At 36.8% G+C, this 247,028-nt stretch overlaps 2 protein-coding genes across 6 annotated transcripts; one reads left to right on the top strand and one right to left on the bottom strand.

Moving 5' to 3' along the window:
* Positions 1–4,877: 4,877 nt before the first annotated feature.
* On the bottom strand, positions 4,878–200,905 carry NBAS (NBAS subunit of NRZ tethering complex). 4 transcript variants are annotated; one of them, XM_075049115.1, is made up of 52 exons: positions 200,691–200,849; positions 196,163–196,217; positions 195,515–195,551; positions 193,681–193,758; positions 192,581–192,628; positions 191,417–191,460; positions 190,846–190,979; positions 190,019–190,152; positions 189,803–189,901; positions 181,886–182,024; positions 181,000–181,065; positions 177,313–177,441; positions 172,479–172,542; positions 170,845–171,038; positions 169,479–169,736; positions 168,578–168,703; positions 167,283–167,434; positions 166,305–166,439; positions 165,957–166,035; positions 165,107–165,211; positions 164,657–164,793; positions 151,599–151,682; positions 150,798–150,951; positions 148,598–148,783; positions 147,403–147,576; positions 146,266–146,399; positions 145,474–145,536; positions 144,789–144,911; positions 143,193–143,295; positions 140,652–140,875; positions 135,263–135,375; positions 131,663–131,776; positions 123,869–123,982; positions 122,816–122,973; positions 120,578–120,676; positions 113,298–113,465; positions 112,592–112,705; positions 112,222–112,345; positions 107,713–107,789; positions 107,036–107,173; positions 83,816–84,045; positions 77,363–77,473; positions 73,747–73,997; positions 71,621–71,955; positions 62,630–62,848; positions 62,176–62,378; positions 53,180–53,269; positions 50,712–50,907; positions 31,819–31,958; positions 23,339–23,483; positions 16,629–16,757; positions 4,878–5,659 (listed from the first exon to the last, which is right to left on the bottom strand). In XM_075049115.1, the coding sequence occupies exons 1-52, from the start codon at positions 200,832–200,834 to the stop codon at positions 5,384–5,386; spliced, it is 7,146 nt and encodes a 2,381-aa protein (XP_074905216.1). In that variant the 5' UTR covers positions 200,835–200,849; the 3' UTR covers positions 4,878–5,383. The 4 variants fall into 4 exon arrangements, 3 of the variants coding, with proteins under 3 accessions (XP_074905216.1, XP_074905215.1, XP_074905217.1); XM_075049114.1 differs by lacking the exon at positions 113,298–113,465 and having other exon boundaries at positions 200,691–200,883; XM_075049116.1 differs by lacking the exons at positions 107,036–107,173; positions 107,713–107,789; positions 112,222–112,345; positions 112,592–112,705; positions 113,298–113,465 and having other exon boundaries at positions 200,691–200,883.
* A 2,465-nt stretch (positions 200,906–203,370) lies between these two features.
* On the top strand, positions 203,371–223,771 carry DDX1 (DEAD-box helicase 1). Of its 2 annotated transcripts, XM_075049112.1 has the most exons (26): positions 203,372–203,514; positions 205,488–205,539; positions 206,521–206,584; positions 207,291–207,320; positions 207,599–207,695; positions 209,261–209,308; positions 209,457–209,540; positions 210,439–210,522; positions 210,957–211,033; positions 212,268–212,340; positions 212,456–212,532; positions 213,408–213,522; positions 214,042–214,180; positions 215,205–215,265; positions 216,441–216,539; positions 217,237–217,326; positions 217,902–218,090; positions 219,159–219,210; positions 219,649–219,795; positions 220,505–220,596; positions 221,170–221,242; positions 221,689–221,761; positions 221,880–221,922; positions 222,146–222,241; positions 223,013–223,133; positions 223,447–223,771. In XM_075049112.1, the coding sequence occupies exons 1-26, from the start codon at positions 203,499–203,501 to the stop codon at positions 223,575–223,577; spliced, it is 2,223 nt and encodes a 740-aa protein (XP_074905213.1). In that variant the 5' UTR covers positions 203,372–203,498; the 3' UTR covers positions 223,578–223,771. The 2 variants fall into 2 exon arrangements, with proteins under 2 accessions (XP_074905214.1, XP_074905213.1); XM_075049113.1 differs by lacking the exon at positions 209,261–209,308 and having other exon boundaries at positions 203,371–203,514.
* Positions 223,772–247,028: the final 23,257 nt, after the last annotated feature.

Raw genomic sequence — 247,028 nt, 5'->3', positions numbered from 1 at the left:
ACTTTGTTCAAACAGCATAGTTATTAGCATGTGCACTAAGCCATCCCCTTTGTTAGCCAACCCCAAAGCAAGTAAAGAAAAATGACAGATGAAATTTATCACTATAAGAAGAAATCAAAGTAAGAAAGATTTTTGTGTTTCTGAATGTCATGGTAGTCAGAAAGGTTTAGAGAGGTGTTTTTTGTTTTGTTTTGTTTTTTTCTATAAAGTATTAGCTGTTATAATTACCTACTGAAAATACTGGTTGTAGTTAAAAACCAACTCTCCTAAGCACTAAGGAAAGATGAGACTCTGACCCGGTCTTGCTTAAGTCTTCCTGCTGTATGATGGGATGCTCATTCATTCTGGAAACTCAGTACTCCATCTCCACCTAGTGCAACAGAGCATCACTGAGGACAAACATATGAGGGTTTAAGGTACTGAGCTCTTGTGGAGAGCAGAACCATGTCAGCAGATGATTTAACTAAGCTAAAAGAGCGAGCCTGTTCCTGACCATCTGTAGGACTTTTATCTACTCTTCTTTTATATACATGCCTCAACTTCAGCAAAATGAGCTAGCTGTTTTCAAGTGCAGGCACTTGCTCAAGAGACTCAAGTTTACTATTTTCTGTGTCTACAAAAGGGGACCACTAGTAAAGGTGTCAAAGAGTGCTGATGAAGACCAGGTTTTGAGTACAAACAAGGGCTGGATGAAAAACTGTTGAAAGTCTTCATGAAATATACTGTCTGGGTGATCAACTGGTAAATGGACTTCAATCTGTAACTACAATGATGTACATGAGACAAATGATCTTAAAATAAACTGTAAAAAACATATAAAGTAATGTAATCTCAGATGACTGCTACCAATGTGGAAAGAGAGCTCAGGGTCAAAACAAATAATCCTACACAAACACTACCTCAAGTGCTCCATAACAGTTAAATAATCAAATTGAAAAACATTTTTATGCCACTAGATGAACTTCTGGTGTGTCCGCAACATTTGATACAAGGCATAGCTCTGCTCCTCCCTTCCATGTCTCAAAAAATATACTGAGAAAGATACAGAGATAAATAAAGATGACGACCAAAGGTTACAGAGAAATAACTAAGCGCACTAGGACTCAACAGGCTGGGAAAGACACAACTAAGACTGCGTTTATTAGAAGTCCATAAAAACAGAGAGGGTGGACAGTGATTTAGTTTTTAATTTTTTTCTGATATAAGAAGTATGGACATAATTTGAAACAAATGAAAGATGAAAACACATAAATAATGGAGGTGGCTCTACTGATACACAAGTTTATGACAAGTTGGGCATACAGATCAAATCATACAACCTCAAAAGTGAGACAAGTCTCAGGGCTTTACTGAAAACGTGTACTCTCTTTTAAAAATACTAGAATTTAGGAACCTGGAAATTTTTAAGTAAGAAATGTAGCAGACATGGTGGCCAATGCTACAATAATAAATCCATTTTAAAGGTGGAACACTTCTAGTTTTGTGTTCATTCCCTTCCTTCAGAATCTCTCAGTCTATCATCAATCAGTACGATAAACCAGCAAGGTGTTAGATGCTACTTGCTGTGTGTTGTGCAGTGAAATATAACCCTAGCAAAATTCTTGCCTTGGCCCCCTTTTTCACTTTCTTCAATTGCTGTGGCTGTTTCAATGTTGCCCTGCCCTTGATTTGCTCTCCAGCTAGAGCATTCTTGTTCGGTACTCACCTGCTGACAGATGAACGCAGGTAAAATCTTCAGTTCCTGTGTGGTCTGCTGTCATTCTGTACTTCTGCATAAGCAACACACTCTTTGGGAGAAGAGCTGGCTGGGTGATAACCCACCATCGTTCTCGGGAGCAAAGGGCCCAAGGTTTCACTTAGCATCCCGTTTTGTGGGTAACAGAGGTACAATTACTGTCTGCGTACTGTTTTGTGAAATCTGACCTTGCACAGAGTACCTACCCAGTTTGCTGGCCTTTGAAGGGAAAGTAGAGATAAATAAAACAAATTTGAAAAATTATTGTGTTCTTGCAAGTGTAGGAATTGTTACCCCTATGATGAAGGTATCTATTTCTATGGCCATCCTCTCAAAGCATCTTTTCACACTGCAGAATGTCACAAACAACAAATCACAGAATCATTATACAAGGAAAATATCCAAATCATATGTAGCCACTCCACTCATTGAATTGCACTGGTTTGTTTATAAATACAAAAGTGTCTATTTTGCATCTGTTACAATGATGTACTGTCTCCACTTGCGATTTCCAGCAGAGAAAGAAATCGTGAGTTATGATCTTTCTTCCCTAATCTCTGGTTCTCCTTATCCAAAAGAAAGGTGATATATTTTGCTGCTTTGCTGCATTTACTAGGCAGCAAAAAGCTTGTCAAAGATGCAAACACTATCAGTGTTTTTTCAGGCAAAGGAGGATTAACAGCCCTAGGAAGCATTGCTCCTGGAGACACAAATGAACTCTTTATTCACCTGCTTTTGGGAGCACAAGCATCTCGAGAGCATGAACTTGTCTTGGGTAAAAAAAAAACCAAACAAAACAACCAGTCAGCTCATGCTGTATTCTGAACAGATCCTAACTGCAAATTAAACAAACTGACAAAACTGAACTGATCTTATTAAGTACTATTAATAATACCAAGGTGAGTTTCTTAACCTTTAAAAACAAATCCAAAACCAACACAATAGCATTTGCTAGTATATCTTGGTCACTCCCAGAGCCTCAAATATTATTCTACCATATAGAAGATACTGAAAGGCTGGCACTGGGATACACGTATCCTTGTTATCTTCTTTCACTTCCCCCCCCGCCCCCTGCCCCTTAAATTTTATTTTACTTGGAACATACACTAATGTAGGCCGATCATTTTGCATGTATATACTAAAACTGTTTCTTATAGATGAAAGTTTTGAATACAGAATAAATCAGTAGTCCTGGCTGCAAGGAAAACATTTATCATGGATTTGTAATGCCAGCAAAACAGAAACCGGACAAAAGATCAACACCACTCATTAGAGCTTTATCTACAGCTCAGCTCCAAAGTGACACTAAACACAAACTTTTCATGATCCTGAATGAGAATGGTCAGAAAATCTACCACTGAACTTACTAACCTGAGAACAAAACATGCAGGCAGACCAAAATGCTCCATTGTAAAGTACAGAAATATCTTCTACAGAATAATCCAAGGGTTTCTTGCTGGTGGTACGCCTTGTGGTTTGCCTGTGATTTCCAGTTACATAACCTTTTTAAAAATTTTCCTTTCTTTTCTCTGCAATTCCAATATACTTTGTTTTACTAGTCTGGGGCTCTTGGGACTACTAACATAAGAGACCAGACTTAAAGCAATATAGCTGAATGATATAAAGTTGAATTTGATATGTATGTCAGATACATGGATGAGATAGCCTTCTGTAAAACACTGAAGGACAGCTGGGACCAGCAAGTACAAAAAATAAGTTAACAATCTGAATTAAAGCATTGTTAAAAATCTTATTAAGAAACTTATGTAAGCAGGGAGGTAAGGCTGACATCTGAACAATTTGCACAGTCAGTAAAAGCTGATAAAACAAAGCAGATCCCAAGTCAAAGACGGTTCTAGTAAGACTCAGTTTTGGTTCCACAGATGTCACCACCCATTTCTAAATCCTGAAGCCTAGAAAAGAATTCGGTAATACAAATTCGTAATGAAATAGCTACTCCAAGCTTTTAACCCACTCTTCTTCCTTCCTTATGACTTAGGCTGACATTTAGGAAAAAGGAGAATTTTAGAAATTACTGTCTCAGTAATACTCAGTTTGTTACTATATTGCATAATGAAGGGGCTGGCCATCCTGAATAGCAGAAAGCTCAGATAAGTGTTATTACTGAGGCACAGAGCAACGGTACCTGAATTGGATCCCTCTGTTGCCAAATTTTGACTGAATATTACTGGTGTTAATGGAATCCACCACCAGTGTCTGTACTGTAGGCATGGTACAACCAGTTAAATCACCTATGAACTGCAATTGCTGCACTAGAATAGTTTTTGTGTTCTTCTTCTGGGTTTTGTTTGTTTTGAGGAGGGAAGGCTATGGGGGACCCAATGCCTACAAGAAGGTTGTCAAGATGATGGAGCCAGGCTCTTCACCATGTGCACAGTGGGAGGATGAGAGACAACTGGCAGAAGCTGAAATGAGACAAGGTCAAACAAGAGGACAAACATAAAAAGTTTTTCAACATGGGGAGAGTGAAGCAGTGGAACATCATCCTTTGAGGTTCTGAAGACCCGAATACAGTCCTGAGCAACCAGCTCCAACAATAAAGGAACCCTGCCTTGAGCAGGAGGTTAGATTACGTTACCTCTAGAGATTGCTTCCACCCTGTATTATCCTATGCATCTTATCATGTGTAAAGTTTCTGTACATTATTACATCAAAATTAGATCTGAAGACAAGATTAGGCAAAAGATTTACAGATTAATTTTAACAAAAAATTCCTATAAACACATGGAAACATCAAACACTTCTGGTACTGCAGTGTAATAAAGAGACACTCCCCTTGTTAAAAAACCTCTGAAAACAATCAGAAATACTTTGCCTTATTAAGAAAGAAAGATGTTTAGAAATAAATACAGCTATGTAATTTTTCAGAACTCAGGAAAAATATAAGTAAAATACTTTGAAAGTGCCTTCACAAAAACTATCAACAAATCTTTAGGGTTTGAGATGGGGCTTCCTAAATTGTGGGGGAAAATACCTCAAAGACTGGAACTGTCTGCAAGCACACTAAAGTTCAGCTTGTTCTTATGAATAAACACCACTAAGGAGAAACACGAATTTCAGAAAAAGGGGCTGAAGAAAAAATATTTATCTGTCTAAAAGGAGGAGAGAAGAGAGACTATGATAAATGCAAAATATTTTATTTCTTGCAAACAAAAGCTGTGGTAACAACATTGCACAATATCAAATTTTAAGGTTTTGAAATTCTCAGAAATTATTCTTCATTGTGATTTTTTTTTTTGCTCCGTATGCCTTTATAATTGTATTTTTACATTAGTTTTACATTATGACAAGAGTAAATTACTTACAGAAATTAAGACAAATTGTATATAACCTGCCAGCTTACTAATGTTTCATTTATATGTCACAGAGTGTAATCATTTAACACTTTGATCTGAAAAGGATTATGAGATTCAATGCTTTCCAAGTCATATAACAGAATTATACGGTCCACACCAATATTTATTTAAAATTATTAGAAGTATATGGGAATTCACTGTAAGTGTGCTGTTTGTATTTTCTACAAAACATAGGTAATAACTAACTTTGTTACTTCACTAGAACAACAATTTCTCCCTTTTGTGTAAGATCTCCAGAAAAAAGGCAGACAAATCCACAAATTCAACATTTTTAGATCCAATGCTGAATAGCCTGGAGGGCAGCAGTAAAAGTCCTGAGTGCAGGATGAGTCCCTCGATGAGACATCAAGAGGGACCCAGCCTCCACGTTGAACCCCGCTTCTTTAAGTTGTTTTGCTATTTCCTCCACATCCCAGCCTCCTTCTCCCTGGTTAGCCAGTAAGTGGTCAATAAGGCGAGGATAGAAGGCAGTAGATACACACTTCACCACTAACTTGGCATTGAGGAGCAAGGAAAGTATTTCAGCATCACAACTGGAATCATCAACCTATGAAGAAAGAAAAATCCAAAGTAATTAAAAATTAATTACCAGATACATCCATCAACCAGAACATGTCGTGACTGTTCTAACTGCACAGTGTGACCTTGAAAGTGAGATGAGTATTCTGTATGGATTAACAACAGGGATACACACTTTGCATATGTCAGAATATGTAAAGGTATGTCTTTAACAGTCTCTTTCACATTAATATAAATATTTGACCTGCACAAAGTTAAGGAATAAGGATGCTTAACAACCTGGCTAGGATTACATGAACAGCTTTATAGACTTTTCACAGGTTCTTAGCCTCAGTGCAGAACGGACCACACCATTTACCTCCATATCAAGAATGACACCCTGAGGAAGGTCAGAGCAGAGTATATTAAATTTTGGTCACTTTATATCAATATAATATATTACATTCCACATATTAATGATAGACAACATTTGCAGACTCAACCAGATTTTCCAGAGTTTCAGCACTCACAGCAAGGGTGAGATTTTCAGAAGAACACAACTTTTTAAAAGATTGGGAGCACAGAGCTGCTACCTCTGTGAGGCACCCTGTGTACTTCAGAAAAATGTGATTACTTGATACATGAGAGCAGACACTCTCCTGAAAATCTTGTCTATAGCTTTACAAATAACACTATAGAATACTTTACATTCTATTTCATTTACTGTTGAGATGTCTTTCCTGGGTTCCTTGAAATGCAGTGTTGTTTTAATCAGCTTAGGTGAATTACCATTTCAAAAGTCCAATAAAACAAATACATATAACAAAAAAAAAAGGGCCAAAGGAGAGGTAGACAATAGTCAGTTTTCAATGACGGCATCCTAAAAGTTACAAATAAACTAATCAAATTATGCTACATTTACAAAACAACCTCTCAGTTAAAAACAAAACAAAACAAACAAAACTGTCTGGTTAGCCTCGGTTTCATTTTCTGTACCAGCAAGTAATAAAGACCCTGTGATCCAGTGATTTGGTACCCTTGAAGACCAGTTCAGCTGCTATGCAGAACATGACTACTGTATACTGAGAGATTTGGCACTGACACTTGAAAATTGAAATTAAGCAATTTTTAATCTAATTAGCATCACAAAATTTTAACCCTGATTCTTTTCAGGACAGCATTTAAAATTTCTTTGTCTCCCAGTTTTAGTTCAAGCTAAAACAGTGCAGAGCTTTGCTTTCTCATGTTCATGTGCAATGGGCTGCATCCACTCCTTGCCCCACCGTTGTCACCATGAACACACTGCAACAGGCACTTCTTGCTTATAACCCAATTCTCTGTCCCACAAAGTTTCCACACTCATTTCTTAGTAACATGTAACTGTGAATTTAGAGTTGTGGTGTGTTTATTTTTTAATCTGGGTTGGTTTTTTTTTTCCAGAAAGAATGAACCGAAGTATGATCTATTAGTCCAGAAAACCAAATGTACTGGTAAAAATTCTTACCTACTCAGACACATACACTGTGAGAGATCATCCACACCATTTAACATGGACCATCTACTGTGGGAGACTACTCTCTCCAGTTTCCCTATACAGGTAGTCAAACCAGAAACAGGATCCTCAAAGCATAAGTTAGAACAAGTACATAATTTCTCTTGAATGCATGGAATTCCAAGACTCCCAATGTTTGGCATCTTATTTGGAGGAATCAATATTACATTTGCACGTAGAGGTGACGTGCGGAAACAGACTCCACAATCAGTGAGATTGTAAAGTAGGTATGTTCATTCAGTGCTGGGCAGCACAGGGGGGTAGTCCCACCAAAGTCGTGTGCGCCTGACTCAGCAGTTTGCTTCAAATTTATACAATCAAGTGTTACATATACATAGAGTTTCACAATATGCCTATACGTATGCATGACCTATCCCTGCTTCATATTAAAATTAGCTTCAAGAAGTCATTTCTATAGTCTCCTCTCAACTGCGCTTGCGCAGTGCCTCCTTATGGTGGTCGTCTGGTGGTTGCAGAGATGAAGACAGACGACTCCTCTTCATCACCGCCAGTAACCTCTTTTCTTGTGCAGTGCCTCCTTATGGTGGTTGTCTGGTGGTCGCAGAGATGAAGATAGACGACTTCTCTTCATCACCGCTAGTAACCTCTTTTCTTGCGCAGGCTCAGTGGTTTCTCGGTATTCAGCCAAGCCGCAAGGCCAGTCTTGGCTGGTTCTTGGGGCCAGGTCTTGCTTCTTATCAGGAACTGTCTCTGCCTCATCGGCTGGTTCTTGGGGCCAGTTCTTATTAAGAACTGTCTCTGCCTCAGCTAATTTCAACAATGTAAGTACTAAACATCATGTTTCATCCCCCTTTATTATATCTACTGAGATTCTTTTGACTCCCCTTGTCTCAGAGGAACATGGAGAGTTCATGAGGAACTACCAGGTAGCTCCTTGCATGGAAGTGGATGAGAAATGTGCAACTAGCTTCATGAGAAAGAACTTCCTCTGAAGTAACAACAAATTCTTTAGAAGAAAGATCTTTATTGTATCTAAATAGTTTTAGAGTAATGAATATAAGTTCCGCTTCTGTGTAAAAGCTGAAAAGCTGGCATGATGACTGAAAGCATGTATGTGATAAGCAATAGCAATGGAATAACTTGTTGCTCTACTTTGGAGAAGATGCACTCCACACAACATAAAATATAATTAAAAAGGAAAAAGACAAAACATGAAATATTGTAGCATGAAAAGCTATTATACCTCTTTCTATTACCTTCAATTTACCACTAATAACACAGGATCATTACTTTTAATTTACAATTTTCACTTCCTTTGGAACTTCAGAAGCTTTCCAGAAAAGCAGAATGTCTTTATCATGTTAACCAGGAAGAGAGTTTGCTGTTTCACCCTCATGCTACTTCTTCCATTACTTCATTAGGTATTTGTGGTTTTCTTTCCACTGAAATCTTAAAAATAAACTTGATTTCCTCCAAGTCTTCAACATTTTCACACTTATGCATTATTACAAAGCTAATGCAACAGTGCATAGCAGTTTTAGAACTGTTTTGTAAGCTGGACCTAAGAACTGTAGGGATGTCCAGTCTTTAGGCTGTCCAATCTTTAAGTCTTTAATTAGTTAATAATTCCTTTAAATTGTCATATGTTAATGACTATCATGTTTTCCTGTTGAAGACAGGTTGATGATTAAATAAAATTCCTAGTGTTGGCAACTGGTAGCATACCACACAGCATAATAAGCCATTATCCAAACAGCTCTCATCTTTTCTGAAATGGAAGGCCAGAGGGATATTCTGTCCCACCTCTGAGCTCTGTGTGCTCTATTCTTGACCTGTACGTAGGATGCAACTTTACACAGGGCTTCAGTGTTTGATTTTATGAACATAAAACACAAACACAGGGCTTCAGTGTTTGATTTTATGAACATAAACCACAAACAGTAATTACAGTAATGAGATTAACAGAAGATAGGAGGTTTGGTTTAAATTAGTTTTTTAGGCTATTATTCAGTTAACGAAATGTCCTATAGATTAGTGTGATTTCATATGCCAAAAACCTATGAATTTGAGAAGGCCAAGTCTGAAAGTGAAAGATCTTTTCTAGCATAAAACTATTGAGCTATACACCTGAGCTATACTATGGGGATGAAGATGCCCGCATACAACACAGAAACAGAGCAACCTATCTGTACTCAGGCATAAATGAGATCATTGCGTCTTTACACATAACAAAAGAGTGCACAAAAGACTCTTGGTTGTGTCTGTCAGCTCATCCTTAAGCTCAAATAGCCCAGTAGGTTTAAACTGATTAACATTTCCCATTTTCTGACTTCAAAGCTGTCTGAAGATCTGGTCAGAAAGAGGGAACCTTCGTAATGTAGTTGTCTCCAGGCAACTAGATGGAGGCACAAGATGGCAACCAGACCCTGTGAAGGCATTTCACGCAGCTCAGGCCACTGTCTGTTCTGCAACACTTTGGTCAATCGAAGTGGAGTCTGACAGGTGTGGGAAGAACAGAGATGCCAAGGTTTAATGAAAAATCTGTATAAAAATAGGCAGCTGTGAAAACTAGATTTACTATTTAGCAGTTTTGCAACTACAGATCATGTCAACGTTTTGGGTATCAGTTGCATATGAAGAGACAGTCACAGTCATTAGTTTAATGCACACACCAAAATACACACACATAAAAACAAATGCACACACTGAAATTCTTTACCAACAACTATTCAGATTGTCAATGAATTAATGTATATTTAAAACCCTTAATTAAGATAGCTGATACACTGAGCAGTGATGCTTAGATAAAACTGTAAGATTTTAAAAAATTAAATCAATTTAAATGTACCGTAAGACTATATATATTTAAAATTAATTTTAAATTAGAACATGCATTAAAGCAAAGAATTACTATAACGACATAAAAGGTAAACACACACAGCATATATTTAAAAGTAAAAATACACCACAGAAAGTATAATATGGTGTCTGTGCAAGGAATGACTCAGCAAACTAGGACTCCCCAATCTAGGATAGAGGCAGCTTAAAGGGTATAAAGCAGATAGCAACATCATTAGAGTACAAAGCAATTGATTAAACAAATTGTGTCATTAAAAAAAGAATTATGAAACATCAAATGAACCTAGTAGGATCAAGTTCAGAGTAAATAAAAAAATATAGTTGTTTTTTTTACACTGTTGAACTCTTTGGCAAATGATACTGCAGAATGTAAAAGCTCATCCAAATTTAAGGAGAAACTGGACAAAACTGAGAAAGAAAACCACTGGCAGTTACTTAGTCAGCAAATACATAGAGCTGAAAAATAACTGGAAGTTGGGAGAGTAGTATGACAAAAAGAGCCTATACATTTGCCCTATTCTTACTCTTCACTACACTTGTAATTCTCCCATCCGTTGGAGCCAGGATACTGTTTCAGATGGACTTTTGATCCTCAAAATTTTACCTTTTGAAAAATATTAATTCAAAACAATCTTCAGGGTTATTTTTGTTTACCAATGATTTCAATCATATTTAAAATGTTTAAATTAGCAGACTGCCTGCAAGTACATACTTCTGGCATACATACCAAATATTAGGCTACAGTAGACACAGACTCTCGGAATGCACTATGTTTTCTTTCTCAAAATCACTCTTTTGACAAGTTTAACCAAGAGATTAAAACCCAATTAAGACAACTACTAAAAAGCAATCTTACCATCCCAGTGTTAAAAAGCTGCTTCTTCTCAGAAGACAGCAGAGGTAAGATCTTATTGATGATTCATTTCTGATCTGCCTGCACATGTAGAGCCCTTGCTATCCCAAGATCCTAACTAAGCCTTAGAACACTGGTTCCAGCAAAGTTTATCGCTGATCCCAGAAACACTGTTCCAGTGATACGGGATGCAGCTGACTGCAGTTTAAGCAAGTCTCAGATGTGCAGGCATCTTCTGCAAGTTAACACACAACCACTTTCCATATTGTATAAACATGTGTATAAACTATAAACCACAATAATGACACACTCAGAGTATATATGGTGGAGAAAAATCATTATGCCTATCTAGACTTCCATGCTAAGGGTGCTGAATTTTTCATTAGTGTAGTATCTGTTACTTCTGGAAGGCTTAAATAGGAGCAGCTTTACTTTTTCATATCCATCTCTCCTTCAGTAGGATTTGACAGTACAGATTTAGTGTGGTGCTCACACACAATGCGCACGTGTACAAGTAAAAGAACTAATGGGGATAATTACACTAAGGAGAGGAACTCCTGACTTTTTTTTCCTTGACTTACATACCTATTTAGGCATTGGCTGAAATCTGCTTTCAAGATGTAGGCATTCAAGTGGTATCTCTGATGACTAGCTCACTCCTTTAGACTGTGATGATCAATATCCTTCCCTGCTAGAGACATACATACTCATCTAGAAAGTGAGACAGCATAGAAACAGAACTGCAACAGATGCACTCATTTCCAATGAAGCAGTGCTACAGCACTCTGCTTTGAACAGGGCTTGTGCATTTTATCATATGTCTCTTAAATGCAGAATTTATAAATGGATCTGCATCTACAGATGGAAAACCACGTCTCAGCAAGATTTCTGCCAACAGAAGTGAGGACCCACTTGCACTCTGTCTCCACAGGTCCTAAACTCTTTCTGCACATCTTCAGCAAGATGAGGAGGAGCCTTATCCCAGACTACTAAGTGCTGCTCTTAGGGTGTGTGTGTGGGGGGGGTTCAATCAGTTTCCCTGTACAACCTGTATTCACCCCTACGCTAACTGCTGTATTTCTGAATCAGAATGACAGTTTGTGTCTTTCGCTGAACTGGGTGCTGTCAGTGCATAACTATTAAGCATGCCTGCCTGGGGCTTTGCCATCAGCACACGGATGTTAGAAACTGCAAATGGGCTCAGGCTTGAGGCACCCAGCTCTACCAAGGCAGCAGGTGCCCTGGGCATGCAGAGCCAGGGAGCCTGCAAAATTTTTAAGAAAGCTTGTGTGTGAAATAGGTGGGTGAAGATCAGCTTTGCCACAGGTGGCAGCTCTTCTCAGCAGGAGCTCCTCCTCAGAGAAGGAATTTGAGACATCTAGAAGGCTTTACTGATAAACCACCGAGGCCTCCACAAATTCATGCGACCATGAATGCAAGAATTTTGTGGATCTGCTCCCCAAGACCAAGGGCACATATCAGCATCCAGTATTTCTTCTGGTTGCTAATACAGCCTACATGGACATTGTACCTATACTTGCTATGATGCAGTGTACCGGGGGTAGGGGGGAATAAAAAAAAAAGATCTCTCCTGTACTGAGAATTTCAGAAAAGCAAGAGCAGGTCAGGCATTACCTTTTGCCTAAGGGGCAAGTCAGGGTCTGCACAGTTCCTCATCAGCATTGTTTATGCAGGTGTCTAGAGGTTCTGGTATTAGCAATAGGCAATATTTCATCCATAACTTATGCATTATAACATCCATGCATTATGAAACATGGATACTAATGGAAAGTTAAGAGCTGCTGCTGATGTAATAGCAGAAAAGAACTGAACCTGTTATTTCCCAGAGTATTAGCTCTTCACTACTACTGGAGGTGAAAATGCTTTTCATTTTACTCCTCATTGGAGTCTATAGCTATAGGACAAATAAATAAGGGGAAAAGAGATAGATATATATATATTAAAAAAAAAAACAACCTAGAAAAATAAACTAGAGAAAGATATTTTACCATAATCACCATTAGCTTATATACTCATAATTTACCAAGATTTCTTTTAAAGGTAAGCCACATCAAGTGACTAGCCGTAAATGGCATATGACACTGGAGAACACTGGAAATTCCAACATTTCACACATTCTTTGATTTTTCATATTACATTTTTCAATAAATCATGTTGTAAAGGTAGTCTCAGTACTTCATCGAAAGTGTAGTATGCAAACGGAGCTAAGGTTTTATTTTAGATTAACTAAAACCATTTTCTAGTTCTAGTTTCTATTAAAGCCTTGATTGGAGAAGTATTTGCACTGATTGTATTAACTCCCATTTATTAGCTGTTTTAACAGTATAACTACCAACAAGTAGCAGAATATTTAATTGTTCTGTCAGAAGTATAAAACCCAGTCTTAATCTTTGAAAGATATCCAAGTGAACATACAACACTGAAACCCTTCTCAAAAACAATCTGACTCTTAAGGGCAAAATCTGAGCCCTATTGTCAGTAATAGCCTTATTTAGGTAAACTGCTTTTAAAAATTATTCACACACTACACAACACAGAGGAAGAATAGTTATTTCTGTTATCCAAAAGACAAGTGGCAGTTTATAAAAAGATACACAATAAAAAGAGAGGTCTGCAATTTCAAAAAAGCTTACACAAAATCTTGGTTGTTTTATTACAGGCAAAAGCTATACAATTCCTCGTATCAGCACTTCAGCATCATCCTTAACTGTAAACATCCATAAAGCTGTCAGCAACATACAACAAATGGCTAACTAATATATCGTATCAGCAAGCAAGTGCTGTATTTTTCTCACAGCCATGTTTGTGAGCTGTGTTAGCACTATGTCAGGGAATCAATAGCTATGATTTCCCTTTGCCAGATGTTATTTGTCCTTTTCCTGTTTAACGTAAGCAGAAATGGGCTTCCTATGAAAAATTCATTAAGAATTCTACAAAAAGCATTAACAGTCCAAATACTGTTTTTAAAAAGCAAAAGGTATGCATACAAAATTATACTGAATAAACAACATTGACATAGCTAAGCAATATGTGCACTTTTAGTACAGCACCAACTAATGTAGTCATGAGATGCATACAAAACAAAGAGTAAGAGATACTTTCCTGAACAATATAAGAACAGCTTTTAAATTCAGCATTGCACTCTTCTGTACTACCTGCTTTTCTAAACTGGCAGCAGAATGTCATATTCAAGGTACTGGCTAAGCTCTATGCCTGATGTAATGAAGTCAATATTAAATTTTCATTGACTTAAGATGAAACTTAGACGAAAGCTAAATGCTTTGAAAATTCTAGGTTATCCAGCACTCTTACAGAACTACATGCTCAAATTAATACTGAATTTCAAAGGAAAAACTAGAAACAACTTATCAAGCTGTGTCCTGCATAAGAAGGCCAAAAAGAGTTGTTATTTTAGGCATGCACAAGTGTACAAAGTGCTTTATATTAGTAAGAAGATAACATGGTTCCTGGTCCTAAAACTCCAATATAACGTAATCAACCTAGAGTGTAGAAAATTGAAAGCCATAGCACGCTAGAAAGAAAAGGCCAGTTAAGAAAGTAATACAATTAGTAACCATTCAGGAAGTGCTACTGCACAGCATTATGCTTTAAAAATAGTTAAATAAAATGTACTCGGACACAAATTCCTGCTGGCAAGCTTCAGAGCTAGTCACACAGCAGCTTTCATCTGTTAACAAAAAAGCCAATTTTAAAAGGTTAACAAGAACATATAGATGAGAAAGTGCATGCATATATCAGATGCCCACTTGCTTTTCAATGAGATCATCTTGTTTAAAACCAGTTACAAAAAAGCTTTGCTTTGCAGACACAAAATTTAAAATTGCAGGTGGTAAAAGAAAACTATCAATATACTAAAGATAATCTACTATCGTTTTGGTGGTTAATATTTATAAAATTATGTTTTGCGGAAAATTCAGAAAATTTGTGGTTGATTTGTATAAAGAAAGGGGACTAGGAACACCCTCATAAAAACCTGTGGTTCTTTCTTAGAATGCCAAACTGAACTAGGAAATACTCCAAATTCATACTGGATGCTAACTATGATATTGGAATTTTGATACAAGCAGATGCATATTACATGTAATGGACCCTGCCACCTTCCATGCTACCATTTAAAATGTTCGTAGAGAACAGGTTAAAAGAGCTGGTGCTTCCTCCATTTTGGTAACTACGTCCTTTTGAAGGAAAATTAGCAACATCTGAGATGGAGCCTATGCTTCCAGATCTATTGCTTCTCTGACTGGTCTTTACTGCTGTGTTCCAGAAAGGAGATAAATCATTTCTCCAGCTATCCAATGGATGCAAAAAGAGAAAGCCTCTGGAATACAATGTGCAGAATAAGAAGGAAAGACACAGCACAAGAGCAGGAATAAGCGAGGAGGGGAGACTTAAGGCAGAATCTTGGGAAGGGCAGGATGCAGAATACCCTTCACAGGGAACAGAGGATGGTGTGAAAGTAGGGGATAGGATTGCACCATTTGTTGCAACCAAGGAATCTCAAAAATTTGTGGCAATTAATGTAACTAGAGAAGAGGCCCTGCCCTAGAAAGCTCCTGCAGAAACAGGGGAATGTTTGCCTACTTTGAGTGTCTCAGAAAAGAGTTACAATTTCAATCTGAATTCCTACAAATCACATTTTTAAATGATTTTGTATTTTGGGGATGCTTATTTTTAAAAGATACACACAGTTCCATTTCTGTTTCCATATGGGCAGTTTCAATTTGAAGTATTATATGGGAAATTTACCATCAATTATTATTTTATATTGTAATACACAACCAAGAGCTCCTCCCTAAGATACGGTGCAGAATTTGAAAATATTAGAGATGAGGTTTTCCTACCTAAATACTGTAATTCTGGAAATGTTCAATGCAGTTAATTCAGGCAGACAGGAAAGCCATTCCCTTTCATATAAAGGTCTGAGACAATGCCTCCCTTCTCTTTTGTGGTAAGGTGCTAGATCATAGATGATAGCTAGCATAAAATCCAAGAAAGCCAGGTTGTACATGCACAAGTTCAATTAAGAGCTCTAAGAAGTTTTAAACCCAGCACAGTTTTCAGAAAAAAATGGTAAAAGATAATATAATGCTTTTGTCTAGGAGACCAGCTTTCATCTTTTTAGGAGTTCCTTCTTAACTGAAAAGCACATACATAGGAAAGAGAGAGTAATGTAACTTTATATAACAATTGAAAAATATACAGTAATGTCTTTCAGTTCTTGTCCAAAGAAAAAAAGACAGTATTTAGGGTTTTTTTTTCCAGAAACTTCGCTGCAGTATTGAATAAAACCTGTTCAGAATTGCATGAAAGTCCCCAATCACCATCTTGCATTTTAGCCTTTCTACAACAAAACCAGTGATGTAACAGCTCTCCATGTGTATATAAACAGACTGCCAAGTTTGTCAGAAACAAGCTAACTCATCTGATGTATTGTTATCACTTAAAAAAAAAACCAAAGTGCTAGAGTATGAGCAGAGAAATAACAATCTACTTGATATAACTGAATAGTTTCTTTTCCACCACACTGTCTTAAAATAGCATACTAGATAATTTAAAGAAAGTGCTGAGTTTTAATCACCTCAAGTATATATAAAAGATCTTACTAGCTGTGTGTTACTGCTCACTGTGGACGCAATAGCTGTGGAAAATGTTAATAATAAGGGTGTCAGTAGTCTCTGCTTACTATATGAAGATAAAAGAGCTAATTTATTACCTCAAACTCTGAAAGGTGGTTAATTCAACTGCTCATACCTTAGCAACAGCTGTTATCTGCTCCAGTGCCACAGCGTGAAGATCTTGATCTTTGCTTTCTACCAGCAGTTTCAGGGACGGCAGCAGGAGGGACTGGTTAAGCAGCAGGAAACATAATTCTTTTATACACTGAAAATAAAAGTAAACTCATTCGGTGAGATCTCTGGAGATACTAACGTCATCATTCACACTAAAATTTATGAAAATTCTATGTCAAATGCAAAATGAAAACCCAACTTCCACAACAAATGAACTCCCTGTTGGAAATAACTCTTCAGAAACTTGAAAGGACACATTTTAAAAAAAATGCAAAATACAGGGTTGTAAGTGCAACGTTTGTTACATTAAGACAAGACAGGTACTGAATCACCATTGCAACCTGGAGTTTTACTGAAAGAACAACAGAGCAATCACAGCTCTCTGTGGGACTAATATATTTGTGCTTACTGAAATACTGCGAAGCATAGGAAGAAACTTAACAGGCATCTGTGACACTTCCGTAACTCAATTATGCAATCATAAAAGTAGAACAAAATCAACAGTACCAGAGTTGAACATCATAAAGTTCTGTTGCAAAATCTTTCCAAATTTTATACAATTTTTTATACATGATTAAAGTTTAGCAAATTAACTTTCTCCCATTCATCTAATTTCTCATATTTTATAATATAGCACAAATTCAGCATCATAAATCTCTGCAAGAAAAAACTGTCCAGAGAAGTATCTTTAAATAAAGCCAAACAAAAAACCAAAAAACTCCCCAACAAACCTACTGTGCATTTCCAAATCTTTACCTTGGCCTTTAGTTAAAACAAACAAACAAAACAACCTACATGTAACTTGTGTTTTTTTTTTTTCCCCCTCAACGTTGCAGTGATTTATTCATTTATACATCAAAAAGTATTTCAACTAACAAATGATGTTATAAACCAAATTATAACTTCCTTTTCCCTTTTTGTAACTTCCAAGAATTTGGGTCATTTGTCACAACCAATTCCCAATAAGGGTCATCAGGGATATTCCAGGACAGCTCACACTAAGTGCTCTGGATATTGTATGATAGCCACCTTGAAAATGGTATCCAACTCTTAGAGGTGCTCTCTGTTTCACTCCAACATTTAGAGAGCAATTGTTGAAGGAGCTCATCAGCTAAATATTAAACTGAGAGAACACAAGTCATATTTTTTACATCTTTTGCAGTTTAATGACAGGTGTAACAATTTGATGACCAAGATACAACCACACTTTTAGCAGCATGGTTTTAGTAGCTGTGAACCTAAAAGCCTAAAAATTATTTGAAGATGCAGAGACGTTAAATACTCCAACTGTAATGTTCTGCAGATACCTGGCCTTGCTTGGCACAGGGAGGTCTCTGGCTGCACGGTGCTCAGTCTTTTCTGAAATTATACGTTCAAGAAACACTGCCTAGAAAGTTATATTCCATCACACTGAGCTCTGAGGCACTGAGGCAAGGCTTGTTCTCTTACCCAGACTTGTTCCTTTAAACTTGTATCCTGTACTGCTACTGATTGTTGATGTTTTCAGTGAAGGATATGATATAGGATCAAGGAATAAGAATATTAAATAAATATATTAATCTTTGTCTGATCAGTGATATGCTTATTCAACTTTTGATAATTTCATATTCCATTTTACTTCTTTTGAGCAGTATACCTAACCATTCCAGCAAACTTACTAAATGTGAAGCTAGAGATCCACTCTACATGTCTCCTTTTCTTGAAAACATGTATCCACAGCAATAAATACAACTTACGTTCAGAACAATAAATTCTGAGAGTCAGAAGATGCATAACCTGAACAAACCAGCAATTTTACCATGCTTGGTAACTTTTTCTGTCTGAAAGCTTCTCAAAACCAACCGGAGAAGCAGTGCCATAAGAAATAACCTGTAACTATAAAAAGGTTCTCTAAAAGAACAGCAAATGACATTTTAGGGTTGTGGGAGGAAGAAAAGGAAACTAAGCAAATTGTAAAAGGTAACTACATACTGTACATTCTTAAAGCAACAAGGCAGGGAGGGAAAAGCTGCAGATGTTACATCAGAGTTTGCTGTCTCAATGAGCTGCTTTAAAGAAAAATTAAATCTCTCGGCAAGTAAACGCAATAATACAGATATTAACATTGCTGTTCAAAGCAATAACATTTAACTCAGATGATATGCCAGCATTATGTTTTCTTCTTAGATGCTTCACAATTATACTCTAGTACTGGTTACACATTCTAATGGGACACGTTCTAACACAGTCTGCCTTGTTCATCACAGAGGCATAAAGGCCTGCACATAAGGAAACACATGCTTAGCTATCCAATTAACTTCTTTAACGGCTTAGCCATCCAATTAACTTTATCTTACAGTAACAGATTCTGAAGCCAAAGGTCATTAGATTTCAGGTAGGTACCAGTCAGATGACTTGAGTAATTTTGTGCCGGATGATAACATGTCTAGCAGACATATCCAGTCTTACCAACAAAAATGTTTTGAGTATAGAGAACCTGTCACCTCTCTTGAAGGAGAAATATACATTCCAATAATTAATTTTACTTACTGTCAAAATATCATTCCTTATGCTAAAATTTGAAATGGTATAAATTAAACTTAATTGGTTCTTGTTCTGCCTTTCTTTGTAAATCAAGAGAGACTTTTATTAGCTTTTGTTCCATCTAAAAATATCTGCAGAATACAATCAATCACCTCTCGATCTCTGATAAGATAATATACTCCTTCAGTCTTCCACTTCAAAGTTTTATCATCTGTGCACTAATTTTTGCGGGTTCTCTCTTTTGCCCCTCATTTTTCAGTGTCCTCTTAAAATGCAGCTATACTAACAGGGTGTTTTATTTTAATGCCAGTCTCACTAGTGGTTTATGCAGAAGGGTACTTCCTATCCACTCTTCTTCATATCTCTTATAAGGTATGACTGCACTGCCTCTGTTTTCCTTATGACTCTACATTGTGATTAATGACATACCGATAGGAAAAACAGTAACAAAAAAAACCAAGAAAAACAAGTATTAAATACCTATTTTGCTTTAATTCTTATTAGAAGATCTCAGGCAAATGAACAGCTAACAGTTGACAACAACAATGGGTGAGAGCTCAGCATTGAAAATTCACACTAGAATAAAAAAAGAAATATCTGGGGCTGAAGAATTCACCCCCAAACACCTAAAGAAATAATAAATCAGGTTAAGAGACATTGCCCTTGAGAGCATGACAGGTTACAAAAGACTGGAAAAGAGAAATACAGTCTGTCTTTCAGGCATGGAAGAAAGCAGGCACGCAAGGGGAAAATTGTAGACCTATCAGACTTTCCCAGTTCATGAAAACCATCAAAACATAAAATGAAAACACATTCCCACAGGGCCCTGCAACAGGTTCTGTAGTTAGGAATAAGGCCATCACTATGGCATATTTTGACTTCAGCGAGACTTTGAAGATGTCACATGAAACAGTCAGTGTCCTCTGCACCAGGGAAGTAAGGTGTAGGAGAGTGTGGTCCGACTTGCAAACACTTGCAGTGGCCTCCACCCCTTTTTCCACAGGAAGGGACCTGACAACTTGCCGAGCACTGAAGACTGTCCAAAGAGTACAAATACCTCCTCGTATCTCTGCCCAAAGTGACTGCACTGCTGCTCTGGACAGGAATTGGAAATTCAACCCTAAGCAGCAAGCCACCACCCACAGTGCTTCTCAGAGCAACACAAGTGGCTTGCTTTTCTGCAGTAAGCACTCGAAAGCATTTGAGTGTCTGCCTGCCTGCAGTGAGAGGCTGTGCATAGAGAATGTATGATGTTACCTGCGAGAGGGACAAGGGAAGTCCTAATTCAAAATCTGATTACCACGAGGTAGTTGAAACTTTTGTAAGATCGCTTTTGTCTTCTATCTAGTTATGCAGCTACTGATGGTTCGCTGTGACATCAGTGAGGCATATAAACCAGATTTCACAGGAGTCTGTTTTGGGTTCAGTATTATTCAGTATTTTCATGGATGGCTTGAAGGGCTGGATAATGAGTACAAAGAGTATTGTGCCTGTGGCTGAAAGCAGACCGAAGGGCAGCATTTAAATTCAAAATTATCTGAACAAAATGATCAGAGACAACTGTGAATGAAGAACATCATGCAATGTAAACTCATATATAAAAACCAGGGACAGCTAGCTACAAAAAAATAGAAAAAAGGAGACCAACTGGCTGCTGTATTATTCTAGGAGATAAGCATCTTATGGCCACTAGGACCGCAGGATGATAACAGATAAGAGACTAGATGCATTATCCCATTTAGGTGTTTATGTTAACTGACACATGACCCATAGGTTGATAGAAAAACATGAGATATTCAGAGGAGTCACACTAACAATTACTGCGGGGAGAAGGATTTGCCCCTTTCTAAAGAGATTAATCAGGCAGTGCAGATGTCAGGCAATCCAAACACATGTGCCTTCCAAGCAAATAAAACAATGCTTATTTCAACTAAGAGGAATGGAAAAATCTATCCACTAAATAATGTAAAAAATAAAAAAAAAACAATAAACACACATACACAGAAACAAAGATTAAAGCTATGCAACTCTCCACATGACATTAAAAAAGAACTTGGCTGTAAAAAACCAGAAAGACCAGTAGGAGATAGAATAAAGGAAGAGAGAAACCTTTCTCATTACATCTGAAAACACAGTTTTTCTAACTTCCAGACCATCATGACTTGAAGTTAAATGTTTTTTTCCATTACAATCTTTGGTCTTCAGAATGGCAAATGTTATTCATGGAGACAAATTGATCTCTCAGTTTTTAGAAGTCCATCATTCTAGGTTTGTCTTCTTAATCAGTGTATTTATTGAAATGTAAAGTCATGTAAACAGGTTAATTGTCAGTAATCAGATTTTCATCTTATTCAGCCAGGTGATCTCAACTCTCTAATTTGTGCACTTAAGTACTGTAACTGTGCATACAAATAAGTTAAATTTATCCGCGTCATTCCCCCTCTTCGCAAGTAGAGACTTAAAGCAATACAGCCTGTGTTTGTAGGTAACTGTACAACTACACATTTTACTGCAACTCCTGTTGCTGTACAGCCTTCTAGTCATAAGAAAAAAAAAAAAAGGCATTTTACATCAATAAAGCTATTTTATGCTTGAGGATCAGAATATCTTCATACTGTACCTGTAAATTCATACCTACATGGAGGGCTCCTCCAACATCCTGTACCATTAAAAAAGGAAGGCACCTCCAACCAAAACTGCCAACCGATACCAAAACTGTTTGCAAATAGGGACTTGTTATGGAGTCTAAGAAAAAGTTTAGTCAATTAAAAGAAGTGAGCAAATCATGATCCATTCTTGAACAGAGCTCTTGGTGAACCAACTGCTGTATGACAGTGACCCTCAGTGGGATTTGTCTTTCTGGATCACCAAGGTGAGATAGAAAATTCTACTTTGACAAAGTTTGACTACTCCTATGCACGAATAAGAACATGAGTTTACAAGCTATGATGGGCCCTTCAACACCTTATAGAGAAAAGCTACATATAATTATGCCAGTCCCAGGGATACAGAGACCTACCTTCCACCAAAAATTTTTGGTGGGATGAATAAATTAATAAATGTATTTATTATTTCAGCTTACTGACACCTTCTGGAATCATATTTTACACAGATTTTGAACTTGACTCAAATCAGTCTGTTGGACTATTTAAAAAACCCACACACCCACCTGTCTGTATCTTAAACAGAATGTGTTGTTTCTATTCTGCTTCCAGTCTTAAGATCAGCTGTTTTCCATAACAGACTGTGATTGCATGAAGATGATTGTAAGGGATTAATCAGCTTACTAAAAATATGCACATGATTACTCTGAAGTTGTGTGAAGTTTATTAAGCATTTCTCCAATCTGTCTTCATTAATATACAATGTTTATGTACAAAACGCTTCAAAAATTTTACACTTAAGAGATGCTTGTATTGAAGTATGCATACATAGTTAAGGAAGACAGAACACCATGATTATTACAAAGCGATTACTTGTATATTAGGTTTTTCAATCACCTACATGTTTTCAAGGATTCCTCACTAAATCTTTATGCATTTATTAGTGAGAAAATTACTGATTATTTAATGAACAGCTTTTGCCACACTGACTTCAATGACAATACACTATTAAAGCCCTTCTACAAATACATCAAAGAACAATTTATACCAGAACAGACCTCTAAAGGTCAGCTAATCCAACTAGCCTCCACTTGAAACAAGTCCAACAAGATCAAATTACCCATGACGTGACCCAGTCAAGTTCTGAATACCTCCAAGGACAGAGACTCCATGTCTCTTCTAGGCATCCACCTGTTATAATGTTTCACCACTTTAATGGTTTTCCTTGTATGTAATGAGATATTTTGATGATGTAACTTGTCTCTATTGCCTCTTGTCCTATCACTGAGCATCTCTTAGAAGAGGCTGTCTCCATCTCCCCTACATCATTCCTCATCTGCATATTTAAAGACAGCAATAAGATCAGCCACCTTTTCTTAAGACAGAATGCACACAGTTCTCTCAGCCTCTCTGCATTTATTGTGCTCCAGCCTCCTAATCACCTTGTTAGCTCTCCACTGGACTTGATCCAGTATGGCAACATCTTTCTTGTAGTTGGGACCCAAAAACAGGACTCATATCCATGATACCAAAAGATAAAGCTTACCTCAACAGGGAGCATGTGCTTTGTCTCATACAAAGAACGGCAGAGTTTCAAAATTTCATTTCCTGTGTTCTCCTTTTCCTCAGGTGGGCATCTCTGTAGCATAATGGTCCCCAGTCTCACCCAGGGATTATCATCTGTGCATGATCTGCCCAGAAAAAACAGAGATGTATATAGAATATAAACATACATACACACCCCCACCATTTTCTGTAGGTGTTCTTTTTTCTTTTTTTTTCTCATGTGTGAATTAAAGTACAATCTCATAAGAGAGAGGAAAAAGTTTTGAGATAAGTTACTATCCTGATGCCATCATTCTTCCAATGCAACAAAGAGGCTTAAAGTATTTTGAATTATGACGTGCTGTTACAATCCCTGAGGAATCACACACCAGATAAAGATTGATAAATTGGAAGAGCATAGGAACAGCTTCTTCTGGCTTTATACCAGCTGATTTCCCAAGCAGAATAGTATTGAGGGAGGAGTGACAGGAATCCAGCATTCCTAATTTTGTTTGCTTTGATCACACTCTAACAGAACCTGTCTCTCAAGTACCTGTCCCTTGCTTCTGAGTGGAGAATATATTTCCAAGATTCATATTTTAATTTTCAGGTCCAAGAAGTACAAAGAAAAATAAACATTTTGTATAGCCCATCCAAACAGGGTAGGAGAGTGAAAGTACACACATCTGTACTTGTCTGTTAGTAGATATGGATGCAGATATATTTGCTTTACATATCTAAAATGTTCTTTTCATTCCACACAGAACTTCATGCCATGTCACCATTACACAGTCAGACTTAAGCAGTCACCAGACAGTAGATACAAGTAAATTTTATCACTCATGATGATAAAGGCAATGTTTACTATAAAGTTTTGTTGCTGAAACATTTCTTGGCCTACAGCTGCTATTTGCTAGATCATGGAGATGCCTGCCTACTGTTGTTAGGGACAGGTGTACTTGCTAGGACTGGAGGTACTGACAAAAATGGGTAGCAGACCAGAGCTTTTAAATAACAGCATGAAGTATGACACGAACACATCCACACTGCCATTTTCCTAATGTGAATTAAGTTAATGCATTTCAATTCCCATCTACAATTGGCTGAAATCATGCACAATCACATCTTAGATCATGATTATATTAAGCCACAGTAACACAACCACTATGTTCATCTGTCCATAAACTTAGGAAGGAACAAAAGGTGGTTTAAAAATTACCCCATCAATACCTTTGGCCATTAATTGGCATCACAAAGATATGGGAAACTTTTCATTTTAGCTTGAAAGAAAACAAAATAAAAAAGAATCACAGCAAGACCAAATCTGGCAGGTTAGTCTTACAATTTAGTGTAAATTAAGATACTCATCCAGCACATAAGGGAAGGAGCAGTAAAGTGCTGTCAAAGTGCTGCTTTTCAAATATACTATTTAGAAGCAACTGTTGAAATCAACACATTAATATCACTATAAATGGAGTCCGTTAAGAGAGTCTGTTGGATTGACATATACCAAGGAATAGGTCTGACAACTCTGGAGAGGACAACCACCAGTATCTACTATTTCATATATAAAAGCTTTCTCCTGCTCATCTTCCACTTTCAAAAGTACAACTGTAAACAAATATGTAAACATGAAGCTGACATTATATCCTAACATTAAAACCAGACAGAGAGGCTAGGAGTGGGTAACTTTGAATGCTAACTAAATAGAAGTCATTATCTTTATTCCTTTTGACAACTTAATTGAGCCTTTCCATCAGTCACAGTCACTGAGCACGGAGCTGCCAGAAGTCTGGCTGGGAACAGCACAGCTCCTCTGCTCCGCTCCTCTCCTCTCCTTCCAACCTGATGGGTCGAACCAAAAGATGCCAGATTATTCAACAAGCAGAACATGATGAACTTCATCTGTGAACCCCCAGTAAGGTTAGGAGAAGAAAAAAAACCCTGCAACTCCATCTTTGCCACTGGTTAAATTGATAGCTCCTGCTACGTGATCAATCTCTGACTTAGAGGCATGGAGAGTAATAATGAATTTCCATTTTTATAGCTGCTGCCTCCAGAGTACATTACAAAAACCTGTAAGAATTCCCCACTAGAAAGAAAACAGAAATCACACTACAAAACACAGAAGTTAGAAATAACCAGAAAAATGCAAGGCCACAAGGCTTGCCATGTGCAAGTTGGTTTATTTAAGTAAAGTATCAGATATATACTTTACATATGAAAGCTTTTCTCAACACAATTCCCTATAATTATTTCAAATACTTGTGTGATCTATTAAGAAATAACTGTTATCTGCTAACTCTAAATAAAAACAGGATTCAGTTACCAAAAACCTGATACCTACAGGTAGAATTCAGTAGTCTTCTCTCCTGAATTTTACTTTAGTTCAACTATGGTTAAAAAAAAAAAAAAAAAAAGTTGTTATTTCTCAACATGAAAAAAGTAATTATTTCAAAAACTCAGCATGAACGCATTATTTTTTTGCCCAGAACCAAAAAAAATTTTGGATGAAGTTAAAAAAAGAAAGGTGAACTAAGCTACTGAGTCCCTAAAAGCTGGTTTTTTTTGAGTTCCAAAACACCTTATCAATATTTAAAATAAATATAAAAAATGCCTTTTGAATGTAGGCAGCAAGGTCCAAAGGACTGCAGAGCTTCAGGTACTGTCAATAAATTTTTTTAGAAACATCTTTATGAAACATTTCAAATGACTTCTGAATATGAGATGGAAAAGCACGCATGCATAACAAGGGTGTAAAAATAAAATTTTAAAAAGCATATGGTTTTGAGTGCTGACTGAAACAACCAAGCTACCTCTCTGTTTCCTCACAGTTAACATGGCATATAATGATACAAAGAGAATCATATTTGCAGGTGAATAATGAGCATTACACTAGCTGGAGTGTTTTAAAATACAAGAACTCAAAAAAAACCATTAAAAAGCACAGACTAATCATTAACAGAGAGGTCACAAAAATTCTTAAAAAAAAAAAAAAAAAGGCTATTAACTGCCCCCACCCCCAAACTGCAGTTCTTTTACTTCTCCTTCCTTCTGAGGCTTTTTAGAATGTAAATTGTATTTTCTAGCTTTATATACTTACTGTTACATTGAAAAAAACAAAATTCTAAGTATTCAGATGACTCAGGCTAAAATTCCCTAGTTCCTGCACATACCGTTACACTGGCAGTAAACAATCAGTTCGCAATGACCCTTTTCTGAAGCAAAGGAGGAAAAAATAAGTAAAGATTAAACAAAAATCTTAATACATATGGCTAAACAATTGGCTTAACTGCTCAGTTTTCCTCTTTGCTCAAGAATTTCTTTATACAACTTGCTTTAAAATGAGATGTTTGAAAACCTCACAACAGTTCCTGCTCCTTACTCTAACCCAGCCATCAAGGCAGGTTTTTCAGAAACACAATTTCAAGAACATATATATAAAAAAACCCCTAGGCAGATAAGCATAACCGAATACTGTTAACATGGAGGTATGCAACAAAGGCAGAAGAGGAAAGAACGTGCAATGCAAGAACAGGAGAAGACCCCTGAGCAGACCACCTTCCAAAGATACAGAGATGGGTGTATGATAGTGACTGTCAATGACAAGGGGGAGACAGAGGAGAGAAGGTAATTAGGATAATTAAGCTGGAAGGTACCAAAGATTTTTTTGATTGATGTTGGGCCTCATACTTAAAGCACAATCTCTGCTTCCTAGCTGGCATGGACAATTCCAGGATTTACAAAGCAAAATAATTCAAATTAATAACATTCAAAATAATCAGAAAGAAATTTAAACTATTCCCAGCATGTTATAACAAGAGGCAGCTGAAAAAAAATCTAAATACCTACTGGACAAAAGTTTATGAAATTAAACCTGTCTTATACCAGGGAATACTAAAGAGAGCTGTACCTGACTTTTAAAACCAATCATCCTTGAGGTGGTGGGATTGAGGGTGGAATGAGGACAGAACTTATTATGCTTATTATGAGCACTATTAGCTGTTAAGACAGATGTTTTGAGTTCTCTCAAATTCATTTTAATGACAGCACACTAATAATAAAAGCCAAAACTCAGTTTGAGAAACAATTCTGCACCCCAAATATATTCTTTCTCTAGAAAAAATAAGAAATACACATTTTTTAGTTTTATATAAAATGTGTAATTATGTGACCTAGATTTAAATTTAGGTTAAGTCCTTATAACAAGTACTTAAGTGTTTGTCTTTTACACTTGTTAAAAAGCAAAACAACAAAAAAAAGAACCCACCTCCACCCCCCCCCCCCCAAAACAGAACTCCAAATATATTTGACTGAACCAATACAACTAAGTAGAGGAAAAGATAATTTACAAAAAGGACTCATAACTATGATCATGCTGTCTACTATTAAAATATCACGTATGCTTTTTGAAAGCACTAGAAATGAGCTACAAAGGACTTTCAAGCCACAATGAGTATTGTTAGTAACAGAAACAAAAGCAATAATAAAAGGAAAGCAATGAGAATATAAACACAGAAAGATCCCAGGGACTGAAAAATGTGCCCCTTTAATATATTTTTCGGTCAGGACAACTCTTAGTAGGAAATGGAAAACTGAACCGTCATTGACTTACTCATTAAATAAATAAATAAACGAATAAATAATTAAATAAAAGCAGAAATGCAACATTCCTAAGGGGGGCAGGGGGAGGGGAGGAGGAGGGAAGGGGCAGAAGGAGAACTAAATCTCTGTCATTTCTTTCAAGATGCAGCCTCAGTTCTATTCTCCCCAAGCAAAACAATGCTCAGGCAGGGAAGACAACACACTAGATGATTTTTACCACCCTTTAAGCTAGCAGAGAGAACTGAAGAATGAAACAATGGTGGTAACTATGTCCTGTGCCCATCACCCTTTAAGGAAAAAAAAAAAAAAACAAAAAAACACAAAACCAAATATCACTTCCTATGCTACGAACACAATTGCTTCCTCCACTAATTACATTTATTTTCATTTTTTGTCTGTCTAGAGTTTCAGCCAAACTCGAGAAAAGCTGGCAAATCTGAATTACTTTTTATTTCCCTGGAGATAATGACTATGAATTTAGCACTGAACTTTGGAAAACTAGTTGGGAGTCTGCACTGTAGATCACATTTGGGGATCATAAGAGTCAGAGGTTCTCCATGACACCAGTATAGGTGGCTGTTACTAGTGAAAGAGAAGGGGGCAATTTTCTCCTGAAGGCTTTTGAAAGCCTCCTGCCAAAGTCAAAGCAGTGAAGAGAGACACTGGATTTCAGTAATAACAGAAATTACTAAACAAACAAACAAATAAATAAATAAATAATCTAATCATACAATTAACGTTGTGGTTTGTTCTTAGCACAAAGTCTCAAGACACAGGCTGGTCAGCCTCACCTCAGTTCCTGGGAACATAAAGCAAATCCTCTTGGAAGCATTTCTAAGCAAATGAAGGACAAGAAATAGACTGAGAATAGTCAGCATGAACTTAAGAGGGGAAATCACGACCTACCAACCTGATACCCTTCTACGATGAAATGACTGGCTTGGGTAGATGATGTCTGATATTATGTACCTTGAATTCATTCAGCAAGGTTTTTGACACTATCTCCCACAACATCCTCACTAGCAAACTGATGAAGCTAGATAAGTGGACAGTGAGGCCAACCAAAAACTGGTTGAACTGCCAAGCTCAAATGGTTGTGATCAGTGTCACAAAGTCCAGTTGGAGACCAGTGACCACCGGTGGACCTCGGGGGTCTATACTGAGGCCAATACTCTAACCAGGATGTCCTCAGACACAGTGCGCTCTCAGGAAGTTTGCAGATGATACAAAACTGGAAGAGAGTGGCAGATGCACCAGATGGTTGTCCTGCCATTCAGTGGCACCTTAAGAGGCCAGAGGAATGGACAGAGAACCACCACATGGAACTCAGCAAAGGGAAGTCCCAAGTGCCTCCCCTGCCTGGGAAGAAATAACTATCAGTACAGGCTGAGAGCCAACCAGCTAGAAAGGAGCCTGGACGACAAGGTGTCCATGAGTAAGCCATGTACCCTCACAGCAAAGAAGGGCAACAGCATCCCGGGCTGCATCAGCAAGAGTGTTGCCAGCAGGTTGAGGGAGATGATCCTTCCTCTCTACTCAGCACTGGTGAGACATCTGGAGTGCTGAGTCCAGTTCTGGGCTCCCCAGTACAAGAAGAGACAGGGACATACTGCAGCAAGTCCAGAGGAAAGTGCCACAAAGATGATGAAGGGATTGGAGTATCTGTCCCGTGAGCAGAGACTGAGAATGATGAGAGTGTTGGGACTGTTCAGACTGGAAAAAGAAGGCTATGGGGAATTTTATCAATTGTATAAATATTGGATGGGGAAAGTAAAGAAGAGGGAGTGTAACTCTTCTCAGTGATGGCCAATGACAGCACAAGAGGCAATGGGCACAAAGAGAAACACAGAACATTTTACTAAAACGTAAGAGAAACCTTTTTGTTGTAGCTGTGGAGTCTCCAATCTTGGACTTATTGAAAACTCAACAATGCAATGGCCTTGAGCAGCCCGCTCTAGCTGACCTTGCTTTGAGCAGGGGGTTTGCAGTAGACATCTCCAGAGATCCCTTCTGTACTCAAGTATTGGTAAATACATGAAAATCACAGAATCACATATAAGGTTGTGAATTAATTTACCCTGTTCTCCTGCCCCTTATCTTACCCAATTTGCTTTCTTTATGTCAAAATTGTGACTATGTAAATGCCTAGTAGCTATACTAACTACTTTAGACCGTAGATGAGTTATGATACAGGTGATCTGAGTATCTTGAGCAAATTTTCAGACTTGACAGAACTTGGAACTAAGAGGTATCCCACCTCTGAAGTTTAATCCAGTGTTAGTTGTGACTACAAATCACATTTAATCATTATTTTGTTTTCTCTTCTTCACTTTAGGAAGTCAGCCTGAAGGAACAGAACACCAAGTGGGAGATAAAATTAAATAATTTTTAGTTTCCTCTGTTACAGAGCAGTAGACAAGAACTGTCTATATACAAGCAGCGTTCTCCTTTCACAAAAGCTTTAGTCTTTCTGTTCAACACAAGGAAAAAAAATGTTGCTAATTGAAGCACTATTTCACTTGACCCTTTGTTCCATAAGTTTAACGCTTTTTTTTTTTCCTAATCTAAACACTACCTTAAACAAAGTTTGACAGTTCCCACGCACTGTGAGGCATCCAATTTTCAATTATGATTAAAACAAGACTACAAAGGAAAGTTGGAATATGAATTTGTGAAAGATCACACAGCAGTCCTTGTACTTCTTAATGCACTGAAGAGAATTTTTGGCTCATGTAACTGTCATAAAGACTTTAGGTTAATGCTCATCTAGAAACTGCAAACAAACTGCAGGCTTGAAGGTGCATAAGCCTTACAAATTACCTTCTAATGGACCAGTTGTCTACAATTACACAAAAAATAATTACTTTTTATAAAAAGATAAGCCTTAACTTTTCTGACAAATCAATGCACATAAATACTTCAGGGAGTGTAGTCCCTAAGTTCAAACAGGTTGGAATCAATACCCCACAGTAATCCAATGGAAGCATCATTTAATGTCTCTAACCTAACTACTGTCAGATAAAACATGGCACACTGTACTCACTAGCCAAAAATTTATTAATAATATTGCTGTCCTTGAAAGATACGTGACTTTTGGCTCATAAGATTATATGACTCCTTAAGTCTTAGAAGTGATCATCAGTTATAGAACAGCCAAAATTTTTACCTTTAAATGTGTTCAGAAAGCCATAGACAAAAAGAAAGAATTAGTAAAAAATAAGGTAGTCAAGATGTTCCAAATTAACACTTTCAGTAAATAACCATTCTGATGGGTGCAATGCTAAAGTTTTAAATAATTATTTTCATTTTAAATTATTGGGCTAGGATATGTCTGCCCTAGTGTGTCTAGTACTTCACTTTTGGGTATTTTATTCAGAGACAGAAATAATAGGTAGTGGATCTAGAAAAGAGAAGCACCATTGCTTGTACCATTACCCTCACAGAGCTCCTGCAGACTGGCTGCCACAGCCACCTGAACACTAACTTTCAAAGGTTTTTCCTGCAAAGTATAACTTTGAATGGATAAACCAGAACTTTCTATTCCTTTTTATGGATTTTGTACATACAGCCTAAAATAAGACCAAAATACATAAGTTAAATTTAAGTACACAGAAAACCCTCCTGTGCAACGGTTCAGGCAATAAAATGGTTTTCTGACTCCTCCATGATACATACTATATATGTATATGCAGTTTTTAGAATAAACTGATTGATTCAATTCTGCTTTAAATAAACCATTTCTTTTTGCCAGTATGACCCTTTCCAAAGCTCATGCTCCTCTTAGCCATGTTTAAATTCACTGACTGAAAACTACAAGATATTATCAAGCAAGACTTAGAACTCCTTTGTTACATGATCATTTGAAGAAATGCTTACCTGTTGCTCATGTCCATCGGTGGCCAAGCTTGAAGGAGTAAAACCAAGTGCTGAAACTCAGATGGACTGCGACTAGACTCCAGAAGTCCCAGGAAGAGATCATACCTTTTTTCTTCATTTTCAATATCTGTTATCTCTACCTAAAAAAAAAAAAACACCAGAATTTTTTTAAGAAATCAATGATTTGAAAGCAATCAACAAACTATCTGTGAAGGACATCACTGCTGTAAAACAATGCAGGAACACAGTGAAAATAATTTTCCCAGAAACCCATTTTCTTACCTCTCATTTTCAATTACATGCAAATAAAACAGGAGAGCACACAGCAATGGGGAATGACTTAGGTGTTGGTTCCTAAAACAATGTAACCCCACACAAGTACATTCATTGATTAGTTCAGAGGATCTTATCTCTGTTCTTCAAACAAGCAAAAATTCCTTAAATTTCCTTTTCTTGATATATAGACGCGCGCACACACACACACGTATTTTTAAAGAATGTGTATATCTAGTGCTTCCCTAATATATATTACACCCACTCACCTATGAAAATTCAATAGTGTTACCTGAACTTACAGCATCTAAGCTTTTCTCCCAGAGGAAAGAGCCCTGAAAGATGATTCTAAATTAATTTACCCAGTGAAGAACATTTGCTGACAAGTACTGCAATATTTCTCTGTATAGGTGTTTGAACCTAACAAAAACAAAACCCCATACCCCATCAGCCAGCCATCAGACAACTCTATCTCAAGAAAAGTGTCCATCTAAGTTTAAAACCTTCAGCTCCTGCCAGGACTTGAATTCACTTCAGTTGATGACAGGTTCTTTTAAAGATACTTACTGCTTGCAGTTTGCATGGGAAAAAAGTACAAGGTAAAAAGTCTTGCCTGTTGAAGGAAGGTTGCTATAAATAAGACCCAACTTGCTACTAAAGGAGAAGCAGCTTCATTTAAAACTTTGGCTATCACACTAGGAGGGCTTTCACAAATGGAATAGCTATTTGCTGTCTGTCTGACAGACAAAGTTCTTGGAGTTTAAAAACAATTTGTTACAATAACAAGGTAGCTTCCTCTGTGTGATTAACACACTCTAACACTGAATTTCTCCTCCAAACTTCGAAAAGTTGCAGGATATCAAACACTTCAGTTTCATCTTATAATTCCACTGAAGATACACAGCATTAGCTGTTAACTTTTCCGATTCAGCCCAAGTAGTTCTAAGACATCAAACATGGACAAAGTTTTCCTTAGTTCTACAGCTACTCTAAAAGATTAAAGATCGCATTGCACCTTTTCAAAGCGACTCTGATACATGAAGGGCAAATTTTTCAAAAGAGGTTGGAAAACAAAGATTACTGATGCATTTATTGAGTTGCCTACATAATTTGTGACTTTAAAATATTTAGTGCTGAAAAACTGTTCATTTCTGTCTCCAGGGTACCTCTGAAAGCACCGTATACCAAAACATTTTAGATAGTGAATAAATGTTTCTGAGATGTGTGCATTTAAAATACTTCTCTGTACTGCAAATGTCACATAGCAGGCATCAGTTACCCACTTGTAATATCCTTAAATTCCATCTATACCTGTTAATATAAAATATTATAATCTTCAATATTTAAATCACAAGGCTGAAAAGAAAAGGGAGAAGAACAGGAAAGGGTAAAATGGACGTAAGACATGCTAACCTCTAAGGATCAAAAATATTTAGCAAATTATATACTATCCAGACAACAGAAGCTCTCACATTGCTTCATCTGTCCCCAAACTCCTTTTCCAGACAACTAGCTCTTTAAACCAAGTAGCATTCTGGATGGTCCACTGAGTACATTTTAGTATATTTGCACAAACGGCATGTTACTTCAAAACACAGACTAAATGTTCAGATCTCTCTGGTAACTGAAAAAATGGCAAGAAATGGCACAGACATAGATGAGGAAAAACTGTCACAAAAATTGGGCCATTAGTAGCAGAGAGTAGAGGAGAGTAGATCAGACTTCCTATTCAACGTGAACTGAATACCAATAATTCTGCCTAATAATGCACATTTACAGACTTGGATTTACATTTTTTTTATGAGGTTGATCTAACATTATAATGTTGTGTTTTGGACAGCTGGATCCTTGCAACATGATTGCTCATGACAAAACACATTAATACGATCAAAGTAAATAAATCAGAAGAATTAACTTTCTATTCTGAAACATGGTGTGCATTTCTGCAGTATTTCTTTCTACAGTGACCTTTTTTCAAATCGCCTACATTTCCCACTAAGAGTAATAAAGTGAACTTTCTACAGTGTTAGTTATTTATAGTTTTTAAGAAAACTATTGAAAATTCACTTTTTATATGGCATTTTAAATGCACGTCACTTCCATTTACTGTGAAAACAGTGAGACTAGAAAGTAGCCACATAGTGTATAAGTACACATACCTTTAAGAGTGCATGTGGGGATCTAAAATTGCAGCGCTAAGGATAGAGGAAATGGAAGCTTAATGAAAGAGCAGCAAATGGAAAATATTTAAGTATTGAAGGGTAGATGACAAGTATGATTACTTTCAAAAAAAAAAAAAAAAAGACTAATCTTATCCTATCTTAAACTCCCCCATCCCTCCATCTTTTAAGCCCTAGCTTGTTTCCCTTCTTCAGTGTACCTTATGCTTCTGATGCATCTATCAGTCATCCCTCTGCTTCACATACATCTGCATTTCAAGTATGTTTTAAACATTATTTCACTCCTGCAACATCGTTGTTAAAATAACTTTTTTTAAAAAAGAAAAAGAAAAGCTGAGATTCAGCTGTAAACTCATGCTTTAACACCAAGAATGCCTGACTGTGTATGACAATGGTCACACAGCTGACTGTATCAGCAATACTTTTCAAAAGTATTCCCGAGTTGAAAACCTCATCAAATATAGGCTGAATCTGCAAAGATTATGTCCACACTTCATATTACACATTGAAACCAGTGGGCCTACTTATCAGCAAGAACAAATCAACGTGACTGAAATCTATGCACAATTTGCCCATTAGCATCACTTGAAAAATCCTAACGGGCAGAAGATCAACACTATGTATCAGAAGCATAGACAACAATAAAACTTTTAAAAACTTCACTTTAAGGTATTGTTATTCCTATAAAACAGAAGTGTCCATTTTAAGTTAAATATCAGTAAAGATATTATCTGGTATGAAGTAAATGAAGACACTTGCCTTTAATAGTTTCTGCACTGCTTTATAGTTTGAATGACAAGATACCTTGCCCCGTCTCTAATTCTTTCCTTGTAATTCTCCAGAAACAGGAGTTAAATGACAAAAGGGTGATAGTTCCTTGCTACAAGAAAGCAATACTTAAAGCAGCACACTGAAATGAGTTTAATTTGTATTTACTATATGTATATATATGTATATACACACACACACAGAGAACATGTTTTCCTCTGTATTGTCTTCTCTTTCCAAGGCTGAGGGAGAGCACAGTGAGGAAGCAGCCACCTCTCAGAGCAGAAACAGAGCACTCTCTGGGTTAAAAGGTAAAAATTTCATCTTAACAGAGATGAAAGCTAGCTGAGATGAAGTTGCCAAGGTTAGTCAAGCCTGTTGTTTTGTTGTAATAACACAGCAAAAAGATTAAAAATTCCACTTTTATTTGAACACTCTCTTTGTAGCAACTCTGGATGATCTATTCAGATGACTCTCAATGTTGTAATGCAACAAAGGCACTGCATTTCTACCAGTACAACCATCTTTAAAACCATGGTAATGGGATAATATAACTCAGCTTCCCCTCCCTTTTGTTTTTTTGTTTTGTTGTGGTTTTTTTTTAAACAAAACCCAAAAATATTCCTCTAAACCATACAAAGGCTATGTAAATATAACCTGCCATGAACTGTTCAGAGCCATGATAGCACAACTGCCTGTGAAGAAGAATCTGTCACTGAACAGAAAAATGAGGCCCATAGCCAGGCAGTAAGGGGTATGGTTGAACTCCAGAAGATCCCAAAGGAATATGAAAAATGAACAAAAAAAAAAAAAAAACCACCAAAAGAAAAACAAGGAAGAGGAAAGCAAGGACTTTCATTTTTAAGAACAGATTTGCTGAATTCTGTCTTGATTTTCCCTAGTTTCATGCCTTCACTTTGGCAGTAGAACACAGCTGGCTTCATCTTTTTCATTAAAATAAAAGGCTGCACAAATATTTACCACAACGGGAAAGTCAATTAGAGGAGTTAATTCTAGAAATGATACTCATGATAGATTATAAACTGAAATACAAATTAAGTAAAACCAAACCTTATGTTAAACTGTTAAAATACACAATTTCATTATCAAGGGACTACGTATGTTTAAAATCAAGAATATGCAAACACCTGCATATGCTAATGTTCCTTAAAAAATATATATAGGAAATTCACAAAGCAAAATACAGACTACACAAACAGCACTTAGTGTTGCTTAAAACTGCACTAGATACTACTACCTGTCTGAACCAGTGCAAACTCCTCTTAATCGTATGTTCTCCTCCTGAGCACTTTGCTTTTACGTCTTTTCCCAGTTTCTCCTGTTACTAGGTAGCAGTAGTTAGGATGGCCCATAAAGGAGTTCTGATTCGTCCCATAATGCCTCCGCTTAATAAAGGTAAATATCAGTCCACCTTTCTCAAATACTGACCAAGACAGAAAATCAACCACGCTTCTGAATGGGAGCGCAGACTGCAGCTACAGCCTGTAGCAGCTATGGCATGCCAGAAGACAAAAGTCAGATTTTCTTTTTATATGAGAGATATTATTTTGTATGTCTTTGAGCACAGCCACACAATACACTTCACTGAATTACATTATTTTAGCCATCCAAACAGCTATTTTTCCTCAAGTAGTTACGGTTTGCTTACCACTAGCGGAGACTTGACATAGCATATGTTCAGTCACCCATTCTCTTATGGGGCCAGCCTTGAACTGCTGTAACTTGCAAATCTTAGGAAAACTAAAACACTTGATGAAAAATTTATTGCTGGAGTCCAGTTATTTATGAAACCATTGGCCAAAATATCTCAGTTCTGACATCATTTTGCTAGTAGGAAGTTGCATCAGACAAGATTCCCAAAAGCTTTTTAAAACATTTGGGTTTATATACAAAACACATGAAGTATATGGCATGGGTGCTTTTACTGCTAAAGTATAAATAAAAAGAGGAATTTGGCAATTGGTTGAGATACTTGTAATCTCTTCAACAGTACGTTAATCTGAGCACAAACATACCCTTTATCTGACTTCAGCCATTCTGAGTAAACTTGGAAGGCATGTTCTTTATATCCAGTGCTGAAATAAAAACTTAATGCACTTACAATCCCTCCTCAAATAAAAACCCCAAACTGTTCTGCCTGATAAAATCTTTCACAGATTTATACAGTTCTCCTTCCTCACAGACTAGATCCTATTAGATGCCCAAAACATTGAAACTGCTCAACATGGTTTATGCACTGTCAATGCACAAAATTTTGACTCATCATCTTATTCCATAGATTTGTTACTGCTTTATAGGTACTCATCACATGACACACATGGAATACAAATGCAAAAAGTTCCCTCAAAAGTTTGTTCTGTAGCTTTTAGAAACCTAGTATTTTATAAAAACTATAAGATGATACACTTGAAGAATGATAAGGTTAAATAAAACTGCAGACATCATATATGATAAAGAAAACCTTTGGCATGGCAGTCCACAGGATCAGTTGTTTAGTTCAGTACGTTATCTCACTCTTGAAATTGAAGTTAGTTTAAAATCAGTATTTACAGCAACAGTGGAATATTGCTGTATCTAAATTGTGTCCCTGAGGCATAGATATCCACTATATAATGTTCTCCTGATCCTAAAGGACAGAGACTTCTGATAGAGTTGTAAATGCTTTATTGCTAAAGCTATATAACTTGAGAATCTGGTGCTGACCAACTTGGCTGATAACCTAGAGAAAGTTTTGCTTAAAAAATGGAAATGCCAATAAGAAGATCCAGCCAATCCAATCCTTCCCCCGAGATAAAATACAAAGCGCTGCCTATTTACATACAAGAATGGTAAGCAGCAAAACTAATGCAGAGAGACCTCCACCTCCCACTGCCCAATGAAATCTGTTCTGTAAATTACATATTTACTCCCTGTAAGTATGGCAGAGCCATGGTTTTCATAAACAGATTTTGTTCACTACTAATGTTCTAAGGAAATAATTGACAAGGGTATTTGTAACCAAAGAATCAAGATGTAGAAATCAGAAAAATATTTTCCTTCATTGTAATTGCTTGTTTATTGACAAAAGCTACATCCGTGCTTAAAACCTGCTCCCTATATTAAAGGCAGAGACATCTGTGGTTTCCAAGAGCTACAACCAAAAACCTACTGATTCACATGATTATAAAATTCATTTTATTACATCCACCAGATTGTAAATGTAAATATTTCAAAATATGTTCATGTTCATCACTGCAGCATAAATTTGAATTAATATGGCATTGAAAATAAAAACACTAAGCAGGCATTTGAGTAGTCCCTTATTGCTATGATAAGTTTTCAATTTGTCAGGACTCCTTGCAAAATGCACTACGTTTTTATTTATCCCCCCCCCGCCCAAGCTCTAGTGGTACAGAATTCATCTATGCTGCATTTTAAAATAATAGGCAGATCTGACATGAAAGATTTTTTTCAGATTTGAGATAGCGAATACTGATGCTAAAGCTTGCTTCCACTCATTAGACAGGGCTTATAAACAATGACTGAAAGGACTGATAACAATTTGATAAAATTTCTGTAATTGCCATCTTGGTGTGCTGTGAACGGCACAGAAATACAACAATCCTGCCTTAAGGAGTTTACAATCTAATTAGGTAAATCAGCAAAGAAAATACTGCCCTTCCTACACAAACAGGCCAGTCAGGGTTGGTCACTGAAGAAATTAATCCTTCCATTTTGTGGGTCAACCTGTAGTCCCTCATTCCCTATTCTGCTCGTGTCTGTGCAGCTACTGAAAAGTCTGCACAAACGTGAAGTTACTGAAATCTACTTCCAGTACAAGGCTGCAAAGTAAACAGCTTGTTAAAAAGGACATAAAAAATTACAAACTAAGTTAAATAGATATTTCTAAGTTCATTACTCACAATATGAACACAACTGTGAAAAATCACCAGCAAAAACAAACTGCAAAAGTGTACAACTGTTCCTGAAATTGTACAGCTACTGACCCTGCAAAGGTAAGATAAGGAGTTTTTAAAGACTATTATTTATTTCATTCTCTTCAAACCATTTCAAGATGCTAGACATCCTATCAACCTTGATGTTAGACACATTAAACACTTGTGAAACAAAGCAAAACCACAAGCACATATTGCAACACCTTCGCATCCCAGAGCAACAGTAAACCCTTTTTTAAGGCAAAACCACAAATGCTGTACTCCCCAACACACTACCAGCACCATGACTGAGAGGGAAATCCTCCAAGACACAACAGGGTCAGGCTGGGGAAAGTAGTAACAGGCTTGGAGGAACGAACCACCGTGTCATTCAGCCACCCGTCTACCAGCGTACAGGCAAGAGCACACACGAAGAAGGAAGTCAAGAGTAATCATGGGAGCAAAGCTGCAAGCTTGGGCATGGACAGTGTGAGTTACCCGGTTAAAGGCAGGTTAGGAGGAGACCTCACACGTAGCCAGACAGAAGAGGTTAAAAACCAGTGAGCTATCCTGTTTTGTGAGACACGCTGGAAGTCAGGGATCCCAAGAAGGAGGAAAAGTGGGGAACTAGCACTCTTTCTCCTTACTGTTTTTCCCTCACTGTATTTATAGTCTCATTCTCCAACGTTTAAGAGATTTTAGTGCTGGAGGAAGCCATTATTGCAATCTATTCTGATAATCTACGTATCTCTGTGCATAATTTTATCCAATAATTTTTGCACTAAAATCGTAACTTCTGTTTGAGCTAGAATGCTTCCTAATAGACTTAGTCTTTTGACTTAAGTAAACAAGTTTAAGTTGTAAACAAGTTTAATATCTTCCTGGTAAATTATTCCAACCTATCGATTAAAAGGTAAGTCTTCCTTATTGGATTTTATCAAGATTCCACTTACTTAATCTTGCCACAGTAACATCTGAACTTACAGCTTGTCTACATAGAGTTGTTTCCAGTTCTTATTCCTAACTAACCCACTCTGACTACCCACAGACGAGGGCAATATTGGAGTAAGTTTGATATATACTTTTCCTTTTCATACTCTTCCTTCCATGTCTGTTTTTTTGGCCGCTGCTGGAGACAGAACACCAGGCTGAATTGGACCTTGATGTGAACCAGCATTGATGTTTTTACGTACTCACATGCTAATTAAAAGTTATATTACAAAAACACACTGGGCTCACAATATTTTGTTATATGCAGTTTCCAAGTGGAATTGAGGGAACACAGGGACTCAAGCAAGCTTTCCATTTTCCTTATGTGAAACGTGTACTCTCAGAAGGTAGCTGAAGAGGAGTCAATAAGGTCAAGCAAAAGTTGCTTCTCAAAGATATATTTTACAGACTTTACCTCAAACTTAGTATATCCTTAAAGTTCCTTCCCCAACATTTATCAAAATTTTGACGTTTAAACAATAATATGACATAGTACCTTTTACTCTATGTCCTAGCAACATATTGCCATGTACAGAGTTAAAGGCAATTCAATGGAGAAGTATAGTTTAAAGAACACATTTATACAGGACCAGGTTTTATATACTTTAAGTAGTCACAATGTTTTAGAATTAAATTAAAAAGTTTTCCTAGAAAAAGGAATGCTGCCAAATGACTACTACGAGGCACTGACATAATCTGCTTCCTTACTGAGCATTCAGTCTTACTACTGCACTTACTTCCTATTTTTGGAAAGCTGATAAAAACTTTTACTTTTGAGAAAACCCATGGGAAGTTGTGGTTTAGATTATAGAAGTGTTAGTTTACTCACACCACTGTTGGATAAGAAAAGTTCAATTTAAAGAACACATACAACTAAATTGTAAACCTGGCAAGTTCAAAGATTTCCTGTGCACTAAGTTCCATAAAAAAATTTTTGTATGCCAGTATGAGTGATTTGAGAAGTCCATCTTTCTTTTAGCACAGATGAGTTTTACCTTCTCAGAAACATATTTCAAATATATTCCCCTCATGGCAGAGGAACCTGTCAGCTTTAAATGAGACTTTTTCATCTTACTTTCTCCATCTGCCCAAGTTCACATGTGGATAATCCTACTTTCAATCCATTTTGGATCTTGGTAAATGGAAACGTATTACATGGTAGTAAGTCACAGCTGAGAAATGGTAACTTTTTAAAAGCTGTTCTACTGGGCTCACAAATGCCCCTGTATAATGATGGAATTTAGTTCTGTTTTATGAAGAAACACTGTAGGAAAAATATGATCTGGTTTGTAGCCTGGACCAGTACACCAGATAAAATTCTCTTGCTTGCAAAAAAGCATTTTGAAGCTATGCATATGGATTTATCCCGGTTAATAAAAAGCAACAGCTTTATTAAGGGATATCCACTTAAAAAACCAACAACAAACCAAACCCAAAAAATTTAAAACCCCACAACATCCAAAGTACCGTTGATTTCCATTACTAGGGGGGATATAACCTGAGACAGTGATGCAAAGGCCTACCTCACATCTCCCCTCCATTTGAGTTTAAGACCAACAAGGACACAGGAGCTCCTGGTGGAGCATATTCCAAGTCCTGAACCCCCAAGGAGAACATGGGCTGCTATGACCTAGACTTTGGAAAAACAGCCACTGCCTGACAGACCACAAGGAAGTGCCTGCTATCAAAACAACAATCTTAGAGCAGTCAATACAAAATTAAAACTGAAGTCAAGAGTTTTGCATGACAACTCAGTGTTCACAACCCGTACCTTCTACCCCAAAGGAGGCTTTCTTGCACTTTCCCCAAAGTTGGAGTGCTGACCACATATGAAAGTCTGCTGCACACAGATACTAAAGGGATGCATATAATGTCACAGGTCAAATCCTGCTCAAACTTAAGTCAGTGAACAGGGTAAGCAAGTTAAGGGATTCAAGTTTAAAAACAAATCAGTCAGAAGCCTACTGGTGATGAACTAAACAAAGGCTCAGCCACATGTTGAGTTGCCTGTCTTGTAGACATACCCAAGAACTTTTTTATTCTGAACCGATTTATATATTGTTGAATTCCTTATCTGCTTGATAGGCAGCTCACTAACACTAAAAAACGCATACAGATTCAGTAAACACAAATGCATTGCCTAATGCATAAAAATGTATAACTCGTGCAGAAAATAAAATCCATTCATTTGTATTCTGCAGGAGACTATGTACTAATCTGCAAATTTCAGCACAGAGAAAAGCTCTGAAGACTGTACATAGATATTGATAGAGAGATAAGGGCAAATAAAGAAAAAAATTATGCATTTGAAAGATTTATATATCTAGCTAGCTAAAACTGAAAGAGAGAGGATTAACATACATGTAATTTAAAATGTATATTGACTAGGTGTCTGTCAATAGGTAAAAATTTGAATCTATGTAAATCATGGCTAAAATTAACCTCTGTGAAACACAAAATACTTAAAAACATTTAAGTCATTTTACTTGTATGTGCCAGTTACTAATCACTGTTTCATATTTCATAATCTATATATAAAGAAAAGAAATGGGTGTTGGAACATGCAGCCTGGAAATGACAAGATCCTAATCCTTAAATATTACTTTTAACTTTAAACAGTTAAGTTAGCACCAGCCATTTCCCCCCATATGTTGTGCAAGTGGCTTTTCAATTTACCTTTTCTGATCATCTACTCTCGAGAAGGACCACATGCACAAGCTCCCAGTATTCAACTGTATGTACAACCGGTGTCTCGATAACCAAAGTCTGCAATTCTTGCCAATAGAGGAAAAATGATTTTAAAAGCTGTTTTCATGTAAATGAAAACTTGTCAAAATTAATCCTTCCAAAATGTCATCCTGCAGATAGGCTAATCTGACAAAGTAAAAGCTGTTTTTTTAAAAAGAACAACCCACAATGAACTAAGATACCTTCTTTCAGGAACAACAGGTTGTTATGCTGACTACAATTTTAAGTAATATTTGTCCTGGTTTCAGCTGGGTTAATTTTTGTCCTAGTAGCTGGTATAGTGTTATGTTTTGGATTCAGTATGAGAAGAATGTTGATAACACACTGATGTTTTCAGTTGTTGCTAAGTAGTGTTTAGTCTAAAGTCAAGGATTTTTCAGCTTCTCATGCCCAGCCAGTGAGAAGGCTGGAGGGGCACAAGAAGTTGGGAGGGGACACAGCCAGGGCAGCTGACCCAAACTGGCCAAAGGCATATTCCGTACCATGCGATGTCATGTCCAGTATATAAACTGGGGGGACCTGGACTGGGGGGATTGCTGCTCGGGAACTAACTGGGCATTGGTTGGCAAGTGGTGAGCAATTGCATTGTGCATCACTTGTTTTGTATATTCCAATCCTTTTATTAGTGTTGTCATTTTATTATTGTTATTATTATCATTATAATTTTCTTCCTTTCTGTCCTATTAAACTGTTCTTATCTCAACCCAGGAGTTTTACCTTTTTCCTTCCAATTCTCTCCCCCATCCCACTGGGTAGGGGGGGAAGTCAGTGAGCAGCTGTGTAGTGTTTAGTTGCTGGCTGGGGTTAAACCATGATGTATTTCAGTACTACTATTTTCAGTAAAAAAACTATAAAAGAAAGACTTACATTTTTAATGCAAAATTCCTCTATTGCTTTTCCATATTTATGACCTAGATCAGCAGCATTTAAGGTACCAAGCGAATGGATATAACAAAATTCTTTAAGCTGTTAAAAATTGAAATAAATGAGTATCTCTGTTATAGCCATGAAAATAATCAGAAGGAAGGGCAGCATCATGCAACCGTCATATTGAATGGCATTACATAAGCACTGCAGCTGGTGGTTTTCTTTTTGATTTGATGTAGTGAAAGTCCTAGCAGTCACAGTCATCATAGCTGAGTCCCTATGTAATAAAAGCAACCATATGGAAAAAACCCCTCACTCTCTCAACCAACATGAACTATCAGAAATTACTATGAAGTAAGAACCTATTTTAAGAATACCTGAGAGGGGCTCCTCAAATAATAGAGTTTACAGACCTCTAAATAGTAAGTGTCAGCTAGCAAGATGGTTGATGGAATAAGGCAAGACTGTTTGAAAAAATGCATGGCATCAACTGAACATCAGTTGTTAATGCAAAACACTCATTTAAGATAATAACAAAATAATGCCTAAAGAAAAACAGTTTTACAATTTAGTTATATTTTCAAAAGGCTTTTAACAACATCCCTGACTAGAAACCACTGAAGAACTTGATCTGCTAACAAGAACAAAAACAAAAAACACAAACAAAAAACCAGCTTATGATCAAATGGTAAAGGTAAAAAGTAGAATTTCTCATGATTTTATGACTGCTTCTTTGCTTACAGACATTAAATGATGCTTTTGGAGGACTGCAAGCATTGATCAGATAATATTGCCCACAAATGAGCTAGCTTGTGTTTGTCAAGGACGCTGTAGAAAGAAACCTTCAATTGACTTAAAAAAATCTAGGGTAAGTAAATGACCATATGATGGTAAATAAAACAACCATGGTAAAGCCATCACATTTTAAAACATGCTAAATTGGCCTCATTCAGGCTCACTGAATGAAATTCAGAGACCTCTGGTTAATGTACAGCTGAAGTCAGAGAGCAATCAAGACATTGGGATGCATAAGCATGAGCTGTTAGTTTCCACAAGGACATCACATTCACTTCTCCAATGACCTCCTTTCAGGAGGTATACTGCGTATCACAGTGGGCCTTGAGATAGAGGGGAGAATAGTTACAGACATAGAGGACACTGTGCATGAGGTAACATGACTGGAATTGTTTACATAGATTGAGTAAGCAACAGAATAAGGAAAAAAGTGATGAAGTACAAAAAACAGAGCAGGAACTTGACTTTCTGGATTTTGCTATCCTATAAAAATAGAACCACCACACATACCAAGTCACATAAAAAGGTAAAAAAAAAAAAAAAATCCTTCAACAAAGTGTCAGCATGTTTTGCACTCAATGACTCAATGCTGTGTGGTGTACCAATACCAAGAATTTAGCAAGAGACACCCAAGGTTGAACCACAGTTCATCCACCAATTTCTTTGCAACATAATAATAGAACTCTGAATACATAACTAATGAGCTCTTAATATTTCTGAAATTGAGATAAAAGCAGAATATACAGTGTTTAAACTATTCTCCACTTATACCTTCTTTACAAAATACCTATTACAGAGAATGAATTATCCCCATGAATCCACTCCACAGGACTCTTATCTTCCTCTGAAGCAACTGCTGCTGGCCACAGAATACCGTAGTACCCAGGGCTCACATTCAAAACCGTCATGTTCACTCAAGCTATACTGCTTTTCTCTCCACTTTGTCTTATCTGTTTTACTTGTGTAGTTAATGGAAAACATTTAATTTGCATCTTGAAGTTTTTAATTAATCATACACGCTACAATTTATGTTCCCAGAAAAAAATACATTTCACATGTTCTCATATGGATAAATTGCATCTTCAAAGAACGGAAATTAGTGTTTTAAAATATTAATTAAAACTTAAATTAAATTTTTTAAACTTTATTTTTATGCATTACCAGCAGAGAAACAATGTCTCTAGAATTATAAACACCATCATAACAAATTTACTCAAAGTTGATAGGACCATAAATCTTTCTTCTAATTAAGCAATCTTCACAAATAAAAGATGGCTGAGGATTAAACAGATACAGCTCCTTCACTTGTATTTTGCCAAATCAAGCTAAATACAGGTCATTGTTACCTGATAAATGACTTCAGTACAATGGCTGGGGAATTCTTAAATCTCACCATGCTTTCCAAATCCTTATGTTTAAATCTCTGACACAAGTAGAGGCAATGGGAAAAAGTTGAAAATCACTGGACATTGACTTACTCCCTTTGAGACCTTTCTTTATGAAGTCATATGAAGAAACATCATGTAAACAGATACACATTTTTCATATACTGGAGAAAGAAGAAAAAAAAAGAGCAACGGAGGCTTCACAGTCATACCCAAGTTCTCAGAAAATCATTATTTTAATGTAGACATTACTAAGGTCTCTGAGACACACAAAACTTGCATATGGCAAGCATAAATTGCCTATACGAAGGAAGGGCAAACGTGTGTGGGATGTACACAATACAAATACAAATTAATCTGGCAGTTTTTCAAAGCTAAATTTTAGGGAAAAAAGAAAACCAGATAAAATAAGAAAGGTACCTAAAATAAAATCTTAAATTCATATTAGATATGCCTTCCAATTTTCAAAAATGCTTAGCCCTTCACAGCTCTGTATATCCCAAGATCATGAAAAAACCATAATATAACAATATGAGGGGAAAGGCAAAATGAGATTACCTTCTCTAAATGACAAAGCTATCTGCATTTAAGTGGCATGCAAGTAGTAATTACATTTTGCATTTGTGCAATAATTAAAATCCTTTTAAGACAAGGTGTGTCTTATAGAGGCTTCACAATTATTAACTTCTTATCTTAAACTAACCCTTCGTTTACCTACAGAAGCTTTGTTAGTGCTGCTGTAGCTTCCTGGGGCAAAACCCTAGCTCTCATTATTGTAACTTATGCCTTGTAACTGGTCACTGAACTGAACAACTATGTACATACACATAACCTGTTAGCTGATACCTCACATATGTAAGACAGTGCAGTGTTAAAATAGTCTAAGTAGTGGATCACATTACAGACTGTATTTTTATATACTATGTGAAAACAAATGGATTTCCTATCTTAGATGGACAAAGTTAAATTTGATATGAACATTCTAAACCATGTTTTTCTCTCCCCCGCCCCCCTCATTTTTTTAATATATAAAAAAGTCAGTATTTTGACCCATATTTTTCATGCACCAGTTAACTAGAAAATTACAGAACCTGAAGAGCTCAGATAAAATTCATCAAGGGGATTAAAACAACGCATGCCTCCTCCCTCCAGTAGCGTGGGATGCTACTGGAATGTGAATTAAAGACTCTCAAAGCCTTTGAAAAATGAGGACCCCTGAATTTTTAATTTTGTTAACTAATCATTAGAGAACTGGAAATTGCTGTGTTTCTGACTGTTTGATAGGTAGCTGCTTCCATAAAGTACATTTTTAATTTTGTAAGAGCTGGCCTGTTTCCCAGCAGCACATTGATTTGTGGGACCACTACTTACAGCACCTAGAGCATAATTAAATATTAAGTCCTTCCTTGATGTATGCAAAGTCTGACTAAGAGGATTAGTAGACACACTGAGGGTGGCTTTCACACATTTTCTGGTAATTGAACACTGCAATATCATTAAACTTATCTTTACTCAATAGAAATCCATGTTCATCCTTCACAAAATCTGCTGTCCCTTTTTGTACCAAGGAACGGTAAAGGGAAAGAGGGATCCCCTAAAAGTGTGTAAGAAATGTCAAGCAAGTAAACAATCTGGAAGTAAGATAATGAATACATTTTTTAAATATTTGCAATTTAAAGTTCATTTAAAAAAAACCACAAAACAAACCAACAACCTTTACATCACCTCTACAATCTAAAAATAGCATTCAATCCACCCTCCCCCCCTTTTTTTAAATGTGATTTTCTGTTTTTACTACTTTTCTGGATGAGAAAGGATGACCAAATTAATAAAGGTGTAGTGATGCTGGAGAAATTGACACCTACAGACAAGGCAGACAGACTGACATAGCAGTCTGGGTACATGTTTGAAAGATATAATTCCTCATGTCTACTTTTTGACCCTGCTTCACCCAGGACTACAGAGTAACCTGATCAAACTTTTAAACTGTGCTTCAACATCCTCTTCTGTAAAACGGGGTTGCTTTTGAAGGTCTTTGCAGCCAAAGCACTAACTTGCACGAGAAACTTGCTTAATTAATGCTTTGCCAAAAGCTCATATACAAATATCTCTCTTCGCTTTTCAGCAGTCATGTAACTACTGAATGCTGCAGTGTTCTTGTTTCACTAAAATACCATGAAGGATTGTGAAATGTACACAGTTTTCAATATGCTGTTTTAGTATGCTATTTTCTCTGTTCATTAATTCACAAAATAAGCAAACAATAATCAAATAAGGTCATCACTTGATTTTTCTAATATCAACTTGTAGACTAGCATTTGACATCAGCTGACTAGAAGAGGAAAAAAAGAAAAAAAATAGTCTAAGTAGTGGATCACGCATTTGTTTTCTTGGACACTTGTGAAGAACTCTGAATTTCAATGACTGGGACCCAATGGACAAACCAATACGACTCTTCTGTCTAAATCACACAATAGTTACCTAGCACAAAATATTCAATGAAAACAAAGGGTTCTCATCTATCACATTTAGCTTGAACTGACATGAAAATCAGAATAATTTTTAAGTATGTTCCAACAGGACTCTTATAATTGCACTCTGTAGCAGGAATTGGGGTGAAAAAACAATGATTTTTATGTACATATAAGCACAGCTTTCACTATTGCTAAGCATGAAAACTACTTCTGAACTTAGCTAAATAATAAATACTATATACAGAGAATTTTATATTACAGTATTGTACGTACATTTTTATACAATTATCTTGTATTTGAGCTTATGTAGCACAGTACTTAAGCTTTTTACTACATGGCTTCTTGCACTGCTTGCTTACCCATCAGCAAAAGAGTAGAGCACTGAAGTGATCAGCGACTTTGTGTTACGAGCAAATGGACTGCTGCTTATAATCAGTACAAACTTCTTCCCTCACAAAAAACAGGTACGTTTTCCTGCTTGAAACTAGGAGTATTCTAAAAATCCACCACTTCAGGAAACAGAATTTATTAACTGATTATATGGAGAGACCTAAACAGGCTGGAAGATTAGGCCAAAAAGAGTCACACGAGGCTTCATGGCCATCCTGCACCTGGGAGAGCACAGCTGGGGCCAGCCAGGCTGGGGAGGGCCCTGGGGCCTTGGTGGGCAGCGAGCTGTACGTGAGCCAGCAGCATATGCAATGCATTCAATTAATTCCTAAAACATCACGAGACAAAAGTAAATGGATACGAGTTTCAGGTTGTAAAGCTATATACGTTTTGACTTACCAGATTATGGGAGAAAATAAAAGTGATCTTATCTTACATATTTCTCAAACAAGTGTAATGAGTCTCACAAGGTTTCTGTCAATACCGGTTCTTCTGTCCTCTACAGACATGGCTGAAAACCATTATCTACCTGTGACTTTTTCCTTAAAACATACTCCAGTTGAATCTTTTAGACTTGAAATGCTTTTGGATTGGAAAGCTGTTCACAGGCAACACAAATATTGACAAAGGATTGAACTGAAGATGAAGAATCCAATTATAGACAGAGACCTGAAGAGTAGTTGAGGAGTTAAGTGCTGGTATTACTGTGAATGCAAGAGAAAAAGTAATTTCTAAAGAAAGCCAAGAGATAAGCATTTTCTTCTTCTTTTAAGATTTTTATTAGGATTATACCCTCGGATGATCTTAGCACAGTGAGTCAAAACTGAGATATTGCTTTTGTTTTATATGAATATAAAACGGTTTTGTGCACAGATTTTTTGAGGAACTATTGGAATTATTTTATTTTAGTTCCATAGGTCTTAGCATGGGGGGAGGCATTTACAGAATGGACAAAAAGTAGCTCTGCTTCTGAACAAGTCTACATGCAGCAAGTGATACTCATACGATTTCAAAATGGCACAAGCTTCAAAGACAAGACTACTTCTTCCTGTTAAGCCTTTAGTATATTTTCGTTGTACTTGGAAATGCAGAAACTCTAAAAATACATATGTTGATGTTAAACACTTCACCAAAATGAGTCATGAAATAAAGCAGTTAAAATATTAATGAATAACCAACAAGAGCCTTTTTGTATATCTGGAGTTAATATTCTACTTGATACACTGAAGTGTTTTCACTCCTGAGAACACTCACTAGGTGATCCTTAGTAGTCTTAGATCAACTTCTTACATACACTTAAAAAATTAAAGCTAGGCATTTTGTCACCGTTTAATTCAGAAGGAAAGTTAATCTGTTTTAGACTTGAAAACTTGAACTACAAGCACTCTGGGTCTCTTAGTTGGAAACAAATAAATAGCTAAGAGTAACTTCTTTCACCAGTGATTCTACCTTATTTTTTTCCCTGACTTTACACGGAAAAAGACTTAAAACTATCCCTTGTGCAGTTAAAGGCATGAACTGTTTTTAAGCAACTACTTTCAGTTGTTATGTGCTACCTCTTAAGAGAGAGGAGCAGACTAACTATGACTGAATGCATTCCCTTATCAATCAAGTCTTTCCATTTGAGAATGTCCTTGATGCTCCTACTACACATTCATGGTATATTACTTAAAGACCCCAGAAAAGAAGAGACAGTGGCAAGGAATTCTCATTCTAATTCTGACTATAATTTCACACCAAGTAGAAGATAAAGAGGGAAGGTAAAATTGACAGAAAAAATGGTCAGAAAAGAAAGAATATAGAGAAACTTCAAAGTCAGTTCTTGACATGCAGGAAAATCACTAGTGTTTAATCAAGTTCGGTATTATATACTCCTGATTGCAAATAAAAGCTGAGTCTGTTAACTTTACCTAAACCTGTTTTTCAAAGAATCATAATGTATTAGAAACCTGATTTAAAAGGAAGGTAGGATTAGTTCCCATACCAACAGCATGCATAGCAACCATGTACTGCAAACCAGCATTTCATCATATAATCCTTGCATAAAAACAGTCTTATGCTACCATTTATAGCAATCAATATTAATACCTTTGTTTCAGGCCAGCAAGCTCTAAGAACAGCTTGCGTCCTGAAGTACACAAGTAGCTTGCTGTCTTCATCACTGAGATGGAAGGCTTGCTCCAGAATTTGCAATACTCTGATGCGAGGCTTCACTGCTAAAGAGTCATCACCACAGAAAGGTCTCAACCACTCCAGAAGGTCATCTGAAGAAACTACTTCCTCCCTGTAATTAAACAATACTGTGTTAAACAGTCTTTGGTAATTCTAATGAAAGTACTACATGTATTTTCAAAGCTGTTAACAAGTACATTCAACACATAACAAATACCTAAGACTGGAAATGGAAGAGCTCACTTCTGTGAGACTGCAGGGAAACTAGATCACATAAATCAAGTGCCTAAAGCTAAGGGTGTAAGAACTTTTTTTGAGCTTCAGATAACCATGTAACATCATAGAAACCCATCTATACAGTTACATATTCTCCTACATACTCCTTTGACTGCCAATTGTATCATAATGGTGCTGGATTTCAGCACCAGAAAATCCAAGCCTTTTTTTGGTGCCTGGTCCTGACTGATGCCTGTACTTCCACACCATCTGACTTCATGGAAAACCAGCTTGACTGCTTGCATTTTAAGTATGACATTTTTGTATCTGATGCTTATTCATGTTGCTCTATATTCTCTTTCTTTCCTTGCAAGTCCCTTCTTTACACTCCACATACACAAACTAGTTTCTCCTGATTGTAGCTCTAGCCATTTCTTATTTTTTTCTGTACCATCTCTAGCCAGCTTGATTAGTCTATGTTCTAGTATGATAATGATTGCAGAATGCCCACAATCCCTAGAAAGAAAAAAAGAGATGTTAAAAAAAACTAATTTTGGGGGTTTTCCTGATTTGGGTAATTAGAAAAACTCTTAATTAAATAATGTGATTCAAAAAGTGTATTATATTGAATACATTCTAACTGTGTGAAAGCATGTACAATACACAGATTACCATGAACTCACCAACCATCTAGCAGCTGCAGACAGAATAATCTATTATGTCCCCTAGAGGTTATAAACTAGCACGTAACAAATCAGTAAATGCTATTCTGCTATGCTTTAGTGCTATTTTAAACTAAAGCTAATTTTTTTCTTTAAGAAAAAAAAAATAATCAGAAAGTGGTTCCAGGTGGAGTGTGATTTATAACTAATGTTCCCTTATTTGTCTTAATAAGACAGACGGGAAAGTAATATCAGACAGAAAACACCAATTTAACCTGTCTTGCAGCTCTGAAATAATAAACATTGGCAGCTTAGGTTTCCATATTACAAGGATTTCAATTTTACTTAGACTTTATATTGTCTGAATGATGCTGTTAACTCAGAACTTCAACTAAATTAGACATGCCTCTGCTGAACAGGTGGCATTCAAACTGTAAATTAAAAGTTTGGGAATTAAGAGGACCTGCTGGAATATTTCAAGAGTTTTGTAGAGCTCGCACTTGATGTTTATAAATGTTTTCCTGAGGGAAAGATTTATATTTTGTAAATTGAATAGCTGAGGTTTAAGGCGATAAATAAGAACAAGTATTTAAATGAATGTAAACAATCTCTTGTAATCACAATGACTTCCACTCCAGCTTATTGTTTCAGCAGTTAAATGTTGATGAAGTATACAAATAAAAGACTCCAGCAAGTGCATCTCAGAATAAAATAGTACCAACTCTCCCATTCTAACTTAGAATATTGCAAGTAAGATTTACTATAGATTTTGACATCAATTCAGTTTACTTCAGTATCCAATATTTAACTAATTTAATGTCAGTGGAGAAGCCTCCAGACAATAGTGTAATTGTTTTTGTGTGGCTACCACAGAGTATGGGGTTTTATTATTATTATCATACATAAGTTCTTAGTTTGTATGTCTGCAAACAAAACTGATTTTTTTCTTCTTCCTTGTCTTTACTGGAATTGCAATGGAAAATGTCAGTGAGACATACAGACCATTATGTGACCTGAAATAAGGGCATCCCCAAAAGAGGAGAAAAAATGTGGTAAAGCATCATACAGCATTTGTGAAACTGTTTCTGCACTATACCCTAATATATTGACAAATTTAGATATCTAAATTCAGATATCTGAAAGCGAGTCGTCGTTATTTGCAATTTATCTACTAAACAAAAGCAGTGAAGTACTCCCAGTAGATATACAATCTGCAGTAGTCACAACAGAAAAACCATTTTCTCAAATCACCATAATACACAGTTACGTAAATTTTAGGTTCAGTGACTTGCGTTCTTCCAAATGACTAAGTAAAGGCTTCTGTCAGGGCTCAGATTTTGAACCTGATAAATGATAGCCTGTTCGAGAATAAAGTCTTAGAAAATTAAGTGCAAGCCCATTATATATATCCACGAAGAAAAATCATCCATATTCAGTGTTGTACCTTCAAGCTTTCATGAGAAGTATCTTTCAAAGTCTTAAAGAATCCATACAGGAAGTTCTTACCCTTTCTCAACACTTGCATGCACTGCAGAAATGATGCCTTCTAGGATTCCAAGTGGATCTTTCACTGATGTAGATGAGCCACCACTTCCACTGTTAGGGGAAGACATAAAACTAACATTAAAATGGTCCTTAATATCGTATCTAATTCTATCCACCTGTAGGATTTACATTAATTGTTCAATAATTACAGCAATTTTCCACTTTCCCTGCTTAACTAGTACCTTTATTTTTATGTCAAAGTAATGCAAGGAGCAACAAGAAAAGAGTGGGAAAGAGAAATACTGAAATACCTATGTGAAACTTGAAAGAAAAAGAATAGTTAAAATTTAGCACTTCTAACACAGATTAGGTCAGCAAAATATACACATGTAATCTCATTACTTTAAAGATCTTACCAATATGAACTAAACAGATTAAAGGTTACACATAAATGTCACCATCTTTTCTTTTCAAATATCGTCTTGCAGTATCACTATTGGTTTAAACCAATTTCACTGTAACCTGAGTCAATAGAATCCTATCTGCTGATTCCACAGATTTCTTCCCCCCACCCTGCCGTGGTTAATTTTCAGTTGGATTGACCAGGTTCATGATTACCAGAACCAACAGAATTAAAAATAGGGAATATGTGGTCAAGAACGGCATGTGAGAAAGAGAAGTGTCAAGCTACTATGCATGTGTAGGAATAGAAAAATGTGAATCACACTGCTCATCAGACGTTCCAGTTACAATACAGTGTTCTTCCGCAGGTCAAAAGTTAGGAAATACTGGGAAAAAAAATCACTCTGGTAGGAAAAAAAGCTTCACTCATAATGCAATGCAAGTGACATTTTCTGCTAACATTTTCAGCAAAACAAACCTAAGATGTGAATTATTGCTGCAAGAGGGAGGGATTTTGCACTGGTACTCCAATAAAGCACACAGTTTCTCCTCATAGAAACCACTGCAGTGGCAATGATGCCTGGATGAACTAGAAGAAACAACAGTTTTGCCTATCTTAGAGTTTGTCAATGCTGCATTAAAGAAAGAGAAAGGCAGGCAAGTACTTCCAAGGTTAGCTTACTAAAGATGACTCAAAAACCCAGAGATAAAGTGTATTTTCTCTACAGTTCATCAGCATATCAAAGCTCTTCTGCTATGAAAAATATCAGCCTCTTCCTATATGGTCTCTTAATAAGAATGAATACATGTCCAGACTACCCTGTTCTGTCTAAAGCCAAAATACACTGTATGGCTGACAGTAATGTGTAAAAATAACTGAAATATTTCACAATTTTTTTGTCAAGAGTTCTAAATTTTAATAAATTTAATTTAATAAATTTAATAAATATAAATTTTGTCATTTATTACTTCAGTAAGATAAATATATTGCTTAAAAATGATTATACTATATGGCATAGAGACCTGAATTTTTATAACCTTTACTGTCTTCCTGCATTCAGAATCTTCAATTTTTCTATTTTTATTTTTATCTTAACAGGTGACCAGCACTTCAGTGAACAACACTAGTTTTAAAACCAACATGTAACTCCATTCAGAACAGATGCAAGATAATTAGTTGCATGATGAAACCTTAGGATATTTATTTTATATTACTATGCTGCACTCATAAGTTTAAAGTAGGAGTAGAAAGCTCATAACACCAGCCTTTTTCTCAAAAAATACTATTACACATGACTACGATAGAAATGCCATTCTTAATACCAACACTATCATATAGCAGCTAAATAAACTTTAAAAGAGTGAAGTTTAAATCTAGATATTTTCCTAAACATCTTCAGAATATTTGGAAACAATCAAATTATAATTTATAGTACAGAAATATCCAGGATTTTAGACTCCTGAAGAGACATGTGTGTCCAAAAGATAAAAATCTATTTTCACAAAAAAACACATTAAAAAAATTCAGTCTCAAAAAAAAAAATAAAAATTTAGATCACACCAGTACTGTAGAAATGTGGAAGTGGTAAAAAGAACAGCAGTATTAAAGTAATCATTTTAAGCAAGCAGCTACATGCATTAGGAGATGGTTTCAAATTTGTTTTAAAATAAAAAAGCTAAGAAAATTTAAGATATGTTCCCAGAGTGAAGACAGACAAAAACCACTTCATTAATGTTCTGTTTACAGGCCAGATTTAAATTTTCCTGTATTAATATGCTTTTCATGTTTTTTTCAATTAAGTTTGTAATAAAAAGACATCAACAAAGGGCATTAACATGGCACATCTAAAGCAAACAAGAATACTTGTAAAGCTTGCAAACTAAGAAGAGAATCATGATTGAAACAGAAAAGAATAGGGCATTTGCAGCCTTTCAATACTTAAAGGGGGCCTGTAAGAAAGATGGGGACAAACTTTTTAGCACGCCTGTTGCAACAGGACAAGGGGTAATGTAGATTTAGACTATATGTAAGGAAGACTTTTTTTACCATGAGGGTGGTAATACACTGGTACAGGTTGCCCAGAGAGGCTATGGATGCCCCATCCCTGGAAACATTCAAGGTCAGGTTGGACTGGGCTCTGAGCAACCTGGTCTCGTTGAAGATGTCCCTGCTCATTGCAGGGGGGTTGGACTAGATGGCCTTTAAAGGTCCCTTCCAACCCAAACTGTTCTATGATTCTATGGACTACAGAAATGGAGATCTTACAGCTCTACTTACCCTAAATTATCTTCCATATCAAAGGAGGCTGATCAGCAAACCTTATATTTTGGGTACCCTCAATTTTGGAGATTGGTTCTGAACAGTCCTAGCATTTGCTCTTTAAAAACCCTTCATCTCTCTAGTTAGAAGTGAAAGCCATTAGCTCCTATCGCAACCAGGCTCTGAGCACCTCAAAAAAACCTTGGGTCAAAAAAAACATATACGCAGAAGTTAGCGGACATTTCTGAAAACAGAAGACCACGGTTTCAGACAATACATCGGTGAAGCCAGTTCTCAAGTACAATAGACGTATGAACATTTACAGAAAGCTTCAGGTTTGTCATACGCTGACAGGTACTATCCTACTAAGCAGGAGAAAAGGAGAAAAAAAGTGAAGCTAAGCAATAAGTTAGAGTTATCAAGAATAAGAAAGCATTTTAAAAAGAAATCTTGAAAGATTGAAAGCTAGCATTTTTTTAAGCTTAATATTGCCTTTACTGCCTAATGTTAGAGAAACTAAAAAGAGACAATGAGACAAATAATCGTGTCAAGTTTCCACAGACTGTTGCCTTGTTCTTTTCTTAATGATTAATGATTAAAAATAAGCAGCTACTAACAGAAACAAATATAATTAATGATGGATTAGTCTTCCACACAGATTATATACTATTTTATGCATGTTTTAAATAACAGAACAGGATTCAATGTTCACCTCAAAACTCCTAGATATAAGCCTAGTATAATTACACTGATAAAGGCTTATTTTTATTTCAGTTCAGCTTCAGAAAAAGCGATGCATTTTTAATCAAGTTCCTCAAAGACAATAAAGTACAAAGAATACTTGAAAGGAGAATAAATTAGCTTCATCTAAATCTTTTAACCTAATTACAACATTCATTGAAAATACTTGATATTGTCTTATTTCTCCAGCCTTATTTTCCTCTTTCTGTTTGTGCTTCCTCTAAATATCAGGAAAATAAGAAAATAATATATTGTTGGTGTGATAATTCAAAGCTGGGGAAAAAAGTCATAATGCCAAACTATTGTTTCCATCAGAAATACCATGAAATTATGATATCCAACTTACAAAAGTACAAAATCAGAAAATTACTCTGTAGGACCCCTGCTCAAGTGAAACAAGTTAGTAAAAAATCTTGGGTTTTTTTCCTTCTAAGTTAGCTACTCAGTCTAATAAAGCTGGTTTTACCTTCTTTATGAAACATTGGCCATTAAACAAGAACTCAAAGTTTCACCAAACCTTTCCTGCTTATTGCCTGGTGAATACTTCCGAAATTTCATAAAATGCTACATCCATCTTGACACCTAAGATAAGAAATTTAGGAGCTGCAAATGAAGCAGGCCATAAAGTCTTTAATAGGCAAATTGTCTTCCCTGACTAACCAGCCATGAACATGCCTCCAGCCATGCATCATGGAAAGTCTCCAGTGTATCATGTGAGTGATCTTAGGTAATGGATTAAACTGAATCCTGGATAAGTCTAATCAGACTACCATCATTACCAAAATCTTCTGGGTTTTTTTCAGAAGTTCATGATTTCTACTGACTAGGCAACTGACTTATTTATAGCAGCTGTTTCCACAAGCAAACAAGGAAGTGCCCAACACATAAATCATATAAAGTATGCAGATATGCTCTGCTGGAGAGATTTTATACATACCAATGCAAGAGTTTCTACTTTGAATTTTGTGTGCCAGAACTAGAGAGTCAAGGGAGATAAAAGTAGTTAACAGAACTGGACAATACTGCTCTTGAAATTACAATGTAGGTACCTAATATCAGGTAAATAACTATATGTTATATTTAAGAAGACTGTTTCTGAGAAGCTGTCAGAGTTTTTAAGCCTGTGATACTGTATACTATTGAAAAATGAAGCCAAAAAGTAACTTAATTAACCTTTCATAAAGGCAATAGAAGGTTCTTCTGCGATAGTCAGTCAAATACTAATAACAATAGATATTTTACTGTGTTTGAAGGGGGGGGTGTAGTTACGAAACTGAAAGAAGGATGCATATTTTCAGTCACAGAAGTGGTGGATTGATGCTTAACTTTCAGGCAAATCACCGACACCATCCTAATTTTTCACATCCATACAGGCCTGTTTCACTTATGGTTACAATACTTCAATTACATCCCCTGTCACCGTAGCTACAGAAAATCCAAGTTCAGTGTTATAACCTTACAACTGCTACTTTGAAGGTTAATTGTCAAAGATGGAATTTTCCAACATGATCTCTTTCAAAATTATTGTATAAAATAACTACATTGTATAACATATCAAAGCTCCAATAAATAAACCTGAAGAGCTTTCCCTTGAAATGTTGCATTTATTGAATAGTAGTTTGTCATTCCAGGTACAGAGGCAAGACTACTTCTTTAATTGTAGTTGTTGCCCATTAACCCTGAAATGCAAGTATTGCACAAAATGTGGTTAATATATTTTAACTTGTGTTATGATCTAGCTTGAAAGCTAACATCTGAGCGTAGGATACAGAGGCATCCAATTTTATTCACAGCAACAACATTAATACCAGCAGGCTTAAGAGATGCCAAGCAACAACCTTTCTTTCAATTGCTCCCTATATTTAGAGTGATGCTACTTTATAATATGACCCTCATACAGAATTTCATAATAGAGAGAATATTATTTCAAGTATTCTCTATTTTATTTTATGCTAGATTTTTACTTCATGCTCTTTATCATTGTAGTAGTCAAACTTTCCATAGGTCACTATCTGTTCACTCATCATGAATGATATGAAATTATCTTCCCCCTCCCCGCAAAGGGGCGGGGTGGGGGGTGGGAAGATTTCTACTGATCACAGTAGGTCACATCACACACCAAATGAGTTTATCATCTGAACCCTCCAACTAACTCTGCCATCTTTGCCACTACAGTTTCCTCTACCGGAAAAAGGCATTCCCTTCTTTACTGGAAAGGGCTGCTTAGGAGTTACTGGTCATGGTCTTCGCCCTGGAACTTTCAATCAACTTGCAGACATTCCAGCCTTGCAATGCATATAAAGAACAAATAATTCAGTTCAAAGAAAAATGCTGATAAGAAGGCACAGTAGAAAGGAGAATTTTGATAGGTTTCTCATACTCTGCATGTTAATGAGACTCATTATAGTTGAAATAACTGGACTTTGTGAGCTTTATATCCCAGCATCACACTGCTATATTCTAGTCAGAAACAGCAGGACAGTGATTATCTAAAGCCAAATTATTCTTCATCAAATGGACAAACCCAGACAAGAAATACAATATCTTGTGTTGCTGCGCAAAAGCTCTACCATCATTGAGGATGCTATGAACACTCTTAAACTGAGTGACAGGAGAAATCAATTTGCTGCCAAAGACGACCGCAGACACTTTGACAGGCTGCCTTCTTCTCATCTGCGGCACTTCAATCTGCTGTAATATACACCACATACATGCTGAAGAAAAGGTAGAGCCATAGATTATTTTCCATGCTAGTCTTGTTTCTCTATTTCTGTTATGTGCATTCAGATCATCCTGCCCACATAATTTTTCTGCATGCAGAAGAATAAGATAAATTCTCACAGTTTTTTCTATCTAAACCGGTCTTAGAAATGCTAAACAGTGTCTAGCAGCCATCTAATAATGGAATACTTACTCTTTTGTACTTGTTGCATGTATCTCTTCGGAACAGAAATACTTTGGAAGAGTTTTGTATGAATAGGTAAATAAGAAGTATCTGGTCCGTCCGTCGTCCCCCCCCCCCCCAAAAAAAAAAAGAGGGAAGTATTTCTACTGAAACCACTAGGTTACAGATACAGTGGTCTTTCATTTGGTATATTCAGTATATCAAAGACCCAGACAGGAAGAGGCAACAAATAGCACTCAGCAACATTAAATCCGAGAGAGCTTCCTCAAATGAAACAAAAATCCCTGATGAATTAATTTCACCTGACTGCAGAAAAGAAGTGAATACTTTTCTGCTGCTTTGAAGGAGAAAGAGCATCAACAGACAGAAGGATTCTTAGAGCTCATTGATATTCTGTCAACAGTGATGGCAAAAGAAAAAAAATAAATCTCAGGCTTTCTTCATCCTGGGAACACAAATACTGACAGAGATGTAGATGTAAAATCCCAGAACTTCATGCTTTGCTTGCTGTCTTGAGAATTTCACATCTCAGCTCTAGTCCAACAGCAATGGGGACTGAGTGTGCTCTTTGGTTAAGTTGTTCTGACAGAAAACATCAAGACAGTGCAGATTCCATCACACTAAGGCAGGGTCAGAACACTGCTAATTCCTTGGTAGGAAAGAGGACAGGTTGCTCTTATCTGGCTACAAAAATTTGTGGACTTCCACATATCCTAAACCTTGTTAAAGAACAATGGCATCTTCACAGACTCATTCAGCCCTAACAAATCATTTTCAATGTACACTTGCCTCACAGATTATCACTGGAGCCCCCAAACCACATCCCCTATCAATTCACCACCCTAGCAAATATCTTCAGTTTCGTTGCGGCAGGAGAAAGGTTGAACCTTAAAGGACATGCTGAAGTCTCACGTTACATGCCAAAGGAATTTTATAATCACTGCAGCTACAGAAGCGGTCAAATCTCTTACCGAATCTTAACAGAAGGTGTTATGCACAGCGAGCTGAGCTAGAACTGAGCATCAAACAAAATCAAGGAAAAGCACCTTACTTCGCTGAAAGGCTTTTCAGTGTGCTTAGCTTTCCCTCACCTGTGTCCACATCCTCACCATGTCTGTAAACATGTCCATAAGCAGGTATTTTTAAGAGTTCTATATTCCCAGAGATGACTATGTTATCCCAAATGCCAGACAAACGAAAATAGTTTCAGTCTCGAACTTGTGAAGAAAAGCCATGTCCCTTTCTGGGCTATAAGACATGAAGTACAGAGGCTGCAGCTGACCAAACAGGCAAGACTTCAATGCAGGACTCTACTCCCTTGCTCAAGACATGACTAGTACTGAAGAAATGCACCATGACTACAGTAGTTTTAGACTGTTTCTCACAAGTGTTAGAACTGTAATTTGGAAGCAAGACGATACAGAATATATTAAACCAAAAGATCATTGTATTGAAGTTAATGCAAACTTTAAACTCGCTGTTAACAAGATTAAGATGATCAGCATCAACTGTATTTCATGTTCCTTTGTATCACACAGGTCTTGCCCAGATCTCAACAGAATTATTCAAGGAAGTCTAAGTATAAACTGTGTGGAAGCTAGTTATTTTGCATTTTCTATTCTCTTAGCCTATTTCTCCATAATTTTAAAATAAAAGATGACCCAGTTTGATGGGGTTGCATGAAAAGGTTGGTTATTTGGGTTGTGTCACGCCATGGAAAAGACAGTTGGTGAAGTTTGGGGCTGTAAATCCCAGAAAAAGATGGAGATGAAGCCTTGCTATGGTACAGTGTGTGGGATAGCTCATAGTATGATGGCACTCTTAACAGCAAGAAAGTAACAAAGACAACACTGAAAAAGTTGAGCAAAACAATCCCCTTCCTCACATTAGAAACCTGTTTCTCTCCAAGAAGTTATCAGGTCAGGGTTTTCTTATGGTATCATTGTTGCTTTTAAGTGCTGTAGGAAGCATAGATCACTTACACTTGCTGTTTAATTTGGAAGTGGGGTATAACACAATGGAAAAAAACAGCAAAAACTCTAAGAAGCGTTCTTTATGAGAACAAAGAAGAAAAACATATAGCCTATATTTTAATTTTTCAAAACCTTGAAAATGAAAAACAAACCAACCAACCAACCCACCCAAAAAACAGCTCCCAGAAATACCCCAGCAAGTTATTCTAAAGATGGAAATTGTACTTCTTCCTGTAGGACTAGCTGTTGTGGCAACAGCCATTGCCAGGCCTCTACTGCCCAAACACCTGCATGAGGTACCCGCCATTTCCAACAGACATGCCTTTTGACTCTGTTTAAGAGGGAAGAATTATGTGCAATTGTAAATTTACCAAAATTCACAAGTGCACACACACATAACAGAAGAAATATTGTAAAGCCAATGTTTTTAACTGAAAAGCACTCTCCAGTCAATAGGATTTCTGTGGCTTGCTCTGTTCAGATTGCCCAGGATTCCCAAACTCAGAAAAATATAGCTATCTTATGTGAATATGAAATTATAGGTATACGGGAGCATAAATGATCCAAGAACTCATTTCCTGTTATTGCCCAATTTTCTGCAAAATCCAGATATTCAAAGTAAACAAGAACACACTACAAAAACAAGCAAATCCAACCAGCCGAAAAAAAAACCCAACCCCCAAACCAAAAAACCGAGAAGATATATTTTTGGGCTTAATTGTCGCAGTGTACTTACCTTAACACACATACAATTTTTTTAATAGCACATTGGACAATATCATTGGGAGAAAGACCTAGATCTCCAACAGCCACTTGTAACAATTGTTGTATCATGTCCAGGGGTTGACCATCTATACACATAGCTACTGCTTGGTCATGGATTTTTTCTTTCTCTGACCTTGACAAATCATATAAATAACCATACTTCCGCAGTGTATCCTGTGAACAGATAATTTTTAAACATGGATCAGCGTACTCTTTATTTACAGGGCTGTATCATTCATAGTCTTCCTTTCTACCAAGATTTAATATATACTATGAAAAAGAAAAGATTGATTGACGTGAATTTTCAAAAACCAGGTCAACAAAAACAAAGGTACAAAACATTAATAAAATATGACATAAGATTGAAGTCCATCACTGCTAGTCATGGTAACACTCAAAACAAGCACCTGATCAGTAATCATTACCTGTTCACTGTTTTTCAGGTAAGTGATAAAACTATGAGTGAGTGTTTCCAGATGAGCAAGAGATTGCTGCAAGTGATTCAGAGTTTCTTCATAAGTAACAGATGGACTTTCAGCATCATCCATGCCATTCTCAGAAGGTTTTTTTCTTGATTTCTCAGAAATATGTTTGACTGCCTTAATAGCCTTCTCAGTCACTTCTATCCTGGCTTCAACTGGCAGCTGAAAAAGATTACTCAATATTTAATTATTCATCATCTGTATACTACTATATGTATTACAGCAGTGCCTAGAGGTCAGGTGGCTCCAATGCTCTACAGCACAGCATAAAACAAAATGAAGTATTTTATGAGAAACAACTTTATTTCTAATTAGTCATTTATTTAAAAACAGATCACTATTGCATTACTTTCTTCTGTTGTCCTTCCTTTTATTGATGTTGAATCTGGCCCGTTTAAACCATATGAAACTTCTTTTCCCTAATAATATTTATGATCTTTGTAGACTGCCACCTTATAATCTCTGTTTTTCAATTCTACATTGAGAGATGTCTGGAGATCATTTTACAAGATCAGCTGAAAATTCCAAATGCTGAAAATTAACTTAAGGTTAGTTTTGTCAGGTTTAGATCACTGTTTAAAATATATCCCTAAGGCCATAATTGTAAGCAGAAACACACTAGGAGGTCTACAACTATTCTATCAACCTATTTAAAGCACAAGTTATACAAAACAGCACATTACTATTTTGAAAGACCCGTACAACTAGATGTATCTAGCCATTAAACTGAAACTAGGAAGTCTGCGGGTTTTTTTCCCCCATTTTACTTCTCAGAGTCTGAATTTTTAGGTGGAATCATACATACACTGAATGAAGTTTTCCCCTACCCCTCCATCTAGCATGAAAGGGTCATTCCAGTCTATCAGAATGGAATTTAGGACTTCAGAATGGAGCCTAAACCAAGAGTATGTTGGAAAAGGATAAAGATGGAAATACTCTTTTATGTAGACAGTACTTGCAGCAAACTGTTATGGTTTTAAGTCAGGAAAGACACAGCTACATCTCTAAGTCCAAAACAAAGTCTGAAATATTATTTTAAGAACTCACGTATCATTTGTTATTTTATAACTTCAAGTACAGTTTTAAGGATGCTTGCAATATACTTTCTAATGGGTGGGGATCTCTTCTGTCTAAACCCACAGCACTATATACTTTCAACATCAGGTATTTTAGTTACTGGAACACTGGACAAAGACATACAAACAATCTTAATTTTCAAGTTGAAATGCACGAGAAATAGAAAACAAAGCTTGAATCTGTATGACACATTGAATGGAAAAGAGGCTGAATCACCACAGATAGAGGAAAAGTAAACTGCTATAGCATTTTTCATAAGAAAGTCAAATTAATGTTTACATCATGCATTAAAATGTCTAGTTGTAAAGCCATAGAAAGCTTGATAAGAATTAGTTAGCAGAAAGTTTTACAGCTTATATACTTCCCCCCTCCCTGCTCCCTAAAAACACACAGTGAAAGATGTAGGGTTTACTCCTGTTTTTTCATGCCATTGCTGCAAACCACAGTAATGGTCTACTGGACATTTTTAATGATAAAAGCAAAATGGGTGGACATTATTGTAAGAGCTAAGAAAATTTGCCAGTGTTAGCAAGGTAGATACAAAGGGTGTTTTACCATTCAGTTCCAAACGCAACTCAGTTCCATTCCCACCAAACGTAATTAAGTATGATTTTGTTACCTTGAACAAGGTCTCGATTATCAGGTTTTACTATAAGCAAGGAAAAGGTGATACTTTTCACATCACATTAAAATTTAATGACCACAGATGGATTTATATATCCATTTTGTAAGCATGATAAAAATGGAAACAGCTACATATTTAATTTTTTCCCTTCTACTGTACATTCTGATGTTCAAAATGCAAGACAGACGCAAAAGGCAAACAATTTAAGTATTCCATCTAACTGTTATATCCTAGAGAACAGTGTGAATATACTGCCAGTTTAGAAGTCATGATGCCATAAGCACATACAGAATAAAGCATTAAAAAAACAAACAAAAAACCAAAAACCAAAACAGGTTCTTCCCAAGATTATTTTCATTTTGCATTCATATTTGCATAGTGCCAAAATGCAGCACTACCAGCATATCATTTCTCTGGTTATTTTATTCCAAAACGCAAATGGCTATCCTCTGTACTTCTAGTCAGCTTCAGTAGTGAGATTTGGTATCGTACCCAGTGATAAAAAGTAGCAGCTTAGGGGCTAGTTCAATCTTTGTTTGCATGTGAAGTTTTCTTTTTAAAAAGCTTTTATAGTTTAAAAAGATTTTTAATTCTATAGGCTATAATGTGCAATGAAAAATCCTAAAAATATGTTTTCTTTCATTTTCAAATCAAGGAACATCGCATACTATTTCAGCTCAACAGATTTCACTCCTCAGGGTAAAAACCTCATCTCAGAAGCCTATTTCCTTCAGAATATGTAAGTATTTCTTAATAAAATATTGTACAAGTAACATTCACTTGCACATGAAGTTGTTGACCCTGCCTCTCTTATAACCAGTGATTAGCATGCAACTTTGATATTATGGAAACAGCTCCCCTCCTTTTAATGCCACAGGAACCTGGGATCCCAGCAACCTTGAAACACAGAATGGTCGCAGTTGGAAGGGACCTCTGGAGGGCATCTGGTCCAGAGCCCTGCTCAAACAGGGCTACCTAGAGCCAGTTGCCTAGGACCATGTGCAGGTGGCTGTTGAATACCTCCAGTGTGGGAGACTCCACAACCTTTCTGCGCAACTTGTGCCAGTGATCGGTCACCCTCACAATGAAAAATGTTTCCTGATGTTCAGATGGAACGGTTTGGTCCAGTTCTTGTCTCTGCCACTAAAACCCAGGTTTACATATTCCACCAACTAAATGTCAGGTAGCCACAATACAACCAGATATACTGGATGGAAATCAAATTACATTGGTGAATTCAGAAGTAGGTTGAACAGTTATGGAATAACAAAAGCTGGTTCCCCCTTCCTACAGGGGAAAAGAAAAAGAAGAGCAAAAGCAAGAAAACTTGTGGATCAAGATGAAGACAGTTTGATACATGAAGAAGAGAGGAAAAAAAAAATGAACAAACAAAAACTAAGTGATGCAAAGGCAATCACTCGACACCTCCCACAAGCAGATCAATGCTCAGCCAAATCTCCCAGCAACAACCATCTTGGAAGACACCCTCCAACCCTGTTTGTTACTGCTGAGCATGTCATTATATGGCATAGAACACACTTTTGGCCCAGGTCAGCTATCCTGGCTGTGTCCCCTCCCCAGTTTTTGCCTACCTGCAGCCTACTCAGGGCTGGGTTGTTGAGAAAAAGAGAAAGCCTTGACACTGTGCAAGGAGTGCTCAGCAACAGCCAAAACACTGGTGTGTTATCAATACTGATTTGCTCACAAATCCAAAGCACAGCCCCACAGAGGCTGCTATGAAGAAAGTTAATTCCATCTCTGCCAGACCTAGTACAGTTCATCTGGAGATCAGTGTAAAAGTTCTAATGCACGTAAGGAACCAGTGAAAGAAAATACATTATTCGTGAAGTTTCCTATTATGCAGTCTTAAAGCAGAGTTAATTAAAAAAACTATATTAATGGCAAGGCACAAGAACGTATCTAAAAGTGTACTGATATTAGAAAAAGAGGTATTGTCAATACCCATGAAGAAAACAAGTTCAGACAAGACAAACTGACTGAACGGAAGCACAGTGATAAAAAGAAGCCAAGTAATTCAAAAGGTAACATCTGAATGCAGTCATGGTATGTAAGAACACAATTAATGCATTTCTTGTACATCTTCAGGTAATGTCATGCCCTGTCTTTTTCCTTAGCACTTTATACAGCATTAAGAAGTCAATCAGCCAGACAAAAGATACTGAATGTTACTCTGAGCACTTATTTTTTTAAAAAAACTGAGCTTTTTATTCAATTATTTAAAATGGGATTTAAAATCATTAAAACTGAAAGAGAAAATGATGCAGGTTAATATTCAGTTGTAACAGGTTCTCATTCCACACCCATTTGGTGTGTGGTCAAAATGTGGACATCGTATTCCTACTTAAGCAAGAAGAAAATGGTCAAAAAAGCATTACTGACAGAGAAAGTAAGAGTCAACCTTTCAATTAAAAACATTAACTTGCAAACAAAGTTCTTCCTTTGCATCAAAAGTTGGAAAAGAAGTTATAAAGGATGGAATAATAAACAAAAAAGGTCATCAGCCATAGTTTGAATGAATGTGGCCGACCCTACGAAAGGCTGTGAGGAAGAGCCTGTGTAAGGAAAATTTCAACTTCTCTTTCTCTATAGAAGACCTAAGCTGTAGTCTTTTCTTCCTAATCAACATATTGTACCCATCCCCATTTGTAGTTTGTGTTCAATAATGAAAACACAGCAACTTAAAAAGTAATTGTTTTCAGTTGTGGTTTTGTTTTTTGGTTTTGTTGTGCTGGGCTTTTTTTTTTCAGAGTACTGTTAATCAACAAACATCAGGGCAATGACCTATGAGCTCTGAAACAGATGGTTCTTTGAAGACATAACTGACTATCTAGCACAACGAACAAAATGCTGGCAACAAAGGAATAAAAAAATCCCCAAATTACCTAAAATGCTTCACACAGATCACACAAAGGGAATAAATAGGAACTCATCAAGATAAAAACGTTGATATGATCATTACTATAATTAAGAATCTATGAAGTCAGCATTACTGAAAAGCAAACAGAGCTGCTAGAAGAAAAGATGACAGACTCAAAATGCATGCAAAAATATAACCAGTAGTTCTACTGAATATTTGGAATATCTCCCTTTTAGGGAGCAACCTGTTCCATACATCCAAATAGCCTATGCTTACCCACTACAGAGGTGGACTGAATTATTATTTAGTCAGAAAAACTTGAATAGTTATTCTGAATTAAAAGCATTACTGAGTAGTCATGCCATAAGCGGGAACCCTCTTACTGCTTGCAGCAGTGAGTGACTGTGGTCAAGAGATCAATGCTTCAGTCCCTCAGTGTATGAGGAAGGTACTGATGAGGAGTAAAGGACTTCACCTGTTTCATTTACCACAAACACAACAGGAATAGTGCATCAATCTCTACCTTCTTCAACTGAAGATGAATACTGATATACTGGATCCAAAGAAGAGTTGTGATAATAATGGAAGAGCTGGAAACACACACACACACACTCACTCACTCTAAAAAGAGCAGAAAACTTCCCAAGGTCAGTCCATTCAGTTTATCAAAGTCAAGTTTAAGTGGCCTTTACTGAATGTCTGACTGTGGAAGCAAACTTTGATGACTAGCTCTTCAGTATAGCAGACAAAAGGTCTATAGGTGGAATTTCAAAAGCAAGTAAATTCACTTTAGCAAAAAGGCATTTTTAAAAAATAAACAGTGAACAACTAGCCACTAGAGCAATCAAGGATTACTCTAGATTCACAAGTCACCCTTAATCCCTCAAAAATTGCAAAACATCTCCTATAGGATATGCTGCAGATCAAAAGATATTAAATTTCAGGAAACAGTCTGATCTGTCTCATACAGAATATCCAGTACATTAAGTGTGTTACTTTGGGTCTATGATTTATTGAAGTCCCACTATGCTGCATCTCTGCTCACACAGTTCCCACCACCCAATGTCACCACTTCTCTAAACCCTTAAGGTAGGGGAACTGAATCTCATCTTCCAGGTGGTAACTTATTTCTACTGATTGCAAGAAACATGGGAGAAAAGAATCTCTGAGCTCTTAGCACTAACAGAACCTAAAACCTCGTCACACCCTAAACTACAAGTGAATGTAACAATGTTAGTTGCCCCTTCACAAGTGCAAACTCCCCATCCATTTCTGCAATTTAGACATTCTCTCAACTCCTTTGCCCAGTCAAGCACTGCTCATTCATCCACCTTTTCATTCAGTCACCACTGGCCCAACTCATCAGAAAATTAAAAAGAGCTAGTGGAAGGGGACAGGTGAAGAAGAGGGCCCCTGTCAAAGCCCAGTGTGCTCCTGTCTTTCTCAGTAAGAACAAGAAGTTGCAGAAGTCAGCACTCAATCCCCATGCTTTCATTCTCCTTTGCACAGTTACACATTCTGCTCCCAGGTTCTCTGACATACCAAGAGACATGCAAGTAGAAGCAGCTTCCTATTGCTTTGCTGGTCGGTCACCTGCCTTTCCTTACTACTGTTGATACATTAAAACAGTGCGGGATATTCCAATGTCTGCTTCCTAAATTCCCATGTGGTGACAACAGCAATGGTACCCTTGAAGTTCAACTCACAGAGCCTACACTGCTACGTAGCCTACCTCCCATTACCCCTCATCACTCGAGGCTCTTCTTGTTTCTGACCAAGAGGGGCTTTTCGATGGAGGTGCTGTTCCACAGGGTTACAATGGAGTGCATTTCATCACCTCCCTGGACTACTGTCTCTACTTTCCCCCCACTCCCCTTTTGAAATTGTTGCCTTTTTTTTTTTTTTTTGCAAATGGGGAAGGAGTCAATTCACCTCTCAGCATTGCTCAAAAACCTACTTACACTATCTCAGTTCAAGCTTCCTCTCAAGGTCCACTTAGAAGAACTCCACAAATTTTCCGTATGTGAGAAAACTCAGCTGTCTCAGTGACAGCACAGATTATTTCATGATAATGACCGTGGGGTTTTGGCAGTCCTTTATGTATATTAAGTATCAGCACTTCCATGAAATGCAGAAATGTGCATCTGTTATGGGAATGGGAAAGTACTTGGCCACAGAACTGGGCTGAGAAGAAACTGCTTAATTAGAGATTAAAAGAGTGCTCACATGACCAGTGCAGCCTCAAAACAGGATAAAATTTTAAGTAAAAGGTGCAAGCCAAAAGGCAGCTTTTATGTATGAAGGATTTTTCAGATCAAAGTTAGAGGAAAGAGATCTCTGAGAAATAAGTTTTCAGGTTCTACAATGATAATTTTTTATTGTACACTTCCACTTGAAAATTGGATGGGAACCTGAGGCAAAACTAGTTGCAAGCTGGTTAAACAGCTGTTTCATTCCCAAACCCAGTGCAGGGGACACACTAAATCAGCTGATTTGACCAACTGTTTCAAACACTTCTTGAGTATCTGTCGTGGTTTAACTCCAGCCAGCAACTAAGCACCACACAGCCACTCACTCACTTTCCACCCCCCCCGCCCCCAGTGGGATGGGGGAGAAAATCAGGAAAAGAAATAAAACTCGTGGGTTGTGATAAGAACGGTTTAATAGAACAGAAAAGAAGAAACTAATAATGATAATGATAACACTAATAAAATGACAACAGTAGCAATAGAAGGATTGGAATGTACAAATGATGCGCAGGGCAATTGCTCACCACCTGCCGATCGACGCCCGGTTAGTCCCCGAGCGGCGATTCCCCCCGCCCCCACTCCCCCCAGTTTATATACTGGGCATGACATCCCATCATATGGAATACCCCTTGGGTCAGCTGTCCTGGCTGTGTCCTGTGCCAACTTCTTGTGCCTCTCCAGCCTTCTTGCTGGCTGGGCAGGAGAAGCTGAAAAATCATTGACTTTAGACTAACATTTAGACTAGCAACAACTGAAAACATCAGTGTTATCAACATTCTTCTCATACCTAACTCAAAACATAGCACTGTACCAGCTACTAGGAAGACAATTAACTCTATCCCAGCTGAAACCAGGACAGTATCTTTCATGGCCAAAAAACTAACAGATTTCTGCTACAAAGTTCTGCTTGACTACCAACCACAATAATCCTGCTATGAATATTTCCTTCCTGCTACTCGTACTCATCTTAAGAAAGCAGAGAAACTGTATTAGAATACTGAACAGAAATAAACAAAGGAAAATAAATGAAGTGTTCAAAACAGATACACAGTGGAGGCTATCCATCCTCTCCCTGCACCATTCATCTGGAATAAATGAGAAATAATCTTGAAACGCCCAAGATACATTAACAGCGAAAGTCTCAAGTAGTCACTAGCAGCAATCATACATGAGGACTTCATTTCCTTCTCATTAGACAACAGTCATCCCCTGGCTACCTCAGTCCAAGGTCAGGACTGGCAACTGAGATCTCAGGATGAGTGTCAGTCTTTCTAAAACAATATCCAAAGAGAGAACAAACTGCAATTCACCTCAGTGAGTGCAGTGAATAGGCAACTCTGGAAAATGAGCACAATCCAGAATAGAGAAGATAGACTCAAAAAACTCCACAAAATACCTCCTCTTTATCAGCTTTTCATTTCAGATGAAGTTAGTGAAGACATCTCAAGATCTTTTAATAAGGAAATATCTAAGAAATCTCATCTCTTTTTTTGTGCTTGGCAGTAAAGATACGTAAGAAAGCATGGATAAAACTTTATGTTAGAAATGTCCTTATAAGTAGGTTTCACTGAGCAAAAAGAAACTGCAGACCTCGTAATATATGTTACAGACATGAAAGCACGTTCTTTCAATAACAGGCTTTCAGCCAGATGGAGATTATGACAGAGTTTATCATTTATATTATTACAGTGCCTAGAAACCATATGCACTGGCCCAGAACGCTTCTCTGTGGAGCATCCTGTTCAGAATGCAAAAGCCTGGTACTAAACACAAGCCTGCGGCACAATGAATTTTAGGATGAGCACAAGTAAAATAAATAAATACACAGGAAGAATATCTTATTCTCTGCTGAAACAGAATACAGGGACTTTGGGGTTCCATCAAAAACTCTCTTATCCACAGAACTAACTCCTCTAACTGAATAAAAATCTTTTTTTATACTGGCAGTCATAAAAAGAAGAGGTAGGCAGAGGAAGGTAGCTTTATGAATTTATCTTTAAGAACTGTAAAATGAAAAATGTAAAATTTGCTGAGACTTTCTCCTTAATACTACATTCAACTGTGCCTCACCTGAGGCCTGAAATTCTTCAAGTATATCTGCTTACCTTTGTGACAGCTTTTGAAGAAAAGGTAATTTCATCAATAAAAGTGACAATATCATCTGGATCAAGTCTATCGAAATACTTCGAACACATATCATATGCATGTAGCCACTCATCCATAGTTTCTGGGATTTTTTTAATGAGATGGTGATCACCATTCCAAAAAAGTTTTTGTAACCAGACAGCATAAATAGAGCTTGGTGACAGCATGCTGCCATCTTTTTTAGGAATCTTGGGACCCAGTTTGGAAATAGATAAGATATTTTGACTTGTAAGGACAGGCTCCAGTGTTTCCAGAGGGTTTTCATTTTCATCTGTTAGCTTTTTGTAATTAAGACCTATTGACAGAAGGAGAAAGAGGCAAACAAAATAAAAGTGATTCATAATTAAATCTACTCAAACTATACATCTATGTGTAAAACAATCAGTACTAAGCCAGTATCTGCAGAACTAGAAAGACTCTACTCCATCTCCTTTTACAGTCATACATACTGACAGACTGGGGAGGAAGACAGGTTTGTATACATGTAACACTGGGATTTTATGATGTCCTGATTCATGTTAAATCTCTCAATCCCTGGAACACACTTTAACATTACATATCAACACAAACTAAAAAAGCAGATTCTCAAAGAAGCAAGAATATATATATATAGTATATACAATTATGCTACTATTTTTTAATAGAAAGCCTAGAAAACCTCATGCACCTCAAGACATAAATCTTCATTAATTAAAAAAGATGTATTCTGATCACGTAATAATTGGTACTTACTATCTATCTCAGCAAAAATGCAAGGCACTAACCACAAGTAAACTAAGTAAGGTCCGCTTCAGACAGGACATATAGCTATTCATGTAAATGGATCTACATAATACAAGAGTACCGTTACTACTCTGGTTCCTACAGGAAGAAAACTCTTCCAAATTATTCTAGCGACAACAAAATATTTCTAGCAACAATACCATTTTATTCTGTATGCATATAATTCTTAAGACAACCAGCTTCTATCGCTATGGTTTTCTTCATGTACTTAGGGCCTGTAACCTCTACAAACGCTCTGTGCTTGTTCCTTGACTACCATCTATAAACTATGACGAACACTGAGAATTTTAATTAAGGGTTTAATACAATAGATTAATTTTTTTACCACACAAAGTGACTAATTTATGTCTGATGTATGGTCCCTAGGACCTTTTTTTTGAGCAACATTTAAAAATAGCTTTGAAGGCAAACAACAACTTCTTGACAGATATGCCTTTGACAAAACTGAGTGTTTAAACACATCAATAAGAACTGAAGGTAATCCCTCCTCCCCCCCCGAATTATTGCCTTTTCTTCCTGCAATATATGAATTCATATGCACAGTCTCTCCAAATTCTGCAGGAAGTTAGTGTGTCTGATACATGAGGTTCCAGTATTGAACAATTAATTCATCCCCACAGCAGGTAATCCCACACAGTGAGTATTTTTCATTCTGAAACTGGATTTGGAGTTACTCAACTGAAATTCGAGATACTGCTAATACTTGACAAACAAGCAAATTGAAACTAGTATTCAAAATTTCATAGTGCTTTCCAGCAGCTCACTTTTATAGGCATTGTCTGATAACATAGGAGGACAAATCATGTTGTAGTTCAGCAAAAGCAAAAGGTAACACCAAGGATAAAATGCAAACCAAAATTACGCTCTTTAAAACAAATAAAATGCTTAAAGTTCCTAATATATTATGTAATTCAGACTTTTGAAAGGTAAATTGTCTTAAGTTCTTTGAGAATATTTATGCTAAACTTGCAGTGTTAAAAATAATGTTCTAGGAAGTCTGTATTTTTTCTTTAAAAATTCACTATGAACCACTGCCAGTAATTTTAACTTGCATGACCAACAGAAATCTGTTTTAAAATATTTTTGCTTGCTGTAATAAAATAAATTTCCAGTAATACAAAGAGAATGAACTTACTCCTCTAAAATATGATTAACCTACTAAATTACTTGCATTTGTCTGATATGCTCATTGAAAAAAAAAAATTACCTGGAGAGTATAAACTAGATAAGCACAATCATGTTAACACTCACACAACAGAATAATAAATACAGCTATGAAGAAAACAAACAGGAACTCTCCTACCTGGTGCAACTGCTTTGAATTTTTTCAGGAGTCGGATGTGAGTTTCAGGTTTAACAGCATGCTTCACCACTTCTGAGCAACCACAGTTTTCAAGGAGTGTAAAATAATAAAGCAACCGCTGGTGATCTCTGCCTTCAATACTTGGGTAAACATATTTAACCATGTGTTCATGCAGTGTTTCAGGACTGGTTTTCAAAGTCTCAAATAGACCAAGACTTTGTGCTCTTTCTTCTATTTCCAGTGTCGATAACCTGCATTTAGAAATAATTTTGGCTTTAAAGGCCTGGACATGGCATGAAAGACTCTTCAGCTGCACACTTGGGAAACAGGACAATACTTTCCTTTGTTTAAGGTTCAACTTCATAAGACATTTTGAAAGAGTAAATACAAATTCATAAATATTTAAATAGTTGTTATTGTCCATAAACAAAAGCTAAGGGGCTCTTGTATTTCCTGATCTTGCTACCTGTTGACTTGGACATGCAGATTAAGGGTCATGAATCCTGAAGTGGGATTCAAAGCAGCACTTCGCATCTCTAAGTATAGCTATACATAAAAGTAGACATATGTCCAGAGTATGTGTACAGGAAGCCTTTTTAAAAACAAACAAACAAACCAACCCAAAAAACAACACCAAACTTGTGGCTGAATGATGCTAGAAAATACTTTTGCCCAATTAGAAGTTCTCACAATCAATTACATTCTATTTTCTGTAGTCAATGAGCACTTGTGCATGCTTTGAAAGAGACTATCACTGAAAATTGGCTCTTGCCCACTAGTTAATCTATTTGACACCATTATTCAAGCTTAGCATATTTCATTTGACAGTTTTATCAAGTTACTTCTCAAATTGTCATCCATGAAAGCTTATGAAAATACCAGCAAGTCTTGGATTGACCTCAGCCAGTCTCACTGCTTCAGGAAATTTTTTTCCTGACCCTTTTGAAAAGAATACATTAGCTCTTTCACAGCATGAATTCAGACACCTCCAGCTGACTACATAAAAGACAGCTGAATGCAATCACTCCTTTTTTCCTCAGCTGGGAGAAAAATGGGTGCATATCAAGGAAGTCTCATCTTAAGTTTATACCTTTCTCAACTGAAAGTTTTACCTAAAATCTGAGCAAAGAAGTAACCTACAGCTTACTACCACCTTGACTCTTCCCAGAGTCCAATCACATGCCACATTAGGTAGTACATTTCATGTGGAAATCTGATGTCTTCTAATACCATTTGATTTTCTTCTACCTTTAAAATTAGAATTTCAACATCAATTTTTCCTGAGTATAAATGCCACATGTAAGTTAGTGTTTCTCTTTGATATCCAGGTAAAATATGTCTCAGTTTCATTCCTAAAGATGATTTTCTTACAGCAAATACCACAAACACAACCTTCTCTCACTTTAAAAATTATTCTCTGATTTCTGAGGTAGACGTTATTTTTCATTTATTTTTATATCTAGAACCTAACCCAGTTAGGTTGCTAACCTTGTAAGCATTATTTTAATTCTCTAAATACTTGTCATCCATTAAGTGTTCTATCATATTAATGGAAATAAAGCATCATTAACTCTTGATATCAGAAAAACCAGAGACTTGGACTTGATGTATTTCAAAAGTGTGATCTGAATACATTTTTCTGTTCATACCCAAAGTTCAAACTAAAGGCTAGATGGACATTAAATTGTATCGACAGGATCTACAGAGGTTTGCCATATGTTTTCGGGGCACGGCTTGTGGTGGATAGGAAGGGATCATTATGCTGTTCAGAAAGATTTCGGAATAACAGATTCTGTGACAGGCAAACATAGAATTTCGTCTTGCTGAAATCATAAATTGCGTTTTATAGATTATTGTTAATCAAATGTGATCAGATTCCTCAGAAGAAAATTAAATTTCCATTGAATTTAAAAAAAATGTAATTCTGAACAATTATCATCAGACTCATTCACAGCATAACAGAAAAATGTGATGATTATTTGTCATCAAGTAATCAAAGAAATAGTTAATACAAACTATGTAAATGCTTCTTTTGAGCTTCTCTCTACATAAAGTGGCTTATAGAAATACTGCATATTTGGTTAAAGAGATTAAGTCTCAGAATAAACTTCTTTTCAGTTTAGAATGAATGCATAATGAAGCATGCATTATTAATGCCATAATCCCAAGACTAAAATATACTGTAATGGCCATATGCTGTCAATCAACTTTAAAATGAGATTATGATACAACAAAAACATGCTCAGCAGCATATTATGCTATTATACTTCAATTTTCAAGACTTTTCTGAATTTCATTAGGGAAAAGGTTGTTACTTTGTACTTCAATGATTTCAGAATTCTATGAATACTAACTCATGGCGGACAAGAATAAAGAATATGATAGAAAACTGTTGCAAAATACCTTAGGTAATATTCTAGTCCCAGAGAAGTCAGCTGGCTCTTTCACATTCAGCCCAGTGTTGCCATGTTTATATCCTGACTGTCTATTTTGTTTAAAGCACTAAATAATTTAGTAGCATCAAAATTTAGAGGGTATGACTTCTCTGTTTTCTGGAGGAAACAAAGAAAGTCTCAGAATGTTATTTCATCTTCTCAGATCTTGCACCAACATCTATCAGGCTTTGCTTTTTATGCCTCATGTTTTATAAAATGTTTTAATGCTTTTTAATTAATAGTTAATGTTAAGAGAGATACAAATATTGCTGCAAGGTAAAGCTGCTTTCACAATTTAAAATTAGAAACAAACAAGACTAAATTGATCATGTCTGTCAGAACAGTAGATGATCTGCTGTATTACACAGGGGGGTCTACATCACTGTCATCTGAATGCAGTACTCAGGCAAGTAGCTTAGTCTTTCAGCGAATGGGTTTATTCATCTTTCAGTGGGTAAAAAGTACTTGTGTGACTGACAAGATGTCTATGTTTAAAAAAAACCAAAACAAAACCAAACCCAACCAAAAAAAACAACCAAAAAAGGCCCTGGAACCAATTCTGGAATAGAAACGAAAACTGAAAAGTATCCCTACCCTCATGCCCCCCACTAATGCCAGGTCTGGTCTGCCATAATCTTGTAGGGTAGAACAGTTCCAAAGAAGTATTGTAAAAAAAGTGCTTCTATAAAAAACTGCAACTGAAATGAATAGATGAATTATGTAAATGAGAAACTCCAATATATTTACTTCCTTTGCTACTATGTAGAAGAGAGATCAATAAATAGCAAAACTTTTTAAAAAATAAATAATTATATAAAAAACTATCAAGGTTCAGGACATATTCCAAGGAACTGTAAAAATAACTACAAGGTAGTTTCCTGTGGGAAGAGAGCACTAAGCATTCAAAGCCTTGGAAACCTAAACACTGAAACAAAAGTCCCTGAATACTTAGAAGAACAATAAGACACATATGGGATTTTATCCTTGCTTGTAACACCTGTTTTCATGGCTGGTTACAGAAGCATCACATGGAAAAGACAAAAATTCCCAAACTATCATAGCACAAGAAATATTAAAACAGAAACCAAACTCTACCCACAATATACTTCAACTTTCTCATAGGTTAGCACATATTTTTTTGTAACAGAATTGTATGTGCATTTGCAGGGGAGACAACTTACCCACTGTCAGTGAATAAAAATTCCAGATGGGTCATATAAACTTCCCAAAGTGGAACATTGTATCGCTGAGCCAAAGAAACAGCAATCTTGTAGACATTTTCTTCAAGTGTTCTTATAGAGAAAAAACATAAAAGAAAACACAGAGAAGTTACACTAAGCCACTAGAGACACGACATGAAAATAAATATTTACACTAAAAAAGTAATGATTTCTTTTTAAATTTATTTTTCATAAACCAAGAAACTAGAATCACTGTTAAATAGACACAAAGTACATCCTCTTGCATTTGCTTATACTCAGTGCTCCATTTAGGGGGAAAAAAAAAAAAAGGAAAAAAAATAGCCCCCACCTCCCCCCCCCACCCTAACAAACAAAAAAATCAGACTACAGAGCTATTCCAAAGACAGGCACCTACACCACATAAGCTTTGGTTCTCAATGACAGTTTCTGCTTGAACTTTGTGCTAAAGCAAAAACCTCAGTTTTCATTTCATTTCAATTACAAAGTGATAAAGGACGTAACGTGTCACAGTGAGCATTTATTTGATTTAGTTGCAACACCTATAGTGTTTTAGCACAACTGGTATGTGGGTCCTCAAAGCTCTTCCTTAGAAGTTCACAGACAGAAACACTCTTAGTATTTGCAGACTAAAAGAAGGTGCAAAGATGTCGAGCTTCACTCTGTAGATGTCCTAGAAATACTAAAAACTGTTTAACAAAACAAAAGATAGAGAATCTGTTAAGTGATCAAAGACTGAAGTTAACTTCATATTAATTTTTATTAATCCACTGAAGTTAGTATGGCTCAAGTAGACACGTGGTTCTTGGTTTTAGGCTGGTATAGGAGCAATACTACTAAGGCTGATGCTTGGGGTTTGTTTTTTTTTCTCCAGGATAATTCCAAGAAAAATACTATTTGTTTGTAATTACATCCTAATAAACCTGTCATGAACAACTTTTTAAAAAAATGCATTTAATGTGAATACTGCTGACCATATTGTTTTAGATTCTTTAATTAAAAAGTCATGTGGGACTAAGGAAAAAAGTCTTACACAACATGAATTATTACAAAATATAATTGCAGCTGTCAGTAAATTAGTTTACAAATTGTATTAATATAAGACTCATGTTAACTCCATAAACTTGAGTGACCTTATCATATTATGTTTAACACCTTCCTTAGATTATTTACATTGTTTTCTACAATCCTGGGGGGGCAGGGGGCACTTTGTGGAGCAACAAGAACTTTTAGTACATTTTCTATACCATCATCATGACCCATGTATGATATTAAAAGGAAAGCAGAAAAAAACCTACAGATTAAAGAGCATATCCTCCCAGTTCTTTTTTTGTCATTTACAAATGGAGATCTATACCATATCTTGATCTACGCTAAACAAGGCCTACAGCTGGAGTCTGACTTTCTTGCCACCCCAGGTGAACAGCTGACATATCCATGTACCTTAATTGTGATTTTTACACGCTCAATCCAACATATCATTACATTCTGCTGTGATAGTTGCTACAGATATTGGAGAATTAAAATAAGATACACAACGCAGAGTAGAAAAGCAAAATGTCAAGAAAGAATATAATGCTGAAAAATTTTCGCAATCAGCTATCAGAATAGCCTTTGCATTAAACTATTGCTCCAATAGTTAAAAAACAAAAACAAAAACAAACCAAAAACCACACACACAAACAAAAGACTCCCAAAAAGCAAAAAATCCACAAACCTCTTGTAATAATTCTTAGTTATGACAACCCGTGAAAAGTATTAGGCACTTTACATGGAATAACGTGTATGCAAAGTATAGGAGGCAGAACACAAGCATTAAAATTAAAAGAAAGAAATATATTTTAAGATAAATAAAAGTATTTATTGAAATATATTTAAGAAGAAAAGAGGAAAAAGAAAAAAAAAATCCCCCACACTATCCTGTCTCTTCTGTTCCAATGGCCATGGCACCTTCCCTCTGATTTTCCAGCACAGCAAGGCTTCCTATACGCAACCTCTTGCAACTAGACTCAATACTTCAATGCAAACAGAAAAATTTTTAACCCAGCAAGCAATGATGTATGTATAAGAGGACAATAATCTAAACTTTTCCAAAAATACGCAGTAAAAGTCATCTAATCTTTTAGAGGCAGATGCTCTATTCTATTTTTTGACATTAAGAAGTGCCATGACAACACTACATTGTAAATTCCAGATTAGTAGCCATAGTTTGTGCAGGTTGTCATTCAGTACATAAAAGCAGATCTTTTTTTAACCAGGGACACACAACACCTGTTACCAAATCACAACACATGTAAACTTAATATTCCTTCACATTTTTCAGAAATCATTTGATATACTGACCACAATGGGATTACTAGTTAAAGTGAAGGTGAAGATTGATGCAAGAACTGCACAGCAAGTATGCCACTGACTAAGGGGAAGATAACAAGGTATTTGGGAAAAGGTACACTGGAGGTGATGAGGTTAATGGCAGCATTCTGCAGGCTAGTCCTCAACCCTGATCTCCATACTTTCAATAATTAAAAAAAAAAAAGTACGATATATTACTTTCTTTGTGTCATCAATTCAGATACAGAATGTCTTGATAGAAGGAAAAGATGATCTTTAGGCATGACCTAAAAACCCTCTGCTTAAAAAGTAAATACTACAACAGCTTCTGAAATGAACTGAGCAGTTCTAAAATGAACAATGGAGCTACTGGAAAGAGTCCAGTGAAGGGCCACGAAGATGATGAAGGGACTGGAGCAGCTCTTCTACGAGGAAAGGCTCAGAGAGCTGGGACTGTTCAGCCTGGAGAAGAGAAGGCTCAAGGGGATCTCATCAGTATATGTAAATACCTGAAGGGAGGGTGCAGGGAGGATGAGGCCAGGCTCTTTTCAGTGGTGCCCAGTGACAGGACCAGAGGCAGTGCGCACAAACTGAAACACAGGAGGATCTGCCTGAACATCAGGAAACACTTTTGCACTGTGAGGGTGATGAAACACTGGAACAGGTTGCCCGGGGAGGCTATGGAGTCTCCATCCTTGGAGTTATTCAGAAGCTGCCTGCACATGGTCCCTGGCAACTGGCTCTAGGTGGCCCTGCTTGAGCAGGGGGGCTGGACCAGATGCCCTCCCGAGGTCCCTTCCAACGTCAACCATTCTGTGACTCCGTGATTCAGTGAAAGAAGATGATATGGATGCTTTAGTTGCACAGTAACTCAATCATACAAATCAGGAGTGGCTCTTGGAGCTAGTGGATCCATTCCCCCTAGCACTTTATAAACCTTACCAAAATCCTGTCTTTTTTGTCGTAAGAGTGGCATGCAGTGGCAGCATAAGGCAATGGAGGTTTAAGGAAATGATACGGTATAAATGAACAACAGTAACAAGCTATTCGTTGTCAGGATAACAGTGACAGGACAAGAACAAGTAGTTGTTACACAATGAAAAGCTGAAGAATGGTCATCACCTTGTAAAGGACCTTTTAACTTTCCTTTACATGCCCCTTTTCATGCGCAGCCCTGTCCCTGTGAGCCCAAGGACTGCAAGAGAAAGGCCCACTGAAGGCTCCAGTGCAGACACAGTTTGGATGTACTTCGTTGTGTGCTATTGCACCAAGACTGGTGCAAAAACAAAGTCAAGCAGTTCTTGTGGATGGTTCTTGGCCACCCTGCCTGTGTGCTAGCACATATTTCCAAAGTATCGAAAAACATGCCTGTGCAGTAGCATTCAGCTGGGATTTTGCTGAGTATCTTCAAGCTCACAGAAATAAACATTTGGCAGCTCAGAACAATTCTAGGGTTTTTTTCCATCTTGTTCTCTCAAACCTCTGTCGTACCATACATGTGCATGTGTTTGCTTGCAATTGCTGTCTTTAACATTTTCGGTTGACATCAATCAGCTACAAAGCATTAGAACCACCACTGGATTTAATCATAATAAAGGGAAATGAGATCCACTTTTCCAGTTGCCCATCCTCAAAAAATGTTTTTTTAAAAAATCCAACTTAGGGAAGTGAAATGAAGATTAGCCTTTAGTTTCCTCTCATGTTTGAAGCAGGAAAATGAGATGGAAGGCTACGGCTGTTTAAGTGCTGCAGCAGCAATGTATCAGGGAGAAAGGGTTGTGTCTACACTGGCAATAGAGCAGAGCAGCATAGCAAAAGCATACACAATGGTTCAGGACCTAATGTCACTAGTAAGAACTGAAGTACATTTGAAGTGGTTTTATACAGGACTTTTTGGTTTAGTCTTCTGCAAAGGGACCTAGTTCATATGCACCAAAACCATTCTGAGAACCCAATAAGCACAAGCTAAGTTATGAAATTCAGATTGCTTGGTAATTGCACAATTTTTCTGAAAATCCAAAATAAGTATTTCAGATTGGTGACATCAAACAAGGAAGAAATTGGTACTACATCATTAAAATCAACTGCAGATTTCAACTTCTTAAGAGAAGTAGTGAAGGCCTGAAGGCCTCAGAGTAGGTGAATGAAAAAAAAAAACAACACACAAACAAAAAAACCAAAAAACCCCACCAGCCACCCAAAAACTGGTCTTAAGTAAAAGAATGATTTAGAAACCTTATACACCATAGTTGGCCTGAAGCTATATGGGACTACACTCAGGAATTCGCATTCAGTCTTACTCTGGTTTCCCTGATTCCCTTCCAGATACATTCTGGCTCTATTTTGCCCAAATAAATAGTTAACTGCTTGAGAACTATCCTTGATTAAGTCTGTGAGGCACCCAGATCTTGAAATATTTGATAAATAATGCATAACAAGCTCTAATCACAATACACTAAATATGGAAGACAAAATTGACAATTTGTTAATTAGTTTTACAAATTCCTCATTCTCGTACCAAGCTGTTTTGTAAATAAGATACTATCTCTTGCAGGTGTTGCTCCTGCAAGCAGCACTTCATAAAAGATTGAAAACATGAGGCACTTAGTGATAATTCAAAAAATAAGAAAAAATATGCTACAAAATTATATCAAATTTGCACATTGTTTTCATTAGAAAATGCAGATTAGGAGTCAGCTGAGAAGATTAAAGCAAGGAAGCTGCAAGCTGGACAAGTAACTAGTTGGATCTTTGCAACTGCCTAATATGGGACTACCACTCTCATCCGCATGATATGAAGCCTCATTTTTACTAACCCTTTCATACTGTGTTTCAATCCTACTTATTGTAAGGAACTTTCTCTTCAGTTTTACTTTATTTTTATGAAAGACAATATCTAAAGGACTCTTGGATGAGAATGTAAGCAAGCATGCTGCATCTAAAATAAGTATCTGTAATAACAGAAGGATTTTTGTATTGAAGTTACTGTAGATAACCAAGATGTAACATTCACCTAGGGACACACTACTGATACGATATGTGCTCAATGAGCAATATATACAAAACATATAACTCCAATGGAAACATTAAAAAATGCTTAAAAGCTATTTTCATGAATGCAGTGCCAAAATCAATGCAGGTATGGATTTACAGATGCAAAGCAGCAGCTTAGTGCTCAAAACCTGAGGTTATACTACTATTCTTATTCTGCATTCCATGTCAATGTTTTTGTACTAATAAATTTCTATTGGAATTGTAGCTATGAGTAGCTACATACATGGAAGACTGTAAACATCTAAATATGCTCTTCAAAAGCTTTATTAACAGAGTAGTTGAAATTTAGGTTACAAATGATATTAAAAGCTTCTTATTGCACAGAACTTTGACAATCTAGAAGCTATTGAACTGTGATTGTCTTCAAAACATATAGAGTTCAAGCATATTCATGACTTGTTCACAGCTTAAAGTAGCTGCATGCAGATGTTGATTAAAGGTGCATTTAAAATGAAATGACAGTACTACCCTGTATCTTCCTTTTTTTCTATTTTGGGTAACTGAAATGTGAGACAAAAGCATTCTAAGTATCAGAACATGTGCAGTGAAAGCTCCAGTACTTCCAAATGACTACAGGGGAAAAATATTGTAATATACATCAGCTTTAACTAAATTATTAAAAATCAAGTACAGTTTATTAACCTTTCTTGTTTTTTTTTGTTTTAAACTATAGTTCATTACAAACTTTGATGCTTGGGCATACCCTAATAGATTGCTAGAGCAGGTTTACAGGACAGAAAAGGAAAAGATCAGACCTCTACCTATGCTCTGATTTCATTCATCCCTGATTAACTTTAATACTAGCAGTTAATAAACAAAGAGTTACATCTTCCCTTAAAATTTATCAATTCATTTATTTGAGCAACATTTCATTTAAGTGAAGTAGTTGAACAGAAAAGGCTCTAATTGTAGCAGCATCACAGTGTAAATGTCTAAAGCATCTGGTAACTTATTCCTCCTAAAGGTCAGCACTCAATTTACTTTCCCGATTAAAGCTTAAAGTAATTCCGTTTTAAAACAAAGCAAATAAACATAATAAACATTACTTACTCTGCCAATCCTAGTATTGTTTCTCTCTTGTACTGTCCATCTGCTGTAAACCTCTGCACATCCACTCCCTTGCCAAGTCCTTGCAGAATCTGAGCTTGAGTGAAATCCAGTAGTCGCTCATTGTAGTAATGCAGCTGATTTATCAAAGTTGTGATTTCTTCAGGCCAGTCTGTATAGCCATACTGACTAACATGCTTTGTGACCATCTGAATCAACTCTTTTGGATCAGCCTGTGAAAAAAATTGACAACAAACTAAAAAAAGCCCTGTAAATTTCTGCAAAAAAAAAAATTACCATTTTATAATTGATCCCTGTGCTCAGAACTGAAATATTTGTTTCCATTTCCGAGAATTTATAAGTACAACAGAATTCGAAATCTTCTGTAAGGGCTATTTGCTATGAAGTTAAAATTTATCCTGTTGGAATGTTTTAGACTAGTCCATATGCTACAAAAATTCAAACAAACTTACCTAGCCAAATTAAGAGTAACAAGTACTTCATTATGACTGAATTTATTTGTAATTAATACTTTCATTTTTATTATCATTAAACTAGGCAACTGGCTGGTAAAACACTTCAACAAATCAAAGAAAACTTACCAAATCTCACCTCAATTACAAACACTACAAGTAAGTCTACTCTAAAACAGAGACTCTATCTCAAAAAATAAGAATGGAAGCAATATTACAAACTGGGTTTTTTTTGTTACTGAATTGCTGATAGACTTCTATTATACAGAACGGATAAAAGGAATAGCTTAGCATTTTAAGTGTTGAGCACTGATACTTTCAAAGAAGAAGAAGAAGTGTTGCAGGATCTGCAAATTACACATGAGGCATTACCTACACTCTGAAATCTTCAAATAATTAAACATTGATCATCCAAGGATTGGGACAACCTTTGTTTTCAAAATACCTTCCTCACAAATAAAACTTACTTTTCTGTGTTAAAATTATGCATCAAGCGCATATTTAATCAACTATTAACTTCTGTAGTCAAAAACCCACACAGCAAAGCAACAAATCTGGAACATGAAACGAATCCAGTCTGAATGTCTGAATATCTGAAATTAAGAAGGAACACATGTACTGTAGAGAGTTCCCAATTGCCTCAAGACCTGGACAGTGCTATGTTTAGGCACCTCCACTTGAATACAGCTGTGTGCAATATGTAATCACTCAGCACACTCAATACCTTGTTTTCTCTCTTCCATGAAAAACGAGGCCACCAGCAGCACAATGCCGTAAAGAAGCACCATGACTTCTGTGCAGCACCCACTGAGGAAGGAGTGCCACCAAAAGAGCCACCAAAAAATACCTGGGGATGCCAACTGTAGTTGAAATATTATCTAAAAGAAACAGTTGATTTAATTGCTGTGGTTTCAAAAATATTGAGTGTACTGGACAAATATACTTTTATTACAGAATGATTCTGCTAAATTAGAAACTAAACTTATGAACATTAACTAGAGCACACAGCAGGGTAAAACATGCACCAAATATTTGAACTTTGAGGCATGCTTGATTTTTTTCTATGACTTGCTGGTTGTTCTAAATTGATTTTTTTTTTATTATTATTATTTTTTTCTTTTCAAGTCTTAGCTTACAGCCTGCTCACCAAGTCATATTAAATGCTACAGGGCATCCTTTTTCCTCTCCACATGATATTTTTCTGAAGCCCTCTAAACACTGCAAACTCATTGATTTTATAAACAACATCACTAGTTCTTTCAAGGTTGCTTAGGAGATTGGTAACAGAATAATAAAACCTCAGAAGAGAGATAGGCAAGCAGAGCTGTGCCTCTACAATAAATTGTATCAGCTGGAAACCAATACACTGCTTATTATGTACCCTGGTATCTCAGTTTGGGTGATAACACTAGAAAACAGAGCATGGAGACAGGGAAAGTCAGAGCAAGATGAGGAAACCTGTTTAACATAATTGCCTAAATCCTCTGTACAGTCCACTGAGAAAGGCAGGTCCCTCTGACAACCTACGAGGGTAAATTTGCTCTCTTTTGCTAGATTTCCCCTCTCTCCATTAAGGAAAGTAGAATCCAGTGTCAACACTCTTATTCCAGTGCACAGCCCACCAGATCGTTCATAAAGTACACAAAGACAATCTTGAAAGTATTTTCAAACAAATACGCCAGAACTTTTCCTCGAGAAATAGCTTCTGAAGGTGAAAAGATAACATTTTTAATAAGTTTCCTGAATAGCACGTAATTTTTCACCATAAGGCAGAACTAAACTTGCGTATTTACAACAATAAGTTAAAATAATACTAATTACTAAGACAGGTAGATTAAAGGTAGATTAAAACCACTTAAGTTTTGGTCCACTGTTGTCTTCAATACATTGGGCAATAACTATATTTAAATGTGAAATTCCTTCTAAAAAATAATAATCTGCCACTTCCAATCATAATATTCTGACCAAGTTGTCACCCTCTCAAATGACATCTATCACTAGTGCCAACCTTTATTCCCCATTTGTTACATTTCCCTAAAAGCATCTGTGTACATTCTTCCATGCAGCCTGTTTATGCTTCAAAAGAACACCTTAACAGTATCTAATCAGCTTAATCATTTTCCAGCTAATACTTTTGCCAAATAATACCTACAAAGATGCTATAAATATGCAGTTGCACCAGGACAGCTCTTTATCAAATTGGTCAGGACTGTTTCATTGTTTTTCTTATCTGAACCTCTTCTACTCTTGTTTTGCTACCAGGTTATAATAAAAATAAAATTTAAAAACCTGGATCAGGGACCACTATGTGATACAGTAGTACCACAACAAATAATAACGATGACAAACTGTTACAAGGAGGGAAAGAGAAGGAAGTGGAAGATAATCTGATGTGCATGTTGTTTAAAGGATCAATGTGATCCTTGGACATACACAGGAGGAACAAGAAACAAAAAAAGTTACATAAATGTTTGTATCCACGATAACTAATTCCCACTACTAGGTTCCTTTCTGGGTTTTGAAGTTCTGAAATATGTTATAAAAGGGATGGCTCTGAAAAGTATCACAAAAATTAGTTAGAGGATTTAAGAAACGTATCTTATACTAATATACAAATAATGTCTTTAGAAATAATATCTTAGTATCTATTGAGCTTATTAACTACAGAGTTAGAACAATAGAATCATACACTGTATATATACCCATGTATGTATATCCATACATATGTAAGGCAGAAAAGTGCATCAAACTCGTCAATATACGAGATTAAAGTATAAGATCTGATAGCTGGTAAATCAACATATACACATTCAGATTAAAGAAAACACAAGTTGCTTTTTGGTTTCTTTTATCGCAAGCAGTTGCCAAGGATTGTGTTGAACGCTTCACCACCAAAAATCTTTCAATCAAGCGTTGTCCTCTTTTACCCCTTACAAAACCTTGCTCCAAACTATCAGAGCATGTGAAACAAAAATTAGTTTAGAGAAATCTCACAACCTGCTTCATACAAGAACCTATATCAGTATCTGATGTGAGACTTTCTAGCGTGTTTTTTAATCTATAAAAAACAATCTTTCCCAAATTACAGTTGCTTGCAAAACTCATTTACCGGAATGACACACAGTTTTGCTCCTCTCAGATTTGTCATCCTTCTATAGATTTAAAATGTTTTCTTAAATAACAGTGCTGCTTGCACAGTATTTATTAGGCATTGAACACAAGCTCAATGAAAAAAAACCATAAAAGCTAAAGTGTTTGGTATCAAGCTATGTAGAACTTGTATTTCATAATTTTAAGTATTCATTCTTCAACATTTTCACATTTTTAATAATACAAGTTTTTTAAGAAAATAAGCGCAAATATTTCTACACCCATTAGATACCTAGTTCAATTAGACGTGATGCTTGTTCTAACAAACGCTAATACAGAAAGACCATTATAGCTGTATTGCCAGTATTCAAAAAAAGTCTTAATAGTTTTTAATTGAAAAGAACATAATAACTAGCTAGTAATAGTAGCTGGCCATAAAGAAAATTAGCAACATCAGTAAAGGCTAACTCTTACTGCAGCATTCGTAGGGTTTACAAATTCTTTTACTTTCTTAAAATTGTAACAGGCACTTAAAAAAAAAATCTCTACTGCAGTTCATGTAAATAGAAACAAACTCGACAGACAGGTAACTGATAAGAAATCGTATTCAACTTGTGCTCTTTTTTATGATATCTGTCAAAAAAACCCACCAAAAAACCCCAAACTGCTACTACACTATTATCTCTGTTGGCTTTTCAGAGTCTTTCAGAAACTCCCCACTTTGCCAGATAAATCTCCTCCAGTACTTCGAGACAGACATTATTTTACATACAAACACAGCAGCAAACTTAGGGTAAGTTTCCAGATTAGTCACAAGAGCTGAACCAAGTGTATTACACCCTTAACTCATGAGCCTCCCTAGCAGTGCCAAGGTAAATCCCTCATGAACTACCTGCCAATGTATTTTACTCATCTATTGGGCTAGTACTATGTGTTGTGCTATAACAATGTTGTCTTGGCAACAGTGAAACAATCTGGCATAGGCTTTGCTTGGGAATTGGGAGGAAAAAAAAAGAGAGAGAAAAGAAAAAAGCACCCATCACTTCAGCATAAAGTTAATTTTATTTCATGCTATTAGATGTGATTTACTCAGCACAGATCAGGACAAGTTACTGTCAATATTGCACCACCGGTCATTACCAGTAAACCTCAGCTGGGGATCAGGGTCCACCTGACTAGATGTTTTAAAGCAGTATTTCTCTTTGCCCATCCTCTGGGAGACACACCTGTGAAGCCCTTCAGAATCTATATGCCACTGCGATATTATAAAAGCAACACTGGTTTTAAAAAGAGATAAGAGATTTTGATCTTGGAATTTGTTCACCCCGAACTGTAGAATAATCTTTAATTTTATTTTTTTTCTTCCCCTCGCAAGCTGGTATTTCTTTTTTCTTTCAAATCTCTTTAAAAGATTTAATTCAGCCATACACATCAGGAAAAAAAAAAAAGAATCTGAGTCAGTTTTTCTCCTGTTCCTCTCCTGCTCAGGAAGTGGCAACAATTTTACAGCTATGGGAAGATAAATAAATAATAAAAAGCTCTACTGTAAACACATCATTGAGATAATATTAGATCATTGTAAAACTATTTAGCTTGTTTACTTCTTTTAAGACAAAGAATATTTCCAATTGTTCTAAAAAGGAGTATTATTCTTTTAGTTTTGTTTTTAATGTGAATGATCTTCAGACTGTAACACAGAAATTACTAGGAACACTGATGGGAAAAGCTGCTTAGATCATCGAGGCTAATCCACTCATAATCGCCCTGAATACATACAAGATGTTGTGGACTTTTGGGGACTGCAGTTGCAAAACACTTCCATCACCTTTTGAACTGTAATCTTCTGGTAATGGTCAAAAGCTGTGACTGCAGTGAGCCACAGGAATTCGAACAGGAAGGCAGAGGACATGGTAAGATGTGCCCAGATTCTTCTAACACTGGATTTGCTCTAAACCATTTTAAATGATCCTATGAAAGAGATCATTCTACAGAGGAAGATACATACAGCAAACAAAACCCTAAAGGTTAGCAAAACTAGCAGATGACAGCACATGAGCAAGGCAAGAGACACCAAGGATCAGGGTATAAATTCCTGCTGCAGACACAGCTGCCCTTGGATCACTATCCCACCTCTAGTTGTTGCCCAGCTCCAGCACTTCTAAGGAACCAAACTACACCTCTGGGAAGCACTTACATTTCAAGGAGGAGAGGAGAGCTCTCCCTAACCCTTGTAGCAACTGCCACAATCCTTGTAGCAAGAGATTCAATGTGCTATAAATTTGATGGATGGGGAGGCGAAAAGAAAAGAAAAGAAAAGAAAAGAAAAGAAAAGAAAAGAAAAGAAAAGAAAAGAAAAGAAAAGAAAAGAAAAGAAAAGAAAAGAAAAGAAAAGAAAAGAAAAGAAAAGAAAAGAAAAGAAAAGAGAAAAGAAAAAAAAAGAAAAGAAAAGAGAAGAGAAAAGAAAAAAGAAAAAAGAAAAGAAAAATAAAGAAGAGAATCATGAATAGGTGAAACTTTTCCTCACATACCGAAGCAGAAAAAAAGATTTACAGGAAAGAAACAGTTCACTCAAGAAGTAAAATCCTGAACTTGTCTGTTGACTCAAGCAGTAAAATCCATCCCTCCACAGGACAGCCTTTCATTAATTAAAACAATGACACTTGTCCTCAAGTGAGTGTGTTGTCACGCTGTGAGTCAAGAGTACATTAACTTACGACACAGCACCATATGAATTTGGGGTGGTCTACCTTTCAGATCACAGCTGTCTCACGTCTGATCTGCTCAAAGCAAAAGATAAAGTGTATGGCTGAGAGGGAAGACTAGAACGTCTCAGAAATAAAACCTGTACTGTCACATCACTCAAGTGCAAGGATACCTCAACTTCCTTTGTCCTCCCACTGCTGCAGCTACGTATATTGTTGGGTGACAACACTGATTTGCTCAGGTTCAGCTTTCACAACCATTTTTTAAATGAATACAGGAAGCAGCAAATCCCATCACCCACCAGTGAAACCACACCAAGTCAACTAGAATACCTTTTATAAGCTACAAGACGCATCAGAATAAAGTTGCACAAACTAACAGAAAAAAAAAAATAAGCAAAGATGAGCTGAGCAATACATCCTCAATTATCAAACCTATTATAGGTAGGTCTTACACGTTCAGACAATAGTAAAACAAATTCCAGATGAGTGGCTGTATACAACAAATGCTCCTGGATCATGGTTTAAAACCCAATACCATTAGCTCTCACTTAAAGTGGCCAAGTTTAAAACACTCCCAAACTTATAGGTTATACAGACACAACTTGTAACACGTTATACAAAATGCATATTACATAGGTGACTGAGGGCTTCACAGTCCTAGTCTGTGTATGAGTAAAGCTAGTACTAACTTTAAAGGTTTATTTGAATTTCCAGGGAAGTTAGTGAGAAGCAAATATGTACATTTGCAGTGAAATTAGAAAAAACTAATTCATAACAAAAAAGCCAGCCAAATCAAGTCAGTGAATTACAAGAGGAACATGAAAACACAGGTAAATGGTTTGTAAATAAGGACTCACAATTTCAATGAAATTGGAACTAATTAATTTTATTTCCAAAGTCCTGCTTTCTTGCACTATCAGGCAATAAGGACCTACGATAACAATTTAAACTGCACACATATGATCATAAATGACATTTCATGCAAATGTGCTTTGTTGCTTTATGAACAGAAATACGTTGAGAATACAAAATCTATAGAAGTCTGGAAAATTACAACATTTCAAAACTGGAGTCTAAAAAGAACAAACCATCTCTTTGTGTTGGGTTTTTTTTGTTGGGTTTGTTGGGTTTTTTTAACTGAAGGAATGTTATATGTTTTGAATAAGCAAAGCTGAAACTTAATGGTTGAAAACTGAAACACCTGGAATAGGAAGGCAGCATACACCACTGCCACGTCAAGATCATTAGGTTGGAAACTAACTGAATCTTGTAAGGACAAAAGGTTGCCCAAGATGCTGGCATGATTAAAGACATGACATAAGTACAATCCCAGGAATATTTTCTGCCAACAAAGCCCCCAGAAGAGATTGAGTAAGAAAGGATTGAGAGTTAAGCTGTTACATTTGAATTATGAATCAGGTGTTGCTAGCACACAACCTTAAGATAATATTAACTGCTATTTTTATTTCTGCTTCAGAAATTACACTAAAGATGGTATTAGAATTGGGCTAAGCAGTATACAACACCTATTATACAAAACCATGTTCTGCAGGATTTTTTTAACACTATTTGCAGAGGTACCACAATCACTGGCTATAATTATCAGAATACTCAGAACCGGGAAGAAAATGCAGTTAACAACTTTGATTTCACCTATACAATTTGTTTTAAGGTCAAACAGCCACACATCACAAGATTAAATCACATAGTTAGCCAGGATACCTGTAGTATTTATAGACTATTGAAGGTTAATATCTGCATGTTAGTCTAGAAATTCTCTTGAATTATTACTGAAGATATTTTAAGGTAAATTCCTAACAGATGAAACTTGGTTACAAAGGTAACATATGATCTTTTAATAGCCAGCAGCAGAAGAAACAATGACAACGAAGTGACTTTACGCTCAAACAATAAGTTAAATCAACATGGTTTCCAATATAGAAGACAGTACTGCTGCAGGACAAGAAAAAAAAAAAAAACAAAACCAAAACCAAACAAACAAAACCCCCCAAAAACGCAAGAGACTGCTGTTAAGTAATAAAACATAAAAATAATTTGAAAAGTTGTCCAGGCAGTTGTTTCTACAGTTATGTTAAATGACTTGTGTCTAAAGAGTTGAACAAATTGTCCTAGTACTCTGTTTTAAATGCTTTTTTGCTTTGTTTTCAATCAGCTATTCCAGCAAGAGTGAGGAATAATTTGTCCCAAGAGAAAATGTTTTCATAGTTTCTTTTCCATCTTGTGTTCTCTTACAGACTCTCTCTTATTGAGAAAGATATTGACAAGTCAGGTTTAGGTAGAAAAACTTCATCTCATCATTTCACCTGACAGCTGTTTTAGTGGAACTAACACATCATATATAAAAGGTTAAAATGTCAACTGAAAGAACACCTCTGAAAATAGAAAATTACTACATAGTTTGAGAGAAATGCCTACTAAATTTATAGTACATAATTCATTTCCCATTTGCAGTCCACATTACTCTCAGTAAATAATGTCACAGTTTAGGTAATTATCCTAACCTTCTATCTCCCTTTTCTCTAAAAAAATCATTGTGCTTTCTTTTTGACTAAATTATGTTACTATATATTCTTTTAGAATATGTCTTTAATATTGATCTATATGGCAGCAGCTGTAGTCATATACAGACCTTGGGACAAGCATACACTCCTACTGTAAAACTTCATTCCAATATGATACAGTTTTAGTTTAAGTACAATATTGTATCCTTTCAATTTGTACAGTTACTTGGCTGGATACATGCAAATATTTCTATATCTTTCTAATTTAAAGCTTGAAAACTAAATATTCCATGAGCTACAAAACACATAATTTCCTCTTCCCTGGCATTTATTAAAATACCAGAAGTCAAATATTTTTTCACGCTAATCCAGGAGCACTGCTAGCACTTCTGATTAGAAGCATGACTTTCTTGGTGACTACCTTCTCTTACTGTGATGTACATTTTCATGAATAGCTTCTTAGGATAAATTTATAGAGGCCAATCTAGCATTTATCCTCAAGTCTCCGAGATGAAAAAAAAAAACAAAACAAACAAACCCAAAACAACCAAAAACCCCCACCACCAAACAGCCAAACCACAAAAAAACAAAGAGATGGAGGAGCCAACTATCTCACTTGATTGGAATTCACCGTTGTCTGAAAAGTTACCTATATTGCTGTTACAAATATTCTCATAAGTTAAAATTTTATATATAAGCTGGGTTTGATCAAAAGGTAAAGACTGTAGAATATAGGGGTTTGAAGCTCGCAATGTAGTCATCGAAACTTAGGAACATACAAAATGTGCTGTATACAGTCATAAAAAATAAGTATTGTCTAAAATTAGTTAACCATAGAAACTTCGACCGATTTGTTAGTTTGTAGTGTTTTGTCCTAAGAAACTAAGAGAGATCGTTATGGACCTTAGTTCTGTTGCTTAGAAACCCCACTTTGATCAAGATTCCAGTTAGTGGAATTAAGTAAGATTAACCAATGAATGTTATAAGATACGAATATTGATGAGGTGATGTGATTGAGGGCCAATCACTAGAAACATTAAGTGTAAGAATTAACATTGAATGTACTTTATGTAAATCTAATGCATGATGGCAAGATCGTACTGCGCAGAATCACATAAGAGAGGTCAACTATCGGACAAGGTGAGGAAGACTATGGAAGACCACCAGAGGGCTTCTGAAGACCACCAGAGACTTCACCACGCCTGCGTAAAAGGACATTTACATATGCTAATGATTTATCGGACAATTGATGATTATGTATGGCATTTCCCAGAAATCTAGTGAATATGTATAACAGGTGTGTATTTAACCTGCATGATTGAATCAGACAGGTGCACACACTAGGTGGAGTGATCCCCTGTGTGCCCAGCGCTGCAATAAAGAAGTGCCTGCTTCTTAACTTCTCATTGCTGTTAAGGAGTTTTATTCCGGTTTTCGGCAACAGTTTTGGCGACCCAGATGGGACCTTGCGAGTGAGACTGGACGAGATCGAGTGTTGATCGAGCTCCGGCCGGCACCGAGGGATTCTCGGGGAGAACCATCGCTCTCGACTCATAAAGCTCCTCGCAACGTTCCCTGGAAAAAGGGTAAGGCACTTCTTCTTTGAAACTTGTTTGGATAGCCTGCCCGTAAGGCGCGGCGAAAGCTTCGCAGGGTTGGGGCTGAGAGGGTACCCGTTTGTGTAGTAGCCTAGGCGTCTGCCCGTAAGTCATAAGCGAAAGCTATTGCAGGGTTGGACAATTTTGGGGAACAAGGGAACCTATATGCTATAGAGTTCTCAAAGGTAGTACCTCCGACTGCGGTTGGAAGTTTTAAGTCTGAGTATATTTTGCTGATTAATAATCTTGCCAGGGGATATTGGTTATGACTCTTGCCTAGGGAATTCGGTTCTGTCCGTGCCCTAGACAAACAGGTGGACTCCATTACCTGGCAACAATTGTGGTGCTTCCGACTGCGGTTGGAAGTTTTAAGTCTGAGTATATTTTGCTGATTAATAATCTTGCCAGGGGATATTGGTTATGACTCTTGCCTAGGGAATTCGGTTCTGTCCGTGCCCTAGACAAGCAGGTGGACTCCATTACCTGGCAACAATTGTTATTTACATTTGTTTGATATCTGGTATTTGATACATGCATTTGGTATTTGAAACTTTGTACTTGATACTTGGTTTGGTATTTGACATTTGATATTTAATTATTGACATTTGATACTTGATATTTGATATGTATATTTAATAGATATTTGGTATCTGATATATAAACATAATGACATTAGCCAAATTATTTAAGAGTAAGAGTATGGGAAATTTATCTACTGATGGAAAGATACCAAAAACATCTCTGTTGGGATGTTTGTTGGCACATTGGAGTGAATTACATAATGACTTATATAAAAATCAAATGATTGAATATTATAATCATTGGTGGCCCTTGTATGTTTTGGAAGATCAGGAAAAGTGACCAACAAATGGAACTTTAAGCTATAATACTATATTACAGTTAATGTTATTTTGTAGAAGAGAGTAAATGAAATAAAGGGCCATATGTAGATTTTTTTTAAGTGAAAGTATCTGAAGAGGACCAGAGGGGAGTCTCCCAGTAAAACCTCTGGTTACAATTAAACTGGTAGAACAGAAAATTGAATTTGAATTGACACTAGAGTCACCTTTTCAGCTTTAAATACCTTAGAGGGAGAATTAAGTTCTGAAGAAATTGGTGGTGTTGGTGCAACAAGTGAATGAGAAACTAGACCCTTTTAAATCTTTAACAATGAAATTAAAAAAGCAATGGGTCACTCAACAGTTTTTGTATGTGACAATTTCTCTTAAACTCCTGCTAAGGAGAGATTTATTTGAGAATTTAGAGGCAGAAATTAAATGTTAAAATGGAGAAATTAAAATTTTAATTCCAGAAACTAAACATATCGAAGCAGTGGCTTTGTTGTTGCAGGACGGTCACCGAAAGCAGAGGATCATACCAGTCACAGTAAATAATGCTGTAATTCTAGTCGTCTGGGCTGAGGAAGTTCCTGGTAAATCCAAAAGAACAGAGCCTGTGAGAATTGATTTAAAGCCAGGATCGAGTCCGGTAAGAATTAAACAATACTCCCTAAAACTGGAAAGTCGGAAAGAGTTAGTACCAATAATACAAAAATTTCTAAAGTACAAATTGTTAATAGAATGTGAATCCAAATATAATACCCCAATTTTGCCTGTTAAAAAGGCTAATGGAAAAGATTACAGGCTGGTTCAAGACCTTAGAACAATAAATCAAATAGTACAAGATATGCATCCGGTAGTAGCAAATCCTAATACTTTGTTAACAACCCTAACAGAGAAACAAGAATGGTTCACAGTGTTAAACTTAAAAGATGTCTTTTTCTGTATTCCCTTGGATTCCAATAGTCAAGAGCTTTTGCTTTTGAATGAAAAAAAAATCCTGAGACTGGGAAAAATGCAATATACATGGACAGTCTTGCCTCAAGACTTTAAGAACAGCTCTATCATTTTTGGAAATCAATTGGCACAAGAATTAGAAATTTAGAAGAAAGAAAATAATCAAAGAATCCTGTTGCAATATGTAGATGATTTATTAATTACAGCTGAGACGGAAAAACAATGCACAAAGTTAACTATTAACTTTTTGAACTTTTTGAATATCAGTAGATATCGAGTGTCAAAAGAAAACGCCCAAATAACCCAGAGAAAAGTAACTTATTTGGGTTTTTAAATCCTGAAAAAAAAACAGAGACAATTAGAAACTGAGAGAAAAGAGACAATTTGTCATCTCCCTGAACCTAAGACTCTAAAAGAATTGTGAACATTTCTGGGAATGGTTGGGTGGTGTCACCTGTGAATTGCAAATTATGGCTTGCTGGTCCGACCTTTATATGAGCAGCTCAAAACCTCAAACAATGGATTTATAGATTGGACTGATGCCGGGAAAGTTGCTTTTAAACAACTAAAACAGGCTTTAATAGAGGCGCCAGCCCTAGGCCTGCCAGATCTCACAAAGACATTTGAACTCTTTACTCATGAAAGAAGAAGTATAACTCTGAGTGTCCTAGTCCAATATCTGGGACCAAGTCGGCGAGCTGTGACCTACTTCTTGAAACAATTAGACAGTGTGAGTCTGGAATAGCCTGGTTGTCTGAGAGCCGTTGCTGCAACTGTGCTACTGATCCAGAAAGCTTATAAGTTCACCTGAAGACAAAGGATTACTGCGTATGTTCCCCATATGATAACTATTGTGTTAAAACAGAAAGGGGGCATTAGTTATCCCCAATAGAATGCTGAAATGCCAAGTGGTGTTACTAGAACAACGTGATGTTTACTTAAAACTACTACCATCGTTAACCCTGCTGTGTTTTCAACAACTAATCAAGTTAAAGGAGAACTAGAACATGACTGCTTGCAGATAATCGAAGGAGTTTACTCCAGCCGACCGGATCTCTGAGATGCACCACTGAAAGAAACAGATTGGGAACTGTATACTGATGGAAACAGTTTCATCCATGAAAGAAAGCGTTTATCAAGATATGCAATAACTACTACTGAGGAGGTAATTGAATCATAAGCTTTGCCTTCAAATATCTGCCCAAAAGACTGAATTGATGGCTCTTACTTAAACACTGGAACTAAGTCAAGAAAAACGAGTCAACATTTGAACAAATGCAAAGTGCTTTTGGAATAATACATACACATGAAACAATATGGAGAGGAAGAGGACTGTTATCTACACAAGGAGCCACCATTCAACATGCAGAACAAATACTGAAATTGTTAAAAGCCATCCGAAAACCAATAACAGTCACTATAATATACTGTAAAACACATCAGTTAAGTAAGACTGTTCCTGAAAGAGGTAACCGATTGGCTAATAAAGCTGCTAAAGAGGCTACAGAAAAAGACATCCTAGCACTAGTTTCAGAGAAAAGTGTAAAATTGTCTAAAGAAGTTCCAAATAATAATGAAAAAAGATGAAGAATTAATTATTAAATTACAGACTAACAAAATAAAATAGGATAGGCTATAACACTGATAAGTCAAATAATAGTCCCACCCACGATAATAAGAAAAATTGCCCTAGCTGAACATAACAAAGTATATTAATGAACAGAAAGTGAAATATGACAAAGATTGTTTAAACAATTATAAGCGGATATAAAATTTATATATAAAATTATCCCCAAATGAGTAATAAGATTATCTTTGGAATTATTAAATAAGGAATTATTTTTAAGAGAATATTAGCAAATTGATTTTATAAAATTGTCTTAAAAAGAAAGATATATCCTAGTTTTAGTTGATATTTTATTAAGTGGCCTGAGGCTTTCCCTTGTTGCACCAACAAAACGAGAAAAATAGTTAAAGTCTTACTCAAAGAGACAATACCAAAATTTAGAGTGCCTGTAAGAATGTCATCCGACAATGGCCCTCATTTTATAACAAAGATTATGAAACAAGTTGAGCAAAGTATTACCTATAGATTGAGACTATCACACCCCATATAGACCACAAGCAAAGAAAAAAAAAAAAAAAAAAAAAAAAAAAAAAGAGAAAAAATATACCCTTAAACAACAGTTGAGCAAAATTTGTTAAGAAACCTCACTCACATTACCCATAAGAGTCTTATGTTTTAAGTATTTTGAGTACCTTTGGAAATATGTTTTTTTTTTTTTTTTTTTTTTTTTAAAAAGAGTGTTAGGATTTCTTTAAGAAATTCTTTTTAAGAACTGTGTCAGTATGTCTCCACAGCTGGATCCTTAGAATTAAATAAAACAGCCCATTCCTTCTGACCAAGAGATTAATTTAAACAAACAAAAGAAAAGGTACAATTTGTGTGATTTGTCTAATTTTTTTTTTTAAGAAGAAAATCAATCATAAAACTATAATCATCCAAGCTGTTACAAGACAATAAGATAGACAAACAATCCCAGAATTTGTAATTAATAAAATTATAGTGAAAGTATTGAAATGATTTTCAAAACTTTCAAAGGGGGGAAATGTTACAAATATTCTCATAAGTTAAAATTTTATATATAAGCTGGGTTTGATCAAAAGGTAAAGACTGTAGAATATAGGGGTTTGAAGCTCGCAATGTAGTCATCGAAACTTAGGAACATACAAAATGTGCTGTATACAGTCATAAAAAATAAGTATTGTCTAAAATTAGTTAACCATAGAAACTTCGACCGATTTGTTAGTTTGTAGTGTTTTGTCCTAAGAAACTAAGAGAGATCGTTATGGACCTTAGTTCTGTTGCTTAGAAACCCCACTTTGATCAAGATTCCAGTTAGTGGAATTAAGTAAGATTAACCAATGAATGTTATAAGATACGAATATTGATGAGGTGATGTGATTGAGGGCCAATCACTAGAAACATTAAGTGTAAGAATTAACATTGAATGTACTTTATGTAAATCTAATGCATGATGGCAAGATCGTACTGCGCAGAATCACATAAGAGAGGTCAACTATCGGACAAGGTGAGGAAGACTATGGAAGACCACCAGAGGGCTTCTGAAGACCACCAGAGACTTCACCACGCCTGCGTAAAAGGACATTTACATATGCTAATGATTTATCGGACAATTGATGATTATGTATGGCATTTCCCAGAAATCTAGTGAATATGTATAACAGGTGTGTATTTAACCTGCATGATTGAATCAGACAGGTGCACACACTAGGTGGAGTGATCCCCTGTGTGCCCAGCGCTGCAATAAAGAAGTGCCTGCTTCTTAACTTCTCATTGCTGTTAAGGAGTTTTATTCCGGTTTTCGGCAACATTGCTAACCCAGATGAATAAAATTTTGCTAAAATATTTTGTGTTCTAAGATGAATAGGAAGTTTCAATCAGGCTGCTTGCAAAATTGATGATACTCAGTGACTGGAGAAAATAGTTTACAGAAGCACAAAAAAGGAAAGTAAAAGAAAAGATAAAGCCAACTGACTAGGGAAAGACTGCTTCAAAAAGCTGTTGGTCACCTTTATACTCTTTCCCAGAGAGGAACAAAACCCTTTGCAAGAAGGAAAGCATTAGTACTTATCCCGACTACCTCCCTTGCATGAAAAGCCACAAATATGTCTCCAGAGAAACACAGGCAAGCTAGACCTCAAACCTCTGCTGAAATGAAAGGCTGGTTTGAAGAGCCTCTTTTCTAAAAGAGTATTTCTGCACAGCTGGCTCAAGAACAACACTTGCTCTGCTTTCAGAAGTAGGATTTAACAGAATAGCTTATATAACCCTTGAGAAACAAAAATAAGCAATACTGTAACCACCTTTTTCTCTTAAGCACAATTTATCTTGAAGCAATAAAACCAGGGGAAAAAACAAACAAACAAACAAACAACTATTTAACAGTAGCTCTTTTCTGAGTCATCTAAATATCATCTGGTCCCTACTAAGAATGGTGATGCTTTGCAGTGTTGCTAACAAAGAAATATGAGGATCTGTGAAACACTGGCTTATCTATATCAAAACACACCTCAACCAAAGGAACATAGTTGTCACAATCTGACTGCAATGTCACTAATTGCTGGATTACTCTTTCAGTGATCATACTGGAAGATGTTCAAAAACGTCCACAATGACTGCTAGTTCAGGAAAGCTTACTTGAGCTTTAAGCCTTTGAACACAATGTTTAGCGAGCTCTCAAGTTTTGTTAGCTTAGATATTAATTTAAAAAATGTGGTTTTATTTGTTAAGACATCACTGAGGAATAAGCACATCAACAAGGAAAACGCACAAAATGATAGGCCAAAGAGGAAATTAAAAGGGATAAAAAAGTACCTGGAAAGTGCCTGATAAAGAACAGTAAAGTTGATAGCAAGAAGTTCTGAAAAGTCACTCAAAATCAGGAAGCCAGCTAGAAAAGTGGTAGGATCACTTGGTAAAAAGGTGTGAAAGGGGCACTCATGGATAAGTCTATAGCAGAGGAAGTCAATGGGATCTTTGTGTCAGCCCTCACTGCTGGAGATGTGAGAGAGAGAACTCAGAAGAGCTAGATGAGTTAGAAGAAAACATCTAGGAAGAGTCAGGCGAATTAGGTAAGTTATGTGCTTGCACAGCACCATGTCCAGATGGTATTCATCCCTCAGTCCTCAAGGAACACAAACGTGAAATTATATTAAATGGCAGGCTAAGGTGCATCAACAAACGTTATAAAAAATCCACTGTGCCAGAGTGCAAGTCCCATCTAAAAAAATGGATCTGGAGGGGACCCTCATAGGGATGACAGACCAGTGAGTCATATTTCCATCCCCGGTAAGATAACAGACTATAAGAGTAAGACCACTAAGCATTTGCATTAACAGAGCTTGGTGGGAAGGAGTCAGCGTGGCCTCTGTAAAGGGAAATCCACTTTGTTAGCTTGCTGGAGGGCTAAGAGGGTGTCAAGGAGCACAGGAACAAAGGGAATCCTGTGGCAAAATATATACAGATCCTCCAAAATTCTTTGACAAGTTTCCCCACTGAAGTCCAGTCAGAAAACTTAAGTTGCCAAGGGATTGGAAGAAAGGTCCTTCTATGAACTGAAACCTGGTGAAAGGAGAGGTGAAAGCTTGGCGATCACTCTTCGGATAGGGGAGAGCCAGCAGCAAGTCCTCTAGGAACTTGGGGCACGTTTTGGGACCACTTTCATTCAGAATCTCTTATCAATGACCTGGAGAAGGGATGAGCAATAAATATTTAAGTCTTCTGATGATATTAAGCTCTTTGAATTATTCATATGTCATGCTATATATGAAGACTACAGTGTTTGGCCTACTTTAGTATTTAAAAAAAAGAAAAGAAAAAAAAAAGAAAACTTCTCCCAAGATCAGTTCTTAGTCTGCCAGTCAATGTCTCATTCATGGTGCCTTCCCCCACTGCGCCCCCCCCCACCCCCCCCCAGTTCTCTTCTCCATCACAGGCTCCACACACATGCAGGAAGGTCAATGGGAGAGAGAACAGTACAGCAAAGATTCAAGGAGTTATACTCTCATCTCTCCCAGTTTTGCTTTTGGAACCATCAGATATGCACTGGACTTAGAAACATAATGAGATAGATTCCCCCCCTCCCTCAAGTATTAATGAGTAATAGTATCTGTATATGTACAAGCAAGCAGCCCAGTACATAAAAAGATAAGAAGTGCTAGGCATAAACAGCAGCATGAAAAGGAAATGGAGCAACCTAAAGACCAGCAAAGAAACTTTAACTTGATGCAGAACATACAACAGAAAATTCAAACATTGAAGCAAAGGGGAGAAATTACACTGCCAAAGGAAATTTGCTGGTTTTCAGCATCACTAACCAAACAGAAAGAGGGACCAAAGAGGAGACAAGGGCTAGAATCAGGACTTAAAATAGTAGCAGAAGCAAAGAAGATCATGTTTTAAGCCCATCATAAGCCAACAATAAAGAGCACTACCATTTTACCGTCTACAACAGACAGTGCTAGCTATTGCATTTATGGACAAAAAGTTGAACAGAAGACTACAGAGGAAGATAGAATAGAAGACGACTGTCTGAGACAGTTTGTCAGTTTTGCATGTCAGTGTTAATAGACTCCAGTAAAATTCATGTACACAAATCCAATTTGAGATTAAAATGTATATATTATTTCTAGTGAGTTAAGTTCATAACGTAGGAAATGTGACAGGATATTAAACACAAACCAACATGCGACCATTTAATGAGCATTTGATTTCCAGTGAGAGATTACCTCATGTGTATAGACTTAATTTCTAGCTGTACTACAGTGCCATGTAATAAGGTTAAAGCCATTAGACCTCATACAACATGGGTAATACATCTGGTAGCCCACAGAATCTGCCTCTCTCCCTCTTCCTGTATACAGCCTTCTTACAGAATATTTATTTCCATTTCAAATTAAGTCTTTATTTTCAACACCCTACATTCAGAATATTACCTAAAGCTGTAGCATAAGGACCATGGCTGGGAGTTCTGCTTCTCTGGCTTAATATAACTGTATTCATAATTAAGGTCAACCTTATACAAATAAGCAACAGAACTGCCTTGTGAGGCAGGTCAAGCCTGCAGAATGAAATCCTGTAGGATCAACACAAATTTCTCCATATTCAGTCCCAAGTTCAAAGCACTCTTCTTTTGACCTTGCTTTCATTAATGCAAGAAGAGATAAACACATATCAGCATGTAACAATTTAAAAACTGTTCCACACGCTGGTCTTCCCCTATGGAAAAGGAGATGAGAGAGAATAAGACACACATGACATATTTGTCACAGTCACTTAATGCACTTAAAGCCTACAAATGCCATTGCAGTGAGGGCAGTATAGAAAGCCTAAATACGGTCCTGCAAAGGAAGATGTGAATAGACAAAAACAATGGTCTAACAATGACAAGAAGAGAAATAACAAAGAGAACAATCACAAAGAGAAACAGCATAGGAACTAAAATACTGAACAGTTGTGATACAAACAGAGAAAGAAAAGAAAAACAAAACGAGAACAAAACCCCTACTTTGTAGACAGTGAATTTGAGGTGAAAACAGACCTAATTCTGCCTTTTACAGAGATACTGATAAAGGCTTCCCTAAGCAGCAAGCAACAGAAAAAGGAAGGAGGTTAAGTGCACAGAGCACAAGTTCACTATACCCTTTCACATAGTGACTCAAAAGCCAGTTATAACAGGCTACTTAACTGTGTGGAACTGAACTCCCAGTGTCCTCACCAACTCTAGGCTGCATCAAAAGCATCACTAAGGAGAATCTCTGAGGTTACTGTTTCAACATATTGCCAGTTGCAATGCACACAAGGACAGGAATCAAATTCATTTTCTTGAATGAAAATAACAGGTAAGGGAATAAAATAAAAACCTAAGAATTTTCTGTTAGCAGCAACTTTCCTCATCTGCTATTAATTGCAAAATTCCCATTCCCCTCTGCAACTTAGCAGTATTTGTTAGAACTGTTGCTTGATGCGCCAAGAAAAAGCTCACCCCTCAGCTAAGGTCAGTAAAATACTCCTCTCCAAAACCACAGAAACACCTCAACATTACATTATTACCATGAGGACAGGAATATAACATATTAATTAACCTCAGGGTAATTAAACTTTTTTACTCCTTGCTAAAGTAAACAAACCCCCAGATATATTTATTCTGGTCACTTATCAGATCACCAGGATAGGACAAATGAGGAGATAAGCTGTTAACAGCAAAAATTATCCAGCAAATTTCTTGCTCAGCTGTACGGCTTTTCTTCTCATTCATCAAGACCGGGAAGTAGTGGGCAATGAATCAGAGTGGCAGTGGGGAGACAGCCTTGATGCAGAGCAAGCAAGGTTCAGCAGCAACCAAAACAGTGTTATCAACACTTCTAGTCACAAACACAAAGCACAGCACCACAGGGGATGCTATGAAGAAAATTAACCCCATCCCTGCTAGGCCCAGTACAGACCTAAATCAAAAAGAAATATAGCTTCTCAAAGGGTAATGAGTCTCCTCACACCAATACCTTCCACAGCCAGTCCATTTCTGGAAATTTTGTGCTCTTCTGTCTAGCATTATTCTTCTAGACCTCTATCTGTGGTTTTATTTGGTTATAGAGCTCCTCTAACATCTTCCTCAGGATAAGAAAATAATATAGCTCAGATACAATAATATAAACATAATAGTTATAGTTTAGGGTAACAACTAAAATTCAAAATTGTCTTGGGTATAAAAATAAAGCAGTACTTTACACCCAAATCCCTTTGTTTCTCCTTAAAGCAAAGTAATAACTTCATCAGAAATAGAAATTATCAAGCTGATTTCCTTTTGGACATCAACAAAACAAAAAAAGTGAATGAGAACTTCTGGCAATTTGATTCTGTTTTGATGTGCAGCTATTAGCTGTCAGTATTTCACATCACAGTAAAAAAAATTAAAAAATAAAAAATCAAGCCTTTATGCAACAGACCCAATCATTCCTTCAAAATGTCCTTCTTGACTAACTAGCAACTCCTAAAAGTCTGTCTTAGCCAGTGGAAGAGGAACTCTTCCTCCTTACTCCTCATTATCCTTATAACAGATCTGTCATTTACATTCTGAGAACATTTCTCCCATTTTGCCAGAAGTACTTATGTACTGTTTTGAAAGATTTATACAAGGTTATTTTAAAGTAAGCATAGGAAGTATAGACTCCTCCATGCTTCTATACAGCTTCTTAAAAATTCAGCTAGAGTTTTCAGACAGGATACTTGATTCAATGGACTAGAGAAACCACACCTACTGTGGCTCAGATGCTGTTGAACAGAAATATATGTTTTATGATTTCGAGGGTCCACCTTCTAAGCATGTGGCTGAAGTGCCAGACTTAGACCTTGACTGAATATGTAAGGTTTAGAATGGGGAAGAAAAGGATTTGTTATACACCTTCACCCACAAAAACACACTCAGTTATCTTCTAAGAATAATGCATAGCTTTGAATTATACAGTTACAGGACCCAGGAATGTATTTCTCTTTTAAGAAACAGTCAGAAGATAAAGGTGATGAAAGACACCAGTGGCATGACCTGAAAGACAATCTACTACAAAATGACATCTACAAGTGAGTTTATCATCTTCATAGAAGTTTGTACCATAACAGTTTAAGATCAGGGTTTTTTCTCCCTTCCATAGAGCTCTTAGGAAACACAAAAACCATGGCTAGATGTATTCCCAGCAATAGCAGCTGGTGTGGCACTGAGGAAAGCAACTTGCAAGTAGAGCCATTCTTTATTAGCAGCATCTAAGATAGACATTTAAACAAATGGCTGTTTTGCAGTGGAAGCTGAGCATTTAAGTCTGGTTGGTTTTTTGGGGGTTTTGGTGTTTGTGTTTTTTTTGGGGGGTGGGGCAGAGTACTTATTTTGCTCAAAAGCATCTGTTTCTATTTCTCCTTTTCTATTGCAGTGACATTCCCCCACTGGATACCCTTGGAATTAGTAACAGTGAATGTATTCTCCTGTGTTGTTTTCTTTCTGGGCATTCAGGCCTCTTTTTTTTACCTTTTCTTTTTCTTGGTGTGCTCTTCACTCAGGATCGTCTCATACGGTTGTTTCCAAAAGCTACTGTTTAAAAGTATTGCTTAAACATAGCACGTATTTTTAGCGAACGACTTGGAATCCACCACTTATCACAGTCACGTACAGTATTTTACCAAGATGGAACAAAATATTTAGCCAAAGATCGTATCAGTAACTACATGGTGCTGTTAGTAAGACTTTGCTTATTAAATGGCAATTGGAGTAGAAATAGTTCAATCTTTAACATCTCTGTCCTCATTCTTATGACTTACTCTTTCAAAAGGCTTCATAGTTCTTTCTGTAAAATAAGACTGTTTAAAAAAGCTAAAGTAAAAAAAAATATCTTTTTTTTCATCAAAGGTGTCTTGCAGCAGGTGGACCTAGGCTCAGAGAAATCTGTTCAACAAACATGAAGGAATTCCTCATGACCAACATATTTTGCAAGCCCCACAAATTTCAGTTGTGGGTTAAGTTTTCCTTTAGCTTCTAAACAGAAGATAGTAGAATGCAAATCTCAGCAGGAACATGAAAAACTGCCTAACTGCAGAACTGGGTGAATACCAAAACAGGCTTTCTTCTGTAAATCAGAAGTCATTCTGAACACGGACAAAAACCTCCTTTCATGCCACATGGTGACTAGTGGTCTCTCTTTTCAGAAAACTTGTGACCAGAAGTGTTCTTTTATCTGTAAGGCAGAGCTAGGCTGAAAACCAAAGAGTTCAGAGAGCTTCTGTACAGGAAGAAAAAACTGGTGTAAATTCAGAACGGCTCTCTTGGAGTGGCAAAGAAGAGTTTTTACTCAGGTATCTTAGTAGGAATGGCAATTGGTGCCTTACTAGACTTTTCTAGTCACCTTTTTGATTTAGTTCTGAGTTTACCATGTAACTGCTTTAATCACAGGTGATGAATAAGAAGCAAAGCTCTGGCATTTCAAAGGGACACCTACCAAAGGAAAGCGACAAATTCATCAATGAGTGAAGATAAATTTTCAAAACACCATATGTAAACTGAAATACAAAACAACACACCTCAAGGAAGCCTACAGATACTTTTTTAATAGCACCGTTCTTGTCGAAATGGACACTTGACACTTCCTAGGAAATACTATATTGTATCAGTACTGCAAGATAACAGCATAGGCTATACTCATTGTTGCTCAGTGTTTACAAGCTACTTTGAAAACTGATAGTGCTATTACCTATAAGTGACACTTGATATTGTGCTTCAAAAACTCTTCCACAAATTGTGAAGTATTTGTCTGTTTGCAGCACTGTAGAAGAATAATTATGCATAACTTAACAGGCTGCTCACAGTATAAGTCAGATCAGCTCCTTAACAGGCTTAACTCATGTACTGGCTTTTTAGAATAGCTTTAATGCTGTACATTAATGAATAAGTTTTTAAAAAGAAGAGAGTACTAACCCTGTAGAGTGGGTGGCATTTGTCCTTGAAACATGGTGCCAAACGAGCATAGATCTGCAGGCTATAGTAATAACTTGCCAGCTGGAGAGATAACGCAGAACGTAATTGCTTTTCAAAGCATTTATTGGCATCTACCACCTAGGAGAACAAGAGCATTAATTTAGATGAAAGAATTAGCAAGCATACAACATTAAGTGCACAAACTTTCTAAAAAGCTACTTACTGTGATTTAGAAATAGCTCTGACTATGTTTTTCTGGCACAGAAGTAAATCACACACATACACAGAAATTCTACATTATGATGTTCCACACACCCCCCCCTTGCACAAACACCTAACCAAAATGATTTTCCAACTACAGTTTTGCTGCTTATCTACCACAAAGTTGTTATTCATATTTCTGACCTGCATTAGAACTTTCAGTCAGGTGGCCCAACTGCTATTTTCAGTAAGAAAATGCGTCTTTTTGCCAGTGCCATGCTCATAAGCCAGTCCACTGGCATTGTTCAGAGTTTCCTTTAAATGCACCAGACCAATCTATAAAAATGTGTATTTAAATGAATTCAAAGATGTAGCTTTTAAAACCCTAAGGAAATTACATTTTCTTATGGAATTTTGAAATGCTATAAATAGCCTTTCCTGGCAAAAACATACAAACAAAATCACTATCAACATACCTGCGGCAGTGCAAGTAGGTAGGCAAGAGACAAGGCCATATCATTTGGTAATGCATCACTTGCCAGTTGTAGCAGAACTGCAACATATAGGGAGCAGAAATAAAGCTTTGATTACTGACTCACCTAGCCTTGACAGTTAGCAAATGAAATGTTTTCAGTGTAACCGTATTTTATTAGACACTAGCTTGAAGCACTCTATACACACTTAATTAAACACTTATCAGTGCAATCCAGAAACAGATAATATGTAATTAAACTGCAGCACAGCTTTACCTTGACTTCCAGGCAAAGCATTTGATGCATTAACCTAACAAGAATGAGACTATGCAGTAACAGATGCTAAACAGACCCACTAAAATATCACCTGTACTGATTTACAAGAAGTAAATCTTTTGCTTCTAAAATCAAGGCAGTAATGTAATGTTGTAAGTGTTCAAAGATACCAACCAGAGGAACTGCACAAAATCTCTTCTCTTCAAGCCTGAGCTCTAATTCACTTCTCACTGAACATAACACATATTAAAAACTTCTGTCTTAGTTAAAAAATTAACAAAAAAAAAAAAAAAAAAGCTGCAAGTGTTATATGATTTTTGAATAAGATCAGTGAAACAACAAAACCAGGTCCTGCCACATATAGCAAACAGAAATATCAGCACGACGACAATCAAAATTAATGCATGGAAAAATAATTATTCTGATTATAAAAAGATATACTTCTGGTAAAACTGACACAAAGATTACCTGCTTTTTCTACATTATAGATACCAAAATTGTTTTTTTGTTTAAAAAACCCACTATATTTTACATTACGCAAATAGGAGAACCAATACACAGACACAATGCAAGCACCCAGTATTTGTTAATTAGTAACAGGATCTCTCCGTCATGCAGTTATCTCCTTCTGTACTGAAGTCAAGCATCACTGCGGTTGCTACGAAAGTTCCAACACACAATTACAGAATAATTATTCCCATGATACACTTAATATTCAGTTTTGGGGGTAGAGAAAATAAGTTATTAGTTCCAGGGATAACTTCAAAAATCTTATGAAACCTGGACCAGATATTGCATAAGGAACTGTAAGTATACCAGGACAATAACATTATGGTTTCCTTTTTTATTAGTTGTTGTTGTTATTGTTGTTATTATTATTATTATTATTATTATTCCAATCAGTAGAAGCCATCTTCCAGCACCTTAGCTCTTTATTTTAAGGAAGTCTCAAGTACCTATACTCCCACATTACACAAACTACTCTTGAGGGCATGCTGGCAAAAAACCTTATTACTTTACACGCACAGGACCCCAGTGAATTCTCTGTTCCAAAGAATGATTTCTAAAAGGCTTAAATGACCAATTACAATTTTCAGATTATCATTAATCTGCTGTCAGCCTGAAGTGGATTTACATGCTGGCCCTCAGCCAGATACAAAAATAAAATTTCTATGTGACAAGTCACCACAGAGGCTGTCTACACGGCAATATAGTTACTGCAAATACAAGCCTGTCCAACAGCACCTATGCACCTACTTTACATATACAAACACATGTATACACAAAGACTAATTTCCATACAGTTTTCTGTCTCCCAGAGAAGCCCTATGGGAATTCTCTGACATCTAACACGGCTGAGTTCTAATTGCAAGGTACATACGCTAGCAGGATGCTGTTCTGTCCTCTCATACATCTTCACAAAATTTACAGGAACTTATTATCATTTCAGACCACTGCCAAATTTGAAATTTGCCAAAGGAATTAAACGTTACAGGGTTGGCAAACCAGGGAAGACAGGCAGTGATAAGCGAAGAGCCAATGCTGCTGTCCCACAAGCAATATTTCCTTAGGAAAAAAAACCAAACAAAAAATTTGATTTTATGAATAATAATTTTTATTTCCTGTGCAGGTCTTTACTTTATACCACAAGCCTGTTTGGAAAGCAAAGCAGGAAAGAAAATGGTTTATTTGTGAAAACTGGAATTTATCAATACCTAAGAAGTTTCATCTCTTTTCTATGTTTTTTCTCTGAAAAAAATGCAAAACCTGCTTCAAGTCTTCACTTGTTCATTTAGCATGTGATAAAATCAAACTAAACTTAGAAGTATAAATTGCAGTTAACCAGCCATATCTGCAAGCAATTACAAAATAATGGAAAACATTAAGCTAGTCTTTGTTCTAAAACTCCTGAGCATTAACAGGTGTGACTGACTTTCTGGGTTTTACTTTGAGTTTAGTATCTAATCTGGTTACAATGAAATGCAGCCATCAATTGTAGTAAATTCCCATTCAGATCTCATCTGCAACCTCCCCATCAAATCCCTAAGGGCTACGGAGAAAGACGACTACAATTAAAAAGAGATGCACAACACTGCCTTAGTCACGCTAAGTCTGGATGAACTATAATGGCACAACTGAGGAAAAAGTGTTTTACTGGACCCGAAGTGATGCGTGTTACCGCTCCACTCGAAAAAATGCTCAGTCTACCACCTACATCCAGACAGAAAGGACAAGAAAAGTCAAAGTCCAAGGCTTGTGAACCTAACAAATCCACAAAAGAAGCAGCAAACATCATCTTGAGTTTTACCATGCACGCTCCCTCTGGGGGAAGTGTTTAGCCATTCCCTCACACCTGGAGCATGACACTGCTATAGTAATAAGAACAGAGTTTGATGCATACTTCAACTTCTCCTCAGACAATGTGCTAAGTACAACTAGGGTTTCTTCGCTAAAATGCATCTCCTTTCAGGTTCGTCAATTCTTCTAATGGAGCTGAAACCTGCTGCTGTAGCTGTCCTAGAAGACAGCTAGAAGAAAACAAAGGGGATTCAAACTTGTCAGCAAAATCAAGTGAAATCTGCTGTGTTTGGTAGTTACTAGTACAGTAGCTAATAACTCGTATTAAACATCCAAGTTTCACAGGGCAAAATCCTCCCAAAACCTCAGAGTATGCCTGAAAATATGGGAAAAACACGGAATAATAAGTGGGGTTCATATCTGCATGATTTTTTTATTTTAAATCTTGGCAGCATGCTATTAATATGTGCACATTTTCAAGCTCCACAATCCTGAAAGTGTTAACTCATCATAAGGACTTCCATGGGAATTGATAAAGCAAAGCATTGAGAAGGGGGAAGAAGTGGGATCCAATACTGTAAATCCAGGGCTAAATGCATTACAAGTAGTAAATTACCAATCCATTCATTTACAGAAAGCTACATTACACTTTGTTGTGGTTTATCCCCAGCCAGCAACTAAACACCATGCAGCCGCTCACTCACTCCTCCCCCGCAGTGGGATGGGGGAGAAAATCAGGAAAAGAAGCAAAAAAACCCCATGCCATCAAAATGACTGGATACACTTATGCGTAAGAATGCTGCCTATTGACTACCAAAGGTGTCATACAGCAGGACTGCTGAGTACAGAATAAATATAACTGTTTTCCAGAGGAAAACACAGAACTCTGTTCCATAGCACACCTGGAAGGATTCGTAAGTGAAGTTCAGACTGACTACATAATAAGAGTGGTGGAAGAGAACAGAAATATTAAAATGGTAAAAACAGCTGCCTGCACAGTTAAGAGGAGGAAGATAGAGACTCAAAGACTAAAACATATCTCAAAACTACTGAATTGTATACTTGTAGGACAAATATGCTGGTTTTCACTACGCAGTTGAGATAAAACTATGTGGCTTAGGAAGAAAGTCTCACTTGAATCTTCTCATATTACAAGTGATTTAATACACTCATTTTTCATGGCAGAACTTACTGTAGAGTAAAATACAATACAGATATCTTCCTCCAGAAGACACTAACAGCATGTAAATATTTAAACAGTTCATTTCTTAAAGCAGCAGGAGACAGCCAAAAGGAAAGACAATCATAGGTGATTTTGTGTGGTTTGTTGGTGTTTGGTTTTTTTTAAAGTGAAGCTTTCCATTAACAAATTATTAAGTATAAACTATAAAATGTAGAAATTTCAGAAAATGACAAAAAGTTCTAATGATTCCAGAAGCTGCAGTTAAACATTAATTAGTAAATAAAATATTGCAATGACCCTGCAACACTGAAAGCTGTCTACACAAAGGCACAGAATCTCAACAAGTGAATACACAGGCATACATACAAGTAGCATTAACACTGGGTGCAAATTTCCATTTAAGTATCTGTAAATAGCAGTATTCAGGAAACCTTCAACAATTTTTCACCCCACAATGTTCATATCTTTGTCAGCTCCTAAATATCAGTTTCTGCTTATTTAACGCCAGCTTTTAGATTTCCAGTCTTTACTGAGCAACTCTTTTTAAGAATACCATGTCTCCTGAAAACTCTCCAGCTACTTCTGTCAAGACTACTCACCAACGTAAGATGTTGAACTGGATCACAATTCATACAAAATACCCAGACAATACTTCACATCATTGTGTGCAATTTTCCATATTTAAACCCATCCACAGATTCTCATATATTTACTATATAAAGTAAATACAGGAGCGAATACACATGTATCCATACCTTCTGTAGTTGGAAGTAGGTCTTTTCCTTCGCTTTTTGTTTCTGTCAGTTTCTCTGTTCTCAGCAATACTTCTGCAAAGCTTTCCAAAGAATTGTTCTGGTATGTGCCGTAACTGTTTTCAGACTAGAAGTGAAATAAGGTAACTGACACATGCGCACTACACCCTGCAGTTATATTTAGCTCACTGGCATCAGATGCAATTATCTACCTCGGTTCCTGCATTTGCTTTCCCTTCTGTTTAATTCTGGACTTTTTCCTACTATTGCACAAAATTTCAGGTCACACAAATAATCCAAAATCTGTATTTTTACTTAATTATAAGATCTCAACAAAAAACTAACACTTCAGAATTCTGTAACAGAAACTTACTTCTGCAACATATGAATCAGCTATTAGAGACTCATAAAATGGATGACAGCCTTGTTTTTCCACAGTGGCATTTTCTCCAGGCCCACTTTTTAATACATCTCCAAATGCTTGGCCCTGCAAAAAATAAGTATAGTTGAACCTAGCTGTAAAAAATCCCATTAAAAAGTCTGTAACTGGTGCTCAGAAGGGAAACAACTGTAAATGAAAATATAATTGAATTCAGTGGGGAGCAAGATAGGAGTCATCAGACAGAAACCAATGCTGAATGAGGTCCAATATTCTTAAAAAAAGGAGAGAGAATCATGCTCAACAGTAGTCTCAGAAAAACTAGTATCATAAACATTATGGCAAATCCATTGAAATGGAGAAGGTAGAAAAGAGAAACTGAAAAGGAACAGCTTTGCATATAAAATAACAGTATTTAAAGAGTGGGCTTCACTGTGCTTTCTTCCTCAAAGTTCTGAAGTTCTGCCAAATTTCAACTACGCTAAGAAAGCATGAGAAAATAGATTAGAAAACAAGACAAGGAAACAGCTTTAGACCCCTTCTTTCATTGGGATTTGCTTGCAAACAATCCCGTGATGTCTCTAGTTCATTTATTGATGTGAGTTCTTCAGTTATCAGATACCTAACAAAGGAGCCTAGCTTTTATACTAATATATCAGTGAATGTGTAAACATCTGGAGACACATCAGCAATCCCTTACATGTAACGGTCGAAGGTAAGTTAATGATCTCTTCCACCACTGTCCATCACTGACAGCATGCAGCATGGCTTTTGTAGTCATAGTTGTGTTAGACAACACCTTCATGGTTTTTGATGTCGTCCAGTACAACAAATCAGCAGACTGGCTAGAGGAGATGTTGGTTTCATCCTGTGAGCATATCCAACACACAATGGCAAGTGTTAGACTCACGCTTTAATTAGGCTAATGACCTAAAGCCAAATGCATTAGAGTTCAGGCACACTATGTTAATAAAATATTTTAATTATCATTAATTTAAGCAGAAGCTGTCATAAAAACAAACAAAAGACAAGTTAAGAGGGATTTAGGAGTTTCAATCTGAAGTGAGTAGCATGATCAGCAGAACGTTTTGCCCCTTATTCAGTTATAATCTCTTGTTTCCACAAATACCAGCTGATTTTAATTCCAAAGTTTATAACGGTAACATTTTACATAATTATTGAATGCTTCAGTTAAAAATAATGATCTCTCTACAAATGAGGAGATTGAGCATGCTAGAATTAATCTTCAAGCATTCAAGAAAACCAATAGTAGAGACAATCTTGTAGTTATACAGAGGTAGCATTAATTAAGTTGAATTCAGTAAGGGAAATGGTTAAAAGATGTTTGGTTAAAAACATTTGTTTCTAGACCAAGTGAAAAACTACCATCAAGATCTGAAATTCTGCAGTCGGCACTTACGAGGTACCGAATATAGCAAACCTAAAAGACTGCAAAAAAGAATCAAGACCTCAGCCTATCCTCGATCCCAAACTGCTTCTGCAATACATGTATGTATACATCTACACGTTATCCTGCAAAACATCTTCACTCGGTAAACTCACATGTAAGACATGTTCCACAAATGGAGCTTTCTGTACCAGCTCTTCCTCATGTAAAGCATTTAAATAATACCCAGAACATCCATGTTGGTTGATCTATGCTATTCCAGTCCCGAAAGGTTTGTGTTAATTGCATGCTTTACAAAGCTTACACATTAGACATAAATACATAATTAGCAAGCTAATGTAAACACACTGTCTTCAGCAATAGAAAATGTATTTTCCTCCATACGGCAAACTTCAACAGCTTTATAACCAGTGTTTCTCCCTAACAACTCTATTACTCATTTCCCCATACATGGAAGGATATTGAAATAGAAAAATTCTACCTGTATAACTGAATGTGAGGTATGAGTTTACCACTTACTAACTCATGACAAAATTTCAGACATCAGAGCAAACGGATGCCAAATTATGCTCAAATGAATTACATCCCACTGTAACTTCAGTGACAAAACATGTTAGCTTCAATAAGGTAGAATTTCACTGTAGACAAACTTATTTTTAGTACCTGTTACTGCAGTATGCAGTAAATCACTGCCTCAAGCTGACCACTGAAGTAGCAGAGAAGTCCCTTCCACTAAGGCTTCAGCATTTCTTTCAATCTTCTCTGAAATTATATTCTGCATTTCACAGATGCACCACTAATGAACTGATTGGCTAAACTAGAAATTTCAGCTCTTACTTAATGAAATGAGGAAAGAGCATGCCAAGTACGACATGCCAGAATTTTTACTCCTCTGAAAAGTTAAAAGCAACAGAAAGTCCTAGGTCTGGTGGCTTGAGAGAGAATTTCTTGTCTGTGTGTTTTTTAAATAAACCGTTCTCGGTAGTTAATATGAAAGCTTTTTGTAATTTTTTTTTAAATGTTATATACGGAATACTAATTTCTCTCTCTGTCCCCATTTTCAACTAGATGCTGCAGGACACCTAACTGATTCTTCACGGGGAAAAACCAAACCAAACCAAAACAGAACCAAGAAAAAAAAATCCCCCCCCTCCCAAGTTCTCAACTGCATTTGAGTAAAACACTTTTTTTTTTTTTTTAAATAAATCTCCTTCAGTAGTGTGAAAACTGATGGGCTGACTTGTATGCTGGTGTGTATCTTTCTATAGCTCTACTACTATCAGATAAACTCTATTGATTTTTCCTAAAAAGAATTTCAACTCTTATGAGTAATTACAGTCTTTTTTGCACAAATAAGAAATCTGTTTTCTGAAAAGCCATTCCTCCGTGTACCTGGAACACTTTCAGGCTATAACTTTTTGCTATCCTGAATGAATCTCTCATAAAATAAGTGATTTCTTAAATATTGTTGGAGATGCCATCTTAAGAAGACAACTTCAATTGTATTCTTTAATTGTATCTTCAGGAAGAAGTTATAGTTTGGGTGTTTTGAGGGGTGTTGGGGGAAATTATCTTCTTATATTATTTCCTCCTGATATCCTTCCTAAAAGTATGCACTTCTGATTAAAAACAAAATAATAATAGCAATAACAACTACAACTTATTAATCCTAAATTAGCAGGCTAAAAATGTGTATGAATCTAAATTGGTGTAAAAAAAAGTCAGCCAACAAATTCTGAATTATCCAGATACTCTAAAATAACAGCTAAAATATTTATATCTATACACACCTATGCTCATACATATATACACACACATATATGTATATATAATTCCAAACAGTCTAATGCAAAGACAAATAACAAAGCCAATTATTTTTTAAATAAGCCACAGAATAGAGAGTAAGAAATTAGAACACTTGCAGCTTGGATTTTTTTTTTTTTTGTCTTAAATGACATTTAGCCAAAATGCAAGGGTTAAAACATGCAAAAACCATACACTGTATACACCTTATGCATTAAGATTCTAAAGGAAACGACGTGAGGTGGAACAGATTCTGTTCATAAGACAGAACATTAAGTATTAGCTTTCCTTTTTCTTTTTCCTGTTTCGGTACTTCCATTGGAAAACAGGAATTTAAAATAGTCTCTTTTAAGTAAGTATTCATGTTCATTCTACATTTATACTTTGTGCCTTGGAGAGTTTTGTTTTGTTGTTTGTTTTTTTTTTTGTAACATATGTTACAGCTAACGAACCAGTCTAACTAAAAACTCCAGTCCTGCAAAGATAAACCAGACCCTAGATGAGAGACTACAGAAAAGATCCAGCTCAAGATGACAACATTAAAATTCAGGTGTCACTGGATGGCTAAGCTCTTACTAGGTTTATAACGTCAGTGAACTGAAAAAGTAACCCAGCCTTAAGCATACACAATGCATTTGATTCAGCTGCTTAAACATAGGTTTTGATGATTGTCTGCGAAATATGGCAGTAATTAAGATATCTGCTTAACACTTGTAGATCTGACAGAGGAGCTAGGCTTTTTCGGTCAGTAGCTAGAGGACAGGAGGATAACTTAGGCCATCTCAAATTGTTGATATCTGTGATTAAGTAAGCTGAATCAAGAACCTAGTGGCTGATTAACTGCATTATTCTTTATGTACCATTGACTGCATTTTCAGTGACTATAACAGGAGTTTAAATAGTGCACTTATTGAGTTCCACGTTGAGATTTTTCTCCTTCTCTGCACAAGAGTTCAGCAACACCATAAATGAACACGATTCCCTCAGAAATTACAGCTACGTCTTCCTATGAGAAGAATTCTGATTTAGTTATTACACAGTTAAAACCAGTACATTTACTAAACCACAAAACACAGCTCCAGTTAATCTCAAAATAAAAACATAAAATTTAAAAAACAAAAAACCAACACCACAACTATTTGAAACAGCAGCTGGAGCTTTAGTTTTGCTCTGACGTTCCAAAGACTCCAAGTGGAAGAGTTCCCAGTGCACACCACATGAATACAACATTCCCTAATCATTTCTAACCGGCAGCGGTAAAAATGCGTAACATACCAATTTAATGTACACAAATGTTTTAAAAGATCCTGTCTTTTCCCAGATCTAGTGCTTGGGAAAAAAGCAAAAGCAAAGAAGATGCTAATGCTTTGTTAATGGGAAATTTTCTTTTCTTTAAGCAACGTTTAAGAAAGTAATTCCTATAATTTGAAAATACTCTCCTCTAGAAATTTTGCCTGCTCTCCTATCAAAGAGTTAATTTTCAAGGAAACCTGAAAGTGTAAATTTCTCTTGTGTTGATGTGCCACTTTATAGCAATTAAGTTTTCACATTCAGATATATAAAAGACAATGATTTTATTTATAACAGATGTAATGTATATTTTAAGTATTATGCAGATTTAATAAAGTCAGAGCTCATTTACAAAGCAATTGATGGTTATTGCTTCAACTGTTTATACACAACACAGCATCTCATGACTAAGTATTATATTTTAATCTAATAATGTTATCAATAATATTCTGAAATGCTTTTCATTAATCAAGACCTTACTTTTTTCACAGATATTTGTTTGAGAAGCACAAGACTAGTTGTTGAGGCATTTGTAGCATACAGCAAAGAGAAAAAAGGGTGAGGATTAGGGAAACTTAACATTTGCTTAAAAATAATCTGCTATGTTGGAATCATTGCAGCTTCCAAAGGATAATTTCTCCAGCGGATCCCATGAGTTCAATCAACAGTGACAAGCTGGCACCAAGGTAATGAAGTACGTTCTTGTGCAAATGCATTTGCTCCTACAGAATAATTATGTGCATCTTTATCATAGCAATCAGGAATTTCCTTCGGAGTAGGACCACTGAAGATTTGGAGAAAAGTTATACTGAAGTCAATATGACAGCAATGTTAAATGACACATTTCTATGCAATCTGTGGAGATACATAGCCAGCTGTTATCAAGATTTCTGCAAGTTTCATGGAGAAAAAAGTTTCAGAGGAAAAAACCCAACAAAACCAAAATTAGTTTAGACGTTTCTAGAGAGGAGTTCATCAAGAGAAGAATGATTGACAAGTATGATGAGCTGGTGATGTAGGTCGGTATAATGAAAAAAAATGGTATCAGCAACTAATGATTCAGTACTAGATGAAGGTAAGAAGAGGTAGAAAAAGGTCACTAAAGCTCTGAAAGGGAAAACTGATATACTTACAGATAGGTATTTTTAATGCAACAGAGAAAGGGATGCCCAAATACACATATGCTAGAAGAAGCTTAGTCAAGATAATTACATTTAGAGCACCAATTTGAAAAGGTATCAATAAGTGAGAAAGAAGAACATTTGTCAACTCCTTGAGAAAAGGATGTTAGAAGTTAATCAGGACATAAGTGAAAAAGAAAGGAGTGAAAAGAAAGGGCAAAAGAAATCATCTTACAGTTGCTTTTTTCTTTGAGGAAACTGAAATTCTGTGCAAGACAATGAAGGTGAAGCATGAGGAATTAGCCTAAGTGGAACTACAGGGATTGCAGTTATGGGATTCAGTTAAGTCAGAGAAACTGAGTTATTGAATATATTGCTTTTCTAACATTTCAGATGTCTGTAACAAAGGAAGGGTTATACAGTGACTAAATTCTTGGCTATGTTTCCTCCTGTGTCATTGCAAGAAATGAAAGAAGCTATAAATCCCTATTAAGTCAACTGGGAGAGAACAAAAAGACAGAATTAGCAAATATACAGAACTCATTTCGTAGTGTAACAGTCTGAAATACGACATGCCAAGAAGCTGTATTAAAACAGAAAGAAAAAAAAACCTCAATGCAGCAACATACAAACTTGCCAGGTCAACTGCCTACTTCCAATTCTAAACCACCAACCACAACAAAGGTGGGGGGGGGGGGGAGAGAGAAAGATATACTGGAGAAAATAAGAGTGGATAATTTTCTGAATGCAAATTCCCCACCATAATGAAAATTGCTTCAGATATCCAAACTGAATTGATAATTAAGTTAATTAGTGAGTTTACTCAACTCTGATAAACCCTTGAATAAGTTTCTGAATCATTTATATGCATGTATAATTGCTCTGTCACAACATACAGTCAATAGTACTACAGCATATGAAAGGTGATGCATGACAAATTTGTTATATACATTAAAATATTGTAAACATATGCATCCACACCCACATCAGAAGGTTCCACAACTTCATTAACATCTACTTAATAATATTCCTCTCAGAGAGATTCATTTACCAATTTCCAGAAAGTATAAAGGATTCTTGCCAGTGAAACAGACCTGCTCTTCATATCAATGACTCTAGCAGATACATAAAGCGTTTAGCATTCATCCTCTGAATACTGTTTCAGTGTTATTTTATTTTCCTGTCCATTTATTTTATACATATGCAAATACATATATGTATGTTTACCTATGCATATATGTATACAACACATGCCTGTACACCTATACATATATAAAAACCCATACACACACAAAATACAGACACATACGTAGAAGTTATCTGTTCCCATTCCAGTAACAAAGGAGAGGTGTGGTTTTTTTATGCCACATAGTGTTACAAATATGTCAAAGGCAAGGACTAGCGTGTTCCATCTACAGCTGTCATTGGTAAAATTTCACCAAGGGTATAGTGACATTAAGTAGGCTGCAACTCTGATACTCTTCTCAAAGCCACACTATGCAACATGAACCACCTTTATTTTTTTTTCCCCTCTGTATCTTTTCCTGTATTTCTTTAAGGTTGTGCATCCCCCTGCTCCCCTGAGATCTGTTTATCATCTACAGAAAAACTTAAACAGAAAACAGAGAAAATAAATTAAACTTAGAATTTTCCACTTTGAAGAGGATGAAAAAGACATTCCTTTCTTTCATAAACAAATAATTACATCTTCTTTATAGAGAGAAATGTACTTGCAATTGTACATGTATAAACTTAAATTTGTTAAAATAATAAACACGAGAAGTAGAAGGAATAGTAGATTTTTTTCTTGCTGCCTTACCTCTATTTGCCACAAAACACTCAATGTTCCTTCTGATCTTAGACATAAAAATAATTTCACATGCCATACATGAAAGTTATAAAATGGCAAAGAAGCAATAAACTTCATGATGTACAGAACAAAGGAGAAAAATAAGTTTAATTAAAGACATTTTTTAATTAAATATGTAGGTCAGGTTTATTTTTAAATGTTTTGCTTTGCAACTGGGACAGATCCCAAAATGAAACCAGCATTAATATATAGTATTTATTGTGCTAAATTTTGTTCACTTTCTTCTTTTCCTGCCTTTGGGTTCATTTCTTTTTCTGTGGTACTAAGACCATGGAGCAAGAAGCAATGAAAAATCAGGACAGACTAAGTATAAATACGTAAGCAAGACCTTGAACTTAAAACAATCCAAGAACAGTAATTCGAGATGTCTTTAGTGCTATAAATTTTTTCTGGTAAACAGGTAAATATTGCCAAAACCTCAAATTCAGCTCTTCAGCATAATGCAGAACAAAGTCATTATTACTTTAAAAGCTCTCTTTCAAGCTTACCTCTGTATCCTTACTGATCAGCGAAGAAGGTCCTGAGATATTTATATTCTCACCTCCTTCTGAAGGAAGCAACTGGTAATTCACAGCCTGATAAAGAATCTATAACACAAAATAAATACAATCTTTTACCAGTAAAATAATAAAATGTAAGAATTACGACTGATGTCATAAGAAACCCAAGAAATTCTGATGTAAAAGCTTCCACGATAGAAAAACAAGGCTGCAGGGGAAGACAGTGAGAAGACCACACATATCTTTGACATTCTCTCACTGTTGTAGTCCCTAGACAAAATGACCTTTCCTTCTCTGTGATTTTTGTGCAATATTTTTCACACAATATAAGACTATTTTTATTTTTTTTCTAATTATATACACCCTGCTGCACTATGTAAGCTAAAGAACTTCCATGAAAAACATCTATTATCTGGACTGTGCCTTTTAGGTGTTGGGCAACTCTACAGAGGCAAGTGTTACACAACAGTTTTGTGAGCAGAATTTCTGCAGGCCATAGAACTGATGAAGGTCTGCAAAAGACACTTATAGCTGTTTAATAACATCTGGTCAGCATGACCTTCTCAAAGATTTTCTGCGTATATCTATTTATCTACATATAAATACCCAGCACTTGGACAGAATATGCAGGGCCATTAATGAGCAAAGCTGAAAAGCTTATGCTTAGTTTATGGAGAAAGTAATTGCAGAAGAAACTGATTAAATGTGCTTTGATGGAAATCATGACTTGCGTTCGGCTTCCTGGGGCAAATACCAAATTAATCATCACTGCTACAAATGATATTGCACTAAACAAAGAAACCTGAGCAACAAATTAACCTCAAGTTTTGTGAATGGAGAAGACAGAGAATCTCTTCCCTTAGAGGAGTGTGATGCAAGAGAGTAATAAACCAGTGGCTGAGCAGCTGCACTGCATTACAAATAACAGGACATGAATCCTTCAGAAAGAATGAGACAGCAATATAGAAGCAGTGAGTGAATTGACAAAAAAGTCTAACAAATTTTGGTTTGTACAGTGCCAAAAGTTTGTGTGACTTCAAATTATAATTCTAGGTATAGGCACATAAAGGGGGAAACAACTTTTTGTTTCTGTATTGTACAGGTATCAATTCTGCAAAGATTCCACTCATGTTGAAGCTCATAATTGTACCTAACTCTCTCAAATTTGAGTGCTTTCATGATGAAAAAAATAGTAAATAGCTTGCAGGAGCTACACTTGTATTAAGTCCTTTGTAGCATCTTATTCTGAAGTTATCCTGTTACTGAAGCAGCACAGACTGCCTTTATATGCTGCCTGTATTTTTCATACACATTGCTATACAAGCAATTTTGTAAAAAAAATGGCTACGCACTTGCAGCTGCCTTAATTAGGCTGCATACATACTGTAGCTATTGCTCCCTTCTTCCGCATTCTTCAGACACAGAATGAAGATGTTTTTATTACACAAAGATAAATCTATGAACATTGTGAACTCTTAGACAACTAAGACAATTGTGAACTCTTAAGTAATAGTACGTAGGCCAAGCCACAATTACACTGAACAGAAATTTAACATTTTGACAACCTAAATTACTGCACTACAGTTTCAAATAAAACTTTTCAAAAGGTTTGCTGTGTTGTCCTGCCATAACTTGTATTTAAATGCCACAATTATGTGTTCTCACATATATAGTATGATCACCTGAACACCCAAGACATGATTCTATTAAGAAGTCAGTCATTGCAGAGTTAATAAACATGGCTCAGACACAAAGCCTACTATAGTTGTTCAAACTGTTACATGGTTGGAATCAGTGAGAAAAGAATTTCATTGTATACTGGGTAGAGAACATAAAAATGTAAGAATAAATATTTAACAGACATTTATGTGGGCATTTAATGAAGTTGCATTACAAGATGTAAATACCTGGAAAACACTGAAAAAATTATTTAACTGCATTTGCAAGTAAAATGTTTAAATCAGGCAGTAAATAAAGAAATTAGAAGTACTAGTGATAAGAGAATATAATTGCATTTCTACCTGAGAAGCCAACTCATAATATAAAAATGCTTATAAAGAGATCTCCTTTGTTGAAATATAACAGTGAACGCAGAAAAACAGAGCAGAAGAAATATAAACTCATTGGGGGGATGGAACTTAAGGGAACAAACTTAAAAATGAGGACAAGTCTCCTTTACTTTGGTAAGCATTGAACTTGCATGAAAGAAGTTTCAGAAACACCTACCTGGGTTTGCAACGAACTGCTCACTCCCAGCAATGCCTCTATGGCACTTGGGGGACAGTGTGTCAGAGCAAAAGCCATGAGTTCCTGACGCATACTCAAATCATGGTAGCCTTCTGATTGACCAAGCTGACTGCATACTTCCCAGCTTTTAGAATAACCTACAAGGGAACACAAAATGTATTTCTGAGGTTGGTAAGCTTCACAAGTGACAGGGGAATGCTGCATAATTCTTACTGGATGAGAAAAAGGAGGGCATGTGGCGTTCTTGCCAACACTTAACATCTCCCAAGAAAGGAACCATAAAGGCTCCATAAAAGAGAGATATAACTCAACTTTAGACTGATCAAATACATAAAACATTCATTATTTATCATATTGTAGATATCAGTACAATAGACATCTGTAAGCCTACACACTATATTTTTACATATTGCAATAAGAAAATCATAATTTACTTCAGAGCATGATATTGAACACCTTACTGGAGTGGCTGTAAAAAAAAAAAAGTAAAATATATCACTTGATATATTAGAACCTCAATTCATCTCAGATTTTCCCCCCTCAATCTTAAGGCAGAAAAAAAAAAGCAAAAGAAACAAATCCTATTGTCCTTGTATCTTGACACATGTCATTTACCTCCACTCAAACCCTCACATATACAAATTACATAAATAGCACAAATATTTTAAGAGTTTTGATAGAAAGGTAGACATCTAGAAGACCTGCACATTCCTACTAGCTGCAGTCACATATTTTCACCTGTTTGAGAGGGGTACAGTATAGGAAGAATGAAAAATTGTGATTCCCAGAGACGTACAGAAAAGCTCTGTAAGGTTATATGTCCAATAGTTCTGTAATAATCTTATTACATACAGTACTTGCTGTATACATCTCGATTCCATGGAGATGTCTGTTGACTTCCACAAACAAAATGTAACTTATTTTTGAATGAAATGGACCAATCTGAAGTACCATACTTCATAGTAAGCTGAGAGTCAGAACTCAAGATTTCCATCACCACCACGCCACGCAATCCCCATTTAATCACTTCACCTGTGGCCATGAGCTCCTGGCAATGCATACTAGCTGCTTTGTAGTCCTGGAAACTGAGAGCTTGTTCCACTAAAAGGATTAAAACTTGACCTTTTCTCTCCATCTGATCATCTCCTGTAAGAAAAATTCAACTTTTTAATTAGTTAATTCGAATTAATAGTCAACTTAAGCTTGCTACTTTATTTCTTAAGAAGACTATATGCCACAACACAAAAAGCCCATCTTGAAATTGAAGCAGAAATGAAATTACCTGTTTTTTCCTGAAGGAAACACTAAAAACAGTTATGTATTTTAAAAAACACTGGCAACATACCTGGCTAAAAATAACTACACAGCATGTTATGTCTAAGTTAAAAACAAAACAAAACAAAACACTTTGAAGACTGTATTTATGCGATGGCCAAGACAGACTGATATTTAAGGTAAGTGACATATAAATCAAAATCCTGACATTGAAAAAAAAAACTTCTGTGAACTGTAACAGAATAAGAATTTTGAACTTTTTGTTTTCTTACAGTATGCAAAGCCCCAGTTTAAACTCCCACTTCACAGAGCCAAATAATTCATGAGATGTGGAAGATATAGGTATTTTAAAAAGCCCTACCTTCATAAATTGAGTGAGTAGAACTGAAACTATTTTTTCACACCATACAGGCATCTTGGTCACTAGACCTTCTGGACAATGCCTCTTCCCCCAGTTATGACTCAAAAGTAACACTTCAGATACTATTGATCTTTTCTGACTGAAGTTTCATCAAGAATTTTCGTAGAAAAATGTCCTGACCTTAATTTTAATACATCAGCATTCACAGATGAAAATCTAATCAGACAACTTATTTCCCTTTCAAAGACAGTTATAGTCACTACACATAGTACTTCTACCTGTCACCTTTTACAAGTCTCCTATTTCTATTTTTTTTTAACTTTTTCCAATTTAGAGTGAACACAAGAGAATGAAAATTATTTACTTCACTGACACCAATTGGTCCAGTCTTGTGCTCAAAATTGCGTGTATGTCCACGCACTAAGGTGACTAAACATGCACAGGAAAAATAATCTCACACTATTCATTTTAATATAGAAAAGAATGGTGGCAAGAAGCTAATAAAAATGAGTAGGTTTTTTCAATGAAAGCTTCTTGCCCATGGTTCTCCCCTATTATTAAAAGTGATTTTACGCAGTCACTGCTGTTAAAGTCATTTGAAAAGGGCACTGGTTTATGAAACTGTATTACTACAACTTGTGAAATGCAAATATTTCAGAAGGTTAAACAGATCCAGTTCCAAAAACCATACAAAGAGTACATGTTTTTAAATTGTACAGCTGTTATTTTTAACTCTAATTTGCAGGTCCATCACCACAGGCAAAGCAAATTTCTTTTTAAAGCTTTCTCAAAAGAAAAGATGTAGCAGTTGTGCTAGAATGACATTCAGGGAAGTGAAGTTACCCTAATTACTGAACTCAATCAAGATTCCCCTAATCCCGGCACGTCATGACTAACTCAGCTGGGAGAACAGGTTGGCTTCCCATCATTTTATCTTTTGGCCTCTTGCTCTATATACTGGCAACACACGGTGTTGCAAATTAATCACATCCAAGGCTCTTCTGCTGCAAAATTTTGCCCTCTGGAAGTCGGGAACTTCTCATCCGGGCAAAAGCAATTACAGATGACAAAAAGGTGCTTCTATCTACACAAGCTAAATGTGAACTGTCATTTCTATAAGCAAGAGATCCGTACTTGCCACTCACCTTCTGATGCCCACTTTACACTGACAGCTTTACTACTTACAGAGAGATTTGACTAAGTAGCAGACACAAATAAAAGGCAAGAGAAATAATCAAACTATTGTCCCTCAGATTTCATCTAGACAAAATAATCACTACTATTTATTACTACTTAAAAATCAGTGGGATTGGAAGGAAGAGGGGAACAACACTTGGAGCAAAGAATGGTTTTCTTAACTGTGCTTGAGCAGTCATACGCTGACAAGTCCCCCATCCCCAATGTTTTAGCTAATTAGTTTTGATGCAGTGGGATACACCTTCACATGTTTTACAAAAGCACAAGCATAAAATATAAGGATTGTTCTCCTTCCAGTCCATGGCTATACTTGCTCATCTTATCTCCATTGTTCACTCATTTAAACTTCCATTATCTTGACACACGCTGTTATGTCACAGAACAACTGCAGCTCCGACGCAACTAATGAATCCCCTGCAACGCACAGCTCAAGCCCTTCTTCATGCAGCTTTCGTTGCCTCAACAGTGCAGTCACTTAAAATACTACCTCTGCTGCAGTTTAGAGGCATGGTCTTGTTCTTCTATTCAAACATGAAAAAACTCACTGCTTCAGCTTTGACACACCTCATTTGAAGGTATTTTTTTTTACTACACAGTAATCTCCATCAAGCCTTTATGTTAACGTCTGACATCCAGACTCAAACAAATCAAGCTCAGCAACTGGAAAGGTTATCTTAGGTTTTGTTTCCCTTTTATGATATGTAAAAGTTTGTGTGTGTTACACTCCTTCACACTATTGCCTCCCTACATCATAAGGAAAATGCATTTATATCCTAAGGGTTAGTCCACCCAGTAAGACTTAAGTCTCCAAAGTTCTTTCCATATCTTTTTGTTATGATGTTTAGCATTCAGATAGAAGTCGATACAAGCATATATGGCATCATAACTGAAAGGGGGTTGTAGTGAGGTGGGTGTTGGTCTCTTCTCCCAACTAACAAGGGACAGAACAAGAGGAAATGGCCTCAAGTTGACCCAGGGGAGGTTTAGATTGGATATCAGGAAAAATTTCTTCACTGCAAGGGCTGTCATGCATTGGAACAGGCTGCCCAGGGAAGTGCTGAGTCACCATCCCTGGAGGTATTTGGAAGATGTGTAGAGGTGGCACTTAGGGACATGGTTTAGTGGTGGGCTTGGTAGCGTTAGGTTAATGGTTGGACTCGATGACCTTAAAGGTCTTTTCCAACCTAAATGATTCTATGATTCTATTACAAATGACGAGAGGAAAAATACAAAGCTCAGAAATAGAAAAACATTTTTTCTTGAGAAATAAAGGTTGCTCAAATATTTTTTAAAAGTTTGGATCCAATTTGGGACATATAAAGAAAAAAAAGCTTATTGAAACACTCTGAGTAAGATGCATGCTATTTGAGAGTGGATGAAAAACATTATCTTGAGTGAAACCATGTCATAAAAACTTAAAAGTCAAATGGTATCAAAATTGTATGTATACTCCAGAAATTCCATGGCATCTACATTTAGGAGATCAGAAACCATCAGTATGGTTACTTTCACATGCGTTAAGCAATAAGTTGAGGAAGCAGTGTTGAGGAAGGTGGATTTCAAAAAATAAGCTTTGACTTCAGAATGTGAGCAAAGCTTAAAGTTATTAGAATTAGCTCATGGATATTAAAATTAATTAAATTACCATAGAAAGTTGTGACAAAAGAGAATAATGAACAGAAAATATTTCTAGAGAGCCTGACTCAAGAAAAAGAGCAATGCTCGTTAGATTTTTTTTTTTTTTTTACAGTAGAGAAGATGGTCTTAATTTCTGATACTTAAGCATTTTTTTTTTACTCTTTTTTGCTCTTCTATTTTGTAAGCAAGTAATTCCATAAAGTGAATTCTTTCACACCCTTTCTTAACCAAGAGTGTGGATTAAGTGAGGATCATGAGACAAAACAGCTCCAGCTCCCTGAGCAGGTGCAGATTTCCTGGCTGTCATGCTGAGCACATTCTCCCTCCCTCACTTTGCCCATCTGTGAAATTAAGATAACACTTGTATGCTTACTTTACAGAGGTAGCGACATGAGGCTTAAGTAGAGTTTACTGTCATTAATCAAATACTTTAAAGCAATTAAGCTGCTAGCTGATATACCATTACCTAAGCAATATTTCAGCTTTGACAAGTATGAATATAAATTCTAGTCTTCACTTTTAGTGCTGCTCTCTAAACAAACTGTATTCAGAGAACACTGCTCCCAAAGCTCCTTGAGGATGACCATATGCACTATACCCTTGTATGCACAGCAAATACATTCTTTTAGAATTGAAATTAAAATACATATGCTCAGAGTATTTTATAGGTTATATATTTATATATAGTATAACAGCATATTCTATATACTCTATATGTACACGCATGTTTAAAATTTATATAGGTATGGATGGATAGATGTAGCGAGCAGACTTTCACAATTAGTAATGTTATGAGGTGGGGTAGCAAGGGGAGCAAAGAGGGGGAAATGCTGAAACAAATTCCTCCAGTAAGCAGATAAAGCACAAGAAAGCACTCTACTGGTAGATACACACAGTGGCTTGGGAATGGAAGGGACTGCAAATTTGAGCATGCGTAACCAATACTGGTAAGCGTGTTCCACAAGACAAAATTAGAACTTCTTTCACAGCAAAGATGGCTCATAAATCAGGATAATTGTATAAGTGGTGAAAACCAATTAGGGACAAAAACCAATTCTTTCTTCCAGCAGCGTTTTATCAAATTCTTCATTAGGCAAGTCCATAAAGTTCAATCCCTAGATTCTTTTTCAATATCCAGACTCATCCCAATATATCTCCATAAAACCATTCCCTTCATCATAAGCTGCTAGAAATCAAGTTACCCTTTCCCAGTAGTTTTAAACCTGCTAACAAAGACTATCTGTGCTAAAACTGCAAGGAAGGTTTTCCTTTTCTAATATTCAGTTTAAAATAAAATATACTCATTCACGAATATTAAAATCTGTATGCGTGAGCTGCCCTTTTGGCTAAAAACCAATTTGTGGAATAATATGAGCATTTGTTATGATTCTTATGGTTACCAAGTCGTAAAATAACTCTTCATCATATTAATAATTAATTGTAACTCAGTAACTTAAATTACGAGTCAACAGATACAGATACACCATTTCTATATGAATTACTTCAATAGGTGTGTGTGGTTTTTTGTTTTGTTTTTTTTTTTTTTTTTACACCTACTATTAAATTTTACAAGACTCTTCATTTACAGACTATGATTAAGGCTATGCCAGCATTCCACTTAAAATCTGTTTTTAAGGTATTATTAACCTAACTATTAAAATCATATGCAACTTTAAATTCATTGTAAGGTTACCTTTTCCACACTCACTGGAAGTACATACAGCAGTAATTGAGGACTGAAGAGTAAAGCTGTACAGACTTTCTTTAATCTGCGGAAAAAATATTGCATTTGCATGCATGACTTAAAATAGTGACGACAATCATGTTTCCTTTGTGTGCTTTTGGATACTATTCTGGATACTCATCAGTGGAATGGAACGTCAGGAACAAAAAATCTGCAGTAATAGTGGTATGCTGTTTATAGCTTTCAAGTCCAGAAAAACTAAAAAAAGATTAAAGAAACACTGAGTTTCTTAATATGGAAGAAACCTGTTTTCCATAGCCAATCTCCCACAACAAATAAGTTTAGATAAAATTCACAACGATGGCATTCTCATACTGAATCCATTATCTTGCTTATAAATGAACATCCTGTACAGAAAATAGTATTTCTATATAAGTAATACGACTAGTTATACCTCAGTGACAGTGAAATGGTTTTTAATCACAAAAGCTTAAAACTACTTATTTAAAAACAAACAAACAAATCAACCAACCAACCAACACAAAAAAATCCCACCACATCCCACCACCACAGAAAGTCCCTACTGGAAATATCTTCTTGCTATTTTTTCCTTTCAAATAAATGTTACTCTATAACCAAAAGATAACTTTGAAAGCGACAGACTTATTTATTTAACATAAGAGACAAGAACAGCAAGTGTCAAACTAGTATATTCCTTAGCAAGATTTACTCCCGAAATATATACTTTTACTACTAAAGTTCCACATTTACCACAGGAACAACCATTAGCATTATTCCTGAGGTTAACCATTAAAATCAGAGAGCACAACGCTCTTAAAATAAATATGTAATTTGTAGCATAAGCAGTAGTTTTTAAATCATTCACCTGCTTAAAAATTAACCACCTCGCATATTCATCTTCAGTTTTTCGCCACCCTGGTAACCGCAAGCCAGAGAAAATCAGGAGGCCATTTCGTCATCTGGCTTTAAATACCTCTTCTAAATCTCTCTTTTCAGTGGTGTCTCAGTAAGTGCCACTGTGATTATAACACTAGCACACAGACATTACCATATCAATGAACTCTATAGGAATTCCCTGAAGTTCTCTACCTAACATACATTGCCTCTCATCTTTCGATTTCTAGAGATGGGAGCCATGAGTTTGTTTCCTGTTTAAAGGTACATACCAGGGCACTGTAGACACTGATCTACAACTAACGTTACTGGACAAAATACTTCATGTTTTTAAGCTTCATAGAATCACTCTGGATTTTGCTTTTCCTTCTCTCATACAAAGAAATCATTTAGATTCAAAGAGAAGGTAAAACAAAAATCAGAAGCATTAGCCTAAAGGACCCAGAATATTAAGAAGAAAAATTGACAGATTTTAACTTTATGTGGGAGGAAGCAGAGGAGAGAGGGAAAGAGCTGTACAGCAATCTTGTCTTATGAACCAATATGGAGATTTTTTTTTTTTTTCCCAAAAGTCTTGCAAGCAAAGAAAAAAAAAGAGAAGTTATGACTGTCATTCTAGTTTTTCTACAGAACAGGAAATTACATGTGAAATTAACAAATACATAGATTAGATCCAGCTACCTAACATAGTACCATCCCCTCCCCTCTGCCATTTTTCATGTAGCAGCGCTACGTAACAGGAGCACTGAGCTTACCAGAGTCATGACAACATTTCCAGTGATTCCTTTCCTTAGGACCTAGGCAACTCAGGAGGTCAACAACCTAACTTCTGTACCTCTGTTCATAACCTCACCCAATCCCCTTGAATATCTCCCTCCCTATATAATACTATGCAAAAATTGCCAATACTAAGCTTCCTGAATACATAAGAAAAAATTCTTAAATGATTTAACAAATATAGAGAGAAAGGAATTAGCCAGGCATGCACCACTGACAAAGCCAGAATGCATCAATTTTATATACCATGCTGCATAAAATATGAATTTATATTTTATATTTCTATATTCTATTTCTACATCATAAAAATATAGCACTATTGTATTTGCAGTTGCACTGACGAAGTATTTTTCAAAATCAAAAGGTCTGCCAGATATTTTAAGTGGGCTATCTTAAAAAAAAAAAAAAAAAAAAAAAAATCTAGTATCGTTAGGATTCAACCCTTGAAAATGCTCAGCTCCTCAAATGAATACTCAACCTAACGCTAACGCATTATTTTTAGTGCAAAAGAAGAAATACAAAGCATACGCAAAAGTCCAAGAGCCAAAGTTTATGCATTACAGATGACTTTTTTTCACCTCTAGCTTAAATGGGACTTCTATTAAATCAGACTACCTTATTTGACAGGGACAATATGATTTGCTGGAGTTTTAGTACTACCAATTAACTGTAAAACAAAATATTCTCAGCCGCAACTCGTCCAATCTGAAATGAGCTTTTACTCCAAATCCAGATTAGACAAGGCTGTTTTTATTTTAGGCATTACTGGAACGTCAGAGCAGCTGACAATATCAGCTGTTTTATTACAAATAAAATATTTCATTCATGTAAAATATTTTATTCCTCCCCAATGACTAATTTTTGAGATGTCTTTTTGGTGATATCCTTGAACACACATTCTAATATCAACTCAAACGTCCTAAAGCATAACACAAATGCATGCTGCATTGTGATTCAGTGTCTTATTAACACAGCTTACCTGCAACCCTTAGCAAATTTGCAAGTCCCAGGAGCTTAGCAGACTGCCTATAGTTCGTTGACAACTGAGCAAGACAGTCCTTGATGAGACTAAGTCGATCCGAACATAAACGCACTGTTGAAAGAAGAACTGGTGTTAGAGACTGTACAAATGAACCCTACTGCTGTGTTTCTCGTTAACAACGTAGACGCAGAAAGAGTGCTAGGGAGTATAAGAAAACAAACAATCTGAAAACCAGCCCAAAGTTACTTGCATTCGGATCTTCAATTATACCAATAAAGAGAAAGTTATAATAACACTATCCAGCCCCAATCTCTAGCAAGTCAGGCTGGGAAGGGAAGAAGAAGAAGAGGGAGACTGACCAGAAAGAAAACTTATTTTTGTTTCAGGTTTTCAGACTCAATGTTTTTAAATTTATATGACTAACCATATGCCTTTATACAAATTTATTTTTAAATAGAATTTTTGCAACATTCTCAGGAGGACTGTTAAAACAGACATTAACTTTCATTGAGAATACTGTAAGTAACAAATATTTCACACTACATTGTATCTTAGGGTGGACAGGATACATCACTGCAAAACTGAAAGAACTGTCATAGACAAAATCTTGAGGGTGTTTTAATTTCCATAAATATTTTCTGAGCAAGTAGAGAGATAGCCTGCAAATCACAAGGTTGTGTCAACCATATCATGAAAAGCTTGTAATTAGTACTATGTTTCAAAAAAGATTTTATCAATAATTAAACAATTACCTTAATTGTATAATTTAATATCATGAATCAATTTCAGTGCTCTTTTTAACTAGTTAGTAGGGGGCTAACTTCAGGTTGCTGCTTTAAAAAACTAACTTTTTCATACCATGCAAGTTCTCAGAACACAGAGGAACAGCATGCAGATCTTAACCCTTTAACACTCAGTAAGACATTAATGTCTGCATGAGGGATAAGCCCAATATGCTAATACAGACTTTAAAACATATGACATTAGGCCTTTCAATAAGAGTAAAGAAGCCCTTGCATAATGAAAACTCTATTAATAAAGCTCTGGAAATCAAATTAGACTAAAACAAGTTAAGAATGCAGGAGCAGGAAAAGGCTACACTTTTAGTTTCATTTTTAATATTCTATCACACACATGTATTAGTATACAGCAGTTAAATGGTTTCATTCACTGACTGTACAAGCAAGATATTTTGAAATATCTAACATAACTGAAAGTAATCTGAAATAATACCATGGGTCAAACACTTTCATTAAAGATGGACTTCTCTTCACTTTTTATGTCAATAAGGAGTCTCCAAACCAGATTTTATTTAAATAGATCATAAAGTAGTTCACAACCTTAACTGCTGAGTTTGCTAAAAATACAAGTGGGGGAGAAGCTCTACAGAAAACTAAACACAGAAATACAAATAAAAGTCTACTGCTAATTTTTTCTGTGGGAATAACTGATCCTTTAATGTTATTTTAATGACATCCTATCAAAGTAACTGACCATTTAAAGGCTTTCATTAAAACTTTAAAACATGATTTTAATCCTATTAGTTTAATTTGATTTACATGAAAAATACTGAAGACAGGATAAGACAGGATCATTAATGAAATTACAGGCATGATTTCACTTATTCTTATTAATCTAGATCAGTTGTATTACACATAGTATTAAATGCAATATTATGTTGCAACTTTTTTTAAATGATACCTTCACGTCCACACCAAAAAAAGATGAAGAAAATATACGTGTACTTTTTTACAGGCTGAACAAACTGATTAAAAAAATAATACTGCTCTAGAAGTCAACAGTGGAATACTGCAAGATCTAGAAAACAGACTTATTCTCAGTCCAGAAATGGTAAGATTTCTGAACATAACATATGGAGCATCAGCTCAGTTTGAAGGAATACTTGGGAGAAAAAAGACAACAAAAAGAGAACACCAAAGTAAAGTAACAACAGCCACTAAGAACATCCACTTCACTTTCCACAGACCCACAAGAGCTTCCCATAAATCCCAGTATTTCTCTGCACAATGCCAGAAATAAAGCACTACCATCAGCATGTTTCACTGGTACTCAGTGCTCATGAAAACACTCTACAAGAATTGGCTTAGAATACCAGTGTTCATGCAGTTTCACATAGTTGCCCACATAAGACACATTCAAGCTTCACTGGAAGCCAGGCAGATGAGCTCTCTTGTATTTCTCTCACTTAGAAAAGTGGGGGTTTTGTTAATAAAGCCTATTGGGTTTGCATGGCCAGGTTTTGGTAGCAGGGAGGCTACAGGGGTGGCTTCTGTGAGAAGCTGCTGGAAGCTTCCCCCATGTCCAATAGAGCCAATGCCAGCCGGCTCCAAGACCGACCCGCCGCTGGCCAAGACTGTGACCCCATGGGAAGCCCGCACTGGAGCAGGCTCCTGGCAGGACCCGCGGCTCTGTGGAGAGAGGAGCCCACGCTGGAGCAGGTTTGCTGGCAAGACTGGTGACCCCCCAATATGGAGCAGTCTGTGCCTGAAGGACTGCAGCCCATGGAAGGGACCCACGCTGGAGCACTTCAGAACTGCAGCCCATGGGAAGGACCTGCGTTGGAGAAGTTCGTGAAGGACTGTCTCCCATGGGAGGGATACCACACTGGAGCAGGGGAGGAGTGAGGAGTCCTCCCCCTGAGGAGGAAGGAGCAGCAGAGACAACGTGTGAGGAACCGACCCCAACCCCCACTCCTTGTCCCCCTGCGCCGCTGGGGGGAGGAGGGAGAGAAAACCAGGAATAAAGTTAAGCCTGGGAAGAAGGGAGGAGTGGGGGGGAAGGTGTTTTAAGATTTAGTTTTTATTTTCTCATTATCCTACTCTGATTTGATTGGTAATAAATTAAACTAATTTCCCAAAGTCGAGTCTGTTTTGCCCATGACAGTAATTACTGAGTGATCTCTCCCTGTCCTTACCTCGACCCATGAGCCTTATGTTATATTTTCTCTCCCCTGTCCAGCTGAGGAGGGGGAGTGATACAGAAGCTTTGGTGGGCACCTAGCATCCAGCCAGGGTCAACCCGCCACATAAAGCAATGAACTTTGTTAGTTTGGCACAATCTATAAGCAATAAGACGTACTGCAATATATTCAATTTTTCCCTTTATCTCACTGTCCATAATCGTCCTTTCTTTCCAACTTCTGCCCAACAACTTTCCATACCATTGGACTCAGAGCTCCAAAACAGATTTAAAATTTTAAACAAGTCATCAGAAGAAATAACTTGTAAAAGTTCACTTCCATTGCCATTGGGTTTTATATACTTCAAAATGAAACAGCCCAGTGGAGACAATGAAAACTGCCTACCCATGAAGTACCTCTCTCCCACCCATTATTTGAAAGCTTATCAGCACATGAGCAAGTGAAGATTATTAAAAAGTTCTGCTAAAAATAAGTCCCCAAACACAGATTCCATATGCAGATATCTTTCTTATCTCACATCAACTGAAAAATGTCTTTTCAACTGAAATCATTTTTCAGTATGTGCCTGTAAGCTGTTTGGAGGCAGGGATGCATTTGTCATGCATATTTATGCCTGTGATTCAAGTAATCATATAAAGAATAAAAATATGCAGTACCTTGTAATGGTAATATTTTCACGCCAAATTCTTCAAGGTAGCCCAGAGCACGAATGAGATCTAGCTCCTCCTGAATAGCACTTGGACAGTCTACAATAAGTTGTAGACAGCACCTAAATAGGAAGGAAACAAATTTTTCTAAAAAGTGTTGAATAAATTCAAAGTTAAATTTGTGGAAGAAGTTCACCTGTGGAAAAAAAAAAAAAAAAAAAAGAAAAGTAATTTGCTGTGCTTATGAAACCTCAAAATACTCACTAGTCCTGTAACACATATTGTGTTTGGCACTATATCTCTGTTATGGCTGGCTAAACATTTTTAAAAAATTCTATTCTTGGATTGCCACAATCTTGTTCACCTAGTTGTGACAGGAACTTCACCTAGACTCTCTTGTATTTAGACCTGCAATGAATTTAACAAAAGATGTTGAAGACATACGTACTTAATATTACTTAAATATGTAATTATTAAAGGAAATATTTCTCATATCACTACTGCCTTTTGGTGTTGCCATATACTACAAGATAAAAGCAAAATTCTGTAAAAATTTTACTGTAAGTGAAACATTAGAGCCATTGTCACAAATTCAGTTTCCTCAACTAGGTTCAGCAATTGAAAACAAAGCTGATTAAAAGGAAAAAAAAAAACAAAAAAAACCACAAAATGGCTCTGAAGATGAATTATTGCATACAAATATTAGTAACAAGTTTATTTAAAATAAACATTTTCAAAAATTCTTTGTTTTATGAATATAATATTGACATAATCAGCTTTTAGATAATTTTTTTTATTAAAACTTGAATTCTGATAGTGTTCATATGTAGTTTTATTAACACATGTTTAACAAAAAATCCACATGCAAAATAGTCTAAATGATTTAAAATGGCTTAATTCACCATGCACATTAAATCAGGAAAGTCTATTATTTGTGCAATTTGTCATATAGCTTTTATCTCTACATGTTAATTAAGAAATAGACAAGTTTACATCAAAAATAAAATTGTATGTTAGCTACATTCCCATCTGAACCCATCACATTTTTCAGGAGCAGTGACAAACATTTCAGGGTGAAATGGAGATTAGAACAGGAGTGGAAGGAGAGAGAACTAGATAAACAGATTCCATCTAAACCAACTCAAACAGGAAGGTTACTAGAAGACATACACTCTGGGATAATCACTCATGGAAATAGTTGTTTCATGGTAACTTAACTGGAGAAAAGTCAGAGAAGGACCAAAACATCTTACTAAACAGAATAAACACATGGTCACACATTCATGGCAAGTATTCAAGCTATAAACTTAATATTTTGAAATACCACTGTAAAACCATAAGATAAAAGTTGGTCATGGACCCTTAGGAGATATAAAGAACAATGATACTTTGTATTTCCAGAGGCTCCTAATGGAAAAGACACTCAATAGCAGATTGGGGGGAAAAAAATTGGTAAATAAACCCTAATTTTATGACGACATTAAATCAGTTTTTCATAGTGATTAACAGAATCATAGCACAGTTTGAGTTGGAAGGGACCTTTTAAAGGCCATCTAGTCCAACCCCCCTGCAATGAGCAGGGACATCTTCAATGAGACCAGGTTGCTCAGAGCCCTGTCCAACCTGACCTTGAATGTTTCCAGGGACGGGGCATCGACCACCTCTCCGGGCAACCTGTGCCAGTGTTTTGTCACCCTCATCGTAAAAAATTTCTTCCTTACATCTAGTCTGAATCTACCCTCCTTTAGTTTAAAACCATTACCCCTTGTCCTATTGCAACAGTGTCTACTAAAAAGTTTGTCCCAGTCTTTCTCACAAGCCCTCTTTAAGTACTGGAAGGCTGCTATAAGGTCTCCGTGGAGCCTTCTCTTCTCCAGGCTGAACTACCCCAACTCTCTCATGCTTTCCTCATAGGAGAGATGTTCCATCCCTCTGATCATTTTTGTGGCCCTACTCTGGACTCACTCCAACAGGTCCATGTCCTTCTTGTGTCTGGGACCCAGAGCTGAATGCAGGACTGCAGGTGAGGTCTCACCAGAGCGGAGCAGAGGGGCAGAATCCCCTCCCTCGACCTGCTGGCCACGCTGCTTCTGATGCAGCTCAGGATACGGTTGGCTTTCTGGGCTGCGAGTGCACATTGCCAGCTCATGTCCAGCTTTTCATCCACCAGTACCCCCAAGTCCTTCTCCGCAGGGCTGCTCTCAATCCCTTCATCCCCCAGCCTGTATTGATACCGGGGGTTGCCCTGACCCATGTGCAGGACCTTGCACTTGGCTTTGTTGAACCTCATGAGGTTCACATGGGCCCAGTTCTGGAGCTTGTCCACGTCCCTCTGGATGACATCCCATCCCTCAGGTGTGTCAACCGCACCACTCAGCTTGGTGTCATCTGCAAACTTGCGGAGGGTGTGCTCGATCCCACTGTCCATGTCATTGATGAAGATATTAAACAGTACTGGCTCCAATACAGACCCCTACGGGACACTGCTTGTCACCGATCTCCATCGGGACATTGAGCCATTGACCACCACCCTCTGGATGCAAGTATCCAACCAATTCCTCATCCACCGAACAGTCCATCCATCAAATCCATCTCTGTCCAATTTAGAGAGAAGGATGTTGTGGGGAACTCTGTCAAAGGCCTTACAGAAGTCCAGATAGATGACATCTCTGGCTCTTCCCTTGTCCACTGATGTAGTCACTCCATCATAGAAGGCCATTAGGTTGGTCAGGCAGGACTTGGCCCCAGTGATGCCATGCTGGCTGTCTCAAATAACCTCCCTGTCCCCCACGTGCCTCAGCATAGCTTCTAGGAGGATCTGTTCCCTGGCCTTCCCAGACACAGAGGTGAGGCTACATTATATTACAGTGCCACATGCAACAGCAAAGGACTAGACTGCTGACCCAAAAGGTCTGTTCCAAACAACTGTGCATTTTGTTCCTGCTGCTCCAAAATTAAGCTACTCACCTGCAAAAAACAACCAACCTCTCTGACTCCTACCTTAGCCCAGAGGAGGGCTTCTTTCCTATGCATAGAGGAAATCCCACCACTACAGTACCCTCTCCCCAACAAGTAAGTAGCTAACAGATAGATTTTAACTATGACAATTATATGCATACAGATAAAATTCAGTTCTAATTTGGATATTACAACAGTGTATGCACCTGCTTCATTGTGATCACAACTTTTGTACAGTGTATCTAGTAGCCCTGGTGTCAAGAATGTAAAAAGGCTTAGTTGATTTAATACTAATAAATTATATTCATATAAATATTCATATATTTTAAAAAAAGATAAATTTTAAAAAGCCAGTGACTCTTGGGCCTTTTAGGCTTCCAAAGCAAGTATTTACCTTGAGTGCTTATAAACAGTAATGACAGTTAATAAACTGTGTTTTCAATAAAAAGCTAGAAATAGAGCTAGCGTTATATAATTAACACTGTAAAAGTGACTGTCTTCCAACTTTGTCCTAAGGCAATAATGCCTTTACTAAAATAGCCAACAACAAAACCCCATGAAAATGAAGAGAAAAAACCCCTCATCCTCATCATATATATTTATGTGTGCGTGCATTTGGGATGGGAGAGAGGAAGAAGCCATGAGTGATTAAGGAGAAAAAAGAAAGCAATGCTTTTTCAGTCAGTTTCTAGTTAAGTTATGGAGAATGTAACAATCACTCAAGGCAAACTGCAAAAATATTCTTCCTTTAATCCCTAAGGGAAAATATATCATTTGTCAATCCATAAAACGTTATAGTAAAAATATCTTATCGAGGAAAATTTCTGGATTTGAAAAAGGATAATTAATTACAAACAGTTTGACTGTATTACTATAGTCAGTACTCAAAAAAAACCCTGGTAACATGTATGCACATACCATTATGGGTTAAGATGAATTTGTATCTTCAGGGGAAGAAAAATAATTTCATCTTTTTCTTGTAATTAGTAGGTAAGTGTACTCATGTCTAAGTGAAAGTAGTATGTTATAAAGACAAGTCTTCCTTTGTAGTTGAGACATAAGTATTTTTGTTCTGTTATGGGATTTTGTTTTGGTTTTTTTGTTTGGTTTGTGGACACAGAAGGCAAAGGCAGGGACTGGGAGAATGAAGAACCACCCAGTGTAGGAGATCAGGTTTGAGACCATCTAAGGAACCTGAAGGGGCACAAGTCCATGGGACCTGATGAGATGCATCCACAGGTCCTGAGGGAACTGGCAGGTGAAGTAGCTAAGCCACTCATCCATCATATTTAAGAAGTCATGGCAGTTTTGCAAAGTCCCACTAACTGGAAAAAAGGGGAAACATAACCCCCATTTTTAAAAAGGGAAAAAAGGAAGACCCAGGGAACCACAGGCCAGCAAGTCTCACCATCTGCTCAGGATGGAGCAGATCCTCCTTGAAACTATGCTAAGGTACATGGAAGATAAGGAGGTGATGGGGCTTTCACCTGGTCTAGTGGAAGAAGTCCCTGCCCATGGCAGGGGGGTTGGAACTAGATGATCTTTAAGGTCCCTTCCAACCCAAATCATTCTATGATTCTATAACAACAATACTAATGAAACAGCCAATTCTTAGAATAAAAGGGAAAGGCTGGAAATATTAAGACATGCCTCTATTTTCAATATTTCGGGTAAGCCAAGGCATCAATATTCTACGTACATAATACCCAATTATTTTACCTATCTGCATCTAAACTGTAAAAGAAAATACTTCCATATCTAAATCTATACAAGATGAACACCCACATTGCAACATCCAAGGCTGCTCTATGACTGAATTCCTTTCTGAAGAATTATTTGGCTTATTTCTTCACGTAACAAAGGGAGACAGAGAGCCTCAAATGAACTCTTAGAATCGGGAAAGACCAAAGTAAGAAAAGAAATAAAACAATCAGCAAAATGCTATTTTCTATTGTGATAGTAACTGGGGGCCACAATTGTGGTTCAATGCCATAATGTGGAAAAGGTTCAAGTGACACACACAAAAAGCTTCTTATCCACAGAGAAAGTCTTACATGTTTCTTCTTCCTCTTCAACCTGAATTCTGTAATAGATCATTCCAACAACCAGGGACAACAATGGTGTACACACACACAAAGCAAGGCAGGGAAAATAAAGAGAAAAAAAAGACACAAAAAAGAAACAAACAAACAAACAAACAACAAAAAAAAACCACCCCCCACCCCACCCCCCCAGAAAACCACAAATAACCGTCCCCCTTGAAAAAACCTCCTCCAACAACAAAAACAAAAACTTACAGAAGCCAAAGATATTGTTTCCATTTACCACATAATTTTACATGAAGAGATTATATGTAAGATTCACCCCCTCTTACACAGAAAATTCGAGTTTCAATTAAAAGAGCAACATGTATTTACATATATGATAATTGTAAATATACCTGGCCAAATCCATACAGCTATCGGTCAAACTCGTTGAGGAATTGAAATATTCTCTGCCAGCAGCCAAAACTAGTTCAATACTTTTTGCATAGCTGACTCGGTACTGTGGCTTCCCTTTTGATGAACTTGGTAGATCCACTGACCAAATGCTGCAATGCATCATTTGCCCAGCTAAGTGGATATTGTCTATACTGCTTGAGCATAAAAGACTTTCTGTGAATATCTAAAAGAAAGAAAAATAATTTAATTATCTGCAGCAGCAGCTTCAGGTAAGCTTACCTGCATTGTATGGAACCAACCCCTTTGAATAAAAGGATCTTTGAAGTCATAAGAATATATTCAGTCCAAGCAGAACATGTAACTTCTACCAAGGAGAGTATTTCCACAATTTATTTAAGGAAAGCTAAAATTAACTAGTAGTTAGTTATTTCTACTTCCTGCAGAAAAAAGCTTAACTGCCTTTTTACAGTATGACTTAGAGATAAGAAATTATTTATACCTACATTCTCAGGTGTTAATAGGAAATAAAAATCTGAAAGGGTAGTTCAGTATTAAGACCTTAAAACATATGAGAAGAAATTTTGTATCACTGAAAAAACTAGAACTATTTAGAACTGAGCATATAAGATGTTTTTTAAGTTTCAATCACAACTATCTTCAAAGAATGCATAGTAATACAATGCTGCATCTGCCACAAAACACCTAACTTAAAGTGGGTAAAACTTTGACCTGAAAATAAGACACTCTAAATAATCTCAATTCCTTACAAAAATAAATATTTTTTTTAAATATGGTCAGTATTATCCTAATGAAGAGCAACATATACGTTTAATCATTTCAGAAAATATCACAGCTGCAACAATATGGCCTTTGTCAAAGGTTTTAAATTTCCTAGCAAATTAAATAGAATCAATGAATCATAGAAGAACCCAGGTTGGAAGGGACCTCAAAAGATCAACTGGTCCAACCTTCTGTGGGAAAGGGGGCATAGATGAGACTAGCTAGCACCCTGTCCAATCACATCTTGAAATTAAAGTAGTTCTTCACTAGGAAGAACCTCTCCCAACCATCTCATGCTCTGGAAAGGAACACAGTTCAGAGCTTCTTAAAAAAAAAGATCATACAATCAGATCATCTTCCATTTCACAATATATTAATCCTCAAGCAACAGTGAGAGATGCAAAGTCTGATAGCTAACCCTTCTTTCTTAAAGGTCACATACAATTTACCTCTCTCAAAATTTATGGACATGAAGTCCTTCTTCAAGAGGACAGGATTCACTTTGTATGCAAGCAGAATAGAGTAAGCATCATGCTAAAAAAGATCCCAATACAAACCTCACATGTGATTACAAATCCTTACTCTCTCATCAATTTCTCAATTTTGAAGTTATCAAAATATAATTGCATACGACAGCACTACATTTCAAAGCACTGTCAGCATTCCTAGATCATTTTTCCAAAACCCTTTGTTGTGTTTTTTTAATCATACGGTACAGAGGTTAAAAAAAAATTAATATTAATAAAAAAACCTATATTAAGATCAGAGCAAAGCAAATGCTATTATTTTCAGAGTTCTCTAGTAAAATAATTTTTTTAAAATGCACTTAAAAAAATTCCAAGTACACTATGCCTTTGTCTATCACAAAACCATGAACATTAAATACATTGCAGATCTCTTTGAGCAACGTCAGATTGTAAAACTACAGAGAAAAAGTGACTTTTTATGTATGGGTTGAATAGCATTGCTTTTTCCCTTCAATTTTTTTTTCTAATTTGCTTTCAAAACTTCTCCTAAAAGCTTATCTGATTGGTAGCCATAAGCAATTAAATCTGCAAACTGTAATAAAACACTCAAACTTTTAAATGATGTGACTATTTAAACACCAATTATAGTGGACACGGCACTGTTTCTGTAGTAAACTACAGTATATTGAAGTGAAAATGTAGATAAACAATACATGTCACAGCAAAATCTACCTCAGTCTAATAGCTGTCCTTTGCAAATATTATTGACACAGGTTTGGGGTTTAAGCACATGCCCGGGGTGGTGGACAGGGTGGGGGGGTGTCCTTCAATGAAATTAGATTTCTTATCTCACGTTATTTTACTTCAACTACAAGCGGTAGAAAGTCCATAATCCTATAATGATCTTGGATAATGTTAATCAAACCAGAACTTCATGTTTAAGAAATGCTTGGCTGAAGATAACATTTAGCTAAAAGATTGTTTATTTTCATTAGTTTTAAGCATTTATTACTAAATACATTTGTACCTAGAATTACGAAGTCTCAAGAAGTTGACTTAATTTAAGAAAAGTTGAATTCTAGTAAAAGATATACAGGATATTTATTACAGGTGCTTTTGATGAAATGAATTAACATAGGACATTTCTGATCTGAATGAAAATACCGTAAGAGAACCAGTAGACAACTAATAAACATAACACATGAAAAGGTATTTACATTTGTGAGCAACAATATGAAATGAGAATTTGTAGCTTACTTGGGACATAAATCAATATGAAAACATAAAACTCACCTCATAGCAAGTGTCTGAATGTAAGCATGTATATACTTTCTGCTGCATGTCTAACATATCCTGGAGCAATTCCTTCCAGTGTGTCTCACTGACTGATGGTTGCCTACAAACATTATTAAAATTAAATACTCTCTTCCTCAACAAATTTAAAGAAAAGCAGTAGATAACACTGCAGTTCTATCACCAAAAACACAATTTCTCAAACACTATTTCAATCTTTAATTGGACTTTTAACCAAAAGCGATTTAAAGACAGAATGCTTTTAGTATTAACATTAAAACAGCATCTGTGGGATAAAAATTGTTTGATGACAACAATGCAGTACCCAAAGTGTTTTTACTGTTTGTTTTCTGTGGGATAAGACAAGAATTCAAGCAATCTTTATCAAGATCCCCTAAGTAGGTTTTGATAACTTCCAATACTATATCAGAAAGTTGGAAGTGCTATCTTCCTGCTGAACCAACAACAGCTGGGTAAAAACAAGTTTGTAACAGCAACTGAGGATCATTAAAGTGCAATCTCAAAGGACTAGTCAATTGCATGTAGTCACAGGTGAATAGACCTGCAAGTTTATTTTGTTCCTTAAACTGGAATGGTATTCAGATTCTTCACCCTCTGGATCCATGTATCTGTTTACCCACAAAGCTTATATACAACTTCACGTGCTCAATCAAAACTTTTACTCATAAAAACATTATGAAGGTTTTTTGACATTATCTTGAGCCTTTCAGATTAGAAAACACTTTAAGCTACACAAGCTAGTCCAGCTAAAAGTTATTTTCTCAAGTGGCATTAGCTTGCATTCTGGCAAAGTAAAGGGTCTCTAAAAAAAAGTGAAAAATCAACATTTTTCCTACAGAGGCATTGACTTGATCTTTTTAAAGAAAGGTTTTTAGAAGTCTTAAAAAGCTTTCTGCATGTCCAAGCTAAATACTACTCTACCATCACCGATAGACTGCTGTACATGTTTACTTTAAAGAAGAAAAAAAACAACAAAAACAACCCTGCAGTGATGGCTGCTTTTCCAAGGGTTCAATCTTTTTATCCGCTTATGCCAAGAGCCGTGTAATAATTCATCTACAGTTGGAAGACGAGTTAAATGATGTAGTTCTTAAACAGAAAAATTGAAAAGTTATACTGGAAATATAAGAGGTAGAATCAATATGTAAAAAATAAATTACCCTATTAGAAGAGCTCTTAAGAAAACACACCAAAAAGCCAGAAAGCATTATTTTACAAACCTTACACTCTCAAAAAAATTAACTAGGTCTTAAAGAACCTCATTTACAACATGTTAACTTTCACTGTTCATCATTTTGCAGTATTTTGCAGCCAGTACGCCTTTTAGGCTTGTTTACTTGAACACAAACTGAAATAGGTTTGAAGTAAGACTGAGTTTTCTGAATGTGGAGAATGCAGTCAAAACACTAATCATATTAATCATCAGTTTAACAAATGTGTTTTATGTAGACTGTGTTCAGTTTGAACACTATGGTTCCCTACTGCAACAAAAGAGGCAGGTACACTCTTTGACGGTAAGTACTGTTACTTTACTGCCCTTTCCCCCTTATCTCCCATTCCCCTTTGAATACTAACTTGCGACCTGTGTGCCTCGTCAGCCTAATCATCAGCTTCCGGGCCTCCTCCGCATTGTTCTTTGTGTCTTTTACAAAGGAAACAGGTTTCTGAAGTCCATGTTTCTCTAACAGCTCTGACACGCTGTAAACAAATGGTCAACATTTTTTAATCCTGCACAGTTGTACAACTACTCTGCTGCAGAAGTCTTAAAGCTGTCTCAGACAGTGTACTGCAAATGCAAACAGTCTCCATAAATGTAAGAGTACGGATTAGCCAGAGTAACATTATTTACTAAAAAAAAAAAAAAAAAAAAAAAATTAATACTGTAGGGTAAATGCCTATCACTAATAACCTGATGACATATCTTCATAGCTTTTAGGTTTTCATCATGCAAAGCATTACAGAGTATCAAGATCAAAACAAACTCCCTGAGTAACCTCCTCCTCCCTCAAAAAAAAAAAAAAAAAAAAAAAAGAGATCCTACTATTCCAAGGAAAATATCTATTTATTTTTATAATAGTCAAATAGCTAAAGCCATTCAAAATTTCTAAGTTCTGAATACAAAAACATTTACAGATTATCTTCGTGACAGCACTAAAACCAAGATAAATATTCTTGCTGCTTTCTTGTCATGAAAGAAGTTCTTGGCTATGCCTAGTGATTTCTGTAAGGATACATTATTTATTTTAGCAAAATTAAATACCTAAGAATTTGTTCCAGTTCATCTACTTCATCATGAAGAGTGTTCGTTTTATCTGTTTCAGGCCTGTAAAGATATTTAATATTAATTGCATAATATCTCTCTCTCTCTCTCCATACTTCTTGTAATTTCTTCATGTAATTCATATTACATAGACATAAAGATAAGCAGTTTGAAACATTCCTTGATGAAAACCAAATATATGTTTGCTTGAAAAGATTAAAACTGTTGGCTTTTTGCTGGAAGGATAGTTAAAATTGAGAGGTCCCTCAGTCTCCCAAGAACAGATCTTCTTCTGCTTTAGACTCTTCTCAGCCTCTCTCCTTCCTACATGTAAAAGATAGGGAGAATAGTTTACATCTCCTCCTCATGCTTTCACTTTCTTGAGAATTACTTGTCCTTCATATAGGTCTTCCGTATAGACACCTCTCTCACAGGGCCATATTGCTGCTTGTAAGCTAAGTGCAAGACGCTACTAACTGTAACGAGACTAACAAGACCAGTAAGATAGCACTAACTCTTGGTCTCAATTCACCATATATATAAAAGTCTAAGAAACTAATACAGAAGCCTTGGTCTAGGCTGCTACTGTAAATCATGTTTTGTTGCATTATTTGGTAGAGGACATATACAGCACAAGCATATATACATACAGGACCACAGCAGCTCAGACAGGAACAGAATATTCCAGTAACATCATCCACCCTTTAGTGACTTAACTATTTAGAAGCTTTAATTCACAACTTTATTTAACATATCTAAAATATTTACAAATAACTAGCTGAAAGTGTTTACCCGTATCCTCTTTGTGGAAGGCATTCCAAAATATCATAACAGAGAGCGAGCTGGTCATCTCGTTCACAACTATAAATACATTCCAATGCCGTAATCATAAGCTGGTCTTGATCAGGAATAATTTTTTGCTGACACTAACAAGAAAAGAAAGCACGTTATCTTTAGTTTTATGTTTCTAATTCAACAGTTAAGTTTCTTCTGAACATAAAAAGATATGTACTCCAAGCAAATATATTGTCTTCAGTTGCAAGTACAATGTCTCTTGCTAACAACTTAATGAAATACCTGTTGAAGTTACAGACTGAAACACAACTCTGCTAGTTTCCTACACTGCAGACACTTGAAATAACAGTGGTATGCCACTATACCCTTTCTGAACTGGAAAGATGGAGAGGGTACAGGGCAGAGGAAGGCAACTGCTGCAAACATTTGTCAGATTTATTTATTATGTACAACAGTATCAATATACATAAAATAGGTGTGGTATCCCCTTCACTGGTTGATTTCTGTCTGTACACTTAGAACATTCAATAGTATGCAAAAATGTGCTTATGTGCCCTGGAATAATTATTTAAACTGTAGAAGCAATGGGAAATATTCACATGGAAGGTAACTTCAACCCTTACTCATTAAACTCTTGACTCCATCCTAATGGCCCCCATCTTATTCTTTACATTCGTTGTGGAAAGATGGAGGGGAAGGGGGCAGGAGGAGGCTGTGTGTGTGGAATACTTGACATCTACTGCCAGTAAAATTCCTCAGGAAAAAAATATTAGTGAGATTCTAAAACTCTTATATCCATTTTTTAAAAAGCAAATATGCTAGAAATTTACTCTAGACATGTCATCAGATAATTACTTCAAAGAATAACCTTTACAATAATTTTTGTTCTACTAGGTCAGGATCATAATTACATTAGTTTGACAACCTCATCAAGGACAGTTTAGTTGCATCATAACTTATGCTATAATACTTTCTAATTAACATTTTCTAAAGCATAACAAATCCTGGGTCCAAGAAAAAGGGAAAGATCATGGAGATGACCTGATTTAGAAGATGAACTCTATTTATAAATTCACGTCTTCAGGACAAAGATTTCCAAAGAAACCAGTAGAATTATCAGGGCTCTATACTTACAGCAGGTTTTGAATTCTGAAATATCTTCAGAGGTACAGTCAGGTCTTCCTTTGCTAATGTTACTAAATATTCTTTAAAAAGTGAATTTGCCAGACCAGGGGACTGATTTTCACAGCGGTGGAGAAAAGGGATCATCCACTGATAAACATTCTTCACATATTTTTCATCAGAGGACTGGAAAGTGCAATGAGTTACAGAGAGGAAAAAAAGAACAAGTTCAGCTTCATTGTCCAAAACAAACAAGAAAACCAAAAAAAACAACAGAACATATCTTTAATAATATAACTGAAACAGTATCTTCACATATCACAAACAACAGCTGAAGCCTGACATTCACCACTGCTGCACAGATCACTACATCATGAAGCACTGAAACAATCCATCATCTTTCTGCTACCCAATGGCTTAGGGAAACCAAGCAGTACAGGAGTAAAGCCCGTTACATGAGAAAAGCCTAGCTGCCTTCCTCCTGCAATTTCAGAATGAGTGAAAGATCGGCTTACATTCATGTCAGTAACATTACTTTCAGTATGCAAGAATGCAAGACAGAAAAATAAATGACGAGTGGTTACATAAATCCTAGCAAAATTTTGAGGAGCTTCAAGTGCATGAGTATCCTCCTCTGGTGCTTATGTATTCTTCCACTGAATTTCAGAGCCCTGTTCAATCTCAAGGTATTTTTCAACCTGCCCAAGAGGTCTTTTTCTATTCTGAAATGCCATGCACAGGCTAAATAGAGAAGATGAAAAACACACATATGCTGCAGAGGCAAGTATTAAGACTTTTTGACAATATTTAAAGACAGCAAAAAGCATCCAAGGAAAAGATTCAATGTTTTATCTGCAGCATCATCAACAGCCACACTAAAGATCCTTTAGAAAGGACCAATGAAAAATTAATTCACAGCTTTCAAAAGACTGGATTTATTAATGTTTAGTCCTGTGCCTAGGATATAAAGAAACAGGTCTTGGAGAAAACCGAGCCATTTTTAGATTTTGTTAAAAACAAATAAACAATGAAAAAAACCCACCACAACAAAAAGTAACAGTAAAAGTATTGAAATCTTGCTGAATTAAAGATGGAGGTTCATCAGAAAAATGTCAGCCACTAACAGTATCTTTATATACATAGGATCTATGGTAACCTGAATTACTAGAAATCAAGTTATACTTACTGATTTATTCATAATACTTACATTCTTCATCAACAGTCTCAGCTTTTCAATGTCTTTCATCTCTACAAGTTCCTTCAAAGTTAAGGTTCGATCACCATCAGTCTCATAAACTATTGTCTCAAGAGTTATCAGATTGTCACAAAGCACCTGCAGACCAGGAATATTCCTCTCCATGCCAAGACGAACAAGGGACAGAGCACAGTCCACCTGAAAAATAATAAAAACCCCTGCTGTACAAGCATTTGCCAAAAAATGACTTCAAATCCAATCTATGGCCTGTTTGTGCATCTGTTTTCTTTTCCTGTTCCTTCTGCTTAATAGGCAATTCTAAGTTCCTTGACGTTTTTGTGGCCTGTATATTCCTAAATGGATTGCTCTTCTCAGCTTTATAAAAAGCAAATAAAATGCTTAATCTTAGTGGATGATGTCGTTACAGGTCTTTTGACCCAGATGCATCCTATTGATGCATGTAAATTAGGAGAATACTATCTTTTATTCCTTCTGGAGATCACACACAGAGATACATCACCTCATCTCACTGCACGGAATATAAAGGATTGCTTTTAACTAAGATAATCAGTTAACTGACTGAAGTTATGCATGCCTCTGCATGTAACATGACTTTTCCAGCTGACCATGAGTTAATAATTTTAATTGTTGCATTTTATTTCACTGAAGATAATGACAGCCTTTTTCCCTGGTGACTGAAAATACCTTTATATGAAAGATTCAATTTCGATTTCAAAGAACGCAATATTGGCTGTACATATTCAGTGAGGCAGATATAAGTCTGAAAGAGTAGAATGCAAATTCATTTATGTGTTAGTAACTTAACTGATCCTTGGAAGTTCCCTTTATTTCCATACCTACTGATAGGCTGTTAAGATAACAGGCAACTACAATTAAAGAGCCTTCGATGACTGCAAACTTGAAGAATAAAAGAACTCGACCATCAGAACTAACTCATAGTGATACTTCCAGTGTCATGGTTTAACCCCAGCCAGCAACTAAGCACCACGCAGCTGCTCACTCACTTCCCCCCACCCAGTGGGATGGGGGAGAAAATCAGAAGGAAAAAGGTAAAACTTGTGGGTTGAGATAAGAACAGTTTAATAGAACAGAAAGAAAGAAAATAATAATGATAACAATAATAAAATGACAATAGTAATAATAAAAGGATTGGAATATGCAAGGTGATGCACAATGCAATTGCTCACCACCCACCGACCAACACCCAGTTAGTCGCCAAGTGGCGATCCTCCCCTGCCCCCACTCCCCCCAGTTTATATACTGGGAATGACATCACATGGTATGGAATACCCCTCTGGCCAGTTGGGGTCAGGTGCCCTGGCTGTGTCCCCTCCCAACTTCTTGTGCCCCTCCAGCCTTCATGCTGGCTGGGCATGAGAAGCTGAAAAATCCTTGACTTAGTCTAAACACTACTTAGCAACAACTGAAAACATCAGTGTGTTATCAACATTCTTCTCATACCTAACTCAAAACATAGCACTGTACTAGCTACTAGGAAGACAAGTAACTCTATCCCAGATGAAACCAGGACATGCAATCAGCCTCCTTCTCATGCAGCTAAATTGGCTTGAGTAGCAATAAAATACCAAAGCATGTCAGTGATGAGCTCTACTCTTACTTGCAATGCTTATCTCTACCACACAGAGCTTCAAAGATTTTTGAAATATGAAGAGAAAAAAGCAAAAATAAGCTACATAGTAGTCCTACAGACACACAATAAACCTGCCAGGAAGAAATCATGGCAGTACTACATATTGGCATGAGTGACACATGTGACTGCCACATAACAATATATATGGAACAGTATCATGTGACAGATAATAAAACATGTTTCTTGATAACCCTGTGCACAACATTCCCCTCCCTTAGTTACAAACATAAAACGTAATGGTAAGCTTTTTTCATGGACTATTAAAGTGCTATTGTCTGCTATGGTAAACCAAGAGAAAGGGAATCTGCTAGCTTCCTATTCATTCCTATGGATCAATTAGTTGGCTGAGGAAACTTTAGAGCAAGCATAAGTACACTGCAAAAGAAAAACCAAATACTTCAAAAGCCATAATGAAAATAGAGACACAGTGTCTATTACTGAGGGAAAAGCATCCCATCAATATGCATTAAGATAGGGTTCTCTTGAAGAAGACTGATCAGCCTGAATCAGTCATCATCATTTCCTCACTGCTATTCTCACCTGCATTGCGTATTTTTCAATTTCCTGGGCTCTGCTCAAATACCAGTCAGTAACAAGATCTACTGAAAGGTTAGTAGTCCTGTACTTCAGTAACTCAGGTTGCATTTCATACAGAAATTCACCTTCATCTTGTAAAGTTGGTTCAACAATCATCCTTCAAAAAAAAAGAAAGGAAGGAAGTATATGTTTAAGTATACATTTGCTTGCATTTTTTTCACATCAGTCTTTTTCCTAAAACTTCTGGTTGTTCTGAAAGAAGATGATACAATTAACCTCCCGTTACACCAATAATTTGATGAGATGCAAATGCCAATCACATAACTGTTAATTTTTGTCAGCGAAGTAACTAGTAAGAGATTCCAAACATGAGATAGATCATGAAAGAAAGAATCCTCTCTACAAAGACACAGGTATGCCTAACCTCTGCTTGCCATGTGTTCCTCATACAGTGAAAGGCAGTTTTATGATCCATCAATGCTGTTATGATAATGTTATGGTTGACAAGTAACAGGGTGGAAGGAAAAAAGAATAAATAAATAAATCAGGATTTCCAACAGTAACCTTACCCCTGCTCACCTCCATTTGTGAAAGTTACTCATCACAATCACACTGAACATAATGCTGTAACATGAAAGAGTGTTTGCTCAGTCTCACTAAGAAAGCTGAAAACACAAGTTAGTGTGCACAAAAATAAGTGAGTCTTACTGAGCATTTCCCACATCTTAAGAATTAATAAGTAAATTCTTCATCTGAAAAGGTCATAAATATAGAAAAAACTTTTCACTTTTTCTATATACTTACCTGCATTCTGCTTTTTCACACCAGTCTTCTTCACGATGTTTCTGCTCATTCCAAGGAAGAATTCTCAGTGCCCCCTGCTTGTAACTGGTATAACAGGAAAGGGAAACTTTACACAATTATTACTAAAATTGTGATGGCATTCAATTAATGGAATACAAAACATATCCAAGTATTTCAGTGAATTCATATAAAACATGTCATTCAATTACAGTATCAATGTTTTAAGATTTATCACTTCTTAATGCAGCTATGCAAGTGTGATTTTGCCTGTATGACAGTATCTGTACACACACATATTCTACCTATACCATGAAAGATCCACTTAAAAAAAAAAATTCTTACTGACCATACCTTAAAAAAAAGTAAGCATTCTGACTCTATATGCTGTCACAGAAGACTGAAATGAGCAAAAACCAATGATCTTCCTAACTTTAAAAAAAAAAAACCCACCTCTTCAAATTTTAGCACAAATCGTTGTATTGAACTGAAACAAGATATGCCCTGCTCTACTGATCTTTCTCACTACAAACTTCCACAGTGAAACATTCTCTAAATATTGAGGTTGAAAGAAAAAAAAAAAGTTTAAAATGCATATTAAGACCACGGATTATTACCAGAATCATTAGTTATGGCTCGCCGTTGAAGGCTAGTTGTTTTAAGCAGCATAAAACCCAAGAAAATCATGTCAAACTATGCAGAACACAAACTAATGGGGAAGAGAAGAGCCATACAGGTTCTGCCATTTGTAGAAATAAGAAACAAACCATGTACAAAAGTAAAGACATGAAAGTTTCAGTATGCTGGAGCAATAAGCTATTTTGAATCTCATTTATTTTCTCCTAAACCTGATAATAAACAGCAATAGCAATACTACATGGACAATCTGTTTCTATAAATTAACAACTGACACAATCTTCTCATCCCTTGAAGAACAGCCCTGTAACTCAGTAGCTTAAAAAGAAGCACAAATCCAACAAACAAATCAATTTCACAATATAGTAAGAGTCACAACAACAAGCTAAAAATCAGTAACTCCATCTCATTTAACAACACCCATTAAGTACAGTCAACAAAGCAAGGCATGTCCATACTAACTGCCCTGCACACATACACATTTCTCCCATAAGGTCAGCCACCTCTCCTTTCCCTCCTCTATGCACTAACAGTAACACCTCATGTTTTACCCACAGTAATTCCAACCCTTCAAATGGAACATGCAGTAGAAATCCAGCAATAAATTGGGAGAGACAGATTTGCAGGCTATAAAAAGTCAAAAGAAAGGAGGGGAGGAGATGGAAAACTTCTAATTCCTATGTCTCAGCTATAGCAACATTCAATTCCAGTTCAGTTGGACAAAGAGCTCCACAATTATCTTTATAATTAGGCACCATGTAGTAATATCACTGAAAAATTATTAATTAAGAAAACTTCAAATTAACATTTATGGTATAAGCACCAGAAATAAAGTCACTGTCTGATTTTGGAAAGATTCATCAGCAGCCCACGTATTTTGGGGACTGGGGGGGGGGCTGTTGTTTAAGTCTTAGATAACATAATTTGTCAATTAATTTTAAAAATTAATATTTAAAATTGGGTTCATAAACTAAATTAATAAGGTCATATTTCAAATATCACAGATGAGAATGATATTAGGGAAGGCCAGTTTGTAATAAAGAAGTTCTTATTATTAGTTTAAATGTCAAATAACAGAAAAGCCAAAGTGTGATTAATGCTTCCTTCCAAAATATAAAATCAAGACAGTATAAGCAGGTCTTTATATTATAATCAAAAGTGTTCTCCTTTTCTATGTTCCACTAGCCATAAAACAAAATTAGACATAAATCTATTGCCCAAGACAATTTGTTTTCATAGTAAAGTTTTTCTGTCCACTTCCCAGTAGGCTTAAGACGACATTTCAGGGGGGATTGTTTTGTTAGTTTGTTTGGGTTTGGTTTCGTTTGCTTGAGGGGGGTCTTTTTTGGTTTTGGTCACTTGCAGACTGTTCATGGCTCTCCCAAGTAAGAGCATCCTATCTGAATAAATCTTCCTACATAATCTCACAGCCCCAGGAGAAACTTTTGGGAAAGTTGCTTTGGTTTGGCTGTTCTTTCACTGGTTGTTTTTGTTGTTATTGAGAGAAAGAAGTCATGCAAAATACTAAGGAAAGAGGTGCATACATTTAATAGATATTTAAGCTTCAAAATTTTCCTCTTTTATGTAACAAATTATTAAAAGAGAAAAATCACTCAAAATAAGCAAAGGCAGCAGAAGTTTAGGACACAAATTTAAAGCCACCCATGCATGAATATGGATCTGAATGACAAAGAACCAAGACATTCCAAAACTCACACACGCTCCCCTAATGCTACTATCCCTCAGCATGAGACCTGAAGAAAACAAAAACCCCAAACAAACAAAAGCAAAACAAAACCAACCCCAAACAAAACAAAAAAAAAACCTCTACTGATCTAAGCCTGTACTGCCAAATACTACATTGAACACATTCTTCTTAATTAAGCTGCCACGTGGCAAAGTTACATTCTGAAATTACAGCGCCGGTTAAGAAATAGTTTCTTAACAGATTCAGTAGCACAAAAGGTTTACAATTAAAGTTGGAAAAACTTGCAGGTTTTCTTAACTGACCTGAATATCAGGATGAATTATATGTTTCTTCCCTCCAATTATTCTTAACATAGTTGAGTCATTTTCCTGACCCTGATAAACAATATGAGAAACTAAACAGTTTAATTTTTTTATGTAAGCAAGAGTTACCCACCCAGCCTAAAATCAAAAGTTACTAGAAAACAATTCTTTTCCCAGACTGAGGCAATCGCCTGTCCAGCCCTTTTCCCCCAACTCATTTCAGAAAATAATCTGTATTTCCCTCTCCCCATCTAAAAGTAGGTGTTTTCCTCCCTATTCCTGTAACACAACACACACATTGGTTTGCCTTTAAATTCCAACTGCTCCACATATTTTTTTAAAAATACATTTTAAAATAGAATCCTTTCCAATTAACAGAAGTCATGGATTAAGTACAAACTCCATTCAAAATAACTTCTCCAACACTCAACTTGACTTACAGTTTCAACTAAAGTTGAAAGTTTATTGCTTAAAAAAATGCTTGCTGAGAAAGATCTTGCTCAATTCAAGTTCCCAGGCTCTGCTCTCTTTGACAGTTGCTTTGCTTCCTCCTTTCACCTTACCTCCAAAATCCATCAAGTGAGGAAGCAATGTGGAACTCTGCCTCCCTCTGCCTACCTTACTCAACAGATTACAATAGAAAAAGGTTAAAAAGTACAGAAACAAGCAACGTAAATGACCAATGTTAAGAAGCATGTGACCGTCCCTCCGGCAAAAGCCAGAGCAGACTGAAGAATCCTAGAAGAAAGGAAACAACTAATATGCCAAGATTGATATCAAGTTGTTCATTTTTTCATTTCACTTTAATAGGAAAGGACATTTCACTGTTTTTACTTCCTACAACACTGTAAGCACTGATGAGATTAGCAGGGCCTCATTTAAAATAAACAACAGCAGATATTGTTTTACACCATATGCAGCTAAGCTGTTAACTACTCACTGCATGACACAGAAGATAAACCACTGTGTATTTGGGTTCAAAAACAGAAAGAATTCTTGGAATAAAGTGTCATGAAAGTCTACTATGTCTAGAAAATATCTAGTTTGGGAATATTTGAGACACATAGTACAGACACTTGAGAAACTTCAGGTAAATGTTGCAATGTGCTTGCCTGTACCTATTTTTTTCTCTTGGCAACTGCCATTGGCCATTTGCCTTCTGGCCAAATCTACCAAGACCAAGCTCATGTTTCAGCACAAGATTTTGCAGAAATGAAACCTACAGTTGTCCAGACATATCAATTCAAGAAGTACTATAAGCATACTTCAAAAGTTTTTCATAAAAGCTCATTAACAGATCTCATCACGAAATACTAGAGAAGAGAAGACTTCAGTTCACGGGAAAGAATCATCATGCAGTGCAATCTTGACTGGAAAATGTCTACTCCATCTTTTTTCCCTTCTCACACCAGAAAAAGTTATAGTTAAATACTTGAAGCCAGGTGGACGGATAAGTCACAGAAAATACTTTTTAAAGTATTTTCTGCTCTGGCTCAACTTGCCATTTTAAAAGTATTCAGGTTCACCATAGGAATAAGTCGAGAGGAATTTTAGATTTTTAAAGCTCTCACCAAGAGTCAAGCAGCACTCAGTAACTCTCTCTAAATGCTTAAAGAAAACACCACCAAAAAAATTGCAAAACATCTCATCCTAGCAGAAATCATCAATTATGGAAAGTCAGTCTTAACAGATACGTTTCTTGCTGAGCTAAGTTCACAAAAAAAAACCAGCAAAAACCACACCACTCAGAGCTGACTGCTAACTTCATTCACGTTCTCAACAATGCTAAAAAAAACCCCGTAACCCGCTCCTGCCCCCTATATGACTGCATCCAACTGTCCTTACTTTCTCTCCTCATTCTGAAGAGTTTAGAAGGACTCTCTGTATTTGAATTCAAATAAAGGGACTGGAACAAACCAGTATCAACACTAGCAAAAGATGGGTGATCCCTGTACCAGAGTCCTTTATAAAGGGAATGAAATTATTAAAACATTGTATTTATCTCAACATTTATCACAAGGTTTTTTCTGAAGTGATTGTTATGTTTTAGCGCCTACTTCCCCCCCCCCCCCTCAGATTTCCACTATCAATAACTCCAATGACTCATGCAGAAACACAGAGCAACAAAACTTCGGAAAAGTAGCTGTTAAAACGGAAGCAAGTGAGTTGAGAAAGATTTCAGGCATCAAAACATCACTGCAGTCTGCAACCTCAAAAACATAAATGCAGATGAGACGGACAAGAAAAAGAGATACAGACACAAACACATATATGCAAAGAGGTAGGGCTTCCCTTTTTCTACCATGCTTTTGTTTACAACACATGTGCAGCAATACAGCTGAACTGGGGCTCATCAGAACCACTGCATATGCCCTGCACACAATATGTATGTCTAACTGGGCCAGAACTGGTGAATTTAGCATGCACATGTAGCTTGCCATATGTGCAACATACACTCTATGCTACTGCATCCAAAATTCATTAGTCTCATCAGACTAAGTTCATTAGTCTTATGCTACGCAACTTTGCAGTTTTGCTCTAGAAACTGAAATCCCACAGAGATCAGAGACATGCAGGTTAAGTCTGCATTAGTGTGCAGTGGGCACTCACCTGAAATTCCAGATATGGGGACAGATCACTGTAGTCACTAAGGCAGGTGGCCTTCTTTTTCAATTAAAAGAAACCATCAGCTGTGCCATACCATAACTCTACACAAATATTAGCATGGGGCTTTTATTTTTTCCCTGAGCCACTGCTTCTCCCCCACCCTTTATCCTTCTCTCTTTTCAACAGTAGAATAAATATGATTGGAGCCCAGTAAATTGACAGATTACAGAGGTATTGAACTCTATTTCTTTAAAAAGAGCTGACTTTTCCTGTATTGCTCTTTTCACTCTATTGTTTATGTTGGCTTGGCAATTCTTCCCATTCTTTTCTTTGACAAAAGAGGTCCATGCTATTGTAGTTTCTGTATCCTACCAACTGCATTTATTCAAACCTGCAGATTATTTTTCTCTCCAAGGACAAGCTTTCAAAAGATGAAGGTCTAATTTAGTTTTAAGGTCAGAGTCCAATTCTTTCTATTACCAATGGCAACTGTGTGGGCTTTTTTTTCCTTCAAGCATTTCATTCAGCAGGCCTGTCTCCAAGACTCATCTAGTTGAGGATTAGAAACAAGATTTTTTAAAATCTTTTCCCTTGTAAACTTGTGCACATTGAAACTAGACTCCAAGGCAAAAGGCACTTCATCCCAACATATTTATGAAACAGCATCTTTTTGCTGAAAGACATACATAGTTTTAAAAGTAGGTTTGAGTTTTTTTCTAAAAATATTTTGGGAGTAGATGAATCTTTGCTTTTTCTTTTATTTTTTTATTTTTAAATCATGTCTCACTGTGTGAAAAAAATAATGTTATAAACACTAATTCTGCATTTGAAAGCTTGTGTGTTACATACTAGAATACTGCTGAACATAACACATTTAAGTAAGAAACCAATTATTGATCTGTCAGAGGTGAGAAAGCTATATATCAAAGATACTGAACTATAAAAATAAGGTAGTGTTTCTATCAGATGGTTTTGTTAAACACTCAAAAGGTTTTTGAAGAATGTTCTTGATTCTAATTTTATTACATGTATTTTTAAAATTGTCTTAAATTTTTGTTTTGTGATAAAAGGAATGTAAAATCCTGAACCTTCAAATATTCTTTCCCCCCTGCTGACACTTGTACACTTAACAGAATTTATGATGTCCATATTTTACTGTAAGTACACTGTAAATTATTTTAGACTTCACATTCAAATTAGCACTTCCACAATCCCACTACATACAGATATATATAGCCTATTTTTAATTCCTCCATAATATAGATATAGTTGTATATATGCAGGATCTGCAAGGGAAGTTTTATAAAATGTTCTTTTTTAATTTAATCCAGAAACTCATTTGTCCAAAGTCTGTATCTTCTCAGACAACAAGGGGAAATCAGTGCCAGTTTCTGTTGTTCTGCAATTCTTATGGCTCTGAAACAGTTTTATTATGTCACAATTATTCTATAACTAAGGATAAAATATAATAAGAAGTACATCCCAAATATGTAGTCTTAAACAGCTATGAGATGTACTGCATTTTTCATATTGCATGAAAACATTCTTTTCTACCATTACAGTAGTTCAGTAGTGCATTAGTAAATTCAACTATGAAACTGTTTACACATATTTTTAGGTTTCCAATTACTCGATATCCTATGTGATACAGAAGTGCTGGGCAGAGAGAAAAGCTCTTCATTTTCCAGGAATATCCGTAGGACGTGTGACAAAGTCATCAAGACTGAAGTACAACTGCTGCCTAAAGCAGAGTGCCAAAAACACCTCACATTTTGGGAAAACTGATCTGCATAATCTAGTGGAAAAGGTATCACAGCTGCTTTTGGCTGCCACAGTTAACTACCCTTCAGAATTCCTGCTGTGCATACTGCAATGACAGGTCTTTTGAAGCAACTCTGCCACCAGAGGAGAAAAGTTAAATCTAATTTTGCATAAACAAATCAAGCTATGTTTTAATGATGTGGTTAACCTTTAACAGAATTTGGAGAGAGGGGAACATTTTTTTTTCCCTCCTAAAACAACCTAGACTGAATAATCTAAATATCAGAAAACTCTACCAACACCACAGTTTAGAAGCTCTCTATGTTTTTTTTCTTCATGTATACAATTAAAATTGTGAGGTAATAGCTTTCACAAAATCAAAATGGGCTATTCTAAAGACTCAGATGAACTCAGAGCAAGATCAAAGCTGTCTGCCACCATATAGTGAAAATCCCTCTTCAGAACTGTACATTTATAAAGCATAATGAATGTTCATGGAAGAAATTTTGTTCTGAACCCTGTAAAAAGGTGACAAATAAGACAATAGCAGCAATACACTTTCACGAGAAAACTGGGGAAGGCAAGCCAAGGTACAGTTCAGGACTATGCAGGCAAAAGACACACATGGTAGATGAAGACAGGACAGGTCAAGAATGAACAAGCCAGAAATATGAAAAAGATCCTGTTAATGATCTGTGGATAAACAGCACAGGCATAGTTCAGCTCACATGCTATAGGAAGGTATGCAAAGGCTGCTACTGGCCTACCTGAAACCTTCTCCGTGCTGAACACATGCAGCCCTCTCAGCCTTTAAGTGCTCATGGACCACAAGAACCTTCCCCACTCCTACCAGAAGTCAATCCAGACAGGAACACAAGTGCCATCATGACAAGGTAATCTTACCCTCAAAAGTTTTTTTTTTCTACTTCATAGTGGAAGGTAAGAGCTGAGATTTTTTTTCTCCAAACACATCCTTGAAATAATATTAACTACATTGATCCCTCTACCTCTAAACTGTTTTTCTTCTTTCACTTTGTGCAAAGGAGAAGCACATATAAAAAATTACGCCCTTATTTATTTCACTGTAGCACTACTCAAATGAATTCAAACAAACAAAAAGAACTGACCATGGGATTAATTCTTTCAACATGAACACTTCTGAACTACACTGAAAAGAAAAAAAACAAAAACAAACAAAAAAATTTCAGCTTCAAAAGAGAAGAAAAACTAATACAAAAAAATGAGAACTATATATTAGACAGTTCTGCAGACATTCAGTCATCAAACCTATTTATATATGCATACTAAGAAGAGAAGAGATGAAGCCGTAAGAGCTTTATTGAAACTGCAGTGCCACAGGCAATAACTAAAAACCTAGTTCAGACGAAGATATCATTATGGAAAGGCAAAGTTAACTGCTTATGAACCTCTTAGTTTAATTGTGTAGTATTTATCTATTCATAGATGAGAGTCAACCACATGGAAATTTTCAGGTTTTAAAAGCTTCACTACATTTTTAGAAAAGGTATTTCCACTCCTACCTCAGTTCATCAGGCAAATGGAGTTCATCCACAACTCTCCAGCAAAAATTCACTTTAAGCCATGATTGAAAACCAGTATTTGAGAAAGTTAAGGAGAAAAAGAAGAAACATATAAAAAGTTGCTACCTTAGAGGGAAGATTTTTACTAGTAATGTAATGTGCAATATAGCAGACTTATGGCTGTTGAGGGAACAATACATTTGGATTTCCCAACTTCTGCGAGTTTAAAATGTGAGCAGTAATGTTGCAGTATGTAGTAAAAAGGATAAGAAAATTAAAAGAAAAGGAAAAATACATAACCAGAGTCTTTATAATGGTGGTAAAGCATTATTTTCCTCTGAGATCACCTTTAAAAACCTGAGGGCAACAGTCTTAACTATAGACTAAGAATGCTAGCTGTAGCTATTAAAAACAGAGATTAGAAAGAGCTATCTCCTTTGAATAGCTAAACTTTTACCACCTTCACTGTAGTTGTCTTAACAGATGAAGTCTGTGCATCTGATGGGTCTTTGAGAAGGAGCATGAATCCCAATGACTAAGAGACAGCAGAGAAAAGAAGCTGAGAAATAATATGAAAAGAAGTAGGAAAACATTACAATCACAATTCTGCAAAAAACACAGTACTGAGTAATGTCAGTCTATCACAATACCAGTTTGAAGCCGATAGGCATGTAGAGCCACCGATGCATCTTAGTATTTCACATTCCTTCTCAACTCCGGGAGCTGTTGAGCTTATATAACTTGCAGCCTTCGAGAGTCTCACGAATACATAAATCCTCTGCTCAGACATTACAAACCTCATCCTGAACAGTTCTGAGAGCGACCCCTAAAGATGCTAAGCTACTAAACATGTGCCAAAACAAGAAACAAAAGTATATCTACCACTTGAGACCTTTTACAAGCAGATACAGAAAAAAAAAAGTGTTATTTCCTAGCAACCTTGCCCAGAAGACAGGAAAAAAAAAATTCTTCTACCTTTTTTTCCCAATTTGTTATGCCAACTCTTCCTTGACTGATAAGACCTTAAAATTTTTGTGACACTGGCCTCTAAATGCCATCCTAATGTAAATGACATGTGCCAGTAACAAGAAAAACAACTGCTTTATGCCTACAGAACACACTGGCAAAACAAGTCTTTCTTTCACTAGGTACTTAGAATTTACTATCTGCAGCTGAACTGGAAGCTCCAGACAAAAGGAAATGCCAGTTATAATGCAACCTTTACAAAAACATTTCTCATAGGCAATGAAATTCTTCAGATATAGCACTTCTGTGTGCATTCATGTTGGTGGTGGTGTACAGCAAGCAATTGGGTTTCAATGCTTTTGCCTTGGCAATAGCTAGAGGTGCCTGTTTGTCCCACCTCACCTGTTCCTTGCACAAACAAGGCAGCACCTGCTATACAATCTCAAGTTTTTCCTTAGCCACTCCCCTGTCAATGGGGGAACTAAGAGAACACAGAGCAATGTGGTGAATTTCCGTGAAGATAGGTGTCACCTCAGGGAGCTCCAGCTGCAAATCCAGCCTCCGATCATTTGAAGTGCTCCATATACACAGACACAGTATGGTCAATTCCCAGCAGTACTTCTTCCTACACACACAGAGGTCCATGTATGAAGAAGACCTGGAAGTTTCTTCCTCCACCAAAATTTTTTCTGCCTCCAGAGCTGCACACTGCTCAGCAAGAGGTCTGAGCTGCAGGAGACCAAGCAGTGAAGGAATCAACAAGGCATTCCTTAAGCAAGGCCATCGGGGCAGGGTGCACTCTTAACACTGGCACCATCATGCAGTTGGTCCATGTTAGTGGTCTCATCACATGCACCACAGCAACCAATTACCCTACTGAAATCTCTTGGTACAGAGAATTATGGCCTTGAATTTTCAGGAAAACAATGAGCTAAAAGAAATCACAAGAGAAATCTGTCTTTTTTGCAGCTGGAAGTAGAAAATCCTTCCAATATCCAGCATACACCCTATTTCATAACTGCAACAGTGTGAAATTTAAAAAGGAAAACCAGACTAAGTCGTTTCCTGACTCAGAATCCTTTACAAGATTGTCTAGAGTCAAAGTTCAAGAGGACAGATTGAATCATTCTCACCCCTTATTCCAAGACCACTGTAACTACAAGCTGCATAAACTGAAGAGACACTAAGTTGTAATGCTGCAGACATTTTTTCTACCAGTTAGAACATTGGGGTTTATATTTTTTTTACAATGTTTTCCCTCTGTTCAGAAGTTCATTAATTAGTCAGTACTTGAAACTTTTTAATATTACGTGGGAACAAAATAGTTTAATAAGTTGCATCATAACCTTGTTCAATCAGTTAATTTAAGGCAAATTATGTCTACATACTGTGTTCTATAGAGAAGTAAACTAGATAGCACACATTTAAACTGTATTTCATAACAACAACTACATATCTACAGAATTCCAGTAACTCTATTCATACTAATAACCCATTTAAAAAATAAATGCTAGAACTAAAAGGCCCAATAAACTCACTTAAATGACCAAGAACTTCAGTTCTCTCTGATTCACATGAAACAACAACTGCCAGAAGCTGAAACGATTTGGACTGGGGGCAGACTCATCCCATTTCTAAAAACAACTTTTTAAATTAGTAAGAACATGTTACTTAGACTTAAGTTGTACAATTTCATAAGTATACTATTCTCATTAGTAGACTTTTTCATCAACACACATTTAATTCTATTACATTAATAAAATAGAGTTTTAGGGACTGTACTTAGCAATGTGACAGCTTACTATGTGACTAATCAGTTTTGTAACAGGGAAACAGCTTCAGAAAAAGTTAGATCAAATATACGGTGTATTTTTATAAGTATATGGGATTTGTGTATATAGGATTTGCTCTTATGCCCATTTTGTAGTTGTCCAAAGACAAACATTTTAAAGACATACAGTATTATCTGTTCTGCAACCTGAGGCAGGGGGCGGGGGGAGTTGAACCTGCACATACCTGATCCTAGCACTGGAAAGTTCTGTCTGCCATGGGAATAAAGATTCAAACCACATAATTCCATTTTTCAACAGCAGACAAAACTAAGTTCTTAACCCATAACTTCACATCTTTACTACTAGATCACTGGTGAAATGTTTTATTCTAACTGTCATTTTGCCTCTTGGCACATAAGTCAGTTTCTTGAACAAACCAGCCAACCACAATAACAAAATAAAAAGCCAAAACCAAGAACAAACAACCCTTCAGAAAGAAGAGGAACATGTTTATGAACACCAAAGAAGTATCATAACCACATTTAAGACAACCCTCCTTCCCTCCCTCCCACATTATAAATCTTACCGAAACGAAAGAGAAAATTGGAATATATTTTACCAATTTTATAAACACTGCAATCATTTCTCTTCATGGTCCTAACTGTTACCTTAAAAAAAAGCATAAGACAAGTGTTTTCACACCATAGCTAACTAACTGTGTTCCTAATACTACCAACACAAGAAAAAGGGCACAGGTAAGTATTAGATATCATGAAATCATAACTTCTGCTCAGAAAGGACTGAAGTGATAAGTATTATAAGCTAGGAAAAGTGTCAGCGGAACAACTTGATGAATTAAAAAACCCTCTTCTACATGGAGACTTATCCAAATGGGACTATTAAAACTCTGAAGTAAAAAACTTAACTACAATGCTGGAAGACTACCAAAAAAAAAAAAAAAAAAATCTATTAGCTACTCCAAAAAATACCCCTCTGAAGTAAGTCTTCAAAGTCTATTGTAAAATATGAAATAATGAATCTGCCCAATTCTTTATGGGCACCGAACAATACACTTCAAAACTAATTTCATAATTTGAAATGTTTGAAAGAAACACTGTAGAAGCAAAAAATTCTTTTAATTAATACACAGAACATTATTATGATGTTCAAGGAAGACTCTCTTATGAAAATTTATATGAAATTGACAGTAAACTAACATTTTATGCTGAAATGAAAGAACAGCAAAGTCTGGATTTAAAGCTTTTCATAATTCTACCTTAGCAAGCTGCATAAGAATCAGTATCAAGAAGATTGATGATTTTGAAGTTACTGACTGCTTAAGTGTTAAATTATGTTTCAAAACAAATACAGAAAAATGTAATTGCTTCCAGGGAGCTAAACACTTGTATTATTAATTTCCCAACACTGGCTGTTACTACAAACCAGTTAGACTTGTACTTACACCTGTGAAAATCTGGGCAGTTTCAGGTCAGAAAAGGCCATGCTTCCTCTTATGTGTAATGGGGACAAGAACATTTAAAGTCCCTACTTTCCTGATAATAACCAAAAGAGACCAAAAGGTTTCCATGAATGGCACATAGTAGAGCAGAATATGAATACTGGTCAAGTACATAAAAAACAAAGCTGCTCTATTGATTACAAGTAATAATCAACAGCAGATTGCCATATATGGAAACTAATTTAAGTATTAACCTAAAAATCTTCTTTTTTTTTTTTTTAAAGTTAATATCCATTGACGCATCCTTACCAAGCTTCAGGCAACAAGAAAGCATATTCATGTGGTGAAGTAGTCTCTGGAAAATTGGAGAGAATTGCTTGTCTGTGTGGAAGTAAAGCTGATCCATGGAAAGTGAACAAAATTTCCAGGGCTCTGACATTGCTTTCCTAAAGAGCAAAACATTATGTTGCAGAACTAGCTTAAGACTGATTTAGACTGAAAATGAGCAAGAAATGTAAGCTTAGGTCATACAACAAACATTTCATTTGAAAATTTTCTTTAGCAATAAAGAAAATTAGCTCAGGGTCACTGCATTTATTTATTCACAATCAAATAAATACACCCCCCACCTCTTAAATTCCCACTGAGGTTCAGCCAAGTTTGAAGGGGGGGGGGGGGGGGGGGGGGGGGGGCAATGCACTTAAGTGCAAACAGCAATACCAAAACAAAATTATATTCTAGCAAAATAAATATTAATACCCGAGCATAAGTTCTTGCTGAAAGTACAATATTCTGATTTCTGAACTTCTTGAAGAATTCACCATCGTAGTTCTGTTCAGCTGCATGAGGCCCTCCAAGGATTTCCTAAAACAAACAAACAAAAAAACCCACCAAACCTTATAAGGGATATTTTTAGGCAAGATTTAGAAAAGCATCAAAAAGTCTATACATTTCTTTATCTTAGGATGAATAATTATGAGATACATGTGGAAAAGCATGCTGGCTTTTATTTGTTTCACTATGAGAAAAACAGATGCATTTTTCATTGATAAACTAAGACAATTCTCTGCCTTAATTAGTGTTTAGACATCATTAGTTAAAGAGATGTGGTAAAAGTTATTATGTAACTTGCGCCAACTGCAAAATTAAAATTAAAAAACTAAGCAAAATACAGTTTGACATTCCAAAAACTTTCACTTTGGCAAGCTCATGGAAGAAAAAGATGTGTTATAGAATCTGAATAGAACTTGCTAATTAGACTGACAGAGGGAAATTGTAGTAATCCTGCACCATACTCCTCATCCCATGTTGTTGCATAACTTAATTCCCTGCAGACACAGCATGTTCAAAGCAGGCTTCTGCCCAACTATACCTCTCAACACTAGAAGCCAGCCATTTGCAACAACAGTAAAACAGGAGAAACAGGATAGCTTGAACAGAAAACAGCTTACTTTTTCTCAAGTGAAAGACTGTAGGATTTCAAGAAGACTATAAACATTAATACTACCATATATAACAAAAAAGATATGACAATGTGACGAAAGAGTCACAGGAACACCTATGGAATGAGAATTCAAAAGAACTGTAGCCAGTTAACAAGTTTGCTCACCTCATAGGTTTCAAGGCGATCAAGGTAAGTTAACAGCTTCAGCCTGCTACGGCAGAGTTCTTTTTGTTCCAGTGTCAGCCTGTGTTCAAAACAGGAATTTTCATGCTTGCAGTTGATCTTGTACATCATGTGCATATGAAGACAATGGTTACACATTTTAGTGACTGTGCACTGGAATATATCAAGAAATTAAGTAAAACAAGAACTTTAACACAATATAATGCCAATTAAAATTTAAACCACTTTCCTATTAGGAATAAAATATATGAGAGTAATTACATTCTTGCAACTGTGTAGTTATAATAAACCTATAACTCTGAATAAAACATGGCCTAACATGTCATTTACTTTGAGAAGTTTACTGATAAGAGCAGTTCTTGATGCTTCTTGGCCTCTTTTTCTCTTCTAGTATCCATTTCTTCCTCTGGTGATAAAAGGTCTTCATAGGGAATTTCAATGTCCACCTCCCCTGGTAAGATAAATCTGGAAGACAAAACCAATAATGTTGATTAAAAGAAAAAGATATAACAAACTAGGTTTTGAATAAACATACTAACAGAGCTTTCCATTTATGTCTTGACTAAAAATCTAAGCTTTTAAAAAATAAAAGATAATACTGAGTTTTGCTGTCGTAAAGCAGCAGACACTCATCACAAGCCAACAAGAGGCATCATCTCATTTCCACTCCCTCCCTAAAACAAACCAAAAAAAACAAAGCACAAACCACACAGCTACGATGGTTGATAAAAGTTTCTAAATACCACAAGTAGCACTGGGATTGGCAACAGCTCCGCAGCGTACAATGGTAATATATGACTGCACAAAGAAAGAACGGCTTCTTCTATTTCTACCACCAGGAACTGAATAGTGAGAACTGTCTCTGCATGTATTTCCTGACTGACCCACTGTGTTTTTCGTTGTTCCCCTCCCCACTTGAACAACAGAGGATTATTACAACAATTAAGACATACAACAAAATGCATTTATAGGGGTAGCTGCAGATTCCAGAAGTGGAACAGAAACAGATTCTCATAGGAAAAAAGTGACATCAGAAATTATGCTGAAGAAAATAAAGGGCATCCAGAGAAGAAGGAAAATGCAGTACAAAATAAACAGTGATTTTACCTTTTACAAAGGCAAAGTGAGAATAGGTACCTTGTGGACATCTTTAGAATACTTCGATTCAAAGAATTACCTTTCTTTATGTCCTGCAAAAGCATCTTAACATTGTCATTAGTGGTTGATAAAATTTTACCAAATTATTAGAAAAGACTTCATACACCATTCTTTGAAAAGAAAACAAACAAAAAAATACTCTTCTCACACCTGCCACCATCTTCTCCTTTTCCTATGGCCACAAGAGCCTCCAAGTCTGTGCCTTTCAAGCCATACTGAAGTAGCTTCTTAGCAGCATCCACATTCTCTGGAACTCTTTCCAAGCATTCATGAAGAACCCATGCACGCTTCTTAATTTTACTCTGTCCAAGAACAAGAGCATACACAACGTTATATACTTCAATCCAAAGCAATAAAACCAGAGATGTTAAAATCTTCCAGTGTGTCTCTTCCACTTTAGAAAACGTCAAGTTAATCTGATGATTGACAATGTGAACCAACAAAAGAGGTGAGAATGCAAAAAAACCATAAATCCCTCAGAGTATATGTGGCAGAAAACGACACAGAAATGCCAAATAATTTAGCAGAACTTTCACAATAACTGGAACAGAAGTTATTATTTGTATCCCCTAACTAATAACAATCCTCCTTACACTACATAAAATGTGTTGGTTTGGGGCTAAAATGCAGTTTTTATAAACCAAGTGTATTCCACAATAGCACTAGAGTCATTTTCAGTATCAATCTCTTCACATACCAATAGGATTCTGTGACAGAAGAGACACACAAGGGTCACAAAATATTATTGGCATTATCTGCTGATCTTCAGTTGAGATTACATAGCACATGAAGAATGGCTACTTGTAAAAATCTTATTTTGACATTCAATTAATATCTGACTTGGAAAAAAAACCCCAAATTAGATTATATTTCTCTTGACCTCTTGGACGACTTTACCCTATAGCACCATTAGGTTGTGCAGCTTTGACAATGCTTGTCTGCTGAGTTTGAAGTCTTCCAAGCCAAAAAAACCACGTTGGATTCTACTGAAAAGCTCCACTTACAGGTAGCAGAGTTCACTGTAACTTTTGTTATTCAAACTTTGCTATATAGCTACCAATACCAACCTCACCTTCCCATTTAATTTTCTAAAATACTTGGACACTAGTTAAATACTTTGTATTTCCAATTATTATTAATTTGCCAGGCAACAATGTACTGCTGCATGTGGAGAGATATTACATCAGAGAAAGCAAGCTGCTATTAACAGAAATTACAAGATACTTGAAATATTTACATTAACTTCCAAGGTCTCTAGATCAGGCCTTCAGTTAAATTAACAAGATCACTCTCTTCCACATGACATGAAATGGAATTTGCAGGACAGCTCTCCAAATTGCCACCAATTTATGTTGCATAAATTAGAACACAATTAAGAACTCAATTTCTGCAAAGCTAACGCAGCCATTCTGATAAGCCTAAAAGTCACAAAAAAACAAACCCACCAAGTAGTCTTGAATTGAAGCAACATTAACAGCCGACTTCCTCCACTGTCTTTGATATACAAGATCAGAATCAAGGCCATATGCTTGAGCCAAAGACAAAGCTTCCCCATATTCTTCATTATCAATCTAAAAAGCAAACACATGAAAATGAAAGTCATCTGATTTCCATATGAAATGATCATTTATTAATTATTAATTTTGTGTGTTGAAACAGGTAGAGGCATAATTACTGTGGGTATGTTTAAGCAGGTAGGAAAGAGAATGGCTCAAGATACAGATGAGTAAGACTCAGATCTTATGGTCACCTCTAGAAAATGAGAGATTTTTCCTCAAGAAAACGAAAGAAGTTATTTAGGTAACCGGTATGACATAAGCACTCCGTGGAAACTCTAACAGCTATAGGCTGGTTTACCATCAGAACAACTGAAATGGCTAGACAAAGTACTGCATAAAGTAGTCTTAAAAATGAAGAAATATGTGTTCAGTAAGAGTGAGTCACAGGCCTAATTTGTATTTATGCCTGAAAAAACATTCAAGTAAACTACATTCACATCACACCATTCCCTGGCCAATAACAAGCCAAACTAATTTCATTCAACATATTTGCCAGGTCCTTCATTATTTGTAAACACTCACGAGTACACTTCCAAGTCTGGCCAAGCTAATGATGTGCAGTGTCTCCTCAGCAACCTTCAGACACCATCTCATTTGAGTTTATAATAATGCTAGTTTTAAACAGTGATCCCTTTGATTAGGTAACACAGTACACTCTCAGCTAAGAGACCCTTAGAAATACGTGTCTAAATCCTTCTGTTAACATAGCAAGAATTAACAGAAAAATAAAAAGTTCTTTCTAAATAAAGCTGATTAAGAGAGATATGACCTTTCCTTCTATACTTACTTTTCTCTGGTACAGTTCCTCTGGAGTCGTGGATCTCAAACTGACAAGGCGGAAATTCTTTGTAATAGTACGTGGACGTTTCCGTGGAGGAGCAAATCGTTCCATTTCTGTCACAAAGTACAGGCCTTGCTTTAGGTAGCTAAAGTATCTGTCCTTAGCAGAATTTTCATCATCCGAGTCAGAGTCATCTTCTCCCTCATCTTCATCACCAGGCCTGCTCTCCAAGCGTGATCTTTTTGGAACAAGTTTTATCTCACACTGCACAGAAAATACAAATATGAAGTGTCCACCTAGTACACCTCAACTAGTTTGATAAGAATTGAGTACATCTCCACTTCCAGTACTTCAAATTTCAGAATCAACATCCTTCTTCCCCTTCTCCTTTAAACCTTTTATTTCTCAGCTTGCTTAACGTGCCCCACAAACCCTGACTACATCTGTCTCCTAAATCTGAGGCTTCATCCCTTAAATACTGAAGCAAGAGTGAAGGCTTCTTAATAGTAACCTGCTATTACACTAGACGTGCTACACCACCCCAGGCAGGACAGAACTATGGAGACATCTTTGTACACTGCTATACAGCTTACTGCAGCATACAGCAATGTTTTCAACTCTTACAGTTTGCAAAGCAAGGTTTTCTGTTCAATGCAAATGGAATCTCAGACTACATCCTTAGGCTGTTAATATGCCAGTCACTGGCTGTATCTTATTTCCAGAATAATAAAACTTGCCAAAAACATACATGCAAGTTTTGGTACGTATTGAGATATTCTGATAAATATTATTTTAAGCTGTTGTTTAAGATGTTTAAAACCTATTTCAGTATAAGCCTTAGGAAAGAGTAATTTTCTCAGTTTCAGAGAAAATTCCTGGTAAACTTCATTATGTTATGCTCCCTCCTGGAATCCTACTAATGATGAACAAAAAATAGATCGCTTACATGGCTTTGTCTTAATTTAAATGTGTTCCTCGTTTCTTTTAAATACACTCCCTCTGTAAGAGGCACTGTTTCAAAATGGGAGAGGGATGCTTGCAGTATTCTTCAAATGCACTAACATACAAAGCAGTGAAAACTGTCAACATGAACTATTTCCTGCAGCAAGATTTCCTCTCAGACTGAGCCTTCTCGGAGTTCTGCTACTACTCTCCACAAGTTTTGACAAGTTTTTATTAAGACAGTTAAGTTGCAGCAAGTTCAGATTTTCCCTGCAATACCTACCTAGAGATAAGGAAACAGAATCACTTTTTCTATTAGTAATGATAATAATATATTTATTTTTTAACCACACCACACACACCACCCTTAGGATTACACACACAAAAGCAAAGCTTTCCAGAAAGGTATCTGCTTGTGCACCTTCCTCACCTCCAGACTTAGAAATCCTCCATCATGAGCCGAAGTGACCTGAGGAGAACTCTCAAACCATTCACATGACTTTCCCAGCAAGTTTCTTAACGTCTTGACTGATGACACAGTCAATGCACCAGAGCAACGAGCCAAGATGACAGAATTATCTGCCCACCAATTTACATCTATCAATGGGTAATAGGATTCTTTATCTAAAATAAATAAGAATGCACCAGACAATGAAAAACAAACACCAGGTAAGAACAGAAGTAGCTTCAATTACTAAAAGATTTCATCTGATGGCCTAATTTAACAAACTTTTATTATTGTATATACATCCTTGGTTCACTAAGTTTGTAGTTTAGATCAATTACATTTTACTAAATCAGTTCTGCATTAAATAAAGCTGTTGAGGAGGAAAAAAAAAATCACTTAATTGTGATTGTAATTATTTTTTAATATTATTTGGAAAAAGAATTCACAGTAAACTGATTTACTTGCACAAAATATGACAAATTTTAGATATTTGATAAAGATCTGCTTCAATACTTCCCAGGCCATCCTTGACCAAGTCTCCCTGGCAACAAACAAAATACTGATGAAAATCAAGGTTACACTGCTTTTGAGGACAAGTGACAACTATGAACAAGGCTCCTGAAACAGCCTACAAGATGAGGTTGTTAAGAAGATTAACCAACAACACAAACAAACAAAAGTCACCATAACTGAGGATGGAAGCTGCGACATTTCTAAGACTGCTTTGATTATGGTAACTGGATGTTGGGACAAAATGTTCAGCAGAGACTTAGCTCACTTGTTCACTACAGTGTCATTTCCCACCTCTCCGATGAAAATGATCTTTCCCCAAACAGCACTGAGAAACAGATCAGCTTACCACTTTTCTACCACTTGGGTGCTTAGTCAGCAGCCTACCCATGAAGGTCAAATGAGTTAACCCAAAGACAGGATCACCAAGAAAAACAGTACAAGAACAAGGATCTTTTAGTAATATAGATGTATACAAGCAGTAGTGAATGGATCATGGAATAGCTATTGATCTCTGCACTCTTGGAAGAGCCATGCAATAACCAGGTGATAAATGGCTGCACATGATAGCCTGGATTTTGGGAAAACAATAATGAGACTGACATGAGGCAAATCCAGTTGGAGGAAACAAAGCCCTTTTGGTTTAGAATTTTAAACTAATATCTTTAAATTACATTAGCTTTCAAGACTAATTAATTAGACATTCATAGAAACAAAAGGTAGAGGTAAGTTTAGGTTTTAAACTGTCAACTAATAATGTGTCACCTACAATATTATGATGTAGTGGCTTCTGATACAAGCTGAGACGTCTGCTGGATGTTCAGCATTCTACAGTCATAATCATATGATTAATAATAAATTAAGTCCTGCACTGAAATAACATTTTATTTATGGTTATGGCTACAAAAGTATTCCTAAGAGAATTTTAAAGAAAAACTATTATGACACTTATTTAGCCATGCCATGCCGCAAATTCAAATCATACGTATAATTTTGGCAACTGTTCTAATTGAGATTTAATTAAGCCATTTCAGATCTTTGTATATTCACATAAATATTTTTAACTGCACAATAGTATAAAATAATGATTTAACTGTACCACACACCTTTTATTTTCTTTCTTTTTTCACTAGATAGTCTCCAGTCTGGGTTGATCTCATCATAACCAGGCTAAAAACAAAAAAAGTGTGAGACAAAAAGAGTAAGTATATGTAAGTAAATCTTTGTAACACAGATGATCTGGGTTTTTTATTCTATTGCTGATCCACACACTTTTCAATGAAAATGCTCTCCATAAATTCAAATTTTTCCTGAACGTAAAACATACAGCTGCCATAGTGACATTGTACTTTCCTCCAGACAGTTAAATTATTAAAAAAAAAAAACCAAACCCCAAACATAGCAAAATAGACTTCTGGATTCCTAAAACACCCTATTAGAAGAGTACCATCAGACCTGGCCTAGTCAGCATTAAACAGTAATCATACCCTAAAGATTTCTGAAATAAAGGCTCTCCAGCAATCAGAAGCCCACCAAGTGTTTGCTTTTTATGTCTATACAGAGGACCGCAAGCATATAAAAGAAAAATCTCCAAAATAGTCCTCCTGTTTGCTCTGTGTAGTGTTCCTGAGTACTAGCCTAGTACAGTTCTGTTAAGTATTTACTCTGGTTATTTTCATAATTATAAAGTCCCTTCCAAGACTAGTGCAGCAAGAGAAACAGCAGTATTTAATGATGCAATACAATGTTTAGAATTAGTAAGCTGTTGCTGCATTGGGGTTTTTTAAACTTTATTTAAGTAATATCAGAATACATAGGAACTAGACAAATATAGATGACAATAATCCTGCCCCTAACCGCAATGCAGCAGAAGTACAGGTAGATTATACAGCTTAGACAAACGAAGCAGGTTTGGGTCAAGCAGAAAGTGATTTTCAGACTTAATTTTTTAGTAGAAAGAGAACGGTGTACTAATTGAAAGTAAACATGAGGCCACTTAATTTAACAAATATGTTTGGGTAACAATTAAGTAGGAATCACACACATTATGAAAATATCCATTATATTTGGACACTAGATTCAGCTGTAAAAATCATTCTGAAAACAGCCAAAAACCAAATACTCCTTGTCATGGTTCAACCCCAGCCAGCAACTAAGCACCACACAGCTGCTCACTCACTTTCCCCCCATCCAGTGAGATGGGGAAGAGAATCAGGAAAGAAAGAAAGAAAAAAAATAAAAAGAAAAAAAAGTAAAACTCATGGGTTCAGATAACAGTTTAATAGAATAGAAAGTAAGAAACTAATAGTGATAATAATAACAATTAAAAATTACAATAATAATAATAAAAGGATTGGACTATACAAAGCATGCAATGCACAATGCCATCGCTCACCACTCGCCCACCAATGCCCAGTGTTCCCAAGCAGCAACCCCTCCCAGCCCCACTCCCCCCGTTTATATACTGGGAATGACATCACACTGTATGGAATACCCCTTTGGCCAGTTTGGGTCAGGTGCCCTGGCTGTGTCCCCTCCCAACTTCTTGTGCCCCTCCAGCCTTCTTGCTGGCTGGGCATGAGAAGCTGAAAAATCCTTGACTTTACACTAAACACTACTTAGCAACAATTGAAAACATCAGTGTGTTATCAACATTCTTCTCATACTAAACCTGAGACATAACACTATACCAGCTCGTAGAAAGAAAATTAACTCTACCCCAGCCAAAACCAGGACACTCCTTTACATCACCCTCACCAAATGATAAAGTCCTGAAAACTGCTTCGGAATACATATTCATTATAGTTAAAAACAAAGGAAAAAATACAACAATTCACTGTAAGGATCCTTGAGTAAAATCTGTATTCTCACAAAAATCTGAGGTGTACCTTAAAAATAGATATAGATAGATAGATAGATATGCATACATACACACACACTATGCTTTTGCCAACACTGGAGCAGAAATTTTGTTTGTTTGTTTTTTAAAAGTACTTCCCTAAGTAAGCTTGGAACTACATTTCTTGGGTGGGGTAGGTTAACGCCAGCCAGCAGCTAAGCACCATGCAGCCACCTGCTCACTCCCCTCTCCAGTGGGACAGTGGAGGGAGAGTAAAAGCAAGAACAGTCACGGGTCAAGACAAAGACAGTTTAATAAGCTAAGGCAAGCCAGAAAAAAAAAATAAATAAATAAAAACAAGTGATGCAAAGGCAGTCATTCATCATCTCCCACAAGTACACTGATGCCCTCCCAGTCTCTGAGCCATGGCTAACTACTGAAAACCTCCCCCTGCTCTGTTTTTATTGCTGATCATGACCTTATATGATCTGGAATATCCCTTCTGTCAGTCCAGGCTGTGTCCCCTCCTAGGTTGTTGAACACCCCCAAACGACTCATTGGGGGACAACAGTGAGAAACAGAGAAAGCCTTGAAGCTGCGTAAGCACTACTGAACAACAGCTAAACCACTGGTGCATTAACAACACTCTTTTGGTCACAGATCCAAAACCTAGCACCATACAGGCTGCTGTGAAGAAAACAAACTCCATCCCAGCCAGAGCCAGAATAGTTTCACAGTCAATACTGCCTAACCAGATCTGACTGCTTACCTATAAGAACCAAAACTTAAGCTACACAACACCACAGCCATGTTTCCAAGTCAGTAGTCTTATTGTTGCAGTCAGAGCAAAAAGGTAACAGCACACCAGTGGTGTTCAGATGGCAACATACCATTATGTCTACAAGTATTCACTGACATAAGTCTTCCCTATAGTCAAAGGTTTTGGCCTATCTTTTTTTTGTCATTTTTCTTGAAAATGTTCATTTAACCTTATAGTCATCATGATATCCAAAGGCAGACATCTTCATTTTGTCCTCTTCCTTGTTATAGAAGCCTGTGCCTATATGTAATGTCAAGCAAGTGTTTTGTTGTGGACCTTACAGTACCTACTGTGCAATGCATAGACTGCAGAGAAATTCAATATAGTGTGGGGAAAAGCTGTCTGTGTTTCATACGAATGCATAAAACTTGAAGAATTTAAAACAGTCTACAAAAAATGGAGGAAATATTTTTGTACTGGAATCTCTAAAGGAGTCGATACACTGTGCAAAGATTTACCCTGCAAAAGGAAATTAGAGAAGAATGAGAAACTGCAAATATTTAATGATAAGATAACATGGATTTATTAATCAGCATATGCACTAAAATACAACTGTTTACTACTAAGTAGCAAATGTTCCATTCTACAGTAATTTTCTAGAAACACACTTATGTACAATAAAACCATCCAAGATGAATACTGTGTAGGAAATATTGGTGGTAATTTGTGCCATGTATGTCTAGTGATCAAAGACCCTGTTTGACTGGTTACCCTGTTTGGACTTGATGTCGCTTCATGTCATGTAGGTTTAGAACATAAGAGACAGTACTTCAAGTGATAAGCATTTACACATCCATTAGTCAAGAAATTAATGCAAGTGAAACCAGAATCCCTCACATACTACTGCGTATCATTTCAGATTTGTCACTTCTTAAAATGCAGATACATTTTCCTCATTAAAATAAAGTGTTATCTTTACCCAGAAAGTGGATTAGTTTTCTTAGAAAACTAAGTAGTTTTCAACTCCCAGTGTTTAAATTCACACTGGTCACATAAAAGTTTGCCAGTGTCTGGGCGATTCCTAACTTAAGTTCCCCTATTTAGTTTTGCAAACAATTCCTGTAGAAAGCACGTGACTTATTAATACCAATCTGATGAACAAACTATTCTGGAGCATTACCTAGCAGAAAGTAAGTTAAGTTTTGAGGGAGAAATAGATGAACACATTAGATATCCAGCAGAATTTGGTTTCAACCATGCAAAGTTACCCGTGTTGAACTCCACATTAAGTTCAACAGGGCCAAGTGCAAGGTCCTGCACCTGGGTCGGGGCAATCCCAAGCACAAATACAGGCTGGGCAATGAGTGGATTGAGAGCAGCCCTGAGGAGAAGGACTTGGGGTGTTGGTTGATGAGAAGCTCAACATGACTCAACAACGTGCGCTCACAGCCCAGAAAGCCAACCATATCCTGGGCTGCATCAAAAGAAGCCTGACCAGCAGGTCAAGGGAGGTCATTCTGCCCCTCTGCTCCGCTCTGGTGAGACCCCACCTGCAGTCCTGCGTTCAGCTCTGGGGTCCTCAGCAGAGGAAAGACAGGGACCTGTTGGAGTGGGTCCAGAGGAAGGCAATGAAAATGGTGAAAGGGATGGAACACCTCTCCTGTGAGAAAAGCATGAGAGAGTTGGGGTTGTTCAGCCTGGAGAAGAGAAGGCTCCAGGGAAACCTTATAGCAGTCTTCTAGTATATAAAGGGGGTGTACAGGACAGATGGGGAGGGACTCTTTAACAGATTGTAGTGATAGGATGAAGGACAATGGTTTTAAACTGAAAGAGCATAGATTTAGATTAGATGCAAGGAAGATGTCCTTCACTGTGAAGGTGGTGAGGCACTGCAACAGGTTGCCCAGGGAGGTTGTGGCTGCCCCATCCCTGGAAGTGTTTAAGGCCAGGTTGGATGAAGCTTTGAGCAACCTGGTCTAGTGGAAGGTGTCCCTGCCCATGGCAGGGGGGTTGGAACTAAACGATCTTTAAGGTCCCTTCCAACCCAAACCATGCTATGATTCCGTATTTGAAAACAGCCTTTCAGTCTACCTGTACCAGTGTTACCCAATTGGCACAAAAATGCCTCATGAAAAATTCACTGCAACAAAACTGTTTTGTTTTTTTCCTTAAATATTATTGTAAAAGTAAACATACGGCTCTTGAAAAAGATGGAGTTGACTGAAAAGATAGCATGTAGCTAAAGCACAGTTATCTGAACTACTCTCATCTCTTAGGAAAACACATCTCCAGAGGATTAAGATATATACTGTAAGTTTCTAAACTTCTACATCCTTCTTACCTGATCAGTTTGGTCCCATTCTCCTTGTTGTCTGAGAGATGGAATAGACCAGATCGTCAGTTTTCCTGAGAAATGAACAGCTGCCAGAAGAGCTCCATCAGGAGAAAGATTCATCTTGAAAACTCCATCCTGCCAAACATTGTCAGCAAAGTAAAAAAAAAAACCACAACAAACAAGCAAACAGCAACAACAACAAAAACACATACACATCAAGGAATACCCCAAAAAATCTCACCCCAAACTATTTTTTCTATTTTAGGAAAAAAAAAAAATTGTACAATCTTCCATCCTGAAAATCTAACATGCTTTAAATTAAAAAAAAAAAAAAAAAAATCAATTATGTCATGGAAGAGTAAAAACAACCTGTATAAAGGAAGAACACTACCATAACACTAAAAAAATCTTTAGGAATGTGAACTTCTCTATCACATTGCTATACAGCAAATAAAATCTGACAGTGTGGCATTCTTAGGGGAGTGCTGCAGACAGCAATGCAGAGCTACTTGGAGGAAAAACTGCAGGTTGCTCTCTGTTCAGAGAAAACATTCAGCAGCCTCAGTTTTCTACTGTCCTGCCTCTCAGGTCCACCCAGGGAAGACTGTTACCAAAACACAGCCCAGTACAGCTCTTTTTCCCTGGGAGCAAACTTTTGGGTGGGTGTTACTACAATTAAAAAAAAAAAAAAAAGGGGGGGGGGGAGTGGGGGGTGGGATACAAGAGATACACAGATGAACAGATGTTGGAGGAGCACATTGTTCATTTCAGGACACTGAATCAGAATTTAAGAATCTCTTGGGTAACAACAGACTAAGCAGCAATATACCTAACATCAGATTAAATCCATACAGGTAAAATAATTTAAAATCTGTAAGGAAACTTCATCAAGGCTACAAAAATTCTCCTCGATTAAGTTTTCCTTCAGATCTGGTTATCTTAAGAGGCAAAACATACTTCTAACAAAATATTTCCTTAAGGTTTCATGAAGTCCCACACAATTACAACTGGATCTATACGCTATTTCCCCAAGACAAGAGCCTATAAATATACACTCAATTTTTAAAGTCAAACTTCATGCCACTGGCAATGCATAACAATTTCTGAAAATACAATTTATATTTATTCCCCCCACCCCCAACACAACTTCTATGTTTTCAGAAAGATCATTAGGTTCTCAGAGAGTCTAGTCTTCACTGAAAGACAGCAGGATGTAGATTCCCCAAAATTATATTGTTTATAAAATCCCACTGTGTTATTCCACTTTGTTTTTAAAAACTTCCTAATAAATTAGAACTGTCCAAGTCTGCAGCTAATCAATTTTTAAGCCAGTGCCTCCCCTCTTGGAAAATACCCCAACATAAATAAAGTGCAGAAATGTTACTAGACGTCCATACAATTGAGAAGTTTTAATGGTATTTCTACAGCACATTAGTGCTAGGTATCATTTGAAGATAACAATATTCTTTTAGGGTGTGTTTGTTTAGGCTTGGGGGGGGTTTATTATTTTTATTTTATTTCTTAGGCTGTTTAAAGTTCTAGCTATGCCACAGAAGCAATGACGATCAAGTCATCTGCTCACTGCTGTACAGTGGTTTGCAGCTATTGAGACCACTGCTTAAATCCAAGCCTGAAATGTGTTTTTTAATTGAAGACAGCATTATTAAGTTTTTTTAAAACCAATTAAGAATTATTTATATTAGAAAAATTTCATAAGTATTCTCTGATTATTTTCTTAAGCAGATAGAGTACTGCAATTGCTACTGTAGTTTGCCAAGGAATTGTACATGCCTACTAATAGCAATTCTCTCTTTACGAATCAATTTGCATGCACAGAGGACAAAGAACAAAAGACTGTTAAAGGACTTAGAATGCATAGCTAAAAATATATAACCCACTCAGATAAGTGATCAGTGGTATACATCACAGATCTTAAAAAGAGTTAAACATTTACTCAGTAGTCAGTAATAATTCTCTTGCTGTTAAATTGGGATGTTGGGTGGCCATTAACACATTCAAATTTACCACCTGAGCATTGTTATCTATAGAGATTAATCAGTGCTTTGGCAAAGCAGACAATGCTGCCTCAGTAAACACCTTGTCAACTTCAGGGAACTGCAGAACAAGATACTGAAAACCTCAGCAGGTCAGCACTTCACATTTTGTGTCATTTAAGTTAGCAACACTAAGAATGAAATCCCTATACAGCTAGTTCTAGTATACAAGTCCTCTAGCTGCTGGGCCTGTCATACCTTAACACTGTTGCCTATTTCCCACTAAGAATATAAGCTATACCTCACATATTTAAACCATAATCTCTGAAATCAGATTTAAACATTCAAGGATGAATAACAATCTTTGCTTTTCTTTGTAAATTTGGTACTGCCAAGTGCAATGAAGTTGAAGTTTAATACAGCTACACTCAGTACTAGCCTTCCAGTAAAGAAAGTTTACTTCAGCCTTCTCTTTTATATTTTCAGTGAAGGAAATAAAATCTCTCCCCATTCCACCCTTGAGAGAGATTCAGGAAGATTTGTTTTCCCCTTCCAATCAAGCATGCAATTTCTTCTTTTAACCAGTCACCTAAACTTCCCAAAAATCTATTAAGGTCATTTCCAAAGTCCATATAACTTCAGACCAGCCATTTTTCCTCTCAGGAGGACACAGTGAGGGTGGTAGACAGATTCCTTACTGTTCTTTCCTTATAAAGCAAAAGAAGAGAAAACAAATTTTTTTTACGAGGAGGGAAAGGGCATGAAAAAAGGAATCAAACAAAGGCTACACACAGCTAGTAGACAAGACATAGGAGAAGGGGGTGCAGTACTGCATGGGTAACTCCTAAGTCATGTAGAAGAAAGCCACAAGCACTGTGTGTAAAGCCTTAGAAATACAGAAAGCACACACCTACACCTCAGCATGACACTCAAGATTTAACACTCATTCAGAGGAGAGTAACAAGTTTGTAAAGAACAAGTTGAATCTGATCAGCAGTTTTAATAAGTTCCCATGTGTCCTGGTAGTAGAAGTTTGACCCGTAATAAACCTTTGAAGCTACTTAGCAAAATGTTTCCATAGTATCTTGTAACAGACTGTAAAAATCAAGTCTTTGTGTCCACCCTATTTAAGGCATGAATGATTAGTTTGAATCCACCTATTTTTAATTCCCCACATTGTATGAAAATTTGGAGCTGTAAGATGAGCGGGTTTTTGTTTGTTTTCTAGTGGGAGTGGGGCCGTGCAAAAGGCTGGGTTTTGTTTTCTTGTTGTGCTCTCAGGCATATATTTGAGAAACATTGTCACAATCTACTCTCTTCTTGTAGAATATATAACACACCTAACATGCTATGATCATTACATTCATTAAAAAAATAACTAAGTGGCTTTTTACACCTTCCTTTTTGAGTAAGAGTTTACATTTAATATTGAACTCTACATCTCTAGACCTGTTCCTGTCAGTATGCTGAAAAAACAAGATTCAAGCTTCAGCAGATGAACTAGTTTTTTTTTTAAAAGCCAAGTAAATGGCAAGCTATTCCATTTGATCCTAAATGCTTATTATTTTTTACAAGTTTTATAGAAGTGTTAATTCCTAAGTTGCATAAATTAAAAAACTACTTTCAATCAGTCTCTCAGGCAGTCATTAATGAACAATTGTTAGTAAAATAAATTTGAGGTAGACCTAGACTTTAATACCTGTTCTGTTCCCCGCCTGCTATAAAATCTTAAATTCATAATCCTTAATAATCCTCTTCTCTGTGCCTGTAAGAAGAGAAACACATCGTACAATGAAAGACAAACTCATACATTGTTTTATGCACCAAAACCTAAGTCATATCTAAAGTACTACAACTTTGCAGGACTCTTTAAACTTCCATAAGACTGCCTACTTCAAAATAATGCAAGGATAATAAAATGCAGTTTGTATAACTTTGCCCATTTTGTTAGGTATGTATCATGCCACAGAAAAGCACCACCCGTTTGCAATGAAAGTAACAGCTCACTTTTAATACTAAGAAATACCTACGTAAGAGCAAATACTGGGATTTATCCTCATATACTGTAAATTGATTTCAGTGTATCCACACTGTAGTTGTTACCAACTTAAACATTTACTTCTACTAGAAGCAAAAGAAATCAAGAATCAGACTTAAACTGAAACATTTATTTCAGGTGTACTGCCTTTTGTTATGAAGTAATAAAAAGACAAAATAACTGGATTTTTTTCCAACAAAGACAGGTATCATATCCCAGTAAGCAACTAAGGAGTTAGTGTATTTCCACGCTACAATTTTTTCTTGTTGTTGTTTCTTGTTGGTTTGGGTTGTTTGGTTTTGGTTTTTTTTTTAAACCACGAGTGATAATGAAGAACTTAAAAGTTCAAATCATACTACAGAAAAAGCAAAAACAGACAGATGCTGGGGGGGAAAGAGATAACTTATTAGAAGCTCACATCATAGCTTACAAAATAGCAAAACACTGCATTAAATTCTTCTTTCAAAAAGAGACTCATATTGAACTTCCAGTTAGATAATTCTACCAGTGACAATATTCATCCAGTAAAATGAGGAATCATACTTACTGTTCTAATGTCATCTTCGTAACTAGTGACCTGTTTATAATGGGGAGAGCCTGACAGAATTCTCCAAGCAGATATCCCACAACCAGTTGCTTTAGATACTCCATCTTCATCTGTTTCACAGCCTCCTACAAGGAGAAGTCTGTAAAATATATAAAGGCATATTATGATTTCATATATTGCCACAATTTTTTTTTAACTATCTTAAGTCAGAACTATAGAAGTTTGCTTGCAGTACAAAAAGACTAAGTATAATAAGATACCTCATGGCCCCGATAAGCTTTATCAGTGAATAAACGCCCTGAAGTTTAAACAGACTTAAATATTCCTTGAGTAATACTTGTTATTTGTGGCATTATCCCTATCCATTCTCATCTCTAGCTTTCCAAATAAGGCATAATTCCCAACATTTAAAATAAAATGTTTGGCTACAAATTTGAGTTTCTCTCCCCCGCCCTCAAAGAATGACAACAATTACAGCTTAGGCTTATGAAAAGTTCTGGTCATTCTGTTTCCATTTATTTAGATGTGGTACAAAAGCTACTTCTCTTTTATTGAGGAACGAAATGTGTCAAGGTTTTTCAGTTTTGGTTTCTAAAGCCACTCCGCCAATTATAAGTGTGCATGCAATAATTTTGTTACACATAGGAGACGATATTTTAAAAACTTTGAGGGAACTCCTACAATTACTGCTGATTACCACTAAAATGTATCAAAACATTTGCCCTTTGAGCCCTTTCACCTTACTAACAAGCAGTTTTATCTTGAACTGATGATTACTTTTATGAAAACTTTGAAAACAGATGTTAAAGTTTGTTTGGAAGCATCATTTTAGTGAACAACTCATCAAAAAGTAAAGCATCTGCAAAAAAGGCACAGATTGGAAAAGCCAGAAGTTCAGCCCTGGAACACTCCTTTATCAATTTTCAGAGTCTGCATTACTATTGAAATGCTCTACCACCTAGCGGCTGACACTTATATAGCTCTCAGCTGTGATTCGAGTGAACTTCACAAGATTTCCTGCAAAAGTCAACTGAAAGAAAAAAAGAAGAAAAAATATTTCCTTCCACGTTTAATCCTATTTAAGAAGTCAGTAAAACTTAAACATTCCTAGGTATCATGCTATTCACAAACATACAGCAAGATGATTTATACCATGGATGCTTACAGTCGGTTAAGGTTCTTAAGAGTTTTAGTTATTTTGTGGTGTAAAAAGTTGCCTAAGATAGCAAAACAGAACTCACTTTCACCGTTTTCCTCAAAAACAGCAACAGGAGAGTCTCAGTCTACCATCATCATAATTAACAGGAAAATGGGTAATTTTGCATTGTTCTTACAATCAGAAAGTAAAGCATAGCACAGCTAAGTGTAATTACTTCTCCCTTAAGGAGGTGCTGTTTAACTTTAGAATATGTAAAGTTTCTGGCTAAGCATCCATGATGCAGTGGTTTCTTGCTGTAGTATACAAAGAAGAAACCATGTCATCATTTATGGAACAGATGGATTCCTATCAGAGCCAAGGAAATCTACCATGAGTAGCCCAGATTGTATTTCATACTCCTTAAAACTGGTAACATGAATAGCATGTGGAAGCAAATGTGCATCTTGAGTAATTAGGATACATTTTTTGGTAGCAATAACATAGGAAAAAAAGCAGACATAAAATTCACCTATCATAGCTTTCTGTAGATACTTAGCAAAGCAACTGGCTTATGAAGATGACAACAATTAGCAAAGCATGGTATTAGACAACCAGTGAGAGAACTCCAACACAAACACAGCAGCAAAGGAGGACTATACTTCAGCATTATATGGATTGCAGAAGAAACTTCACCATAAATACTACTTGTTAAAGAATACCACTGTTGCTCAGTAGGCACAGCAATCCCGGTGTTAAAATATCAAAGAACCCCTACAGTGTATACCTCTTTTCTGAACAAGCTAGTAATATAAGACTGCATTAAGCCTTTTATGCGACAAACTTTACATCTTAAATGAACCCAAGTTGCTTTACATTTTAACAGTTTCCAATCAACACCAACAGTTTAGTTTTGATAGTGGTTGTTCATTTTGATCAATTTGTCAGACAATTTTCAAGTAAATATTTGGACAGGAACTCAGAGGAACTTACCAAGACACCACTTTAACCCAAAATACCAGTAGGAGTACTTTGTTCTGGAAGTCATACTGAGCATGAGCTCGATCTGAGGATGTCTCTGGTACCAGGACTCTTAAAGACTACAGGGGTTGGTTAAAAATAACAGTAATGGAAAGGTAGACATTGAAAACCAGAATATTTAAGCAATTCCATACTCAAGCAACTGAGGAAATCAGAAGCAATAAGCAGGACAACATAGCAAGTTTAATTTCATTCAACTTTGGGACATCAACAAATACTAGAAACTACTTGAACAGTTTGTTATTCTTTCATGAAGAAAGTGACTTTAACTGAGGAAGGCTTGGAAGGAAGAACATCGATCCTTCAGGAACATGGAAAACAATAACACATGAGGTACAGCCACCAACGAACAACAGTTCTCAGAACTACACAAAATATTTTAGTATCAAATTTTCTGCTGATACTGGGGAAAAGTGCACTTGGGAAGAGAAAAATTTCACAGATTAAATGTCATATACTTAATAGTCCATTAGTTTGTTTCCCCTCTGCATATTTTTTATTCTCCTTCTCCCTGACATTTCCATTCTGCAACTTTCCTCTGCCTACAATTGTTCTATTGGAGAAGCTCAACACACTGTCACTGACCAAAGAACCTAAGAGTTGCCCTCAACTCATACAAAAGCCATCTTTTAGACATGCTACATAGTTCTTCTGAGGAACTTCACTTAAAAACAAAGAAGTAACAAGTTTAAGTGTCTTGCAGCACACACCCCTACCAAACAAATGAACTTTCAGCAGAGACATAGCACACCACATGAAATTCCCTGTAATGACTCAAATAAGTATTTTGCTTTAAAACCTATCTACCCTGTTGTACATGATGAAGTTTATGTCCATTTTAGCTAGCGAAGAATAAACATGTCAGGGTACTCGCATCTGAGCACACAGTCTACTATCAGTGAACATGAAATCACATCTTAAACCTCTGAAAGATGTTGGCAAGGTCAATCATTACATGTAAGTGATGAATTTCCTAACTTATTTTTAGAACAGAAAGCAAGTTTCACATGTGTCTCTTTCACAGCCTGACCACGAGGAAAGCTTTAAAAAAAAAAAAATTAAAAATCAGTAAACAAGAACTTCACAAAACTGCTAAAACACAGCTGTCAATTCCTAATAGCCAAGAGACAGCAGGCATAATCTTCTGGAAAATTAATTTATCTATAGTCTTGTGCATCCATAGGCACCTAAATTCTTCCATAAGCTCCAGCTTCCATTGAAATTTTTAATTCAGTGGCATGTTGCAACAGCAGCAATGACTAGAACTCAATTACAATTGACCACACTGTGCCAGAGGTGACTAAGAGACAAATAGTAGCACAAAGACCAAGAGAAGAATTGTCAATAATAGTGACAGCAGTAGCTCCAAAACTGCCTGAACAAGCTCTCAAAAACTCCATCAAGATACATCTTTTCAAAGAAATTTTGGAAAAACTGTCACATACAGTGCAACATATTTATAATTCAGAAGCATTTTTTAGGGTAAATGAAACTCAATGACAGCTGGAATGAAGATGTCATATCAGTTTAGACACACACAAAACACACAACCTCAAGACAAAAAGCCTTTTCCCAGGACTGCAGAGAAATTCATCATGGCAGCACATACTTAAAATTTTAAAAAGCTTTTCAGAGAGCAAAATGCAACAGCAGGGACAGAAACTATTAAGATGAATAACACAAATGGCATCAAAAGAAAATGAAAGGTACCCCTGAGAGCCTCAGCAAAGATCTGGCCTTGTTTACCAATTATTTTTTCAGGACTAGACAGGAGATGACTCCAAAGTAACAAGTTGACAGGTAGTCTTGAAGCAGCAACAGGACAGGTTTTTTTCCTGGGTTTTTTTTGTGGGTTTTTTTTTTATTTAGTCTCAGTCTGAAGAAGATGATACCATGCCAACAACTTTTTTTGTCCCAGTAATGTGAAAAACTACTTTGCCTGGTCAAATACTTGGGTTCTCAAATCACACCATACTAGCTGTAGTTTTATGCCACTCGGGATCGATCACAAAGAAACATTAACTTAATATATGACACTTAACAGTAACTCCCTAGAAGGGAACATTTTGTGTATCACGCTGTTATAGACATCAAGATCAATGCAACATCCTTTAGTGCTCAAAATCTTAAATAATTTTTCTTCTTACGTATGTTTTCTACACAAAGCACAGCTAGCATGCAGCAGTTTGTGCAGTTTGTTTCTGGGCTCTGTTTCTAGACCCTTTTAATCTTCTAAGTACTTCTGTGATCATCAGAGGGCTCCTGGGAACTCTTTGAGGAACTTCACAATGCCTGCCATTGCCAGGAAGAGCGAGCTAGCTAGCAAGCTCTTAGAAGCTTTTAACAAGGTCTGCCAGCTGTTCCTGATCAAAGGGTGCTTTGAGCTTTTGTTCCAGCTGACTCCTGATTAGTAAGGGTCAAGAACCCTTTCAACAAGTCCTAGAAAAAGACCTATGTGAGTGCCAGGCCTAGAGCACAGCCAATAGGTGCAGCATTTTGTGCAGCAGTTGGCAGAAAATGATGGCCTGAAACTCTCTCTGTACGCGTTCTCAGCAACTGTGGTGACGTGCTGCCAGGCTCAGTCCCCAGCACCCACTGGGGCAGCTACGCAGCACGTCAGAGGCCTTCACAAAGACCACGCTCCTCAGGTAGGATACAGGTGTGCAGGTCTTGGACTGCAGGGACGTGGCTCCAAGCAACCTGCTCTAGTTGACCCTGCTGTGAAGGGGAACGGATTAGATGATTTCTAGAGGTTCCTCCAGTCTCAAAAAATGTCTGCCCTTGCAGTACCTCAACTGTACTCTATTTCAAAGGTTTGTACAAAGTTGGGATGAAGATAACTAGTATAATAATGGTCTCAAGAACAGCAAGTTCAACTGAGGCATCCAAGAAAAACTTGAGACTTCTGTGCAATTCCTGATTCATCAATTTTGGTACAACAAGCAAATTCCAGCTGAATTTAAAATCCTTTATCTCGACTATAGTCATCACAAATTTTAGGCTCCAATATCAAACATTTTCTGTAGCAATTGCAGATAACCCTGAAGTAAGACATTCTGCTCCAGATTAAGATACTCAAAATAAGCAGGTGTTGAACCTTCCATTAGAGCCTACATAGAGCTCACACTGGAGCAGACATTTACGTTTTGTCAACTAAAGTGCACCATAAATTCCATCATAAATGAAGGCTGGATCACATGAGAATACCAACATTAGGCATCTAAATTAAGGTATATAACACTTTTCAACAGCAGTGAAACTCATTATTAGACTTTTTCCCAAAGCTATTTTTTCAAGTTTTCCTACAGATTCAGATACATTCCCTCTTTGCAATTATCATATATCTAGTTGAAAAATTAAGTATATTAAGTTCGTCAGTGCTATTTCACTGCACTGTAATAGGTAATGAGCAAATATGTTGTAATATAGAGTGCAGTAAGTCAAGGCTTACAAGCAGTTGAAGATAGACCAGTATAACTTCACCATCTGAAACAAAGTGAAATGCAAGAAAGCACAAAGTAACAAAGTTGAACTTCTGTGATCAAAGTTCACGTTATTGAAAATTAAAACTTTGAAATGTTCATATGTTATCTACAATTGTCTTTAATGCACAATTTAAGAAAACTGCCTCCCTTCAACTCCTTCTGTTTTTTTTTTAAATAAAAAGACAATTTCAGCAAAAGACTCTGCTCATGAATTTAAGAGTTCCCTAATGTCAAATTTAGAAGTTTTCTAGCACAGAGTAAATTCAAAACAGAAAAGACTTGTGTACATGAAGGGCAAAACATCGGTTCTTTCTGCTTTGCATCCATTCCATCCAATTGTGCATTCTTTCAAGTGTCAATTTTTCAACTTTACTAAGTCAACTGGCTGCACATAGCAGGAGATAGTATGATCACAGGGGACTCCACCTGACTATTTTTATTTTCATGAAATGAGTCATAATATTTCCTGGTAAAAACAAGCAATTTCTGTATGTGTATGCCACACACATTAAACAAACTTATTACTTCAGCAGCACATATAACCACATCTTTTTGTGTAAGGAAAGGGTATTTCTCCCCCTAGAAAATATGGAATATAGAAAACAAAATACCAAAAAATAGTCAACCATAAGCTTCCATAAAAAGGTAACTTTAATTACTAACATTCTGAATAAACTGTTTTAAGCACAAAACCAGCATTGCCTCCTGCTCTTTTACTTCACAATAATATGAAGTTTTAAAAAACAGGTTAACCTAAGATCTTATAAAAATAGTAGGAAAAACAAAGCTATTACTTCTCTTGGAGGTGGCAGGAAAGAAGAAAAACAAAACTTCAAATTTTTCCTTTTTTTTCCCCCTCTCCTCTTTTAAACCTCTATGGCGAGAAGTTGCCATTAGCGGACACAAAGCAATGTCCATACTAGTTGGTTGACAACTACACCAGCTGATTTTCTGCATATTGTCTTGTTAACGGGTTCATCCATTATAAGAGTGTAACAGTTCTGACATCATTTACTCAGAAACACACCAAATATAAAAAGCAAGTACATCATCTATTATAATTGTCAGAATAATTATTTGACCATACTTTGAATATTAACCAATATTCTTTGCAATACTCATCGTTATAATAAATCTACTTCTTAATATTAGGAGCAGAAAAGATAACTTTGGAAACAAGTGTCAAGAATCATTAACACTGGTCTGATCAAAGGAAAGAATTAGTAGGTTCTGTTGTCTGGTCAGATAGTGCTACCAAACCTCCATAATCCACACCTATTACCTCAAAACTCTAGATTTAGTATACTGAGTATTAATTATGTGGAATTACTAGGTATGAACTAGGTAAAAAGAAGAAACCATACTCAAAATTAATCTCTAAAAGTAATAAGCTAGAAGAAAACTACTTCTCATTAATAACCATTTTTTTCCCTGAGAGAGCTAGGACAGCTTGCTTAATATTGAAGAATAAGGTTTTAAACAGTGAGTTTCTTCTGGTATTCTACAGCCAAGCCTAATTGCCATTTGAAACAATACAGTGATATAACATATTGCACTGACAAATTCAATCCTAGCCAATCTAATAGAAGAAAAGTTTCTGTAAGGAAGTTTAGTTCCTACAACTGAAGAGAAATAGAAAAGTAAGTTGCTGAGTTTATCTTGCTATAAAACAAGTAGATATTAAAAAGGTAGACACATTTTTAACATAAAGTAATTGGCTAACCAGGACTTATTCCAACTACATCTGGTTCAAGAGCAGGCAGTCAATTAGTCCATCTTTCAAGCCTCGCATCTGTACCCAACACATTACTAATAGAGAAAATGCATCACAAGACAACTCCACATACCAAAGCCTGGCAGTTCCAGTCAGAACACTAGGGAAAATGGGCTGGCCAACAAGTCCAGAAATCAAATCCAGACAGAAAAAAAACCAACCAAACTTATACATCAGCCTTTATCCCCATCAAATTCAGAAACACCTTTTGAAGCTACTCCTGATGTTCTAAAAGATGCTGCTTATGCAAGATACTCAAACAGTAAAGGACATAATCTGATTTTCATTGTTCCATCAGTAAAGTGAGATGACCAACTAGAGTTTCTTTCATAGGTAAAATGATACATGACTTGTTATTACTTAGTCACTAAATACCAATATTAAAAGAGTTTTTTTTTCCTCTCTCTTTATCCAGCATGTTTATTTTGTCACTTTTGCTCATAAGTTCCATATTATTGGCAGGTAGCAACCAGAACACTTACTTGTGACCAGGATGATAAATGACAGTAGTTATTCCATGGGCATAATGGCTGCTAAAGCTGAAACTATGACTTTCTTGAAAGCTTTGATTTGTTCCAACGCTAAGTATGAGGAAAAAAAATACATACATTATTTCAGATTTAGTTTCTTTAAAGAGTAGAAAGAATTCCTTTGAAGTTCACTGTGCCTTCTCAAAGCAAGTCAAAATTTATGCTTACCTTACAAGATAACTTCTTAGTTCTCCACGATAATTAACGACAAGCAGTTCGGCTGACCATTGGGCACTTGCTTTGTATTCTAGAAAGATCAATCCAGCAATAGCATAACTCAGATCTCCTGGAAAACTTGCTGTCTTTACCCAAAAATGCAGGCAGACATTGAGAGAGAAACAGGATGAGAGAGAGAGAGAGGGTGGGGTGGGGGAGAGTGTCTATGTTACTGAAAGAACTAGGAAGTTAAATTTACTATATTGTATAAAAATGTATTAAAAAATAAAGTTTCATAGTTTGTATCCGTAACAAAATACACTTCCTTTCATCTTGATTTTGAAAAAAATCTTATTACTATAAAGTCTGCAAAGGCAATATATTAAGGAAATACACTTGAGCCACCTTCCCAAATATTGGTCTATCAGCAACATTTCTTGATTTATAAGTGACTCTGCATATAAACTGCAGATTTGTAATCTGCTACTACAAATTGTAATTATTTCCACACCTACTAATTAGGTGATTCTATACTTTTCACAATCTGATGTACCTGCAGATCTACCACAATTCTAAGAAAAAGAAAAGAAAGATGAAGATTCTGACTAGATACAACAGCAGAAAGGATATGCTTTGCAAGTGCTACACGTGACTGAAGTTTAACTATAATATACCCATCAAATGATAAACACTTCATGGTACATTTCTGCATGGTATTCATACTGCAAGCCTTTACACCAAAGTAAGCCATGATTAAAATAAGTCCAAAGAGCAGAAATTACCCTTTATCCTTACAAGAAGTTCTACTACATTCATATTTAATCTAAGAGAGCACTTACCGGTGAAATGACCAAAAGCTCACTACCCATTAGGTCAAATACTCTCACTGTTCCAGTGCTTTCAGCATAAGCAAGTAACGTACAATCATGACTCCATGCCACTCGCCTCCACTGAGGGTTAGGATCCTTTGGCACTATGAAAAAGGAAGTAAGCTATTAAAAAGTGGAATAGAAATAGAATTCCTTAAACAGAACAAAGAGTCAAAAAAAATGCAGGGTACCTACCATGATTACAGGCTTATCTCAGAGAAGAAAAAAAAAACAACAACAAAAAAAAAAACAAAACAAAAAAAAAAACCTCACACACCACCTCCAACAGCTGCTCCCAAACTCACTAATTTTAACTATCATTTCATTTCACATTCAGGTTTTCTATGTTAATCATCATGAAAAGAAGAGGGGAAGGGAGGGTAATAGAGCTAGTCACAAAGCAAAATTATTGATTCTTCCCAATGCTTTTAAGAAGTTACAACATTATCTTTAAAGTATACCAACACCACCACTTAGCAATGCATGAATAATAAACAATGATGACATTAAGTAATGATGTAGAGGTTGCCATATTGTATACCTTGACATTTTCCAACTATGGATCCAAAGTCATCTTTTGCAGACCTGCAGAAAAAGACTCATAAGGATTTAAATTGGAAAAAAACCGCTATTCAATTTTCCAGAATAAACAGAACGCTATAAAAATACTCTAAGTGCACAATTCAAAGGCCTGCATGTATTTAACTACTTGTTCAAAAAGGCAGATAGTAGCCTTCACCCTTAGGCAGCTGCAGTAACTAACAATAGTATTTTAGAAACCCTCCTCCCAATGGATAAATACTAATATCCCTCATTTGGTAGTAATGCTGTTCAAAATAGGATATCAGCACTCCAGAACTTCAGCATGTAACTTTAGAAAAAAAACACCTAGTCAGTATTCTCTAGGTTACAATTCTAGAAACAATGCAAGAATATAGTTACATTAATACACTTGAAACACAAGATTTATTTTATAGTCCATAAGCTGACATTTATGGTGTTCACACCACTTCCGACTGAACAATTTTCATACACTTGCTTCTTTTACATATAAATAGAAGGTCTGACCTTCTAGCAAATGGATTTTTGTGATGCAAGTAAACACACTCAATCAAGACCCGTTCTACAGCTAAATGTGTTCTTGAACTGGCAAAGGAGAGCTTGTTGTTAGAGAGCGGAAGAAAAAGGGAAAGTATCAGTCTTTACGGCCATCCACATTACTTGTAAAATAACGTGAAATATTATACATGCCAGCTACTCTACAAAGAAGCAGAATACTAGCTCCTTGTCCCATTTATTAGGAGAGCATTTCTAGGGGGAACAGAAAGGCAAAGGTTAGAATGACCATGATTTGGGTTTAGTATTTTGAAGCATCTTGATTGTTTTTCTTTCACATCTTGAAAAAAGAGAGATACAGATAGATACTTATATAAATTTCTCTATAATATTTATAATTGGGGGTTGTTGAGGGGGGTGTTTCTGTTTTTTTTGAATGGGGACCGGCCAAGAACTAAGAAGAAATAGATGGCTTCTGCTTTTTAAGTGATAATACGTTTTAAGATTATTCCACAGATTACTTTCACAATATATAACATTCCAAAAAAACCCCAGAAAAATCTTTAAAAATATGGTTAGTAAATAACTAGAAACACTGTCTCAGAACTCCACAACTGTGGTCATGAAGCAATAGATAATACTAAGTTACCTGATTTCTACACATTGGTCTTGAACAACTGCCAACAATTTACCATTGCTGAAAGAGAAAAATACAGGTGTGAAAGTTAATTTAAAGTCCAGTCCTTACAGAATGTGAATCAGAGCTCTAGGTGCTTTTCTGCAAGGTTAGATATAAATTCCTTCTTTCATAATCAAAACAAATTGGGAAATATCAATTTTTATATCAAAAAACCCCAATGCTATAATAAGATTCCCTTCATGTCACTGAAATGTATCTGTCACTCTTTTCTAGTAGCACTAAGAAAACAGAAACAATGTCTAAAATCTTGCTGCAGGGCAGATCAGAATCAGATGTTGCTTATGGATAATTTTGTAACAGCAGAATCTAAAGTAAGTTACTTTGTCTCCTTAGGAGCAGGTCTCCTGTTTTTGTACCTAACATACACCATTGCAACTGGCATGTTGTGCATCAAAAGCAATCATCACTTCCCTCAAACAATCACCACCTCTCTCAGCAGTAGAGCTCTTGCTGAACCACTGATCATATTCAGCAATAAAACATAATAAACTAAAACATTCCATGCTACGTCCATGTCATTGAATCATTTTTCTGTACATATTTATGCTTATTTTTAAAAGCCAGTGATCTCACTGATGCTGCTAAAATTACTGCAGAACAGTTTGTTCTAGCCTTGGAACTCTCACTTCTCCTCTATACATACAACAGCAGACAAGGGTATGCATTCACCTTCCACAATTTTTAAAATATGCAGTTTATATTACATATTCTGCCAAGTTATAGGTCTTTAACTGATCAAATTCAGGACTTGAGTTTGAGAACAATTGCACTGCAAGCCACTTTGCCTCAAAAGCTAGAAGGACATGCAGACCTGAGTGAGAGATCCATTAAATGAAGGGAAGAGGTGTGGAAGCCCCTAGGTAGCAGAATGACCTTTCTTTCCCAAGGCTACCTGTGAAAGCCTCCAGTATTTCTCTTGACCAAAAAGAATAACATGACTTTAGCACAGTATTAACTCAGCATTGTTACCAATGGGGACGGCAAGGGGAGGGGAGGAAGCATTAATACATTTGCTACTGCCAAAAATGGAAAACGTGTAAGCTGGTTACCTTGCAAGTACTAGGTGCCAGTTTATCTGCTTATTAACTAGACGAACCAGTCCAGTGGGCAGAGAAAACTTTGCAGGGCTGAAACAACAAAAACATTAGGCTAAATCAGAACATACACCTAACAAAAGCAATACCTGAGATACACATGCCAGGTGACCTAGCTTTAAGGCAACCAGCAACCACCTGGGAGTTTTTAGGAACCGAACATGAATCAACACTGCACCCTGCCAACAACAAAGGCTAACAACATCCTTGTTTGCATTAACAGAATAAAACCACATATTAAGGGAACTGATTATTTTTACTCATCACTCTTTATACTCTGGTAGCAGCCACTTTTGGGCCCCCCCATTACAAGAACACCACCAATAAACTGGAGGGCCACCAAGATGGTCAGGGGACTGGAACACTTGCCCAACAAGGAGATGCTGAGGGAATTGTACTTGTTTAGCCTGCAGAAGGGAAGGTTTCAGGGGACCAAACAGCAGTGCTCTGATACCTAGCAGATTACCACAAAGATGGGAGCCACTGAGGTGCATGGCAAAAACACAAGAAGCCATAATCAATCCTTTGGTGGACTTGGCAGTGTTAGGTTAACATTTCGACTCAATGATCTTAAAGGTCCTCTCCAACCTAAATGATTCTATGATTCTAAAACAGAGAAGGTTCCAAGCTGACATAAGGAAGAGAATTCTTCACCATGAAGACAGTCAGGCACTGGAACAGGCTGCCGAGAGAGTCGTTGGGCTCTCCATCCTTTAAGCTTTTCAAGACCTAGCTGGACAGAGCCCTAAAGAACCTAGACTGAATTCGATGTTCTCCCTGCTTTTAGTAGGGCTTTAAACTAGAGGCCTCCCAAGCTCCCTCCCAAATGCTTTTATTAAATACATAAAAATAGCAACTAGAATAAATTATAAAAGTTAGAAATCAGACTTTAAATCTGATTATGGAGGGGATAGGAAGAAAAATAAGTTAATTCTGTCTGCAACTGAGTCCTTACAACTACACTTATATGATGGTATGGAGCCCATAAACACCACCAACCCCCACCCCCCAAAAAGGGGGGAGGGGGCACAAAATGAAGTATAACACCAGCAATAGGGAAAACAGCATTGCCTGCTGAATTCAAGTACAGTACTGTTTCACACGGAGCCACATTAACGTTTGTTTCCATATATCTCAAAACCAACAGAATACCCCTGAAAAGGGAGAACTGATAACTTCAAACCTGCCAAGTACATCAACAGAGTAGTATAACCACAGAGCTGAAATTCTCTGGGAACAGTGTATGTTTATGCAATCACTTAAGTGCCTTTTGAATCAGAAGCTAAATTTATAAGTGGCATGAGTGTTGGTCAACTAGTTATCAAGCTTTTTGTGTGACAGTTTGAATTGTCAAGAAAAAAAAAAAATCCAAATTATTACTCCAAAGGAAGCAAGTCCTGCCATGCCATCATACCTGTCATTGAGGCTTAAGGAAAAAAAAAAAAAAAACAAACCACCAAACAGCTTCACTTGCAATATCTCAGTTGGGAGTGGGGAGGACAAATATGTGTTTTGAGAAAGACGATGTTCCAACTGCAAGTTTATTTAGGCTTCTGATAAAAGCAAAAAGTCAAACTAGTATACACCAGTTCTTTTCTAGATAGGCTTCAGCTGCAACTCAAGTGGTTACAACTTAAATTTATAAAAAGAGAATATTCTAAGCATTGCTTGGACAATATTCTAAACAAGTGTTCAATTTTACTCTCATTAAAAATAACATTCCATCAAATCAAAAAGCTATAAAAATATTATCAAATAAAAAGATAAAGCATCATTTCATCAAACCTACCTGTACCAGATGTACCGAAGCAAAAATAATGCAGGACCTACAATGGAAAGAGGCAAAAATTACACCTCTAGCAATTTCCACACTCCAGCTTACTGCACACAGAATCTCAGAAATTCTCACAAAAGGTATTATGGGAAAAACCCTCTATCCTTGGCCACCGAATTCTTATATTAAATACAAATGGCAGATAAAAAAAAAAAATCACTACACGTTTCTGGAAATTCTACGAGAAATTCCTACTGGATGAAAATGCAATCCCGTTTACTGTATAAAGCAAGTGTTGAACGGCAACGTAATATAATCAGAATGTGAACCTTCCTTATAGAATTGTCTAAGTAGCAAACAGCGCGATGCAAAAACTGGTAGAGAAAAACACCTCAACAACATTTTGCAAAACTCAGAGCTTCTAAACTTCTTAGATGTATGGTTTATTAGTTTGTCCCAATAAGCTAATAGAGACAAGAAAGGTCACAAAAATGACACAAAAATTACATAGCGATATTGATAATCAGAAAACATCTTCCTGAAAACACAGCCTGCACTCTATTTCCGTTATACTAGCCACCCTAAAGTGCAGAAATTGTAAATTTTACAAGCAATCACACATCATTCTTATGAGTCACAAACATAAGAATAAGTAATATTTACCTGTAATTGCTCTAGTGATGATAAATGATGCACCATGTTTTCTGTTGCCTCTTGGCTGCAAATACAACAATAATGGTCAAACACTATGTTATACATTTTAACTTAAATACAACATTCATACATATGTTCACTGATTAAATTTAAGTTGCCTGCTAGCCCACAAGTTCCTTATGTATTTTCTATTACTTGCAACTTCATACAGTGAGTAATTTAAGTGCATAAGCTAAAAAAGGCTATAAAGCCAAATATTTTAAGTGCCAAGATGTAATAAACAAAACGTACTACAGATTGTCTATTGATTCAGCTTTGCCTTGATCTTTGGGTAGTAACAGAAGACATTGACTTCTGATTATGTACTCCTGTAAGGTATTATAAATCATTCTTTCTATGCCAAATGAATGCCAGATTGATCTGTAACGCCCAGGGGGAGTCAAAGCAATTGGTGTTCAACATATTACGCTAATATATAACTGCTAAACTACATAAAGACTGCTCATGAAAGCTTCAGAAATATTAAGAAAAACAAAGAACTTCTTAAGAAAAACTCTTTTTGTGTCAATTTGTACTAGGTAACACAGCCACTCAGATCACCACCTCTACTCCATACAGTCTCACATAGCCTTTCCAGCAGCCCTGCTCTACCTAAGGCGGAGGGGAACAACTGCACTCACTATATAAATGAAAGCACTCTCCAAACACAGAAAAAGAAAATACAAAACAACATAGGATGCATATTCTTAGTTATAAGAAGAGGTAAAATTATTTGCCAATAAGAAAGTAGGAAAAAGGCATTAAACTGAGAAGACAATAAAGATAATCAATAAGCAAGGCATGACACACAACCTTCAAAATAAGCAGTCATGCTTATACTTTTCTAGCGAAAATATTAGAGAACCACAAACTGAGCACTGGAGTAGGTAATGAATTAATTTCCTCTTCCCTTCAGTATAGAATACATAAAGCAGATCATTACTTGTTAACTGAAATATTTAGATCTCTCACTGCAAGTTACAGAGCAGCAAACACTGAAAGACACACAGATTTATCAAAATTCCGGAGTAAGTAGATGTTTAAGAAAAAATATTTGGGCTCCCAAATTTAAGTTATTGAAGTAAAGATTAGCAGTTTTCTATGCAAATTTTGCAGCCCAGAAATAGTCTTTCAAATAATCAGGCTGTCATCTCGTACCATGTAAGAAGCCAGCACAGCTGTACTAATAGATAATATTCCAAATTCAGGTGGATCAACCAAGAAATAACAAGGCATTACAGTAAAATATGTGAGAGCATAAATTATTTCTTACAGCTATAATAGAACCTCAGGGAGAGCTGCAATTTCCTAGGAAGGTTAAAAGCAGAGCTTGTTAAATTTTTTGGATTAAGAAAAGTTCCCAGTAAAAACATTTCCAAAAATTGCTTATACCTCTTCAGAATTTTTTTTGAGTATTCTTAGTGTCCACTCCTGAGCCTAAACTACCGGTTCCTACTTGGCCCATCCTAAAACCCTTCACAAAGCTGATATACTGTTTTACTCTGAAGACCTGAATCTTACTTTTTGTAATATATTCCTATCACCTCAGCAACACCAATGGCTACCAGATCTGCTATACTTCTTTTTAATTCATTCCCATTTGGGAAAAAAAACTTCAAGTTCTCCTTCGCTAGAGCATTCCAGAAATAAAACCTAAGTAACTTCCTTGCTGACAGGACACCCACTTGGTTTTGGATTTTGTTGCACACCCAGCAAGCCTGCAGGAGGTGGGGAGAAATTTTGGGGGAAATCTCAAAACACTAGATAGCAAAGAAAAAAAACCCCACAGAATCAAGTGATACATTCAAGAGATTTCAGAAGATAGACAGTACTTGTCTACGGAGAAAAGGAAAAGTTCAGTCTGCCTGTATTTCCACAAGTGATTCCATGAGTCCTCCCCTGCAACCTCCTCCATAACCACTGCCTCATTCACTATTTTCACTGATCAGCTACTCAGTAATTCCTTTTTTTCTCATTATATATTTTGGGGTTCCCAAACAGTGCATTATATACCATCACATCAATACACTGAATACAGACTGCTTGATTTCCACACCACGCTCTTCTCCAGCATTGTCAGTTCCTTGAATGTGTCCTTTACAAATATCTGTTATTTCCCTCCCCCCATAAAATTCTTCTTGGGAAATTCAATACAGGTGAATGCAAATTCTAATAAGAAGTAAAATTAAAGCTAATTTGGTGTCCAACTTCATAAATCTATGCCAGTTTTATCAGTGTCTTGAATTCAACATGATTTTACGTGCTCATCACAGGATTCATCTTCCAACAGTCATAATTACACTTCTAAGTGCTCAGCACTCTGCAATTACACATGAATCATCCCAACAAAAAATAAAAGTCAATAGAGACCTGTGAAAAGTTTAAGGCCTTGCTTTGTATCCTAGAAGACAGCATAGGAAGACATTTAATTTCATTTCCCAGTGCAGCATTCAACTTCCTTGCCCTTTCTCCTGTCCCTCACCTTACTCATTCCAAACCATTCAATTCTATAAGAAGTAAGGCAGGGAGTGTTTTGTGACTTTTTCTGAAAAGTGTGAATAAGGCAGGTTTAAGAGAGACAGATGTTCCAAAGGGAAAGTCACAATCACGTAAATAATATCACTGTTAAGGCACCTTAAGGCAAAAACTGAATCATGCTGACAATCATGCCTATGAATGTCAGAGTAAAAATCAAATTTCCCACTAAAACTGTAAAAAAGAATATCAGGAGTGTCCTTGGCTACTGACAGTCTTCAAGAAGGATGTAAATCCAAACTATGAGGTGTAATATTTTCAAGCCTTCTTATTTCTGTCATGCAAAACAGGAATTATCTTTAAAATAAAGTAAATCGGCAAGAAAAAAACAAGTTTAAAATAGCTTGTATCATTTGCTGAAGTTAACAAGCAGAATTCTATGATGTTTAGAAATTCTGACCACCAGGGCAGATGAGGACCGTCAGATTGAGCTTCCACTATCACTTTAAATTGGCACAACTGCATGCTGCCACTAAACGGAGGTCTCGCACTTTGCTCAGCTTTGATTGACATATTATTCACCCCCCTCGCTACCTACATGAGTACTAGGGTGACTACTCAACAAAAGGAAATGAAACAACACAACTGTTTCTCAGACTAATCAGTTCTTTAACCAACATACCATACAACTTCAAGAATACTAATGGCAGCGGAAGAGAAGGGACACCTGTCAGAAACGTGCCCCCTTAACACCGTTGTAGGGTCACAGTCTCATGCCACCACACCTAAGTCCTCCTCATGGTTTGCAGATATATAAATCACATTCATATGTTACTAGAAACAAACACTATTTACCATCTCCCAAAACAAAGTTAAATAAAAACAGGTGCAACTGTCTACTCACCTATATCAGCAATCTATGAAGTTAGTAATTGGTAACACTGCAATCGTTTTCCAAACACCTACCCCTGTTGCTGCAACTGAGGATTTACAGATCAAGAGAAACAAAATAAAAAAAGGCTTTCTGATAAACAAAAACTATTTTTATGACAATGGCTTTAGTAATTATGAGCGGGTACATTCTTCCACCCATGATGTTTTTGCATCTTCTCTGTTCAGATGTTCTCATTAAGCACTAAACTTTGTTAAAACAGTTCCATAAACTACTTCTAGTGGGAAATGCGTTAACACCTGCAGTGGACTTGAAAGCCACTACAAGAAAAAAATAAAACCACATTACTTGCATCCTTTATGTCCAAATCAGCCAAGAATAGACACAGAGGCAGCTAGCTCAGCACATTGCAGGCGAAAAGATTTAAAAGCAAAGATGAAAGAGCTTCTCAGCTTTTCCACTGACCCATGAAGAACAGAAGCAAGCAAAAAGTTGTAATACAAGAACAATGCCTTCTGATCCTTCAAGCTTTAGCATTCATTCGTGTGCCTTGTAGACACGAAGTGATATACTTCTCCCTTTTAGCCCACCCCTGAAAATCCAGATGCAACCATTATGATACACAAATCTAGGGAGGGAGCTTGTTTTCCTCATGCAAGGTAAGCTCGATAAAGACCTTGTTTTCACCAGGACAGCTTCCAGCGCTCTCGGTCCAGCCGTTTCTGGAGACGAGACCCGGACTTCATCACCGCCTCCCTCGTACCAGCTCAACAGTAAAACCTGGCACACACCGTGCACAAGTAATGACCGAGAGCGACCTCGAGGCATCGCAGCCGGCACAAACGAGGGTGCCAACGTAGAAATTCGGTGACACAAGACCGTGACGCGGCAGCACGACCGCAGGGATGCCGTTTGTGCTAGACCCCGCTGCCCTCCCGGCTCTTGCGCCCATCGGGGACGGAGCGGGCAGGCCGGCGAGCCGCCCTGGAGGCAGCAGCCCGTCTCCACGGCCCCTCAGGGCCGGCGGCCTCCCCCCGCCCCGGGCCGCCCGGCCCCCGGGGCGCATCCCCGCCCGCGCCTACGTGGCCGGTCAGCTCCCCCGCACCCCGGCCACGCCGCGGCGACACGCACCTGCACCTCCGTCTCCGGAGGCCACTCGGTGTTAACCAGCAGGTCGTACAGGATATTCTCCTCCCCGTCCTCCTCCTCGCCGGCACCGGCCATCCCCTCCTCTCTCGACGCCGCTCCGCCGCGCTCCCCGCCGGCGGCGGCCATGCCGGCCTGGTCCCCACCCACCGACCCAGCCAGCGCCGCGGCGGCGGCGACGGCGCCCGGCGGAGGCCAAAGCAGTAACGCCCGGCAGCTCCGCGGAGCCGGCGGCCCTTAACTCCTTCAGCGCCGCCGCCCGCCCCGCTCGTGGCCTCGCCGCGGGGCGAGAGGCCGTCGCCTTCCCTGCCCGAGAGGCTTTGGAGCCCCGAGAGGGCTTCTGCTCCGGGGAGGCTCGACGCCGAGGGCAGGGGAGCGAGGCCGAGGAGCCCTGGCCGCCTCAGCGGAGGAGCGGAGGCCGAGGAGCCCTGGCCGCCTCAGCGGAGGAGCGGAGGCCGAGGAGCCCTGGCCGCCTCAGCGGCTCCTCTGAAGGGCGGCAGCTGCAGCGTCAGAGACCTCAACCTTCCCTCTAAGCCGTGAGGGGTGGGACGTGCTTTCGGGGCGAGAAACGCGGAGACAGCTACCGAATGTAACACACGACGTACACCTATAGAGAGCGTATACGCATGAGTCTATAGATCCGCAGCTTGTCTGCTACCCCTGGGCTCCTGGAGGCCTTTTATCCAGCGCCCACCGCTCCGGGGTGCCGCCATCAGGGCCGCCCCGCTAGCATGGCCTTCCCAACAGGACTGCCCCGGGAAGGGTCTGCAGCTGCAGCCTGGCGTTGGCTCTCCAGAAAGCTGGTACTGAGAAAATTTAGGGCAAGGAACACCTAGTGTAGGCAAGGCCAGAGTGTATCAACTAAACCCTTACCGAACAGGAAAAGAAAAAGGGAAAAAAGCAAAAGTTACCTGTTTCTTGCAAATTATTCTTCCCCCTTTAATGATGCTGCGTAGCACTAAATATTCCAGTCCTACTAATGTTTGCGCTCATGGAGTTCAGCTCTCTCAAACTGATAAAAATGAGCCTGTTTATAAATGATTATGAAAGCATTAAGGCTTCAGTCTCTTTCCTGTGACTTTTTATAAAGTGTAAATTCAAGAGAAAATTACCTCACACCCTGCCACTTCTGTTCCTGCACTCTAATTTTAGTTTGTATTTAGTAGCCTCTTAGTCTTGTGGGCAACAGCACAGCCTAGAATTACATTAAACTAAAAATTAAATTCTGAAACTAGGGGTTCAGAGCAATAGGAAAGCTGTGTTGGATACTTGGGAAACACTTCAGGAAGAAAAAACTACTGAGGAAAAAAATGCTTTCTTGCTGTCTCTTTACTTAATAACGGTTCTTTAGCTGTATTTGACAATGTAGCTTGTAAAGCAATGACAAATAGTATAACATGTTCATAAGTTTTAAAGAACTGTGGGAGATTTATAGTAAATTACACTTGCCAACAAGCAGCACTACATACTGATACCGAGGTCTGCCTACAAACACATTTTCTCAGAATCACGGTTGAATCTGTAGATTATTCATATCTGTGTCTTTAAAAATTATTAGATTTGTCATTTATCCAAAAGCAAGCAAAATAATGATTGACAGATATAGCAAATAATAGCGAAAGAAAGGAACCGCATCAAATGAAGATACTCCCAAAGGAATTACTAATATATGAGAAGCCATCGTGATGCAAACAGCCTGGTACTAAAGATACAAAAAACCTGCTGTATTTTTCTCTGCATGACACCTGGTTTCTACAGTGTAAGTCAGCAGTCAGTAGGGCTCAGTGAGTGTTTTAAAAAATGTCTTGAAATAAACCTCCAGGACAAAACCAGTACTCAAATTGTCACACAGTAGTCAAGAGAACTACACTGTCAGAGATGCTGTGGCTTATCTGGCCCTTGAACCAGATGTGTCTGTAGCTGAGGTCAGCCTTAGAAAAGATTAAAGTTGTGTTTCATGATGGAAAACAGTAGGTAATATTTTATGCTGTGCCTTCCACTTACACAAACGCACCATTGATTTGTGGTGTAACTGTAGAAGCTACATTTTTTCATTTACAATCTGATTTTATTTTTATAATAACACCCCAGAGATTCTTGCCTTTAACTTTGCTTTGCTAGAAGTTATCCTAGAAAGAGGTTGTGTGGAATTTGGGGAAACTTCTGTAAAAACTGGAGACATACGTATCCCCATTAACCTACGTCTAAAAAAATGAATCGGTGTGTTACCTGTTTGTGAAGGTACTTTTGCTCATATAAAACCCTGAATACTTTCTGCCAAGCACGTTTGTGGATTACACCAACGAAAAGATGGCAGTGCTGTATGCAAATATAAAGCAGATTCCCATTGTAAACACGCATCTCGCGTTTAAACGAGAAGTCACCCCGGGTGTGAACGAGACTATCTGCTCTCGGGACTTTGCTGCCTGCATGAACCCGCAGCTACGATGCCCGGCACCAGAGCCATACTCCAGCTTTGATTTCCAGGGGAAAAAAACCACGCCAGGCGTTCAGAACAGTGGTAAAATCGTAAGCAGGTGGCCTGAGCGGACGCTGGAAATCCGCCACCAGAAGAAAAATATTTCCTGCTCCGATTCTGCCCTTGGTGTGACAGCTGCAGGGCCGCGCCTGAGCCCGCCGCCCGAGGCCGCCCACCCGGGCCGCGGACGGAGCCGGGGCCGAGCCCGCTGCGGAACGCGCGGCGCGGAGCCTCCTGCCTCCCACCCGGCGCCATAAAGCCGCGGACGGGGCCAGCGCTTGCGCCCTGCGGTGCTTGGTGGCGGCGGCGCGAAGATGGCGGCGTTTTCGGGTACGTGGTGCCGGGGCAGGTGGGGCTGTCGGCTGTGCCGCCGGCAGCGACGGAGCGGGAGAGCCTGGCGCCTCTGGGCCTGCCGGCGCTTTGTGGGGGTGGCGGCTCCCGGTCTCCCGGCGGCGGGTGGGCCCTGTCAGCGGCGTCCGCGGCTCCTCGGGCCTGCCCTTGGTGCGGGCCCTCTGTAGAGTGCGGCTTACCGCCTACCGGGCTTAAGGTCGAGAGGCCTGTGGGGCTGCAGGTGCCCTTCTCGGCTCCTCGGCGTTCTGCAGGCCTTCGGAAGCTGTTGTCAAAATGGTTTTGCTGGTTTCAGTGCACGCGTGGGATGCGTGCACCCGGCAAATGGGGTGCTTAAGACTCTGGCTCGTTCCTCAGGCTGACTGGTTTCTGTAACAGGAGGCTCCTCATAACTGTTCTCTGTGTTGCAGTGTGTAATAACTGGGTTTTATAAGAGTAGCTCCGTTCTGTGGTGTGGTCTGAAATATGCGTGTAAACTGTAAAAAATTCCTGTGGGAGGGGGAAACATGCACGTACATGCACACATAGATGACTAATCAACGTTAGGGTTCTGTAAAGTTTTAATGTAGATGAGGCTTTTTAAATTTATTTGTTTTAACTGAATTCTTTATATGTAATCATGAGGGAAAATGCTAAAGCTTATTGCATAGGTCTAAAGATGAGTTTAGATGTTGGACAGCAGGATTAGTTTGGTTGTAGTTGAGAAAAATGCTATAGTGCCTTGTTTGATTAAACCCTTGTGCTGTATATCTAATTAAACTGTGTGACCTGGAAGTATATTAAACATGAAAAAATAATGTAGGGATTTATATAGAGTTTGCAATCAATAGCTATTTTTATTGCTATGGGAAAAGCTTTTTGTTTATGTATATTGTCTAATTTTGTAGGAGTACAGGCTAACACTTGAAAATATTACAGCTTGCTGAAATCATGTTAGAAATAAAACATGTTTCTTATAGCATTTATATTAAAGAAAATGGAAGAATAATTTCTGGTTGCATACATCCATATATGCCTGTGCAGCTCTCTATGTGTGTGGAATATGTGAAACCCAGCATGTGACAGGGTAAAGGTTAGCATGTAAAAGCTCCCTTTAGAAAGATACATATTTATACTTAAAGAAATTGATATAGAGTGACCCTATGCACCTGAAAAGGTAACCAGCAGCTAAACTGTTACTTTGATGGTCTAATACCATCATTTGGGTTGGTTAAGATCTGCTTTCCTCTTGCCCTTATTGAATAGCTGAAGATTTCTTCTTTTTTTCTTCTTTAAATAGAATTTGTTTATCAATGTACAGACATTATTATGTGGCTTCATATTTAACTTGTGTCTGAGGTGCAACCAGCAGACCTTGATATGAGTTTGCCAGAAGGGGTATCTAAGTAAAAAACCTTTCAAAGCCAGATGTGATTAGTAACTGTATGAAAATAAAAACATTGTCTAGTTAATATACATGCTTTAAGTGTGTAAGGCAAGATTTGGTGAAAAGAAACTTAAGCATCTCAAATTTGAGTCCTTATAAATTTTTTTCTTTCTTTGAAAACTGTTTGCATCTCAAGCGTAGAGAGAGTTAGGATATTTGTGATTAACAAAGTCTTCCCTGTTGTTTGCATAGGCAGTTTCCTTAAATGTGCAAAGATAAGTACCTTGCCCTTGAAATGATACTCAGTTCCCAGTGTGTTTGTTTTGCTGCTGTGTCAGCACCTGCCCCTGTGCCTAGTATATGCCTGACTTACTCCGCTATAAGTGGGGACAACTGTCAAAACTGCATGTGGGGAAGGGAGAATGTTTCTTATCTATCACTTGAGTTCTATAGAGAAGGCTGTGTGTGCTGTTGCCAAAAAGAATGCTTTTTTTTTTTTTTTTTGTAGTTGGAAGTGTTGACACGTGGAAATCTTTTGGGCTGTGTTGAGAGAAATAACACTGCTTGTTCCTTTTTTCTTGCCTTACAGAAATGGGTGTTATGCCTGAGATAGCTCAAGCAGTGGAGGAGATGGACTGGCTGTAAGTAGGAATGCATTTGGGCCTTGCAAAACCTAATTTGCCTTTCAGCAATATATGACATGCTGCTTAAAACACCTCTGCTGTCACATTAAAACAAAGCAGATACATTTTGTTACTGTTAACTGTTACTGCATCTCATGGACTTTTTTAGTGTGAATGACTGAAGAACACAAATTCTGACTGCAGTGCTAACATTTAAACTTGAACAAGCAAAGCATGACGGCTTATACTTCAGTGTTGTTTGTTTGATAAAAGCCTTTGTGCTTCTGATTCGTTTATTATGTATTGTGTGATTATTGGATGAAATACCATCACATAATTGATGCTAGTTTAGTAAATGTTTTCCAGACTGCGGTCTGAATTTGTGTTCTTTTGAGTTGATGCTTGTATCAGTCTTCCACAAAAGTAATTCTTCCTGGGTTTTGTTACTTGTTTGGCTAAAATATTCGACTTCAGAGCTTGTTTTGATTTGTTATTCAGAATGTTATCAGTATGGACAATCTTAGTGTATGTAGTTTTCTCATATGCATGGTATTAATTAGCTGTGATTGTCCGAAAATGCTGGTTATGTTTAGTTATCTTTACTTTCTCTTCCAGTTTTGAATAGGAATTGTGTAAATGCGGGCTGTGTAAGCGGCTTTAAAAGAAACTCACTTGAAGTGGAAAACAGGGAATATATATATTAATTAATCTGTTTCTTTTGTGGTTTAGCATAGTAATGTGAGATGTAGCCTTCTTGTCAGGGTACAGTTGAATCTGCTGCATCCACCAGTCTTTTACTTTCAAGGTACATCTCCTGTTCCAAGTTCTCCTTGTAAACGGAATCCTTTTCACTTCCTTAGCTGTTAGTCAGGAAGAATAACATTTACCTGCTATTTCCCATCCTGCAGATGACCATGGTTTCTGTGCTTTCCCATATAAGAAAATAATCCTTTTTTCTACTGATAACATTGATTTGTGTTAATGTGTTCTTTCCTGTAGTCTTCCTACAGATATCCAAGCAGAATCCATCCCACTGATCCTGGGAGGTGGTGATGTGCTTATGGTATGTATACAGGATAGCCCTATTCGTAGAAAGCCTATTCTTTTAACTGTTGTTTGTGCAGTCAATTCCCTTCTTTCCAGAAGTGTTCATAGTTAGACTAGGTCTCCTGTCCTTCTTCAATAGAAAGTATATTCTTCAGCGAGAAACATCTTTTTACTTTCCAGTGTGTTTGAACTGTTCTTGTAGATGGGATTCATTCTTTTTAGGCTTTATTTTTTTGACCACTTGACAGGTACTGCCATAAGAGCTATCTGATTTCATCTATTCTCCTTTGTGTTGTAAATACCTGACATAGATCTGCATGGAACATGATACTGTCTAAATAAATGCTTTAGTATCGATAACCTTGAAGATACCAGATTAGTATGCCTTGTTCATCATGTCTTTTGCGAATCTCTATGTTCTTGTTTCCGTAACCAAAGTAATGCTTCCTATAATCTTCTGTAGCACTTCCAGAACTTGGACATACGTAGATAGTTTTTCTGGTGCACTTGGAGCTTTTTTTTTCTTAAGTCTATTTTAAAGGTTTTCCGTGTTTGTATTCACATGTAGTTTATGTAAAGCAATGGCATTACTCTCTAAGATTTTCTGTATTATGCAGAAGTGAAAGTAAACTTAGTTTATTAAAATAGAACCGTTGAACAGTCCTTACAGTGTAAGTTGCAACTCTGGTTAAACTCTTAATTTATTTATTTTTTTCCTATAGGCTGCTGAAACGGGGAGCGGAAAAACTGGTGTAAGTAGTCAAACTTAAATTAGCAGAAAGTAAAAGTCTTTAAGTGGTGAGAGGTGGTGCGTGTGCTTGTGTGTATGCATATGTACAGAGAATGTGTATATGTTTGTATACGTATTTAAGCATATCTATAATATTTATTATTAATGATCTTTACAAACATATGTGTAAGCATTTCTTAAAGTGTTTCTGGCCCTGGGTATTGCACCTGAAAACTAGGCTGACTGTATATCTGGAAATATCTGTATAAATTGTGGAATAAAAATAACTTCCCATTTTAGGCTTTTAGCATTCCAGTTATCCAGATTGTTTATGAAACGCTGAAGGACCAGATGGAAGGCAAGAAAGGGAAAGCAACTATTAAAACTGGTGGGGCAGGTAAGTTGTTACATGTCACACTCCAAGTTTGGAATACTGTTAATTCATGTCAGTTCCAGCACCTCCCAAAGTAAAGTTAACCTAACTTGCCATTAGATAAGTATTTTTCCTTAGTTTGAGATAATGTAAGTAGAATATCATCACCCCAGATTTTATAAAACAGTGAATATAAGTTTACCACTGGGGTCATGGGAAGAACTGGGCTGTGTTTGACTGCAGTCTTAGTAACACGCGTTGTCTTCTGCTTAAGGCTGCCTGATCTGTACCGTGCTCTTCTGTGTATTTTTGAAAGCCATACAAGTTTAGTGCCTTGCAAAATGTGGTAGTAATGTCCAGCTTAAAGTTTAAAAAAAAATCTTCCAATTGCAGGGATAGATGAGACATTAGCAGTGACCCCACACAGTTGGTTGCTGCCTCTTAAGTGAGCTTGAGCAGAAAGCTCTTCTAGGCTCAAACTTATTTTTGTGTGGCTGGGGTAGCACTGTAGTGTGTCTTTAAATTCTGCTGTGCTGAATAAAGCTGTTGCATTCCTTCTGGCACCTAGCTAGATTTGGAAGTTGAATAACAACATCTTGAGTTGCTGCAGATCTGAACTAGTAAACATTGAACTGAGTAGGAAATGCACAGGGCCAGAACCCACTGATATGGAATGAACTGTAACCATGATAATACTCTCACAGTATTTGAGGGTCTATTACCCATCTGCTTAAATAAGCTTGCAGCTTGAAAGCTAGTAACCATGTCCAGTCTGTGGTGTTTATAGATTGAGATTTATATAAGTGACAGTAGCTGCACAGAAAACAGTCTGAGATGTTACAGAAGTTCTCATCTTTCAGTTGTGTTATAACTAACTATTGTTACAGTGGTGACAGTACAGTCAACTTTAAAAAAAAAACAAACAAAAACAAAAAAACAACAACAACAAAAAAAACCAAACCAAAAAAAACCCAAAACCTCCTTGAAATAATGTAATGTAAATGCATTCAGTAATCCTAATTAAAATGGCGTCTAGCTTTACAAAAATAACCTTATATTGTGGAACCTCTGGACTTTATTGCAACATGTTGTTGGGCATATGAAAAATGAAGTCAGACATTTTATGTGCTATAGGTGCATGTATCTTAGGTCTTCAGTAATGATATTTTAACTAATACCCTGAAAAATATCTTAATGTAAACTTGGAACAGAAATAGCAAATACATTTCAAACTTACTGCTCTTAATGTAGTTTTGGATATTTTCTAGCTGAATTTGATTGTGATTATGTAGAACTCTGGCTTGCTTTATAAATGTCTTCATTGTTTTCAGTTGTATTTTTAAGTAACTTAATCTGTGCTCTCCTTAATGGAATAATCTAAGCTTTCATAGAATACCTTTGCATTATGCATCCCTGCCCCTCCTTCAAAGTGTAGGCCTTCTCTTTGACCTGATATGAATTGCATTGGAACAAAGCTGTCTCTCCAGAAAATTAAGCCAAACACTGCAGAGCCGATGTGAATTTCCAATTTGAGTTTTTCAGCCTTTTCTTGTTTTAATGCTTCTTCTGTTGCTGTCTTTCACATTTAGTGCTCAATAAATGGCAAATGAACCCGTATGATAGAGGATCAGCTTTTGGTGAGTTGTTCTAATGCTGCTTTAAATGTTCATTTGAAAATGTTCATTTGGTGAGAAAAAAGAATAAACTACAAGAAAGTATGCATGAAAAAGTCTTTTAAAAGCAGTTAGACAATTTCTTTAACTAAAACTGTCTTGCAATTTTCAGCAATTGGATCAGACGGTTTGTGTTGTCAAAGCAGAGAGGTAAAAGAATGGCATGGATGCAGAGCAACTAGAGGCGTGACTAAAGGTAGACACAAAATTATGTATTTTGGAGACTCTTCTAGAAGTTTCAACTGAAATGCCTGCTTGTCACTCATTGTTAATATAGATGGTTGTATTTAAAACTTATCCATCTGAGCAAATGTGCCGTTACTCAGTTTACTACTCACTGAAGACTTTGGAATGACAAATACCTCTGTTTTGCTCTCCTTGTGTTGTAAATTAGCCTTTTCCCTGATAGGGGATTGAGTCAGAGGACACAGAATCATTACCAGTACTCATTGGAACATATTTTGTTAAGGTGTTATTAATAGGAAGTAGCTACTCACACTTCCAGTTGTTTCCTCACACACTTCACACAGACGCATGCACAAATTTCATGGTAATGTGGTTGGAGTAACAGTTGAGAGGCCAACCCTGACTCTTTACTCAGAAGCAGAGTCAGGCTGATGCTCCAGTGGTTCTAGGTGGGTGTTCAGAAAGATCCTCTAGCAGTCTTGTTTCATCAGGTGTGCAGATAATCCTGTAGTCAGTCTGTACATAGCAACCAGTTGGATGTGGTTCAAGTTACACAACCAGTTGTTGATGCTAGTGCATGCTGCTGGTCTTGTACCGATTTGGCAGACTTCTGGTGTTCTGAGTTTATCATTTCTTGTGGATTCAATAGAACCACTAGTCTCTCTAGCTTATCACTCCTTTCGAGCCTTTCACACACTACCTCTCAGCATGTACTTCTGTTTTGCCTGCTGTTCTCAGATAATCTGTTTCTTCATTACATACGTAGGTACCCACAGAACCTTTTCACACTAACACAGTAGGGGATTTTGATACTTTCAGCAGGGGTGGAAATGTTAGACTTGCATGGTCTTGGAAGTAGCCACACTGAACCACCTTGATGAAATTGATCCTTTCTTTCTCTTTTAAAGGGAAATACTACTATGAAGTTTCCTGTCATGACCAAGGCTTGTGCAGAGTTGGTTGGTCAACTATGCAGGCTTCACTAGATTTAGGTGAGTTTCCTTCAAAAGAAGAATCCCATAGACAGTTTTCATATTCACATGGAATGGCTGGAGTCCTGTTCTAGTCTTGCAGAGAATGGGCTCCTTGGGAAGGATATCAATATCAGGTAGTTTAAAACTTTTTATACAAATGTTGCTCTTCCTGTAAGAGGAAATCTGTTTAGGTGGTGGCAATATTTCTTGTCTCTTGTGACTTTTTCCCTTTTTATTTCAATTTTTTAAAGATGATGACTGGACACTAGTAAAATCAATAAATGTACTGGTACAAAAATACTAGTTTAGCATATGTCAAAGCTAGAAGTCTTCAGTTAGCACTGTGTATTTTTTTACATGCTAGAGTTAGATGTTTCATTTACCAATACAAAGAGGAAAAAACGTAACCTGTGAACCAAAAGATCAAAAGCTGTACTTTGTCTTGTCTTCAGGGACTGATAAATTTGGCTTTGGCTTTGGCGGCACTGGTAAGAAATCTCACAACAAGCAATTTGACAGCTATGGTGAGGTAAGCTTGAATTGCTTATTGGTAGAAACATTATTAAAAGTTTTCCATGTTGGTTCTGTGCCGTAACAATCAACTGTCTTTCATAATAGTGCTAACTCTTAAGGGAAGGTCACTGGTCAGAAGTACCATGGAACATTGAAGCATTTTTGGATAGGAGCATATTAACAGGTTTAACAAAAGCAGTTACCAGCTTGAGGCTTATCATTGTGGCTAGACTACAAATAAATGGTTAGAGTTTAACTGATCTCTTGAAGTTATTTCTTGACTTATTTCATTCTTAGCTTGAACACCACCAACCATCTGTGTACCTTGGTGAATGTCTTAAGTGAGGGTATTGTATCCTGTTTATTGGTACTTACAGTAGAAGTAATACCACAGCTCTCTAATATGTCAAAACACATACTTAAATGCTAATAAGATGTAGTTAGTCACGCTCTATTTCTGGCTATTGAGTTGGGTTTGTCATTAGAACTGTTATCTTAATGTACACTTCTGAAGATTACCAGGAATATCTGTGGTGGTTTTTGTGTAGTGTGCCAGTCAAGAGTTCAGATGTTTGAGCATAATTTATATAAACATGAATAATACAGCAGAAACTCAAGTCTTTTTGTGGTATTGATGAACTCTCAATGCCATAAAACTTGCAACTTTTATTACTATTGTAGCTTTTTTATAGTAGTGACTTCTGAGCTGTTGAATTAGAAGCACTTTATAATACACAGATTCTACTGAAAACCTTTACAATGAACAGATTTCAGGATATTTAAATGAACTACTTAATTATACACAACATGCTTATAGTACGTCATGCAAGAGTTAGTATTTTTACGTAGTCAAAAATAGGTTTCTGTTACCATGTTTGGTGCTCTAAGCTTAGATTTACATTGGCTAATAAATGCATGATTAATGCACTTTTCCATAATGCTGAATATTTCCAGGTAAATTACTCGAATTTATCATTGTTGAAGTGTTTGGTTTTAAAGTAAATGTAAAGCAGCAATTAATGTTTAAATATCTAAGATAAATTGGGCAGTTTACTGAAGATTTGTAATCAAATAAAAATAAGCATGCTATTTAGAGCAGTATTATTGGAATAAATTGAACTTGTTTCTCTCAAAAACTAGCATTTAGTAGGGAGAAGTGGGAAAACTAAAAGTTGACAGAATGTAAGCACTAGGTTTTCTTAATACACTGAACACAATCTCTTAGCTTCACAAACCTCTTTTTGTTATAGGAATTCACTATGCATGATACAATTGGGTGTTATCTAGATATAGATAAAGGACAAATAAAATTTTCCAAAAATGGTAAGTTTTACTCACTTTCTTCTTTGGCATTTTATTGGGATGCTTGTGCTGGGGGAGAGGCAGGGAGAGGAATGCACACACATGCAGAGTCTGACTGAACTAACTCTGCTTTCAGGGAAGGACCTTGGCCTTGCGTTTGAAATCCCACCACACATAAGGAACCAAGCACTTTTTGCAGCTTGTGTACTGAAGGTAATTTAGGAGTATCACAGATGTACAAGATCATTAAAACTGTTCTAGTTTTGGTAGCTAACTACTTATGTATAAAACTTGTATAGCCATCTACAACTACTGTAGTTGTGCTTGTATACTCTGTTTCCTTTAGTCTACTAGTATTTCAGTACTGGAGTGGTCACCATGGTGTGTTAGCTTTGACAAGTACCATTCAAGTTAAATATCAAATGTTTAAATTCAAATTTAAATACTGAAACTTGAATATAAGGGTAGAAGAGCATGGATAACTAATTCCTAATACCAGTGCTATCTTGCCTGTATTAAACTTTGATATACTGTGATTCAACAGATACAAGCGGATAACTTGAAAGTGCCAAAATTCCTGTTTTTGTTTATTCTCAACTAACATTACTGTAGTGTAGTAGTATATCTTTCTGGAGTTAGTGTCTCTGGGGTGATCTCTTACTGAGTAAAGATTTTAGCAAAATGTTTTGGTGGTCAGAGAAATGTACAAGTCTTAAAAAAACAAAACAAAAAAAAACACACAAAAAACAACAACAACAAAAAAAACCAAAACGCACCATGTTTTTTTTATTGTGGTTTGTCATTGAAAATGAAGGAACATAAAAGTTCAAAAATGGTTTCCTATGTATCTGTAAACATGGGAGTATTTTGATGTAGAAGAAAAGAGTTTTAAGAGCTAGAACCACACACAAAATGTCCGGCAGGCTTTAGACAACTTGGGGAGGGGAATGTGTAAGATGGGAGAAAACACCACCTTCTGCTCTTCCTCATCTAGCTGGTTTCTCATGAGGAAATTAATTATAGAATTTTTTCTTAGTTTATGTGGTCTCTTGAATCTGTCTGTATGACACAACTTTGTTGAAATCTAGAATGCTGAATTGAAATTCAATTTTGGTGAAGAAGATTTCAAGTTTCCACCAAAAGATGGCTATATTGGTCTTTGCAAGGCTCCCGATGGTAACGTTGTAAAATCACAACACTCAGGTAGGTTAGATTTTGAAACTGCTCTCAGTAATATATTCAGATATTGTTATAGTACATCTTTTGATCACATAATTGCTTCATTACTCCTGTATTCAATGGATATCGTACAATGATCTTACTGGTAGCAATAGTAGTACTTCTTTAAAGTATTCCGAATTTTCTTCATCTTAAACCACAAATACTCTAACATTTTGAATTTAGAAATGCATCAGATAAAGAGAAGTTCAGCTAAGTTGCTTCTTTTTAAGATGATGCTGTTGAGTATGTGTGTAAGCTCTGCGATAAAATTAATTATGCTGCATGGCCAGTATACCCACTATCATGGCAAGATTCACTTGTAATCTCTGAATATTAATCTGAAGCTATTCATAATTGAGTGAGTAATAACATCAACCATTAATGGAGCACTTAGAATCATAAGGGTTTAGATTATTAGTAGAAAATCCAAGTTTGTTTCCAGTAAAAAAATCTGGCATAGGAATGTAGTTTGTCTTAATAGCATATTTTTTTTTCACTTAGGAAATGCACAAGTGGTTCAAACACAGAACCTTCCAAATGCTCCGAAAGCATTGATTGTAGAGCCATCAAGAGAGCTGGCAGAACAAACTTTGAACAATGTGAAGCAGTTCAAAAAATATGTTGATAATCCCAAATTAAGGTAACAGTACATCTGTTATAATTGTATTTATGGTACTGTCCACAGACATGACTTGCAGGGGGGTAGAGGGTGTTCCACTTTGTAGCTAAGTGGACCTTAATCTGTAGTGCTACTGATAATAGCCTCTGTAATATCTGCTACCAACCAACCTTCTGACTTTTCAGCTACAGTCAGACTAGTTAGGGGTTTTTTGATGTGTTTCATCTATGGACTACATTGTTGTGGTATGACAAATCTGTTTAATCCTCTGAAGAAAAAAGCCAAATACATTAAGTAGCATACACCTTTGATAAAGAAAAGCACATCTGCTTACTGCCCTTCTTTTCTGAGCACCTTCCTGTGCCCACCACCTCCTTTGCCCTCATTTTGTTTGTTTTTTGTCTCCAACAAATAGTTATATACAAGGTCTGCTCTGTTTACATTAGGGTACTTGCAGGACAATTGTTGCAGTGATTAGTGTGGGCATGCAGTTCTGAAAAGTGAATAGTCTACAAGTTACTTTGATCTAAAGTTGTTTCTCTTTTGGCTGTGCTTATAAAACTTAAACAAGTGTCTCCATATTCTAAACAGTCAGTTTACAAGAGTGCTTTTAGTAGAATTGAAGGGGAGTAGCAATGGGGAGAGGCAAGCTATGATGTAAGATTCATTTAGTTTACTGTTATTTTCATTTCTAGTTTTCAAGAACACAGGAAACTTACTAAACTAATGTATGTTTGAGATTTTTAAGGAACAGATTCTTTTTTAAGATGAAATTGTTTAAGATGTTAATGTGTGTAATACAACAGCAATAAAGTAATCAAATTCAAATACAATTTGGTAACAAAATTTTTGCTGCTTGGATTAAAATACAATACCCTATGTGTGAAGGGATTAATTTTAAATTTTTTTCCTATTCTTTTTTTCTTAAAAGTTACTGTTCAGAGCTGTTACTACTGATAAAAGAATCAATCTTCAGCCAGATGTTTAATATATCTTCTGAATATAATAAATTAGCAAATTTCAAAATATGGTTATGTAATTTTAGGGAACTGTTAATTATTGGTGGGGTTGCTGCAAGAGATCAACTTTCTGTACTGGAACAAGGAGTAAGTTCTATTTTTGTTTATATGATTTAATAGTTTGGGTTCTGAATAACTCATGATGTTGCTAGAAAATAGTAATGGTGCTTCTTGTAACTCCTGTAAACCTGATAAAAAGAAATGGTGCAGCTGATAGCAAGCTGGTTGCACTGGTCGTGTTGCACTGGTCTAGCATTTGTTGCTTTACTTCCATGGCAATTGTCAATACAAATGCTTATAGTACTTGGTCAAATTCTGTTGAAGCCTAAGTACTTATGAAAATTTTAAAATAAAGGTGTAATTTTTGCCATTTGTCCTTAACTAACAAGACAGTTTTCCTATTAACTTCTGCTTCACGTTTATGTGAATAAAACTGGTCTGCAATTACCAGGGTCAACCTACGCCATAAACCAGTCCTGCATAGAAAGAACCAGTCTAGCTTCAGCAGCATGGGATGTACAATCACTTCAATCATGCTGTAGGGATAGCGTAGTCATTTTTTTATTTGGAACCTCACTTTTGGAAGGAAGGCCACATCACTATTGATAATTCTTTCAGTTATTCTAGCTGCCAAAATACAGGTTTTCTCCTAAGCAGGCTTGAACTGGAAGATTGCTAGACTTTCATGTGAATGCTAAATTCATGACGGTGAACACTTCCATCTGGCAAAATCTTAAGTTATTTTTATAGCTGATAGGCTTGATATGTATATTTCCACAGTGAGAAAAATGGAATTTATTTTATCCCCATTTAAAAACATATCTGTTTGTTGGCTTCAGATAAGTTACACAGCTTGGGGGGTGAGGGAGGGGAGAATAGAGCAGGGGCACAACACTTCCCAAAGTAAGAGAAGGCTTCCTGCCTAAGGCAGACTGCTAGTGAAGTGGCAGTAGAACCAAAATGCAGGTTGCCCACAGAGGCTGTGGGACCTCTTTCCTTGAAGATACTGAAAATTTTATTGGACAACTACCTAAAGCAACTTGGAAATTGTCCTTGATTTGCATGTGATGATGGAAGTGTAGACCAGATGACCTCAAGAAGAGATCCCTCCAACCCAAAGTACTCTAGGATTCTATGAAGTTGTAATTAATAGAAAATAAGGCCTCATACTGATAATTGTCTCATAATCTTAAATATAGACAAAGCTGGTAATGCCTCTAGTTAGTTACGGGACCAATTCATACTCCCTGTATATTTCATAGGTGGATATTGTTGTTGGAACTCCTGGAAGACTGGATGACCTGGTCTCAACAGGAAAGCTTAATTTATCTCAAGTTAGATTCCTGGTTCTGGATGAAGCTGTAAGTAGAGAACTAAGTGAAACTTAAGTTCTGTTCTTTAATGCAGTATGACATTTCCTAAAAGAGTCAGTGAAACATCATTGTTCTATACCATTTGGTACTTCAGTGGAACAACAATTAGCTACCTATAGACTATTTCAGTTTAATCTTCTTGTTGTTTGTAACCATAGTAACTTACGTATTTTTTTTTCCTTTGTAGCCTCTGGTAAAGCTGTTGGAATTTTATATGATAGAGAAATGTATTTCAGGCTGTATTCACAAGGTAGTGAAGTCTGTCCTGGTCACTGTACAGGGAACTTGAAAGGACAGAGATGAGAGAAGCCTTTTTGATTACCCAGCAGGTCTTGAAGCCAATGAATGCTGTAGTCAATATGCTGTGAAATGAGTGCCCCTCTCTCTGATCTCTTATAGTACAACAGAATATTCATGAAGATGGATTGCCTTGGGGTATTAGCTAGGAGAAGCTGCTGAGACAGATGTTAAATTTCTTGTGAAGCACAGCAGCTGTGCTTGTAAATACTCCAAATTTTTACTTTTTTTCCTTCCTTAGTAATAACATCCCAGCCAGGCATTGACCTGTCCAGCTAATTGAAAGACAGAACTTCTGAGACCACAAGTGTATTGCTTATTTAACTGAAGTGTATAGATTGAGAAATGAGAAATAAGAATTGCAGCTTTATTTTTTATTCCCATGTAGGATGGCCTTCTCCTCCAAGGTTATTCAGATTTCATAAACAGGATCCACAGTCAAATTCCTCAGATAACTTCAGATGGAAAGAGACTTCAGGTATAAAACTTGTTCCTGTTTTGCAGGTTTTTTTGTGGTGTTTTTGGGTTTTGTTTGGAGGTTTTTTGTGGTGTGTACTGCTTTCGAGTGTTGACTATTACATGGCATGGAACATGCTTCTTTGAAGTAGAGTTTATTATACCTCTTGTCCAAATCTAACACTTTTTCATTGGGTTCAGTAATTGCCTGTGAATATGTATTTTTAGGATCCTAGATATTGAAGCTCAGTGTTTAGCAGTATTTGAGTTATTTAGAATAAACCCATCTGAAAAAAGTGACTACATACATTATGATTTCTAATGCTCTAATAATCTTAATTCATCAGCTCTCAGTAATTCTGCTTTCTTCCTCTTACATGATTATGTTTTTGTAAGAGAATAGTTAAGTAACTTATTTTTTTGTCTTGACTCTCATCAGCTGGGTGGTTCCTGTGATGAGGAAGGCCAGTCAGGGACTTGTTTCTGTTGTGCTACATTATGCTATTCAACTACATAACATTCTTCCAGTTCTACTCTGACTTTTTTTGCTGGGAGAATCTATCTTCAGTGGTATTTGTACGGCCTTCTTCTCCTCAGGTGATTGTGTGCTCTGCAACACTACATTCTTTTGATGTGAAAAAACTATCTGAGAAGATCATGCATTTTCCCACCTGGGTTGATTTGAAAGGAGAAGATTCTGTCCCTGAAACTGTACACCATGTAGTTGTGCTTGTAAATCCAAAAGCTGACAAACTCTGGGAAAGGCTTGGCAAGAATCATATCAGAGTAAGTGGTCTATAAGTGAAAACTAAGATTGTTTGCCCATGTTTACTTATTTAACCTTCAGAATCAGGGCCTAATGTAGGATCTTTGCAAGCTATTGAAACAACTTCGTGTATCTGAAATGGTTTGTTCCAGGGTAGTCAGCATCATGATACTGGTGATGTCGTAACACTGTTTCTGAACAGCTGAGTCTTACAAACATGATTGAGGAAGATCTTGACAGAGTAACATTCTGATTTGTACTAGAGAACAATGGCACTGTGCTGCTTTTTCACTCATTTCACAGCTAATGGTCTGTGGCCTAGCTGTGGTTAGTACCTGTCTTTTCTGATTGAACAGGAGGAATTAAACTTTTCAACATAGATCATTCTGTAAAGTAGTTTTGTCTCTAACCTATGTGAGATGAGCAATTTTTAGAGGGATGGATTTCAACTCGGACTACACTTGAGACTCCACTTTAAATTCTGCATTAACCTGACCCCTATTCCTGTTGAGGAGGTGGTGGTTGTTGAATTCTTTAGGTTTTGATTTTTGAATAAACTGGGACTGTATATCATTCTTGCCAATTCGTATGCAGTTACAATTGATAGGTTTTCTTAACCCCTTGTCTGTGGAACCTCCCTTTGTTAGGTCTGTTAGAGCCTTTTCATTAAGTCTTAGCAGGAATTTATTTCTCTTGGGTTTTAGGTTTATATCTGCTTCAGCTTAGCATAGGGAAGAAGATAAGGAACAACTGTGTTTGTATGATTTAGCCATGATTATGGTACATTGTTTTCAGGTTGGAGGGGGGTTATTTTTGTTTTTTAATTCATCACTTCGTTCAAAGGTGGTTTCTATCCAGTGTCTCCATGAATAATTTTATTGTCCTTTTTTTATGAGCAAGTTTTGTGTGCTTACACTCAAGACTTCTTTAGCTAAAGGTAGATTAGCTTGTCTGGTGGGAAAACAGAATGCTAAGATTACTTTTAAACTTTATTTTATTTCTTGCTAATGATAAGTTAATGGAGTTAAGTATTTTCTGTAAAGTGTGGACTAATGACTTGCGGTGGGGTTGGTTTGTTTTTTTCCTAGACTGATGAAGTACATGCAAAAGACAATACACGACCTGGTGCTAACACTCCAGGTAATCAGCAACGTTAGTTAAGTAATAGCTTTGTGAAATAATCCTTTGTAAATGTTATGAAGTAAAGCTAAATTATGGTAGATATTGACCTTGAGTCATGTTCCTCCAAATTTTTGTTTCTACACTTTGGTAGTTGTGAAGAGATGTGTTTCTGTAATTAGGGGGGAGAGATAAAGTCTTGAATATATATTTTGCAGGTATGTAAACAGCAAGTGTTTGTTGGTGTGTATAAGTAAACTGAAACTCCTTGGAGCAGGGGAGCGGAGGGCGGGGGGGGGGGGGCAGGGGCAGAAGAAAAAACTGAAGGTCTAGCTTACTTGTTCTGCTTATAAAAGTTTAACTGTACCGAAAGGCTAGAGAACTTTAAATGTGTGCTGTTCAAAGGCTATTCATATTTTTAAACAATTTGAGTCAAATAACTTCTTTACTTTTACATAGAAATGTGGTCTGAAGCTATTAAAATTCTGAAAGGAGAATACACCGTTCGGGCAATCAAAGAACACAAGATGGATCAAGCAATTATTTTCTGTAGGACTAAAATAGATTGTGATAATATGGAGCAGTACTTCATCCAACAGGGTGGAGGTAATATTTTTCACAAAAACCTTACTCTGCTCACTTTCTTGTTTATTTCAAAGCCAAAATTGTATGATGGAGGTCACTGTTACTTGGATGCCACACAGATAAAATTGTGCTTAATTTTTTTGACATACTGACTGGGCATTAAAAATCAGGGTTTGGTAGCAGGGAGCTACAGGGGCAGCCTTTGTGGGAGGAAGCAATGAACTGCCCTGTACCTGTTCCAGACAGCTCTGAAATGGCTGGAAACAACCTATCGTGTACCAAAATTTGAACCAATGAAAAGAGTATATGGTGCCTCTGCTGAAACATGTGTAAGTGAGTTGCTGGGGCAGGAGACGGGAAGAAATGTGTTTGTACAAAAGTGTACGCTGAAGGAGATGTGAGAGAAAGCACAGGGGGACACTGACAGGGGGCAGTGAGGAGAAGGGTGAAGGCACATTTGGAGAAACAAGGAGAACTTAGACTAGGCAGGAGTGAGGAGACATGCCTACACAGACCTCCTCTGGGGAGGGGGGAGGAAAGGTGCTTGTTTAACTGTTTGTCTTGTTTTTCTTCAATGCCTGCATCAGTAATTAGAAGTTTGTTAATTGGTAATAAGTGAAATTGCCCTGAGGCAAGGCTTTTGGCCCACATAATGTACTTTTTACCAGTTCTCTATGGTGTTGTGTCATAACTTACATATGACGTTGTTAATGCCTAGCAACTCTTTCAGGCCCTGACAGGAAAGGACATCAGTTCTCATGTGTCTGTCTGCATGGTGACAGAAAACCTCAAGAAAGAAAACAAAACCTGGAAAGATTTAAGGTGATGCAGCAGATTCTTGAAGGCTTTTCCCTCACTTCCCAATATCTGAAATCATATGTTAATTTGTGTTGCTACTTCTCCATTTAAATTAAATTGCGTTCAAATGCTCTATGACACACTTCTGAAAATTGAGGCACAGTTTTTTTTAGGTAAAAATCCATACTGTCAGTCAATATGACCTTTGTGCGTTTTCATTGAGAAGACAAGTGGGCTTACTTTTAAATAAAACCTAAATTTGAGCTCTGTAACAGATTACATTGTTTTTTAAAGTCTTTGGTTCTTAAATATTAAAAGAAAAACGTTATTTAAATATTAGACGGTTTAGTTTTGATGAAGTCATTCATCGATTTATACTTGCCTAATGCTGTTGGGGAAAGAAATAAGGATGTAAATTGACCAAGCTATTCATGTTCAAAAACTTCCACTGTTGCACTGTGGAAGAGCTTTATTTGAAGTGTTCCTAAATGTACAGAGACACTTCAAGGTGAAGTAAATGCAAAGGACTAATGTTTCATTGCCTGGGATTTTCTTTGGTTTACTTAGCACAACACTTCTTTAACTATGTTTTCATAGAGAGGAGATGTCCGTTTCTTGATCTGCACAGATGTTGCTGCTAGAGGAATTGATATTCATGGTGTTCCATATGGTAAGATATAACTTTTAAACTAAGCTATTGAATTGCATATAGCTTCAATATATTTGCAGTCCTGTCAGCTAGTGCGAACAGGTATATGACTTACAGGTTAATTTTAAAAAGTTGTAGATGTTAAAGTCTTGAACTAGGCAGCTTTTAATTTGATTTTTCACCATACCTTCTCAAATACCTGATGATGTTCTGCATTGTTAGGGATTCTTCATTTGTTTTTTCCACTCTTGTCAATAAGTAATCATGGAAAAAGCAGTTTTATAGTGGAAGCCTTAAGTGTAGGTATTGCAGCTAATGACACCTGTAACTGCTGTAATACAACGTAATGTATGTGGGCTAAAGAGAGGGATTGCAGCAATCAAAATCATTATTTTAGGTGTCTGATCTGTGATCTTATCTTGTGTATTTTAAAAAAACCCCTTGTATTCTTTGTGTGTATTTTACAGTTATCAATGTCACACTCCCTGATGAAAAGCAGAACTATGTTCATCGAATTGGGAGAGTAGGCAGAGCTGAGAGGTATGTATGTATTCAGAGTAGTTGCCATGTTTTCTTGATATTTTTTGTTGTTGTTTTGTAAGTTGGCAATAGTTATTGGCATACATTTTTCTCTCTCCCTTCTCCCCTAATATTACAGGATGGGTTTGGCAATCTCCCTCGTGGCAAAAGAGAAAGAAAAGGTAATTATACTCCAAAGCAAAATTGAACAGACGTTATTTACTGAAGTTCCATCCACAGCTGATGTCTGACTTTAATATACTGTATTGGAAAACTGCTTGTTCATTCTTGCTTAATTGAAAGGGAATTTAAATAGGTATCTGAGTTCTTTTTCATGCTATAATTAATCAAAGTGGATGTACTAAAATTTCACAAAGTTTAGAAGTTGTTTTCCTGTATTTCTAGGTTTGGTATCATGTATGCAGTAGTCGTGGAAAAGGGTGTTACAATACTAGACTGAAGGAAGAAGGAGGTTGTACCATATGGTACAATGAGATGCAGGTAATCATCTTCCTTAACCAGAATGTTCTAATTCCTCTAAAAGACTGTGAAATATAGTTCTTGTTTTAGCTGGGTAGTTGAAGTACAAAGCTAGTTTTAGGGTGTTTATAACCTTTGATTCCATTTGAAGAAGAAATTATAAGACTTTGCAAGTTATACTTTCTAGAAGTTATTTCTTTAATTATAAAAGCTTCTTTTAATATTCCCAGCCAATTCTGTTGGAGTCTTATTTTCAGCTTTTCTGTAATCTTCCTAATCAAATGCTGTTAAGAGTTACACAATGTTAGTTAAATATTCTTGTTTAGATGGTTTGTTGCAAAACTGTAAGTAACTTAAAACTGTTGTTCCTCTAACCTAGAATTAGTGTGTTACTTCGTACATTTTCCTTGGGATTTGTATACCAAGTATGAATGCTTGTTAAATTCACAGTGCTTCCCTTCTTTCTACGTTAAAGAAAGGTGTATGATATATCATATGTGGTAAAGTAAGCTTGCACTGTGAGCTCTTTATTATAAAGTAGCCCCACTCATAAGTAGGGTAGTATGTAAAATAAAGGTTTCTAGGTAGGCTAAAGAAATACTGAGATTGGAAATGAACTTGTGTAGTCCATTTTGAGCAGAAAATGTGTTAGTCTTTGGTATCTGTGCCCAAATTGTTTTTTCTGTTCAGTTCCTGTTGAAACTCCTTGAATGTGACTTTTCAGAACACTAGTCTGACTGAAGTCTTGGACCATAAGAGTACTTTAAGACTTCTTTTTTTTTTTTTTTTAAGTTGCTGGGGGAGATTGAAGAACACTTAAACTGCACTATTGCCCAAGTTGAACCAGACATAAAAGTACCAGTAGATGACTTTGATGGGAAAGTTACATATGGGCAGAAAAGAGCTCTGGGTGGTAAGCAATGAACTCCTCTTGAGTTACCTTGCGATGTAAGGTGCTCAGTTTCTTGGTTGTCTGCTGTATAACTACAGAATGATAGGTTAAAAAACCCTGCTAGTTCTTTGCTGTCTTCTGCATTTGTTACATGCAGTCTATGGTTTGCAAGTGATGAAAGTGTGTGTATGCTTGTGTGTTTTGTTTGTGCTTTTTTTTTCCTTAAGAAGCTAACAAAGTTACTTTAACTTTCTGAATGACTGTGGTTGAGCATTATTAGTTCTGCTGAAGAATGACTTTGAACACATCATTTAGATTGGGTCTCTTTTGGCAGGTGGACTGTATAAAGGCCATGTGGATATTCTGGCACCTACAGTACAAGAGTTGGCTGCCCTTGAAAAGGAGGCTCAGACATCTTTCTTGCATCTTGGCTATCTTCCGAACCAGCTGTTCAGAACATTCTGATTGTGCCACACTTGAGACAAGGCTTGAGTTAATAAATGCTCTACCCTGCAAATACAAAAATTCCATACTGTCTCTGAATAGCAGTAGTTAGAAAAGGATTAAAATTAAATATACTTATTGCATGATGAACAGTGTGTTCAGCATTAAGTCTGTGTTAGCTGTTTCTTGATAAATAAAATAAGTTGAAGATTAAATGGTTTCTTTTGCTCTTCTTTTGCCTTGCCTGGAGGATTAATCTGCAGAATCATTCTTTGCATAGCTTTTTTATTTATTGAAAATACAAGTATATTTAAGCAAATCTGGAAGAAGGAGATTTTAATCCTTTTCTTTGTAGAATATATGTTAAAATTACTTAACTAGCTATGTACTTAGATATTTTTTTTTAATGCTGGGCTTTTTAAAGATGCATCCATATTCAGACAGCTCTTTATATTTAAGATATTGAAGAAAAAAAAACTTCCTGAAGTCTGTATTTGAAGCTCTTGGTTATCCTAAAACCCTAAATCTGGGCTGATAACTGTGTTTTGATTCTGTAATACTAGACTTCTCAAAGTTAATGTGTCTTAAATTTCTAAAATTAAAGTTGTACAGAGAATTCTACAATACTCTGAGTTCATGGGAAGGTAACACTCTAGTATCAAAACACTTCATAAATCTTCAGGAAAAGCTTTTTCATGCGGCAGTATAGGTTGAAGTACTTAATGCCTCTTGTGCTGCTTTCAGGCAGGTTGAATTTGTTCAGGTGAAGTTTCTGTAGCCTGATCTGGATTTTTTTTTTAGCTTCCTTTTTTCTCTAGTGACTCCTCTAATGATACTTAGAAATTTCAGTGACTTTGCCTGCTAATTGTCACCTAAAACATCAAAGGTCATTGGGAGTGCCAGACAACCCAGAATGAAGGTAACTTTGCCTTCCTCATGAAGAGTTCTAGTCATGAAACATTCAATCCCCTCGGAGAAAGCAGTGAAAACCAGATTAAACTCAGGTTGAGCAAAGAAACAAATTTTTTGGGTATCGTTACCTGGCGAGGGCAGACTGAGAGTCCTAGCTGTTATAATAAAATACATAGATTTCTTAAGTTAAACAAATTTAAGTGTTAAATTTACTGTGACTGTGGTGTTACCTGATCCTAAACTGGTCATCGTGTAATCCTTCTCTTAATACCTTTTACATACTTTAAAACTGGGGGGGGGAGGAGGGGGGGGGAATGGGAGGACACACTGGATGCTTATCATTAGAACTTGGGAAGAAAAGGTGTACCATTTGTTGTATTGGTCTTCTCTTGTCAGGCAAGAGTAATGAAATCTATTGACTGTAAGTCAGTCAAAGTTAATTGATTGCAGTGCCTAAAATTGTTTTAGATACAAGAGAGAACAGGTCATGCATGTTTGCAAACTGAAGCTGAGAGTGAAAAACGGTTTCATCTAGTTTAAAGTGGACATACTGCATATTTAATTGGGGATCACTTAAATTGGGAGGAAAATGGTGGGTGGATGGAATCAAAATCTTCCCAGCATTGATCTTTTTGTTAGTGTAACATTTATTCTACATCTGCTATATGTTCAAAGTCCTGGTGTCTTTCAAGATTAGCTATTGGATATCCAAGCTTCAGTGAATGATTACAAATTATGACTATTCAGCATGGCTTTTTTCAGTCCTAAAAATGAAAGTGGCTTTAGGCATATAACCTTACGCATGCCAATACTTATTTAAAATATGTATTTCCTTGGTGTAGGAGCTAAAATTATTAAAATGGCCTAATGTATACTTGTTTTCAGGACAGTTCTGTGGATGTGCCTTCAAACACTGCAGCATGAGGGAGGTACAGGTGGAAACAGTTTCTGGTTGAGAAACTTTAAAGGTTGACTGAGATGTCAAGAGCTTAACTGTGTCTTGTGCTAAACAACAGAAAATCCTCAGTGCCCTGATGAGTAATCTCAGGGAAAAGTATTTAGATGAGATGGCACGTAAACTACTTGCAATTGTTTTGAGGGATCTGGTCTGGGTTTTTTATATTACTTTCAGTTACTGCTGACTTAAACACTAAACAGATGAACTTTCTGGAAAACACCACATTTCTTCAGAAAGCAAGTAAGGGTATTTAAAAAAAAAAAATCTTAAAAAATAAAATACAAGGCTAAATGGAATTATACCAAACTGAGTTCAGACACTTGTCCCTGATATGAAGTCTGTAGATGTTCACTGTCTTTTATTATTTTTATTTCAGAATGCACATGCCTTTACACCTAGTAACAGTAAGTGATAAGCCATATGTACCTGGATGGGCATTGATTGCACTTAAAAGCTGTAACTACCTTTTTTGAAGCAAGCACTGACTTGCTTTCACATCCACAGTCAAGATATGAAAATGTTTTCACATTGCAAGTTAAAGTCAACTGATGTTAAGAACAGAATTTCTTAGGATCAAGTGATGTACATCTTGTCATTGGGAATATTCCAAGTGATACACAAAAAAGTCTCGGTGAAATTAAGTACCTAATTGTGTGTCTTTATACATACCTGTGTATATACATGTAGGCTGTTCTGCCTATGTATGCAATGTGTATATGACTGGGGGGTGAATGTTCTGAATGTGCTTTTTGTTAGATGACTAGCCACTCATTGACAGCCTCGTGGTGGTGCTGAAGTTTCACCGATGTTTAGAGAAGCTGCTAGTATACCAGCCTACTGCTTCCAACTGGGTCACTTACATTCTCCCTGTTCTTTTTTTTTCTCCTTAGAAACAAACAAACTCCTAAACAAAAAAGAACTTAAAGCTGTTAGAACTGTTTGTGTGGAGCACAAACTCACAATGAAGGGCCCTTGCTTCACTGGCTGACTTTTTGTTGCAGCTTGAATAAACATGCTGTTTAAGCTGTTAGGATAGTTAATCCACTAACTTCTGTTTTAAATGGCTTGTTCCTTGTCTGGATACAAAGCTAATTCTTGCTACTGTACATGTCAAAACTGTGTTTATTTATCTTCTCGGTGTTGATTTCTAGGGCTGGCTAACTGAAAACAGCACAAAAAAATAGGCTTTCATATGTGCCCCAGGCAGTATTTGTCACAGTTTACTGGCTTTAGAACTCTAAGCAAATCCCATGTAGGCATACTTGCTGTGCTTCAGCTTTTCTGACCGAAAGGGGAAAATATGGGAAATTCAAAATTAGCTTAAGCAAAATGAACAAGTAAAAATTCTAGTTTTAAGTGCTTTTTTTCCTAGTTATATTTCAATGTTGTTATTTATTGTTAAATTGTTATAAAGTAGGGTAGGGAGAGATTTTTGTTTGGCTTTTTGAGTTTGTCACTTGCTTATTGGAGCACCCTTGTTCAATAGCTTTGTATTTTTGACTGATTTGCTTTAGTACAATGTCTTGAGAGAATTCACATTCTTATTGGATGATTAACTATTCATTTGAGTATTTATAACTACTGGTAGTAGTCTTTCTTTGTTTTCCTTTACACTCCTATAAAGATTCCTTTTATGGAAGGGAAAAGGATACAGATGGTGTTTGCCACTCAGCGCCCAAACTGCTGAGCTGGGGCCCCCTTTTAGTGTACTCCAAAGGCAGGAGTTCACTGGTCTCTTAACGCTTTAAGTATGGTTCTGTTTTGCTACTGTGAAAGCAGACAAAATTGCTGCTGGCAACACAAGCTTATACTCCAGTCTTCTCATGTTTATGGAATCACACATACAAATAAACGTGCCTGGTCTATTTGAAGAGGTAATTGGCCTGTGGTCACTACCATATGTGAATATCCGTATAATGCAATAAGCTGGGCTCCTACTTAAGCCAGTTAGCAAAATAACTGCATCTCAAGTAGACTAGATAAATGTAAGAAAGGGGAAAAATGGGGTGGTGAGTTCAAAGCGTGAACTTCACCAAGGAGTCTGTACTCTTCTGCCTTGCACCTCTGTTTGTAGATAGGGAAAAGCGTAAAAGCTAGGGACACTTAAAGAAACCCTTTATAACTGCAGTTACACCAACAATTGCCAATAGACAAAATGATCAGGTGTGCAAGGAGTGAGGGTGAAGAAAACCTAGGGCTTGTGTAAGGGATCCTGTTAACAATACTTCTTTGATAAGTTGCTTGAAAGCAAAGTTGCTACTCTACAGAGATGCTACGAGTTGCAGGTACTAACCCATTCTGTGAATGATGAGTGAGCTCTTAATCACTTCTTACTAAGATATTTTAAAAAACTACTTTGCATCTTGGACTGCCTTTTGTCTATAGTGCCTGGTTTCTTACAAATGTGGCCGGATCCACAGGCAGAAACTGAGGTAAAGGGTTGCAGTAGTCTCCTGAATGTCAGCCAAGACTGGCAAGAACTTTCGTAATTTCTTTGTGGCAATGATATATTAAAGGCTGTTTCATGATACTCAGCATGTGAACAAAATAGTATTTCATAATGGTTGTTATTATTGGTATATTAGTATTATGTATGGCTATCTGTTATTTAGGTTTTAAGCAACGTGTTCTATTGTAATTTTTGTGAAATTTTTGGTTATGATATTTAGTTTCTTTGAACAATAATGGTATTTTTGAATTAAGTTCTTCAAAATAGGAAGTAGAGACTTTGTTAGCATACAGTAGTATACGATTATGCTCGAAGTAGTTCTGTACTAAATGCAATAATAGGTTTGGGGTTTTTTTATTGAGTTTTAACCTTTTTTGAAAAAATACTTAAATTGCTCTTCACTCCCCTTTAGTGAGAGTTTAAGCGGTGTTTGGCTGAAATGGTTAAAAAGAAGTAAGTTTTACAAAAAGAAAGCCTATTCACCTGGAAGCACTGATCTTTGGTAGTATTTCTAATGTCCTAAAACAATAAGAACAGAATTTAAATTCAGTAAAAAAATTTGTAAATTGGTCTGAAGTCATGCAAAGTTTTCTGTCAGCAGCCCAAACTCTGGTTAGGAGTTTTGCCAACAGCCATTGTTGCTATGTGGTGCTTTTACACCAGGGACTTAATTTAGTCCAAGTTTCTAAAACAGTAATTCTTAGTGTATGTAAATACACCTAATTTTTCTGTATTTTCTTACTGAGCTTTAACTTTTCTGGTATGTATGTACAAACAACTTTTCTTGATGGCTTAAAAACAGTCTTTATAGCTAAAGAAGGAAAAAGTTTGTTGTTAATCTTTCCCTGTTAAACTTGTCTTTTTTTCTGTATAACGCTCGTGGTATCAGAGGCTTCCTCCATGTGTTTTACTTACCTCATTTAATCGCGTAGGTAACTTATGTAAACGCTATGCTCCAGGATGCGGTCTCCTTAATAAAGCAGGAAATCCCTGGGAAACTGGCCAAATAAACACTGCACAGGCTACCGAAACAATCAGAAATATGGGTTTGTATATGAAATGTTTTCATCAAGCCTATATAATACCCCTTTAAACGTAGTCTCTTTTTTTCTGAGAAGACATCCACTATAGTGACCTTTCTACTTGTCAGACCATGTGTGCATCCAGTTGCCTCTCCTGTTACCGTACTGATGAAAATAAGTTAACTTTCGCTCCTATATCAGCAGAATTGTTTGCATGGTGGCTTTCAGTTTACAGCTCTTGAAAATTAGCCAGGGGCTGGGGAGAAAATGTTTCAGGGTAAGATGGGGAAGAAATGTAAGCTCCCTAAAATTAAAGGAGGAATGAAAATCAAATCCTGACTGAGACCCAAATTGCCAGTTTGAAAATAATCTTCTAAATAAGTGTTTCCATAAGTGACATGATTTGGGGTAATTAAGTTTCTGATGCCCAAATAAGCTATGGTTTTAAGGTTTTGAGCTTCAGAGATCAACCTCTTAAAATCTTAAATATATGTGATAATCTTAACTATGCAAATCGATATGCAACAAATACAAATTCTCTTTACTCTCTTGCATATTGCTATTGTCTACAGCAAATTAAAATAATGTGGTTTGATATGCCATAATGAAAAATTCTCTCGCTGAAGCATCTGTATCTCGGCAAGATGTCAGTCTCTGCAGCTCATTCACAAATCCCAACCTCAGCTACGTTCTGGTTCAGATTAGGTTTGTACTGAACAAAACAGAGTGTAACAAAAGCAAGCAGGAAGCAATTCCACCCCCCAAATGAGGCCATTCCAGTTTTTGTAAGTGTTTAATAAGAAGCTTAACAAATTGCCAACTCAGGTAGAACTTGTGGGATGTTATTCTCTCTCTTTTTATATAGTGATACTCTGTTGCGCAAAGCATTACATCCAAAAGCCATGTTTTCTCAGGCAATATTTACCAAACTCAAGTGTCTAACTCATTTATTTGAAGAAATCCCCAATGTCACTAGACCATTTCCTGCATTAAACTAATTAACCTTCACGAAGAAATTGGGTCTTGCAGAGGTGGTTATTTTTCCTAAGAGAGCAGCTGCAGCACTCCCGACAAGTGTTTGATGTGGAGAAAGAAAGTTTTTAAGAAGAATGAGTTAATTTCCAAAGGTGCTGCTGCTACGAGAGAGAATTTCCAGTATTACACATGCTTCTTGCTTATCTTTGCTATCTAGTGAGATGCTTTTTGTTGTATCAGCAGCAAGCACTCCTGGTTTGTTTGCCAGACAGATTTTAAAAGGCTTTATTCACGTGTCATTTTGTGGAACCAATATCAGGAATTGGCTTTGGTTTTAATTATTTAATCTATTCCTTTAATAAGAAAAAAAAAATGGGGGGAAAGGACAACAGTGGGCAAGGGTAGCCCAGCTGGAGCTTAGTCTAATGGAGTGACGTGAAGCAGTTTTGACGTGGTTTACGCAGTCTGCGAGGTATAGGTAGGCACTCCCTTTTCCTGTGAAGTTACCCAATTTCAGCCTGCCCTTTGAAGGGGAGCGGGTCATGCTGTTGGTGCCAGGTGCCGTGGTGTCGCCCTCCTGCCCCTGTGGCACAGGGGATGTGTCCGAGGGAGGAGGGAAGGTACCTGGGGAGTCAGGCAGCGGGGGCATGGCAGGACGGCGTTCCTCTGGGAAGCTTGACAACGTGAGACCTGGTAAGGGGGGGAAATTAAGAGCGGCAGCCAGGCTACTGTAAATCATTCTGAAATTGATGGGAGCAGAAAAATTGGGGAATCACGTGGCACAGTCTGCTTTATTCTTCTAAAATTCTTGTATTGCCCCTGTGGTAGGTGAGCGCTTTCCCAAAGCAAAGTGATGCCTTCTGATACCTGTCAAGAACGGCTTGTTTTCCTCACTGCCTCTCTAAGGAGGGAATTATATGAGCTCTTAGGCTCAAAAACATTCTTTTAAAGGAACAAGCAGGAAGGTTGACCTAGACAAGTAGTAAGCATAATGAAGAAAGGAATGAATTTAAGATGATCCTAGATTTCTCCGAGCAGCCCCTCTATCCACCACAAAACCCATTTCCTATGTCAGTGGAAAATATTTTTTTTTTGCGTGAGAAAGTTCTGCTGTGTCAGAAGGGGAGATGTTTTTCTTTGTGCCAAACAAACTGTCCTTTAGATACACTGGTTTCTTTGAGAAACCAAGGAGTGGGTCAAGATACCTTTTCTTGGAGCACTTCATGTAGCGAATGAGATCATTACGGTCAAATGAAGCCACATAGCTGAGCAAACACTCTGAACTCGGAATTTGTTGGAAGTGAGTATAAACAGATTTCATGCCCTGAGAGGTAATTCCTGAATGGTGGCAAAGATGTGTAATTATTGCTAAATTTACCAACATAATTGAAGTCCTGTAATCAATTATAGGTGATAACACTACCTGTGCACACTGACAAGAACTTACGGGAATACCTAAATTGTGGATTAGTTGGCCGGCTGCATGTGTGGTTGCAGCCGATGGGGTTTGTGCTGTGTTTGGAAGACTCACTAAATTCCCTCCTGTGCTAGGCGGTGGTCTGCCACACAGCCAAGGACTGGCCCAAGGACTGTACTTTTGTTTATGCTTTCTCTTATGGCAAAGGTCAGGTTTGCACAGTTTGTATGTTGTAAAGGTCTAGAAAAAGGTTGCAAGGTTCATCTACTTTTTTTTTTTCTAATAACTAAGTGCATAAGTTTAGGAGTAAACATATGAGTGGTAAGAGATGTTACTTTGAAATGTTTTCACACTTGAATTTTTTTGAGACCTTATGACTTTTTTTTTTTAAATGGATGACTGGTGTTTGTAAAAAAATATTTTTTTTTTTGTTCCTTTCTTCTTTGACCAGGGCTTAATTATAATATGCAGGTGTCATGAAAGGAGTGCATATATAAGTACCAAGGAAAATAATATTTTCAAGGTCAAACTCCAAATAAAATTTTCAAGAGCAACTTTGATTCATAAGACGCTTTAGTCCTGAACTGAAGCTCATTATAGTTCAAGTGCTGAAGCAGAGATCAAAACGAGAAGCTGCAGGCAACTGCATTCAGAACCTGATTGCTTTGACTCATGCTCTTGATGGTATTACCATTCTAGTAAATATTATCTCTGACCCTTACTGTTTTCCATGCTTTCCCTTGGTCTCTGGTTCAAAAGGAACAGCTAAGGGTGGAGTGACCAGGTGGTGTTTTATTGTGTATCCAGACTGACAGATTAGGAACAAGAGATCAGCCTGGATGGGTCTGAACTGGATCCATCATGCTTAATGCCAGATAAAAAAATCTCCTGGACAGGTGGGGTGAAGTTGAAGGAATGCTGACTTTTATTAACTAAATGCACAATGATATGTCCTTAAAGGAGAGTGGGAGGATGTAGCCTGTTTGTATTGCCACTAAGACTCCCAGATAGATTACATGCTTGACTGCTACCATACGTTAACTGGGAATGACATTGCAGCCTGTCTGCGAGAGGGACCCTCATGAAGAATTACAGCCACCGCTCTTCTTTAGACACCATTTTCTGCTTTTGTACTGGTTTTGACTTTTAATTATTCCCATATATATTTGCAAATGTTTTCAAAATCGCAAATTTCAAAAATTGCCTTTGGACAGTTTAGTTGGCCTCAACATCACCTCACTGTCATCTTATTTGAGCTAAACTATTCTTTAGTTAAGGAACTGTAGCTGAACAAAACCCTACTCTTGCTGACTTGCTGAAAGAGAGCAGTAAAGCAATACAACTATCGGAGTGCAGCTGCCTTTCTACGTAAGCACTGGAGAAAAATTCAGAAATAACTATTAAAAAATCTGAGACACAGTCCGATGATCACTTTTTTTAAAAAGTCGTTGTGTGCTACTGTGCCTTAGATGGGGTGGCATTAGGATCATGGAGGTACTCCAAAAGGGCTGTGTGTACTGGTGGTTTGTATTGTTCTTTTTTTGACAAATACAGGGGATTTTTTTTTAAAGATGCTAATGACAATCAATTTTCAATGCTTTTGTCTTTAGCAGTCTGTTTTTAGTGAAGGGTTTGAGTCACAAAAGTCTAGAAGATACTAATATGCTGATGACAAGAAGTGGTCATTCTTTAACTTAAATTGCTTGCTATGTTGCTCAACAGCTATCTAAAAAGCTTTATTCCATAACATGCACTGCAACTTTCTGAAACAGCAGAGAAAAGACCAAACTCTCAGCTTTAAAAATTAAATTCTAACATTAAAAAAAAAAAAATCACTCCTGCAAGCAATACTCTCTAATGATCTCAGTCTTGAAATTTAATTTGCAAAGGTGATACTAGGACCACACATACCTCATGTTTCTTTGTTAAACTCCTGTGAAGTTGAAACTGGATGAGGGATTTTCTCTATCTATAAATTTGGTCTCTCTGTGAAATGTGAGTTCATAGAATACAGAAAAATTCAATTCATACATATTAATCTTCTTGTATGTCAAGGAAGCTATTACTTTCATATGCTTTTATGCTTCTCACAATGTAGGGTAATGATGCTGTATATATTAAAATCTAAATATTTTATAGATGCAATCAAAAAAACATTTAAATGAAGTTAAGGGTCTGACTAAAATGTAAAAGCAAAGAAATTTAAAGCTCAGGTAGGAAATTCTGGTCTATATGATATTCTTCAGGATTTTCAAGACCACTGTTGAGTGCTACTGGGTCGGCTGCTTTGTCTAATCTTGCACTGATCTAGGAAGAACCATGTGTAAGTTCCATTTGTGAAGTTTGGAGGTTTTTTAAAGTGAAAAGTGAAAATATAGATTTAAAACTTTCTCTTTGACATTTACAGGAAGCTGCCTACTGGATATGAGTATGTTTATGTAATAAGGCAAAATTATAGATCATTGTATTAACGTACATTTATTTTGTTATATGCTTTTTTGTTCAAATCTGTATGAAAAAATACACAGGTTTATTTTATTGAATTTCTTTGCTTCCAAGTACACTTCTGAACTGATTACAAGGTCAGAATTGCACCCATGATAGAGCATAATGGGTTCTGGACTAGATCTAGAACAGCAGTGAAGTGCAGCTTACTTTTTAAGCTAAGTTTCTCAAAAATATTCTTCAGATGCTGACTAGGTCCAAGGTTGCCTCAGTTCTGTAAATAATTTCCTTACAGAACTGCAAGTTTTCCAGGAGCCTGAAGTTGTCAGTCAGAAAGTAACCAAAAGTGGATCAATAGGACAGTGGACAAGCTGGAGACTGTTCAGTGCATATTCAAGAGCCACAAACTACATATTTCTCCTTTCTCTAAATTGCCTGCAGATGCTCTTAGAGAATAGTTGATAGGGATATTCTTAGAGAACTGTGTTCCACACAGCAGTATGCTTTGTTATTATGTAGCAGTATGCTTTGCTTTCTCTTCAAAAAGTGGCATCATCACCAATGATAGCTTTTGCCCTGTAGATGAGGGGTTAGAGCATTAGCCAAGATGTAGGGGAATGAAAAGCACATCCTTCCTTCTGCATAGAAGACTTAAAATCCTTATTTGATATGTCCCAAGAGAGTACACCACCTAATCAGCTTTAGGCTGGTTTTGGATAAGAACATGTTCACCTCCCAGCACAGTTGAGCAGAATAGGGTTCAAGATTCATTGATCTGAAGGAGAGGCCAGAAAAGAAGGGCTCTATAAACAGTAAGTTTCTTTAAGTTATTTTTTCAGTTTTAGCTTATTGCTAGTCCAACCTTTCCAGGTTAAGCTTATAGAAATAGGAACCTGTTAAATCTTCATGTGGACTGAAAAGCCCTCTATTATTCAATTTTGTTCCTTAAATAAGCACCTGAAGAATATGGTATGGTCATGTCTTTGCTTTCTTTGCCATAAATTATTTAACTGAGTTCTCAAGTACCTCAAAGAATTAAGTTTTCTAATCCTCACATCATTCTTGTAACTTGTACTCAGACTCTAATTCCCCAGGATGGTTCTTTACCTCTGGCTACCAGCACTGGGCAGTGCTCCAAATTCAGCAGCACAATTTCCAAGCACAGAGTTAATGCAACCTCTCTTTCTATTTGAACATACTCTTTCTGTACCCAGTGAATGTGTTTGCCCTTTCAAGTAGAGAATCATGCTGGAAACTTGAGCTCAGCTGATAATTCACTGATACGTCTCTCTCTCATTTCTCTTTCTCTCTCTACCTCCCTTTCTTTTTTTCTTCCAGAGACTGTTTCAGGCTGTAACCTAGAAGCAGTGATTATTCTCAGAGGTACTGCTATATATGTGGCCATATTTAGGATCAAAGTGCTTGTTTGTGTTTAGGTTATGAGGTGGCTTGTACCACTTTGTCATCCCTTCATTAATTACTAACCCTGATGGATTCATATACATATGTGAGTACAGCTATATATTTATAGAGAAAGTATTTTATTTCAGGTTTTCAATACAAATAACTTGTGGGGATCCAAAAAAACCCCTACGTTCCCAATGATGCATGTCTGTTTGCAGTTACGTTTGGAGACCTGTCAGTCACACAGTTTTACTGGTATGTGCTATGCTGCATTTGTGTCACCATAGTTTCTTAGTTAATAAATAAATCAGGGAGTGCCAAATCAATGCCATAAAGAGGTTTAAATATATGAATTCTCCATTATTCCCTTTTTAACTAAACTTGTAATTTCATCATAAAAGATACCAGTTTATCTTGACGCAAACCCATGTTGATTGGCATTAATTATATTACCCTCCTTTAATTTGTTAATCAAGTCCTGTATCAGCCAGCTATTTTGCTTAGGATCAATGTCAGTGTGACAGGCCTATAATTACCTGGGTCATCTTATTTGCCCTTTTAAAGTATTGGCACAACATTCAGCTCTCTGCAATGTCTCTAGTGCTCCACGATGTATCGAAAATCAACATTAAAGGCCCAGAGAGTTCCTTCGCAAGCTGTCTCTGAAACCTTTAAATATAAGTTGTTTGGACACATCAATGTCTGCTTTTAGGAGCTACTTTTTAATAAATTTCTGAGCTACTATTAAAATTTTGTCATCATTGTCAACTGAACATGCTGGGAGGCTTTTTTCATTAATATATTTTGGAAATAATTGGGAAACGCTTCTGCCTTTTCACTACTGTTATTGATACTTTTTTCTGTAGAGATCTTTGCTTAATCTTTTGATAAAGGTTTTCTGATTCCCAGTCTCGCTTCCTTGCAGGATCAAGCAAAGCCCTGTTCCTGTGTTTGACATCCATTTGCCATGGAAATCACTGTAACATCCCAGGCTTAGCACTAGATCTGCAGTGTCAGGGGACAAGAATGAAAAAGGATGAAGTTTACCTCAAAACTTTATATTTATGGTGTTATAGGCTCACCTGGAGGCCACAAACAAGACAAGTGTCTGTGTGGTTTCAGCATCAGATAACATACAGTCAAAGTATAAGATGAGAGACCCCTAGTAGAGCTGAAAAGGGGACACAAAGAGCCCACTGACACAACAGTTTTAGCTAGTGCAATGGGGAGGACGAACGTGTTTGACAGCCTGTGCTGAAGCATTGTACAAGCCTTGTAGCGTTGTTTTAAGATAAATGTAACCCATGAACTCTTAGACCCACTGATGTCTGTCAAACCTGACGTTCATTCGCTGAATAAGAAAAATACCAGAAAAGCAACTATTTCAGTTAAATTCTCCAGGATAAAAAAGCCTCTTTAAAACTGAGTAACGAGCAATAAACGTGCTAGAGGGGATGCTCGATGGGCTCGCAGCCTTAGTGCCGTGAACAGCTCCATTGTCCATTGTAGCCATTTCTCTGAACATCACTTCTGGTGCTCCGGAGCTATAGGTCTCCTCGCCAGTGGGGTCCCGCAATGCATAAACACCATCAAGCCGCCGCTCAGTAGTGGTAAAATCAGGGAAGGCTTCCCGCACTGCTGCGGCGGCTGATGGCCTGGAAAAGGAATGCTTTTGAAATGGGCTGCGGCATTTGCTGCTTCACTTGATTGTTTCCATCTCTGCGTCAAGGCCCGTTTCAACACAGTGTGAGCTTGTTGTGGGTGAAGGTGGGTGTCTGTTGGACGAACAACAAAAGCAAAATCTTATACCATCTTTTATACAAAATGGATGCTGTCTTTATTTTAATTTCTGAAGCAAAAGCCCAGGTTGAGTGCCCCTTGCTTCAGACAGAAGATTATGTGCATCCTTTACCTCTTTGTGGCAGTAACTTTCTCTGTTGGGTACATCTGCCCAGCTGGATTAACAGCTTTTTTTTCAGTCTTTTCCCCAGTCCCTTTTTGTTGAGACTGTGGAGTCACATTCAGTTAAAGGTAAACCTGAGAAGCCAATGCATCCTATTGCTCAATATCCAATAGTAATCCTTGTACAAACCACTATAAAATGTCAGGTTAAAACAAGGTAACAAAAGGTTCGGGTTTCACCAGAAATACGTACCATTTGGCATCTGACTTTGGTAACTTCATAATGAAAATAATCCCCATTATTTCATGATAATATACTTTCTGTTTCCTAAGGGGCTAGATCCAAAGACTGCTCCAGCCAGGAGAGGTCAGAGGAGACATTCCCTATTCTGGCAATAAAATCTCCAAAGGCATGATACTTACATAGCTTCTGTTCATGTTAATCATCATGGAAAGCTCAATGTCAGTACAGGAAACAAACAGACAAACAAATACTGTTTATACAGTGCTTTTTGTGAAGTCAAAGAACATTATCAAGGAAAGACCCTATGAGGGAAAACGATCCTTTTACAAAAGTGTTAAAATAACTTTATTTTAAGATTTTAAAATCCCAGTGCTTGCATGCCTTCCAGTCTCACACAAATCTGTAAAAGACATATGAATTAAATATAGAAATCATAGACCACAACCTTTTTCTTTCCATGTCTTCTAACACAGGAATAAAATTACTTTCACTGAAAATGAAATGAACTTACATCTTGTCATTCTGTGTCCTACTAACAGATAAAGCCACTTGTCCCAGGTAGTGTGCTGGTCCAGAACAGAGTCAGCCCCAGGTACACAGAGTTTTGATGTAGTTATAATATAAGACAACAGATAATATGTAAGATGATAGCTAAAAATCAGAGGAACAGTGGCAGCATGTTAGCAGTGTTAATGGTGGAGGGGCATTCTAGCTGTTGCTGCTGACATTGTGGAATTCATCACTACAGAAAATAGAGGAAAATTCAAGATATCATAAAGAGTATATGGATATATAGGATATCTGTATATGAATAATAAACATATAACCAGGGATGTGATAGTTAACAATAACAAAACACTGCAGTGGATACAAAACTTTCTCTTTTCTGTTGTATTAGGAGAATCTTTAGTTTGATTATATGAGGGAGTAGCTGTGCTCATATCCTTGCCATTGTGGAAAAGAGACTGCTCGGTTTGGGGAGCTGATGACAGGACTGTTGTATGTTTCTTGCAAAGGCTTAAAAGAGAAAGGTAATGAAAGGTAAAGGAAATACAGGAAACAAATCAGCAGGAAAAGCATCTGACTACTAATAAAATTCTGTATACAGTTAAGGTTGCTGCTTTTTATCCATGAAGCCCTAAATCTAGTCCCTCCAGCAGTGTCTCTCTCCGATATATTATCACCACATTTGCAAATGCCAGTGAGGCTTGAATTGTAACCTTAATATGAAAGAGAGTAAATTTCCCAACTTTGTAATAACTAGTCTGTTATCGTTTAAATATCAGGGCATGTTACAGAGCACATCTGTTTTTTCTGGACACCTAGGAGGTAGGAGGTGAGAGAGTATGGGATGGACAGAGTTTGAGATACAGTGGACTATTGGTATTTATTAATAACAGATAAATCTTTAAACATTCAAAGATTATGAGAGCTTGTATAGAAGGTATCATCAGGCCTTTGTGTTTTGTTATTGAAATAAACATTAATAACCATTGCCAAATTTTTCCATGTTGTTGTAGTTACAACTAATAAGCCCCCACAGTTCTTCTGTCACCTTTCTCCACAAATTTCCTCAAAATTACTGATACTATTCTATTTTCTTTCAAGTTCTTGAATACAATAACAAACTAGCAATTTTCACAAGCTTTCATCAGTTTATTAGCTGTAAAACTATGGTAAGCACTTTGCTGGTTTGAAACCAGCCATTTAGTTTCTAAGGATATCATGAAGTACTAAATTTAATCCTTTCATTAACAGTATATCCCTGTTCTGTAAACCACAGAGACACAGTGCGCTGTGCTCACATGGGGTGTCACTGCTGCAATTCTGGTTATTCTGTTCCAAAACCATATGCCTCTAATATCTCAAAATTTCCCATCAATACCAGTAATAGTCATATTGCTATATGATTCTTTGTTTTTTAACTTTGCTTTATAGTAATATCAACAATTTGACTTGATCAAATTCCTTCTCCCTTCCTTTGAACAGACAAACAGGTGATCATAAGCAGAGACCCATTAATCTGGTATATTTAAAAAGTGCAGCTGCTTGGCCTGCATTCACTGTCTCATTAAACTGGGTTATAATATCCAAGTTTTTGTGGCTTACGGTTAGATATTTAATGTGCTCTTTGACTAACCCTCAATTCTGTTTTCTACACTGGCTAAAAAAAAATTAAAATCAAGGAAATAGGAAGCAAATTCTCTCTAACAGCATGTCTGGTGTTTCCTGAACTGGGAAATAATGATACCAATTAATTTTATTTTTTTCCTTTTCTTCCCACTTTAAAGTATCCATATGCACAAACAGGAGTCATGCCAGGTTAACCGATTGGCTGTTAATGAAACCTCTGTGTGAAGACCCTCCTTAATCTACTCAACCCTCCAGAGATCAAACAGAGAGTTAACAGAGCAGAGCAGGTTATATATGATGGATGTGTGTGTATAAATCACTTCCTCAAAGTTAAATTGTTCCAATTCACTCAGTGGCGACAAACTGCAAAGATTCTCACAGACATGTAACACTCCCTCCTCCTCCTCCTCAGTAAGGATTATTGGCCGAGACGTAGAAAATGCCTGGGAATCCAGGTAATATAGTAATAGCATAGAAAGCAGCAAGTCAAATATGGAATAAAAGCAAGCATGTAAAAGAAATAAACATTATTTTTGTCTTCTGATAAGCATAAGCATTTTGTTGGCCCTGAGGGAATCCATACTGTTGCTTCAACTTTTGCTTAGATGTTCTTAAAGAAGGTAACATTAAAAGAGACATAAAGGCAAAAGAAGAGTAAGGAATGACTTGTAAAATTATGGAATAAAATTCACCTGTGAGCCACAAGCTCCAAAAGGACACTTCTGACACCTGCTACCCACAATCTACGTTTTTTCTGGTTTGCTTTTGTTCTTCTGATAAAGTAAATTCTTGGAATCTGATTACGTGAAGAACAGTTGTCTTTGTACTTATTAATGTCTTTTCTGTAGCTGCATTCTCAGATATCCTTTTAGGAACTAAGAGCTCCTACAGAAGAAAAGTTCACTGCTTGCAGATTGCACTGAGACCAAAACCATCTTAATCAGTTTAAGAGAGAAATTCTGCTCTTCATAATTATCTCATTGGTTTCAGTAGAACCTATTAAGGTAACCAAGAGCTGAATTGCATTCAAGGGAAATTTTAAATGCCCGCACAAATAAAATTCAATTAAATCTTTTTATATATTTTATTTCTCATTTAAAATTATTCTTCAGATGTTTATTACTTGTGTCTTTCTCTGTGCTTTTTACCTTACTGTATTACTATTATGCACATTTTTCTTCCTTTTCCTAATAGTCCACTACAATTATTTTTAGCTTTCTCCATGCTCAAGAAAAAGAGTCCTGACAGAAAACAATCTGCTTATCACTTCTTATTGAATCATTGATATTCATGGATAGTGGTTGTGAATTAGGAGTTTCCTCTGAATACATGCTATAGAGTAAAGGAAGGTTGAGTAGGCCATGATTACAGGTATGTGAAAAGCTAGTTTTGGAAAGAAAAAAAAAAAAGAGGAGTGCAAGGCTCAGACTCTTGTCCCTGTTCTGTATTTTAAGTTTATTGTTTACCCTGAAGACAAGCTGCATATGCATATTTCAAGACCATGATCATAGATCCAAACATGATATGTCCACAGATACAGATATGTCCAGAGATACGATATTTGTAGATGACATTAATGGAGAATAAGTTCCATGACTATTAAAAGTCATTAACAATGGGAAAAAAATCCTAAACAGGTCATTGCTAGTATAAAAGAAGTAACTTCAAAGCATTAATCTTCAGGTCATTCCAGTCTACTATACTGATGGGGGTGAAATTCATTTCACTTCATTTTAGATGACTACAACTTGGTCACGTTTAATTCCCTTCTTACAAGTATTCTTATGTGTGCCTATGGCATGATTTATCTCACTCTATAGTTGATGTCTTTAGATTAAAATGAATCACACCTCTTTTCTTCTTTGGTTATGTAGGGCATGTGATTAATTGAAATACTGACATCTACATATGGACATCTACAGAAGTCTACAGCTGTCTATATTGATACATAGACATATATATTTGGTCAGATAAATCCTGCCCAAAGCAATATATTCAGTACACCCCCCCCCATGTAAATTTCTAAAGCTGTTCAAAGTATAAGGTTTCAATTTCAGAGTGGCATGTACAAGCAGACAAGCTTTGAGATTTCAGTCAAATATGGTTTGTAACAGCTGAGCTTAGCAACAAAAAAGCCCCAGTCCTGTTTTTATAATGGACATACTGACACATCCTCTGTGTTATAATAAGCGTATAGATGAATACAATAAATTACAATTGCAAGCCAACCAATGTCACTTCCTTCCCTACATGGTGGGAAGCATAAGTGTGCCTTTGTATGAGGCAAGAATTGCTTTTGCTCAATTTATTGTGTGGGTAAATCCAAATCTTTAATCAAATTCCTGCTTAGTCTTAATGCCAATTTTTGTTCCTAACTTTGAAGATTTCATTCCAGAGGTTCAGACAAGTCAGTCCAGAGAGCTATGTACTTCTCACACTTGATCAGCTGGGTCATCTATATCTAGGGGAAAGGGTGGTGGTGGTGGGAAGTCAAACAACAGTGCAAAATAATTGCTTTTTCTCTTTTTATATAGAAAAAAGGAATTTTGTTGAAATGGCTAAGTCTTCAAAAGGCCATTTTGCAAAACAGAAATACACTTAAAAGCGTATAATCTTTAGCTGGAGGCCAGACTGAGTATGTTTCTGATTATGCTGGTGACCCTCACCCTAAAATCCCTTTGTAGAAATGCCTTTATTCTAGACAACATACTGACTAGCAAATGATCTAACAGATTTCACAGCACATAAATTCAGACCTAATAAATTATTTCAAATTCAGACTCCCTAATTACAGAATCAGTGAAGTATTCCATTTGCAATTGCAATTATCTAAACAACTAATAAATACAACTAAAATGAGGCATCACAGAAAATATTTGATAGCTATTTACTATGGAAAAGGCAGGCTAAATTTTAAGCCCTGGCTAAAACTGGTGAGAACTGCTTAAAATCTATTATTTGTGGTTGGTCTAGATACCAGAATAGGAACATTATATTATATTACCTTAGCTGAGTGTAAATGCTCAGATATTAACCTCTGTTACTTGTTAATTTTTATACTTATTTAGAAAAGTTCAATTCTGCTTTTACAGTGTAGCAGTTTATTCACTTTAGTAGGAAAGGTTTTTGAAATATAGAATATCTATTAGATATATTAAATATATAGTTCTGATGTATTTCTTGGAATTTATACTTATGGAAGGAACAATCATACAATTATGAAATGTACTCTGTTTATAGGTATGGCTATGGCTGTATGTGGATGGCTTTAACACATACCAATGTAAAGGATATACATTTATATACTCTCCTCTCCCATGTAAATCTAATAGTGGGAATGCATATCGCCTATAAAATATAGATCAGCTCACCCTTTGCACGTAACGGTGTTTCTAAAATACCCTCCTTTTGTCTGTTTTTTCCCTCATGCCCAGTAGCAAAGGTCAAACGAAGCAAAAAACTAAGGAAAATGTCAGTTGCTGCCATCAATTTATTTCAGATATTGGGATATCTGCAATGAGAAAATTAAGACAGGCTATCAACAAATGACAAAGGAATCTATACTGTGTGTAGGTACAAGGCGCTTCTGTCCCAGTACTCTGTAGTGTCTTAAGCACTATTAGTGAACAATAATAGCACTGCTGTCCCAGAACTCTGTCTTCATGATTTCTTAGGATTTCATTGCATCCAGTGCAGAGGGACTTAATTTGTGTCTGCACTGCCATCAGAACAAAATACGTGAAGATGTTGAAATGTAGTACCGAGCTTGTAGGAGAGGTCCCTGCTGCTCACCAGTAAACCCTAGCAACAGAAGGTTGTTCATCAGAGGTGGAACTTGGATGCTGCCATCTTCTTAATGACCATGTCAAAAAAGGGGAAAGTGGAAACAAGAATATAACTGCTGCTGTTTATTGGCTGCCACTTGTAGGAGTCTTCTGAGCCAGATGATGCATTAATGTGAGAAGACGTTGGGACCTCAGAAACTGTGGGGCTAGTTGTTTTGCTACCAGATAAGGTGTGGGCTCATTTCAGAGTGCTTAGGAGCTTTCAAGACTTCTGTGACTTCTATTCAGACAATGGGTTCAAGCTCTGTGAGAGAATCACTGAAATCATCATCTAATGGCTCTGAACTATTCCTTAGGAGAAAGGTTTTCAGTTTTGTTAATTTTTATTGGCTGAGGGGAAAAGTCAGTACTTTCCAGAAGCTGTGGCTTAAGTCTGAGATAACACGTTGGGACTGTGAGTCAATTATGAGCTTGTTACAGAGTTTCAGGGTCTAGGTAAGGAACTGGGACTGGTGAGGAAGGTTCTTGTTTCCTTTGCAATTGCTACATGTAGGGCTAAAGGAGCTCTTGCCATTGCTCTTTCCCAGATTCTTGGGATTTTCCGAGATCATGGACTTCTGGTAGAAGAGTGATAAAATAATCTGCTCAGTTGACTGAAATAGTGAAAATGAATTTGTTTTAAATCAGTGGTGGTCCAGCAGAGTAATCTTCCATACCTCAAATATAGCATTCTTGTTTGTGCAAAGTCTGTATGTTTTTGTAGGCATAGATTGCTCCATACAAAACTTGAAATAACAAATTGTCTTTGTACAACAAATGTCATATTAAGCTTTGCACATTCATCCTTGACATGGTCCCTAACTATGTTAAGCCTTCTTGCTATGTACCAGTCACATCTGAAATATTCTGTAGGAGTATAAGAAATCTCATGCTGTTCAGACTAATGACCAACATAACCTCATAGTCTGCTTCTGATAGTGGCAGTAGGACACTGAACATCAGCTGTGTCCACCCATCTTCTCTTCATCAGCCACCCCAGATTCCCTCCCTCCCACTTTTCTTTTGCAACAGTAGGTGGTAGGTTTTTCTTACCGGTGAATTTAGCAGTGCTTGTTAAAAGGCCAGAAAAAGTTCTGTGGAGCATTTATTGGAAAAGTACTTAGAAATGTGAATTTTGCAGCACAAGACCTTTCTGATGGAAGAAACCTTCCACTGAATTAACATCTGTGCAATAGCAAATCCTAATTGTAACACATTTTTCTAGAGGCAAATCCTGTGATCCTTACTGTTAAAGCTTCATCCTGGAATGGATGGAGGTTTAGCCTCAGTAATAACAGAGTAGTTCTGAGGTGTGTCCCTTCATGAAGTAATTTGGAGCTTTTCACATATTGCTGTAATATACATTCATTTCCCTTTTTACTCTTAGCCTACACTAGAAACCATGTATGTATTTTATGGAAAGGCAAGAAAACAATCACAAATCATCTATTAGCAATTGGATTACACAGTCTTCTAAAACTGGTTAGATTTTCTTTGACAAATATATTCTACTCCTTTTAATCCAGCTTGCTAGGAAAAAAACAAAACAAAACAAAACCATCAAGCTGCTTTACATGTTGCTTTTCATTTTAATTGCTGGCATTTTATAAGGAATGCACACAGGTCCTAATTTGCACAAAGAACTTACTGTACATTCATTTGCAATATCAAATTCCATGTCTTGGTGGAATTATATTTGCAATAATGCTTTGTGTCATAAAACTGCAGCGTATTATTTATTATACCATCTTAATCTTATTACATTCAGTTATTGAACTCGGTTTTAACAGACTGAAACAGCAAGAGAAGCGTTCATGCTAAAAGTCAAGGAGAATCATGGCTGTTAGGCAGGGATAACTCACTGCTTGTTCAAGTCACAAGTAGAAGGTGGACACCCTCCTGAGCTGCACCTGAGGAAATGGACAGAAAACCTTATTTTTGATTGAATCCAAAAAGACTTTCTTGAATAAACTAGTAACAGTAGGAACAGCAGATGTTCAGCACCTCTGAAAATGGATTCTTCCAAATCTCCATTTACAAATGCAGTATGGAGGCACAAAAAATTGGTTGCCAAATCTGGCAGTCTTGGTCTTTGGGAGTAATTTGTGCTGTGTGGATACTTCCATCAATGAATAGCTGAAACAGAGTTGCAACACAAACTTCTCATCTGGGAATCAGCAATTTCTCTGGAAGACTGATCATGGATATTTTAATTGATGATCATTTGCAAAAAGGTAACATGGATGCAATGAGTTTCATTCTTGTTAGAAAACTGGAACAAGAAACCTAAAGGCAAGCTCCTGACCACAGCTCCTCTGAATTTTTTGTGTTACAGAACCTTTGCTTGAATTTTATGTCTCAGTTTCATTCCAAGTAGCCTATGCTATGAACCAGGCTGTCTCTGAACCCAAAGCATTTGTAAGGAAGATGAGGGGAACTATTTATAAACACGTTTAATCAAGCACATGAACAGACTAAGGTGTAAAATGCGGAGCTATATTTGTTTTGAAAAAGTAACAGCTAAATCTGTTTTGCCACTCTTGTATAACAATGTAATTGAACAGTAAAGTTTGCCCATTAAAAACCAACACTTCCACTGGAAAAATTGTATGTCCTTAGATTGACTGTGCCTCTAACTGCCTGTGACTGATAGAGTATGTTTCCATATTTTAAAATGGCATTCACAGATATGATTATAATTTTGATTTTAAGGATCTGATCTTACATTCCTCAAATGTCTGAAATGCCCAGCAAAAACAGCAAGAGCTTTGTATTTTCAAGGAATGCAAGCACCAAGACTTCGTAGTTGTTGCTCTTCTTTTTCATTTTTTTTTTAAAGTTTAAAATGTGTACTAATAAGGGTGCTTTACCATCAGCTGACTGTATGATTTATATGTATTATTTTTCACTGAAGGCATCTGTACCAGAATAATAAGAATGCTCAGATAAATACACTCTCTGCATTAACTTCACTGTCCCTAACAGAGTTAAACAAGGAAGAAAACTGAGTATGGACTTTCTTTGTAAGCAGACTGTAGAGTGATGTAACTGCAGAAAACAAAAGCAATCCTAAAACCCTAAAACCTACCAGAAATGTCTAACATGCAATTTGATCTTCTGCTTATGCTATTTTGCTTCAATTCACAGTAAAGTAACATTTCTGCTTCACTAGCACCTGCTGTGTATCACTGCAAATGATTACATATAGCAGCACAGGTGCCTTGAGAAAAGGAGAATATACTGTTCGGAACATACAAACAACTATGTTTGAATTTATGAATATCGTAATTCCTTCTGAAAAATGTGAACTGTTTAAACAAATAATCCTTTCATGAGTGTTTATTCCAGAAAACCATATTTTCTTTCCCAGAAAATTACACGCAGCAATGGCTGACAACACTGGTGATTTGTCAACCATGGCATTCAAAGAGATGAGAGCTTTGGGTTTTTGTACAGAAACTGGAAAAAAAAAAAGAGGCTTTGGTACCCAACTAGAAAGTGCTTGTGAAAACAGTCTGGAAAGAAAATAAACAAGTACCTACTGCTGTGCATCGTTTAAGGTTAACTTCAAACTCATGTAGACTGTTGTACATGATGTTTGCCTCCAGTCGCTCTTCTGTGAAGACACCAGGAACAGACAGTTTTGTATCTACATTTGGATGCCTGCGTAGCTCAGTACCTCAGAAGTACTGTGCATAAAATCTATCAAGAAAGAGGTTTCCCTGTGCTGCTGGGAGCCCCCAGCCCTGCGGGCTGAGTGTGAGAGCCTGCTGCGGACCAGAGCGGT

The sequence above is a fragment of the Buteo buteo genome, chromosome 17, assembly GCF_964188355.1.
Source record: "Buteo buteo chromosome 17, bButBut1.hap1.1, whole genome shotgun sequence".
Lineage (NCBI taxonomy): Eukaryota > Metazoa > Chordata > Aves > Accipitriformes > Accipitridae > Buteo > Buteo buteo.
This window is presented reverse-complemented; position numbering and strand designations above follow the sequence as displayed.

Excerpts from the sequence above, each read along its gene's own strand:
- NBAS (XM_075049115.1), bottom strand. The coding sequence starts at position 200,834 with ATGGCCGCCGCCGGCGGGGAGCGCGGCGGAGCGGCGTCGAGAGAGGAG. Across the intron at positions 131,777-135,262 it reads GAAAATATTACCATTACAAG|TGCGTTTATGTTCGGATCGA; the intron begins GTACTGCATATT and ends TTCTTTCAACAG. Across the intron at positions 71,956-73,746 it reads ATTCAAAGCAGTTGCACCAG|GTCTTAATTACAAAAAGCTA; the intron begins GTAGGAGAGTTC and ends TTCTGTCAATAG.
- DDX1 (XM_075049112.1), top strand. Across the intron at positions 205,540-206,520 it reads GTGGAGGAGATGGACTGGCT|TCTTCCTACAGATATCCAAG; the intron begins GTAAGTAGGAAT and ends TCTTTCCTGTAG. Across the intron at positions 214,181-215,204 it reads GTTGATAATCCCAAATTAAG|GGAACTGTTAATTATTGGTG; the intron begins GTAACAGTACAT and ends ATGTAATTTTAG.